The sequence below is a fragment of the Natrix helvetica genome (genome assembly GCF_964273705.1).
Source record: "Natrix helvetica genome assembly, chromosome: 15".
Lineage (NCBI taxonomy): Eukaryota > Metazoa > Chordata > Lepidosauria > Squamata > Natricidae > Natrix > Natrix helvetica.
The window spans coordinates 1972888-2188411 of record NC_138565.1 but is presented as its reverse complement, the minus strand read 5'-3'; the positions used below and the strand labels follow the sequence as shown (position 1 = coordinate 2188411).

Here is a 215524-nt window from a genome sequence, read left to right as displayed (position 1 = left end):
GCCGCCTTCAAGTTTTTCTGGATGCGGAGATGAGCTGGGCCTTTTCTGTGTGTTTGTGTGTTTGTTTTAGCAAATGATGAAATGGAAAAGTTTTCAGCTTTTGGTTCTCCCACCATATCCAAGGTGAAGAGAAGGAGAAAGCTGCATTGGTCGGGTTTCTGCCTGTTCGTAGCCCCTCTGTCTGCAGGGATCCCAAGATACTTTGGGTGGGTGAAGGCTTTTGAATAGTTTGAAGGCTAAATAAAGAGTCATAATTATCCAGGTCAGAGTTGTCCCCAAAAGTGCTTTTCCCCAAAAAAGCAACTGGACTTTCTTAGTTTTTAAAAAAAAATTCTTGAAAACGTTTTGCTTCTCCTCCAAGGAGCTTCCTCAGTTCTGCATTCTGCATTTAGGTTGTGTTAACTGTAAAACAGCGGAGGATCTCGGCAGGGTGGTGGGGGCATATTCGTTTTGTGACCATCTGAAGTTTGCAACAGCACTGAAAAGAGCACAACGACGACCGTTTTTAACCTTTATGACCGTCGCAGCCTTCCCCAGGGTTCCGGTGATCAAAATTCACCCCACGCCGACTCGCACTTACGACAGTCGTGGCGTCCCAGGGGGAGGGGAGGTGTCACGCGATCCCCCTTTTGCAACCTCCTTCACTTCACTTAACAACGGGGGCAAGGAATGTCGTAAAACAGGGGCGAACCTCCCCTTAATCCATAATCTCGATTAAGCCATAGGAAGTGGCCTAGGCAGGGGGTTGGACTAGAAGACCTCCAAGGTCCCTTCCAACTCTACTATTGCATTATTGTATTAAGTTTGGCTTCTGTGGTGCTTTTAAATTAAGGATTATTATTTTTTTGTTTATTTTTATTATTTCCCCCCCCACCCCTGATGTGTTCTGCTTGGGAAAAATCTCTCCTGAGTCAAAGCTTTTCTTTAAAAAAAAAAAAAAAATCCTCAGGCATTTTCACAAACACGTGATTCTTTTTTTCCCCTCCCCCTTCTTCTCTCCCACGCCCTGCCACACCTTGTTACCTGGGCTGGCAAGGTGGAGGTTTGATCCTGGGTGGAGCTGAGCCTCAACTTTAAGCATTCCTCGCCGGCACACACTCAATCCAGAAAAGTTTGCAAATCCTTTTCTGAACTCTTCTGGAACCTTGGCGAGATAAAAACAACAGAAATGGCACTTACAGGTGCTGCACAGGTGGGCCTCGATTTACGCCCACCACGAATGCAGCCCAGAATTAACGTTGCCAAGTGGGGAAACTTGTTGAGTGAGTTTTGTCCCGTTTTACGACTTTTCTTGCCACGTTTCTTCAGTGTTCGATTAGGAACACAGTCGTTAAGGGGAAATCTGGCTTCCCCATTGACTTTGCTTGTCTCCGCCAAACCCAGAGTGATTTTTAGCCAGCCGTGCCAAGATGGGTGTTTCCCTCCCTTAATCCGGCCTGCTGGCAAAAAAAACCCCCTCTGATCCTTCTGTTCTCTGGCTTTTGGGGATGGGGTGAGGTCTTTGAGAAGGGTGGGGTCCCCTCCTACCAGACGGGAGTTTTGGCTTCGGCACAACAGCGGAGTTTGCACGCCCTGATTGCACCCTGGGGAGAGAAATGGAAGTGAAATGCCGGGCTAATTGCTCCTGTCAATTACTGACTTGATCCCAGTGAGGCCGAAGGGCCGAAGAAGGCCTCGATTGTCAGAAATGCTACGCCTGTATCTTTTCAGGGGAGGTCTCTCTCTCTCTCTCTCCTCCTTCCCCCCCGCCCTCTTCCTGATGGCCAGTTAGCGGTCTGCCCCCAGGAGCCGTTTCTCTGCTTGCTTCTGTTAAGCCCCCACTTCCTTTTCTCTCTCTTTTCATTCTGCACTTAACATGAGGAAGGGTCCGTGGGCAACACGGAACTCAAACTGGCCCCGGGAAGACCACCCAGAAAGATTCTTCGGAGTGTGTCAGATGGTCAGTGTTTCTCCCTTGGTCACTGGCCTGTTACACACAACTCTCTCTGCAGCTCCGTTCTTGGCTTTACGTCTGATGTGCAACACAGACTCAAATTTGTGATCGTAAGTGCGGGAACGAGTTGCAGGAGGTCTTGGTAGATAACTGATAGATTAACACCGGTAGGGGTGTCAAACTCCATTTCATTGAGGGCCGCACCAGGCCTGTGATTGACCTCAGGGCCCGGGTGGGCGTGGCTGACTGGATGGGCATGGCCATCTTAATGCCACTCACTGGGCATGGCCGATAGGGTGGGGGTGGCCAGCTTGATGCCACTCCCCAAACTGCTGCCCTGATGTTTCCTCTTCGCATTGGGTAGACTGGGCCGAAGCGATGCAGATAGATGAAGCTGAACCGACGTGGGCCAGTCGGCTGGATCCCACATCGTGGGCCAAATTCGGCCCGCATGCCTTGAGTTTGACACCTCTGATTTAAAGGATCCAGAATACCAGAGTTAGTTGGGACCTTGGAGATCTTCTAATCCAGGGATCCCTAGCCGTGGGGTTGCAGCCCAAGTCCGGGTCACAGCCTGTTCGAAAGCAGGCTGTGTGAGAAATGGGCAAGCCCTTCACCTGCATTCCACTAACACGAGCGGAGGATGCTGCCGTTCGCGGGCGAAGCTCCCCTCCCGCAAATGGAGCTTCGCACGCCAGCAACAGCATCCTCTGTCTATGCCCGAAACTCCATTTGCGGATGTGCCGCTTGCACCAACGGAGCTGTCAGTGCCTGCCACTCACAAGCCTCCCCTGCATCGGGCCGCCAATCTGGAAAGGTTGGGGAAGCCCTGTTCGAGTCTAACTCCCTGCTCAGGCAGGGCAGCAGACCCTATGCTCGTGATGGCGAATCTATGCCACATGTAACAGAGGTGGCACGTGCCATTTTTCTGGCCATTTGTGGGCCATTTTCGTGCTGTTTATGGGGCCATTTTCAGGCTGCTTTGGACTGTTTTCAGGCGTTCCAGATTGGGCGCTTGGTGCCAAAAAGGTTCACCATCACTGCCCTGTGCCATTTTGGACAAAACCATTGTCCAATCTCTTCTTAAAAACACCTCCAGTGTCGGATCCCCCACCACGTCTGGAGGCAAGCCATTTCACTGGTGTTCTCACTGTCAGGAAGTTTTTTGCCCTGCTCAGAAGCATCCAAGTGGAGGTTCTTTCCCCCCCCTCGCCAGACGTCTCCTCTGCCAAGTTGGATGAATGTTGCAACGGAAGGTTTACGAGGGTGACTCAAGCGATGGAAGAAATGAGTCGCTGGTTTAGTGGGAAAAGATTGGTCATTCAAGAATCTCCTAGTGTTTGTCTGACTCATTCTGTGCAAGAGGGCATTCTCTCTTTCCCCCCCACATTCGAAGACCGCCCCATGGGACACATCTGCAAATTTTCATCCCCTCTTTATTCCGCCGTCATTCTATCAATAACCGTGTGGTGGTGCAGTGGTTAGAATGGAGTATTGCAGGCTCACTCTTGCCGACTGCCAGCAGTCCGATTTTCATCGACTCAAAGTTGACTCAGCCTTCCGTCCTTCCAAGGTCGGTAAAATAAATATCCAGATGGTTGGCAGGAGGGGGAAATACGCTGACATTGCAAACCGCTTAGAGAGGGCTGGAAAGCACTATAAAGTGGTATAAAAGTCTAAGGGCTATTGCTGTTGCTGTAGATGTTTGGATGTTGCATTAGGAGCCGTGGCGGCGCTGTGGTTAAAATGCAGTATTGCAGGCTAATTTCTGATGACTGTCAGCCGTTCGATCCTGACTGGCTCAAAGTAGATTCAGCCTAAACTGCTTAGAGAGGGCTGTAAAGCACTGTGAAAAGGTATATAAGTCTTAAGTGCTATTGCTATTCCTTCCTTCCCTCCTTCCTTCCTTGCCATGGTGGCGCAGTGGTTAGAATGCAGTATGGCAGGCTTAATTTGTGATGACTGTCGGCAGTTCGAATCTCACCAGGCTCAAGGTTGACTCAGCCTTCCAGTCTTCCGAAGTGGATAAAAGGACTCAACGCCGAAGGCGCGCGGAACGCTGTTCCCTTCCCACCAAAGGGGGGTCCCTATTTTTCTACTTGCATTTTTTAACGTGCTTTCGAACTGCTAGGTTGGCAGAAGCTGGGACAAGTCACGGGAGCTCCGTTACGCGGCGCTAGGGGCTCGAACCGCCAAACTGCCGACCTTTCTGACCGACAAGCTCAGCGCCTTAGCCACTGAGCCACCGCATCCGGTATATAAGTGCTATTGCTATCATAGACAAGGAGGTTTGCAAATGGCTTGTAAGTCCTTCCTTGTCCAGCAGTGTGGCTGGTGGCCCCCAGTGAGGCCACGCAAATCAATGATTGTCTAGCTGAAGATTCCCAGACCGTATGGTTCCCAGATAGGGTTTCCAGCTACTTTTTCCACCCCCTCCTCTCCTTCCGTGTCCAAACAAGCCCCGTCCTCAAGGGAGGGAGGCCTCTCATTAAGAAAGCCTGCTTTATCTGCCACGCTTCTTTGCACATGGCGCTCCAGGGTGCACCTCGAAACGATGGGCGGTGAGAGCAGCCTGGCAGAGAGCAGGTGGGTGATACGGCTGCCAATTTCAGGTGTTGCAACCTCAACATGCAATTTGGAATTTACCTGTCACACTTCAAAGAGAATTGTTTATGAAATGCCTCCATAAACCTGACTCCCGTACGTGCCAGAAAGCAGAAGGCATATTACCCATATACACCCTTCCTAGGTGATCCGGTCTAAATGTTACTTTACATTAAGAAAATGGCTTACAAGCATTTTACTTATAAAATGTCTTTTTCTGGCTTAGAATATGGAATAATATAGAATGGTAAAAGACTCCTTGAGCAAGGGGTTGGCCTAGAAGAACTCCAAAGTCTCTTTCCACCCCAGGATTCTGTGTTCCAATGAAAGAAGCAATGTAGAATGGAATGGAATAGATTAGAATAGAATAGAATATAGGATAGAATAGAATATAGGATAGAAAGAATAGAATAAATATTAGAATGAAATGGAATAGAATACAATAGAATAGGAATAGCAAAAGAATAGAATAGAATATAGGATAGAAAGAATAGAATAAATATTAGAATGGAATAGAATAGAATAGGAATAGCAAAAGAATAGAGGATAGAAAGAATAGAATAAATATTAGATTGGAATGGAATAGAATAGAATAGAATTACAATTGGAATGGAATGGAATAAAATAGAATAGAAATAGAAGGGACTTTGGAGATCTTCTAGTCCAACCCCTTGCTTAGGCAGGAAACCCTATACCATTTCAAACAAATGGTTGTCCAATTTCTTCTTAAAAACCTTCAGTGTTGGCGCACCCAATTTCGGGTGGCAAGTTGTTCCATAGATTAATTGGTCTCACTGTCAGGAAATTTCTCCTTAAGTTCTAGGTTGCTTCTCTCCTTGATGAGTTTCCACTCATTGCTTCTTGTCCTGCCCTCAGGTGCTTTGGAGAATACCTTGACTCCCTCTTCTTTGGGGCAGCCCCTGAGATATCGAAACACTGTTCAATTTTCAGAAGTAGTGAATTATCCCCCAGCCACCTTTTCCTGGTTGAAACCATGAAACAAATAGCCATCTCTAATTTTTCCCCAGGACGTCGGTTCAGGCAGTGTGTGAATTGAGTCAACGGTGAACTTTCAGAAGTGGGATGCCCAATGCTATGGCTACGAAGCCATTCAAAATTATGAGTTGGCATTTGGCTTGCCAGTTGCCTACAAGCTCCCCGTCATTTTGACACATGGATAAGGTTTCTTTCACATGGCCTGGGCTCCGCCACCCAAGGTTATAAATTTCAGATGGGTGGCCCTGTGAATCGTGCCAATAAAATAAATTTGGCTGAGCTGTCCGATGGTTTGCTGAAAGCTTGAGGCGTGACATGAACTCCAGGGTGGCTTGCTCACATTTAAGACAACTTCCTCATGGAGCCCGGTGCAGTCACAGCCTCTGACTCTAGTCCTTGCATTGTTCTAAATCATAATGGAGTTCGTTTGGTTAAGATTTAGTATATATCGTATGAACCCAGCCCTGAAATGTATGAATCATGATCATGCTTGAACAGAGTCTTGGTACATACATAAACATTTTACTCGGGAGAAGAAATTAACCCTCAACGTTGAAGGTTCAAAATGGCAAGAGTCACCTTTGTTTTCTCTCTCTTAAAAAACTTAAGTGGCTTTTTAAAAATCTTTGAATGTTCTTACGTTCTTCTCTATCTTATCTTGCTTGGATTTTAATGTGTTGCTTTCTACAGAAGAATGTCGGGATGCGGTGGCTCAGTAGCTAAGGCTCTGAGCTTGTCAATCAGAAAGGTCGGCAGGTCGACAGTTCGAATCCCTAGCGCCGGGTAACGGAGTGAGCTCCTGTGACTTGTCCCAGCTTCTGCCAACCTAGCAGTTCGAAAGCACGTAAAAAATGCATGTAGAAAAATGGGAACCATCTTTGGTGGGAAGGGAACAGCGTTCCATGCGCCTTCGGGCGTTGAGTCATGCCGGCCACATGACCACGGAGACGTCTTCGGACAGCGTTGGCTCTTCGGCTTTGAAACGGAGATTAGCACTGCCCCCTAGAGTCGGGAAGGACTGGCACATAGGTGCGAGGGGAACCTTTACCTTTTAAAAAAGTTAGTGGTTTTTTAAAAAAATCTTTGTATCTTATGTTCTTATCGTATGTTGTTCTTCTGTCTCTTACGTTCTTGCTTGGATTTTAGTTTGTTGCTTTCTACAGAAGAATTGGCCCAAAGATGATCAGGGGATTGGCGGCAAAAACATATGAAGAACAATTGGGTTTGTCTAGTCTGAGGAAGAGAAGGACTAAGGGTGACACGATAGCATCTTCCAATATTTGAGGGGCTGCCACAGAGATGAGAGAGTCAAGCTATTCTCCAAAGCACCTGAGGGCAGGACAAGAAGCCATGGGTGGAAACTAATCAAGGAGAGAAGCAACTTAGAACTAAGGAGAAATTTCCTGACAGTGAGAACAATTAAATCAGTGGAACAACTTGCCTCCAGAGGTTGTGGGTACTCCAAAATTGGATGTTTTTTAAGACTGGACAACCGATTTCCTGAAAAGGTATAGGGTTTCCTGCTTGGGCAGGGGGTTGGACTAGAAGACCTTGAAGGTCCCTTCCCACTCTGTTTTTTTCCGATACTGGTTGCACCTCCGGCAACATGCCGTGCATCTTCCTACACATGTGATGAGCAGAGAAGGACAAAGGTCCCAGCTGTGGTTGAAGCCCTTTCTTTAAAAAAAGAAGAAGAATGGATTTCTTTTGCTTCTGTAAAAGCTGCCACAGCTTTTTTGTAAATGTCAGGCAGAATGTGTCCTAGACTTACCCTTTAAGCCTTCCAGCCCATAAACTAGAGATGAGAGAGGCCTTTGGCTCATTTCGTGTTTACCAAAGGAAAATGTGCCCTCGACGTTATTTTGTTGAATTTTATTATTTTATGGCTATCGCTCTATTTTGGGCCCTGCAAACTCTGATTTATGGCTTAGCAAGTCGGCTGATCCTAACCAGCTTTTTGCCCCCAAATAAAGCAGTGGATACCCCCCAAGGTTTGGGGAGTACCGTGCTTATTCGAATCAATCGGTTTCTTTTCTTCCATTTCCCAAGAGCGATTGAACAGAAATACAGAGTTGGAAGGGATCTTGGAGATCTTCTAGTCCAACCCCCTGCAGAAAATCCTATCAGGAGAAATTTTCTGACAGTGACAGCAGTCAACCCATGGAACAGAAGTTGCCTTCGGAGGTTGTTGGAGCTTCATCCCTGGAGGCTTTCAAGAAGAGACTGGATTGCCCTCTGTCAGAAATGGTGTAGGGTCTCCTGCTTGGGCAGGGGGTTGGACTAGATGACCTACAAGGTCCCTTCCAACTCTCTTATATCGGACAAATAGTTGTCCCATTTCTTTCGGCGGCGTCAAATTGTCACAGATCTAGAGGTTTGAGCAAACGTAACTAGGAATACCGAAAAGAAAAAATGGACAAAGAGTGTTTGAATAGATTTCTTGCCTTACTATGCTGGCTATGTTTGGGGCATCTCAGCATCCAAGACATTGAAAAGACATTTCTGAGAGCTGCCAAGTCGCAAACTCTTGCGTTGACTCTTTCTCGCTTCGAAGACCCTGTTGGTAAAGCTTTCCTTAACCCTCCACCCCCTTCTGCCTCCGTTCTTCCTCCCCTCTTTTTCCCAGCTCAATTCTTAGCATTGTATAGGGCGGACAGCCTCCTTGCCTCCTCCGTGGATGGCTTCAAATGTTGTCTCTTACAAAGGGCAGGGGGTGGGTGGGAATTTCTGGGCACGAAACACTTATCTTCTTGTCCCCCCTCCCCTGCGAGATGGATTCTCCCAGACTTTCCCTTTGGACTCAGCCCGATGCCCTCCCCTTGCTACAGTCAGGAAGAGACAATTATGGATTTTTTGCTCGTACGTAGTCTCCTTTTCAAGAAAGCCGTGTGTTTCTAAAGGGAAGCTTCAGTTCTTTCATAGCCAGATAGTTTTGGCTGGGCTCAACGTCAGACGTCTGCTTTTGAGGCCAATGGCGACGCCATGAATTCATGAAGGTTGGCTAAGATTCTCTACCGGTTAAGAGGACTGTTTTGGCCCACCAGCAGAGCTGGCAACAGGAACCTGGGCCAGTCCTGGAGTCTGGGGAAGGCTCTGATGAGGGCTCTGTGTCGGAGGCAGAGATGGGGCCAGAGCCGTATGCCAGTTATCAGCTGCCTTCGGAGTCGGACGTTAGTGAGGCAGAGGAACAGCTGGAGCCTGTTCCCAGTGTGCGCATGTGCAGGAGAAATAGCAAAATCTTTTGATGTCCGCATCCTGAATCAATTGAATCCAGAGGTTAGCCTGCATTCATGTGTTAGACTAAGGCAGAAATAAAGTGACCGCCAGGGAGAAAAATGTAGCTGGTTCCTGTTATTTGCTTCTCACTTTCTTGAGAAAAATATTTTCCTAGAAGTAGCCCTCCTCGCTAAATGTCAAATTTAGCAACGCGTCACCAAAGCCCCAATTGCTTCATAAATGCATTTATTTTTATGAGTTTCAGCATCTCCAAGAGGGTGGATTTGATTTAAATCAAGTCGATTTAAAACATGGTTCAAATCCCTAGTAAAAAGGCTTGATTTAAATCGTAATTTTTAAAGGGCAGCTGTCTGTTCCGTAGCAGCTCCTCCCCTGACCTGCTGTTGGCTCACCAACAGTCCCAATATTGCAGAATAGACAGCCTCATGCCACATAACTAAGCTCCATTTCATGCTGGAGAAACTAAATTATTAATGTATTTTAAATAGAAAGCTACCTTTGGATAGATTTCTACTCCAAAAGCATTTTATTAAAACAAATTTAACAAAAAATAAAATCCAACCTTTCGGATCTCGGGGACCACTAAATTCATAATTTTAAATCCCGCGGACCACTAATAGGATCTGCTTAATGACCGGCTGGGTGGGCGTGGCTAGGTGGTCACGTGACTGGGTGGGCGTGGCCAACTCGATGTCACTCACATCGAGGGGCGCCTCGCCAGCTTCTACTCGCCACCCCTCGCTTGCCCGCCCAGGCTCCTTAGGGCCCCAAGAGGAAGCCGTTGCTGGAGCTAAGCAGCCCCCAGGAGAAAGAGTTGGCAAAACAGCTCAGTTCAAATTGGATCTGGCCGAGAAGGAGGCTCAGCAGAAGCACCTCACTGAGGACTAGGAGCATAGGCTTTCCAAACAGAGGGAACACCTGCAGGAGTGCAAGGCCAGGTGCCGGCGCCTGGAGGCTCTGCAGGCTGAGATGGTCAGTCAGTTCCAGGCCATGATGCAGTCCTACTGGAACGAGGCCCTCCAGCCTTTGCCCAAAGCCCCCCACCAGGAGGCTGAAGCAGACCCCAAGTCAGAATTTCTGGCCCCCTCCAACCCACACAAAAAGACCCCGAAGGGGGAGACTTTCTGCAGCAACACAAGCATTCATTGCATGTATTTCGGGGGTCAAAAGACAATAAGACCCTCTCTTATTTTCGGGGAAACACTGTAGTTGTATCGGCAGTTTGGATGTGAATGAATGTTTGCCCCTTGAACGGGAAAAGGGGTTTGAATTCACGGACCTTGCCCTGGCTTTACCAGTAAATGTTGACGGTTAGCAATTAGCAAATTGATTTTTTGTTCTGTCTCCCACCTTCTTACAAAAGCTGGAGACAGCTGCATCCCCAATTTTATTCCCATAACAACAGCCCTGCCAGGTAGAGTGGACGGAAAAAAGAATGACCGTCCCAGAATCAGCCACAAAGCTGAATATTCTAGATCTTGTGACAGACCCTGAAATGTTGTCGTTAGTTGCGAAGTTGTGTCTGACCCATCGCGACCACATGGACAACGTTCCTCCAGGTCTTCCTGTCCTCTGCCGGAGTCCGGAGTCCATTGAAGCTCACACCTGCTGCTTCGGTGACTCCATCCAGCCACCTCGTTCTCTGCCGTCCCCTTCTTCTTCTCTTGCCCTCCATCGTTCCCAGCATGAGGCTCTTCTCCAGGGAGTCCTTCCTTCTCATTAGGTGGCCAAAATCTTTTGAGTTTCCCCTTCAGGATCTGGCCTGAGCAGCCAGGGTTGATCTCCTCTAGGACTGGCCGTTTGGATGGCCTTGCAGTCCAAGGGACTCGCACGAGTCTTCTCCAGCACCAGAGTCCAAAGGCCTCCATTCTTTGGCGCTCAGCCTTCCTCATGGTCCAACCTTCACAGCCATCCGTTGCAACTAGGAAAACTGCAGCCTTGCACTTGTGTTGGCAGGGTGAAATATTGGAACACCACTATCTCTGTCACTTCCATCTTTTCGTTAAATGCTGCCTGACACCCAACAACTCTGGTCGGTTTACAAACTGTTAAAGGCTTCTAAAAACAAGTCACAATACCCAAAGAAGCCCACAAAAACAATGCAGCGGAACGGAGCGGGCCAAGAAAACAAACCCAGGAACAAGGAAGAGGAAGAAAAGGAACTTTTAATTGTTCTTGCAAATGATCTGGGCGCAGAGCCAAAGAGTCAGCGCATTTCAAAATACCAGCCGGGTAGAGGCTGTTTAGGTCTGGGGGTGGGGGAGACGCCTCCTTCCAGCTGCTGCAGATAACCCGAGTTGGAAGGGACCTTGGAGGTCTTCTAGTCCAACCCCCCTGCACGAGACTCCACACCATTTCAACTTAAAAGTGTTGGAGCGCCCACAACTTCTGGAGGCAAGACTTCCACTGGTCCATTGTTCTCCCTGGCAGGAAATTTCTCCGTGGATAGATCCTGGAGCACACACCAAGCGTGCCAGATCTAACTAGACGGCCAGATGCGATAGGAGGCTGGCTGCCCGGCTGCCCCACATAGGAGTTGGCTGCATGAATGATATGGAGACCTGTTTGCATTGCAGCTCTCAGAGATAATTCTTAAGTGGTTTGGCTAAGCCAGGGCATTCTTTTCCCACAGTTCTCCATCAAGGGCGTCTCAGTTCCATGACTGCACCAGCCAAATGCTTGGCGTTCATTCTGTATTGCACAATTTATTCCTGCCACAGAGCGCTCTCTGGCAATGCCACCCTCCTTCTCTCTCTCTCTCTCTATCTCCCTCCTTCCCTTTCTTTCTCCCTCCCTCTCTCTCCTTTTTTTCTCCCCTCCCTCTCTTTCTCTATCTCCCTCCTTCCCTTTCTCTCTCCTCCCCTCTCTCTCTCCCTTCCCCTCTCCTTCCTTCCCTTTCCCACTTCCTCCTTCCTCTCTCCCTTTCTCCCTCTTTTCCTTTCTCTCCCCCTCCCTCCTTCTCTTTCTCCCTCCCCTCTCTTTCCCTTGCTCCCTCCCTCTCCCTCCTTTCCTTTCTCTCCCTCCCTCCCTTCCTCTCTTCCCTTCCTCTCTCCCCCCTCCATTCTCTCTCTCCCCTTCCCTCTCTCTTTCTCTCTCTCGATCCCTCTCCCTCCCTCCTTTCCTCTCTCCCTCCCCCTTCCTCCTTTTCTTTCTCTCCTTCCCTTTCCCCCTCCCCCTTTCCCCCTCCCTCTCTTTTTCGATCCCTCGCTCCATCTCCCTCCCTCATTTCCCCTCTCTCTCACCTCCTTCCCTCTCTCTCCCTTCCCCCCTCTCTTCCTCCTTCTTTCGCTCCCTCTCGCCTTCCCTCCCTGTCTCTCTCCCTCCTCCTGAAATGGAGCTTCTGAAACACATAGAAACAGGGGTCAGGTCATTTGCAGGGGTAGAAATGATCTTTGTGGGAGGGGGCTTCAAAAAATGGGGAAGCGTGTTTCCCAAGTGTGAAAAAAAAACCAGCCCATTTTTCAGTGCTGTTGTAACTTTGAACAGGTCACTAAATGAGGACTTCCTGTCTGTCCTTCTGCTGGGTTCTTCTCATCTGGGAAGTAGTGGATCCCATCTGAGAAGGACGGATCCAAGAGAGGAACCTGCTTCAACTCCGCAGGCAACTGGAAGGGCTGGGTGTTTCCTTCCATTTCATATTTTGGTGGCGCAGAGTATCATCCAAAAACATTGCAGCATTTGCAATGCAAATCCAAGGGAGACACCCCACCGTTCCGGGGCGGCTCTGCAGCTTCGGAGGGCCACGCATTCCCCACCCCGTCTTAAACTATCAGACAAAGCTGGAGAGGAAGGTCTAATTGTCAGGGCGGGGTATGCAATTTCTCAGGCTGCTCGGTGAGCGTTGCAGCCTGCTTGGAGGAAAATATCCTGACAAATCTTGTTTGGCAGGAAATGCCAAGCATTCCAGCATCTTGGTTATTCCCAATTTTTGACAAACATGGGCAGTCTCAAAAATTCTGGGTAGATATGGAGACCGGGAGCTGAAGACCATGTGCTTACGAGTCCTGGGACAATTGAGGATTTTTGCTTCTTTTTGCAAAAGAAAACAATGGCCGGGAATTGGATAGCCGGCTGGAGAGGAATTCACTTCAAACTAAATTAAAAGGGTTTTATCAAGACAAGGAAGAGTCGGCTTCGTGTTTTTGGGAAGCCTGGGCCAGAACACAGTCGTCATCCACTATTTGCAGTGAAGACAGGCCAAGTTGATTAAAAGCATTGAGACTGGATGTTCCCAAGCTATGTTCCTGGGGAGCATTATCCCTAGATGGAATCTCCACCCAAAATCTCCACCACAGGAATTGGAAGCATTGTTTCTGAAAGTTTGTGGCTGGGTTGGTTATCTCCTGGGAGATCTTGGCCAGGATTTGAGAAAGGATAGAGAAATCTGAAGGCACCTGAGACAGACACTGGACAATTAATACTCTCGGTGACTCATGAAAGGTGTGGCTGAGAGGAGGAAGAGAGGCTAGGCTGACCACACTGCTGTCAAACAGGTTGTTTTGGGTGCCTTTATCTAGTCCGCAGTTTCATCCATTGCCCTGGGGCATCTGCAGGGCTGAGAAGAAGGGAAATGCTTGGTTTCTCCTTCAGAAATAACATCCTGCGTAGCACTGACCAGCAAAGATATTTCACTTCAGCGTGATAAGAATGATCTTAAGAGCTGTGGTGGAGCAGTGGTTAGAATGGAGTATTGCAGGCAAATTCTGCCGACTTCCAACAGTTCGATTCTCACCAGGCTCAAGGTTGACTCAGCCTTCCGTCCTTCCGAGGCCGGTAAAATAAGGACCCAGATTGTTGGGGACAAGAGGCTGACTCTGTAAACCGCTTAGAGAGGGCTGTAAAGCACTGTATATGTAAGTGGTATATAAGTCTAAGCGCCATTGCTACCATATCACCTAGCAACTCATTTAACAAATGTTTCACTTAGCATCAATTTGGGGCTCTACCATGGTCGTAACTCAGGGAATACCTCTGCAACCTAACAGATTAAGCAGTCTACAGTGGGGCTAATGAAGTGACCATCAAATTGCACACTTAACAGCGAGAGTTGCTGTATATGGAAGATAGGTAGATTAAGTAGGTCGGTCGTTAGGAAGTTAATGTATAAGAGAGAGATGATGGGTGGATGGATGAATAGATGAGAGAGAGAGATGATGGATGGATGGATGGATGGATGGATGGATGGATGGATAGATGATAGATAGATAGATAGATGATAGATAGATAGATAGATAGATAGATAGATAGATAGATAGGAGAGAGAGAGAGATGTTGGATGGATGGGTAGATAGGTAGGTAGGTAGAAGATGCATGGATGGATGGACTGATGGACATCCTGCCTCCTGGGGTTGTGGATTCTCCATCCCTGAAAGTTTCCCAATATAGACCGGACAACCATTTGACCAGGATGCTATACGTTCTCCTGCCTTGAGCAGGATGATTGGACTAGTAGACCTCCATGGTCCCTTCCAACCTTACGATTTTATGTTCGGAGAGATCGTCCTGCCGTTTAATTGGAGGCGGAATCTGAACGTGCAGCAGCAGCATTGAGCTGAGTCTCTCGGGGGCGGGGAAAGACCCTTGTCCATAGTCCTCATGGAGAATCAGATTGACCAGCCTCTAGAGCCAAGGGTGGACTGGTACGCCACCTTCCTTGGTTGTTTGCTCACGGAAGTGGTGCGGCCTCGGGAATCTGGGAAAGGACTCTGTGTGCCTTTTGTGCGTCTGTGTTTGCCCCAGGATGGAAAACGGCTTCCAGCTACTCATAAAACCGTCGATAAGCGTATAAACTGAAGGGTTAAGGTGGAGATAATGGTCTTTGTTTAGGGTGTTTGTGCGTGCCTTAAGGAGGGGACCGGGCGGTTTGCAGAATGGCCAGTGTCTCTGGCCTATTTCTTACTTCCTAGTTCCCACTCATCCAGAGTTAATTGCCGTCCGGTTAGAACCTGGCTAATCATTGACTCAAATTGAAAGATTTTAACTACCACTTGGGGGAGTGACAACTCAACCGCTTTCCTAGCAGAGAGAAAAAAATTGACGTACAAGTTCAAAAGGTGGATTTTATATTCGGATCTGGTGCCTGGTTTGTTTTTTTTCTTTCTCCTGGGGATCAAAAATTTGCACACGTCCCTTGATCCTCTCGACACCAAGAGAGGCTCCCACTCCTTCTTGGACAATTCCCACCGAGGTCCTTGGGCGGAGGAGTTGGACTAGATGACCTGCAAGGTCCCTTCCAACTCTCTGTATCTGTCCTCTTGTCCTTTGAAGCAGCGGTCACCAATGGGTGGTCTTTAAGAAACTTTTGGTGGTCCGCAGAAAAATTATTTGCATTTTTTAATATTGCACTAAATCAGGGGTCCTCAAACTACGGCCCCTAGGCCGGATACGTGCAATGAACGCTTGTGTTGTTGCAGAGAGTCTCCCCCTTTGGGGTCTTTTTGTGCGGGTCAGAAGGGGGCAGAAATTCCGATTTGGGGTCTGCCTCGGCCTCCTGGTGGGGGGCTTTGGGCAAAAACTGGAGGGAAGCGCCGCTGGTGGCAAAGAGCCGGAGGGCCTCATTCCAGTGGCCTTCAAGAAAATGCCCCCTCCTCCACATGTCCACTTGACCACTGACTCATATTTATGACGGTCGCAGTGTCCTAGGGAGGGGGTCACGTGATCTCCTTTCCGCAACTTTCTGACAATGGGGAAGCCAGATTCACTTAGCAACCGTGTGACTAACCGTGGCAGTGGTTCACTTAACAATGGCGGCAAGAAAGGTCATAAAAGGGGACAGCGTTCCCTTAACCGTCTCGCTTAGCCACAGAAATGTTGAGCTCCATCCTGGTCATACGTTGAGGACAATTTTTAATTGTATATTTACTGAGTGTTTTTATTTGTTCTGGTCTATGACTGTAATAAACTGAATTGAATTGAATTGGGAGGGGGAGGGGGGTATTTTTTGGGAGAAGGGGGAGAGAATAATCCCTATTAGTTTTAATTTCATGGAAGTTTTGTCAGGCAAATATGCAAATGTCTGCATTTCTACATCAGGCAAGCTGACTAAAATTTTAGGTCGGGGCTGGGGCAAATGAGGGATTTGGGGGAAAATGCCAGAGTAGTTTAAACGAAAGTAGTGTTTTGTTTTGAGGAAGAGGAAATTTTTTTTTGTCTGATGAACAGTTCTTGGAAATGGCATATTGTGAGGGCGGGTTAATAGAGATTGGGCGAAAATGAGTTTTTTCTCCACTTTGCTTGGATCTGGCTCCTAATCTATAACCACCAGTCAGTTACCGTAGATAGCAATTTTTTTCCCTTCATATCTTGCTGTTTGCATGGTAATGTCTCAATATCTATTTAAGGAGTGTTCGTTCATTTTCACATGACTGGGTTTTTTTGAGAGGGAGAGGGAGGGAGGGAGGGAGGGAGGGAGGGAGGGAAGAGAGAAAGAAAAGAGAGAGAGAGAAAGACACACAGATAGAGAGACAGATGAAGGGAAGGAAGGAAGGAAAGAAAGAGGAGGAAGCAAGGAAAGAGAAAGGAAGGAAGCAAGGAAAGAGAAAGAAAGAAAGAAAGAAAGAAAGAAAGAAAGAAAGAAAGAAAGAAAGAAAGAGAAAGGAAGGAAGAGGAAGGAAGGAAAGAAAGAAAGAGGGAAATGTGATAAGGAAGGAAAGCAGGAGAGAAAGACAGGAAGGAAAGAAAGAAAGAGGGAAGTGAAAGGAGATGAAAAAAAAGCAGGAGAAAGAAAGAGGAAGGAAAGAAAGAAAAAGAAAGGAAAGAAGGAAGGAAAGGGAAAGGAGATACGGAAGGAAAGCAGGAGAGGAAGGAAGGAAGCTTAGAACAGAGGGACTTGGTTGAAATGTGTAACTCTTGCCTTTGGTGACCATGCTCAATTGACTTGCATTATTTTCTCCTAGGCAGGGCTGTGGTTAGAATAAAGTATATTTATACATCAGGCAAGCTGATGGCCAGATGTGCTTAGACCAGTGTGTGTGTGACTTCCACATTGACCTCAAACTTCTGTCCCTTCTCATGTAGATTTTCCTTCTCTCTTTGCAGGGAAGACAGACAAGATCCTCACGGAGTTTAGCCAGTTCTACCAGGAGCAATATGGCCTCGCCCTGTTTAACAGTGTCCGCTTTGAGATTGAAGGGGGAACAGCTCCACAAGCCCAGCTATTGCATCGCAAGGTAAGTCAGTTTTCAGGGTTGCAAGTAACACCCCCAACGCAAGAAGTCTCCGCGGCTTGACGTTCCTCAAAGTTCCATTTTATTAGAGATAATCCTATTGGCACATCTGGGAATACCCGAATCTGAAAGCTTGTAGGTTTTCCCCACCCAAATGAAAGTTCAAGTCCCTGCTCCAGTACCTACATGTCCGTCATAAGGTCCAATCAATGCACTGTCCCAACTGGAGATGCCTCCCAGTCACACCCCTCCAGGGTGCAGGGCAGAGTGGCCTCTGCTCTCTCAGAAAGGAATATCATTTTGACCAGCAGTCACCAACTGGTAATCCGTGAGAAAAATTATTTGCATTTCTTATATTGCACTAATTCGGGGGTCCTCAAACTACGGCCCCTGGGACGGATACATGCAATGAACGCTTGTGTGGCTGCAGAGAGTCTCCTCCTTTTTGTGTGGGTTGGAGGGAGGCAGAAATTCCGACTTGGGGTCTCCTTCAGTCTCCTGGTGGGGGGCTTTGGGCGAAGGCTGGAGGGAACGGCCGCTGGTGGCGAAGAGCCGGAGGGCCTCGTTCCATTGGGACTGCATCATGGCCTGGAATTGGCTGACCATCTCAGCCCACTGAGCCTCCAGGCGCCGGTAGCTGGCCTTGCACTCCTGCAGGTCTTCCCTCTGCTTGGAAAGCCCATGCTCCTAGTCCTCAGTGAGGGGCTTCTGCTGAGCCTCCTTCTCAGTCAGATCCAATTTGAACTGAGCTCTTTTGCCAACTCTTTCTCCTGGGGGCTGCTTAGCTCCAGCAACTGCTTCCTGTTGGGGCCCTAAGGAGCCCGGGCGGGCAGGCGAGGAGGGGCTGGGAGGGGCAAGTAGAGGCTGTCGAGGTGCCCCTCGACGTGAGTGACATCGAGTTGGCCACACCCACACAGACACATGACCATCTGGCCATGCCAATTCAGCCTGCCCTTAGGCAGATCCTATTAGTGGTCCGCAGGATTTAAAATTATGAATTTAATGGTCCCTGAGGTCCGAAAGGTTGAAGACCCCCTGATTTTGACTATATGACTCCCCAGCTCCATACAATCCCCCCTCCCGGTTTCCCACAGCACTAAATGTGGCAGGCCTGATGATCCAACGCCCCAAATGGCTTCCAGGACTGACATCAGACTTGACACAACCTCAGGCAACCTGTTGAGAAATATGCTCTAAAGCTGCCCCCACCCCCCAAAAATCTAGTAGTTCTTCTTCTTCATGAAGATTCCTCAGGGACGTCCTCGGGCAGAGAAGGAAGGATTTGGAGGCTTCCCAAGTTTTATCGTACGAGAGGGAGGCGACCGTGCCTTTCCGATAACGATCAGAGACATTATCCTTAGGGTCTTCTGCGAGATAGCACAGGGGGCGGGCGAGGGCACAGGGGGCGGGGAGGAACATGCGTCGCTAGGAGGCAAATCAGAGGGAGGGGTGGAAGAGGCACACAAGGGGGAAAGAAGGGCTTAACCAGGGTTGCTGAAAACAGCAGTGTTCATACCACCTTGTAGAGTTTGGGTGGAGTTGACCTGTGTTTTAGACTAGTTCAGCACTTCGGATAAAATTCGCTCCTTTGGTTGGCTTGCAGTTCAGTATTAAGGGAACCGGGGTGGGCTTCAAAATTTTTAGCAAGGAGTTATTTGCTGGGTGGGCGTGGCCTAGTCATCCTCCTGCACCATAGGGGGGGAGTTTTTGCCCTCCCTGGGCTCTGGAGGCTCAAAGAGAGCCTCCGGGAGGACGAAAACAGCCCATTTCTGCCCTTCCCGAACTCCTGGTAACCCGATGAGGCGGACTGGCAGAGAGAGAGGGACTGGCCTGAAGTCACCCAGCTGTCTTTCATGGCTAAGGCGGGACTAGGACTCACCATCTCCTGATGATTGGTCCAAAGTTACTCTACTTACTTTCATGTCTGAGGTGGTGCTAGAACTCACTGTCTCCTGGGCATTGACCCAAAGTTACTAATGAGCTTCCATGGCTAAGGAACTCACTGTCTCCTGGTGATTGGCCCAATGTTACCCAACCTAGTTTCATGCCTGAGGTGGTGCTAGAATTCACCGTCTCCTGGTGATTGGCCCAAAGTCATCCAGCGGGTTTTCATGGCTAAGGCGAGACTAGAACTCACTGTCTCCTGATGATTGAAGTCAGCCAACCTACTTTTGTGTCTGGGGTGGTATTAGAAATCACCGTCTCGAGGGAATTGGCCCAAAGTAAGCCAGGTGACTTTCATACCTGAGGTGGTACTAGAACTCACTGTCTCCTGGGGATTAGCCCAAAATCACCCAGTGGGTTTTCATGGCTAAGGTGAGGCTAGAACTCACTGTCTCTTGGTTTCTAGCCTGGTGCCTTAACCACTAAACCAAACTGGTTCTTATATTGGTCATCCCCATCCACTTTTTCTCACGATCAAGGGAACGGGTTCAAGGCATTGTAGACGTAAGTAAGGCTGGGTCCTTTCAGCCAGGGCACAGAAAGTTGTCTTGTGTGCGCCTGGGCCTGGTTGAAATTAGAGCCGGCCAAACAAACTTGGCTGTTCCGTTGTTTGTATTGTCAGCCAGTTCATTTCCCGCCCCCCGCCCCCCCTTCTCTCCCCCAAAAAATTAAAAAGGAAGGAAAAAATAACAGAGGCGGTGATTATTCTCCCCAGCTGATCTTCGCTCTTTCTTGCAAATGTAAACAGGCTAAGTGCTTAATTGCAACTCGGCCCGTCTGCCAAGGACCAAGAGACGCCCAGATGCAGACGGGCGTGCAGGATTCCGCCTCCCCTGAGTTTTTAATCAGGAGGGATGCTCCATTTCCTAGCCCCATCGTATCCGGATGACCAGCCCCTGGGGGCAGACAGGCCGCCAGCATGTTATAGTGTCAAACAGGCATTGCTCCAAAATAGAAATTTTCAATTAGGGGTCCCAAAGTCACTACTGGGCCTTGGGTCTATTCAGAACTGGGCCGCCACTCGTACTGCCCCTTCCCGTACCACTGATTTAGCCGCGGTGGCGCAGTGGTTAGAATGCGGTACTGCAGGCTACTTCTGCTGATTGCCGGCTGCCTGCAATTTGGCAGTTCAAATCTCACCAGGCTCATGGTTGACTCAGCCTTCTGTCCTTCCGAGGTCCGTAAAATGAGGACCCAGGTTGTTGGGGGCAAGAGGCTGACTCTGTAAACTGCTTAGAGAGGGCTGTAAAAGCAATATAAAGCAGCATATTTTGAGGGCTCTGGTTGTTGTTTTTTTTTTCATTGATTTCTAATCTTCTTATTAAGCCGTCCCAGGACTGATGAAACTCTGCAAACATTTGAGATTCTCCCAATCTTCCCCCACCCCCAAACTGGACAATGATAATTTTGAGCACACTTGGCCATTTTTGTGATCTTTGAGCTATCCCAATATTTGCCGATCATTTGGAGTTTGGCTCCGCCCCCCTCACCCCCTCCCTTTCCCAACACAACTTCCTTACTTTTGGCTTTTGATTGTTAGATACTTTTCTTCCCCCGTTGGTGGCTTCAATGTTTAAATTGCCTTTTTAAGTTGTGGAAGTTACAGTCTGGATTTCTTTGGTGGTATCAATAGGAAGGCGTTTAAAACAGCATGTTATGCCCCTTGGCAAAGGTTGATACCTCAAAATAGATTCGTTTAAAATAAACCAAGCCCAAAATAAATGTGGAATATTACAAAAGGCATCAAAAAGGCAACTTTTTTTTTAGAAAAAGAAAAGGATTATGCGTCTCTATACAGGTTCTCCTCAACGTACGGCCACAATAGGGACTAGAAAATTTGCCGCTAAGCAATGCAGTCACTCAGTGAGACATCAAGTGACTTGTGATCTTCTTCTTCATGTTATGTGAGGTTGTATGGGAGGCGGTGACAATTTTAAGAGCTGCATTCAACGAAATTTCATTTTTAATGCGTGCCAACATTCAAAGTGATGATAAAGTTATTCTATTCCCTGCTGGTGTTGCTTGTTAGAAGCCAGCTGGGAAGCTCGCAAACATAACCTCAGGGTGATGCGACCGTTGTAAATGTGAAACGGTTGCCAAGTGTCCAAATCACAGTCAGGTGGCCACAGGGATGCTGCAGCTCTCTTAAACATGACAACCACCCGTCAATTCTCTCTCTCGTAGGTAGGTGACATGATTAGCAGTTAGGTAGGATAGAAAGAAAATGTTTGCTTTAACAAAGGATGACATGATTAAAAGCTAGAATAAGAGAGAGAAATAAGAAAAAAAGGGGAATATTACTATACACATTTTTATATAATAAAACAAGAGCAATAATAAGGGAAAGCATGGAATAACTGAATAATGACAGATTGCAACTTTAGATAAACATATTAGAAATATATAAGTTGGTTGAAAGTAATAACTCATGATCACTTCGCACCACTTCAGGAGGACCAGTTGTTAACCTTCTGAGCAGTTTGGTGAAGTGTTTGTTGGAAGAAATCATTAGGGCAGAGAACTGGTTGTTAAATTATTTGAATTCCACCACTGACTACGACTAATGCTATTAGGATTTTTTGGTATTAGGCTGTATGACATCCGGGTGCCATACTGTTTAGGCATTGATATGTTTGTAAAAAAATAATTTTAACAAATAAAATAAAAAAGAAAGCACTGCTTGTAGTGTGCCAAGGTCACCCAAAGTCATTCAAAAGTGCCCAAGAGAATGTCTTCTCCAGCTCACGGTGTTTCTCCTTCCCTGTGTACCTCCAGATACCTCTGGAAGACCGAATCATCTTCTCAGGCAACCTCTTCCAATACATAGAAGAAAGCAAAAAATGGAGGAACCGTTTCAGCGTCGTACCGCTCAATTACGGTCTGGTGCTCTACGAGAACAAACTGGTGAGATTCTGCTATGGCCTCAGGAGAAATACTCATTTTTTTTATTACTATTATGCCTCTGAAGAAGTGTGGGCCGCTAGGGAAGCTATGATAGACTGAAGAGATCCATAATACCAGTAGGAAATATTGCAAATTTGCCAAGGGCGCTGAAAACGAAGACTTGCAAAGGAATTTTCCAACAGCCGGGAAATTAGTAGGTGGTTTCGGACATAATTGCTTTGGACATCTAGACAAAGTTCCGTAAAGTATGTTAGCTGTAGGGGAGATCATTAGTATGATAGCTTTGGGGTGAGGCCATTAGTGGCAAGAATGTTGACCGCATGAAAATTATATGTTTTGTTGTTGTTAGTTGCGAAGTTATGTCCGATCCATTGCGAACCCATAGACAACATTCCTCCAGGCCTTCCTGTCCTCTGCCATCCCCCGGAGTCCATTTAAACTGACACCTATTGCTTTGGGACTCCATCCAGCCACCTCCTTCTCTGCCATCCCCTTCTTCTTCTTTTGCCCTCCATCGTTCCCAGCATGAGGCTCTTCTCCAGGGAGTCCTTCTTCCTTCTCATTAGGTGGCCAAAGTCTTTGAGTTTCCTCTTCAGGATCTGGCCTTATGAAGAGCAGTCAGGGTTGATCTCCTCTAGGACTGACCGGTTGGATGGCCTTGCAGTCCAAGGGACTCAATGCAGGAGACTTCTTCTCCAGCACCAGAGTTCAAAGGCCTCCATTCTTTGGCACTCAGCCTTTCTTATGGTCCAACCTTCACAGCCATCCTTTGCAACTGGAAAAACCATAGCCTTGACTATCCACCCTTATGTTGACAGGGTGATGTCTCTGCTTTTTAGGATGCTGTCTAGATTTGCCATAGCTTCCCTCCCCAGGAGCAAGCCTCTTTTAATTTCATCATATGCTTGTATGTTCCCATCTCTAGGCCTACGAAAGAGGTCTACAGCCTCGAATTCTCATCAACAGTGCCGGCTACAAGATCCTCACCTCCCTGGACCAATATTTGGAACTGATCGGCAATAACTTAACCGGTGAGTTCTACTTGGGGTATCCCAGCTCGGATGCAGGATAGTGACATTTAACAAATAAGGCTGGTTTTTAGTTTAGGATAGCGGTGTCAAACTCAAAGCGGATCTGGCCCACAGGATGCTTAAATCTGGCCTGTGGGGCCATCCTGGAAACTACAAAGGATCTCCCCCCTCCCCAGTGCCTCTGTCAGCAAAAAGAGAGCTCAGGAGGGCCACAACAGCTGTGGGCCACGGCTCTACTGAAATACAGAGGGACTTGGCATTAACGTGACTTAGACATGACAAACATCTGGTGGAAAGAGAGAATCTTGCCGTGTTAGAGTCTCAGATCCAGCCAGATGTGTTTGCTCCTTGTTTGCTCTTTGCTCCCGGAGTCTCTGGGGAAATAATCATTGCTGCTCCATCTGGAATCCCCATCTGGCTCAGGCATGTGCTTCGACCACACCAAAGAGGAATATCCGGATTTCCGGTTGCAGTCATTTTATTTTAATACAAACATGCCATCTTTCATTAAACAGTGTGTCGTCTGGGCACAAATATTTTCTGCAGTAGTAATTAAAATTACGGCCGTATCCATTATTTTAATCTATTGTTAAGTTAATGCTAATACATAACATACTGTTAGGGACACGGTGGCTCTCAATGGCTAAGACGCTGAGCTTGTCGATCAGAAAGGTCGGCGGTTCGAATCCTAGCGCCGCGTAAGGGAGTGAGCTCCCGTGACTTGTCCCACCTTCTGCCAACCTAGCAGTTTCAAAGCACGTAAAAAATGCAAGTAGAAAAATAGGTGGGAAGGGAAGAGCGTTCCGTGCGTCTTCGGTGTTGAGGCTCTTTGGCCTTTGAAACGGAGATGAGCACCGCCCCCTAGAGTCAGGAACGACTAGCACATATGCATGAGGGGAACCTTTACCACACTATTATAACAATCCCCTTCTTAACTTATTTAACTTTATTAATGCAATTTCCCTATTTCACTCCTCTGCTCTCATTTCTAATTTTCATATTTATTCTCTAACCATTGGTAAAATAACTCCCACATACCATAATAGTCAGATTCTTCCTTCTCTTTAATTGCAAATGTTAATCTATTCATTTCTGCACATGCTAATATTTTCTTAATCACGTTCTCATCCATACATTAAAAAAAAATATTGGACAAAAATTTGTATATAGTTGGGAGAAGATGATACAACAACAATACTGACTTTAAACCAGGATTATTCTTGCTGGGGATTTCTACCAGAAACTCATAGTAAAGAAAATGTATATTGGATTATTCATGTAATAGCTGCAGCTAGAATTGTATTTGCACAAAATTGGAAAAGTGTCCGTGTCATTGTGGTTGTCGTTGTTTCCCCTCCAGGTTCTCCATCCAAGTCCAGCCACGCTTCCATCATCAAGTGTCCCACCCAGTTCCCCATCATCCTTTGGCACCCTTACGCCCGCCATTATTACTTTTGTGTGATGACTGGCAAGGAGCAGGAGAAGTGGAAGGCCATTTTTCAAGATTGTGTGCGACACTGCAACAACGGTGTGTTTGACGGGATACCATTTGTGGATGGGTGTTCTTCTCCTCCGTTTGAAGCTATTGCTTCCTTCCCTCCCTTTCTTCTTTCTCTCCCTCCTTTTCTTTTTTCTCTCCCTCTTTTCTCCTTCCTTCCTTCCTTGCCATGGAAATGCAGTGCTTAGAATGCAGTATTGCTGGCTGATTCTGCCAACTGCCAGCAGTTCGATCCTGACTGGCTCAAGGTTGACTCAGCCTTTCATCTTTCTGAGGTCAGTAAAATGAGGACCTAGATTGTTGGGGGCAAGAGGCTGACTCTGTAAACTGCTTAGAGAAAGCCCTGCGAAGCGCATATAAGTCTAAGTGCTATTGCTATTGGTCTGTCTGTCTATCTATCTACTGTGGTGGCATAGTGGTAAGAATGCAGCATTGCAGGCTAATTCTGCCTGCTACCAGCAGTTCGATCCTCACCGGCTCAAGGTTGACTCAGCCTTCCAACCTTCCGAGGTGGGTAAAATGAGGACCCAGATTGTTGGGAGGCAAGAGGCTGATTCTGTAAACCGCTTAGAGAGGGCTGGAAAGCCCTTCGAAGCGGTATATAAGTCTAAGGGCTATTGCTATTGCTACAGTGGGCCCAACTTGATAAGGTGGATTTCCAGGCTGTTTGGAGAAGGAAATCTAAAAATAGGAATGGAGACAAAAGAGGCTCCCTTTGATAGAATAAGAATTGATGGCTGGATCGTACCTTTGTAATTCCAGAAGGAAATCTGAATCTCCATCCTTGGGAAAATAAAAGCTGCTATATCCTGTTTATAAACTGTTCCAGACACGATTCGCATAGCGTGAGATGCCTCCTCCGTCTGTCAGCTCCAACTATGACCTTGGGCTTGCCAGGTTGATCTCATGGCTTTACCGCACAGTCAACCTGGATTGTGGAGGAAGGCAGAGTAATTAACGCAAGAGTTAAGTTTTTAGTTTCTCAACCCCTCTCTCCAACCCATTTGATGCATCCGGTTTGGGCATGCAGCTTTCGACAAACTGCCCGTTTTAAGCTGAAAAACTTGCCTTCCATGTCAGCGCCGGTGAGTAAAACAGTTGATCGGCTGTGCCGCGCAAATAAAACAAGAGAAATATAGGACAGGGAAGGGCAGGGGCCAACTGCTCACCGGAACTATTGCTTAACCCGAAGCGGCTGAATCTCACCCCTGATTTGATGCCTTGCCATTCTCTACAGCTAGCAACTCTCCTGTTTTCCTTCTCGCACGCGTGTCAGGGATTCTTACATTTGACAGAATAACAGAGATGGAAGGGACCTTGGAAGTCTTGTAGTCCAACCCCCTGCTCAAGGAAGAGACCTTTTACAGTTTACAAGTGTCTGTCCGGTCTCTTCTTTAAACAACTTCTGGAGGGAAGCCGTTCCACTGATGGATTGTCCTCACTGTCAGGAAATGTCTAGGTTAGTTCCAGGTTGCTTCTCTCCTTGGTTAGTTTCCATCCGTTGCTTCTTGTCCTGCCCTCGGGTGCTTTGGAAAATAAGTTGATCTTCTCAAGGTGCCCGGACTCCACTTTGCAGACTGGGAAACTGGCCTTGCCCTGGGTGAAGCTGTGTTGTTGGCAGAGGGTGGCATTTTGCATCCGATGAGCTCCACCCATCCTGCTCTGCTTGGCAGGTTTCCCGCACTCGGGGCCCTTCTGGAATGCGCTGTGCGGGAGGAAAAGCTTCTAAAAACAGCTCTGCCAATAAAAAGTGATCCATCATTCTCCTCGTTGGCTCCTTAAACAGAACCTCCCTCTTGAAATTTGCAGACTGGACAGAACCTGTCCACCCAGCTCACAATAGCTGCCCTGTTCTCTCTCTCTCTCTCTCTCCCCCCAACACCTCCCTCTGGAATTTTGGAGAGGTAAAATTTGATGTTGGAGAAGACTCTTGAAAGCTCCTCAGGCGGAAAGGAGATCAAATCAGTTGATCCTAAAGGAAATCAACCCTGACTGTTCCTTTGGAAGGACAGAGAGAGAAGCTTGAAGCGCAAATATTTTGGCCACCAAATGTGAGGAGAGGAATCCTTGGAAAAGACCCTGATGCTGGGAAAGATGGAAGGAATAACAGAATGACACCATGGGAAGGGACCTTGGAGGTCTTCCAGCATTGGAAGAGACCTTGGAGGTCTTCTAGTCTAGCTCAAACATTCTGGACAATCCTACTATACCTCTTGGACCTCAACAGAATAACAGCATTGGAAAGGACCTTGGAGGTCTTCTAGTCCAACATCCTTGCTCAAGGAGAAGACCTTATGCCATCCTGTCCACTCTCTTCTTAAAAACCTCCAGTCTAGGAGGAAAGTCGTCTTGCCGATTCATTGATTTTTCCCTGTCAGGAAATTTCTCCTTTCCTTCCAGGAGATTCCGGGAGAATCGGTGACTGTAAATCCTCCCTTGAAAGATTTTGCTGGATGTGAAGGAGCAGAATCCACAAGAAATTAATAAAAGGGTTTTTTGTCGGGACCAGGAGTTGGCTTCATGCTCTCGGGAAGCCTCGGTCAGAACAGTTGTCTCTGCTCCCCACCACCCCCACTTTCTGTGGAGATATGATCCATGCATCCTGCATAGCCAAGGAAGAGAGGGGGGGGGGGATATTTTTTGATGCTCCCAGCGTCTGGGATTCTCCTTGTATTTTTTTTCCCTTTTGTGGGTCCATCCGTGTCTCTTGCTTGGGTGATTAACAGAGATGCTAAAAACCAAGAGGATTTATGGGTCTGTCTCAGCCACAGCCTCTCTTCCCACGCTTCCCTTTTCCCTTCGGCTGGGCCGGGCCTTCTTGCTTGCTGTCAGCGTGGTATTTTATAGCAGCATTTGAAAGCGGCTGCTTGCTGTCTTTACTGTATCTCTGGCTTTGTTCTTTTGGGTTCCCTTCTGATCCTTGGAGGCATCCCTCTGCTTCTTGCTCCTGCGGTGTTGAATGTCCTTTGCTGGATTCAGCCACCGTTCACTCCCAAAACAGCTCACTTTAGTCCGACCAGGGGGAAGGAGTATGGGAGGGAAGATGGATGGGAAGGAGGGAGGGAGGGAAGGAAGGAAAGGTATAAAGAAGGCAGAAGGAAGGAAGGGTATTAAGAAAGTGGAAGGAAGGAAGGAAGGAAGGAAGGAAGGAAGGAAGGAAGGAAGGAAGGAAGGAAGGAAGGAAGGATATAAAGAAAGTGGAAGGAAGGAAAGGTATAAAGAAAGTGGAAGGAAGGGTATAAAGAAAGCAAAAGATGGAAGGAAGGAAAGAGGAAGAAAAGAGGGAAGAAAGGAAGGGAAAGAAAGAAGGGAAGGAGAGAGGAAAATAAAGGAGAGGAAGGAAGGGTATAAAGAAAGCAGAAAGAAGGAAGGAAGGATGGATGGATATAAAGAAAGTGGAAGGAAGGGTATCAAGAAAGCAAAAGATGGGAGGAAGGAAAGAGGAAGAAAAGAGGGAAGGAAGAAAGGGGAAGAAAGGAGAGGAAGGAAGGGGAAGGAAGGGAAGGAAAGAAAGAAAGAAAGGGGAAAGAAGAAAGGGAGGAAGAAAAGAGGGAAGAAAGGAAGAGAAGAAGGGCGAGTATAAAGGAAGCAAAAGATGGAAGGAAGAAAGGAAGGGAAAGAAAGATAAAGAAGAGAAGGAAGGGAGGGAGAAAAAGAAAGAGGAAGGAGGAAGAAAAGGGGGAAAGGCGAGATTGGGCCAAAGTAGTCACCCATCCATCTCTCCATTGCCTCTCCAGTTCCCCAGTCCTTGAATCACAAAGAAGGAATCCCAGTCATGCCATTGGGAAAGCCTTCTTCCTTCCCGCGGGGGAAATGGCCGCCTCTCCGATTCATTCTCCCGGCATCTTCCTTTGTCACTTTCTCTCGCTTCTTCTTTTCCCAGCTTCCCCCTTCCTCCTCCTCCTCCTCTTCCTCCTCCTCCACCACCACTACCACTTCAGGTGTCAATGGAGAGATGGCTATCGTAGACTTTGTTTTTTTGAGGGTGATCTTTGCACCAAAATCTTCTCAGCTATGTCTCTGAATTCATCGCCTGGGATCCCCAGTCCATTGAATTCTACTCTTAGGAGTCTCAAAGGGGGGTGAAATAATTTTAGCTTCCTGTTTCTGCTTCGCCCCTTCCAGGAATTCCAGAAGAATCCAAAGTCGAGGCTCCTGCATTCACCGATGCTGTGCGGATGTATCGCCAGTCAAAGGAGCAATACGGCACCTGGGACATGCTTTGTGGCAACGAAGCCCAGGTGAGTTATGTATCTGGAAAGACCTTAGCTCGGAGTTTCAGGCAGAGGTGGGATTCAGTGGGTTTGTACCAGTTGGGGCGAACCGGATGTTAATTTTGCAACCGGTTCGCCGAACTGGTTATTGCAAGGACTGGCTGGCCACGCCCACCCCGCCCAGGAGTCTCCACGCAGCCCATTCATCATGCCAAGTAATACAGGGCCTGCGTGGAGGCTTTGGGGGTGCAAAAAATGGGCCTCCCAGAAGTCTGGAAATGGGCCAGTTTCCAGCCTTCGGAGAGCCTCCGGAGCCTGATGAGGCCGTTTTCACCCTCCTGGAGGCTCGGGAAAAACCTACGGAGCCTGGGGAGGGCAAAAACTCCCCCCCCCCAGCAAGAGGCCGAGTAGGCCACACCCACTATAGCCACGCCCAGCGAGCAACCAGGCAGAGAACAGGTTGCTACCATTTTTCAATCCTAGCGCTGGTTTCAGGTTGGCTTCTGAAGCCCCCTTGGCAGCCCTCCTCCGACTTGAATGCATTGCAATTTTGAATAATTTTAAATCATTAGGAAAAGGAAGCTTGGGTTGATGAACTGCTGGCCAATTTTTCCTTGTTCGGTTGGAACAGTGGAGCAGACAAGAGTGTGTTGGCAGTTTGGTGCCTTTGGCGGTTGGATGACTTGAGCGGAAGTTGTTAGCAAGAGGCTTGTGGGTTCAAGCCTGCCATCTCCTCTCTCATCCCACCCACTTTATTGGGTTGCACACCCACCCTGGAGGCTCGGTTGGGGCATGGGCAAAAGTCTTCCATGGGAACGGTAGTAGTGCCCTCCCCAGGAAAGAAGGGATGTAGCAGAGGGGGAGAACCTCATTTGGCACTGCAAGGGAAGGGAGGGAGGGAGATAGAAAGTATGAAAGGAAAGGAAGAAAAGGGATAGAAGGGGAAGGAAGGAGATGAGGAAGGAAGGTAGAAAGTAGGAAAGGAAAGGAAAGAAAGAAAGAGATAGAAGGAAGGAAGGATGGAAGGAAGGAGGTGAAGAAGTGAGGGAAGAAAGAAAGTGTGCAAAGAAGGAAGGAAAGAGAGGGGAAGTAGGAGAGGGGAGAGGAAAATCCTTGCCTTGTGGGCCTTCTGCATTTTCATTTCCCAGATTTGATTCCCCTTCCGTCTAAGTGAGAAAGGTTGGGATGAGGGGAATGAAATAATAAACCAATGAAGGGGAGAGTTGTCTGTGAAGCAGCAGGCAAATGGGGGCGTGGTTGTGACTGACAGGCTGCGATCCTTTCCTTGTCTAGATCTTGAGCAACCTGGTGATGGAGGAGCTCCTGCCAGAGCTGAAGAATACGATTGGCCCCCGGCTGAAGGGCAAAGAGCAAGAGAGGCAACGGGCATGGATTCAGGTAGGGACCAACTTACGTTGCAAGAAGCTTGGGGAAGTCGCTGCTAGAAGGTTCAATGGAGTGGATGGATGGATGGATGGATATGATAGATAGATAGATAGATAGATAGATAGATAGATAGATAGATAGATAGATAGACAGACAGACAGACAGACAGACAGACAGACAGACAGACAGCAGTAGATGAGAGAGAGGGAGATGGAGGGATGGATATAGACAGAGGTAGACAGAGAGACAAAGAGATGAGATAGAGATGGAGATAGACAGACAGACAGATAGATGAGTAAGATACATATATAAGGAGGGAGGGAGGGAGGGAGAGAGAATGAGGAGAAAGAGGTGGAGAAGAAAGAGAAGGAAGAGATAGAGAAGCAGAAAGAGGAGAATGTAGAGAAGGACAAAGTGGAGAAGGAGGAAAAGATAAGGAAAACGAGAAAGAGAAAGAGAAGGAGATAGGTAAGGAGAAGGAGAAGATGGAGAAGGAGGAGAGTGATAAGAAAGTGAAGATAGATAAGGAGAAGGTAAAAGGGGAAGATAGAGAAGGAGGAGAAGAGAGATAAGGAAAAGAGGAAGGAGAAAGAGAAGGAGGTGAAGATAGATAAGGAAAAGGAGAAGATAGAGAAGAAGAAGGGAGAAGAGATTGGATCTAGTATGGAAATGAGGAGTGGTTCTTAAAAAAAGGGAAACTGTAAATAGTTCTTATAGCCTAAAGTTTTTAACGCTGCACCCAAACTTCTCTCGGTGTTCAGCTTCTTCCGTGTGGCCACAGTGATGACCGGGGACATTTGGTTCCTGCCCCTTTGCTTGGGTGTTCTTCCCTCTCATGGGATTTTCTCTCTCTCTAAAGTTCACTTGCACTTTTGCAAAGCTTGGAGTTAGGCCAAGTCCTGGGGAAAATCGCCCTCTTTGTGCCCAGCTGCTGACATTTTCACATTGGCAGGGAACAAAATCGTGGCAGAATTGTGGGAATCCGGGACTTCCCCTGTGCTGTTTGCCAGAGGCGAATGACTCAGCTCTAAATATTAATTAGCATGATGTCAGGTGCATGAAATATGCCGGAGATAAATTACCGCTATTGTTTATTCAATTTACAAACTTATCGTTTTGCCCAGAGGTTGGAATAATAAAGACAGAATACGTTATTCTTTTGGTCTCTTCCTCAGCGTTCAGGAAACCCAACCTTGTCACTTTGCATTACATTTCGAAGTGACTAGTCCTCTTGACTGCTCACCATCATGGGCTGGGCCACCCTGGGCAGGAGGGGCGGTGCATTCCAGAAGCAGGGAGTCATCTGGGAGGAAGGTGCAGTTTTGCTGAACTAGCGGGAAATCTCTTCCACCCTTGAAATATCGTGGTGCGGAAATCTTATGCCCGCATAGTTGGACCTGTTCTGATTTCAATTTTTTGGATGGACAGGCATGACAGAGATAGATTGATTAATAAATGGATGTATGGATAATAAACAGATGATAAAGATAGATGATGGATGGATGGATGGATGGATGGATGGATGGATGGATGGATGGATGGATGGATGGATGGGAGGGTGGTAGATAGGTAGGTAGGTAGGTAGATACTCTGGATGGATGGGTTGGTGGGTAGGGAGCGAGGGAGAGAGAGAGAGAGAGAGAGAGAGAGAGAGAGAGAGAGAGAGAGAGGGACGGACAGACAGACAGACAGATTAGATAGATGATGGATGGATGGATGGATAGATGATGATGGATGATAGATGATAGATAGCTAGATAGATAGATAGATAGATAGATAGATAGATAGATAGATAGATAGATGATAGATAGATAGATAGATAGATAGATAGATAGATAGATAGATGATAGATAGATAGATAGATAGATAGATAGATAGATAGATAGATAGATAGATAGATAGATAGATGATAGATGGATGGATGGATGGATGATAGAGAGAGAGAGAGAGATGCATACATACATGCATGCATACATACATACATACATACATGTTTGCAGACTGATGTCACTGCAGACTTTTGACTTGGTAAAGGAGTCTCTGTTTTTTTGTTTTGCTTATGTGTGGGTGTCGTTAAGCATGACCTCATTTCAGCATAAAAAAATCTTCTTTTTCCCTCCCTGCCTTTTCCCAAAGCAAAAACCTGCTCCGGCACACCTTGATCTATTTATTTGATCAATATCTGGGCTGCCTGCCAGGTACAAAAGTAAAACAAATCCTAACCTTCCAGCCAGTTTCGCTACTGGAACACCTTGAGGTCTAAAAGCGTCATCCAAGAAATTTCTTTGAAAAATACGATAAGGAGTAAGAAGCAGGCTTGGTGGGTTTCAATTTATAGCTATATGTTGTGGCCCTCCAGTGGCCAGTGGAGCTGGCAGCAGATTCGGACAGTGAGGAGGTTGGGGAGGAAGATGGGCCAGTCCTGGAGTCTGGGGAAGGCTCAGATGAGGGCTCTTTGTCGGAGGCAGAGAGGGGACTAGGGCTGTCTGACAGTTATCAGCTGCCTTCGGAGTCAGACATCAGTGGGGGAGAAGAACAGCTGGAGCCTGTTCCCAGTGTGCGCATGCGCAGAACTGCCAGACGAAGGGAACAGCTAAAGAACAGGGGTCGACTTGGGAGTAAGGCCACAGGTGGACGATGAATGGCCTCTCCCAGAGGAAATAAAAGAGGAGCGGAAGGGGAGTGGAGTTTGCAGGAGACAATTACTTCGCTTCATTGGTTTGTGACTCTCTGAGACTCCTTGCCAAGTTTTGCAGAGATCAGCCTGCAGCTCTCCAAGCCAGAGAAGGTCTGTGACTGTAAATCCTCCCTCGAAAGACTTTGCTGGAGGTGAATGAGCAGAATTCACAGTCAATTAATAAAAGGGGTTTTTGTCGGAACCAGGAGTTTGCTTCCTGCTCTTGGGAAGCCTGGCTCAGAACACTTTAAGGGTGTCCAATCTCCAACTATATTTAGCTTTTAGAAAGATAATTCTGTCTCAAAATGCCAGCTTTGTCGGAGGGAGAAAAACTAAATGCATTCCTTAAAAAAAAACAACAAGATATATATTGCCAGGTGAACCGTTGCAAAAATCGCCAACACAGAATCGTACTTTTAAAAGCAAATATTCAGCTCTTGGTGTTTGCTCGACGAATGCATTGTAGTTTTGTCTTCCAGGACACAGATATCTCTCAGCTGATGAAAGAAAGCCTGTCTGTTTATAAACTTCCCCATTTCCTTGCCCAGGACTTCTTCCCATAATATACAGCATATTGTACATGTTTCTAGATTGTATGCCAAGGCTGCCTGTGGGTGGGCGGATCCTGCAGGAATGCCAAGAAAAGCAAGACTTTTGAGCTGGCTTTCCTGGAAAATTTCACTTTTTTTTAAATGCTGAAAACTGGTGTTTGCTTGAAAGTTTAAGAGGCAGTGAAGACAAAAACGATAGCTGTATACAACACACAGTACCAGCTTGCCTTGACCTTCCTTCCTTTCCTTCTCCTATAACTCTTCCTTTCTTCTTTCTCATTCGTGTTTCCCTCCTTTCTTCTCTCATTCCTCTCCCTTTCCTTCCTTCGCTGCCTCCCCTCTCCCTCCTTTCCTTCTCTCATTCCTTCCTTCCTTTTCTCATTCCCCTTTAGTTCCTTTCATCCCTCCTCCCTTCTTCCTTCCCTTCTCCCATATCCCTTCCTTTCTTTCTTCTCTCATTCATATCTCCCTCCTTCCTTCCCTCCATCCTTCTCTCATTCCTCTCTTTCCTTCCTTCGCTCCCTCCCCCCTCCCTTCCTTCTCTCATTCCTCTCTTCTTCCTTCCTTGTCATTCATATCTCCTTCCTTCTTTCCTTCCCTCCTCCTTCCTTTCTTCCTTCTTTCATTCCTGTCTCCTTCCTTCCTTCCCTTCTTCCTTCCTTCCTTCCTTCCTTCCTTCCTGATATTTTTATAACCTGTGGCTTATTCCAGGCTGAAGAACAGAACTGCCTTTCTATATAATAAATATAAACATGGAATGCGCCGTTGGTAACAAATCTTCCTTGATTTATTTAGTTCGCCCGATGAACAAGTCATCATTTTTGTTTTCTTCGTTGCGTTCTTCGTTGGGTTTTGCTAGATCTTCCTCCCTCCCCCCAAAAAGAGTCACAAAGTTCCCTTGTTAAGGTTGGCCAATCTACTTTTATTTTGACATCAACGGTTCCCTTTTTTGGTAGATCTCAGATGCCGTGTATAGGATGGTGTGTGACCAGGCAACATCTCATTACGACTCCTTAGTGGCAAAATGTGAGCTTCAGATCCCTGAAATGAGGAGCATAATCCGGACGGATATGGATCAGATCATCCAGTCCAAGGAACATCTGGGCAACAAAATCCGGGGTGAGTTAAAGCAGTGGATTTTGACCGCTGATTGTGGATTTTTCAGCCATGTAATATCTACACCCAGTTGACCTTCTTGGATAATTCTGGGTGCTGGCATTATGTAACCACAGTACAAAAGAAAAAGAAAAGCTGCAGGGACTCTAGAAAGAGTGCAGAGAAGAGCAACATAGAGGTGGCCCACCAGTGGAGGTGGCAGCAGATTCTGACAGTGAGGAGGGTTGGGGAGGAACATGGGCCAGTCCTGGAGTCTGGGGAAGGCTCTGATGAGGATTCTGGGTCGGAGGGAGAGAGGGGGCCAGGGCCGTCTGCCAGTTATCAGCTGCCTTCAGAGTCAGACATCTGTGAGGCAGAGGAACAGCTGGAGCCTGTTCCCAGTTGCGCATGCGCAAAGCTACCAGGAACAGCTAAAGAACAGGGGTTTACTTGGGAGGAAGGCCAGAGGTGTAGATATCTATTTTATTGGATGTAGATCCACCACAGTTTCTTTCCGCTTGGGCAATCTGGATTGGGCTTGTTGGATTTCTTAAATCAAGATGGATGGCCTGCTATTCTTCTCTTCCAGCCTCCGTCTTCTCCAAAGCTGAGGTCTGTGTTCGGAATCACGTCCAACCGTACATCAGTTCCATCTTGGAAGCCTTGATGATCCCCACCAGCCAGGGATTTACTGAAGTCCGGGAAGTCTTTTTCAAGGATGTAACTGACATGAACATGAATATTGTCAACGAAGGAGGGATAGAGAAACTGGGGGAGGTAAGTCAAATGTTGATGGGGACAAGAATGGGCAGACAGAGTCGTTCTTTTGGGTGTGGCAAAACGTTGAGAGATGTGTTGGAGGGAGAGTTGATCAAAATTGTCTTCAGAGCTCTCTCTCTTTATTTTTTGGAGGTCTCAATTGTAGGGATTTATGTGGAGGAATCTGTTGTGGCCAATGGCCAGTGGAGCTGGTAGCTGATTCAGGCAGTGAGGAGGTTGGGGAGAAACATGGGCCAGTCCTGGGGTCTGGGGAAGGCTCTGATGAGGGCTCTGTGTCGGAGGCAGAGAGGGGGCCAGAGCCATCTTGACAGTTATCAGCTGCCTTCAGAGTCAGACATGAGTGAGGCAGAGGAACAGCTGGAGCCTGTTCCCAGTGTGCGTATGCACAGAGTTGCCAGATGAAGGGAACAGCTAAAGAACAGGGGTCGACTTGGGAGTAAGGCCACAGGTGGACGATGAATGGCCCCTCCCAGAGGAAATAAAAGAGGAGCGGAAGGGGAGTGGAGTTTGCAGGAGACAATTAGTTCATTTAATTGGTTCCTGACTCTCCGAGGCTCCTTGCCAAGTTTTGCAGGAGCAGAATTCACGGTCAATGAATAAAAGGGGTTTTTGTCGGGACAAAAGAGTTTGCTTCATGCTCTTGGGAAGACTCAGTCAGAACAGAATCCTTAAAAAAGACCCTGTTGCTCTTAGCAAGAAAGACGTTGCTGAGACTTTTGGATCTTCTCATCCTTCTTTTCTCCCCCACCCAGTACATGGAGAAACTTTCTCAGCTAGCTTTCCATCCTGTGAAGATGCAGTCCTGCTATGAGAAGATGGACCAGCTGAAGCTGGAAGGTCTCCAGCAGAGGTTTGACGTCTCCAGTGCCTCCGTGTTCAAGCAGCGTGCCCAAATCCTGATGAGGCAGGTAAGGAATGCTTTAAGAAAGAACTCACATCAATAAATGGGCTCCTATGGCTTATGGCCAGCTCAGAAGCCATTGCTTCCCTCCAGCAAGTAGAGACAGATACCTTGGTCTGGAAGCCATTGATGGAAGCCTAAAATCCATCTTTTCAAGATGTCCAAATTATGAGAAAGAATTTAGTTAGCTGCCCCAGTTATTAACTCCTTCCTTCCTTCCTTTCTTCTTTCCCTTCTTCCTTCCTTCCTCCCACTCTACCTTTCCTTTCTTCTCCTTTCTCTCCCTCTCTCTCTTTCATTCTTTCTTTCTTCTTCCTTCCTTCCTCCTACCCTTCTTTTCTTTTTCTTTCCTTTCTTCTCCTTTCTCTCTCTCTTCCTCTCCCTTCCTTTCTTCCCTTCTTCCTTCCTTCCTTCCTTCCTTCCTTCCTTCCTTCCTTCCTTCCTTCCTTTCTTTCTTTCCTTCTTAGTGCTAACCAGAGCTGGCCTGGCCCTTCCCAGCTTCTAAGTCAACTGGAGCCCTCTAGTGACCAGGAGAATTTATCAAAAATTCCATCTTTCTTCTTGTGTTATATTGGTTTCTAGAAGTCTTTTTTTTTCTTTAATGAACGCATTGTACTGAAGATCTGAAATGCTTAGAGAGGGCGGTAAAAGCACTGTGAAGCGGTATATAAGTCTAAGGGCTATTCCTACGGCTATCATGACAGGGGAAGAAATATATTGTTCTCTACATGTGCCATGTATTCTTTCGTGGGTCTCCCGTGTGGGTGGGCATGTCCCCTTTCTGCCTCCAATGCTCACTTCTAATCCTTTTTCATAGAATTGCTATTTCAGCCTCTTGATTATTATTATTATTATTTTAAGGACAAGGTTTTCCCATCTCTGATCTAGTGGCCCTCTCTGTAATTATCCCTGACGTTCTAATCATATTTGGCTCAGCCAACAGACGTCCGTAGAAAACCAAAAATAATGTCATCACCCTAATCCTATCATTATATGCTTAAGTCCCAACGATCCGATGCAAATAACTAAGCAGCAGCATTTGTTGCAATGATTTCCCCCAACTTCTACCCTGCCCCCCTGCCCCCCCACCACCATTCTATGCTAGTCACAACTGTTTTTCTTCTCCTTGTTTCCCACGGCTTCCTTCTTTGACGCTGTAGCAAATGGATGACACCGTCTATACTTTTGAGACGCTTCTCCATCAGGAGCTGGGGAAGTCGTTGAGCAAAGATGAATTGTGCAAGACTATTCAGCGCATCCTGGAGCGGGTGCTCAAGGTAAGGTCACTACCCTGTCTCTTGGGTTGGGTTGGGTTGGGTTGGGTTGGGTGGTTGGTTGGTTAGCTAGTTGGATGAATGGGTGGATGGATGCATTGGGTGGGACGTTAGATGGACTGGTGGTTGGATGGATGGGTGGGTGGGTGCATGGATGCATGGATACATGCGTTGGGTGGGAAGTTGGGTGGTTGGTTGGACTGGTGGTTGGATGGATGGGTGAGTGGGTGGATGCATGGATGCATGCATTGGGTTGGTTGGGTGAGTATGGTTGGATGGATGGCAGAGGTGGGTTGCTGCCAGTTTTCCTACCACTTCACAACCCGAACACATGCCAGATGCGCAGAACAATTTACAGTGAACTGCGCATGTGCAGTCACTAAAATAAAAAATGGCGGAGGCCCAGCAATGGCGAGGAATCGGGTTCAGGGGCGTGGCAGGCCTAGGACGCTGCCGCTTCTGTGACCCAGGCCTGAATTCCACTACTGGTTCAGCCGAACTGGGCCAAACCGGCAGCAACCCACCTCTGATGGATAGGTGGGAGGGTGGGTAGTTGGATGGACGGATGGTTGATAGGTGATTCCTGGAAGAAGTAGCCCCCGAATGAAGCACCATCTTCATCTGAAAATCAGGTGCTGAGATGGAAGCTAATTTTGCTTGGGCTTCAAGGGGATTAAAATCAATTTCAGTTGATCGGCCAGGTATATAATAGCTTGTCCCTTTACTCATATTTATAAGGATTTATAATAATAGTTTGGCTGCAATTTCTGAAAGGTCACATCCAAAGCTTTTGAAGGACGTGGCCATTATATCCCTTATCTACCTAATCCCTTGTTTTGGAGTGCAAACAGGTAACGCCCTTCTCCTGGCCATCTCTTGTATGGTTCCTCTTCCCATTCATCCTTTACCCTCCTGTGCTTCTTCCTTGCTTTTCCATCCACATGCTATGAAAGCTTGAAGAGGAGCAGATCCCAAAGAGTCTCCTTTGAGACCAAATGCTCTGTGGTCAGCAATGCCGACTTGAGAAAGGAGGGCAGCTCTTTTGCTAGCGAAGCTCCCCACGAAGATGGTGGTCTGCTTCAGAACGCTCAGGCGTGATTCTGATCTCTTTTGTCCTCAGAAATACGATTACGACAGCAGCACGGTGCGGAAGAAATTTTTCCGAGAAGCTCTACTGCAGGTCACGGTGCCTTTCCTGCTGAAGAAGCTGGCTCCCACTTGCAAAGGGGTAAGAGTCAGTCTTCAAGGTTATCCTTGGCTTCACTACTTCTCTTCTTCTTCTCCTCTTCCTCTTCTTCTTCTCCTCCTCCTTCTCCTGCTTCTTCTCTCCTCTTTTCTTCTTTTTCTTCTCCTCTTTCTCCTTCTCCCTCTCCTCCTTCTCTCTTCTTCTTCTCTCTTCTCCTCCTCCCCCTCCCCCTCCTCCTCTTCTTCTTCCTCCTCCTTCTCCTCCTCTCTTTTTCTTCTTCTCCGTGGTTATCTTTGGACAGTGCTGGCTCTTTGGCTTTGAAACAGAGATGAGCACCGCCCCCTAGAGTCAGGAACGACTAGCACATATGTGTGAGGAAACCTTTACCTTTACCTAATCCATTATTATTTCAAAAGGCTCCTTAAAACCGGGGAAACCTGCTGGAAAACCTACCCATAAAATCTCCCTTCTGGGCTTCTTATTTCATTTGTCTTCAAAAAGAGAGAGGAGATGCTTTTGGTTAAAATAAAATTACATGGCAGGCTGACCTGCTTTCAAACCAAACCTCGGTGCTGCACATTTATTTTTATTTCCAACAAAGATTTCGTGGCCCGCATTGGCTTCAGGGAAGATGTTTTTTAACTCCCTGATCACACCTGCTTGTTTCTAAATAGTTGTTTCTCCTTTGGGGCAACCTGGATCTGCTCTCTGAATTTGCCATGGAGAATAGATGGGCTGCCACGTAAAACAAATGAATCGGATTAGAGCTGAAAGGGACCTTCTAGTCCAAGGCCCTGATCCAGCAGGAAACCCTATACCATTCCAGACAAATGGCTATCCAACATCTTCTTAAAAACGTCCAGTGTTGGAGCATTCACAACTTCTGGAGGCAAGCTGTTCCACTGGTTAATTGTCCTCATTGTTAGGAAGTTTCTCCTTAATTCCAGGTTGCTTCTGTCCTTGATGAGTTTCCACCCATTGTTTCTTGTCCTCCTTTCCAGTGCTTTGGAAAATAAGTTGACCCACCCTTTTTTGTGGCAGCTTCTCAAACACTGGAAGACTGCTATCATGTCACCCATAATCTTTTTTTCCCCTCTAGATTAGCCCAACCCAGTTCCTGCAACTGTTCTTCATAGATTTTAGCTTCCAGACCTTTAATCATCTTAGTTGCTCTTCTTTGCACTTTTTCCAAAGTCTCAACAAGTTTGTTGTAATATGGCGACCAAAACTGGATGCCGTATTCCAAGTGTGACCTTACTCGTCTTCTAAGAGCAGATCCTACAGGGTGTATCATTGTGGGCCTTTAGGTCCATGATAACTTCACAACGGTGTGATTTTCCCCCCTTCTCTCACTAGGACCTCTCAAGATTCCAGGAGCTGATTTTTGAGGATTTTGCCCGCTTCATCCTGGTGGAAAACACGTATGAAGAGGTGGTCCTTCAGTCTGTGATGAAAGATATCATGATGGGTAAGAGACTTTGGTTTGGTTTTGAGGGAGTAGGATTGTAGCCGATTGCAACCAGGTAGGGAAAGATGCTGTTTGCACATCCTACTGTAGCAGGGAGCATCTTTGTAGACCACCTCTCCAAACAGACACCTTCCAGAGATGTTACCCTTAATTCCCATTATTCTTAAACTAACTGGAGAGATGGGTGGATGCATGATGGGTGGATAGATGGATGAAAGAATGGATGGATGATGGGTGGATGGATTGATGGATGGGTGAATGGATGGGTGGGTGGGTGGATTGATGATGGGTGGGTGGGTGAGTGGATGGATGGATGTGTGAATGGATGGATGATGGGTGAATGGATAGGTGGATGGATGGGTTAATGGATAGGTGGATGGATGGGTTAATGGATGGATGGATGATGGATGGGTGGGTGGGTGGATAGATGGATGGATGGATGGTAGATAGATGAATAAATGGATGGATGATGGGTGGATGGGTGGTAGATGGATTGATGATGGATGGATGGATGGATGGATGGATGGATGGATGGATGGATGGATGAAATTCCCCTAACCAACATGGTTTGTTGGATGTAAAGGAACAACCCCATAGTTCTTGGGAGCATTGGCTTGGAAAATATCGCCTTACGTATTATTTAGCTTAGGATACAGAAGTTTCCATCTGCATTGGTCCCACTATCAATTGCATTGATTGAAACATTCCAAGATTTAAACAATAGCCCGTTCTTACAGAGCTGATCTTACATTATTTGCTGTTGTTGTTGTTATTTTTAAATGGAGAACTGGTTCTCTTACTTGACTTGGGAGAATTGCCTGTCAACGTGCTCTTTCCCCCCTCCCTTTTTTTTCTCTTTACCCGCTCATTTCAGCCGTGAAAGAGGCCGCCGTCCAGCGGAAACACAACCTGTACCGCGACAGCATTGTGATGCACAACAGTGACCCCAACCTCCACCTGCTTGGCGAGGAGACACCCATCAACTGGGGGGAGGAGTACGCCGGCGAATCAGACACAGACCCCCTGGACGAGAAGCAACATCGGGCCAAGCAGGTCGTCTCCATGATCAACATGGATGAAAGTGCTCTGCCTTATGATGAAGTGGGTTCTTTGGAAAGATCTCCAGTAGGTTCAGAAGCAGAGAAGTCCGACCGCTGTCCTAGTCCTCAGACAGAGGATTCCTCAGAAGATGTGAAGGAGGTCCGTATGTTGCTGGTGAAACAGCTGGAGGTCCCAGCTATGGATGGAGATAAGGCTGAGGAACAATTAAGCAATGGTACTATTACTCAAGAGAGCAGGGGAACCCCAGAGCCCAGGAAGGAGGAAGAGAAGGAGACCTCTCAAACAGAAGATGGCTCTCCTACGGAATCCTCCACCGAGCTCAGTCGAGAGAAACAGGAAGCCCCAGAACCTTCTCCAGATGCCCCCACGCCAACCCCAGCTCCAGATGGAGGAGTCCAAGCAGAATGCCCAGAGCCCAGCAATAAAGAGACAGGCGAGGAAGAGCTCTCTGCCCAAGCCGGCAAGGCAGAAGCAGAAATCCCCCTGGAGAACAGCCATAAGGTCACAGATGAAAGCGAAGGGGTGCAAACACAGTTCTAGATCGGCCTCCCCCCTTGGAAGAGGATTCCTCACGGCCAGATAAACATGGAATGGGGAGACCAGAACTGGGGACCCTGTGGGGTGGGAAGGACCAAGGCAAGTCGATCCAAGGCGGGCATAGGAACACCTTCAACTTGAGGTGCATTCGATTCTTCTGGAGAACTTCGGCCTTTGGAGGAGGGGGAGGGAAGGAATGGCAAGGCAAGAACCCCAAAACGTACCTTCTACATCTTTTGGGTCCAGGGTGATTTTCCTAGTCTTGAACTGGAGCGTTTCCCACACACACAACCACACACTAGTTCTCCTGATGGTTGTATTGGATGTTCTGGAGTAGGGACTTCATTCATCTTAGATGCCTTAACAAGTGCCTGGAGTGTTGAAACACAGAGAGAAGCCATTAGGTTTCTCCCTCTTGATCCCGACTGGTACTAATTTTGACTTTTTGACCCATAACTTGGTTTGATGGTCCCGTCCCTTTGTCTTCTTCCAACCGTTGATGGTAGAAGACTCTTCCTCCTGGCGAGGGGGGTCCTCTCTTCCCCTCACCCAGTGTTCATGATTAGGAATGGTCATCTCTTTAATTTGTCCTGTTCTGGACCTGTTCTGTTCTAGGTGTTTCTAGCACTAGAATTGCTGTCGGGCGTTGGTCCAATTGCGTTCTTCCCCCGGCATCCATCTCGGTCCAAAGTTACGCAAAGATGGAGTTATGCCCCCGTTTCAGGAGAAAGCAAGTAGGAACATGCAGGCTTTTTAGAAACGTGTGGATGTGGGCTAGAGAAAGGGTGTGTGTATTTGTCGAAGGCTTGCTGGGTTTGGGACCAGAACGGCAAAAGTTGACGGATATGTCAAGACCGCTATAGGAATTTAAATAATTGCAGTGGGGACTGCTGGCTGAGGACCTTATGTCTTAACTAGTCAGTCAAGGATGTTCCATGAGAACAAGTGACCAGTTTATGTCATGCTTATGTAGGATTGTTAAGGAGTTCATTATCTTGGCCTGCTCAGGCATCTTTGGTTTACCTCAGGGGTCGGCAACCTTAAGCCACAAAGGTCCTAACCGGAAGCCCCCCTTTCAATTCTGGAGCTGACCGGAAATCCAATTCCCTTGGACTACAGAGTCTCCTCCTAGTGCAGCATCCCTTTTTCCTCTACCTGTCCTAACCGAAAGCCCTATCCTTTGTGGCGCTGACCGGTGACAGGGAGCCGCAGCAGAGGGATAAAAGAGCCACAAGAGGCTCCAGAGCCGCAGGTTGCCGACCCCTGGTTTACCTGCACAGGTGCTCGGCTGAATGAATGTTTGTCCTTCTGTGTACCTCCCCTCTCTTCCCAGGGAAGCAAAGGAGCAGAATAACCTTAGAAGAGAACCAGCAGGGATCCTATAAAAAAGGACCCTATAAAGAGAGATCCTATACAGTATAACACAGAAGTGAGTCGTGTCTAATTTACACTGTTATACAAACTGCCTACTCACCATTTTGCATTGTAGCTTCATTGTTGTCCCATGAAAAGGTATCCTTAAATATTTACAAAATGTGAAGGGGTGTACTCACTTCTGCGATATACTGGATATGCGTAAATCTCCAGCCTCGCCGGAAGCCATCGAAGTTCCAATATGTGTTTTTCTTTTTTTCTTTTTTCAAATGCACTCGGTGTGGTGGCAGTAACGATTTATCGGGGGACACAAAAGGGAAAGCGGTATTTCTTTTATTTTCTTTGGCAGTTTCTGGCCGGTGACGTTTAGCAAGGGAGGACTGGCGTCCTTTCAATAGGAACTCATTTCCTATAAAAAATGTAGGGGTCCCCGTGGGTCCCCATGGCTGGTGTGGCACGGGCAAAAGTGAAACAACTGGTGGGAATCAAGAGCATGGGCTTCAGAATCCCACCCTGCCTTTATAAACCGAGTAGATTTCCCTCTCTCTTCCCTCCTGAATCTGTGAAGCGGGTTGCAAGCCACGCTGAGCCTCCAGTACTGGAGTTACAACCTGCCAATTCCAATCCACGTTTCTTTACACCGACATGCACACCTCCCGACCACTTCTCCATCTCTTCATCCATCCCTGGAGGACAATATGGTTGGGCCTTGGTTGTGTGTGTTGTTGTTTTTTTAACGCCCTTGAAGGTCTCGTTTTATTCTCATTTATCGCCAAGCTCCAGTGGTGGCGAATCAGAAATGCGGCAATATCTGAATGGTTTCTGTTTTGGAGGAGGTATTGGTTTAGAGTTCAGGTCGACTCTACACCGCTGATAGGGAAAGGGCAGCTTCTTCTGGGAAGTCCACGGTCCTCTTCCACGTTAGGGATGAAGGTTTCCCTCTTAAGCATCTCCGCGTTGACTGGGTTGATCGACAAAGGGGCCTACAAGAGCCAATTTCTCCAGGGCCTTCCTCACCTCAAGATGGAAGCAACGTCTCTTCTCCTTGGGTTTTTCTCCCCGTCCTCCGTTTTCACGGAGGATGGGAGAAGCCAAATATGGGTGCTGTGCCCCGAGTCAGTTAGGATCTGCTGGCAAGAAGATTGGTCTCTTTTGAGGGGGAATTCCAGAATCTCAAAAAAAGAAAATAGGATTGGAATTCAACTTCTAGGAAATTGTGGTGCCAATTTTGAGGAAGGGAGATGGATCTTCAGTGGATCCAGAAATAGGAAGACTCCTTGGGAAGCTGCCCGTGATCCAAACACCTCACTCAACACTGCCCACCTCATCTCGGTTTGCTGCTGTAACATTCCAGTTTCCCTCTGCCTTGTTTTTTTTCCACAAAAATATTTGTAGTAATTCCTCTTTGAAATGATTCCAGGAGGAGAGGGGGAAATCGCTCACTCGGATTCTACCATCTTTTAATGCCTTAAGGTTGGGAACCAAAGCTGCTTTTCCTCCGATCTCTTTTTCTCTCTCAACGAACATAGTATATATTGCAAATCTTATACCAAATGTTTAAGAGAATGTGCTTATATATTAATAAAAAAAATCAGCTTTATTTAATCCTAGTTCACCCCATCTCCTCTTTTATACAACACTAGCTGATAACCCTGTTTTGCCCGAGTATTTATTTATCCCAACCCTCATGAATTTCTAATGTTGGATTTCCCCCCCCCCCTTACTAGAGGGAGGCCCCTGTGGAGTACTGTGAAGTTGTTACCATGGCAACTCCACAGCACTGTACAGTAGTAGCCATTTTAAGGCAGTACGGTAGAAGCCATTTTAAGGCACAACAGGGTGTATCTTAACAGAACACACACACACTGAGGGGTCTTAGAGGGGTCTTATCCCCACAGGATTTGTTTGCAGAGGGTAAGTAATCTGTGTACCAAGTTTGGTTGAAATTGCTCGAGGTGTTCCAGAGTTATGCTAGAACACACACAGAGCTAGATAGATGATGATAGATAGATAGATAGATAGATAGATGATAGATAGATAGATAGATAGATAGATGATAGATAGATAGATAGATAGATAGATAGATGATAGATAGATAGATAGATAGATGATAGATAGATAGATAGATAGATAGATGATAGATAGGTGGATAGGTGGATAGATGGATAGGTGGATAGATGATAGATAGATTGATTGATTGATTGATTGATTGATAGATGATAGATATACAGATGATAGATAGATGATAGATAGATAGATAGATAGATAGATGATAGATAGATAGATGATAGATAGATAGATGATGATAGATAGATAGATGATAGATAGATGATAGATAGATAGATAGATAGATAGATGATAGATAGATAGATAGATGATTGATTTGGCTAAATGACTACAGTTTTGCAGTGTTTGTCTCTCTGTAACTGATTTTCAAGGTTACAAAAGTTTACAAAAATGTATTGCCTAATTTTGGGACAGGACTAGCTCCTCCTTCACTTTTCAAGAGATGGGAGTTTTTGAACTTGAGGCGGAGAATGCTAGTTTGATTGTGTTAATCAATTTTATCAAGTTTGCCTGGCTTTGCCAGATAGGATAATTAAACCGCATTGGGGAGGAATGTGTGTCTAGCATGATTAGACCCACATTACATGAAGATGTGATAAAGCCACTAGTTTAAAACTGTTCACCTACCAATGAAAAACCATCCGCAGAGAATTAGTAATACATTTATTGGACTTTTTAAAAAATACATTTCACAATCGCTTCATTTTTAACGTGGTTTTAGTAAGTGCTAGAGATGTGCAAAGTTTCATTCCAAAGGATTCTGTGTTTATCTTCCAGAGTCTTACGATTTGGGAATGACCTAAAAAAAATTGGGGGGTGGGGTGGGGTTGTGATTTTCATCCTCTCCAAAATAATCCCGGTCTAGAAGCAAAATGAAATAATCTGGAATTCCTTGGAATGTTTCATTCCCGAGAAATTTTTTTTACAATGGGTGCCAACAACTTAAACACAGAGAATTTATAAAAGCAATGACCTCTCATTTCTTTCACAGCATTTCTTTACAGGGGGAAGGTAATTGGTTTAAAACTATCCAAGTGAATTTAAATTAAAAGTAAATTAAAATGGCAGACTTTTGTTTTACCAAGCTATTAAGTTGTTCGTCTCTCAATACAGAATGATAAGTGTTGGAAGGGACCTTGGAGGTCTTGTAGTCCAACCCCCTGCTCAAGCAGGCAACCCTACACCACTTCAGACAAATGGTTATCCAACATCTTCTTTAAAACTTCTAGTGTTGGAGCATTCACAACTCCTAGAGGCAAGTTGTTCCACTGATGAATTGCTCTGTCAGGAAAATTCTCCTCAGTTCTGAGTTGCTTCTCTCCTTGATTAGTTTCCACCCGTTGCTTCTTGTCCTGCCCTCGGGTGCTTTGGAGAATAGCTTGACTCCCTCTTCTTTGGGGCAGCCCCTGAGACATTGGAAGACTGCTATCACGTCTCCCCTGGTCCTTCTTTTCATTAAACTAAACATACCCAGTTCCTGCAACTGTTCTTCCTTCATTTTAGCCTCCAGTCCCCTAATCCTCTTTATTGCTCTTCTCTGCACTCTTTCTAGCCTCTCCACATCTTTTGTACATCGTGGCGACCAAAACTGGATGCAGTATTCCAAGTGTGGCCTTACCAAGGCCTTATAAAGTGATATAAACATCTGGAAGAACAGGACTCGGAAAGCAGAATAAGCATTGAAAATAGAGACAGACCGGCTCTATTAAAGTGCTTCAGATTGTGATATCGACGAAGGAATTTTTCCAACTGTGCTTTGAAAGTTTGCAGAGCTTATTGTACTCTTAAATGGACAATAGGATATTTATCCCAATTACTCCCTTTAAGATTTTGGGGCAATATCTTCCTCTTCCCACTTTCTAAATTTCTGCTAGAGGCTTGATTTTCCAAGCAAATTAAAACTTAAGTGGATGAGATTTAAGGGTGATCAAAAGATACTTTGATCAAAGCTACCCCGTCCCAAACATATCTAGGACAAGGGGTCGGCAATCTTAAACGTTCAAAGAGCCACAAAGCTCCTAAACGGAAGCCCCCCCCCCCCAATTCAATTCTGGAGCCGACCGGAAGTCCGGTTCCCCCACCATAGAGTCTCCTCCAAGCATGGTGTCCTTTTTCCTCTACCTGTCCTAACCGAAAGCTCTATCGATTGTGGAACTGACCGGCGACAGGGAGCCGCAGCAGAGGGATTTATAGAGCCCACATGCGGCTCCAGAGCCACAGGTTGCTGAGCAATGCTCTTATGGTTTGAAGGCAACCCTTAAGGACAGCCATACTGTTCCCTTTACCTCTAGATGGGAGTAGATGGACACTCCTTGAAGTTAACTTTCTGGACGCGAGAAAAGTCCGTGTTAAGGCACTTAGGAAAAAAAATACTTGGAATTGGAAGCACAATGGCTATTTTAGAAGATTAGAAGTGTCAGTCAAGACGAGAGACAAAATGAAGCCCGAAGAGAATTTCAGATCTCTCCTGCAGAGAGATCCCAATAGAATCCATTCCAGTTGCAAAATCGGTATGATTTTCAGTTCTGAGCTGTCTCTGCGAGAGGCTTCCACGCTGCTATCTGAGGCATAGAAGCGGATATGCCACGAAGTATCCGATGGCGGAGCCCACAATCACTCCCAGGAAAATCCACGTGTTGTAAGTCATGACGGCCAGCATCACCAGGTAACCCAAAAACACCTGGACCACGTGGAGTAAGGTCTCCGCTAGGTGCCATGAAAGGCGCCTGGTGAAAGAAAAGAAGGAAGAAAATATTTCTTCAGAAAGAAAATAAATCCATTAAAAGAAGTCCTACCCTCTAGCTTGCCTCTGTTCTGACTTCCATTCGGTGGCTAAGAAGCTGAGCTTATTGATCAGAAAAGTCCCAGTGTGCACATGCGCAGAGTGGCCAGATGAAGGGAACAGCTAAAGAACAGGGGTTGACTTGGGAGTAAGGCCATAGGTGGTCGATGAATGGCCCCTCCCAGAGGAAACAAAAGAGGAGCGAAAGGGGAGTGGAGTTTGCAGGAGACAGTTCGCTTAATTGGCTCTTGACTCTCCGAGACTCCTGGCCAAGTTTTGTAGATCTCGGCCAGTGAGCTCTCCAAGCCAGATAAGGTCTGTGACCATAAATCCTCCCTGGTAAGACTTTGCTGGAGGTGAAGGAGCAGAATGCACGTCAATTAATAAAAGGGATTTTTTTGTCGGGACCAGGAGTTTGCTCCTGGGAAGCCTCGGTCAGAACAGCGTGTTAATCACTAGAGCTACTCCTACTTCAATATCATGATACAGTTCATGAGAGATGCTTTCACGGGGTCTTGGTTTTCGGTCAACAACACGCCATGCGAGCCATCTCAAGAGGGCTAATGGTTACATCAACAGCATAATCTCTTCCTTGGCAGCTATTGACTCCATTAACACAAAGAAGCTTTGATAACCAAGGACACGAAAGACGGAAGATGCTGAAACCTTGTTTGGCATGGCTGTGCTCCAGCTTGTACACTCGCCCTGGACAAAACGTGAAACACAGGTGTGGAAGCTGCTGTAGGTGCCTCAGCTGGGTTTCACCTAATGGAAATAATGGGACTTCAACAGGCAGGGCCGAAGGACCATTGCTTCCAAAAGATCTTTTCTAAATAGAGTACAGTAAATAAGGTGCCCCCTCGCACATATGTGCTAGTCGTTCCCAACTCTAGGGGGCATGCTCATCTCAGTTTCAAAGCCAAAGAGCCAGCGCTGTCCGAAGACGTCTCCGTGGTCATGCGGCCGGCGTGACTCAACGCCAAAGGCGCACGGAACGCTGTTCCCTTCCCACCAAAGGTGGTTCCTATTTTTCTACTTGCATTTTTTACATGCTTTCGAACTGCTAGGTTGGCAGAAGTTGGGACAAGTCACGGGAGCTCACTCCGTTACTCGGCGCTAGGAATTCGAACCCCCGAACTGCCGACCTTTCTGATCAACAAGCTCAGCATCTTAGCCACTGAGCCACCGCCTCCCTGGAGTGCCAATAAAAGAGAATAATTCTCAGGGTTAAAATAAGGGGAACTTGGTGCCCTCTGAGCTTGGTGGTTTTATTGCAGACGGTTTGGTTTCATTGCCAAACTGGGTAACATCATCAGTGCTAGAAGAGAGTGGGGTTTGCTCTTATCCTTCTCTGTTGCCTGCTTTGGCACCAAGGCCCTCTCCAAATAGAGTTTCAGCAAGTAGCAACAGTTAGCTGACCTTTTAAAAAACAATATGAGCAGAGAGTTTGCTTAAAGCATGAGAGATTTTCGGGGAATCGGAGGCCTAGACTGAAACTTGAAAAAGCAGGCTGGCAGGGGGCAAGAAATATTTCCTTGCTCTTGCTAAAACGAAAGTCAACCTGTATCGACTTGTCTGTATAGAATCGGGAATCAAACTTCGGTTGAATAAGATACCACACATTTTATATGATTCTTATTTGGCCCGAATCGCTTTTTTTCCCCTTTCAAATGAAGGAATTTTTGACTCCGCCACACACCCACAGCTGGAGAATGTTTAACTATTCCCCTTTGGGGGGAAAATGTACAATAAAACGTAGGTAAAAGGTAAGGCAAGGCTTTACTTTAAAGGTTTCCCTCGCACATATGTGGCAGTCGTTCTCGACTCTAGGGGGCGGTGTTCATCTCCATTTCAAAGCCAAAGAGCCAGCACTGCCCAAAGACATCTCCGCTGTCAAGTGGCCAGCATGACTCAACGCCGAAGGCGCATGTAACACTCTTACCTTCCCACCAAATGTGGTCCCTTGCATTTTTTGCGTGCTTTCGAACTGCTAAGTTGGCAGAAGCTGGGACAAGTCTTGGGAGCTCACTCTGTAACATGGCGCTAGGGATTTGAACCGCCGAACTGCCGGCCTTTCTGATCAACAAGCTCAGCATCTTAGCCACTGAGGCACTGGGTCCCTTCCCATGACTTCATACTGATATACACAACATATCTGATACTATATAATCCTCTTCTTAACTAATTATAATATACTATAATCCTCTTCTTAACTTATTTAATTCTACTAATATATTTCGCTAATGTACTTTCATTTCTAACTGTCATCTTTGTTCTCTAACCATCGGTAGAATAATTCCCACAAAATATGATATTCAGTTTGTCCCTTCTCTTTAATTGCAAGTGTTAACCTATTCATTTCTGCACATTTCTAATTTTTTCCCGACCAAACCGCCAAACTGCTGGCCTTTCCGATCGACCAGCTCAGTGTCTTAGCCACCGAGCGTCCCTTAAAAACTGGGTAGGCTGGCTGAAAAAAGTTTTTCGTTTTTGAGAACGTAAGCACAGAAGCAGGACGTCTGGGCCAAAGCTGTGTTTTGCAGGCTGGCAAGTTAGCACAAACAGAACACAGCTCTGGGTGTCCTTAAAACAGAGGTGCCCTTTGTGAAACAGGCATCGCTGTTTCAAAAATTGTGCGCCAGCTGTAACCGGAATGGGGGGGGGGGAATATAACACACATGCACACAGTTTTTCCCTTACTTCTTTAGGGAACTGCTAGCTGTCCCCACATCTGATGAGTTCATGGAAGTGGCTTCTCTCAGGTCTTCCTGACTGATGCTAGGGACCACGGCCATCTGCGAGTGTTGGATCAGTTTTGCCTTGCCAACTTTGAGGCCTTCATATAACACGGTGAGTAGCATGATGATGAATACGGAAAGCACCATTCCTGTTAAAAAAAACACAGCAGAAACATAGATAGGGGCTCATGAAGGAGAACAAAATACAGAATAACAGTTGCAAAGGACCTTGGAGGTCTTCTAGTCCAACCCCCTGCTTAGGCAGAAAACCCTACACCACTTCAGACAAATGGTTCTCCGACATCTTACAAACTTCCAGTGTTGGAGCATTCACAACTTCAGGAGGCAAGTTGTTCCACTGATTCATTGTTCTCCCTGTCAGGAAATTTCTCCTTACTTCTAGGTTGCTTCTCTCCTTCATTAGCTTCCATCTGTTGCTTCTTGTCTTGCCTTCAGAAGGTGCTTTGGAGCAGGGGTCTCCCACCTCGGCAACTTTAAGACTTGTGCCAACAAAAATGCATACAGTCACGGCTGTGGTTTTCCCAGTTGCAATGGATGACTGTGAAGGTTGGATAATAAGGAAGGCTGAGCACCAAAGAATGGAGGCCTTTGAACTCTGGTGCTGGAGAAGACTCCTGCATTGAGTCCCTTGGACTGCAAGGCGATCCAACTGGTCAGTCCTAGAGGAGATCAACCCTGACTGCTCTTTAGAAGGCCAGATCCTGAAGGGGAAACTCAAAGACTTTGGCCACCTAATGAGAAGGAAGGACTCCCTGGAGAAGAGCCTCATGCTGGGAACAATGGAGGGCAAAAGAAGAAGAAGAAGGGGACGGCAGAGAAGGAGGTGGCTGGATGGAGTCACCCAAGCAGTCGGCGTGAGCTTCAAAGGACTCCAGAGGATGGTAGAGGACAGGAAGGCCTGGAGGAACATTGGTGGAACAATTTACATGGCTGTTCCCTTTCTCTGTTGCTCTGTTTTTATCTTTCGCGACACTTAAAAGAACTCTTAGCATTCCACTAAGAACAGTTGCATTGTGTCTAAAGCAGTTGCTATGAATCTTGCAGCTAGCGTGCCTCTTCCAAGTTCACACTGTTTGAAGGAAATCTGAGCTGCTAATGTCAATACGGCAAATTACCCATAGCTAAAGCTCAGATTTCATATCTCTCCAGCTTCGGAAGATCGGTTCTTTGGTTGGGCAGCTTCTGTTTTCCTTAGATAAGTTTAGTTTGCTTACCTCCTGCGCTGTGGACATCCCAGAAGTCAAACAGGAGAATCACTTTATCTGAGAAATAGAAATGCATCTGTAGGAGATTTGGGGAAGGGGGGGGCAAAAGAAAACCAACAACATTAAAACATAAGTATGTCTCCTATGGCTATACATTAGTTGATTTCAATGGCGTTCTGTGGTCCCGCCAAAAACCCCTTTTTATTAAGTGAATTCTGCTCATTCACATCCAGCAAAGTCTTTCAAGGGAGGATTTACAGTCACAGACCTTCTCTGGCTTGGATATACCTGCAAAATATCTGCAAAACTTGGCGAGGAGTCTCGGAGAGTCGCGAACTAATTGTCTCCTGCAAGCTCCACTCCCCTTTCACTCCTCTTTTATTCCCTATGGGAGGGGGCATTCACCGTCCACCTGTGGCCTTATGACCCTTGTTCCTTAGCTGTTCCCTTCTCCTGGCAGTTCTGCGCATGCACATATCGGAACAGGCTCCAGCTGTTCCTCTGCCTCACTGATGTCTGACTCTGAATGCAGCTGATAACTGGCATACGGCTCTGGCCCCCTCTCTGCCTCCAACACAGGTACCATTCCATTCCCTTCTATTCATTCCATTCCATTCCATATTCTATTCATTCCATTCCATATTCTATTCATTCCATTCCATATTCTATTCCATTCTATATTCTATTCGTATTCTATTCTATTTCTACTCTACTCAACTCTTAATTCATATTCTATTCTAATTCTATTCTACTCTATTCTAATTCTACTCTACTCTAATTCTACCCTACTCTAATTCGTATTCTGTTCTATTCTAATTCAACTCAACTCTAATTTGTATTCTATTCTATTTTATTCTAAGTAATTAAGAAAAAGATTCTTAGTGGAGGCCAATTTACAATTTTGTTTTTTTCCCCCCAGAAATTAATACTTTCTGAACAGGATAAAACCAGGTGGAACAATTCGTAGGCAATTGGAGGCAGTCCATGTGTAATCTCTTGCCATGCTGGTTAGTATGAAACAATAGGCCAATTCTCTATATGGTAATTTTTGATCACGTGAGCGATTTCTGTTTACGGGATAACCCATGATTATCCGTCATCTTACTCTACCTAATTGATGCCTCTTACTTTTCCTTCCCATCAAAGGCAGTTTGCAAATGCACCTGCTCTTTCCACAAAGCATTAACCTCCAGGAAGTTCGGCTTGGAACCGAATTCCACCCATTCTCAGAAAGGATCTCCAAACCGCCCGAATTCCAACACATAATAAGAAAATAAACCAATCGCTAGGGACAAATCTGGAACGATAAACTTTAGTTTAGTTGAGTGTCTTTGCACATCGTTCAACAAAATTAAATGCCATCTTCAGTGCACATTATAACTATAAAAATAAAACATAAACACGCCTCCTTTGCATCCTATACAATTGAATTGAAAACCCCTGATATTGCATTAATATTGCACTATACAGTAGAATTAGGTCTTTGGCAGTGTTTCAAGGGGGATAAAGGTGGGCGCTTATGAATATTACCATGAAAGACCGTGGCAGACTTCTGTCGGACTCTTCGCAGACTGCTTGGGAATCATTACGGGCTGTGAATGAACAGAATTCACAGCCGTTTAAATAAAAAGAGGATTTTGGGGGACTAAGGGTGTGGTTTTTACTGTCTCAAGAAGCCTAGGTGAGAACAGGTTTGTAGGCGAGACTTATTTGCCTAGGTGTGGTAACAGTGAGCACAAGAAGGGCAGAGGGGGGGAAAAACCATGCCAGCCAACAACAACCCCAGCAGACGATTTCCCAATCTGCGAGGGAGATTTCTGGATGGAAGTGGTGACTCTCGAATCAGATGGCTCTTGATGAAACTGTTCCTGCAGGAGGAAGTTTAAGAAAAGGGATTCTCCCACACTCGTGCAAATCCCGAAGCTAGAAGGGAGGTCACGCCCACACGCCCACACGTACAGAGTCACGCCTGGATACATTGCGCCTTGGTGCTCTCTGCACTTGGTTGTTTTTCTGGCAGACGTTTCCTGACCCCATTAGGTAACATCATCAGTGTTATCATCATCCAACCGAAGAGCCGCATAAAGCCCTCCCACCATCTGCCGGGGAAAGCCACTAGGACAGGGGACGAGGAACCTTTTTGTAAAGGCATGCCAAAATTCTGTCTGCCCACACCCACAATTCAATGTGCCCTGCACATTGGGGGGGGGGGCAATTTTCCTGAAGCCTGGGGAGGGCGAAAACAGCCTCCCCCAGCCCTCCGGAAGCCCAAAAATCAACTGGCCGGCGTGCATGCCAGCAAATATGGCTCCATTAGATTCACCATCACAGCACTGGGATATAAATTGAGAGCAAACCCCACTCCCCCCTACTAGGACTGATGGTGTTACCTAGTTGGGTCATGAAACGTCTGCAAGAAAGCCACCCAGCTCAGAGAGCACCAGGGACCCTCCTCTTCCTCCCTTTCTCCTCTCCTCCTCAAACCCAACACTCTTCTAGCACTGATGCTGTTGCCTAGGTGGGTCTTGAAACATTTACAAGAAAACACACTCAGAGATTTATTACAGCAGTTCTGGAGAGGTAAAATAGAGATTGTTTAGGCCCAGCGTCCTAGAAAACCCAGGCCGAGGGTTTTGAACTCACTTCTTGAAACAGGTATTTCTGGCAAGTTCTCCAACCAAAAATATAAAGCCACTCACCTCCCTAAATGGGATCTCCCCCTGCCCCTGATCAAGGATAGCCCACCCACCCAAAACAAGGTTTCAACCTCCTATTTTTGCTAACCGTCCCTTTCAGCCTGCCTTATTTTCTATTCCAGCCTTCTCCAAATACTTTGTGGGCCAGCCGAAGGGAAGGGGGGAAGAGAGGATGGCAGGCGTGCCCCCTACCTGCACAAATGGAGCCGTGCCCATTCGCAGGCTGCTCAGGTAAGTGTAGCAGTGCATGTACACACACCTGCCACTTCCAGGGCCATGTGCCAGGGAATGGAGACCCCTGTTCTGTTCACTTTTGCACCTTTTGTTTTTCCCAAACCGAGTAACACAACTCAAGTAACACAACTGCATTTGTGACGGGAAATTCCTTGCCAGGACAGCCTCAGAAAGTTCCTACGCGGCTAGCAGTTGTTTGCGGTAGTGCGAGTCCTCACTTCTCATATATTGAGCAAGTGAAGAGGAAAAGGGTGTGTAATTCGCCTTCAGACGTTTTTGCAATCCTACTCAAAAACTGAAGACGTAGGAGTCCAGTTCAGTATTGGTTGATATTATAGAATAGAGCAGCTGTTTTAACAATGGTTCAAAGCTTTAGGAATCTGGTAGCCCATTTCTCCAACTGACACATTCTATTAAGCTCATCAGTTTTCATCAGGACCAACCCATAATCCCCCCTCCCAAAATTTTTAATATGTTTTATTTGTAGTTTTCCTTCGACACTCATATTGTGGATGGTGTATTAACTGGGTCACTATACTTTTTACATAAGCTAACAGTAATAATAAGGGTGGCTCAGTGGCTAAGACGCTGAGCTTGTCAATCAGAAAGGTCAGCGGTTCGAATCCCTAGCGCCGCGTAATGGAGTGAGCTCCCTTGTCCCAGCTTCTGCCAACCTAGCAGCTCGAAAGCACGTAAAAATGCAAGTAGAAAAATAGGAACCACCTTTGGTGGGAAGGGAACAGCGTTCTGTGCGCCTTCGGCGTTGAGTCATGCCAGCCGCATGACCACAGAGACGTCTTTGGACAGTGCTAGCTCTTCAGCTTTGAAACGGAGATGAGTACTGCCCCCTAGAGTTGGGAGCGACTAGTATGTGCGAGTCTTTACCTTACCTTAATTAAATATACATAATCCTAATCTTCCAACCTCTAACCTTAACATGCACATTATAATTAGAATAAATTCTTTTATAATCCAGTATAATACTATTTTCCCAATTTATACTCATCTTCCCACCTTCCTCCATTTGTTGAGGTTCTTCTACTTTCGTGTGTCTTTTAAAAATGCCATTCTCTCTTTGTGATTCTTTGTCACTTACTTCATAAATACATCAATGACGTTTCTTCATACAGTGTTATTTTTTGTCCCCTGCCGAGTCACGAATATTTTAATATTTTAAAAATATTCCACGATAATTCCAATATCCCAATTATCTAGAAACCCCCCTAAAGCCAATTGTTTACAAGGTTTAATCAGTCCTGGGATTATATCTCCAAGTCCTCTAAATTTCTACTCCTTAAAAGTTATAACCAATTTTTTTGTATTTATTTTGTACAATAACAATAAAGGTTATACTATAGGTTTCAATGTACTCTTTACACACTGTTAATAATAACAACGCAATTAGGTTACCTAATCATAGATTTCCACCTCCAAACCTTAATTTGCTTATGATTAATAGTAAATTCTATTACCTATCGATACGTGTACTACTATTTTCCCAATTTACACTTTCTACTTTTTTCTTTTATTTTTTAATACAATCGCCATATGGAAAAGTATTTTTGTCTCTATCCATCATCTCTTGCCATTTTTAAAATTGCATCTTTTATTGACTTTTGGGTCACTCTTTTACATCTCTCTCTTGGAATCTTATATCTCTTTCTAACATTTTTATACAAGCTAAATATTCCCTCTGGCTTACCCCCAAATTTTGCCTTTATACGTTTCCACTTTTCTGCGTCCCACAGTTGGTTGACCAAGCCATTTGTTTTTAATCACACGTTGCCTACCATTCTGGTTTACATTATATTCCCTTCAGCACTTTGTGTTACATTTTGTATCACGCTTTGTTAATGAAGTGGCTGTACATTTTTTTTTTATAACAACAACAACTTAAAAGAGATCAGGAAGAAGTTTCAAACTGTCGCCACCATCCTTGGATGCCTATCAACTCTTTTTGCAACAATTTCTAAGACAAAGTAACAGCGAAACAAAAGAAAATAAAAGACAGCAACTGTTAGAAAGGATTGAAATCAATGAGCGAGTCCCTTACGTTTACCTAATGCTACATTTAAGGCAAAACTGGGCGAAGTTAAAAGATTAAAAGGATCGAACCGATTCCTTGAAAGGATATTTCTGATCACCAAGGGAAGCCCTGGGTTTAATTTCATCCGGATTCCCAGAAGAAAGAATGTTTGACAAACTAAATAAATAAAAATGTAAAAAGTCATTCCCCTTTGCAAATTGAAAATAAGACTTACTGGCATCATCGTGACTTCTCTTCTATTTTTTCCTCCCACTTCTTCTTTTTTGCTGCTTGTTTTTTCTTTTTCTCCCAGGTAAAAAGCAGCAACACAAGGCGGGCGAATTTAATGCGATCCTTCAGTTTTTGCTTGCTTTCTCTTCTCCCTTTGCTAGCAGGTTCCGCCTTTGGCGAGACGCACCTCCCCCGGGTTAATTAAATAATGACAGAGATAGGCAGGCATCAGAAGGTTTCTGCAAGCCCTTATCGGAGGCGCAAGGCACGCTGGGGGTTGTAGTCTCTGCCTCTGGATTTTGCCCCGCCCCACCTAGATTTAATCTTAAGCAAATAGTGCATCCTGCTGTGCGCTTTGCCTGAGCAAATGTTTCTCCAAAGACATGGGTGGATCTTTTAAAGGCCAACCGATGCTTCCAACTGTCCATATTTATCAGATTAAATATGTTTTCATGTATCTTTTAATGTCTTTTTATGTACATTGAGAGCATCTGCACCAAAGACAAATTTCTTGTGTGTCCGTTATTGGCCAATAAAGAATTCTATTCTATTCTATTCTATTCTATTCTATTCTATTCTACTCTACTCTACTCTACTCTATATTCTATTCTATTCTATTCTAGAAAGAGTGCAGAGAAGAGCAACCAGGATGATTAGGGGACTGTAGACATCCGATGAATGGTTGCAGGAACTGGGCATGGCTAGTCTAGTGAAGAGAAGGACCAGGGGAGACAGGATAGCATCTTCCAATATTTGAGGGGCTGCCACAAGAGAGGAGGGGGTCAAGCTGTTTTTCAAAGCACCCGAAGGCCAGACAAGGAATAATGGATGGAAACTGAACAAGGAGCGATTCACCCTAGAAATAAGGAGGATTTTTTCTGACAGTGAGAACAATCAACCAAAGAAACAGAAGTTGCCTTCAGAAGTCATGGGAGCTTCATCCCTGGAGGCTTTCAAGAAGAGACTGCTATCTTATCTTCTACTCTTCATTCCTTCTTTCCTTCTCTTCCCCCCTTCTCTCCCTCCTTCCTTCTCTTCCCTTGCCTTCTGCATTCCTACCCCGGTTCCCTTCTTCTCTTCCCTTCCATCCCATCCCCTTCCTTCTTCCCTTCTCTTGTCTTCTCCTCTCTCCTCTTCTCTTCTCCTCTCTCCTCTTCTCTTTGATTCTCCTCTCTTCTCCTCTACTCTCTTCTCCTCTCTTCCATTCCATTCCTTCTCTCCTCCTCTCTCCTCTTCTCCTCCTCTCTTCCATCCCATCCCATCCCATTCCTTCTTCTCTTCTCGTCTCTCTCCTCCCCTCCCCTCGACTCTTCCATTCCATCCCATTCCTTCTTCTCTCTTCCCTTCCCTTCTCTCTTCAGCTATACAAGCCTAGTTCCCTTATCTTATTTTTAAATTCATTTTCCCTCTAATCTGGTGGCTCCAGACATTTTACCGGGGCTACAGCTTCCTCCCCCTCCTCCCCCCCGCCATGCCAGCCTGCCTTGCAGCTGGATGTTTTCTTATGCAGACATCGCCTAAGGAGAAGACCAAGCATATATGCCAGGGCTTTCCAAACACTTGAACTTGACAGGCTTCCGTTGGATGTTTTGACAGATGTTTCCGCTGGCAGGCCGGACTGTCGGTTTGCATTTCCTGCCTTCCCTGCCTGCAGCTTTTGCTTTTGATTTCACAGGAAAAAATGGGAGAATTGGCACGTTTTTCCACCACTGTTCAAACCTTGCGGGATGGTTTCACTTAGCATCGTAAATTTTGGGGCTCAATTGTGGTCGTAACTCCAGGGCAACCAAGGCTCAGTTTGAACATCATAGTGGATCCAAATGCAGCTTGGACAATGGGGTTTTTTGTAAATCCTGTTCTGACCGAGGCTTCCCGAGAGCATGAAGCAAATGCCTGGTGCCGGCAAAAAAACTCTTTTATTAATGGACTGTTAATTCTGCTAATGCACATCCAGCAAAGTCTTTCAAAGGAGGATTTACTGTCACAGACCTTCTCTGGCTTGGAGAGCTGCCAGGCCGATCTCTGCAAAACTTGGCAAGGAGCCTCAGAGAGTCACGAACCAATGAAGTGAACTAATTGTTTCCTGCAAACTCCACTCCCCTTTCGCTCCTCTTTTGTTTCCTCTGGGAGGGGCCACTCATCATCCACCTTTGGCCTCACTCCCAAGTCCTTAGCTGTTCCCTTTGTCTGGCAACTCTGTGCATGCGCACACTGGGAACAGGCTCCAGCTGTTCTTCTGCCTCACTGATGCCTGACTCTGAAGGCAGCTGATAACTGGCATACGGCTCTGGCCCCCTCTCTGCCTCCGACACAGAGCCCTCATCAAAGCCTTCCCCAGACTCCAGGACTGGCCCAGGTTCCTCCCCAACCTCCTCACTGTCCGAGTTCTGTTGACGGGCCACAACAAATCCAGCTGCACACATCTGGGAGGACATGGGAGGAATAGATTGTGGATTTAGCATCTTCAACCAGCTCAGATCACTCAGCTGAAATGGGCCTGGTTGAACACAAGATCGACCACACAATTGGCCCGTTTCAACCCATCATAGAGCATGGGAAGGCCTCAACCTGTGATCCCAATTGAGCCCCACGTTTATGTTGGTAAGTGAGAAATTCGTTAAGTGAGCTTGGCCCCCCTTAACCTTTCGTTAAAGTGAATCACCTCCGTTGTTAAAATTTGTAACCCTGGCTGTTGTGTGGATCTCGCTTCCCCGTTGGCTTTGCTTGTCAGAAGGCCACCAAAGGGGATCTCACCTGGCCCACAATCACCCTTGGGACTCTGCAACCGTCATAAATGTGAATCCCTTTTCAAGCATCCGAATGTAAATCGCGTGGCCAGGGAATGCCGAAAGGGTTGCTAGTGTGAAAAACGGTGATACGTCCCTTTTTTTTATTTATAACATTTTATTAGATTATAGAATAAAATACAAAAAAATGCAAAAGCAAATAGGAGGACGCAGTGGGGAGGAGAAGGGGAAAGAAAAGTGAGGAGAGGAGAATGGAATAAGAATAGAATTAGAATAGACTAGAATTAGAATTAGAATAAAGAGAACAGAATAGAATAGAATTAGAATGTATAAAGAGAATAGAATAGAATTAGAATGAACAGAATAAAGAGAATAGAATAGAATTAGAATGTATAAAGAGAATAGAATAGAATATAGAACTGGAAGGGACCTTGGAGGTCTTCTAGTCCAGCCCCCTGCTCAAGTAGGAGACCCAATACCAGCAGGAGGGGGGAAAGGAGGAGGGGGAAATGACTCCCTCTGTTCCAGTACAATAATGCATTAACACCTAATACAAACTAGCCCCATCTATAACAAAAAGGGCCCAAAGTCCTTTTTCCCCATTACCCTTTGATCGGCCACTAAACGAACCCTTGTAAATCGAGGACTCTATGCAGCTTAGGGGGAGGAAGGCAGACTCCATCCCATGGTAGCTTACTCAGCAAGCCACGGGCTTAGTGGCCCCGTCCGCTCGCCCTCCCCATCTCCCATCCCTCCCTCCCCCTCCCCATCTCCCTCCCTCCCCCTCCCCATCTCCCCTCCGCGCGGGCCATCCGCAGCGGATGCTGCGCCAGGGAGCCCTCCGATTGGCCCTGCCGGCCGTGACGTGGCGGCGGCACCACCACCGACTTCTCTGCATCAGCATCACAATCCGGCCACGCCCTGCGTGGACCGCCTGCCCATCTTTCCCCTCCGCGGGTGGAGGGGAGGAAGGCAGTCAGCTGAGCCTGCCAGCTTCGGAGCGCAAGGATCTCTTCTCCTCCTCCTCCTTCGCGTTATCCTTTCCAGCAAAGGAGAGGGAAGGCGGAAAGAAAGACAGACAAAAAGAGAGAAGGGGGAAAAAAGGAGGGGTTTCCCCTCTTCCAAGCCCCCCAACCCAAAACAGAGAGGAGCCACCAGAGACGTCATGGCACCCGCTGGCTTGAAAGCCGTGGTGGGAGAAAGTAAGGGGACCCCTTCTTCGTTTTCTTCCATGTCTTTGGATCGTATGAACCAGGGGAAGGGGCTGCGTGGGACCCTCTCCCCTTTTCCAAGGTCGAGAAGGGGGATTGCCCTATATATAAATCGGGGGGGGGAGACGAAAGGGTGTCATTTCTGGCAGCGATCTGGGGATTTCAAAGGCCTGGGGTGAGTGGGTGGGTGGGTTATTCGCCCCTTCCCCGCCGCCGTTCCAGCTGATCCAAATGTTTTTTCATGCCTCTTTTTTCCCCCTCCTGTTTTCTTCCTGGCGTCCCTGCTGTTTTCTTTTTTTCTTTTTTTAAGGGCCAGTGGATTGATTTTGCGCTGGGAAACCTGCCTGGCTTTGAGGTGGGGGAGAAAGATGGAAAGAGACAGCGTAGGAGGGAGATGGGAGAAAAAACGAATGGGCGAATGTTGCTCAGGAGGGAGGGAGGAGGGAGGCTGGGCTTGTAGCAGCCATTGACGGTGCAAAAAATAAAAAATAAAAGGGGGGGGGGAGACAGAAGAAGGATTCGAGCCAAGCCAGGCTTTTCCTGCGAAGCCGAATCCTGCTGCTGTAATTTTATTTTATTTTATTTCCTGCGGGGGGGGGGGGGAGAGAAGCAGGCGATTGGTGAATATTTTGCTTTTGTTTTTCCTAAGCTTCTCTCTCCCTTGCTTTTTTCAAACGGGAGGAGATGAGCAAATCTTGGAGTGGAAGGATCCATGGCTTAAGCATTTAGGATGCAAAGAAGGGTTTATCCTTCTGGGAGGAATAATAGTAAGGCTGAGAAATTTTTGTAACGGCGCGTCCCCAGATTTCTTACTCCTAGAAGACGAGAGGCGCGTTGCATATTTTGCAAAATGAATACGGTGGGCGACGTTGTTTGGCTGATGGGTTTCGTTTTGTTTTTTTAAAGAAAAAGAAAGAGAAGCGGGGATTTCTTTCTCTATCTTTCTCTGCCTGTCACATTTTCTGCCCCCTGTTCAACAAGGGGAAAAAATAAAATAAAATCGGGTAAATAGATTGGTGTGGAACTCTGGCAGCAACCCTGCAAAAACAGTTGAAGGGTTTAGGAATGAAGAGGTAGCAAAGATGCAACATTTATCTCCTGTCTTTTTCTCCTGTCTATTCCAGCCTTTAATAGAAAGAAAGAAAGAAAGAAGAAAGAAAGAAAGAAGATAGATAGATAGATAGATAGATAGATGATAGATAGATAGATAGATAGATAGATAGATAGATAGATAGATAGATAGATTGATTAAAGGCTGGAATACACACATACATGTATATACATACATACATACATACATACATACATACATACATACATATATATATAGAGAGAGAGAGAGAGAGAGAGAGAGAGAGAGAGAGGTGTATGTATGTATATATATATATATATATATATCTTGTTGTATTCGGGTCTCTTCCCGTGTAAGATTCTTATACAATCTTACACGGGAAAAGACCCGAATACAACAAGACCAGCATATATATATATATATAACAATTAGACACATGTATATTAATTCTCGGTGTGTGTGTGTGGCTCTGGTTTATTTTTATTTTTTAAAATGGGGGGGAAGCTGTTTTGCACAAGGTCCATAAATATGATTCTATGATTCTGTAAGGGTCTCAGGGGGTTGGGCTAGATGATCTCCAAGCTCTCTTCCAGCTCTGTTATTCGATGTTGTTTATTGCTCCCTTTAGTTCTGGGTTCTGTGGTCACTGGCATTTTAAGAGCAGATTCGGAGGACGGTGCACTAAGGTCCATTTTCCGCCCCCTTTCAAGTCAGAAGGCTGACACTCTTAAAAAAAAAACAATTTAGCAAGGTTGCCTGCAAAATTTGAGTGTTTTGCATTTGGACCGAACTCCCTGTGAGGTGGTGCAGAGGTACCAACCTGTGTTCTCTATGCCTGATTTGAAGTGGGATGTCCTGGCTGGGCTTGCTTAAAACCCCCGTGAGCTGCCTTCAACAATTACAGCTAAGCTTTTTTTAAAAAAAAATAAGAGGATTGACCAGGTTGCATCCGGCATAATTGCCCTGTAGGTTGTGATGTGCCTGCATGCATGTATCTGCCGAGATTGACCCTCTCTAGGAGATTAGAAGCAGCGAAATCCGGGAGGGAAGATCATTTTCCCCTCCCTCTTCCATCCAGAAGCATCAGCCATGTTATGTCCTGGGCTTGATGCTGCAGTCGGAGAAGGATGGACCTGGGGGATTGGTGATGGCTCAGTGGCTAAGATGCTGAGCTTGTCGATCAGAAACGTTGGCAGTTCGGTGGTTTGAATCCCTAGCGCCGCGTAACGGAGTAAGCCCCTGTTATTTGTCCCAGCAAGGAGTCACGAACCAACTAAGCGAACTAATGGTCTCCTGCAAACTCCACTCCCCTTCCGCTCCTCTTTTATTTCCTCTGGGAGGGGCCGTTCATTGTCCAGCTGTGGCCTTAGTCCCAAGTTGACCCCTATTGTTTAGCTCTTCCCTTCCTCTGGCCACTCTGCACATGGGCACACTGGGAACAGGCTCCAGCTGTTCTTCTGCCTCACTGATGCCTGACTCTGAAGGCAGCTGATAACTGTCAGACGGCCTTGGCCCCCTCTCTGCCTCCAACACAGAGCCCTCATCGGAGCCTTCCCCAGACTCCAGGACTGGCCCAGGTTCCTCCCCAACCCCCTCAATGTCTGAATCCGCTGGCCGCTGGTGAGCCACAACAATTGCAAAGGACATTTCTGAGTCTTTGGGAGATTTTTCAGGACAGCCCAGGAGTGGATAGCATTGACTTTTTCTGAGTTGTGACTGGCTGTAATTTGAAAAAAAAATAAAATAAAGCGTGGATCTCTTCAGTCTCTTTTAAAGGATATTATATTGTCTCTCTTTACGGAAAGACAACGGTTGTTGTAACTGTTTTTTCTCTTTTGCAACTCTTGCATATCCTGTTGCAAAACCCACTCTTGTGCCTTGGCTCGGGCTTAGCTGCAGATGTGACCTTCGTTGGAATTCCTGGTGTCTTCCTGGCGCCCTGGGCCCTAGGTCCCATCCCCCCCCCCAGCAAACATGGATTTTGTAGTCCAGCACAAGGCGGAAGGGTGTCTCTGATTCACGGTGCCCTTATTGGCTAAGGTGTGAGTGGAGTGGAGTAGAGTAGAGTAGAGTAGAGTAGAGTAGAGTAGAGTAGAGTAGAGTAGAGTTCTTTATTGGCCAAGTGTGATTGGAATGGAGTGGAGTAGAATGGAGTAGAGTAGAATAGAGATAGAATAGAATAGAATAGAATAGAATAGAATAGAATAGAATAGAATAGAATAGAATAGAAAATAAGCAATCAAATCATACTAGGAAACAATCAATATAAATCGTAAGGATACAAGCAACAAAGTTATAGTCCTGCCGTCATAAGTGGGAGGAGATGGGGGATAGGAACGATGAGAAGACTAATAGTAATAGTAATGCAGCCGTAGTGAATAGTTAGACAATGTTGTGGGAATTAGTTGTTAAGCAGAGTAATGGCCTTCGGGGGGAAAAACTTTATTGTGTCTAGTTGTTCTGGTGTGCAGTGCCTTATAGCATCATTTTGAGGGTAGAAGTTGAAACGATGTATGTCCAGGATGCGAGGGGTCTGTAGGTATTTTCACAGCCCTCTTTTTGACTCGTGCAGCGTAGAGGTCCTCAATGAAAGGCAGGTTGATAGCCATTGTTTTTTCTGCAGTTCTGATTCTCCTCTGAAGTCCATGTCTGTCTGAATTGCAAATTTCCCTGTCTTACCCAAGTCACGCTACTCGGTGGGAACAGTACTGTGGTATTTTCCATGTGGGAAAGTGAGAATGGTTCAGCCTTGCTTTTCCTTGTCAGTCAGAAGGACGACAAAGCCTGTTTACATGGGTGAAGTATTTCTGAATGTTCTGGAGACCGTCCCTCTCCTGAATTCCAGAAACACAGCCCCTCCGCGGGTCACCTCAAACTCCCCTTTCTCCTCTCCTGCTTATTCTAAAATTGGCCCTTGTCAAATCAAAAGCAAAAAAAAGAAGGGAGAGGCCAGTTCTGCTGCAATGCAGCTCTAAGAGTTTAATGTTCTGGCCAGATTTGGTTAGTCCTAACATGCTGTTCAAGCAGGAGACCCTATAATATTCCAGACAATAGAATAGAACAGAATTCTTTCTTGCCCTAGTGCGATTGGACGCACAAGGAATTTGTCTTCGGTGCATAAGCTCTCAGGGTACGCCAAAAAACAAAATCCTCAAGAATCATAAGATGCAATACTTAGTGATAGTCATTCTTCTTCTTGTGCCATATCCAAAAGTTGGCTTTTCCAGCAAGCCGGCCTGGCCTGTTATTTTTATCTATTTTTTAAAAATGTTATTGTTCTATTAATTGGGTTTGTTTTTTGGATACTTACCTAATTTCCTTTTAACTTTTGCGATATGGGCTTTTTAATGTTGTACGCCGCCCTGAGTCCTTTGGCAGAAGGGCGGCATATAAATCCAATAAATCCAATCCAATCGGAGGTTGGCGATCATGCTCGCAGTCCTATTTTTGTCAAGAGCCGCGATACTGATAGTCGTAGGATACTAAATAAGCCATCAAATCACACCAGGAAAAGTAAATAGAGCAATATAAATCGTAAAGATACAAGCAACAAGGTTACAGTCATACGTAGAGAAGGAGATAGGTAATAGGAAGGATGAGAAGACGAATAGTGATACAGTCTTAGTAAATAGGCTGACAGTGTTGTGGGAATTAGTTGTTTAGCAGAGTGATGGCATTCGGGGGAAAACTGTCCTTGTATCTAGTTGTCTTGGTGTGCAGGGCCCTATAGCATCGTTTTGAGGGTAAGAGTTGAAGCAATTTATGTCCAGGATGCGAGGGGGTCTGTAAATATTTTTACAGCCCTTTTTTGGACTCATGCAGTGTACAGATCCTCCATGGAAGGCAGGTTGGTAGCCATTGTTTTTTCTGCAGTGGCATTCATTTTCTTCTTAAAAGTCTTCCCTGATGGAGCACTCACAATTTCCAAAGGCAACCTGTTCAAGATCCATTTATGTATATTCTAAATATCCTATTGGTGTCCTTGCCCCTATAGTGGAGAATAAATAGCTCTTAAGGTATATGAAAAAAGAGATTCTCTACTCAATGACTGTAAAAGATTAGATTTCCAAAAAGAAAGCAGGAATGCAGGCAGCTATCCCCCCCCCCCCCCCGATTAATGCTCAGCTCATAAGGATAACAGAATTGGAAGGGACCTTGGAGGTCTTCTAGTCTAATACCCTACTCAAGCAGGAGATCCTATGGTCAAATGGTTATCCAACCTCTTCTTGAAAATCTCCAGCGATGGAGTACCCACAGGTTCTGGAGGCAAGTTGCCCCATTGGCTAATTGTTCTAAATATCAGGAAATTTCTCCTTAGTTCAAGGTTGGTTCTCCCCTTGATTACTTTCCATCCATGGCTCCTTGTTCTGCCTTCAAAATTTCTTTCTTTTTATTTTGGTGGGGTAACACATGAACAACGAAGAAGCTTTCATATGGCTTAATCTGAAGTGGAGCAACTATTCCTTTTAACCAAGGAACAATAGACTGGCAATCTGGGGGCAGAGTGGGGTGTGTAGTAGGCCTTGCTCTCTGGAATCTACAGCATTCATTTTTTCCAAGTTGGGAAGAAACAAACTGAAAGTTCGCGGTGTGTGGTCACAGGAAACGCCGACTGTATTCTTCTTCCTCCTTTTGTTTGAGAAGTGCTGTGTGCGAAGAAACAGTCTTTTCAAAACAAAACATTTCCCCATATCAGCTATGCTCTTGTATGGAGCAGAGGTTTGGGGTTTATACTCAACCACAGTCCTAGAACAAACCCAGTCCCAGCACTTGAGATGGATTTTGGGTGTAGATCCAAGAACATCTGTTTGCGGCAGGTAGAGCTGAATTGGGAATTCATACAATTCATGCCCCTATTCATACAACTAACTGGTGCAAAGTCAGTGAAATGGAGACTGGTAGACTCCCCAAGTTATGTCTACTAGAGCAAATAAAATTGCAATCTCAAATCTCCCGGATCACCAAACTAACACGTTTGGTAAGAAGCTGTGGCCTTCCTGTCTCTTGTGTAACAGGAGAACAATTCCAAAAAAGAGCTGCCCAAAGAATTAAGGACCGTTCTTGGGCCATTTTCAGGTCATTTTTGGGGTGTTTTCCAGGGTGTTTTCCAGGCCATTTTCAGACCGTTCTTGGGCCATTTTGGGGGTGTTTGGTGGGTGTTTTCCAGGGTGTTTTCCAGGCTATTCCCAGGCTGTTTCTTGGGCCATTTTCAGGTCACTTTGGGGGCATTTTAGGGCATTTTCCAGGCTGTTTCTTGGGCCGTTTTCAGGACATTTTTCAGGACATTTCAAGCCATTTACAGGGTGTTTTCAGGACATTTTTCAAGCCAGTTTTGGCCCCCAAACCAGCCTGAAAACAGCCCCAAAACGGCAAACAATGGCAAAATAAAGGCATGCATGCACCGGGCAACTTGTCTTCAGGTTTCTGGCACTCTGGCATGGGCACATGCATTCCAGTTTGGGCACTTGGTGTCAAAATGTTTTGCTATCACTGTCCTATAACTATTGTATTTTACCCTACTCTCATTTTAAATTGTTTGTATAGGATTTTATTAGCGACATATGTGTTTGAATCTTGTGCTTTGATGTGGCCTATAGGTTAATCAATAAAGCTATCAGAATAACCAGAAGAGAAATTAAACTTTTTAACAGTGCAATGATACCGACATTCTCATCTGGAAACTGAATTTAAACAATGTCCAGTTTTACAATCAGAGCTACGCAGACAGCAACAAGGGTTGTGAATTGTGATGAAGTCATTGAGGTCCAGGTGGCAGGATTTGCAGCCCAGCTAATTAAAGAAGCTAATTTTAGCCACGGTCAATGTTTATGGTTTAACTTGCTTCTCCATTGGGGCTGATGCCAACTCATCATGGATTAATTCTTTTCCTAATTCCCCTCCTTTGATTGTTGTTGTTTTTTTGCAGAGATTATGGCTGATGTCATAAAGAAAGTAAAAAAGAAGGGAGAATGGAAGGTGAGCTCAAAACAAATCGATGGCTTTTTCCTACATAGACTGTTTGATGCCCTGTATCCCCCTGCCATTTGGCCTTAGTTTATTTTCTGACACTCAAACCAGATCTATTTCTATTAGTGACATTTCCCTTCTCCGTGTTTTTCCCAGGTGCTGGTGGTAGATCAGCTGAGCATGCGTATGCTGTCCTCCTGCTGCAAAATGACAGATATCATGACGGAGGGGATAACAAGTAAGTAGAACTTTGGGGCTGTGCTAACACCACCCATTTGGACCCAAAATCTGTGCCTCCTTGTGCACAACTTGCAACATTTCTATAGGATGAACCTCTCAGGGAGAATGTTCAGATGTCTCTTCTGAAATCCTCAAGGATACAGCTCCTTCTGCCTCTGGGAAGCTAAGAAAGGAAAGCGAGCTGGGGACGGGGAGATAACTTTCGAACCGAAATGATCTCCAGATTTGAATCGGAGCTAAGGCTCCTGAAACACCCAACCTTCCTTCTGATTTCCTTCTGCTCTCTTTTCTTTCTGGCAATCTCTGCTTGTCCCCCGTTGGTCTTGACCTTATCCAGTTGTAGAAGATATTAATAAGCGTCGAGAGCCGCTGCCTAGCCTGGAGGCCGTGTATCTCATCACTCCATCCGAAAAGGTGGGTTTTGTGTTCATAGGAAAGCTATCCAGGTTGGCTACAGCATCCTAACAGAACAACAGAGTTGGAATTGGGGGTAAAATTGCCTGATAAAATCGCCAGTAAAAAAAATGCTACCAGTTCGGGCAAATCGGTAGTCAGCTGTGCGACAAACAGCTGGGCCACGTAATTTATATTCACTAGAAATCACGCGTACAGCTGATTGTTGATTGTTGGAACTTTTTAAAAACTTTTTTTAGCATAAAAAACACCAAAGACACTAAACCACTGGGAACAACTGAAGTTGTCATACAACACTCCTTATTATTAACAGTTATTTCTATTGTATTCCTGTTTCCACTGTCAAAACGTTTTGCTCCAGGTCTTATTTTTTGCCTTTCTAACACCGCAAATTAATTCAGGCCGATACTCTTGATAAGAAGTAAACTGAATCCATTCAATCTTCTTTCTCAGTCGGTGGAGTCTCTTATTGCTGACTTCAAGGAACCCCCCAATGCCAAATATCGAGCTGCGCATGTCTTCTTCACGGACTGTAAGTATGGAATAAACTGGGGTTCTGTCTCTGGGTTGCAGTATTTTTGAAGCTCCACCCCGTTTTCAGGATCCGACTTATGGCCATACATCAAACTGTAGCTCATCTGCAATAGAAGCAGCTGCTTTAATGAGATCCCGGCCACGTACACCTAAACTAGCTCTGTTTCCAGGTTCACACAAGCCGCTTATGGATTTGCCTAATATGATGCTAAGTCCATAAATGAATTCCAAAGTAAGGCTAATCCAAGCCAGCATCTCATGCAAAATCCTAGATTGTGTGAAAGCAATTGAACAATCTAAGATCTTGCATCGGAACTTCCTGAACTGAACTGTGGATTGATTGATCTATCTGACTTTCAAAGAACGTCCCCAAATCCTTGAATCCTAATCTCTTCTGGGGCCATTCTTCTTGCTATCTTTGAGTGGGTGGGATAATCTGCAGTTATCCACTTTAGAGCAAATTAACGGGTTTGTTCGTGTTGTCTAAGCTTTGCATTTGCTGTGTCTTTTTGTTGTCAGCTTGCCCAGATTCCTTATTCAATGAACTGGTCAAATCCCGGGCAGCCAAAGTCATCAAGACTCTGACGGAGATCAACATTGCTTTCCTGCCCTATGAGTCCCAGGTAAACTGTTGACTGAGCTAGAAGTGAAGATAAGACTGTTTGGATGTAACTACATTGAGATCCATTCATTCTGTTTCTCCTCTGGACTGTCACTGCTCTGTCTTGTTGGTGCCAAGTTTTCTTTATAAAATGCTCCAAAGTTTTGGACAAAATGACCCAATGTTCTTCAGATGCCTTCAGAAGTTGTGGATGCTCCATCTCAGGAGGAGATTGGACACCTATTTGTCTGGAATGGTATAGGGCAGGGGTCAGCAACCTGTGGCCCCGGAGCCACATGTGGCTCTTTTATCCCTCTGCTGTGGCTCCCTCTTTTCATCCCTCTGCTGCGGAGAGAAGCAGCCAGGGCTGATTCTCTGGCGCCTCATCTCTTGCTTGATCTTGTGGGTGCTTCTTCCGGCCCTTGTTGGTGGCCCTTGGTCACTCAGGGAGGCGTGCAACCTTCTTTCCGTCCCAAGACACTGGCCTAACCCTGCCGCGGCATGGCTGGGGTGTGCGTATGTGTTATGTGACTCGGTGGGAGTGAGTGACATGGAGTTGGCCATGCCCAACCAGTCACACCGGTTGTTAAATTGTTGGCTCCTGGTGTTTTCTGTGAGAAAATGGCTCTTTGAGGGTTTAAGATTGCAGATCCCTGGTATAGGGTTTCCTGCTTGAGCAAGGGGTTGGACTAGAAGACCTCCAAGGTCCCTTCCAGCTCTGTTATTCTGTTTTGGGCTTCACTGCCCAAGCCATCTCCCCAAACACTGGGAGAAGAGCAGTCCTCCTACCCTTGCGCCAGCAAATATTCCCTGCACCAGTTAAGCCAGCTAAATATTGCACCCACTTGCAATAGGATCACCATAGGATCGCTCAAGCTGCTTTAGTATCATTCACGGTTATATCATCTCATGCTCCCCTTTTTTGAGGTTTTCTGATTGCTGAGTAATTACTGGAAAGGATCAGCAGGCATCTACAAATGCGGCAAAACAAGAGCTCAATTTTTTTTATGGAGAGGAAAAATTAATAGTCTGGATTTGATTGCTGGTTTTTGGTTCTTGCAAAGAGCAGGGTTTATGCAATTGTTCCCTTCAAGATTGTCCATCCTTCTCATCCTCACTGCCCTCCAATGCTCATCTGCTCGGACTGCTGAGCTTTTGTGATGCGTGTTGCTTCCTTTTATACATGCACACACAAAGACACACACACACACCTCTGTTCACCCCCTATTGGCTTCCATGCACTTGTGTTTCCCTTGGACCGCTGGGGGCTGCTTGATCTCTTCCAAGCTGTTGTGCAAAGCCCATTCCACCTCCTCTCTTGTAAGAGTGAAAATGGGGGAAGTGAGGAGCAGGAGAGGGAAAAACAGATGGCAGATGGTTAAGCGGCATTGTAAATACACAGCAGATTGGGGGATTTTTTTTCTCTCTCTCTCTCTCTCAAAGCACAGTTCTTGGAATACAGCGCATTGCTACATTAAATGATGGAGATATGTATTTAAAAACTGGGCATTTTCACATAGATTCATACCTGGGGTAGAGAACAGAGGATCCCAGGGTTGGAAGGGACCTGAGAGGTCATCTAATCCAACCCCCCTGCTCAAGACTGGAAAAAAGCTTATACCATCCTGGTCTCTGGATGGCCTTACACCATATCAATCTGGACTGTGGATTTGAGCAGAGGTAGATAGGTCAGTTTCCCCGAACTGGATATGATGGGCAAAATTCTCCAAGGCACCTGAGGGTAGAACAAGAAGCAATGGGTGGAAACTAATCAAGGAGAGAAGCAACTTAGAACTGAGGAGAAACTTCCTGACAGTGAGAACAATTAATCAGTGGAACAGAAGTTGCCTCCAGAAGTTGTGAATGCCCCAACGCTGGAAGTCTTGAAGAAGATGTTGGATAACCACTTGTCTGAAGTGGTGTAGGGTTTCCTGCCTAGGCAGGGGGTTGGACTAGAAGACCTCCAAGGTCCCTTCCAACTCTGCTATTGTATTGTATTGTAAAGGAACCAGAAACCACTCGGTGCGCTGAACACGGCAATATGTTTATCATTGCTCGCCTATAGACAGGAATTTTGAAGCATACGTTGCATAACTACTCAATAAATACTACAAAGTTTTAGGGAGAATCTAAATTCTGTATTCTCCGGATGCGTGCAATGAACGCTTGGGTTGCTGCAGAGGGTCTCCCCCTTCAGGGTCTTTTTGTGGGGGTCGGAGGGGGGCAGAAATTCCCTGATTTATAGTATCTTTCCTTCTATTTTTCCCGGGTTTTTAAAATCTGCATAACACAAAATGTACACGTATGCACAAAGTACCCAGCGCTATAAACAAGAATGTATTCTGACATGCATGTGACACCTTAATCACGTGGCAACTGAAATTAGACATCGGACGGACTTCCTCCTGCACTTTAGATTGCTGGCTTCCTTCTCCTTCCTAGGTGGGGATAACTTAAGCATGGGGGAAGTATTGAATTCGAGCCACTTCCGCTTGAGCGCCTCATCTCCTTTGCTTTTCTCCACCCTTGTGATGCCTACTCCAGGTTTACTCCCTGGATTCAGGGGACTCCTTCCCGAGCTTTTACAGCCCTCACAAGGCTCAAATGAAGAACCCGATTCTGGAACGCTTGGCCGAACAGATCGCGACGCTTTGCGCCACCCTGAAGGAATACCCAGCTGTGCGATACAGGGGGTGAGTAAGGCTCCTCCCGACTCCCTTCCCTGTCAACCTCTCAAGCTATTCTAAAAAAAGGGATGAAAGAAGCTCATGAGAATGGAGGGGAGGGGAGTGTTTGTTGCGTGAGGATGAAACCAGAAGAGAAATTTGAGCCCGGTACATCAACAAGGGTACCCATCAAATGAAACCAGACCTGGCTTTGAAAGAACAATTGTCCTCTTTTGGCAGGGACTACAAAGACAATGCTATGCTCTCTCAGCTGATCCAGGACAAATTGGATGCCTACAAAGCAGATGACCCAACCATGGGAGAGGTGAGTGAATCCTTGAAGATAAAGACAATGGATTGTTGTATCTGGATTGTGGATGTCCTGACGTAATGCAACTAATATGATTAAAAGGCCTGGAGACTAAAAACATGTGAAAAATGGTTGCAGGGATTGGATATGGCCACTCTAGAGAAAAGGAGGACAAGGGGTGACATGAGGGTTCTGGTACTTGAGCAGTTGCCACAAAGAGGAGGGGGGTCAATTTATTTACCAAAGCCCCTGTAAGAAACAAGGGATGGAAACTAATCAAGGAGAGAAGCAACCTGGAATTAAGGAGAAACTTCCTAAAAGTGAGGATTATTAACCACTGTGGAATAGCTTGCCTTCAGAGGTTGTAGGTGCTGCATCAAGGGAGGTTTTTAAGGAGATACTGGAGAGAAATGGCATAGGGTCTCCTGCGTAAGTAGGGGGTTGGACTAGAAGACCTTCAAGGTCCCTTCCAGTTCTATTCTGATTGATAGTATGTCTTATCAGAACAAAATCAACATTTTGGCATCGGTGTTTGCTTTCAGAGAAAGCTTGATGGAAAGCAGGTTGGGTAGTTTCTTTTTTTTAAAGTTATTTTTATTTTCATATAAGTATCCACAAGTATACCATTACATCTTAACAAACTCTATTATGTCTTCTCCAATATTATATCAATTCCTCTCACCATCTACCCACAAGAACTCTCATTTGCTCTTCTGCTTTCCCTACACCATATTATTATACCTTGTTCCACAACAGAACTACCTTCCTCTCCCTCTCTCCTCCTCCCTACCTCCTTCCTTCCCTCTACCATCCCTCTCTTCTCTACTTCCCCTTCCTCTCTCCCCTTTCCGCTCCTCCTCTCTCTCCTCCTCTTTTCCTCTGCTTCCCTCTCTCCTATCCCCTCCTTTCCCCTCCCCTCTTCCCTTCCACTCTTTTCGCTTGGTTTACATGGTACATTTCAGCATCTGAGCAGACTCGATTTAATATTGATGGTATTACGTTCCAGCAATCGTCTTTCATACTAATAATTTTACATGCCTCCTCCTTTTCAATGTATACATATATAAAATTCCATCTATTGTCGTCCCCTAACCCCCATATTTTTTGGATAAAGTGTGGATAGTTCTGATGGCTTCTTGGTTTGTGTTCCCTCCCCCCCTCCCCCCAATCCAGGGTCCAGACAAAGCTCGTTCCCAGCTCATCATTCTGGACCGTGGCTTTGACCCCAGTTCACCAGTGTTGCATGAGCTCACGTTCCAAGCCATGAGCTACGACTTGCTACCCATTGAAAATGATGTCTACAAGTAAGTTCCCTTGTTTACTTTATGCCACAAATAAGGGGCACTTACATGAGGTCCCCATGACTGAAAACTGTTCTGACCCAGGCTTCCTTAACAAGCAAGAATCAGAGTCTTGGTCCCAGCAAAACCCCTTTTATTTACACGACTGTGAATTCCTTTCATTCACGGTCAGCAAGGCTTTAGCAAACATTCTTTAAGAGGAATGTTTATCCACACGAACCTTATCTCGCTTGGAACGCTGCCAGATAACTAGTTTCCAACCGCAGGGCAAGGCAAAACTTGGCACAGAGTCTCTCATAGTCACAAACAGAACTTTACACTCTTGAAACGACCGAAGGAACGAATTGTTTCCTGCAAAAGCCCCCTCCCTGTTCGATTCTCTTTTGTTTCCTATGAGAGGGGCCAATCATCTCCAAGGTGTGGCTTTACTCTTAAGTCGACCCTGCTTTCTTAGTTGTTCTTGTCTTCTGGCAGCTCTATGTCTTGTCTATGTCTGTCTAAAAATAAAAACTCTTTAAAACAAACTGCATGTCTATTTTGGTCCCTCCAAAGCTCAGAAACATGTAGAATTTATTGTATGAAGTCACTGATTTGTTTGTCCGTGTTCTCTTTTGAAATCCCCAGGTATGACACAAGTGGAATCGGGGACGCCCGAGTCAAAGAAGTCCTTCTCGATGAAGATGATGACCTCTGGGTTACTTTGCGCCACAAACACATTGCCGAGGTGTCCCAGTAAGCATTTCTTCTTCTTCTTCTTCTTCTTCTTCTTCTTCTTCTTCTTCTTCTTCTTCTTCTTCTTCTTCTTCTTCTTCTTCTTCTTCTCCTTCTCCTTCTCCTTCTCCTTCTCCTTCTCCTTCTCCTTCTTCTTCTTCTTCTTCACTATGGTGCATGGAAGACCTCAGGTGGGAAGAACCAGGACTACACATGAAGTTCATGCATTTCTTCTTCTTCTTCTTCTTCTTCTTCTTCTTCTTCTTCTTCTTCTTCTTCTTCTTCTTCTCCTTCTCCTTCTCCTTCTCCTTCTCCTTCTCCTTCTCCTTCTCCTTCTCCTTCTCCTTCTCCTTCTCCTTCTCCTTCTCCTTCTCCTTCTCCTTCTTCTTCTTCTTCTTCTTCTTCTTCTTCTTCACTATGGTGCATGGAAGACCTCAGGTGGGAAGAACCAGGACTACACATGAAGTTCATGCCTCCACGCGAGAATCTAGTCAACTAATGGACAAGCATTGTTTCAACGCAAGCAGCCCAAAATCAAAGAAACGTCTCCATTTAGCTAACTGAGGCACCCACGTACGCTGCATCGATTCAGCCGGTGGCTTGCTTCGATTGGAACCGTGAATGGAACTTAGCTTGCTTATATTTGTCCTTCTTTTCCAGGGAAGTCACCCGATCTCTGAAGGATTTTTCTTCCAGCAAAAGAATGAATACCGGTGACAAGGTAAGATTAAAACATTTGAAGGTTTCTACTGAGGACCATGCGGTGACAGATACGGTGGCTCGGTGGCTAAGATGCTGAGCTTGTCAATCACGTTTCTACGTTTCAGACCACCCTGAGGGACCTTTCCCAGATGCTGAAAAAGATGCCCCAATATCAGAAAGAACTAAGCAAGGTATTGTTCCTTTTGTACTGGCTTAAGCGTAAACCCTACCAGGGTAGATGGCCTAGAATATTACATATTGCAGAATGCTGGTTAAGAATTGTTTGAATTCTGGATCAGCTCATTGGATGTTGAAACATGGACGGAAACGTGCAAAGAAACTGGAGTGGAAATTCCATGTATTCCATCAGAGTTGTGCCCCAGTGTTTGTGATGGGCTGGGAAAGGGAGTGTGCTAGAAAAGGGATCCTTGGTGCTCTTTGAGCTTGTTGCTTTCTTGCAGAACTTCCATTACCCAAGCTAAGTAACGTCATCAGAAGAAAGTAGAGTTTGCAGAATGGGAGGAGAGGAGGAGGAAGAGGAAGAGGAGGAGGAGGAGGACGACGACTATGAGAGTAGGGTTTGCAGAAAGGGAGGAGCAGGAGAACGACTGTGAGGTCCTTGGTGCTCTCTGGGTTTAGTTGTTTTCTTGTGAACCTTTCATTACCCAACTAGGTAACATCATCAGTACTACAAGGGAGTGGGGTTGGTGGTGTAGAAGAAAAAGAGGATTGGGAGGAGTAGGAGGGCTGTGGGGGCTCCTTGGTGCTCCCTGAGCTTGGTTGTTTCCTTGCAGATGTTTCTTTCCCCAAACTAGGTAACATCATCAGTGCTAGTGACGACTAGCACTGATGGTGTTACCTAGCTGGGTCATGAAACGTCTGCAAGAAGACCGCCAAGCTCAGAGAGCACCGAGAACCTCCCATTTCAACCCCCAAGCTTCACAGATTCTCCTTTTTGGGTAGAAAAGAGCATGTTCAGATTGCTGAACTCTTCTTCTTACTTCTTGTGTTTGGCCAGTATTCCACTCACCTCCACCTGGCTGAAGACTGCATGAAGCACTACCAGGGGACCGTGGACAAGCTCTGCAGAGTTGAGCAGGTAAGTCTTGTCTTTGTGTGGACCGTTTTCCAGAAGAAGAAGAAGAAGCTCTCCTGGAAGCTGACGCCTTTAGTTCCCAGTTCATCCCAACCTCAGCTGGGCAGGAGAAAGCTTCCCAGTGGGGTTGGCACAGGGAATTGCAGGGAGATGTTCTGTCTTGCCAGGATCTGGCCATGGGCACCGATGCAGAAGGGGAGAAGATCAAGGATCCCATGCGTGCCATTGTCCCAATCCTGCTTGATGCCAACGTCAGCACCTACGACAAGATACGGATCATCTTACTCTACATCTTTCTCAAGAACGGTAGGAGAGACTCTTCTCTAGGCTGGAAGTCTTTGGGGAGACCTGGGGATATTTTGCTTCTAAGAAAAAGGGACACAGGGGCTAAGATGCAGAGCTTGTCAGTCAGAAAAGTTGGCAGTTCGGCAGTTTGAATCCCTAGCGCCGCGTCACGGCGTGAGCTCCCGTGACTTGCCCCAGCTTCTGCAAACAGCAGTTTGAAAGCATGTAAAAAATGCAAGTAGAAAAATAGGGACCACTTCTGGTGGGACGGTAACCGCATTCCATGCACCTTCGACGTTGAGTCATGCCTGCCACATGACCACGGAGACGTCTTTGGACAGCACTGGCTCTTCGGCTTTGAAACGGGGATGAGCACCGCCCCCCTAGAGTCGGGAACGACTAGCACATATGTGCAAGGGGATCCTTTACTTTTAGAAAAGAGGAGATCAGCTATTCTCCAAAGCACCTGAGGACAGGACAAGAATAACAGAGTTGGAAGGGGCCTTGGAGGTCTTCTAGTCCAACCCTCTGCTCAAGCAGGAAACCCTATACATAACATAATAACATAATAATGTACCTTTGTATTATCATCTGTATCCTTCTATTATTCTTATATTGTAAAAAATTCTCCAACATTTTTCCATTTCCATATTTTTTTTTAAATCTAACCACTGATAGAATAAATCCCATACCTTATAAAATTGCTCACCTTCTTGAAGAACAATTCAGGTTTTAAGTCTCTTAAAACATCATCTTCTCCAACCACATTCAAATTCTTGCCCAGTATTTTTCCGTACATGTGATAATACGATCCTGGAATGTTACAGGGTTTCCTCTTGAGCAGGAGGTTGGACTAGATATCCTCCAAGGTGCCTTCCAACTGTGTTATTCTATTCTAGTGTTGGGTGCCCGTTGGCTCTTGCATTCCACAATTCCCTCCCAAGCCGCCTTTGCATGACCAAACCTACCTACTCCACCTCTCCCTGGGTCTGTTGTCGGGTCGCGAGTGGGAGGGAGTGCGCAGCGAGTCACGCACGACAGAGCCACTCAACTGCTCTTTGTCAGTGCGCAGGTGCTCTAACTGCATCTCCTAGAACTTGCAGGTATGGTCTTTCCCCATCCTTCCCCCCCCCCCAACCAGGGATCACCGAGGAGAACCTGAACAAACTGATTCAGCACGCCCAGATCCCACCCGAGGACAGCGAGATCATCACCAACATGGCACACCTTGGGGTTCCCATCGTCACAGATGCAAGTATCTTCACTTAAGCTTGCAGTTAAAATAGTTCTGCAATGGTAGTAGATAAACCTTTGGGACAGTTGATATTTTGAGAGCCTGGTATGGATATTCTCCTTAAGCAGCTACCTTTGGAACTTAACGTTTTTCATAAAAATCTACCCTGTCACCGATTCATCTGTTTAGCAAATGGGTAGCTCCTTGCTGCTCTCTTAGCTTGGTTGTTTTCCTGGAGGTATTTCGTGACCCCACTAGGTAACACCATCAGTGCTAGAAGGGAGGAGGAAGGAGGAGGAAGGAGGAGGAGGAGAAGAAGAAGGAGAGGAGGAGGAGGAGGAGGAGGAGGAGGAGGAGGAGGCGATAAGGGTCCTTTGTGTTCTCTGAGCTTGGTTATTTCCCTTCAGACGTTTCGTGACCCAACTACGTAACATTGTCAGTGCTTGAAGGGAGGAGGAGGAGGAGGAGGAGGAAGAGGAATAGATAAGGGGTCCTTTGTGCACTTTGAGCTTGGTTATTTTCCTTCAGACATTTCGTGACCCAACTAGGTAACATCATCAGTGCTTGAAGGAAGTTGGTTTGCTTTCTTTCCCTTCTGACACTGATGATGTTACCTAATCAGGCAATGAAAAGTCTGCAAGGAAAATCTTTGTTCCCCAAGCCTAAAAGGCTCCGATTTACTCTTGCATTGTGAACAAGCCTGGTGGTCGATATCCTGATTCCATTTTCTCTCTTTTGTGTCCAGTCCACCTTACGTCGTAGAAGCAAGCCGGAGCGGAAGGAACGTATCAGTGAGCAGACTTACCAACTCTCCCGATGGACTCCAGTCGTCAAAGACATTATGGAGGTACGTAAAGAGGGATGGCTCTCGAAGGCAAGAATCTCTTTGCTTTAGGCCCAATTGTTGTTGTTAGTCACGGAGTTGTGTCCAACTCATCGCGACACCATGGACAACGTTCCTCCAGGCCTTCCTGTCCTCTCCCATCCTCTGGAGTCTATTTAGGCTCACGCCGGCTGCTTCAGTGACTCCATCTAGCCACCTCATTCTCTGCCGTCCCCTTCTTCTTCTTCTGCCCTCCATCGTTCCCAGCATGAGGCTCTTCTCCAGGGAGTCCTTCCTTCGAATTAGGTGGCCAAAGTCTTTTGAGTCTCCTCTTCAGGATCTGGCCTTCTAAAGAGCAGTCAGGGTTGATCTCCTCTAGGACTGACCGGTTGGATGGCCTTGCAGTCCAAGGGACACAATGCAGGAGTCTTCTCCAGCACCTGCCCAAATCACAATGTTGATCATGTGCTAATTATTATTATTATTTCTCTTTCTTTCCTTCCTTCCCCTTTCTTTCTTTCTTTCCTTCCTTCCCCTTTCTTTCTTTCTTTCTTTCTTTCTTTCTTTCTTTCTTTCTTCCTTCCTTCCTTCCTTCCTTCCTTCCTTCCTTCCTCTCCTTTCCCTTTCTTTCCTTTCCCTTTCTTTCCCTTCCTTCTTATTTCTTTCTAGGATGCTTTGGAAGATAAACTGGACACCAAGCATTACCCGTATATCTCCACTCGCTCAGCTGCTTCCTTCAGCAGTACAGGTGCTGTCAGGTAAGATGGGAGCGTTCGGTCAGACTACAGGTAGCCCTCGACTTACGACCCCGATTGAGCTCCAAAATTTATGTCGTTAATTGAGACATTCGTCAAATAAGATAAACCAAGAGCCGAGGTGCCGCAGTGGTCAGAGTGCAGTACTACAGCTACTTCTGCCGGCTGCCGGCTGCCTGCAATTTGACAGTTTGAATATTGCCAGGGTCAAGGTTGACTCAGCCTTCCATCCTTCCAAGATGGGTCAAATGAGGACGCAGACTGTTGGGGGCAAAAGGCTGACTCCCTAAAACGCTTAGAGGGGGCTGTGAAGCACTGTGAAGTGGTATATAAGTCTAAGGGCTATTGCTCGATCTATCTACCTGTCTGTCTGTCCATTATCTATCTGTCTATCTATCTCTCTATCTTTTTGCCTGTCTATTCATCTCTCCATCTATCTATCGAAGCCATGCAGTGGTTAGAATGCAGCATTGCCAGCTATCTGCCCACTGCCAGGTGTTCGATTCTGACCTCCTCAAGGTTCAAGGTGGACTCAGCCTTCCATCCTTCTGAGGTTGGTAAAATGAGGACCCGGATTGTTGGGGGACAAGAGGCTGACTCTGTAAACCACTTAGAGAGGGCTGTAAAAGCACTGTGAAGCGGTATATAAGTCTAAAGGCTCTATCTATCTATCTATCTATCTATCTATCTATCTATCTATCTATCTATCTATCTATCTATCTATCTATCTCTTTATACATCTATCTTTCTTCCTTCCAATGTTGCATTTAATTGCTGCATCACTGGGGCTCTTCCAGACCATATCCTTGTATTTTCTTTCTCCCTTTTCATCCTTACTCCTCGTCTTCAGTGCCCGCTATGGGCACTGGCACAAGAACAAGGCTCCCGGAGAATACCGAAGTGGTCCCCGCCTCATTGTTTTCATCCTCGGCGGGGTTGCTCTGAGCGAGATGCGCTGCGCCTACGAGGTGACACAAGCCAGCGGAAAGTGGGAGGTGTTGATAGGTAAGTCCTTCTCTAGCTTGGAGTCTTCAGCTCATGCTTGCTTGCTCCGCTCTGTCCTCCATCATCTCCATCTGTCTCCTCACCTTTCTCTTGATTTTTAGGCCACCTGCCCCAAAACTCAGCGCTCCCGAGACGTGTTCTCCCTGGAGAACATGCTTACTCCAAATGCCCTGTCCTATTCTCTCCCCATCCACCCCTACAACCCTTCAGGATATTTGAGGGGTTACCACAAAAATGGGGGGGGGTGTCAATCTAGTTTCCTGAGGGCAGGACAAGAAGCAATGGGTGGAAACTAATCAAGGAGAGAAGCAACTTGGAACTAAGGAAAGACTTCCTGATAGGGAGAACAATTAATCAGTGGAACTCCTTGCCTCCAGAAGTTGTGAATGCTCCAACACTAGATATTTTAAAGATATTGGACAACCGTTTGTCTGAAGTAGCGTAGGGTTTCCTGCCTAAGCAAGGGGTTGGACTAGAAGATCTTCAAGGTCCCTTCCAACTCTGCTATTCTATGTTCTATGGAAGGCAGCCCTCATGAATCAGCAGGAAACTGTATGAACTCAAATTATGTTTGCACAGCCTGCTTCACTAGCTTGGTTGAAGACCTAGTGATCATTCAATCAATCAATCAGGTTCCTGGTTCTGACAAAACCCCTTTTATTAAATAAATGTGAATTCCTCTCATTCACATTCAGGCAAAGGCCTGGCAAACTGTCTTTCAAAGGTGAATTTATGACACAGACCTTGTCTAGCTTGGAAAGCTGCCATGTCAATAGTTTCCAAATGAGGTGGTGTGCAAGGAAAGGCTGGGCACAGAGTCTCTGAGATTCACGGACAGATCTTCACACTCCTGAAACGAATCTAACGACCGAATGAATGGATTGTTTCCTGCGAAAGCCCCCTCCCCTTTCGCTCCTCTTTTATTTCCTCTGGGAAGAGCCATTCATCGCCCACCTGTGGCTTCACTCCCAAGTTGACCCTGATTTCTGACCTGTTCTTTTCGTCTGGCAGCTCTGTGCATGCGCATACTGGGAACAGGCTCCAGCTGTTCCTCTGCCTCAATGATGTCTGACTCTGAAGGCAGCTGATAACTGTCAGACGGCCCTGGCCCCCTCTCTGCTTCCAACACAGAGCCCTCACCAGAGCCTTCCCCAGACTCCAGGACTGGCCCAGGTTCCTCCCCAACCCTCCTCACTGTCTGAATCTTCTGTGTGTTGTGGCTGGCAGCTCCTTTGAACTGCTGTCTTCCCATTCCTCCGTTGTTTCCCCCCCACCTCAAATTTTTCCTCTCCCCTAAGAGCTCACTTTTTTGACTTCCTCCTCCACTGCGGTCTCCTTCCTTGTGTCATCTCACTTTTGTGTGTGTTCAAAAGCGTGCGTGATACGTCTCCAGCTTTGTTTAGTGTCGCTTCTAATGTTGAACGTCGCTCCTTCCGCAGTGGGTTTAATTGGGCATTTTTGTTCATTTCTGCAAAGCATATTTATAGGTGGGGTCTTCCCCCCACCCCACCCCCCTGTTTATAAGACTCACATTCTTTTGACTTTTGCTCCAGTTGCAAAAATTGCCCAAGCAACTTCCTTTATGTCCCAGTTCTGAGTTTCACCCTCTTTTATTTTAGTTTTAAATTAAAAGTTTCCTAAAGTTGTGCCACTTGGAGAGCCCAATCTGTATTTTTTAATAATAATAATAATAATAATAATAATAATAATAATAATAATAATAATAATAATAATAATAATAATAATAATAATAATAAGGATGGGAGATTAAACAGTCCAGCAACTTAAACCTTCCATTATCTATATACTGTACGTATCTATATCGAGGCGGTGAAGGTATTTGGTATGTCAATTTTTCCTTTGAGAGTTAACTCTGGCAGATGTGGTTGTGGGGTGTTTTATTGCAGCTCCCCCCATGAGATTTGATTTCTCCCCCCACAGCTGCCTTCTTTGCTATCTCTCTCCAGCTGTGATTGTGTGATTGTGTTTCTCTCGACATTTCTGCTTCATGTATCATCTCTGGCTTCCATCATAGTGACTTTTTGGTGATATGAATTGTGTTGTAAGGCTTTTTTTTAAAAAGGCATAAACAAATTTTTTCAGCATGTTGCTTTTCTTTCTTTCTTTCCTTCTGTCCTTCTTTCCTCCCTCCATCCCTTCCTTCCCTTCTTTCTTACTTTTCTTCCTTCCTTCCTTCCCTCCTTTCTTACTTTCCTTCCTTCTTCCCTTCCATTTTCTTTCTTCCTTTCATTTCCTCCCTCCCTTTTTTCTCTTTCTCATTCCTTCCTTCCCTTCTTTATTGCTTTTCTTCCTTCCTCCCTTTCATACTTTCCTTCCTTCTTTCCTTTTTCTTTCCTTCCTCCTTAATTCCCTTTCTTCTCCCTCCCTTCCCTTCTTTCTTACTTTTCTTTCTTCCTTCCATCCTTTATTACTTTCCTTCCATTTCTTTCCTTCCTTCCTTCCTCCCTCCTGCCCTTCCTCTTCTTTTTCTTTTCATTTCCTTCCTCCCTCCCTTCCTTTTTTCTCATTCCTTCCTTCCTTCTCCCCCTTCTTTCTTGCTTTTCTTCCTTCCCTCCTTTCTTATTTTCCTTCCTTCCATTTTTTTCCTCCCTCCCTCCCTAATTCTCTTCTTTCTTTCTTTCTTTCTTTCTTCCTTTTTTTCACCAAGAGTCAGCCCGCGCTCTATTTTCTCGCAGGTTCTACTCACATTCTTACTCCCACCAAATTTCTCATGGATCTGAGACACACCGACTTCAGAGATTCTACTAGGGTCTCTTTTGAGGAACAGGCTCCAACTATGGAATGAGAGCCAAAGAGAACTAAAAAAGTAAAAGCAATTTATCTTGAGAAGAAACTCTTCCTTTTTTCCCCCCCCTGGAAGGGCTTCTTTTGATATTTCTCTCATCCCTTTCTTTCTTGCTTTTCCATGGGTTTCTTTCTCCCTCCTCCTTTTTTTCCTGATTTCTTTTTCTTGGTATGAGAAAATGTTTGCTTCAAAACGACAATTTTGAAAACGTATTTGAGGCTGCTTCTTCCATGCAAAACTGGACCATGATTTCCTTGTAAGCAGAACGTGCCAAATTAACTAGAAAGTCAAGTTTTCAAGCAATGTTTGGGCATCACTGTGGATGCTTGTCCCATTGCGAATTCTTGTCTATTGTTCCACGTCTTTAACAGAGGGATACAATCAAGATCAAGGGAGGTATTAATACCACTCTATAAAGCCTTAGTAAGACCACACCTAGAATCCTGCATCCAGTTTTGGTCACCACATTATAAAAAGGACATTGAGACTCTAGAAAAGAGTGCAGAGAAGAGCAACCAAGATGATTAGGGGGCTGGAGGCTAAAACATACGATGGACGGTTGCAGGAACTGGGCCTGGCTAGTCTAGAGAAGAGAAGGACCAGGGGAGACAGGATAGCAGTCTTTCAATATTTGTGGGGCTGCCACAGAGAGGAATGGGTCAAGCTATTCTTCAAAGCACCTCAAGGCCAGACAAGGGAATAATGGATGGAAATTGAACAAAGAGAGATTCAACCTGGAAATAAGGAGAAATTTTCTGACAGTGAGAACAATCAACCAATGGGACAGAAGTTGCCTTCGGAAGTTGTGGGAGCTTCATCCCTGGAAGCTTTCAAGAAGGGACTGGTCTGCCATCTGTCAAAAATGGTGTAGGGTCTCCTGCTTGGGCGGGGGGTTGGACTAGGTGGCTTACAAGGTGCCTTCCAACTCTGTTCATCTGTATTTAACTCAAGCACAATCAGGTACTCCATAACCTAAAGCTTGCTCCTGGGGAGGAAAGCGATGGCAAATCTAAACAGCATCCTAAAAAGCAGAGACATTACCCTGCCAACAAAAATGCATACAGTCACGGCTGTGGTTTTCCCAGTTGCAATGGATGGCTGTGAAGGTTGGACCATAGGGAAGGCTGAGTGCCAAAGAATGGAGGCCTTTGAACTCTGGTGCTGGAGAAGACTCCTGCGAGTCCCTTGGACTGCAAGGCCATCCAACTGGTCAGTCCTAGAGGAGATCAACCCTGGCTGCTCTTTAGAAGGCCAGATCCTGAAGAGGAAACTCAAAGACTGGCCACCTAATGAGAAGGAAGGACTCCCTGGAAAAGAGCCTCATGCTGGGAAAGATGGAGGGCAAAAGAAGGGGATGGCAGAGAAGGAGGTGGCTGGATGGAGTTACCGAAGCAGTCGGCGTGAGCTTCAATGGACTCCAGAGGATGGTAGAGGTCAGGAAGGCCTGGAGGAACGTTGTCCATGGGCTCAAGATGAGTTGGACGCAACTTTGCAACTAACAACAAACTTAAAGCAATGGCCATTGGCATGTATGGATAAAACTCTCATCTGCTTTAATTTGGCTTTTCTGGATTAGAGGAGAAAGAAGTCCTCTTGCTCATGGTATGCCCAGATGGTCCCACGTGGTCTCCTTCTGCTGCCTCTCTTGATAGATGATGTCCCAGCTCTTGAACTTCATGACAAATTCTGCATGTCTCCTTCACTGCACTTTAGATTGCTGTGTGATTGGTTTTGGGGTTTTTTTATTACATATATGCATACATACATACATACATACATACATACATACATACATACATACATACTGTATATATACATACTATATATATATGTATGTATGTATGTATGTATGTATGTATGTATATATATATGTGTAGTGTGTGTGTGTGTGTGTTTCTTTTGGTGATGGGTGGTTTTCATTCTGATTCCTTTCAAGTTATTTTTCCTCCTGCGCTTCAATGTAGTTCCATAGGCTTAACCTTTTGCAAACATTTCTCTTAATATATATATATATTGTATATATATTGACATGGGCCTGGTCTCGTGGCAGGGAAAGGACCATTGGTGGGGCTACGACCCTTTCAAAAGACAACTGGACTTTGTCTTTTTTTTAAAGAGGTTTCGCTTGTCAACTCAGAAGCTTCTTCCCTTCTGACTGAACAGTCTGAAGTCTCTTCCAGAGGAAGAGAAGGAAGCTGCTGGGAATGAGAAGCGAAACCTCTTCAAGGAAAAACGAAGCCCAGCTGCCTTTTGAAAGAGTGCCTTAGGGACAACCGTGACCCGGATGACTGAGAATCTCCATAGGCACAAAGGGTGGGCAATTTTGAGTTTCTACCCCCCCCCCCTATAAAAATCTTTCTTCCCCCTTCTCTGCCTTCGTAGAGTAGATAGTTTGTGGGGTGGGCCGCCCTTCTGAGCTGAAAGCTTTTCAACCTTTGGGGGTGGGTGGGCTGGGGGTGGTGGCGGAGGGGTGCCGATCCCCAAATATGACTGCCATGGTCGCTCTGCAGTAATCCAGAGGTTGAGGAGCTGCTAGTCCCCACAACGCAGCTGGCCTGGCAAAGGATCCTGGGAGTGGTAGTCCAGGGAGGTTTGCCAAATCTCAAGATAGCCCCCCAGTTGCTTTTCTGCTCTTCCTTTTTTGAAACCCGAGTGTCGTCGTCTTCTTTTCCAGGATCCACGCATGTCCTCACCCCACAGAAATTGCTGGACACGCTGAAGAAACTGACTAAAACGGACGAAGAAAGCAGCAGTTAAACACCTATCGTCTTCATCCTTTCCTCCTCCTCCTCTCTCCCCCCCCTCCCCGAACATCAACTGAATCGTGGAATCGTGCATAGCGGTTGACTTCTGGGGCTCCCATCCGAGTTTAAACTCAAGACCTCCCTGAAGTTTCTTGTGATTCCTTCCTCTTATGAAGCCGAGCTAAATAGGAAACAAATAATAATAATAATAATATATGCATCGTGTCTAAAGGATGGGAGGGGGAAATAAAGAGTAATATATTCTATACTATACATAGGATCTCTGTATGTAGCCAAGAAAATAAAAGGGGGTCAACTGCTCACATTGGAAGGTTCCCATCGCTTCATCATTGGAGAGAGAAGACAATGGTGATTATATTTTCAATATCTGTCTTTTGATTCCCCTCCCCGTTATTTCGTTTCCCCCTGCTTGGATGGACGAATGCTTGTGACTTATTTATGGCTCAGTAATCCTGTACTTAGCCCCCACCTCCACCCCCCTGGATGCAAAACTCTGAATATTGTCTCCTAGGCGTCGCAATTTGCTTGCATTTTTGGAAATAACTGTACTAATGAACCCTTTCCCTCCCCCTTCTCACATTGCTGTCGTTGGGATTGTGGTCTTGATTATGTCTTTCTTCTTATTTGGTTTTGTTCTGTTTTATTTTTTAGTTCCTTGATATGCAGCCAGGCTGGCTTTTGAGAGATAAATGATCTCTCTCTATGTATATACATATATTTTCTGGATGTAACTTGGTTGTTCTCCTTCCTCCTCTTCTCTTTTGGGAGTCTGTCCTATCTGAGTCATGTTTTTTCCACCAAAGCATGGCTTCACTTGCTTTCTCAAAGCCTGTTCCAACAAGCCAAGATTGTTTGTCCCATCTCAGCTCTCCTAATGGCTTTAAACTTTGCTGAGGCATGCTGGCCAGTAAATATCCTTGGAAGCTCGTGGCAGTATTTTGGTGCAAAGAAATTTTAAAATAATAATAGAGGGACATAATCTGCTCCTGGAAACCATGTGAGATTGATCGGTGAGATTTATAGCCCATTTGGGAGACCAAGAATTATTTTTCCTCCTCATTGCCCTTCAGCTTATCCTATCACTTCCTGCAAGGAGGGATAAGTTGAGAAAGGGAGAGTCTAAAGAGCCTTCCCAACATGGCTCAAATATGTCTTTTGGCATTGCCCCAATTGCTCTTTGCAAAGGCAGCTGGACTTTGATTTTTCCTGGAAGACGTTTCGCTTCTCATCCAAGAAGCTTCTAGAGTTCTAACCGAAGAACTGAAGAAGTTTCTCGTAGGAGAAGCGAAACGTCTTCCTGGGGGGGGGGAAAAAAACCAAGTCTAGTTGCTTTTTCAAAAAAGCGACTTTGGGACCACCATGACTTGGATGATTGAGAATCTCCATAGATGACTTTTGGGGTTTCCCAAAGCTTGCAATTTCCAGCTTTGCTTTTATTTTATTTTTTTATTTTTATTTTATTGTTTTAATTAAACAGAAAACACACACAAAAAACACTCTTCAATACATCTTCCAGCAAGCATGTCGATTGGTTACAATTAAATTCCGTGCATTACTACAATCATTCTTTATATTTCATTCAAATTGAATTGTACATTTTAAATCAAAAATCTTTATACCGTCAATATACCAGCATACCAGCTTTGCTTTTAGAGGACGACTCTTCCACCACCCACGAAGCTGCATTGTGGTTTCATGGTTGGTTGGTTGGCCCAAGAAGCACTTGGAGTCTTCACGGTTGATCTTCTTCGGCCTTAGAAGGTAGGGAGGGCTATAGTAGTCTCCATAGCTGATGTCTCACTTCTGGAGGTCTTGATGCAGTTTTTGGAGAAAGGAAAGAGAGATTCTGCTTTCTCTGTTGAGGAAACTCAACTCCAGCCTGAAAGGCAAGAGTTACTGCTCCTGCCATGTTCACCTCTGCTGATCGTCTTTGGTAGGTTTTTCTTTTTTGATTTAAACCTGGGTCAAAAACGTTTCTGTCTCTCTTATCACTTTATCTATTGTCTATCTGCTTCTATCTATCCATCTTTACCTCCCTTTTTACGACCCAGTAATTCCTTTTCAGGGTAGAGTGGAGGTGAATGGATGCATCTGAGTATTTACTGGAGATCGGTCGATCTATATCTCTGCATCTGTCTCTAGCTACCTAGTGGTCTCCCATCAACTTTTTCATTCATTTTATCTTGTATCTATTTATCATCTATCCTTTCTCTCTCCATCCTATCTATCTATCTATCTATCTATCTATCTATCTATCTATCTATCTATCCATTCTATCATCCATCCATCCAATCACCCCCCACCCACCCACCCACCCATCCATCCGTTATCATCTAAGTGTGTGTGTATGTCTGGCTACCATCTAAACTTTCTCTCGCCATCCATTCTATCATCTATCAAGTGTATAGCATCTGTCTGCCTGTCTATCTCTATCATCTGTCTGTTTGTCAGTCAGTCTGTCTGTCTGTCTATATCTATCTATCTATCTTGCCCCCTTCCTCTTAATTCCCCATTGCAGGGCATTGACCTCTCTTCCCAGCAGATGGAAGGAGGAGAAAAATATCTCCTATTATTGCTTATAGCTCTTTATAGCACTCCCTTGCTCTTAATAGTCCGTCGATTCTGAACCAGGTATATTTTTGCACCCCAAAATTATTCAGACTCTCCCTTTCGCCCTGCATCGATATTTTTTTATATATAAATACATACCATGGTGATTCTAGAGAATGTCTTTCTTTTCTTGTTTGTTTGCTTTCGTGATTTCACTTTTTGTTCTGTTCAGTTGTTATTTATATTCCAATGATTGATGATTGAAAGGGAGGGGGCGGGGGAAACGCCACGTTCAACACAGAAGGGGTTAACTGGATGCTGTATGATGATTATGTCAATGTTGAAGCACAAAACTGTGTTCTTTCTGTATTGCTGTTCTGTATTTTAAAAGCACTGGAGAATTAATAAAATTTGCTGTCCAAAGAACTCTGGAGTGGTTGGTTTTGCATTCAAAGGCAGCTGTGTTCCTAGCAGACCTCATAGTGATTTCCCATTGCCTTGCCTTGGGGCCCAGGAGCAGACCAGGTAGATTGCTGCTTCCTGTCCTTAGCAGGGACTTCCTGTCCAGTGGTCCAAAACCCCCAGTCCCATTTTAAACCCCCTTCTGGCACAGGGCCAAGTAGTCCCATCAAAGCCTTTATCAAAGGCAGCTGTGTTCCTAGCAGACAGCTAAGTGCTTTCCCATTGCCTTGCCTTGGGGCCCAGAGTAGACCAGGTAGCTTAGATTAGTTTAGGGGTCAATTTCATAATTTAAAATAGTATTTCTTGCTCTCTTCAAAATCAAGCGTTTTTGCATCCAGAAGAGCAAAAATCCTGATCCCGTGGTCAGAAAAATGGGTGTCTTGGAAGCTACATTTTTTTGAGCCCAAATGCAAAAGCGAAAGGTGCAACTAATACCACAAGGTCACACCGTGCCAAGGTTGGGACTCTGCGGTACAGTACTGGCTATGGAGCTCGCAGACCTGATAACAAAGATGATGGACCTTGAGCTGCAAACCCCCATCTTCTACACAGACAGAAAGGGGGTGCTGGGCTACATTCACGATCAAAGCAGATGCTTCTACGTCTACGCAAGCAATAGAGTAGACAGGATCAGAAAATCCTCAAACCCCGAGCAGTGGCGGTTGTGCCAACAGATCAGAAGCCAGGGGACCACGCCGCGCGTCCCAGCTGGCCGAATCGACCTGCCTGAAGGGCCCAGAGACTTCCTGATGTAGCTGACACCGACATACGACCTGACGGGTGGCTGCTATACCTGCTTGGACCACACGAGGGCACTGTTTTCCATCCCTTAGCAATAGCACTCAAGCCATAATAGGGGTTTTAAAAAATTGGTTTAACTCTTTTAAAAGCAGGATTCTTCCTTCTGGGCCTGTGTTGCAGCCCCCGGGCCTCCTGTTACCTTACGAATGGTAATAAAAAGGCGTTTCATAATAAAGATACAGAATAAACAACTTAAGAATGCGTTGAAAGGGGTTCTTTCTTTTTGTGTTTGATCACTTTCTTTGTCATCATTCCTTCTTTGATCACAGGATGGCAGAGTTTTCTGTCTCTTGGCAGTAGCATCGAGGGCTTAGGAATTCAATGTTCCCTCTAAGCTGCGCCCCTGCGCACATAGCATGACAACACTGCGCGGCAGTTGCCGGTTCCCAGGACAATAAGGCTTTCTAAACACAGAATAATAACCATAGAATTCATTTAAAAGGTTTATTTTCTTTTCTGCCTGCGATCCCGATATTTTCCACAGGAGGGCACACTTTTCTGTCCCTTAGCGTTAGCATTGAAGTCATCATAGAGCCAGTGGGGAAGGAGCGGCGGCTGTTGGCTGCCGTTGGGATTGGATTGCACCCCCCAACCCCCCCCCCCCCGGCAGAGGCTTCGCTTGACTGAAGCGGGGAAGCTCGTGAACCAGCTGCTTTGGAGGGTTGCGGCTGGCTTTCGGGGCACAGTGGCATGGGGCACCGGCCGGGCAGAGAAGGTGCTTCTTCCCTCGTTCCTCTTCGTGTTGGCGGGCGAGTCTTGGGGAGGGAGGGAGGGGGGAGAAGGGGCTACGGGAAGGGATCATGCCGGTCTGCACTGAGGCGGGAGGGGGAGATTTTAGTGGGTGGGAGATCCTGCTTTTTGCAAGACGGAGGGTGACGGTCTGGAGCCCTCAATCAAGTCATCAACAATCAACACCCCCTGCCCCCTCCCTCCTTAGCAAGGAATTAAAAACATTTATCTTGAGTTTGCACGTTGCAGTAAAATGGTAAAAAAATAAACACGGGTATTTGCAACGGCTCCTTTCAGAGGTTTTTGCGTGTAATTATTGTGAACTTTAGGAGGGGGGGAGGGAATGTTATCTTTTTTGTTCCTGCTGTGTTTTGGGAGTGTCTCCCCCAGTATGAAATACTCGGTTGTTGTGCACAACATGCAAAATACTAATTATTATCAATTACTGAAATGTCTTGAAAAAGCATAATCATTTACCATATTTATTTGCCAACTGCAAATAGTTGCAAGATGTACTGAGTGTCAAGACAAATATTGAAATTAGGAGATACAAGCAACAATAATAGCTTTAGAATAATTTGTCATCCTCTGCTGAAGCTAGCAGATATAAATATGAACTATTTATTCATAAATGCTAGGAAAATGTCCCTTCATGAAAAATTACTTTTTCAGTCAACTCTACCTGGCATTAGTTGGGGGAACAGAAATATTAGTTGGCCAATTCTAAAAGAGCACCACAAAGAATTTAACAGATGTTTAAGAGAGCTGGGTTTTTCATTTATATTATACGTATGAACAGAATTAACACAAATTGCAGATATCAATCAAAAATAAAGAAAAAAGGATGAAATAATGCTCATTTTTAAAAACTCAATGAAAATAAAAGCAATATACCAAGAAGGTGGCATACTGGTTGTGATTTGATCTCTTCGGGGGATCCAGGGGATCCCCTATACAAGTATTTTAATATTGCAGACTTGCAGTATTATAAGTGATACTGATATTATATAACACTTTTAATTAAACGGCTACCTTGAAGAAACATAACTTTGAGTTTCAAATAACACTGATTTCGTTGTTGTCTTAGGTGACACCTGTGAAAAAAATTCAGGTGCTCAGGCATGAAAATGTGCCACTCAAACACTATACTTTTCCGCTCACGCTGAAAAAAAATTAGAGGGAACGTTGCTTCCTAGTACCTTTCTTTCTCTTTCTTTTTCCTTTTTTCTTTTCTTTCTTTTTTTCTTTTTCTTTTTCTTTCTCTCTCTCTCTCTCTTTCTCTCCCTTTCTTTTTTTCTCTTTCTCCCTCCTTCCTACTACCTCTCTCTCTCTCTCTCTCTCTCACTCTCTCTCTCTCTCACTCTCTCTCTCTCACTCTCTCTCTCTCTCCCTAACCCCTTCCTCTCTGTGGCAGCCCCTCAAATATTGGAAGTCTGCTATCCTGTCTTCCCTGGTCCTTCTCTTCCCTAGACTAGCCATGCCCAGTTCCTGCAACCGTCCATCGTATGTTTTAGCCTCCAGTCCCCTCATCATCTTGGTTGCTCTTCTCTGCGCTTTTTCTAGAGTCTCCGCATTTTTTTTCTAGTGTGGTGACCAAAACTGCATGCAGGATTCCAGGTGAGGCCTTACTAAGGCTTTATGGAGTGGTATGAGTCTTGGTCTTCATTTTATCCCATGGCTTATTAGTCCTTTTATTTGACAAGGGCATCTGGATTTAACCCTGCAGTCTTTCTATCTACAGGTGGCCCTCAGGTTACGGCCACAGTTGAGCCCCCCCCATTTCCGTCGCTAAGTGAGGCAGTGAGGCAGTGAGTTTTGCTCCGTTTTACGACTTTCCTTGCCATCGTTGTTAAGTTAATCACTGCCATTGATAAGTTAGTCACCAGGTGGTGAAGTGAATCAAACTTCCCCGTTGATTTGGCTCATCAGAAGGTCACAAAAGATGATCACATGACCTCAGGACACTACGGCCGTCATAACTGTGAGTCGCTTGCCAAGGGTGGCGGGGAAAGTCATAAAACGGGACAAAACTCGCCAAATTTCTCACATAGCAACATCAATTCTGGGCTCAGTTGTGGTCGTAAGTCCAAGACGACCCCTGTTCAGTGGCAATCTGCATTCTCTTGTTTGGGGCAAAGAAACAGGACCAAAAGCCCAAACACCAGACATTGTTTCCTCTTAAGGACTAGTAGATTGTCCTCCTGTTTAAGCATGCAGGACAGGCAGGTATCTTCCCTCCCACCTCCTTAAATATTCACAATCCCTTCTCTTGCTTTCTCAGAGTGATGGTGTACGACCTCCGCAGAAGTGAGCCTGTCTCCTCGCTTTGTGGCCATCAGTTGGGGGTCTCGGTGGTGCAGATGGACGACTGGAAGGTGGTCAGCGGCGGCGAAGAAGGGCTGGTCTGTGCATGGGACCAGCGCATGGGCAGCAAGCTCTGGGAGATGCATGCCAGGTGAGATCCTACCGGCTTTAACAGATTCACAGAGTTGGAAGGGGCCTCGTAGGTCATCTAGTCCAACCCCCCGCCCAAGCAGGAGACCCTACACCATTTCTGACCGATGGCAGTCCAGTCTCTCCTTGAAAGCCTCCAGTAATGAAACTCCCACAACTTCTGAAGGCAACTTCGGTTCCAAGGGTTGATTGTTCTGTCAGAAAATTTCCCCTTATTTCCAGGTTGAATCTCTCCTGGGTCAGTTTCCATCCATTATTTCTTGTCCAGCCTTCGGGTGGTCCATATTCCCCGTTAGTGACCCTTCCCAGGCAGCTCCTGGCAAGCAAAGCCAATGGGAGGAACTGGATTCGTTTTAACGGCCACGTGATCCACTTAACAAACTCAGCAAAAATTCATGAGATTGGATGTGGCTCAATTAACAACCCCATCACTCAGAGATGAAAGTGCCGTTCTCAATTGTGGTCATAAGTTGAGGACTACCTGTACGTCTTTTAAGAGGCAGCTGGAGCAGGAAGAAATGGATTAAGGGTAGAAAAAAACTTTCTTCTCCTCCTCCTCCTCTTCTCCTCCTCCTCCTCTTCTCCTCCTCCTCCTCCTCCTCCTCCTCTTCCTCCTCCTCCTCTCCTCCTACTCCTCCTCCTACTCCTATTCTTCTTCCCCTTCCCCTTCTTCCTCTCTCCTCTTCTTCTCTTCCTCCTCCTCCTCCTCTTCTTCTTACCTTCTTCCTCTTTCCTGTTCTTCTTCTCTTCCTCCTCCTCCTCTTCTTCCCCTTCCCCTTCTTCTTCTCTCCTGTTCTTCTCTTCCGCCTCTTCTTCTTCTTCCCCTTCCCCTTCTTCCTCTCTCCTGTTCTTCTCTTCCTCCTCTCTTATTATTTTTCTTATTCCATCTCTTCCTGCTCCAGCTGCATTTCAGAAAGATTCCACTTGAGTGCGCTCAAAACTATTTTTCTGCTTTTGGAAAAAAAACTTATTTTTCTGTTGTCCTACTGCACTTTGCAAAAGCAGAGAAATATGTTTCCTATGACTGGAACCCCAAGGCAGGCAGCCTCGTGTTCGCTTCCAGAGGCATTACCAGCAAACTGCGTTTTCCCCAGGGTCAGCCTTTCTTAGGCGTTACGGGACGTCCGCCGTGCCCTCGGAGGGCTGTTAAAAATAAATCAATCAGGGGGGCCTTGAGGTTTTCTTACATACAGGTCATCCTCAGCTTACAACCACAATTGGGCCGAACATTTCTGTTGCTAAGGGCCATTTTTTGCTCGCTTTTGCCCCCAGCCCCCAGGAGCCCTTTGCAGGCCTTTCAAACTCTCTGCATGCCCCATTTTTCACAAAAAAACAAGGCATCCAGGGGGATTGGGAAGTCTGCAGAGTGCAAAAACTTTTTTTAAAATTTACAATCTTGGTGCATCTTATACTCCCAAAACTACAGTAATCAGTGGAACAGCTTGCCTTCAGAAATGGTGGGTTTTTAAGAAGAGACTGGACGGTCACTTATCTGAAAGGATATAAGGTTCTCCTGCTTGAGCAGGGGGCTGGACTAGAAGACCTCCAAGGACCCTTCTATTCTAGTCTAGTCTAGTCTAATCTACTCTAGACTATTCTGTTTTCTATCATTTCTATTCTATTCTGTTTTCTATTCATTCTATTCTATTCTGTTCTGTTCTATTTTCTATCATTTTATTCTATTCTATTTTCTATCATTCTGTTCTATTCTGTTTTCTATCATTTTATTCTATTCTATTCTGTTCTATTTTCTATCATTCAATTCTATTCTGTTTTCTATCATTCTATTCTATTCTATTCTGTTCTATTTTCTATCATTCAATTCTATTCTGTTTTCTATCATTCTATTCTATTTTCTATAATTCTGTTCTATTCTGTTTTCTATTCATTCTATTCTGTTCTATTTTCTATCATTTTATTCTATTCTGTTTTCTATCATTCTATTCTATTCTATTCTATTCTATTCTGTTTTCTATCATTCTATTCTGTTCTATTTTCTATCATTTTATTCTGTTCTATTTTCTATCATTTTATTCTGTTCTATTCTGTTCTATTCTATTCTAAACCATTGACTGACTGCTGGTCCTTTTATTCCAGGCACCCCATTCGCCACGTCCGCTTCAACTCCCACAGCCTCATCACGGCCAACGTCCCCAATGAAAAAACTCCCCGGGGGGGCCAGCATCACGGACGACGACTTGACCGCTCACCGAAGGTACTTTATCCCAATCCGCAGGAGGCGCCCTGTGACACCTCTCTTCGGTGTCGCTGGACTACAATCCCCAGGAGTCTCAGCGAGGCAGTATGGCAGGGCACCAGGAGTCCTCCCCAAGGTGGCCTTCCTGATTTTAAACAAACGAAAGGTGGAGGATGGGAGAGCGAGGTCTTAACGCTGTCAGAGAACCAGGAATCTTGGGGGTTTAGGATAGGAAGACTATCCAAGTATGAGTTGCGAGCGAGCTCCGTGGTGAACAGCAAGAGGCTGGTTGACTCCTGGAAAAGCAAACCCAGCGCAATGGGTGAAAGGTGGTTTGAGGTTCCAGCACCTGTTTTTATGGGTTGGTTTGGCTAAGGTTGATGGGAATTATAGTTCAGCTGTTTCTGGATGGGTATTGGTGTCTCCTCTGCTTGGAAAACGGGTTAGCTAACCAAATTCTATTTAAATCCTCTCTTTTCTTCCCTTCTCTCTTCTCTTCTCCTCTCTTCTCTCTTCTCTTCTCCTCTTTTTCCATTCCATTCTTCTCTTCCCTCTTCTCTTCCCTTCCATTCTCTCTTCTCTTCTCCTTTTTTTTCCATTCTATTCTTCCCTTCCCTCTTCCCTTCCCTTCTCTCTTCTCATCTCCTCTTTTTCCATTCCATTCTTCTCTTCCCTCTTCTCTTCTCTTCCCTTCTCTCTTGTCTTCTCTTCTCTTTTTCCATTCCATTCTTCCCTCTTCTCTTCTCTTCCCTCTTCTCTTCCCTCTTCTCTTCCCTTCCCTCCCCTCCACCCCTGTTCTCTTCTGTAATCTCTTCTCTTCTTCTCTGCTCCCCTCCCTTCCTTCCCTCTTCTCTCTCCTCTCTCCTCACCTTCTCCCTTCCTTCCATCCATCCATCCATCCTTCCTTCCTTCCTTCCATCCATCCTCCATCCATCATACACAGTGGTTAAAATGCAGCATTGCAGGCTAACTCTGCTGATTGCCAGCAGTTCTATCCTGACAGGGCTCAAGGTTGACTCAACCTTCCCTCCTTCCGAAGTGGGTAAAATGAGGACCCAGATTGTTGGGGGCAAGAGGCTGATTCTGTCAACCGCTTGGAAAGGGCTGTAAAAGCACTGTAAAGCGGTATATAAGTCTAAGGGCTATTGCTATTCTGCTTACTTTCTTTCCCCTTCTCTCCTAACAGGCACCGAGGCATCATCTACGCCTACGAGTTTTCCATCGACCAGTTGGTGGCCGAGAGCGTCCTTCCTATCTGCCGTTCCTCTTACAACGAAATGACCGGCTACAACTACAATATTGGCCTTGTGGTCCCCTATGACAACATCTAGGCAGCGCTGGAAGAAGGGGAGAACCAAGATGTCTGGGGAGATTCCGTCATGCAGGCCAGGATTGTCCCAAAGGGGCCTTTTTTCTTTTCAAGAGGCAGCTGGACTTTCTGGTTTGTTTTGTTTCTCCGAAGACGTTTCGAGGATGAGAGGCGCGAAACGTCTTCGAGGAGAAAGGGAGTCCAGGGGCCTCTTGGGGAAAAAAAAGCACCTTCAGGCCAAGGGGAAGACCAACTAAGCTGGACCCTGGAGAAGGGGAACCCCAAGGATGGAGCTCCTGCAGAGCTTTTGGGAGGGCTTGGGCTGGCCCATCAGGCAGCAGCAAAAGAGGGGCACATGGGATCTCCCCAAAACTTCTAACAACACCACTGTAGAATGGAAGAAATGATGGCCCACAGGAACCACGATAGATAGGTAAGAATCAGGAGGTAGTAATAAACACTGAAGCCCAAAAACCAGGAGTTAGGAACACGGGCTGCTGCCCACGTGGGCAGAGACCGCAGGGAGGGGCTCCATTCAATTGCACTGCGTTCAACACTGCTTTTCTGGAGCTGGCACCAATGCTACCTGCAACACCTGGAGAGCTACCTGCAATATCTGGAGAGCTACCTGCAACACCTGGAAAAGATGGGGCTTTGGGAGCTTTTTTCTTGTAAATAAAATATCTTTATTAAGCGATGGTCTCGGAACAGGTGTTGGTGTGCTTGAAAAATGGCTGTTTTTATTGTCAGTGATGCTTGTGTTTGAAACCCCAAATTAAGAGGAGATCCGGAGGACGCCCTGCCATGCCTTCCGTGGCCCTTCCACCACAGGTAAGTCGAGCACGTGTGTGTAAGTATCCTTTCTCCTCCAGCTCCATTGGCACTTCCCCTTGATTGCGCCAGGACTGCCGAACCTGCGACCTTTCCTCTTAACCTTGCTGCCTAAGGGCGCTGGGATGCAGCACGAGGTTCTTTGCCCGATCCGGCTTATCCATACCAGTTCCTGCTGGCTGGGTCAAAAAAAAAAAAAAGTAGCACGAGTCATTTTTGGAGGCCTCCTTTGCTGGATGGGCCAGTGGAGCTACAGAAGAAAGAAATGCACACACGTGGCCGGATGTATATTATTGTGTATACCAGCGAGGGCAGGTGTTTTGCAAACTTGTCGGAGGTGGGGGACCTCAACTCCCAAGTAATTTTGGGAGTCGAAAGCCGTGCCCCTTCGAAGTTGCCAAGTTTCAAAAAGACTGCTCTCTCTTACCAGCTCTAGGCTGCAAAAACATGGTAGGCCACTAGAGGCGCCAAAACAAAAATGTAGCTTCCCTCTGGTGGCTTGCTTCTACTTTTGCAGACCAGAACTCGTAACCTTAGTGGTATACACACCTTAATGTATGGTAATATGTAGATCAGGGGTGTCCAAACTTGGGAACTTTAAGACTTGTGGACTTCAACTCCCAGAATTCTGGGAGTTGAAGTCCACAAGTCTTAAAGTTCCCAAGTTTGGACACCCCTGATGTAGATGTATAAGCATATTACCATATATTAGGGAATATACCTATTGCTGTGTGTGTCTGTGTACATTAAACACACATACATACGCTCACCTAGGCTCAGATCTAGTGGGTTGCTTCCTAATAGAACTTAGCCTATATTATTCTATGTGTCTGTCTCTTAAAGTCATCATAAGGCTTTCTAATAATAAAGACACAGAATAATAACCATAAAATTCATTAAAACGGTTTATTTTATTTTTTCCCTGCGATCCCGATATTGTCCACAAGAGGGCGCACTTTTCTGTCCCTTAGCGTTAGCATTGAAGTCATCATAAGGCTTTCTAAACAGAATAACAACCATAAAATTCATTAAAAAGGTTTATTTTATTTTTTCCCCGCGATCCCGATATTGTCCACAAGAGGGCGCACTTTTCTGTCCCTTAGCGTTAGCATTGAAGTCATCATAAGGCTTTCTAAACAGAATAACAACCATAAAATTCATTAAAAAGGTTTATTTTATTTTTTCCCCGCGATCCCGATATTGTCCACAAGAGGGCGCACTTTTAAACGGGTTACGGCTTTTGGATCAGGGACAGAAAAGTGCGCCATCTGGTGGACACCAAAAATTCCCACGATACCGGTGTTGTCCTCAAGAGGGCGCACTTTTCTGTCCCTTAGCGTTAGCATTGAAGTCATCATAAGGCTTTCTAAACAGAATAACAACCATAAAATTCATTAAAAAGGTTTATTTTATTTTTTCCCCGCGATCCCGATATTGTCCACAAGAGGGCGCACTTTTCTGTCCCTTAGCGTTAGCATTGAAGTCATCATAAGGCTTTCTAAACAGAATAACAACCATAAAATTCATTAAAAAGGTTTATTTTATTTTTTCCCCGCGATCCCGATATTGTCCACAAGAGGGCGCACTTTTAAACGGGTTACGGCTTTTGGATCAGGGACAGAAAAGTGCGCCATCTGGTGGACACCAAAAATTCCCACGATACCGGTGTTGTCCTCAAGAGGGCGCACTTTTCTGTCCCTTAGCGTTAGCATTGAAGTCATCATAAGGCTTTCTAAACAGAATAACAACCATAAAATTCATTAAAAAGGTTTATTTTATTTTTCCCCGCGATCCCGATATTGTCCACAAGAGGGCGCACTTTTAAACGGGTTACGGCTTTTGGATCAGGGACAGAAAAGTGCGCCATCTGGTGGACACCAAAAATTCCCACGATACCGGTGTTGTCCTCAAGAGGGCGCACTTTTCTGTCCCTTAGCGTTAGCATTGAAGTCATCATAAGGCTTTCTAAACGGGTTACGGCTTTTGGATCAGGGACAGAAAAGTGCGCCCTCTTGAGGACAACACCGGTATCGTGGGAATTTTTGGTGTCCACCAGATGGCGCACTTTTCTGTCCCTGATCCAAAAGCCGTAACCCGTTTAAAAGTGCGCCCTCTTGTGGACAATATCGGGATCGCGGGGAAAAAATAAAATAAACCTTTTTAATGAATTTTATGGTTGTTATTCTGTGTTTAGAAAGCCTTGATGACGACCTCAATGCTAACGCTAAGGGACAGAAGTGTGCCCTCCTGTGGACAATATCGGGATCGCAGGCAGAAAATAAAATAAACAGTTTTAATGAATTTTATGGTTATTATTCTGTGTCTTTATTATTAGAAAGCCTTATGATGACTTTAAGAGACAGACACATAGAATAATATAGGCTAAGTTCTATTAGGAAGCAACCCACTAGATCTGAGCCTAGGTGAGCGTATGTATGTGTGTTAATGTACACAGACACACACGGTAATAGGGGGGGTATATCCTAAAATGGCAATGTCCCGGACACTCTGTGACTTGAATGTAGTTGAATGTGTGTGCGTGGGGGTAGGTGCTTATGTTTTGGATTATTTTTTTTTTGCCGCCCCGCTTCCCATCCAAGGAGCTTCTTCAGTTCTGACTGAATGGTGGGGGAATGGGAAGATTTATATTCTTGGCACTCATCCGGTCGTTAGCACTCCAAAGGTCGGTCGTTAGCTGTCTTGAGAGTCCTTGAGGCCACTTGGGTTTTTTTTTTTATCTGTACCCTGAATCAGGGTGCAAATGGGTGTGGGACCTTTGTGGGACTGATGAAAGGACCGTGTCGGAGGCAGGAGAGGTAGCATCGTATCCATCCTCCTTTATTGAGAGCAAGCTGTTCGGTTTTAAAACACATGTCCTCGTTGGCCCCTTTCAAACCAGTGTTCCCCTCTGTCCGGAATATGGACTTTGCTCTCTTCAGAAGACTGACCTTCGTCTTTCAAATGCAGGTGGACTTCTCTTCCAAAGGTGCCTTTTCTCAAGAGGCAACTGGCTTCCTTTGTTTTTCCTTGGAAGACATTTCGCTTCTCATCCAAGAAGCTTCTTCAGTGGAAGTGATGAACTGAAGAGGCTGCTTGGATGAGAAGCAAAAAGTCTTCAAAGAAAAACCAGAAAGTCCAGTTGCCTCTTGAAAAAAGCAGCTTACATACATACACACATACACACACACACACACACACACATATACATACATACATCATACATACATGCATGTAAATTGGGCCTAAAATTCCCTTGTAACAAAATGTCTCACTTAGGAACAATTGGACTCAGAATTGTGGTCATTAAGTCAAGGATTGCCTGTAATATATATAGCCATTCGCCCCAAAAGCTAACTTGCCATGGGCAGGGATAGCCCCCCCCCCCCCTTCTGACTTGGAGCAAGGACTCCTGTTGGTGTTTGGGGGGTGGCTTATCTCAGCCCAGGAAGCTAGAAGTAAAACACAACTGCACAAATATATCAAGCACTACAACGTTGCATCAGAACGAAAGTCCTTTTACTGGAAGCCAGAAAGTTGGTCTTCAACTGAAGATGGGGAATCCATGTGGCTGGTCCAGATGGGTCTGAAGTTCGTGGATCTGTGGCTGCTGCTCCATCAGTCACATGGCCCTCCCTTCCTCCCACCCACCCAAACAAGCTCCCGGTCATCTCCTCCAAAGCCTCCCGCCACCCAGTTGCAGCTACTCCGCCGCTGTCAGTAGCAGAGCGCCATGGGTTCCAGTGTGAGGAAGCGGACGTGCATCTTGGTCTCTATGTCGATGCCTTCCCATATCTGGCATTGAAAGGGGAGAAGAAGAAAAAACACCCCCAGAGTTAGTGGAAGAGAAGACAACCTCCAATCCTTCAATCTTAAGGAGCAAATGTTGTATTCCAGAACTCAACCCACAGTTGACTTGGCCTTAGACTTTCCCCCTCACCCCAAAAATAGCTGATGGAAAGAGGGATTCACTCCAAAGCTGATGTGTGGACTTCCTTTCCTTCCCTTGGTACCGTTTGTGGTGCCCAGTGTCTTCTGCTGTGAACCTTTTGCCCATCTCCCTTAAGGAGGGCTCTTCTCCTCATTCCTTTGGCCAATTAACTTAACCCTACCACCCTTGTAAAGTTGGTAGATAGAGAAACTCTACTGTAGAAAGTTCGCCCCCGCCCCTCTCCTAAAATGAATATTGCTTTGAGCAATATCACACAGTAAGGCAAGCTAAAATGTGGTTTGTGACGAAAAAGAAACTGTGTCTAATAATTAAAATGATGCAAAAAAAATATGTCCAAAGCACTGTTCCCTCTAAGGTGCGCGGCTGCGCAAATTATTGGTTCTTCAAAATTTTGTGCCCATTTTATCATACAATCTTTAACTAATTTAGGCAACAAAAACGGAATGCACAGGTACAGTATAGATGATACCTTGCTCAGTAGTAGTAACTGTGAAAGGGATCTTGGAGTCCTAGTGGACAACCATTTAAATATGAGCCAGCAGTGTGCAGCAGCTGCCAAAAAAGCCAACCCAGTTCTAGGCTGCATCAACAGAGGGATAGAATCGAGATCACGTGAAGGGTTAATACCACTTTATAAGGCCTTGGTAAGGCCATACTTGGAATACTGCATTCAGTTCTGGTCGCCACGATGTAAAAAAGATGTGGAGACTCTAGAAAGACTGCAGAGAAGAGCAACAAAGATGATTAGGGGACTGGAGACTAAAACATATGAAGAACGGTTGCAGGAGTTGGTTAGTCTAGTTTAATAGAAAGAAGGACTAGGGGAGACATGATAGCATTGTTCCAATATCTCAGGGGTTGCCCCAAAGAAGAGGGAGTCAAACTATTCTCCAAGGCACCTGAGGGTAGAACAAGAAGCAATGGGTGGAAACTAATCAAGGAGAGAAGCAACTTAGAACTGAGGAGAAACTTCCTGAACAGTTAGAACAATTAATCAGTGGAACAGAAATTGCCTCCAGAAGTTGTGAATGCCCCAACACTGGAAGTCTTTAAGATGTTGGATAGCTATTTGTCTGAAACGGTATAGGGTTTCCTGCCTAGGCAGGGGGTTGGACTAGAAGACCTCCAAGGTCCCCTCCAACTCTACTATTGTATTATTGTATTGTATTGTATTATTGTAATTCTGTTTCTGAGTCTATTTCTATCAATACATTATACAACCTTTTTATATGCATTTGACCCTGGTCCTTAATTTGTTTTATCAAGTTATCCTCATTTTAGATAATACCAGATTTCTGGTCTTTTTTCCCATCTAGCCTGTAACTGACCATACTGAAACCAGGTTTGAATTACCCCTTCATCTCTTAATGCATTCAAAGATTTTAACTGTAGTACACCTCTATCCATACTAAGATCTCAATGTTAATGGGATAGAAAGCTGCCACCCTGTGGTCAATGCAGGTAGCAGCCACAAAAAGAAACCCACCTTTTTAATGGGATTTGAGAGTTATTATCCTGTATCGTTATTAAAACCTTATTAACTTTAGTAGGGCAACAAGAGGCACGTTTGCTGCAACACAGGAGCAGAAAAATAAATCATGCTTCAAAACCCTTAAACCGAGTTAAGGCCTATTAATATTAGTAACGTTTTAACAATAAAGGCTAATAACCTTAAAACGCCATTAAAATGTGCATTTCTTTTGGCGGCTGCTACACCTGCTTTGACCAAGGAGGACACTGTTTTCGGGGCCTTAGCATTAGCATTGAGGCCATCATAGACCATTTAAACTCACTTTAAGGGGCTGAAAGAAAGGTCCTTCTGGGTTCGGCTCCAAGACCCTGGAGACGCGGAGGCTGCTTGGAAAGATGGTTTAATGGTGGACAGGATCACGTGCTTCAATGTTGGTGGAGAAGAGGATTAGAGGGAGGGAGGGGCTTGCTAGGCCCAGCCCCACCTCTCTGTTTCCTCTTCCTGGGTAAGAAATGCATTCGGATCGCTTGAAAGACTCCCATGCAGGGGCAACTCCCTAGGCTGCGTTTTGAATCCAGGTTTGGTGGAGTTCTCAGATGCCAAGTGGGGAGTTGGGTAAAGGGCCAATATTATCATGCCCTAATCCCATCCCCTGGAGCTGAAAGGGAGAACTCTTTCGTATGTAAAGGGACTAGCTCAGGTTTTAATGGCTCATGGACAAAGTGGGTGGGGGCAGGAAGCTGCAGGGAGAGTTACTTTGTCTTTTTGAAACATGTTTCTTCCGTCCCCCGTGGAAGCTCGCCAATGGGGTCAGCCAGCCAGCCAGCCTCCCTCCCCCTTCCTGGGCCAGGGAGTCCACGAGAATGGGCCATTGCCTCTCCCACAACAGACATTTGGCCACAGATGACTCCTCCCTCTGGACTCTGTTGTGGATCGCCAGCGGAGTTAGCAGCAGATTCGGACAGTGGGGAGTATAACAACCTGAGGAAACCCCAGCCCAGCCCATGGGGAGATGTCAGGGTGTGCCCGTTACTCCCTCTGCCCGCTTGTGCAAGGAACAGGCGCGTGCATGTATGTGTGTGTGAGCTCGGAGAAGTCGCCCAGCCCAACCCCTCTCTCGCCACGCGCATGGCTGCTTTGATCCCCATTGTTACTGAAGATTGAGGCCGAGCGCTGGCAATCCATGCGAAAAGCCAAATTTCACTTTTAATTGACATGTCGATCTCTAGAGAACCAGAGTGGGATGGATCACATTCCCTGTAGCTCTAGAGATAGTTTTATTTTCTTTTATTTTGGGGGGCTCTATGCGGAGAGCTGGAATTGGCCAGCCAAGCCTGCAGTGCCCCCACCCCCACCCCCGGCCAGATATTTGAAAACTTTATTGCCGTTGTACATACATACAGAGTATACCACTACACCTGCTGCTCCTCCTCTCCTTCCTGCTGCTCAGCGTCTGTGCCGTGATTGCCACGCTGCTGCTGGGCTCCCACCTCTACCTCGTCTCCTGCAACACCACCACCTGGGAATTCATGTCCCGCCATCGCATTTCCTACTTGAAACACTGCAAGGTGGAGAACCCCTTCGACCAGGGGGTCCCGCTCAACCTTTGGAGGTTCTTCTGCGCCTGCCGCCTGATGGCCTGGGAGAAGCTCTACCCTCCGGAGGAGACCGAGTTGGTGTGATGGAGGGCAGGAGGGTTTCCAGAGACCAAGCAGGTCTGAAGTCACAACGGAAGCTTTGGAGAGGATGCCGGAGCACCAGGTCTTCACCCCGACTAGGAGAAGGACTTTCCCCTCTTCTAACCAAAGGCTAAAATCTGACGGGTCGTGTTGGGGGTGAGCCAGTGACCCTAATAACTGAAGATTCAGCTTTGAGATTTGGAGATTCGGAGATCTGGGCAGCTGAAGGAAGCCTACAGGGTCGGGGCAGAAGCAAGAAGGAAATGCAGGCAGCCAAAGACGGAGGGGCTCAGAATGCCCTGCTTTGGAAAGATCATGAGGCGGGTTTTGGCTGGATGTTCGTATCAAATTGAGGCCGAAGAGACGGACGCTCCTTGGAAGCCGAGCGTAAAGGTTTTGCTAAGTAAGAACAAGGCAGCTTCACAGCCGGCCGTGAGGTTTAAGAGCTTAAGAAAAAATGATTTTAATCCGACACTAATGTTAATAAAAGACCAAAGCTTGCATCAAAGGAGGCGTTCTGTTGGCTCGGGATGGGCGTGTGCCAAGAGATGGAGGGTGGGGCTTAAGTAGGGGCGGGGCCAGAGCCAGTCATTTCCCCACGTCCAATTTTGGTCCCTAACAAAACAGAAAAATGCTGGCTGTTGCAACCAACTATCATAGACTTTTAAAAATACACTTTTTTTAACCTATTGTATTTTTTTAGTTTTTGACAATTTCTTTAACGACCGTTAGAAGTTAGAATGGCACTGAGGAGTGACTTATGACCGGTCCTCATACTTACGACCTAGAGAGAGCAAGAAACGATAGGCTTAAAAACTGTCCTGGGTTTCCCAGGCTCCCTCTGTAAATGCCCAACAATGTTATCACCCACAGCAGGACCAGGTAGCCCAGGACGTGGATTTGCAACTGGAAAAAAAGGAAACTTTCCTCTTGTAGATGCTCAATGACGCTAGCAGGATTCCCCCCCCCCTTAGAAACCATGAGCTTCTTTCTTATTGAAATGAGTTTAATCTTAAATTAATTCCATCACAGTCAACAGCCGGAAAGGGAGACGTATTTTGCATCGAGTTTCCTATCTTCTCTCTCCCGCCCTTCCCTCCGAACAGGAGGGAATCTGCACCCCATGCCCGGTGCGGAGAGGAAGACCCCCCCCAAAAATACAATTCGCATAAATTCGCTTGATTGCCCCCAAAAGTGACATCTCCGGAGGCGAAACAGATGGGGAAACCGAGACAGCTGAGGCCTGGCGGAGTGACCGTCTTGAAAGCGAGGCCTTGTGCCCTGGGCTGAGCCTGGGGACAAGGAAGAGGGCTCGCTTTGTTTCCAAAGCCACAGAGGGAAAAACAGAGACGCGCTTTGTTTGCGGCCAACGCCGGGCATCTCTTGCAGTCGTCCGTGGGAGGATAAGAGTTCAAATTCCACGCCAATCAGGGCGTGCCTTCTGCCTGCCGATCATCCTGCCTCCTGCCTACCCGGAGGTCCGATATGTATAGAGACAGCTTGGCCTCTATCCAGATGTGCAGGGATTCCAGCCACGGGACCCAGTGGGGTGGGGTGGGGAGCAGATTTCCCCCTTTCCAGGGCTGGGGGTTGCAGGTGGGAGCCAAGAGATCAGAGTGGCTCAAATTCTTCATCCTTTAAATCAGGAGCAGCTTCACAGCAGGGTTTAAGAGCTTAAGGGAAAAAAAATGGCTTTAACTCAACACTAACGTTAATAAACTTCATCACCCAGAATTCCCAGAGCAGGCTGGGGGATTCTGGGAGTCAAATTCCACCCGTCTTAAAAGCTGCCACGCTTGGGAAAGAGAGTGCAAACTATGCCCTACGTCTCTAAAGCAACATTACATTTTTGGAGAGAGAGGTTCCTTCATCTGGTCGGAGTCGACACATTTCATCGTAAAATGCAGACAAGAAAAGAATCCGGAGTGTTGGGTCTCAGCCATACCCGTCTAAAAATGGTACTCTTTGTTTTCCTCGGAGGGTTTTGGACCCCCTAGAAAGCATCTTTGAGGGGTTGGAGAAGAGAGCCAGTTCCCAAACACACAATCCTGCTTTTTGGATGCTCCATCTTGTCTTGATGGAGGAGACCAACCGAAACGGTCCTTGAATGGCAAGTTGGTTGGTTTGTCTCCTGGATGCTACAGCCAAACTTTTGGGGCACCGGATGGATTTTTCAGAGCAAGCCCCAAGCGGGCAGGGCTGACTTTTGGCATACACGGTTTTTATCAGCCTTCCAGAAGGCTGTCAATAAAGTCACAATTCCTTTTCAAGACTCACAACGGTCCAGCCTAAAAATCTCCCTCTATAAATGGTTGACCCCGTCCCCAACAATTCAGACCGGGTGGGGAGCCGATGGAAGTTGGCCAGTTCCTCGATGCTGCCTAGGCCTACAGGATTAACATTTTTGCCTGGAAAAATGTAAAAAAAACAACAACACAACAGTGCTTGGGAATGTCGGTTTCCCCAAACCCTGATCTGTTAAAGCTTGTCTTGAGCAGCAGCTGATGGAGCAGGGATCTTTAGCAGCAGTGCAGGGATCAGGCCCGAAGTCAGGCAGCCAGGAAGTGCTTGGAAAGGAAGTCGAAATCCTTAAACCGGGCTTGCTCCTCGGCAGAGAGAGGGGGGGCGTCATGGGGAGGTGTCAGGATGGGCTTTTGAGACGTGAACTCCTTGTCAAAGTTGCTGATGTCGGTGGCACTTTTGAGGATGGGCACCAAAGGGGGTTTGAGCCTCCGTGCAAGCAGAGCAGCCCAATTCATCTCCTGGGGGGGGGGGGGGGAGGGAGATATTGTGAGTCATAACCACCATAGAATTGATCAGGCAGCACAGAATTACAACATAGGTAGGTCTCGACTTAACAACCTATGCCGGCACCGAAAAAAAGTGGCTTAGACCAGTCCTTGCACTTATGAAGAATGCAGCATCCCCACAGCCATGTAATCAGAACCTGGGTGCTTGACAACTGGCAAGTATTTATAGACTTATATACCGCTTTACAGAGTCAGCCTGTTGCCCCCAACAATGTGGGTCCTCGTTTGAACGACCTCGTAAGGCTAGAAGGCTGAAACGCAAGAAAAGGGAGTTATCGGAAGGCCGAGGCGGACGGACCTTCGTACCTTGAAAAAAGGATGAATTTTAATCTCCTCAGCGTCTTTCGCTCCTGCTCCAAGACGTCGCTCGGGACACTTTTGGAGAAGCTGATGAGAAAAAAGAAGAAAAACATCGGAACTGGGTTCCAATCCAGACCAAAACTTTGTGGGGGACCCCACCATGAATCCCCAAGGCTACCTTGTGCATAAGCGAAGTGCTGACCTCGGAGAGGAATCGCGGGAAACGGACTTCTTCGCTGATGATGCTATCAAACATCTCCTCTTCGTTGTCACCGGGGAATGGAGACTTGGAAAGAGAGAGTTTGGAACTGTTTTAATCCTGGGGTTTCTCACCTACCTTTTTTTCAAGGTGTGGGTGGTGGGTGATTTTAAAACAGCCTTCTCTACACACAACAACCCTATGAGGTAAGCTGGCCCAAAGTCACCAACTTTGGCCTAAGAGTAATTCAACCAAGAAGCACTGCTTGGTTAGCTTCAAATAATTAATTTTAATAAAGAATTAAGTTAGCTCCGTCCCTCTTGATGCTTAAGCAGACCTCATGAGAGTACCAACTCACCTCTCCCACTAGCATCTCAAAAATAAGCACACCGAGCCCCCACCAGTCCACTGCCCGGGTGTAGGATGGATCTGTCAAAATTTCCGGAGCCAGGAATTCTGGGGTGCCACAGAAGGTGTTTGTCCGGTCTCCAAAACCTACACCTGGGAAGCGGGATAAACGAGATTTGAACAAACCTGTAGCAGGATTGCAAATACTCACAGCTCTCCTACCTTTTCGCCTGCCAGGCATAGCTCTTTCCTTTCTCTCACCTTCCTTGCAAAGCCCAAAGTCCCCAATCTTCACAAATCCTTCGGCGTCTAGAAGCAAGTTATCCATTTTCAAATCTCTGCAGAAGGAGCAGCAGGACAAACAGAGGTGAAAGGGGGAAAGGAAAGACTTACCGTATTAAGGAGACAGAGTGTTCTGACCGAGGCTTCCCGAGAGCATGAAGCCAACTCCTTGTCCCAACAAAAAAAAAACCCTTTTATTAATTGCCTGTGAATTCTGCTCATTCACCTCCAGCAAAGTCGTTCAAGGGAGGATTTACACTCATAGAGAGAGCTGCCAAGCTGAGATCTGCAAAACTTGGCCAGGGGTCTCGGAGAGTCACGAACCAATTAAGTGAACTAATTGTCTCCTGCAAACTCCTGCTGGTGGGCCACAACACAGAGAGCCAACTGGATGTAATGATTGAGGTGCTGGTCTGGAAACCGGGTGACAGTGAGTTCTAGTCCCACACTAGGTCTTAAAGCTGGTTAGGTGTCAGACCTGCCACTGCTTAAACCTCTAAATAGAAACTACCCTTGGCTCCGTTTTGTTGAGAAAGGCATAGTTTTCTTAGAATTCACGTGTACTGCAGTAATGCAAAGCCAGAACTGAGAATCGCACGCCAAAAATCTTACCTGTAAATGATGGTCTTTTCGTGTAAGAACTGAAGTCCTAAGACAACACAGGCAGAGCAGAACCTTTGAAAAGATTAGAGGATCAAAGACACAGCATAATTAAGGGTACACAATTAGTCCTCGTCTTAGGACGGGTCACCTAGTGAAGTGTTTGAAGTTAACGACAGTGCTGGTGTAGACCTCCACGTTCCTTCCCAACTCTCTTATTCTATGTCCTGCATTCTTCGTCCACTCACCGAGCGGTATCTTCAGAGAAATTGTTGAAGCTGATGCGCATCATGAGGTCCCCGCCAGGAGCGTAATCCATCAGAAAACACACGTGACTCGAAGTCTGGAAACAGGCAAGCATGTTGACCAGGAAGGGATGACCGGAAGGGTTGATGACTTCAAAAATACGTTTCTCACAATACAAGCTGCCAGGGATGGAAAAGTTGAGGAAACATCGAAAGACAATAAAGATATCCTTTGTTCCTGGAAGTATATTTGCCTCCCCTTTCACTTTCACTTTCACAAGGACTAGCACCTTTCCTGAAATGGCTTTCAATTTATTTTTTAAATGATGTGTTATTATTATTATTATTTTTGCATTATTCTGCCTTTTTTAACCTTGCACACAATTCAGAGTCTCATGAGTGAGATGGGCAAGCGTATAAATTCACCAAATAAAGAAACAAACTACCTCCCCCTCCTTTTTTAAAAAAAAAAAAAGAAAGAGGAAAAACCAACAACTGGACTCACAGACCTTCAATATCAGTTCCATCCCGAAAAAGGATCACGGCTACAATTAACTTTTTACGTTTTTTCATTTAGTTGGCAATGTCGTCATCCTTCTTCTAGGCCAGAGTTTTCTGCTTTTGTGAATTGAAGATGAATTTCCCCAGCTAAGCATTTCGCAAATCTTAAAGCAGGCTGGATGGGGAATTCTGGGAGTTGAATTTCACACTTTTTAAAGTTGCGAAACACCATTCAAGGCAAACCAGCTGGCCAGCTGTTTTGCTGAGAATCTCACCAGGCTAAAGGTTACCATGATGAGCTTAACTATAGGGAGACCCAAATTCAAGTTCGCCATCAACCCCGCAAATGGTTGATGCCTGTCATCTTTGCCCCATCTGATCCAGATGAAGACGCACCCGGGGCTTCCTTCCGGAGGAAAAAACCAAACGCAAATCTTGCAAGACAAGCAACGCTCACCTGTCCAGATCATCCCGGCTAATGATCTCTTGCTTCTTCAGAGCTTTGATGGCGAAAAGCTTCTGTGTGGCCTTGTGATGGGCGAGCAGCACCTAGAAATAACCATCCAATCCTCTTGGGGACAGGCCAAAATCAAAACCAGCTTCCCCCCCAACACCTTTCACCTGCCCCACAAATGCTCAAATGAACAAATCCTTTTTTTAATGAAGAAATACTTCAAGTCTTGTCTGCTCGCTCTACAGGAAGTCCTTGACTTACAACCGTTCATTTAGCGACGGTTTGAAGTTACAACAGCACCCCCCCCCCCAAAAAAAGCGACTTGCAACCAGTTCTTGCACTTATACGACTATCACAACATTCCAACTTCAGACGCCTGGCAAGAAGGGACTCATCAATCAGTCCTCACACTTATGACCGTTTCAGCCTGCCACACGATCAGAATTTGGGTGGGTGTTTGCGAGGGTTGCAGCACCCCAGGGTCCCATGATCTCTATTTCTGTGACCCTCCTCTGGATTTACTCTACCTTTCCGAAATGGCCCCTGCCAAGCACCGCCATACAAGAGAAGTCTTCAAGGTGCAGCACGGACTTCCTGGGAAGGAATATTATATGACATTCGTTTATTATTTGATCCTTTTTTAAAAATTAGTTTTATTGTTTTAAATTTGGTTTTATATCCCGTAAGCCACCTTGAGCCGCCATGTGCGAATAGGCGGCAATATGTATGTATGTATGTATGTATGTATGTATGTATGTATGTATGTATGTATTGTGTCACAACCCCTGGTATGCCCAAATATGGCTCCATCCAGGCAGAAAACCATATTTTTAATGTTGCCTTTCTTATATTTATGTTGTATTTGTACTTTATTTATTTATCAGCACAAATACAACATAGATAGATGATAGATAGATAGATAGATAGATAGATGATAGATAGATAGATAGATAGATAGATAGATTTAAAGCATCTAGAAAGTCCTGAAGCTGCCTGACTTTCTACGTTATGCTACAGGAAGTTCTCGACTCTTTGCTTAGTGTCTGTTCAAAGTTACAACAGCACCAGAAAAAGCAATATGATTGTTTAGGACCGTTGCAGCTACACCATAGTCATGTGACCAAAATTCAGAGGCTCGGCAACTGGCATGTACTTGTGACGGTTGCAGTATCCCGGAGTCACGTCCTCTGCTTTTGGATCTTCTGGACAAGCAAAATCAACGGGGAAGCCAAGTTCAGACCACAATCCTGTTTCAAATTTAAGAACTGCTGGGATTCGCTTAACAACCGCGGCAAGAACTCGCTTAACAACAGTCTCACTTGGCAATAGAAATGTTGGGCTCAATTGTAGTTGTAAGTTGAGGACTACCTGTACCCATCATCCCTACCCAGACAGCGGACGGATGCTCCCACCCACCAGCACGAGGGTTCCGACTGCAGCAAAGGAGGTTTAAACCTGGTTAATGCCTCTCGTGTTCTGGTTTGTACCTGATGCTGGTTTGTTGCGAGTTGCCTGTTTTTCCATGGAGGTGGTGCGTCTTCTGGTCCTTGAAACAGAAAACAGGGAAGGAGGGGAGACCACTGGGTGATCAACAAACTTTGGGCCAGTCACCAAAAGATGGGGAGTTCTGGTCCAGCCTGAGGCATGAAAGCCAGCTGGGTGACTTTGGGCTAGCCCCTCTCTTGCAGGCCAACCCACCTCACAGGGCTGTTGTTGTGGGGAAAATCGGAGGAAAAAGGTTTAGTAGACACGTTCACCACCTTTGAGTTATTTATAAAAATAATAAAACAAGAAAAACCAGAGAAACGTATACTTTTAAGTACTTGGAATCTACAATTTCCCCAACAGAAGCAAAAACTCATCAGGGCCAAAAGAAAAACCAAACCCAGCCACACTTACCGCCGGATCTGCTGGAGAAGCGACGGTTTCCTTGCCAGAAAGCGGCAGGAAGAGGCGGGGGGGCTTCGGGGGCGGCTGACTTCCCCGGATCACCGGAGGGGAAGTGCTGAAATTGGAAGAGAGATTTTTTTTCCCTTTTACATATTTAAACTTTCCTTTTCTCTCCAAATGCCTAAATCGGCCTCGTCCGCCTAACGCAGGCAGTCTTCCACTTACAACCGCTTGTTTATTTATTTATTTTATTTAATTTATAGACCGCCCCCTCTCCCCACTCGGGGCGGTGTACAGACCACAATAAAACAATATACAAACTTAGATAATTATAAATACCCATTAAAACAAATTATATGGTAGGCTGTACATTATAGTTAAAAATTAAAACAACCTATAAAATTTATCCCTAAACATTTAAAATTTAAAATACAGGCTAGAGGGACACAAAAGTTACAGTTAGGCCAGGCCAGCTAAATTAAACAGGTGGGTCTTTAATTTGTTACGGAAAGAGTGGAGATCGGTCGTTATTCTAATGTCGGGGGGGGAGGTCATTCCAGAGGGTTGGGCCCATCACAGAGAAGGCCCTACTCCTGGGCGTCGCCCGCTGGCACTGCCTAGTGGACGGCACCCGGAGGAGTCCTCCCTGTGAGAGCAACCATTCAGAGTTACGACGCCACTTGAAACAAAGGGTTTTACAACTGCTCCTCGCATGTACAACCACCCACGACCACGTGATCAAAATTTGGACTCTTGGCAACTGGCATGTACTTATGACAGTTGCATCGTGATGATGGGGGCGGCTGTTTCCCAGCCGCTTTCAACGCGGGAAGCGGAGTTTAACGACTGCATGATTCACTTAATAACTGCCGTGATTTGCTGAAGAACCCTGGCAGAAATGGTTGTAACATTGGGTGAGGCTGACTTTAACATCCGCCTTGCTTAGCAATGGAAGTTCTGGTCGTAAGGAATACCTGCCTTCCATTCCTAGACCACCCCACCAATGGATCCATCAAACTGGGTTCCAACGCTGGCTCACCTGGACCCCAAAGGCCCCGGGCTGTCCTCAGCTGCGGAAGCAACATCTGGACGCAGAGACCCTCGGAAAGGAGGGCTTGAAGCATTCAAGGAACTGCAAGGGGGCAGGAGGCTCATCATCAAACGTCCCCAGGTGGCAATGTTGACGTTCATTTGAGAAGCTCGCAGGAATTCTTTCCCTGCAGGGAAGGACACCAAAGCCAGCAATGCTCAACCAGGGATCCGGGTGGACCTTCCTTCCTGGCCACCCTCCAGGCCATCCTTGATTCTGGAGGTCCAGCATTTCTCCTCAAAAGTCAATTTGAGTTCTGTGTTGTGGTCTGCCAGTGGAGCTGGCAGCAGAGTTTCGGACAGTGAGGAGGTTGGGGAGGAAGATGGGCCAGTCCTGGAGTCTGAGGAGGGCTCTGTGTCGGAGGCAGAGAGGGGGCCAGGGCCATCCGTCAGTAATCAGCTGCCTTCAGAATCAGTGAGGCAGAGGAACAGCTGGAGCCTGTTCCCAGTGTGCGCATGCGCAGAGTGGCCAGACGAAGGGAACAGTTAAAGAACAGGGGTGGACTTGGGAGTAGGGCCACAGGTGGACGATGAAGGGCCCCTCCCAGAGGAAATAAAAGAGGAGCGAAAGGGAAGTGGAGTTTGCAGGAGACAATTAATTCAGTTCATTAGAGTGAAGATCTGTTCCTGACTTCTTGCCGAGTAATTGCTGCTACAGCGTGAAGTTTGGAAGATATCGGCCTGGCAGCTCTCCAAGCCTGATAAAGGTCTGAGGTTGTGAAATCTCATGAAAGACTGGAATTCCCTTTAAACTAAATAAAAGGGGTTTTATTGGGACGAGGAGTCTGCTTCGTGCTTTTGGGAAGCTTAGGTCCAAGAAGTATAAGGTCTCCTGCCTTGAGCAGGGGGTTGGACTAGAAGACCTCCGAGGTCCCTTCCAGCCCTAGGAGTCTAGGTTCTTAGAGATGTTCAGGACCATCGCCATGATGGGGATCGGATGATGTGACGGGCGTTCTTAAGGCGGGGAAAAATATTGGCATCAATTCTCTTCCTCCCTAATTCCATGAGGGGCCTCCCTTACCTTTCTGCTTGGGGAAAATGCGCTTCTGCCGTTGCAGTTTGGCATGGGTTTCAACGACCGGCTGGCTGAACATCACCTATGGAGGAAGGAAGAACAATGGCTGTGAATTAGGGAACTTTTAAGACTTGGGGACTTCAGCTTCAACGTTGCTAAGCAAGGCGGTCGTTTAAATGAACCGGGCTTGATTTTGCAATCATTTTGACACAATGATTGAACAGATCAGTGCAGTGAACCACATGGGCCTTAAGTGAATCGACTTTCCCTCCCTGATTTTCTCGGGAGTCACAAAGGGGGATCCCATGACCCCAGGATGCTACAGCCATCATAAATGTTTGCCAGTCGCCAGAATTTTGACCACGTGATCTTGGAGATGCTGTATTGGGCGTAAGTGTGAAGACTGGTTCTAAGTCAGTTGTAACTCTGACCGAATGGTGGTTAAGACTAGGACTACCCGCAAAAGAGGAAAGCACCGCCACTCCCTCCTTACCTCTAGGAAGAGCGTCCCTTGGGGTTCGAGGGGAACCGCCATAGGGTGCCTGGCGTTGTCTAGGAAGCCATCCAGGTGCAGAAATGCCACCCCGCAGAGTTGGCGCCAGTCGCGCCAATAGACCGAGATCTCCAGCTCCCGAGACTGCAGGGAGAAGGGGAGAGAGAGAGAGAGATCAGGAAAAGCTCAAAAAAAGGATCCCTTCTCCCCCAATTTTCCGAGTCTCAACATGGCGACCGATCTGCTCAGTGTGGTAACAGTGGCAGGGGATTAGCAGTTTGGGGGTTGGCTGGGGATGTTGGTTTCTAGTCCAGCCTTAACCTTCAGGACTGCAGGGTGACGTTGAGCCAGTCTCTCTCCATTCAGGGACAAATCCCCCCCCCCCCAATACCTTTACAACATGTGACTTCACAACTCCATTGCTTATCAACGGAAATTTTGATATCAATTTCTCATCTTCCTATCTCCTCATCTTCTTATGACTCTAACTTTGTTGCTGATCACTATTGTTGTATGTACTTTGTGTTCTGACTGGCCCAGGTTCCTCCAGCGGAAATGCGGACTTACCCTCTCCAACTCAACCGTGAAAGTCTGGTTCCAAGCTTGCCTGCTAACCAGCCCCCAGTTGGTCTGACTGGCAAACTTGCTGTCAACTTTGAGAACTGCCAGGACTTCTCCTGCCGAAGGAAGAAAGAGGAACCAGGGGTGACCTCAGATTTTTTCCTTCGTTTGGCCACTCTGGGCATGCGCACCCTGGGAACAGGCTCCAGCTGTTCCTCTGCCTCACTGATGTCTGACTCTGAAGGCAGCTGATAACTGTCAGACGGCCCTGGCCCCCTCTCTGCCTCCGACACAGAGCCCTCACCAGAGCCTTCCCCAGACTCCAGGACTGGCCCAGGTTCCTCCCCACTGTCCGAATCGGCTGCCAGCTCCGCTGGGGAGCCACAATAGGGTCTTCAACACTCACTACTGAGTTCCTCCTGGCGAAAGAGCTTTCCCACAGACCCTCGGCCAGGAAGGTTGATCCCAACCCACGTCCGACTCAAGAGCTTGAAGTCCCCAGGGTTCGTGGAAGCAGGCAAGGAAGTGGCCACACGGGAACGGCCCGAGATCGTCTCCAAGAGGCCTTCACAGCCTTCCAAACGTACTTGAAGGCTACCTGCAAGCCAAAGGGGAGAGCCACAAAGTATGGGACAATTTTGTACCCAAAGAGATACAGTTCAGGTTCATAGAACGTAGGAGCCTAGAGCTGGAAGGGACCTTGGAGGTCTTCTAGTCCAACCTCAAGGCAGGAGACCTTAAACCATCCTGGTCAAAAGACTGTCCACTCTGTTTTTGAAAACCTCCAGTGAAACAGTTTAAGCTCTCGGACTTAACTTTCCATGACGCCACTGCAGACATGCCGCAGGGAAGAATCTTAAAATCTGTCGAAATGATTCCCTGTGCATTAACTTATTTTAATTACTCAAAGACCCAAGAGCCATTTTAACAAGTGCAGGAAAATTACAACTTGGAGAGGGGGGGGGGGTTGTAAGGAAAAATGTTCAATATATATATATAGTAGTTGAATGAGAAAATTGCCGGGCTTATTCCATCATTTAGCGGAATAATTCAGAATGGAAACGGAGTTTGCAGGGGGCCGATTAGCGCCTGGGCTAGCTACAAGGCAAACATTCATTCTTGGCCGTATTTGAGATTCCTAGTTGCAATGGACAGCAAAGTTGATCCCGGGCGCTTCTCTCTGCTAACAGGCGGCCAACCTAAGTGCCTGAAGGACCCCATCCCGTCACTAATTCCTATTAGTGGTCCGCGGGATTTAAAATGATGAATTTAGTGGTCTGAAAGGTCGGTGAGCCCTGGCTTAACAGATACCTGTGAGAGCCATGGGCCTGATGGAAGTTGGGGGCGACTCTTGGGCCCCCAGGGAGAAGGTGTGCCTTATCTCTTGCTTGATCAGCTCCCGTTTCGGGTCGTCTGGAGGAAGCTGGCTCAGAAGGTGCTCGAGAGCCAGTCGAAATAGGTCGATTTTTTGGGAGGATTCCTGCAGACAAGCCTGAGCCTACAGCACAGCATAACAGAGAGAGACGAGCGGGAGGGGAAGAAAGAAAGTTTAAAATAAGGGTTGTCCTGGACTTACGGCCACAAGTGAGCCCCAAAACCTCTGTTTGTTAAGTGAGCTTTGCCCCGTTTCACGACCTCTCTTGCCACGGTCATTAAGGGAATTTTAACATGGAAAATTCAGCATGGGTAATTTGAGCGTGAATCCTAGCATATTTTTTTTCTTTAATCCAGCAGTCTCCAGTGCTGCCAATCTAGTGACCGTCTTCGCTGGGGGGGGCGAAGGCTCCACCCACCACAGGGACTAGAAACTTGGCGGGGTCACCAACTCTGGTTGCAGAATCCGTTTGTTGCGGATGCAAAGTTCCACTCACCTCTGACAACATCTTCCGGTCTTGCCCCCGCCGTCCGCCAAGGATCTTCACCACGTTTTTGGCTCCCTCGGCCACGGCTGCTTCAATCCGCAGGCGATGCCTCAGTTCTTCCAGACGCAGCTCCAGAAGGAAGTCGGGGCCCCTGCCTGCTACCCCTGCAGAGGCGGAAGGGGATAATCGAGAGGAACCAGCCACGGCCGACAGACTGAGGGACCTTCTACCGCTGGAGGCAGGAACACAACCCCCTCGGCCTGATAAAGGGCTCCCTGATGCTTTTCATGCACAGGACACAGGTTTTTTTTTTCTTTTTCTTTGCTGATTTTGTAGCAGAGAAAGGAACATAAAAGCAAGTGGCTAGTCCATATTGAGTACAAACATGTAAAGCAGGTTCTTGGGACCAGCAATCTGATTTTTTTAAACTGATAAGAGAGAAAAGCTGGAGAACAGAATTGGAGGAAGATTATAAAATTCTGTTAACTTCCATGCAAGGAACTCCATCAACAACACGAGTAGTCCTCGATTTACGACTTGTTGCTTAATGGCCATTTGAAGCTACAAAGGCTCCACAAGGGGTGCTACCTCTGCGGTCACGTAACCAAATATGGGGACTTGTCACATGGACAGCAGGTATGACCGTTCGCAGCATATGCAGGGTTTACCATCAACTGTTACCTGATTTCTGTTTGGAAAAGCCGTGTGCGTTCGTGTACGCCATGGGGCGGGGGGGGGAGGGATTGTTGGGGTGTCCAAGCGGTACCCGCTGTTTGCAGGCCCTGCAGCCCACCTGTCGGGTTGAGGGGTGTTTACCTGGAGCGCCCATCGCCTGAGACAGCTTCAGCATCTCCATACGGATCCCCTCAATTTTCGTCTTGCTGTCCTGAAACGTTTGCTGAGCGGCTGCCAGGCGTTTCCTCTCCTGGAGGAGGAAGAGAGAATCCGAGGTGAGGATTCTCATCAAGAACCCTCATCTTTCAAGGTGTGAAAAAACGGGATGATACTCAAAAGTTCCACTTCAGCCGATGCCTAAACACAAGAATCTGGACACACGAATGGTCAGCCCCAAATTAGTGCTGTATAAACATTACAGAATAAGACAGCTGGACAGGACCTTGGAGGTCTTCTAGTCCAACCCCCTGCTTGAGCAGGAAACTCTACACCATTTCAGACAAATGGTTGTCTAACATCTTCTTAAAAACCTCCTTTCTCCTTTGCGTTGAACCTACAACGGGCCACACAGTTTATGGATTGCAACTGTAGTATAATCAGAGGGAGCCCCCTTGTGGAGTACTGTGAAGCCGTTACCATGGCAACTCCGCTGTGCTGTACAGTAGAAGCCATTTTACGGCAGTACAGTAGAAGCCATTTTAAGGCACAACAGGCTGTATCTTAACGGAGCAGCTGCCTTCGGATGTTTTGGAGAACAGCTTGACCTCCCTCAGATATTGGAACAATGCTTTCATGTCTCCCCTAATCCTTCTTTTCATGAGACTAGACATACCCAGTTCCAGCAACCACTATTCATATGTTTTAGCCTCCAGCCCCCTAATCATCTTTGCTGCTCTTCTTTGCACTCTTTCCAGAGTCTCAACATGTTTTTGATAATATGTGACCAAAACTGGACGCAATGTTTTAAGTGTGGTCTTACTAAGGCTTTATAAAGAGGTACTACTAATACTTGACCATAAGCCAGTGTTTCTCAATCTTGACAAGTTTAAGCTGTGTGGATTTCAATTCCCAGAATCTTGGCAGGTTGTAGTCCACATACTTAGCTTACAGTTGTCCAAGTTGAAAAACACAGTCTTAAGGGAAGAGGGATGACTTGGCCCTTTGATGGAAAAAGGGTCCCTCACTCACCTTTGCTGTGCTGGAGTAGACTTGGAGCATGTTCTCGGCTCCCTGCTTCACTTTCACCTCAATGTGAAGCTGTTTCTGTAAAGCCTCCAGCCTTTTTGAAATGTGGTTGGGGTCTTTCCCCCAAAGCTTGAGATTGGGCGAACCGTTTGCATCTGGGGAGGACACAAAAGCCAATCGGACAAGAGGCAACTAATCAGCAGCCCCTTGTGTAACAGGGGCAGGACCCGGGTGGGAGACCACTCAGAAATTCTGAACTTGCATGCTTTAAAGAGGTATGGACTTCAACTCCCAGAATCCCCCAGTTGGCATGTTTTAGGAGGCATGGACTAGAACTCCCAGGATTCCCTAGCAAGGATACTTTAAAAGGCATGGACTACTATGCCCAACATTCCCCAGCCAGCATGCTCAAGATGGGTGGATTTCAATTCCCAGAATTCCCTAGCCAGCATGCTTTAAGGGGCACGGACATCGATTCCCAGAATTCCCTGGCCACATCCCACCTGATTGTCCACCATCTCTCTCCCCGGTGACAATCCGTGCTTGGAGTGCTTGGAGCTGGCAACGCAACTGCTCTAACTTCTGGCTGGACGACTTGAGGGCCGTCTCCACATGGGCCAAATTCTTCTTGTCTTTGGTCACCTTTCGCAAATTCTCAGCCCCTTCCTTGATTTTCAGCTCTTTCTGGATGGCCCGACGGACAGATTCCTTTTCGGATTCCAGTTTCTGCTGGATCCCCGATGGATCTGGGACCTTCAGCCGATTGCACAAGCATAAGGGCAGATTAACAAAAGGCAAAATTCAGAAAAAGAAATCAAAACACAAACAAACAATTTAAAGCTTTGCTGAATTCTTGTAAGCCGCCTAGAGTCATTATTCACAAGATGGGTAACGATTTAAATATGATAGGAACAGGAATGAAGCAAGCCCAAAGCTTAAATGGCGGAAGCATGAATTGAAACACAAATATAAAATTTAAGAGGCAGAAACACGACCCAAAAAACAAACACAAAACGTAAAAGGCAGAAACACAAATCAAAACACAAACGCCAATCTTAAAGTGCAAAAACACCAGTCGAAACACAAACTCAAAAATTAAGAAAAAACATTAAACCTGAAGCAATGAATAATAAGATTTGGCTTCTGAGCTCTTGCTAGAAACTTTGACCATTTTTAGAGTACGTGTCCAGATTATTTCTGGCAGAAAGATGGGAATTTTTCAATTTTCAGAACTTCCTTGGATTCTTATCACTGGGATCAAGAGCACCATAAACAGGTGGGCATAGCAGTGCCTGAATGCCAGGGCTTGACATTGCAAACTGACGCTTTGAACCCTCGCTTTGAAAAAGGAGACTAGAGGACCAGGGAAAAATAACATTTCATTCCGTTCAAACTGAAATTGAAGTATCCTTTAAGATAAATGCTCCCCATTGTCCCATGATCAACATTCAGAGGCTTGGCAACTGGCGTTGACTTATGACGGTCGTATCGTCACGGGCGATCCCCCTTTTGCAACCTTCTGACGATCCAAATCAATGGGGAAGCCAGATTCACTTAACAACCATAGGACTAACATAAGCACTGTGGCAAAAATGGTCGTAAAAAGGGAGAGCCGTTGCGCTCCATTGTGGGCATAAATTGGGGACTACCTGGTATCCTGGAAAACAAGGAAACTAAGCTTCCTTAATTTAATTCTTAATTAAGAAGATAATGGGTGAATTGTGGTGTGTGATGCTTCCCTCTTTGGCATTTCAAGGCGAAAAACGGGCGAAGGGGAGGGGCACACGTGTGGCAGTGTGATATTCCACAGCTCAAATACCCCAGCCGGAAATCTGGGAAGGTTTCCTGTCTCTAAACAAACAACTCCTGGAAACTGGACAAACAGGGACAGGGGCAGGAAAGTCTCGCCCAGCCAGGAAACAGACAGGATTTGGGAGGAAACGCAGCTCAGCCGAAGGTTAAGGCAGGGCAGAGGGGCTGAGATGGCCATGGGGTGGGGGCTTCCCAACAAGCAAAGTCAATGGAGGAGGGGGGGGGAGTCAGATTCACTTAACCACCGTGTGATTCACAACTCCCTCCCAGAGCCAAGGAAGAATCCTTTGGGCAGCAGCCCCCCCTCCTCTTTTGGGGTCTTTGCAAAGGAAAGGAAGGCAGGGTAAAGAGACTCGCACACCCCGCTGCAAAGCCAGAGGCATCCCCCGAGACCCCACTCCTCGCAGACCCTCGCATCCCCACTCCCAGCCACACAAAACGCGTGCCGAGCGTCGGAATCCCCGACTGGTTTTACAAAAGCCCCAGTTGGGAAGCCGCCTCCCCACTCTCCCCGCCGGGTCCCTCCCTGGGCGCAGCAGCAGCAGCCCCGGCCGGCCAAGGGAGCCCACTTTGCAAAGGCGCACCTGCACGGCAGGGCGCCTCCTGCGCGCTCACCTGTTGGATTTGCCCGGCCGCCATCGCCACCGCCGCCGCTGCAGCCCCCGGAGCCCATCCGGCGGCGGCGGGGAACTTTTTCAAACTTGGCCCGGCCCCGCAGAGGAAACGCGGCGTGCATCTCGCGCCCTCTGCTGGCTCTCCGGACCGGACGGAGCTCCGGGGAGGAAAGCTCGCCGTCTTTCCCGAGCCTGGCTGCGGGGGCTTCCGCGCAACGGCCCTGGCAGGTAGACCCAGGGAGGTCGTGGGGATACTGCCCCCCCCCCGCGGTGTTTGGCTTGGGCGGCTGCCTCTGGGGCGTTTCGCCTTCTGCCCCCGTGGCTCTGGGGCGGAGGGTTCTTATCGGCTTGTTTCCCCCCCCCCCCCAAATTTATCATCTTCATCTTCCTTCCCCCCTCCCTTGCGATTTAGAGGGAAGATGCTGAAGATGGCAAAGCCGAAAGGCGGGGGCGGGGCTGATTTGGAGCCATTCCTTCAACCTTGTTTTATTTATAAAAATAATAAATAGAAATAAGTATAGCATCCCAATAAACTTCGTTGCAATAGTATACTATATATCAGGGTCATTTTTCAACCATTATCTTGTTGTGCCCAATAAAATCCGTCCCAGCACAAGAATTGCTTTAATTAAACAATTTTTGGAATTTTGGCCTGCCTTTAGTTTCCATTTTTGGTGCAGTTTCAATCCGCCTTGTAAATCTGATTTTAATTTTGGGAGAAACAATTCTCTTTGGATTCAAATTGCAATGCAAATGTTGTAATATCCAATTTGTATTCAGAGGGATCTCTTAATTGGATCCTGTAAACTGTTGGAAATCGGGCCTAAATTTGTTTCATCTCAGAACCAGATTAAAAATAAGTATATTTTTAAGGCAGTTACTCAAGAGGCCAGAAGAATCCTGTTATTTCAACAGTTTTTTTTCTTGAGTAAAAGATGCTGTCAAGAAAACCAGATAGAAAATTGAGTTTGGCTGCAGCAACAGGACAAGGCGCATTTCATTTTTAAGCAGGCAATTCTTGCAATTTCAAAATTATAAATGGGATTTACTTATAATTCTTTGGTGAATTTAGCAATGCAATTTCTCAAGTGCAGTTTAATTTGCTTGTCTAATTTTCAACTGAAGCAAATCCACATGTGAAAAGCTATTCTTTTAAAACCATAGTATCAACTTAAGATATAAGTACCAGTGCTTTTAAAATTTTTGGCCAATGGCACGAAGGCTCTGGAGGAAAAGAATAAGCCCAATGAGCTCTGCCCCACAATTCCCCAAGGGAAACAAAAGCTTTTTAATTCAAGCCACTCTGAAAAAGACCAATCCAGTGGTGATCTTTATTGATATCAACAGATGAAGTTACATAATTCTTCCTACATTGAATTAAAATTTAAAAGCATCACTCTAGGATACCTCAAAAGAATCTTCATCTCCCCAGAATTCATGTTTGGAAAACCAGCCGGTTCAGCTCCATTTAATTTGGTTGTCAATTTATATAGGGGCTGCCAGGTCTTTTCCACCCCAGAGAAAACAGCCAATCACAATTCACAGGATTGATGGTTTAGCCTGAACCCAGAGCCCATCAGCCCTGGACAGATTGATACCAGAGAGGGGAAGGGGCAGCTTGCACAACCAACATTTTGGCCTTAAGTGTCCCATGGGATGTATTTTGCTCTAGTGGCATGCTGAAACACCAAATTCCTATCAGGATGGGTCCAAAGCAGGCTTTGTTTAGTGAAGACTATCAGCCCCCTTGTGTACACATTAAGTTTTATTGTAACAAAGCAACTTGTACACTTTTTAATGTTTAAAACTGAGCATCTTTCTTTTTCCAGTGAAACAAAAAAAAAGTTGGAAAAAAAAAACCAAAGCAAGGAACAAAATTACAGTAGAGAATGTAAATTCCAAATAAGATCCTACAGGGGGGTCGGCTGATTCTCCGTCAAGTGGAAGGGCTGAACTGTAATCATTAGGAGAGAATTTATAATTTTTTTTAAAGTGTCATCTTAAACTGCAAAGATGTTTGTTAAAACATCACGATTAAACATGCCAAAAGGAGAAGCAGCCATGTTTTGTCAAAATGCCCATTTAACCCACCCCAACATCTGAAACCCACCCCTTGCTTACCCTGTCTATAACCCCCCCTTTTTTTTAGCTTTTTCATATATTTTTTAAACAAGAGAAATAGACAGATACATGTTGGTAAATGCTAACTGTCCATATTCACATAGAGACACAGTGTAATCTCTGAACCCAATATACAGAGAGAGAGAGAGAGAAAGAGAGAGAGAGAGAGAGAGAGAGAGAGAGAGAGAGAGAGAAGGGAAAAGCTAGATTCTATGCACTACCACACAGGGGGCCTAGCACTCTGCAGCCTCCAGCTGGAGCAGACGGTTCTCGGTCTTCCCCACAGAACACAGTGCGCTGATGCCACTGACAGTTTTTTTTTCTTTTTTCTTTTTTCGTTTCAAAAAACAGGGATTAAAAAAATTGAAATGGGTCGAGATTCATCTTCCACTGTATTCTGCTCAAGATATTTTTCTCCAAAAAATTATTTTGTGAACCATGGTGAAGAGGAGAAGAAAGAAAAGACCTCGGGAGAACAATGCGACTGAGCACAAGAGGGCAGGGAGGGAGGGAGGGGAAGGGTGGGGAGGAATAAGACAGCAATTTGCTCCCAGGGACTGGTGGAGGGAAAAGGAAGGATGGACTGTGGTTGGAATCTGTCAGTGTTCAGTCATCTTCTCCTTCATCCTCCTGTGGAGAGAGAAAAAACAACATTTTCAAATAAATGTTTGGGTGAAGTAAACCACCTGTCTCTCTCTTTCCTTCACTTTACGTTCGAACCAGGGAAACAAGCAGGAAGAAGGGGGCCGTTTGAAGAAACTTGATCTAAGGCTCTTATTACTGGGGGATGCTTAGCAGGGGATCCGTTTATGAATGGCTCTCCGGTTCTATTTTGAAGTCCTTTTAGGTTACATTGGTACAGCACTGCCAGCAAATATATCACGCTAAAAGATGAACTTGACCACCCCCCACTAAAAGGAAAAAAAACAAAATAAAATCTATTGTGACTGAATTGGGGGCAACTTTCAAGATCAAAACGAGTAAGCAGGGTGAAGTGGGCTTCGGCTGTGCAAGCTACGGGAGCGAGATTCTCATTTCAGTGCCTTGGGGCCATGAGGTCCTTTGGAGCAGCGTTTCCTGACCTCAGCAACTTTAAAGATGTGCGGACTTCAACTCCCAGAATTCTCCAGCCAGGCTCTGGAGCATAATATGACCTAAGTAAAGTAGCAGGTTACACCACCTAGAGGAGAAAAACCATTAACTGGCGCTTATGCAACTTGCCCAGTGGCATTTCTCCCCTACGGTGGCAGCGGTACATCAGTTCATGGTGATAAAAGAAACATTTCCTTCCAAATCCACTCATGTGCCATAAATAAGCTAATTAGTGCTAATCCAATCCTGTGTATATACTTTTGAATTACATGGGATTTATCAGCCAAAATTAATTCCTCCTGCTTGCCGAGCACAAGTTATGCAACTTGTAACTACAACTTTAGCAGAGGCTGAATTCGAACTCTGAATCAACCAAAGCCAGCGGTTTATGGCGAAGTATTCAGTCTGGGGAATCTTTAAAAGGCTAGTTCTGTTCTGGGCTTACAAGTTCAGGGCAACATAAGGTCACTAACTGCCATCCCAAGAGGGAAATCTTAGAGCTCTAACCTCTCCTTCTTCTCCCTCATCATCATCTTCATCTTCCTCACCCTCATCTTCATCACCTTCCTCATCGATGTCCTCCAAGCCTTCCTCCTCTTCGTCATCGTCATCATCCTCTTCTCCCTCACCTTCTTCATCGTCCATATCGGGCACCTGGTTGGGCACAAAGAGGAGTTAGGGCAAAGGGAGCCTGCTTTGACCAGCCAACGGAAGGCCTCCCCGGCAGACGCTCACCAGGTAGTACTGCAGAGGGTTGGGCCAGATGTCGTCCTTGATGACCTCCCCTAGTTCATCGGCCCCCGCATCGGAGTGGTCAGTAAACCAGGTGAAGAAGCTCTCTGGCTCTTCATGCTGCCTCTTTCTGCTGGCCTTGTTCTGCGTCTGCCCCGAGCGCTTTGTCAGGTCCTTGTCCAGAAGAGAGCAGAAAGATCAGTCCTCCCGTCCACTTCTTTTCTCCCCACAACTGCTTGGGTGCCAATTTGCAACTTGGCTTGTTTATTAGAGAGTTAGCAACTCCCCCCCCCCCCACCCATGTAGCAGATCCACCTGATGTTTCTGCTAAAACCTGGCAGCTGAGTTCATCTGCCTCTCTGCCTTTGACCGTCTATCATGGCACAACAGCCAATAACGGCGAAGGGAAACAGAGCTTCGTACTGGGAATAGCTGAAGAGAATCACAGGCAGACATGACCTGCAAGCTATTTTTCTCATCCTGAGGGGAAATAAGGATGGGATCCTGACTCCAGGAGCAGTCTGTTGTAGTATCCCACCCGCCATTGCTGGAAAAATGCAATTTTACTGCCCTTAAGGGGATTTCCTTCAGAACTTTATCATGGTTCAAAACTATGCACCTAGGCCGTGGCATTTGACTACAGTCTAGTTCTGCCACACAAGGTTGTTGGGAAAAATCACGAATACCGAGCGGCCCCAAAGGAAGGCAGGCAGTTAACAATCTCAGAGTAAACCCATTGAGTTCAATGGGACAGGTTTTTCACCCCCATCATTTCCATGGCCCTTGGCAGGCTGATCATGGCTTCCAATTAAGACCCTCCATTTCACGTTATAGGGCGGGATTCAACCTGACATGCTGAAAGGATTTTAAGGAACAATCCCTCAAATATTTTATTTCATGTAGTAGTTTGTCTGCCCCAAATTCTAGCTGGAGGAAATGCTACATTAACATGGTTAGAATCAACATTCTAACCAGAGCAACACAATTACATAAGCAGATGTGAAATAGATAATCTGGCAACACTTTTTCCAACTCTACACGTTTTAATAAAAGCCGTCAGTGTGAGCTTTTGCTGCCAGACTCCTGTTCTTTTCTTTTTATTGTTATGTATGGCAATTTTATAGTTCATGAAGTTAAATACCTTCCCAGATTTCCATTTGATTTCGCTGGACTTGGATGAGGGGTCTCCACTTTCGTTCAGATGAAACTCTTTGGAGAGCATCTTGTTTTCAAAATAGGGATTCTCATCAAAATACTGCATTCAAAGGAACAGACAAAAATGGAAAGTCTGAAATTTACATACTCCATATAGTATAACTTCTGAATTGCTTACCATCTGTACAACGATTGCACATTTTCCCACCCTGCACAGCCTAAGTGCAGATTGTTGCAACCTCCCCCCCCCCACGACCAACAAGCACCTCAAAAGGGATGGAAAGCATCAATCTTTCCTCTGAAAGGATATTTTGAGACATGCTGCGGAGGAAATGTATTCCAAACAGCATTTTATTTTTTAAAAAGTTTAAAAATGGTGTGTCCTACACCTGTACTTACAAAATCTATTCTGTAACCTGATTTGATGTCCTCAAACTCCGTCACCTCCACTCTGATCAAATAATGCAAGGCTTCTTCATCTTCCTCTCCCAGCAGTGCAGATACTAAGGCAGAGAGATGGAATTTGTGTTACAAATAATTTCAGATGAAGCCACCATCTCATTAACCAGATCGGTTTCTCCCTCAAATGTCTGCTTCCCTACTAAATTCCTGCTTTAGTGTTCTAAAATGCTAAGTTTAACAGAAATCAAGGCAATTAGGAGGAGGAATAATATTGGGTATCTTCACGGCTTTGAGTTATTTATAGAAACAATAAAGCTGGGATTAAAATAAAATCTAAAATCTAACTGAAAATAGAACTAGCTAACTAAGGACCTTTGCATTTCAAGACTTGCACTTGCATGTGATGAAAGATTACAAGTCACTTAAAGAAATTGTTTTGAAAGTTTCCACAAAAATAAACAACTTTGCTTACCTTGTGGGTGGTTGACAAATGTTGTTACCCAAAAGTTGGGGATTTTGGCGATCAATTCTGACCTCTTCTGGAAAAATGGCTGGCGGAGTTTGTTGTATTTCTGTTCTACTTTTAAAATTTCCTCACTGGCTTGTTCGTTCAGTCTGAACACAAGATTTAAACATGTGTAAAAACCTTTATGTGATACTGAAAGCTAGATTATTAAGCAGATTTTAACCCAACATGGAAGCTTTCACTTTGCCAAATCCACGCTTCCATCATAAAATGTGACATTTATCAAAGAAATATTTTGTTTTGGCTTTAGGTAGAAAATCTCAACTGAGAAGTTCCAGTGTACAAAAGAAATGAATTGAGCATTAAACCGTTTTAATTGTTCTGCATGAACGCTCTTGTTTTGCAGAAATGTTACGATTCATGTCAAAACCTCAAAACAGTGGGTGGGGAAAAAAAACTGAAACAGCCAATTGTTACATTGTAAAAAAAAATAAGGGGGGGAAAGAAAAAAACTTAAAATTTGTTTTTTTCAACTAATTCCAAGCAGAAGTTCAAGTTTTAAACATTCAAATTCTATATATTGAAAACCATCTCCTTAGACTACACCTATCAATCTAAGTTATTAAATCAGGAAAATCTATTTGCAATACAGTCCTTTTACAGGATAGCAAACTAACTACAAAACACTTTTAAAAAGCAAATTAAACACACGGTTTACCTGTCTATTTCATTTTGTACTTCATCAATATGTTCAATTGCTTCCTGCTGCTCTTTGTCTGGCGGGAAAATAAAAAGTTTATTGATGCCCCTCCAAAAAGGATCCAACTGGGGAAAAGGCAATGTTTTCATACTTCACACATGGCTTCAAGACACCCCCCCATCTTTCCCTAAGCCACTCCCCCCCCTGCCGCAATCTTTCCCTAGGCGTCCAGTACAGTTGCAATCCGGCTCCCTTAAGATTTTGGCCTTTCTCTTTCGGCAGCAACCCCAAAAGCTCTCCCTGCAGGAAGAGAAACCCCCAATTCAGACATGCTTATGAAGGGAGGTGGGGTCGCTTGCATTTGGTCCAGTCCTTCCCCTTGGACTAGCATCATGGCCAGGTGACTTCGGGAGCCAGTCCCATTTTCTCCCGGCCCCATCCCACCTAACAGGCGGGGAGAGAAAAACAAGGCTAGGGGGGGGCTTTAAAAAAAGGCGGGATTGAATGAAATCTGGCAGTTTAAAAAGAAAAAAAGGCCCGAATGCGGAGTCTAAAACATCTGGCGGCGCCTTGAACCTAAAGAAGAGCCGGCCAGTCCTTCTGCTTCCGGTCCAACCCTGCCCCCCCCAGGAGTAGCCCCCCGCCCCCCAAAAACGAAACTTCCCAGCCGCATCGAAAGGCGGGAAAAAAGAAACCCTTCCCCCACGGAGTTTCCCTCCCTCCCTCCCCCTCCCTCGGGGGAATCCCCAGCAATTGCGTTGCAGCCCCTGCAGCCAGAAGGCGCCCCCCCCATCTCCGAGGTTAAAAAAGAAAACCCTCCTCGGCCAAAGCCACCTGCCGGGCGCCAAGTTCCCCCGGCACGTGCGCCCCTGGCAGGCGAGGGGGGGAGTTGTGCTCGTGGGGGGGGGGCTGCAGGCGCCCCTCCCTCCGTGAAGGCGTGTGGGGGGGAGGGGGCGAGGAGCGCACGTGGCGCCCCCCCCAGAGGGAGGGGAGGGGGAACGCGGGGGCCCCGGCCATGCGGCGAGCGCAGCCATCATGGCGGCCTAATCGGCGGGGGGGGAGGGAGGGGGAGGGATCGGCGCCATCGGGCCGGCTGGGCCTGGCTCGAGCGGCAGACAAAAGGGGCCCCGCCGAAGATGGCCTCCTTCTCCTCCGAGGCGGGGAGCGAGCGAGGCGGCCACACGGCGGCCATCAGAGCGCCAGGCCGCACATCCGGCGCCCTCGCCTGCCCGCCTCCGCCGTTCGCGCCTGCGGGGAAGATGGCGGCCGAGCGGCGAGGGAAGGAGCGGAGCTGAGGGGAGGAAGGAGACCCGCCCGCCCGCCCGCCTTCCCCTCGGCGCCTACCGGAGATCTCGTCGGCCCCGTCGTGGTTGGAGTTGAGCTCCTTCTTGGTGACTTTGGCCGCCGGCGCCGACATGTTGAGGGAGGAGGGAGCCTCGCCTCGCCTCACACCGGCCTGGCCCGGCCGCCGCGCTCGCTCGCTCTGCCTCCCTCACGCCCGCTTCTCACGCCCGCTCCGACGGCGCTCCGCCCGCAAGGCCGCGCGTCGACCGTCCGAGGCGGCGCTGGGTGGCCGAGCGCGGGTCCCCTCACACGATGACCGCCGCCGCCTCCTCCTCAGGCTGCTCCAGGCGAGGGGCGAGCGCTGCGCAGGCGCAGAGAGGCGCTTTCTCTCCTCGCCCTTCCGCGGCCGCCAGCCGACTGAAGACGCGCACGGCGACTGCGCGCAGCGGGGCTCGGCTCGGCGGGTTCTCCCGCCCTCCCCCTTCCTCCCCTGAGGTGCGCAGGCGCAGGCGCGGCCCCTCTCGGACGCTGCGCAGGCGCGGCGGGCCTCCCTCTGCTCGGCGGGGGAGCGCGCGCGCGCGCCCTGCCTGAGTCCTCTCCCCAATCGGGTGGCAGCAGGAGAGTGGATGAGGCCGAGCTAAACCGCATGCGCAGCCAAGAGAGAGAGAGAGAGAGAGAGAGAGAGAGAGAAAAGGGAGAGGAAAAGAGAGAGGGAGAGAAAGAGAAAGACGTCAGCCCGGCTCCGTCCTTCCCGCCCTCCGCCTGTTTGCCTTCTGCGCAAGCGCACAGGCGCCTTTCTCCCCCTCCTTACAGGAGTAATGGAATAAAGAGAGGTCAAGCAGCCCTCCTCGAGAATAGGAGCGTTCTGCGCAGGCGCGGCCGCGCGGATTCTCCTCCCCCCCTCCCTTCTTGAAACACGCTTCCCTTTTTTTCTTTTTTCCAGCGGGCGATGTTTTGAACGAATGGGCGGGGCCAAGGGACGAAAGCCCGCCCCTCTCCGCTGCGGATTGGTAGCCGAGTTGGGGGGATTTACAATAGGCTGCGAGTGGGCGGAGCGATCTGGCTCTATCTGGTCGTCATGCCCCGCGGGGGCGAGCAAAAGTAGTGCGGCGAGCGCGCATGCGCGGGTGGGGAACGCGTGCATTTGCGGAGAAAGGCTACTGCGCGCGGGAGTTTCCTGCCCTATTGTGCGCTGGTCGGGGGGGGGGGGAGAGGCTCTTCAGGCTGCTTTGGGCATGTTGCATGTTATGCAAACGACACAGGCTGGTGCACAAAGCCCCCCCAGCCTCCCAAACGGGTGGAGAATTGAAGAGCAAGGCCCTCCTCCCCCGCTCAGGCATGTCCTTGCAGCGGAAGACAAGGAATGCCCACAGCAGCCCCCCCCTTTCCCCAGTTGCCTGCAAGCAAATGGCTGCAGGAAATGCAAATTGTTCCAGCTTTGCGATCATTAAGCCCTTCTTGCCCCACTAAAGGCAAAGCAGAATCAAACCTTGGGGGGAGGACGGCATTTATTTGGGGCGGATTCCAGACACACAGCACCCCATCCTCTTCCTCCCCCAAAATTGATGCCAGTGGCTGCCCACTAGCAATGGCAGCTGCTCTCTTGGTGCAGCCTCACCAAACGTGTTTGTGCCATTCCCTGAACCAGGGCTAATTGGACCCCGGGTGACTCAGTCTGGCGCTCGGGGAATGCACGACCCACCCGTGGGAAGCGGCAGCGCAAGGCTGGGCGGAGAGGCAGCGGAGCTAATTGGTGGCTTAAATGCCTTGCGTGCAAGGTTTTCCAGCTGGCTGCTGCCAAATCCCTCCCTTGGCTATTTTCCCCATGTCTTTTAATTCCGGAGAGGCAGAAGAACAGGGCTGTAAGGGAACTTGGAGGGCTTCTAGTCCAGGAGTCACCAACTGGGGGTCCGTGAAAAATTTAACTCGGGCGTCCTCTAACTACAACCCCTGGGATGGGTACGTGCAATGAATGCTTGTGTGGCTGCAGAGAGTCTCCCCCTTTGGGGTCTTTTTGTGGGGGTCGGAGGGGGGCAGAAATTCCGACTTGGGGTCTGTTTCAGCCTCCTGGTGGGGGGCTTTGGGCGAAGGCTGGAGGGAAGAGCCGCTGGGGACGAAGAGCCGGAGGGCCTCGTTCCAGTGGGACTGCATCATGGCCTGGAACTGGCTGACCATCTCAGCCCTCTGAGCCTCTAGGCACTGGCACCTGGCCTTGCACTCCTGCAGCTTCCCCCTGCTTGGAAAGCCTATGCTCCTAGTCCTCAGTGAGATGCTTCTGCTGAGTCTCCTCCTCGGTCAGATCCAAATTGAACTGAGCTGTTTTGCCAACTCTTTCTCCTGGAGGCTGCTTAGCTCCAGCAGCTGCTTCCTTCTGGGGCCCTAAAGAGCCCAGGCAGGCAGGCAGGCAGGGAGGGGAGGGGCAAGTAGAGGTTGGCGAGGTGCCCCTCAATGTGAGTGACATCAAGCTGGCCATGCCCACCCAGTCACATGACCACCTTGCCACACTCACCTAGCCGGTCATTAGGCAGGTCATATTAGTGGTCCACGGGATTTAAAATTATGAATGTAGTGGTCCCCGAGGTCCGAAAGGTTGGGGAGGCCTGTTCCCCTTCAATCTCCCCTGCACAAGTAGGAGACCCTGTACCATTTTAGACAAATGGCTGCCCAGTCTCTTTTTAAAAGGCTCCAGTGATGGGAGCCCCCACAGCGTCTTGGAGGCAACTTCCCTTCCACTGTTTCATCTCTTAAGCCAGATAGTTGTTAAAATGAGTTTTGCCTCATTTTACGATCTTTTTTTTTTTTTTTTGGCCACAGCTGTTAATAACTGCAGTTGTTAAGTTAGTCTCACATTCATTAAATGAAACTGCCTTCCCCATTGACTCTGCTTGTCAGAATGTGGCAAAAGGGGATCGCGTGACACACACCCCCTCTCCCCCAGGACGCTGCAACCGTCATAAATACATGCCAGTTGCTTAAACGATGCACTTTGTCCATCGACAAAACTTCCATTGGTCTCACTGGTGAAGTTGAGTGATGTTCTGGCACATACACAAACTGTGTTTCAGGGGTGTACCTTGTTAAAAACGCCTTCAGAAAAGAAAGATTGTGACCTTCCCTAAGGCTGGGCTGGTTGAGGTGGGGAACCCGGCTGGATCTTGTAAAGCAAAAACCCTCAAGACCGTCAGTTTAAAAATCCTCCTGTATTTTACAACAGAAATAACTTAAGAGGAGAAACCAAACGTCCCGGGAAAGGGCCTGCGTGCAAAAGAACCCCGTGCCGTTCCTGTAGCTCTGCACCGACGGATGAGGCCGTCTTATTTTCCCCATCGTTGGATTCCTAATTGCAAACACCTTTTCTGGTTACAAGGATGGATTGCTTTCTGATTCTCTCTCTCTCTTTTTTTAATAGAAACACTTGGAAGGAAACGGCGTCTCATCCCACTGTCTCCTACTACACCTAAAAGCAGAGAAACGGCACGGGGCAGAAGCTGGAAGTGCAACCAAACCGAAAGTCTGTTAACACGTCAACCCAAAGACTCAAAAGGCAAAAGAAAACACGCGTCGGGCGCCTTCACCAAAAGGCTCGGCCTCCTATCGGCGCCTCGGCTTCCTTCTGGGATCGGAGCAAAGCGGAAAATCCAACACGGCAGAGCGGAGATAGCCGGAGACCCTCTAGGTGCGATTCAAGGTCTGGAAGATTCGGGAGATCTGTAACATGACCGGCCCAGTTTCGGGGTCGTTCATCCACTGCGTGCTGTTCAAGGGGTTCTCCAGCATGTCTTCGAAAGCTGATGGAGAAAAGAAGAGTGTCAGGTTTCCGAAAGATGCCCTAATTGAGTCATGAGCCTCGAGCCAAGTTTCAAAGGAAAACTAGGCATTGATTAGGAGCACCGTTTTGGCAATACCGTATTGTAGTCGGTAGAGGTTAGTTTCCCCCCCCCCCCCAATCTTACGACCACAACTCAGCCCGCCTTCCTTGTCTCCGACGTCTGGACTGAAACTCCCGGGAAGCCATGGGACTTACCAAGTAGGGTTTTTGGGTTTGTCAGCCCCAGCTGCACCACGGGGTTTTCTAAGATGGCTTGGAAAAGAGGACTGGCAGGGTCAATCCCCTTGTCTAAATCTTCCGGGGTCGGCTTCCGGTCGCCCAGCAGCCACTCACACTGAGCGGAGGAAAGAAAGAAAGAGAAAGAATGAGCCCTTTGCATCCCTCCAAGGAGGAGAGGAAGTGTGTGCAACTCAACGGATTCTGTCCTTTATACTTCGATAGCTGCCTGGTCTGGTCTAGCTACCAAACAGGGCAGGTAAAACACTTTAATGGAAAGTTGAGACTTCCCAGAAAAGAACTGCAACCAGACAGCCTGCCTTCCATTCCACACACCTGTATAGTGCATGGGTCAGAATGAGGCATATATCTATAGACCACCCCCCCACACACACACACACACATCCTGGACATAAAACAGTTTCGACTCCTCCCCCTGGGACTCCACTATAGGGCATTGCAGGCTAAAATCCAGGGAGTTTTTTTCCCTCCTGCCATCGCTCTGCTGAACAGCTAATTCTCTCAGAGCCATCTAAGGTCTATGTGTATATTTACTCAGAGAGCATGGTTGAATATTATTGTTTATCCTTATTATCTTTCTTACTCTCCCCACTTATTGGTGTTGTTTTTATGCTTATTATCATTATTCTGTTGCTTTGCATGTGTGCTGAGAACTTCTGCACCGGAGCCAAATTTCCCTTGTGTGACTCTAGCCTCACATGGCCAAACGAAGTATTCAATTCTGCTTTGCCACTGACCTTGTCTTGAGTTTGGAAGCTTGGTGACTGCGTGGATGGGAACCTAGCAGGAAACCTCTGGCTAGATTGGGGAAAATGTAAACAGCCCAGGGCAAACTCTTCCGAGAACACAACCCCCTTGGAAAAAGGTTTTACTTTTATTTTAACCATCCAGAATTGGGTGGATTGTTACCATCACCATCCTCTCCGTGAACATGCAATCAGCAGGGATTTTGAAGGAACCCATCGAAGCAATTCAGAACACAGAATCATAGGAGGGGAAGGGGCCTGGGAGGTCTTCTAGTCCAACCCCCAGCTCAAGGCAGGAGACCTTACAGAGACTCTTGAAAGCCACCGGTGTTGGAGCACCCCAACTTCTGGAGGCAAGGCGTTCCACTGGTTCATTGTTCTCCCTGCCAGGAAATTCCTCCCGAGTTCTAGGTTGCTTCTCTCTTTAACAAGTTTCCACCAGCTGCTTCTAGTCCTGCCCTTCAGGTGCTTTGGAGAATAGGTTGACCCCTTTTTCTCTGTGGCCGCCCCTCATTGGGAGAAGCTGGACTTCGGGCCCCTGGGTAAGCTGCCTGGGAGAAGCAGGTCAGCCCTGCTTAAGTCGGGAGAGACTCACGGCGGCGTTTTGCTGGTTGTTGTTGACCCTGAGGGCGTCCACCACTTCTTTCTCGTCAAAGCCCATCTCCATTAAGGCCGCCACCGCCTGAAAAGAGAACCACGGAATCGCTTACATGGAGGGCCAAACCGCATCCTGTGCCACTTCCCCAGGACTCCCAAGGCCAGTAGGTACCGTGTTTTTTGGAGTATAAGACGCACTTCTTCCCTCAGAAAAGAGGCTGAAAATCTGGGTGTGTCTTATACACAGAATAAAGCATTTTTTTGCCTCCTGAAACCCCGGCCCCTTCGCCAAAATGGCCGTGCATAGATTGTAGGAGGCTTTCAGAGAGCTCCTGGGGGCCGGGGAGGGCACAAATGAGCAAAAAGCGGGGCGTTTTTTGCTCGTTTTTGCCCACCCCCCAGGAACACTCTACAAGCCTCCTAAGGGATATTTGTTCCCTTTTTTTTTTTTGGAAAAAAAAAAAGGCCGTTTTGGGGAGGTTTGCAGAGTGCAAACAGCCATAAATTGTGGGTCAGTTGTCAAATGCTCGAACTGTGCCCATGTGACTGCAGAGGTTTGTGTGGGTGTGTCAGAACTTTGAAACTGGATAAAACTTTTGGGGGGCAGGATTCTGTTACAACCTTTGAACGGTTGCTAAGTGACCAGTTGTAAGTCGAGGACTACCGAGACAGAAGACTGGCTATCCTAGAGCAGTCCTGGGAGTCCATTATACTTTAGGGAGACCGGGGGCGGAGGGGAGGGTGGGGGGACAGGGCTGGCAAGTGGAAAAACCCGGAGCAGGGAGAGTACCCGCGGATCCGGACGAAACTCTCGTTTCCTTCGTATCTTCTTGAATATTTCCGTCAGCTCGTCCTTGGGCTCCTCCGCTGAGGTGGCCCCGTTGACCGCCTGGGGGACGGCAGACCCCGTTTCTTTGGCTGCGCTTTCCACGGGGACGTGGCCTGGCATGGGGGCGTCAACCGTGGGGTCGTCGGCGTGCTCAATGAGCCACTCCATGGCCTGAGTCACGGACATGCTGCAGAACGAAGGACACAGGTCAACACGTGAAACATAGAATCATAGATAATATATAATAGGAATATAAGGTAAAGGTAAAGGTTCCCCTTGCACAGATGTGCCAGTCGTTCCTGACTCTAGGGGGTGCTGCTCATCTCCCTTTCAAACCCGAAGAGCCAGCGCTGTCAGTGGTCATGTCTCCGTGGTCATGTGGCCGGCATGACTCAACGCCGAAGGTGCATGGAGCGCTGTTCCCTTCTCACCAAAGGTGGCTCCTATTTTTCTACTTGCATTTTTTTACGTGCTTTCGAACTGCTAGGTTGGCAGAAGCTGGGACAAGTCACGGGAGCTCCCTCTGTTACGTAGCGCTAGGGATTTGAACCGCCGAACTGCCAACCTTTCTGATCGACAAACTCAGCATCTTAACCACTGAGTCTAAGCATCCTGATCAGCGTATAATAGGAACATAATGAGTAATAATATGCACCAAAGGCTAATTCCTTGTGCATCCAGTCACACTTGGCCGATAAAGAATTCTATTCTTATTTCTATTCCTATTCTATTCCTCTTCTATTCAGAAGGGACCTTGGAGGTCTTCTAGACCAACCTCCTGCTCAGCAGGAGACCGGTTTTCCCCCCACAACATTTTCACTGCAATTGTGGAAAGTGAATCATCTTAGTCCAGTTCCTGACTTGGTCAAGCAGCTCCCCCCTCCTGGAAAAACCCCCAAAGGAGGCTCAAAGTAGCTCTGGTCCTGTGGAAAGGAGGGGAGACCCCCAACCATTTGAAATGCGGTGTGTGTGTGTGTTGTTTGCAGAAAACAAAGGGGGGGGGGACACATGGGGGAATGGACACACACATAGAGAGCCACCTACTGGCTGAGACGAAGGGCTTTGATGGCTCTGCTCTCCGGGAAGCCCATTTCGGTCAGCTGGCGGAGAGCAATTTCGTCCACTCGGTCGTCGTCATCCTCATCCAACATGGCTGGAGAAGGAAAAAGAAAAGGTAAGGAAGGAATCTCGAGGTTATTATCTATAATTGTTTTATAATTAGAATTGTTTCCTGATTGCTTATTTGTACCCTGTGACTATCATTAAGTGTTGTTCCTTATGACTCTTGACCAATGTATCCTGTCTTTTGATGTCCACTGAGAGCATCTGCACCAAAGACAAATTCCTTGTGTGTCCAATCACACTTGGCCAACAAAGAATTCTATTCTATTCTCTGTTCTATTCTATTCCCTTCCTATTCCTAATTCTAATCCTATTCTATTCCATTCCATTTGTAGTCCTTGACTTATGACCACTTCCTCGACCACCTTTTAGGTGGTCCTCGGCTTAAAACCGCTCATTTAATGACCACTCAAAGTTACAGGCAGGCCTTGACTTGTAACAGCTAATCCCGGGACCTTCCAAAGTTAAAACAGCACTGAAACAAAGGGACTTGAGACCATTTTTCACTTACATCCCCAGGGTCACATGATCAAAATTGAGAAGCTAGGCCACTGACATGTACTTATGACGGTTGCAGTGTCCCAGGTGTGTGTGTGTGAGAGAGACGTGATCCCCTTTTGTGAGTTTCTGACAAGCCAGATTCACTTTACAACTGTGTTACTACCTGAACAATTGCAGTGATTCACTTAGCAGCCAACTATGGCAAGTAAAGTTGACTTTTCTTCTGACTTGGGGCCCAGCCGTCGGGAGGAAGCGCGTTGCAGTCAAGCCTTAGGGACAGAAGCCGGCTGAGTGACTTTGGCCCACAGTCTCTCTGTCTCTCTCTCAGCCCAGCCCCACCTCACAGGGTTGTTGTCGGGGGGGGGGGGGGTAGGAGGAGGAAGGTGTATTGCAAAAGTTGTTAAATAGTCAAGGTGGGATAGAAATAAATGTTTTTCCCCGTACCATTTGCCTTCTTGAAGAGTTCGACAGCGTCGGGATTCAGCGCCAAGAGCTTCTGGGCCACTTCGATGAGCGAGACCAAGATTTTCCGAAGCTCCGTCTGGAACTATAGGAGGAAGAAAATGTACATCTCTGAATAAAACGTCCCCCTCAAACGCTCCTTTCCTATGCTTGGCCTTTGGTGCTGACTTTGGGCAGGAGAATTCGTTTCAATTTAGCGGATCATTTGAATGTACAGTACCCGCCCCCCCTCCTTTTAAAAAAAAAAAAATTTGCCAGGGCCTTTCAGAATCTCAAAAAAGACTGCCTCCTCCTGGGAGGGGGGAGGGAGACTATTATGGGCTGCCTGGGTGTTGGTCCTGGAGAGAAGTGGGCCAAGGGGCAAGCCCCCACCCCCAGGAGGAGCCAAGGACTCACGTCTCTCATGTTGTGGTGGGCCACGCTCCGATCCACGCTGTGGGAGGGGAGGTTGGTGGTGGCTTTCAGGATGGCCTCCTTGTCGGGCGCCTTATGTTCCTGCTTCCGCTAAACGGGAAAGGAATCTGCGTTCAGGCGTCGTTGGCCAAACACACCGTGTAGTTGTTGGCAGCGGTCCGGTCAACCAGCCGGCTTTCACAGCTAAGGTGGGACTAGAACTCCCGCCCCCACTGGCGATGGCCCCAAAGTCACCCAGCCGGCTTTCGTGGCAAAAGTCCACTTTGGCCTCACGTGGTAAAAGAGTCCAGGCTGATGATGTGAGCCAAGGACGAAAGGAGGGAGCAGATGCTAAAGGGCAGCTTTGAAGGCTGGAGGTCCTTCCATATCCCTCCCCTTGGGACTCACCTTCTCTTCGGAAGAGACCTCGGCCATTTTGGGAGGTGCTGGGGGAGCTCTTTTCTTCACTAGGACCAAAACATCTGAGGAGACAAGAAGAAGAAGATCAATGGAACAGGATGTCGTGTCTGGCTTCATTGCCTGCTTTGATAGGACGAAAGAAGTTTGGAGGAAGGGAAAAAAGGATCGAGGAAGGGAGGGAGGGAGAGAAAAAAGTCAAGGATGGAAAAAGGAGAGGAGGAGATGGGAGGAAGGATGAAAGTAAAAATAAGGAAGGAAGGAAGGGGAAAAAAGAAGAGGAAGGACAGAAGGAAGATGGAGCCAGTAAATATCAAGGGAAGGATCTGGGGTCACTGAGGCAGAAGGACCGCTCCTCTCAGGGTAAGAGATGGCCTAGTGGGCAGAGTCTCTTTGCCACAAGGGTTCCAGCAGAGGCTTGGGTGGCCATCTGATGGGAATCCCTTAGTGGAGGATTCCTGCAGTGGAAAGCAGGCTGGACTGGATGATCTCCAAAGCGCCCTTTCAACTCTTGCTTATTCGGATTCCCTGCTGTCAGTACCGATTATAAAGAATTTGCTGAAACTGACCTTCCCTGCTATTTGAGACAGCTCTCAAAATCCCGTTCCACCTTGCCTCCCCTTCTCTGCATTTCACCGGGGGGGGGGGTGTTTCTGAACCCCGTGTGATGCCCCCCGCTCCACCCCAGCCATTCCCTCACCTCGATCCTGAATGTTTTCCTCCGAGATGGTCTTGGTGTCGTTCAGCACCTTCTCCGAACCAGCGTGGATGAGTTTGTGGTGCGTCACGCATTTTGGGTCTTCCAGGCTGCCCGATACGCACTGCAGGGAGGGAGTTGGGTGGGAGGGGAAAGGAAGAACAGGGAAAGAGAGGGAAGCTTTATAAAACAGGCGTCACCAAATGGTGGGTGGTCCGCGAGAAAATGTTGGTGGTCTGCAGAAAAATTATTTGCATTTTTTATATTGCAGTAAATGAAGGGTCCTCAAACTACGACCCCTGGGACGGATACGTGCAATGAACGCTTGTGTGACACAGGATAAAGGAGGGTTCAAGAGGAGAAGAACGAAAATTACAGCATACACATAGTCCTTGACTTACAACTGTAATTGAGCCCAAAATTTCTGTGGCTAAGTGAGACAGTTGTTAAGTACGTTTTGCCCCTTTTTACGACATTTCTTGCCACGGTTGTTAAGTGAATGTGGCTTAAGGTGGTCAGAGGTTCTTCTTTGCATTCTTTTGCACTTAACGACTGGATGATTTGCTTAACCGCCATGGCGAAAACATTGCGAAATTGGATCTGACGCACTTAAGAACCAGCTTATTTAGCCAAGGGAAATCCTGGTGCCAATTGTGGTTGTAAGTTGAGGATTGCTTGTGCAGACTGATCGGTGAAATAATGGGGATTTCTACACATATGTGAGGTTGGTAAAGGACTCTGCATGACTTTCTCCTGTGATAATGTCAGGGGAGGTTTATTTTTATATTCCCCCGCGATGACCTTTTGCAGGCGACAGGAGATGCTATCAACTGATCCCGAGCACAAGGCTTGCCCCTCTGCCTACATGTCTCACTTAAGATTCCTTTCAACATCCTGATTGGCTTTTTAAAAACTAGAGGGGGGGAAGAGTCGTCCGCTAAAATATTATTCATTCGGAAATCTGTGCCCGTTCAAAAAAACAAAACAAAATTAAAATGGAAATGCAAAGGGCTTCGCCTCTTTTCTCAAAATAAAGTGGCCAGATCACCAAGAATGAAACTCAAGATTCACTTGGTGTCCCCCAAAAGTTGACGAAAGCTCCCACTGGCCCATTTCAGGGGTGACGTTTCTACGTTTTGAGCCACAAAAGGAAATTTGGCTAAAAGAAAACAAAATCCCTTTAGCAAAATTCTACAACAGGGTGAGCTTGTTCTTAAAACATTTGTATTTTTTCATACGGATTATGCAAAGTATGCAAAAAAACAAAATGCACATATTTTTTTTCTCCTTTACGGAAAGCATCTGTTCTGGGATATTTCGGTCTTCAAATGTTATTCATTTCTCAAAATAACTTCGAAATGCAAAGTCAGGGTTGATTCAGGACACGTTTGTGTGACTGTTAAATCAGGCAGTTTTATTTGTTTTTCTCACGAGGGGAAATTGACCTGAATTTAGGTGTCTGGATTCAACCCAGAGATTCCCACCAGCCCCCTCCCCCCCTCCCCAAGTGGCTTCTGCACTTTCTGGTACAGCCTTTAATCCTGGTTACTGCAAACATCTTTTGGGGTACAAAAAGCAACTGGGGAGATAAATTGCTTTCAAGATTAGCCCACTTCCCACATCAAGGGTTTCCCACTGAAAGCCTTCCAGCTCTGCCCTATTTTTTTTAAAGACCCGTTTAAGCTTCAAAAGACCCCCAATGCTCAAGTATATGGTTCTCAGTGAGGGTCCTGGGTCTTTTCAAACCAGGAAAGGTGGCTTAGAAGGGGTGAGAATGGTAGTCTAGCCTTCCACGTGGATTTGAAGCCTGGTCTGGTTGGCTGTACAGGCAAAGAGTGATGGGTGTTGTATTTGGAAGAGGTGAGGGTGCAAGCAGGGGATTATGGGCATTGCCTTCGAGCAGATTGGAAGCACTGCCTGCTGCCCGGCTGGGGATGATGGGAGCGGAAAGCCCTGACATGCAGAGCGCCAGCAGATCTGCAGATGAGCTGTGCTGGCTGGGAACCATGGGGGATGCAGTCAACCCCATTGGAAGGGCATCAGGGGGCTCGTTATGATGGGTCGTGTAATCCACGCACACCCCTGTCAGGAGCTCCACAAAGTGCTGGTTGAGGATGATGGGCACTGTGGAAAGGGCATGAGGTGGCGCAGGCTGGTCAAATATGATGGGCTATGTAATCCACCCCTTTGACAGACATCCCGAAGTGCGTGAAGGCAGCAGTGGGGGAGGAGGATGGGCCCTGCAGTCCATCCAATCTGAATGGGGGGGGGGGGCACAGCATGAAGGACAAGAGAGTCCATCACTACTGGCTGGGGATGATGGGCTCCGGGGTCGCCCTCTCCAAGGGGCCTCGGGGGGCCCAGGACCAGCCAAGAGAGATGGGCTATGTAGTCCTCCACCTTTCCCAGGAGCCCCAGATTGGAGGGGAGGGGTCGACTTAGCAGCCCTTGCTGAGAACGATGGGCACCGTAGCCAGCCCCTTTCTAAAGTCGGGCGGGGCGGGCTGCGGATGAGGGGCGCTGTAGTCTTACGTGCTTGAGGCAGCGCTCCTTGAGGCGCTCGATGGCCGTGTCCTCGCCCACCTCCTCCAGCCACTCGGCGCCGTCCAGCGCGCAGATGCGCAGCCGCAGCACCTTCGCCGCGAAGATCTTCTCCTCCTGCACGAACATCGCCGCCGCCGCCTCAGGGCCCGCGGCCCGGCCCGGCCCGGCCCCACCGACTGCCCCCCCACGCGCCGGAAGTGGCGGCGCCGCGGGAGTTGCAGTCCTGGCCGCGGTTCCCCGCCCCTTCCGCTCTGCAGGCTCCAGAAACCATGGAGGAGAGAGAGAGACGTTCCTAGACGGTCGCCCCCTGGCTGCCCCCAGCGCCCACGGCGGGGATTGCAGCCTCGTAACGCGCGCGTCTATGCCAGGAGTCTCCAACCTTGGCCACTTTAACACTTATGGCAGGGGTGTCCAAACTTGGCAACTTTAAGACTTGTGGACTTCAACTCCCAGAATTCCCCAGCCAGCTCGCTGGGGAATTCTGGGAGTTGAAGTCCACAAGTCTTAAAGTTGCCAAGTTTGGACACCCCTGACTTACGGACTTCCAACTGCCTGCACCCTTGCGGGACTACGCTAGGGAGGAGGAGGAGGAAGAAGAGGAAGAAGAGGAAGAAGAGGAAGAAGAAATTGGCTAATATAATGTATATTTGGATCCCTAAATTTGGATGGTCGTCTCCCCTGCTCTCTGGTTGCTCCAGAGCCTTGAAGGTCTTGGCCGACTAAGCGGGCGGAGCCTCACTTCATTGCACGTGCGTCTATTATCTTTATTTTTATTGCATCTATTTTATTGTAATGCCTTTGTTGTAGAGCCGAGGGTGGCGCAGTGGTTAGAGTGCAGTACTGCAGGCTGCTTCTGCTGACTGCCGGCTGCAAGAATTTCGGCAGTTCAAATCTCACCAGGCTCCAGGTTGACTCAGCCTTCCGTCCTTCTGAGGTGGGTCAAATGAGGACCCAGATGGTTGGGGGAAGAGGTTGACTCTGTAAACCGCTTGGAGAGGGCTGTATTGGGGTACTTCATCCCAAGCTTTAATTTATTTATCAAATTTATTTCCTGCCTCTCTTGTAATTTTCATGTACACTGAGAGCATCTGCACCAAAGAGAAATTCCTTGTGTGTCCAATCACACTTGGCCAATAAGGAATTGAATTCTATTCTATTCTCTATTCTCTTCTCTTCCATTCTCTATTCTCTTCTCTATTCTATTCAATTTTCTATTCTGTATTCTATCTCTATTCATTCCATATTCTATTCTATTCCATATTTCTATCCTATCCTATCCTTTTCGTATTCTATTCTATGCATTCCATATTCTATTTTAGTATTTTCATATTCTATTCTATTATTCTAGTCTATTCTCTTCTCTTTTATTCTATTCTATTCTCTATTCTCTTCTTTGTTAAATTTATTCTATTCTATTATCTCTATTCATTCCATTCCATGTTTCTATTCTATTCTGAGCAGCTTTTGAGGACGCTGGGAAAAAACAGGAGCAAAAGGTGTAATTTTCAACATACTTTATTATTTTGTAAATGTGAATTTTACAAAGCATTTTCTCATTCTTTATCACATTTTTTTAAACGGATTTTCCCCCTCCTTTACGGTATATGAAATAGGTCTGACCACACTGAACTCCTATTAGAGCTCCTCCAGGGGATGACTTTAAACCTTGCTCTAGAACTTGTATGCAGTGACGGTTTAAACAGATCATCAATCAAGGCTTAACGTAACAGTCTTCAGCTAGATATGAGAGAAATGGCACGTAAACAATCAACAGAAAAGAAGTGAGTTAGCATGGCTGCAACGTAATTTTCGGCAGCACTGCAAAAACTTCCCTCTAAGCACTGGAATTATTTATTATTATTATTATTTATTATTTATTAACAGTCATGAATTACAGTACTATTGGATACTTCAATACAGGCTCTTTTTGAACATCCTTGTTCCCTTAAGACGCTTCTCCCTGACAATTGCCAAGATCGACAGTTTTTGAGACTCAAGTGCCATCCAAAGATTCAAGTTAAAAATATCTATAGACTCACGCATCAACTTCTGGGGTTTTTTTTTTTTTTTTTAGTCATTCTAGAACGCTCAAAAAAAAAATTAGTATTGCAAGGTTTGGCTCCCCTCGCCTGCCCTTTTCCCCTCCTTCCCCCTCCCAGTTTCGGTCGCAAAAGTGCAAAAAAGTTGTGTGTGTGGAGTGGGGGGAAAGCAGATTTGAGCCTTAAAAGGTTTGGAGGCGTTTTGAAGTGCCAGTGAATTTTGCTTCTACCCTAGCCAAAAGGAGATTTTGACAGATTTGGATAAAAAGGGGTTTTCACAGCAGGAATGTGGGCATTAAATGGATTCCCTCCCCCCCTTTTTTTTTAATTTATCCCAATTTTTTTTCCCCCAAGAGGCAACTGGGACTTTCTGGCAGTTGCCTCTTGAAAAGCACTTTGGGGACATGGATGACTGAGAATCTTCATAGATGTTTTTTTTTAATTTATATTTATTTAATATTTTACATTTCTGGACCTCCCATCACCCCTCAAACTTTTTAAAAGGAGCCTTAAATTCACTGCAACTATTACGATTGGTCCTATTTCTATTCCTACATCACCTCGGAGGAGCAGGCCAAAAAAATGACCCTCCATCCTTGTGCCTTTTGGAAAGCTACAGCAGAAATATGATGGGCTGAGACTTTTGTCCAGCAAAGATGCCCTTGAGAAGGGTGCCACATCTGTTATATCTGGAACTACATCTGGGGATGGCATCAGTCCTGCAGAGGGCTCCGTGCAACCAGCTTTGAGGGGGGGGGGTGTTAATTTGTCTAGAGAGGGACAGATCAGCTAAAAGTCTGCAAAAGGAGGTTGCAGGAATCAGTGCCAAGGGGAGAGGGAGCTTTCATAAGTCAGCCCTTTCTGCCATCTCGACTCCAAAGGCAGAGAGGTCTCTTACCTGGCAAGCAGGGAGGCTGCTTGACCTAATGGGTGCCAGGTTCCCCCCCCCTCAAGAAAATGAGTGACAGAAGCAGCAGGATTTTACATGCCTTGGGCCGCACTTGGAGGGCAGGGGAAATAAAACATTATACCTGTAAAGCTAAGCATGATCTACAGGTGTCTTTCTTAAGGCCACATCGGGGAGCGGGGGGTGGGGGGGGAGATACAGCAGAAAAGCACAGTTTTGGGCTGTAGTTAGGGGCCGGTGGGGAAGGGCCCAATATTTTAAACTTGAGATCAATTCGGAGCCAAGGTACTTGGGGAAACACGTCTAAAAAGAGAGAATGCAGGGAAAAAGACAGAAAAAGAAACGAAGGAATGGAAACCCTAAGAGCAAATCTGAGGACATGTGAGAAGGAAATCAGGAAGAAAGAAGGAACAGAGGAGAAAGAAAGAGGGGGGATAGAAGGAGGGAGAGGGAGGGAGGCAGAGAAAGAAGGAGATGAAGACGAAGGAAGGAAGGAAGGAAGGAAGGAAGCTTTAGCTGCGTGATATGATTTTTTAAAACATCCAGATTGTTTCTCCAGCAATTTCAGAATAGAATTTAAAGCGTTTCCCACCGAGGAAATTAAACCAAAAAGAAAAACAGCAACCAATGATCATCAATGTCCAGAATATGGCTTAATACCGACTTTGGGATGAAATTGGATTTCTGGAACCTTACGTTTCAATTTGTCAAAGGTTTTGTGGTAAACTCCAAAGGGGGGCTTCAGAGGGCAGCCCTCCCCCTGTCCGCCCCCATGGAAGTGAAGACCACGTATTGGGGGGAAGGGCAACGGGAGACCCGCAAAATCCCAGAAAATGGGACAAAACCCTACCAGGATTCCCAATCGTGGCCATCGCTAAAGTCCATCCGAGTTTTCTTTTTACACTCTTCTCTTCTTTAAAAAGGTGCTTGATATAACTTTTCATATACATATATAATATTTATATATATATATATATAATATAATATACACAGGTAATATTGCTAACAGTCAAGCATTCAGAATAAAGGTGCAGACATACCATAAATACGTATTTTCTCTTTTCCTAAGTTAAATCTACAGGGGGGGGGGGGATCGTCCCCACCGTCACGCGGGAACGCCTCTTTACAGTCCGAGAGTGACATCCAGGCGCCGAGGCCCTTCCCAGAGTCACCTGGCTGGGAAGCATGGGAGTTGGAATCCAACCCAAGACGGGAGCTCCAGGTTGGGAAAGGGCATGGTCAATGAATGGGGGGGGGGAGGGGGAGGAAATGGAGAAAGGGATTTGATAGGCTATTGAAATCAAATCTTTCTTTTTTTCTCTCCATGGGAAGGAATAGGATAAGGCACTAATGAAAAAACCAGGTTGCAATTAATTTCCCCCTTTCTTTCGTGGTCCTTCAAGAGGTTGTTTTTTTTGGGGGGGTGTCACCGTTTTCCTTTCTGGCTGGGAAGGAGAAAAGTCTCCGATGGGGGGGGGCCACCAGGGATCCCCGCCCCACATTTCGGGGGTCATTTAGTGCAAAGCGGCTGGCCTCCCCCTTCGGAGCACCCTGCCTTCACATTGTCTTGAGGTTTTTCTTTCTTCCTTTCTTCCTTTCCCCGCTTTCCTTCTCGTCTCCAAAGTCAAAAGCCACCGAGAAAATCCAAGCCTGACTCTTCCCCCCCACCACCACCACTCAGCCCCTCCCCCCCCAAAAAAGAAAGACGTACATAAAATTGTGCTTGGTACAAAAATATATTCGAACTGTGCAACGCGATGCTGTCTTCGGATCCTGCTCTGAGCCATTCAAGTATTTTGCTTCCGTCCTGCGACTTTGACCGGGGGTGGGGTGGGACGTTGGGAGGGGGGGGTGCTAGGACAGCTACTGGGGAGGGGGGTGAGGCAGGGGGGGATGGATCATCAGCCCCATGGCTGGCTGCAAAAAGAAGCTAAGCGCAGGTGGATTTGGTATGGGGAAGGGAAAGGAGACCACGGGGAGATCTCGTCGTCGTAATCCGGGCTGGGGCAGTTTTCGTTTTGTTAAATTAATTTCTAGTTTCTTATTGCTGCCAGGAAAATAAATCGAAAAGTCCTTGAAATCCCCAAGAGAAGGCAGGCTCCTCTTTCATCTGCCATCGTTGGGAGGCCGTGCTGCCTATCGCAACCTCAGCCTCTGTCAAAGCAAAGCTCAGCCGCCACAACAGGGCTAGCGCTTCCCGTCGTAGTTTGGGAGAGTGACCGAATGGATTGGGGGAGGAGCGGGGGGGAGGAGGGGAAGCCGGCTATCCGCTTATGGCGCATAAACCCTGACGCAAAGCCAGCAATTCTTCCGTTCTCTCCTAAAGTTAAGATTCAAACGCGATGGCGTGGGGAAGTCCATGCGAGCTACAGCAACCTCCTTGGCCAAACGACATGCATTTCGCTATAAGCAGCTCCCCCGTTCCCGGGAGAAAGAGCCAAGAAGCCTATGGTTCCCACCCACCCACCCCCCAAAAATTCTCCATTTTGCCCTGAGCAACGAAGCAGGACTGTTTCAGACACGTCGTCGTTTCAAATTGCTTCGTTTAGACCAAGGGTTTTCACCATCTTGGTGGTCGCTTTAAGACGGACGGACTTCAACTCCCAGAACGCCACGCTGGCTGGGGAATCCTGGGAGTTGAAGTCCACCGTTCGAAACCGCTCTAGGTATGACATCCGGCATGAAATCCTCTTATCTCCGCTACCGGTTCAGTAGCAGGCGCAGGAGGTCCGTGATGACGCCAGGGTGGTTGGGCGGAGGCCTTGTGCCGCTGCTACGACCGGTTCGCCTCTGGTAGGAAAGCTAAGAGATCTCCAACGACCTTAAACTCAGGATGCCTTTTGCCCAGAGCTTCCTCGCCTCTGCAAGCATGCCAGGAGACCAGGTGGGTCTCTCGCCCTGCCCTCCAGAGGAAAACAGGGAGGAAAACGCAAAGAGAAAACGCAGGGAAAGGGCAGAACGGGTGGACGACCGAGTCGGCGGGAGGGAGGGGAGGAATGGCGGAAAGGGAAGGTATCCCAACTTTTTTATGCCCGGGGGTGTGGGGAACTGCGCTCCCCATTTACTACAGCAGTGGTTAGGGCAGTTTCTCCCTGTTGCTCAACCACGCAAAGACCCGAACCCAGGACCTGCGTCCGACTGAAGCGAATCAAAGCCAGGATAACGATCACAGCTAACTTCTCCCAAGACGCCCTGTTCTCTGCCGGTCAACAGGTGGGGTGAACATACTTTCGTTCCTTGTGTTTTTAGGGGTGGGGGAAGGAACCCCCACTACTCCTTTCTGGGACCAATCTGGGAACGCAGGGGCTCTTCCCCCCCGGGAGACGCCCTTCTTCGATCCGAAACGCGAGCGGACTCAAAAAAAAAAATGATAATCAAATTTTCTCTCAGGCAACGGTAGCAGTTCAGTAGGGAAACGGTTTGATCGTATGGAGGGGTTGATTTTGTTTTGCTTCTCTTCTTGTAATTAATAAGAACATGCAAGCAGCTTTAGGGTTACAGATCCTTCCAGAGGGCGGTACACCCCACCCTCGGCGGTCTAGTTCATAAGGGGGCCCCGTAGGCCGCCTCCGGCCGCCCCGCAGGAGTTTCCGGCCGCCCGGGGGACCCCGATCCTTCTTCGAAGGGCTGTGAGGTGCTTTGGGTATCGGAAGCCATGGCTTCTGGGCCAGCCGACTCCTGGATGACCGAGCCGGCCCCTTCGCCCTCCTCGCTCGGCTCAAACAAGGGGCCAGTCCCGTTGCTCCGGTCGACCGTGACGGTGTTAGTTCTGAGGGCCACAATCGTCCCAGAATCCCCTCTCCTTTCTGCATAGATGCGCTGCTCAAACATCTGAGCGCTGGACGGCTGGAATTCGGGGTCCAGGAGGACGTTGGCGGTGGTGGAGCCCATGACGGAGCGGTACATCTCCATCCCCTCGGGCAGCATGGACTTAATCTTGGGCAGCCACCGCTTCCGCACTCGGCGGGCGTTCGTGCACATGTCGGCCGCGATGACGTTCATCTCGCTTTCCTTGAAACTGGGGGCAAAATTCTGACAATACACTGCAAAGACAGGGGGGGAGGGGAGAGGTTCAGCCGAGGGAGGGAAGTGGGGGGCTCACGGGGCAGGCTGGGCAGGTACGGCCAGGGCAGGTACCTCCCTCTGCGGTAAGCGAGGATGAAGGAATGAAGAGCATGAAAGAGCTGTGAGGAGAGTTCTGGTTTTCTAGACGAGTCATGCGGGGGGAGAGCTGCAGAATCTGCTCTGAAAAGTCTCCCTGTCCGTCCATCTGACATCCATCCATCCATCTAGCTAATCTGTATCTATCTCTCTATCATCTAAAGTACCTATCATCTATCTATCCATTCACCCTCCACCTGTGGGCTTAACTCCCAAGTCGACCCCTGTTCTTTAGCTCTTCCCTTCGTCTGGCCACTCTGCGCATGTGCACACTGGGAACAGGCTCCAGCTGTTCTTCTCCCTCACTGATGTCTGACTCTGAAGGCAGCTGATAACTGTCAGACGGCCCTGGCCCCCTCTCTGCCTCCGACACAGAGCCCTCACCAGAGCCTTCCCCAGACTCCAGGACTGGCCCAGGTTCCTCCCCAACCCTCCTCACTGTCCAAATCTGCTGCCAGCTCCACTGGATGCTGGCGGGCCACAACACTGTCTGTCTGTCTGTCTCTACATGATCTACAGTATCCCTCCCTCCCTCCCTCCCTCCATCATTAGCTCCCTATTCCCACCTAGCTTCGCCCTACTTACATTTCACAGCATTGAGCACTCGGCTCTCCAGGGGTTTCCGGCTGGGATCACTGGTGGAAGAGCGAATTCCAGTTCCACAGCTGTTGGCCAAGGTATTTCTGTTTCCAGAAGGAGCAGAGGGAAAAAAAGCTCAGGAAAATATGCCTCCTTACAGCTCAATTTACAATGCAGCCTCATTGGTTGGGGAATTCTGGGACGTCAGAACAAAGCCTCCAACAAGCCATTATCTCCCACTGCTGGGCAAAAGAGCCGGAAAGCTTCAGGCAGATCCTAATCGACCCTAACCCAGTTTAAACCTGGACCCAATGTCGTACTGTCTTAGCAATGAAAGTCAGCTAAGTGACTCTGGGCCAATCACCAGGAGGCGGGGAGTTCTAGTCCTGCCTAAGGGGTGAAAGCCAGTTGGGTGAATTTGACCCAATCACCAGGAGATGGGGAGTTCTAGTCCTCTAGGCATGAAAGCCAGCTGGGTGACTTTGGGCCAGGCCCTCCCTCCCTCCCTCCCTCCCTCAGCCCAGCCCACCTCACAGGGTTGTTATGGGGATAAATAGGAGGAGGAAGGCGTGTTGGGATATGTTCACTGCCTTGAGCTATTTGTAAAACTATTAATGCTGGGATAAAGAAGGAATACCTAGAAATAAACAATTTAAAACATTCCTGGTTTCCCAAATGTTTCTTCCGTGCTCTGCTCTGATCCCGCAAAGGCTTTGACCTTCCTTTTCCTGACGGGCAGGAAAGCATTTCTTTACCCAGTCAAAAGACGGAGAGGAGTGCAGGGGAGGCGGTCATCCTACCTGTCGAAGAAGGTGGCCAGGAGGCGTCGCAGGAGGACTTTGTGTTTCACACCCGCACAGAGGTGGCAATTCATGAGCTGCCCTCGGGTGATGTAAACCCCAGAACCTGGGGGAAAGAAGAGGAGGAGGAGGAGGATAAAATAAATAAAATAAAACCACCCAATTATGGATGAAGCATGTAACAGTGATACCCAATGTCATCGGGGCACTTGGTACCAGGTCCAAGAATTTTACAAAACACATCAATAAATTGCAGCTTCCTGCAATAACATCAGCAGAACTGCAAAAAACTGCGCTGCTCGGAACATCGTATATTTTAAGAAGGTCCTAGGACGTTGGGCAGCAACCTGTATCAACCATTAGCACCAGTCAATGGGATTTGTGACCCATCTTTAAATGCTCCCTTGACTTGAGTTTCATGCTTAATGGATAAAAGAAATAATAATAATAGTAACAATAATAAACTTCACATAAAAGCCTCCTCCAGTCGATTCATATAACTAAGATTGGACTGCAACACCGAGACTGTACACTGACTTGCAATCTCCCGGATTCCCCACCCCTTGTGAGTTTGAGGCTTCCGTCTGCCATTACTGGTGGTGGTGATGAGGATGGTTTCCTTGGAGTGTTTATGGGGTCCATGGCTTAAAGGGGGCCCTTGTTCTGTGCCCAGAGATAAATACCTGCAACCAATTCAAGTTTTTCTCCAGGATCGCCTTCCGAGTAGAGCTTCGGGTGGCAGCGGTAACCAATCTGGCTGATCAGGCTGGCCGGGAGAGCTACCAGATCCCGCCGGATGAGGACACAGGAGCGGCTCTCCACGGGGATTTGCTCCGGCTTCTCTGGAGGCCCTTGGAAAGGAGGGAGGAAGAGGAGAAGAGGAGTCACACTCAGGAATCGAGAGTTCTAGTCTTTCTTTCATGAAGAAAGCGGGACTAGAACTCACCACTTCTGGCTTTCTAGCCTGGTGCCTTAAAGCACTAAACCAAACTGGATCTGTGACTATTTTATATAAATATTATTACTTGGTGGATTAAAAATTCAGGCGCAGGGCGAATTGCATTGCTGGACGGGAATTATGGGAGTTGAAGTCTCGCAATTCTGCAGGCAGCCTGATTTGGAATAGATTCTGAGCAGGTTTTAAAGCCAGAAAGCCCCAGTCCTGCAACGTTTGGGTTCTTGGAGATCAACTGCATTTCTCGTCTGGTACATAAATTATTTTCATTTATATATTTATTCTGCAGGAGGAGGAGGAGGAGGAGCAGCTGAAAACGCAGGCTGCGCTGCACTCGTAGTCAGCACGGAGGCCTCTCACGGTTTCAACCCTTTGAATGTACAGGCGGTCCCCGATTCGTTTAGTAACCATTCAAAGTTACAACCGCACTGAAAAAAAGGGACTTACGGCCGTTTTTCACACAGCCAGATTCGTTTAGCAACCAGACGATTCACTTAACAACGGCGGCAATTTGCTTAACAAGCACAGCCAAAAAGGGGTACAAAGGTCAAGGTTCCCCTCGCACATCTGTGCTAGCCGTTCCTGACTCCAGGGGGTGATGGTGCTCCTCTCCATTTCAAAGCCGAAGAGCCAGCGCTGTCCGAAGACGTCTCCGTGGTCATGTGGCCGGCATGACTAAACGGCCGAAGGCGCACGGAACTCTGTTCCCTTCCCACCAAAGGTGGCTCCTATTTTTCTACTTGCATTTTTTTAATGTGCTTTCGAACTGCTAGGTTGGCAGAAAAAAAGGAGCAAAATCTCACTCAGCAATGGGAGTTTTGGGCTCGATAGCCTTTAAAGAGGGGGGGGGGGGTATAACAAACCGGCATCAGGTCCAACCACTGTTATTGACATTTCGTAATCCCCCTCTGGCTTTCCTTGGGCAGCATCGTTTTCCCACCGAAGTGGCTTCTCATGGGAAGAACCAACTTGGGAAGGAGAGAAGACGTTTTCTGCCTTCAGCTTCTCCCTCTTAAAATAGCCCAAGATGCTGATCAATTGGGGAGACAAATACAGAGACCCAACTCAGACCCAGCTCTATTTCTGGAGCCTCTTTCGCTCATCATTATATATCTCTATCTATTCTAAGCTAAAGAAGACATTTTTCCGAGGCTTAATTATAGAGCATGGACTGTCCCAGGAGGCACGGCGGAAGGTCTCAACTGAATATCTCACCACCGGTGGGTTGCAAGAACAATGAAAAGAGGGAGAAACTCCATACAGGTGATCCAAGAAATAAAGAAAAGGAGGAGGAGGAGGAGAAGGAAGGAGGAGGAGGAAGAAGAAGAAGAAAAGAAAGAAAAGGAGAAGAAGAAGAAAGAAAAGGAGGAGGAGGAGAACCACCACCACCAGCACCGAGATTGGACAATGGTCATCAAAAAATCCAAATCCATCTCCCCCCAACAGGCAGACCCCCCAAGAAGAGGGGGCCCGCCTGTTCTCCAAAGCAAGAAGCAACGGGTGGAAACCAACCAAGGAGAAAAGCAAGCTAGAACTAAGGAGAAATTTCCTGACAATTCTAACAATTAACCAGTGGAACAGAAGTTGCTTCCAGAAGTTATGGAATCTCCATCCCTGGAGGCTTTCAAGAAGATGACCAGACAGTCATTGGTCTGAAATAGTATAGGGTCTCCTGCCTGAGCAGGGGGTTGGACTAGAAGACCTCCAAGGTCCCTCTCAACTCTGTTACTCTTGTTAATAACAAGGGGGAAGGGGAAGAAAAGAGGGTTACCTGCGTAGCCGCCCGTGGACTTGATGTACATCTGCCCGTATTGCTCTTCCGCCATGGTGTCGTAGGCTTCGTCATCTTCCTCATCCTCTTCGTTGTGGTAGGACGTGGGGCTGTCCGTGGTTGGGATGCTACTGGCCCCGGGACTCGTCCGCTCCCCCTGGACATACGGAGCCTGCGGGATGCTGGAGATGAGTGGGCCGAGGCTGGGCACCCCGTAGTAGGAGACGCGGGACAGCTTCACCGCCGTGGTGCTGGAGGAGCTCCCCGCCGCCGCGTCTCGCAGGCCCCCCTCCAAGGCCCGCTTGGCCGGCAGCGGCGCCTGCTGCTCCAGGTTCTCGGCCTTGACCCGGGTGAGGAGCGGGATGGGCAGCGAAGGGGACATGGCGTAAGGCATGGAGGCCATCTGTACGGCGTTGCAGGGGCTCTGGGGTTCCGAGCCGGCCTCTTCGGCCATGGCCGTTTGAGAGTCACAGTGGGGCGAGCTGACTTTGAACATTAGATCCGTCCCTTTCTCCACAATGTGCTGGATCTGCAGGAAGCCCGCCGTGTACATCACCACCAGCTGCTCGCTGGCTGCCATGGTCAGCTTGCCCGTGTAGCAAAAGGAGAGGATTTGCTGGAAACAAGTGGCCGGCACCGAGCTGGGCAGCTCAAAGGCGCTTTTGCTGTTCCCGCTAAACAGGTCCCGGAAGTAGAGGCTGCTGGCGGCCAGCACCGCCCGGTGGGCCTTGAAGGCCTGGCCCTTGACCACGATGGAGACATCGCAGTAGAGGCCCAGCAGCCTCTGCTCGTTCAGGGAGCCCAGCACAGTGTTCCCGAAATTGGGGATCTCGATGTGCAGCATCTGGGACATGTCTCGGCCCGTCCTCACGCATTCAGCGCGGCGACAGCATCCAACAGAAAGTGCATCTTCTGGGGGAAGGAGAAGAGGGAGGGAGGGAGGGAAACGCTTGGTTGAATTGAATGCAGGCAATCCTCGACTTACAAGAGTTTGTTTAGTGACCAAAGTTACCACGGCACTGAAAAAAAGTGACTTAGGGCCGTTTTCCACACTTAGGATTATTTCTACGATCACGTGATCAAAATTCAGATAGCAACGGCCCTTAGACTTATATACCGCTTCACAGCCCTCTCTAAGCGGTTTACAGAGCCGGCCTCTTGCCCTCAATCGATCTGGGTAACTCCTTTGACCAACCTCGGGAAGGATGGAAGGTCGAGTCAGCCTCGATCCGGTCAGGATCGAATTCCTGGCAGTAGGCAGACTTTCAGGTCTTGTGGGTCTTTTAAGAAGGGACAGGACAGCCATTGGTCTAGAATGGTATAGAGTCTCCTGCTTCAGTGGGGGTTGGACTAGAGGACCTCTAATGTCCCTCCCAGCTCTGTTGTTCTGTTAAAAGTAGCCTCGGACGGACATCCCGGGACCCCATCAGTTCTCGTGATCTCCTTGGTGGCTTGAATGTTTGGCCAAAACTTTTCTCCTCCAAGGAGGAGCCTCTTCCACACTGGACCTTTGGAGCCCAAGGCATGGGGGATGGACAGGAGAGGGATGGAGAGCCTCCTGGGGGCATTTGCCTGGCTCTCTGCTTGGCATCCCACAACGGAGGTGTTTTAAGGATGCGACAAGGGACGCTTCCCGCCCACATGCAGCAAAAGCAGATGCAGGAGGAGGAAGCGGGCACCTTCAGCCACTCCGAGAGGATTTCAGCCGTGTTTGACTTTGGCAGGAGGCTTCCCGTCCTTCCTTCTCCCCAGCTGGTGCTTCTAATGGGATTACACGGGGCTGCCACAACTCCCCCCACCCTCTAAGCCCCAAGCCCACCCACCTATAGACCCCCAATCACCTTTCAACTCTGGGGGTCGTCCTGGCCAGGAAAGAGGCGCTTTTCCCAAGGGGAGGGGTGGGGGGAGAGAGGGATGGAATTAAGAGCCAGGAAAAAAAGAAAGGAGCTTTTTAAACAGATAGAAGGGGAAGGGAAGGGGGGGGGGCGCAGCCTGGCATCTACAGCTACACACACACACACACACACACACACACACACACACACACACACACACACGTTCTGGGCAGCCATCCCTGGGAGCCAGCCAATGCGATGCGCAGCCCCCGTGTAGCAAACTTCTGCTCTGCCTCAGATCTTGCCTGCCTGCTTTCCCGCGGACGGACAGACGGACAGACGTACCTTTCCACGGGGATGAAAACAGGAGCTCGGCTCTTCCCGGGGAAAGTCCCCTAAACAGAGGGGAAGAGGACGGGGCCGAAGGAGGTGGGACAGAAACAGCCGAGCATCCCTTCCTCCTCCTTCGCCGGGACGACGATGAGAAGCTCCTGAGCTGTTGGTTTTTTCCCCAGCCGAGTCCGATTTCTCTAACAGCAGGAGGAGAAGGAAGAAGATCCAGGGCTGGCAGTCCCGGCGGCCGGAGACGGTGGTTGAACGGTTCAGCCGGTTGTCTGCAATGAATAGCAGCCTTTGATAAGGTCCCCGGTGCAAATGCCAATTCCGAAGCAGGGGAAAGGGGGGAGCGGGGAGAGAGAGAGAGAGAAAAAGAGAGAAAGAGAGAAAGAGAGAGAGAAAGGAAGAAATGGGATTGGGGGGGGGGAGGAAATCAATGCCAGGGAAGTCTTGGTTCAAGACCGACTTCTGATGAGTCACTGCAGCCCGAACAAAGATGGCAGATATACTGCACCCTGCAGATGGAGTGCTCAGACGATGCCCCACCAGCCACCGCTGCCAAAGAGTGCTGGTTCCTTTCTTTCTTTCTGCTTCACCCCCCCCCCCTCTTCCACCTTTTCACTTTTTTAGAACAGTGGGGGGGGGGGAGAGGAAGGAGGGGAATTTATGGTGCGGGTTTTGCATGTGAATTGCCTCTGCCCTCCTGCGCTGTGACTGCCCCCCCTGCCTCTCTCTAGGACACTTCGAGTGCCAGAGCACTTCCAAGTCTTTCAAGCAATCTGCAGTGCTGATGCAGCTTTTGGGTTAACCCCCTCGCGGACGGAGAGGAGCTGAGTGGAATTGAGCGGCTCCCTTTGGGCGAGCGGGACGAGACACCCAGGAGGAATTTTGTCTCCGGTGCGGGAAGCACAGAGGTGTACATGCAAAGCAGCAGTGAGAAGGAGAAGGAGAAAGAGAAGAGGAGGAGGAGAAGAAGGAGAAATAAAGGAGGAGGAGGAGGAAGATCTGCCAGAAATACCATTTGCCTGCAAACAAGAACTGGGGGAGCTCAGTTCATACAAAGACGAAGAAGTTAAAAACTCTGGGACTTTAGAATTAAAACAGCCAGGCACCTGCCACATAACACCCTGGACTTTGTAAGTGTCGATAAGCGAGAGAGAGAAAGGTCTGGATAGAGGATATGGCAGTTCCCGGAGACAGCAGAAGAGAAGAGAAAGAACCGGAGAAGAGGACAAAAGGCAAAGACTTTCACTTATAGAAATGGAACGACGGGGGCACAAGGAAGCCAGGACAGGAGCAGTGGTCACGGGCGCCTCGGCTGCAACTGCAAAACATCTGGAGCGCCACTTGAACGCTGTCATGGTCATTGACACAAAATCCCCATCGGTCAATTGCAGAAGGCGGCCTTGCTAGAAATAGCTTACATCCCGTGACGAGACCCCTAAAATCATATCACACGCCAACAGCTGCCTGTCCCAGGTGCTTGGGAAGCACCCGATAAGCAGCCCAAAACGCCAAATGTCCAGACCGTTTCAGCATCCCCCGTTTTTACTATTATTATTATTATTATTATTATTATTATAACATTTTCTGTTTTCTTTTTGCTAAACTGGCCTAAAATCTATTTCTGGGGCACCATCCTCACCGCTCACCCACTTCAAACTTTTGGGAGTTGTGACGGCAAAGTTTTGCTCGGTGTTCGAAAGTCCAGGCCGATCTCCTTCCTTGCAGGTGGAACTAGACGTCCCAAGACGCTGCAGGTGGCCGGTTCTGAGAGTTTGCAGACACAACCAGGCTTCCCCGTTAGGGAAGGGAGCTTTCCGGAATCCCAGAGGGATGTAGGAGAGCTTCTTTTCGTGTTAAGGCGGCCCTTCTTTGCTGTGGAAACTTTCTCCAGCAGCTGCATCCCGCTTGGCTCTTAATTTGGGCCGTGCGATCGGCGTGCCAGCCAGGGGGCGCCTGTGTCCCAATGCCATCTTTCTCCAAGACAGTCCTCTCCTTGTTCAGCTGGGAAACGCCGCCACCCGCCCCGGCCGGCTGCAGAAATGTGCCCCTTGGCACAACGCAAACTCTTCGGCCAGCCTTGCTTTGAGTGAAGGGGAGACTCCTCCCATAAATGAATTCTCTCGGGGGCCAAAACTTTGGGCGTCCCACGAGAAAAAAAAGCCCTCTGCCCTGGGGGACAGACGCCATGCAATTCTGCAGCCTGCTGTGCAATGCTGCCGTTTTAATCACTTCTCTGCCTTATGCTTGGTCTTCACCAATAAAATAAAAGGAGGTTTATTTGAGAAGAGGGGCCAATTGGGATCCAGAGTCATAAGGGGAACAGGTGCTGTGATTCCCCCACCCACCCCAAGCGCTGAGAGGTTGGGGAAACCTTCTCAAACCTGAAACCTGCCCCAGATGCCTGGACATCGACTCCCAAGATTTTTAGACGTGACAACATGACAATCATCGCTAAAAACTGAACGCTGCCTCCAGAGATCTGGACGTTGGCATTTCTCAGCTGGCATGAGAACCTTGCTGAGAATTCTGGGCACTGGTGACTCAACCTCTGGAGACTTAGAAGGAGGAGGTAGGGTTGAGGAGGGCTTGGTCCACCTTGTCCAACCTGGGGCCCTCCAGGCCGGGGGGCATTTCAACCGCCACGCCCCTCAGCCGGCACGGGTGGGATTCCATGATTCCATCTTATTTTGCTTACCTTGTTTGTATGAATTGTCTACCTAAGGTGAAGGCCAGCAGGCAGAGGAAGGGGCCTCTCTAACATCCGAATTCAAGGTTCAGGGGAAAGAGAAAAGGACGGCGCAGAACGAGAAAGAATGGAATCACGGCGTAAGGAGAAGCCCGTAAAAATAAAAATAGAAAGTCTCCAGGGATGGGAGAGCCAGAGGACCATCACTGGAGAGCATTGCGGAATCCCTCCTCGACAAATTATTCACTCTCCAAAGGGGGCAACGGCCCTTAAGGGGGCTTTCTTTCAAGGCAAACTCCGTCCTCTAGATTCCCCGAATCAAGTGGGGTTGGGGGCAGCATCCGAGAAGACCCCTTCCCACCTTTCGTCCTGCCCTCCTCAAAAGTGGAGCAGAATAACTCAAGCAAGAGATCCCACCTGCTCCGAATTTCTTCCCAAGCTCAGGGAAGGCGACGATACAAGACACACACACCCTCCTCCAAATTCCCGCAAGGGGACCCCTCCCCGTTTCTCCAGTCCTGCAGACCACCCCCCTCCCAATTTCAAGCCCCCCCCCAAGAGAGTTTTATCTCAAGCCCCCCTCCCCAATGACAGCCTTCTCCTCGATCCAGACTGAAGGGCGAGACGTAGCCCACCTTAGGTGCCCGGCGTAGGGAGAGGGGCGAAGGGGAAAGGCAGACACACTCACAAAGCCCTGGGAGAGAGAGGGAGAGAGAGAGAGAGAGAGAGATTCCTCCTCGCTTCGGCTGCCTGCTTGGGATGGAGGGCGGCCTGAGGCTCCTGGGCTTCTTCCCCCTCCCTCCCTCCCTCCTTCCCTCCAGCCACTTACTCTGTGAGTCAGCAGAAAGAGGAATGAGAAAACACAAGGAAGCTGCCTGGTCCTGATGCAACCGCATGGGGGGGTTTGAAACAAGAGAGAGGGAAGGAAAAGCCACATGAAAAGGCCCAGTGGGGAAGTAAGTGTGTGTGTGTGTGTGTGTGTGTGTCCCTGGGCCACCAGAGAACAAAGGCGAGGAGGGTCCAGATCCCTGCAGAAACCCTGCCCCCCCCCCCCCGCAGCCCCAGACCCCATTCTGGAAAGCAGAATTAGAATTAAAAAGTTGGGAGGGACCATGGAGGTCTTCTAGTCCAACCCCCCACTGCCCAAGGAAAAGACGTGGTATAATATAACCGGGGTGGGGTGGGGGGGTTGTCTCCAGTCTTTGAAGACTTGTGGCTCTCAACTTCCAGAATTCCCCAGCCAGCTGGGGTTGAAATCTTAAAACGGGAGGTTGGAGACCAAAACTTGCCACCACCGTTCCGTGTCTCCTGACATCGCTCCCGTCACCGGAGATGGAATTAACGAGATGCTCCTATCAATTTCTTTCAAACAGCGGAAGAGAAATCCAACTATGGAGAGCGCTCAAAGGCTGCCCAGATGTTCAGTCTCTTTCTCTTGGCTCTCGTCTGCTGCCTTCCAGATGTTCCAAGAGAGACAGCATTCTACGAGCTTTGCACCCTTCCAGATGTTGGGTTTTTTTTTTTGTGGAGAGTATAAGGCCTCCCTTTCTAGCCAATAGGAGCAAAGGCTGTGGATTTTGGGAGCTGGAGTCCTGTCACTTATGGAAGGCTGGGGGGGGGGGGTGAATGGACAAAAAAAGGGAGCAAAGGTGGAAAGACAGGGGACCCCGAGGAGACCCTAAATTAGGAGAAGATATCTGGAAATTCTCCTCCAGACTCTGCTTATATCTCCATCTCTGGATAAGATGTCTAAGGATTGCAATTCCCAGAATTCCTCCGGCTAGCTGGGCAACATCTGGAGGGCACCAGGCTGGGAAAACTCTTCCAGAACACAGGTCCTCTCAATATGGCAGACCACCAGACGTTGCATTTTGTTGTTTCGAGGCGCCCCTTTGCCTAGAGTTTCCCTATTCTTCCTTGAGCGCTTTCGATGTGTCATTGTGGGTTTCAGATCCTTAATTTCATAGGATTTCTTCAGCAATGTTTGTGCTGTGGCTTCTGAGACGGACAATCGGACGGGGTCCGTTGGCAAGAGGAGCACCCAGCTACTGAGCTTCTATCAGTTGATGGGATTTTATGATTTGCCCAGAATTGGTAACTCTGGAAGTACAAATAGAATAGAATAACTGAGTTGGAAAGGACCTTGGAGGTCTTCTAGTCCAACCCCCTGCCTAGGCAGGAAACCCTACACCACTTCAGACAAATGGACATCCAACATCTTCTTAAAGACTTCCAGTGTTGGAGCATTCACAATTTCTGGAAGGAAGTTGTTCCACTGATTCATTGTTCTAATTGTCAGGAAATTTCTCCTTAGTTCTAAGTTGCTTCTCTCCTTGATGAGTTTCCACCCGTTGCTTCTTCTCCTGCCCTCAGGTGCTTTGGAGAATAGCTTGACTCCCTCTTCTTTGTGGAAACCCCTTAGATATTGGAAGACTGCTATCATGTCTCCCCTGGTCCTAACAACAACAACAAAAGAAGACACCAGTTCTGGTTGCACCCAACTTTCCTTCAAGATGGAGAGTTTGAAGCCACTAACTTCTCAGGTCCAGGTGATTTTCCCAGGATCCTTTCCAACCATCTGTCTTGTTTTAAAAGCTCCTCTTTGGCATCATGGTGTAAACAACACAGGGTTTCAAAGGGTCGTCCCCCACCCCCCCATTCTGGCTAGCTCTTGACCCGTGTCCTTCCAGATAAAGGAAGAGTTCTCCTCTCTGGTGGGATCACACAACCAATGATTAGAAGGAAAAGTTCCCCAGCAATCATGCAAGGGTTGAAGTTTAAATGTTCTCCATCCCATCAAGTCAAACAAACACAGTAAAATATGTTTCAAATACAACCAAAATAAACGAAAGACTTTAAAAAAAAAGAACAACGAAAGTGTATCGTATAAGGCTCCCTTCTGGCATGAGATTTCCCCGGGGCCAATTGACAGCCTTGAAGGCCACATCCAGAGAGAAGGTGAAATAAAAAACGCAGCAAAAGCACAAATAAAAGGGAACCAGCCAGGCTATTGACTTAGGTATGTTATCTTTATATAAAACTCTCTCCTGCCCGTCTAATGCAGATGTATCTCCCAGGGATTACATAAGCTAATCAAATGCATTTAGGCCAGAGCAGAAATCTCGTTACGAAGACATTTTAAGGAGGGGGGGGGGGGACACAACCGCCAACCTTTTCTTGGCATGGCTTGCTGCGAATTCTCCCCCTGCCGGGCACCCAACAAGCATCTTCGGCCCCACGAGTCCCTCAACTTTGCCCACCTGGAAAATTGGAGCATTGCAGCAATCATAAAAGTTATTTACAACCAGGCCTCGCATTTACGACCGTTGTGGTGTTCCCCACAGGCACGTCGATCAAAATGATTGGCACTGTCCCAGGGTCATGTGACTTTCCCAGCCGCTTTCCAACATGCTGAGTCAAGGGGGGGAATGTGTATTCTCTTAACAACTCCGTGATTCGCTTAACAACCGTGGGCAAACAAGACTGTCCCTCTTGACTTACTTAACAACCCCATTGCTTAGCAACGGAAATTCTGCTCCCCGCTGCGGACGTACGTCAAGGACCCCTTGCAATCTTTTACCTTTATATTTGCAAACTCCCATCCAATGTTATTGGGATTCCTGTCTCGGAGTCAATTCTACGTAAACTTTGTCAGTTTTCTCTCCCAGCTATGCTGAAGAGATTTTTGCTGACCGGAGAACGGAGGCCAGGGTAATACTTTTATTTTCTTTAGTGGAGGTAAAAGAGAAGATTGCCGCTCGTCTGTCCATTACTCACCTGGCTGGAAAGCCCAGCAGGTGGGGGGGGGGGGGGAAAGAATTAATAAAATAAAAATTGCAATGCACAAACAAGCATTTCCAAAACAGCCAAAGGGGGCTGAGCCCACCAGGCCGTTTGCTTAAAGACAGAGGAGATAACATAACTCATTCATCTTTAATATTCATAGCCGGGTGGATTTGCATATTGTGCCATAAATAGTCGAAGCCGAGGTGAAATATGAGGTGCCCCACTTGCATTCCTAATTCTGCCTAAAATCAAACGTTCTTTATCTCTTAGATGGGGGTCGTGATTTATGCCCCTTTGTCTCGCAATGGTGGGATTCTTCCTTCCTCCCTCCTGAGGCTTCCTCACCTGCGCAGGAAATGAATCCACACCGGGGGGGGGCAGCTCCCTTCCTGGAACTCCACCCTTCTCCAGGATTTAATTTGGGAAATTACAGGGATCTGCACGAATCCCACCAAAAGCTGTGGTCCCTTAAACCAGTGTTTTTCAACCTTGGCGACTTTAAGTCCTGTAGACTTCAACTCCCAGAATCCCCCAGCCAGCATAGCTGGCTGGGGAATTCTGGGAGTTAAAGTCTACAGGACTTAAAGTCGCCAAGGTTGAAAAACACTGCCTTAAACAACAGGTAGTCCTCGACGTACGACTACAACGGAGACCAAACTTGCTAACTCAGACATATTTTAGGTGAACGTATCCTCATTTTATGACCTTCCTGGCCACCCTTGTTAAACGAATCCCTGCAGTGGTTAGTCACCTGGTTGTTAAGTGAATCTGCCTTCCCCTTTGCAAAAGGGGATCACGTGATTCCCCGCCCCCACCCCAGGGCACCGCAACCGTCATAAATACGAGTCTGTTGGCAAGCATCTGAATTTTGACCAGGAGACTGTTGGGGATTCCGCCGTGTTTTTAAGTGTGAAAAATGGTCCTTAAGTCACTTTTTCCGGTGCCGTCGCAAGTTCAAACGGTCACTAAATGAACTGCTGTAAGTTGGGAGGCAACCTGTAGATCCGCGAAGAATGTACAGAAAAAAATACTTTGTCCAATTGGATAAAGGTGGTGGAAAGGATAACAGAGGAATTTGGACCATAGGAAATGTCACCATGGGACCCATGGTGCACTATTTGCTAAGCCTAGGTAGCCCTTGGCTTACAACTCCTCGTTTAGTAACCGTTTCGAAGTTATGACGTGGCTGAAAAAAGTAACTTACAATTGGGTCTTCGCACTCACAACCACGGCAGTATCACGTAATCGCAAAATGGGAGCCTGCAACCGGAGCGTTTTGCGACTTTCCCAGCCGACGGACACAGCCCATGGAGGGAGCCGGGTTCACTTAGCAACCGCAGCAAAAGAAGAAAAAAAAGGTCGTAATTGCAGGCAACTCTTGATGCTCTTCTGTTGCGAGCAGCCAACGGACGGAGGAATCAGAAAAGAAAGATTTAGCTCCGGCGAGCATCCTGCCTTCCTTCGCGGTCTTTACACTCCCGGGCGGCTTGCGGAGAAAGGAATTCCCGCCGGGCCAATGAACCTCACCAGCATCCAGGGACAAAGGAAAGGAAGTCGTCACCCCCGCCCCCCCCGCCCCCCTGGCTGGTTTTGGCTTTGTTCGGACGCACTTGCCAGCAAGGGAAATGCCGATTGTGTTGCAAGAATCCTTTGGGCCGCGGAGGAGCTCTTGAACCACAAAAGTCACATTTCTCCAAAGCTCTTTTGCAACAGACAAGAAGGGGGTCTTGTGGGGTTAAAGTGGTGTTTCTCAACCTCGCAACTCTATGATGGGAGGACTTCAACTCCCAGAGTTCCCCCACAGCCAGCTGGGGAATCCTGGGAGTTGAGGTCCACCTGCCTTAAAGATGCTGAGCCGGAGCAATACAGGTAGTTCTCCACTTAACAAGGGTTTGTTTACTAAATTCACCGTTCCAACGGCACAGGAAAGACATGCCTTAGGACCGTTTTTCACACTTTACGACCGCTGCAACATCCCCACAGTCCACGTGGATACAATTCAGGCACACTTGACCAGTGAGTCATATTTATGACGGTTGCAGGGTCCCGGGGTCCCCTTTTGCGACCTTCTGAGAAGCAAATTTAATAGGGAGTTCAGATTCGCTTAACAACCGCCTGACTAAATGAACAACTGCAGCGACTCACTTAACAACTGGGTCAAGAAAGGTCGTAAAACGGGGCGAAGATCACTTAAACGTCTCACTCAGCAACATAAATTTTGGGCTCAATTGTGGTCCTATGTCGAGGAACAACATGTAATCTGCGGAATAGCTTTCCTCCGGAACGTGGGAATGCTGGAGGTTTTTAAGAAGAGACTGGAAAATCATTTGTCTGATATGGTCTAGGATTTCCTGCTTAAGCAGGGGGTTGGACTAGAAGACCTCCAAGGTCCCAACTCTTTGTTATTCTATATTCCGCATGAATAAATCATCCAAGATGTATGGATAAGTTTTAGAGAAGATTAACCTTCAAAGACTCTTTGGGCATAGATCTGCTTGAAATGGTACCTCTTCCCTTCTCTTAAAATGAGTCCTTGTTTTTTCTCTCTCTTGCTTTTGATGATCAAATAATTGGTACTGAACCGTTTTCCTTCCATTTTTTAAAAAGTTTAGGGTGGGAAAGGCCTAACAAGGCTCCAGACATCTTGGAGGCATCGGACAAATCACTGCCAAGGCAGAACTTATTTATTCATGGATTTAACATATTAAATATTAATTTATACCCTGACTTTTATCTCTCTCTCTCTCTCTCTCATTTTTGCCTAATTCACTGTGGGCACCAGAGTCAATGACCGCCTACTTCTGGAAAACCCTCCTGAGCAAATAGCTTGTTTTTGTTTTTAAAAAAGAGAGTTTCCCCCTTTTTGGCTTTCAATGGGAAGATTTTTTTTCTTACTGTGGGTGCTTTGCTTGAAATTGATTTTTGATTTTTATGAACTGGCTGCCTTGATATCGAGTTATCTGCTTCCTGCTTCAAGCACTCGTGGGATTGTTGCTGCCTTCAAAACAGAGATGAATAATATGAGGCATGGAAAAAATTGCTCTTTTTGAATTGTCGTTCTTGTCCCTGCCTTCACGGGTAACGTATCCTGTGTTAACTCTCAGCCAATTTTGTTCCTTCTTGCTATGGTTGATCTGCTCTTCCAAATCCTTCCTCAAGGTTAACCTTCGCGAGTCCATGTTCCCTTTGGGTTGGGGACAGGTGCCTTGGGAAGGTAAAATCTTGATGCTTCCTTGTTACTTCCAAACTCGTAAATAAACGCCATAAATATGAGTCAGGTGCTAAGCCACTGAGTCTTGATCCCATGAGCAAAGGGATACTGCAACGGTCATAAGTGTGGAAAGCAGTCATAAGTCACTTTTTTCAGCGCTGCTGTAACTTTTGAGTGGTCACTGAATGAACATTCGTAAGTGGAGAACTACCTGTAAAGTTGCAACCTACAGCCGTGTGAGTGTTATGAAGCCGCAGCTGCTCCGGGCACCGAGGTGGCATAAGAAAGCGGTTTCTGTTAAGTCTTAAAAAATTGATTGCATCTCTTCTCCGTGACTTGAGAAAACACATGCCGTTTGAAAATAAGGGTGTAAGGTTGAGCTGAGGCTGCCCACATCTGCAACATCTGGAGACTGTCCTTAGCCTCGGCCAACTGCCCAAGGTCCTTGTGTCTGGGGCAAGTCCTCCCCAACCCAACCTCCGCTCTTCAGCTAGAAGAGAGATTCTCCCTTTTAAGGAGGGTGGTTTTATGATGATTTTTTTAAAAAATCTTGATATTATTCTTGGTGGCAACAGCTGCTTATATAACGTAGCCGATGGTGAGATGCTTGTTAAGAGTGTTTCAGTTACAAAGTCTATTTCTGGAGGCCATACACAGTTTCTCGCAAACTCAGAGGAGACGTTAGAACATTTATGGGTGCCATAAATTGTAAAGTGAAGGGGGGGGGGGGAACCTGCTAAATTGCTCCATTTACCCTTTTTAGCCAATTTGATAATGTTTGTGGGGAGCTTTCAATCCCTGTAGGTATTTAGGCAAGGAGTTAAGAAGGCTAGGAGCAAATCTGTGACCCTGGGGGGAAGGAAGGAAGGAAGGAAGGAAGGAAGGAAGGAAGGAAGGAAGGAAGGAAGGAAGGAAGGAAGGAAGGAAGAATGGAAGGATATTATTTCTCAGATGAAGATGAAGAAGAAGAAGAAGAAGAATGAAAGAAAGAAAATTCTTCAATTCTCTTCTGAGGCAAGGAAGAAAAGGAAGAAAGAGAGAAAGAAGAAGGAAGCCAAAAGAAAGAAAGAAACAAGGAAGGAAGGTTATTCTTTCTCTGATGAGGAAGAAGAGGAGGAAGAAAGAAAGAGAGAAAAAAGAAAGAATGAAAGAAAAAGATAAATTCTTCAATCCTCTTTCTGAGGCAAGGAGGAAAAGAGAGGAAGAAGAAAGAAAGAAAGAAAGAAAGAAAGAAAGAAAGAAAGAAAGAAAGAAAGAAAGAATATTCTTTCTCAGTTGAGGGAGAGGAAGAGGAAGAAGAAAGAAAGAAACAAAAGATGAAAGAAAAAAGGAAGGAAGGAAGAGAGGGAGGGAGGAAGAATATTCTTTCTCAGTTGAGTTAGAGGAAGAAAGAAAGAAAAAAGAAAGAAAGAAAAGAAAAATCTTCAATCCCTCTTTTCTGAGGTGAGGAGGAACAGAAAGAGAGAAGAAGAAAGAAAGAAAGAAAGAAAGAAAGAAAGAAAGAAAGAAAGAAAGAAAGAAAGAAAGAAAGAAAGAAAGAAAGAAAGAAAGAAAGAAAGAAAAGGCCAGCCAGCCTGAATGGCACAAACTGGCCTCACTCTCTTTCCAACCTGCTCTTTTTCTATAAAGCTTTTAAAGCCAGCAAACCTTCCAAGGATGCCCATGTGGGCATCTGACTCCACTCTCTCTCAGGGCCCCCTTTGCCAGGGCGAGAAGAAGCGCTGGCAACCCCCCCCCCCCCCCGTGGCCCAATGCGGAGGAGGAGGAGGAGGAGGAGGAGGAGGAGGAGGAGGAGGAGGAGGAGGAGGAGGAGGAGAAGATGCCTCTCCTTCTTCCCACAGCCCATCCCTGCAGGACCACTTGGCGTTATCCTGGCAGAGGCTAGGAGCCCCTTCCTCCCAACTCCCCACCACCCCACCCGGAAATTAAGAAATGATTACAAGACCAGGCAGCTCATGTTGCTTAGTCACGGGCTATTTTCAGATTAGTTAATCATAAAACAATGCAAGGAACAAACAGGAGAAGAGTCCGTTTAGCAATGATTCACTGCAAGGGTGAAGAACTTTTGGGAAGGGGGGGGCGGGTGGGGGCTGAAGATGGGAAGAGATGGGTTTTGTTTGTTTTAATGGCAGGACTGGGGGCCACACTCCCCAAAGCGCAGGTGCCAGGAAATGCCCCAGGACTGCATTCAAACCTCCTGAACTAAATGCACCTGGGAAAGTACGGCATCCTTCCCTTGGTCCTCCAGGGAAAGAGTCAAGGCAAAGGAGACGCAGGTAGAAGAAGAACATGGTGGCTTCAAAATCTAAGGGACTGGTTTGGACAAAACCCAGCAGCGCTTTTGCATGCAGCTGTTGACAAAATAGGATCGGCAAGGTCCAATGGCGGATATGGAAGAAGGTGAAGGAGAAGAAGAAAAAGAAAGAGGAGGAGGAGAGGGAGGAGAAGAAGAAGGAGGAGGAGGAGGAGGAGGAGGAGATGAAAAAGGAGGAGGAGGAGAAAAGGAAGAAGGAGGAGGAGTCTCTTCTTGAAAATCTCCAGTGATGGAACACCTACAACTTCTAGTGGCAAGCCGTTCCACTGGCTAATTGTCCTCGCTGTTAGGAAGCTACGATGACACTGGGGGGGGGGGGGGAAACCAACATAGTTTTTGCACTTAGAACCATCACCAGATACAAATCACGGAAATGTTGCGATGGTTGTAAGTGCGAGGACTGGTCATGTTGCATCTTTCACCACCCCTGTAACTTTGGAACAGTTGCTAAACAGATGGTCGTGAGCTGAGGACTATGTGTACAGGCAGTCCTCACCTTACAACATTTTTTTCGTTTTCGGCCCAGGGATTGTGGTCATAAATTGAGGACCGCTGGGACTTGTTTTACCCAATGTGCCGGGCTTCATCTCGTCCCAAGTAAAGTGAGAAAATTCTGACTTAAATTCCGGAGTTCTGTTTGTTACCTAAAGGAAGCGACAAAAGCGATCTGGGGCGAGATGAACTGATTTAATTCAATTTAAGCAGCCATTTAAAAGTAATAAGAAGCCGGCAACCCTGCACCGTGTCCCTTTGGCACATCACTTCCGAAGGGGGAAGCTTGCTTTTATCCAAGACTGCTTCAAACTGCATGGCTGCAATTCATTTTCCAGACACCTTTTATTGCAAAGGCTCACAAATTAAACGGAAGAAGTTGGAATAATCATGTCGCCTGCCTGAAATTTACATAACCAATTGACATGCCGCTTTGGAGCAGCCGGTGGGGGAGGGAGCCCATTTGAAATGTATGCAAATAGGATTTTAACCCTTCCCTGGGTCAGGGAAGCAAAGGTAATTGCTCAATCTTACAAAGGCAAAGCACTTCGCACCCCCCCCTGGCAATGCCCGGAGGAGAAAAAATCAGGGGGGATTAGTTACTATCATTTATTTGTTTAATTCTATTTTCGCACCCCGCCACCATGACTCCAAGCCAAATCTGAGTGGCTCAAAATATTAAAGAAAAAAACCCCAAAACAAAAATATAATGTGATAGATAAGAATACACTAAGGAAAAAATGGAAAGGCCAAATACAGGAAAACTAAAACTGAAACATTTAACAAAGGATTACCCACAGTGAAATATGCAATAAATAAATAAATAAATATATTCAAGATAGATGGATGGATGGATGGATGGATGGATGGATGGATGGATGGATGGATGGATAGATAGATAGATAGATAGATAGATAGATAGATAGATAGATAGATAGATAGATAGATAGATAGATAATCTCCTTGTGGTGTCCCATCCAAGCAAAATCAGATCTGACCTACTTGGGCTTTTGAGAATAAGGTTGGCTCGGTACTGCCACTTACTGTGGCTTCAAAGGAACTAGCTTGAGAAGTCCCATCATTCTCCAAACATGGTCAACTTCAACGACCATCATCCCTAGCCAAGAAATCAAAAGGGCCTCCTCATCTATTGTCCTTTCAGGGGATACGTTTCCATCTGTTACTTCTTCTCCTGCCTTCAGTGCTCTGTAGAATAGTTTCGACCCCCTCAGATATTGGAAGACCGCTCTCCTGTCTCCCCTAGTCCTTCTTTTCATCAAACTGGACCTACCCAATTCCTGCAACCGTTCGTCATAAAACTTTAGTCTCCAGCTGCCTAATCATCTTGATTGCTCTTCTCTGGACTCTTTCCAGAATCTCAGCATCTTTTTTATTCTATTGTGGTGAGCAGAAGTGGAGAAAGAGTAGAGGTGGACAAGAGACGGAAGTTCTGAAGGTCCAAGTTAGGCAGGCCCTCTTGGAGAAATATCTACCTAGGTGGTTGATAAGGTTTGATGGAGCCTAAGGTTTAATTGTGGATTTGGAGACTATGACTAAAAATAGCGTGGACTGCAAGGAGGAGGAGGAGGAGGAGGAGGAGGAGGAGGAGGAGGAGGAGGAGGAGGAGGAGGAGGAGGAGGAGGAGGAGGAATCCATCCTAAACCAAATCAAGGCTGATGCCTCCCTTGAGGCCCTCATCAGCAGGCACAAACTCACAGACTTTGGGCATGCGATGTGAGCAGATGGGAGATTATGAAGATGATGGTGCCTGCTGCAGAGGTGAAGGGAGGAAGGGAAAGGTGAGGGAGGGAAGAGCCGCTTCTGACTACTTAGTGGCAAAAGCAGACAGGTAGCCCTCAATTTACAACAAAGAGCAACAAAGATGATTAGCGGACTGGAGACTAAAACATATGAAGAACGGTTGCAGGAACTAAGTATGTCTAGCTTAAGAGAAAGAAGGACCAGGGGAGACATGATAGCAGTGTTTCAATATCTCTGGGGTTGCCCCAAAGAAGACGGAGTCAAGCTATTCTCCAAGGCACCTGAAGGTAGAACAAGAAGCAATGGGTGGAAACTAATCAAGGAGAGAAGCAACTTAGAACTGAGGAGAAACTTCCTGAACAGTGAGAACAATTAATCAGTGGAGCAGAAGTTGCCTCCAGAAGTTGTGAATGCTCCAACACTGGAAGTCTTTAAGAAGATGTTGGATAGCCATCTGTCTGGAACGGTATAGGGTTTCCTGCCTAGGCAGTGGGTTGGACTAGAAGACCTCCAAGGTCCCTTCCAACTCTACTATTGTATTGTACAAGCACAATTGGGAGCAGGACTTCCATTGCTACGTAAGGAAGGCCCAATTCTACGAACCGTTTTGCCGGAGTCGTTAAGCAAATCAGCGTGGTAATTTGGAACAACGGTTTCGTCGGTCCAAGGCTGCCGGTGGTTACCCAGAATTGAGACAGACCTTTGGTCTTCATTTTGGGCAGGGGTCTCTCTAACCTTGGCAACTTTAAGCCCGGCGGACTTCAACTCCCAGTTGGCTGGAGAATTCTGGGAGCTGAAGTCCACCGAGCTTAAAGTTGCCAAGGTTGGAGAGACCTGATTTAGGGAATGCCTCCTCCTGCAAGCCGGAAGAAACAAACACATAGAGAGAGAGAGAGAGGCACCAAATTTGGGGGTTTCACACCTGCAGGTACTCCTCGGCTTGCAGCCATTGGTTCAGTGACGGCTCGAAGTTACGGCGGCCCTATAAAAAAAATGGGAAGCCGGATTCCCTTAACGACCGTGCGACTTAAGTTAAACAACTGCAGCGATTGGGCTCAGTTGCGGTCGTACGTCAAGGACTCCCTGCAGACACTCCAATAGAGTAGTCGGCTGTGACAAAAGAGATTAATGAAAACCGCAGCGTGAACTTGCAGTGTGTGTGTGTGTGTGTGTGTGTGTGTGTGTGTGTGTGTGTGTGTGATGAGCCTCGGCTCCACTCCCTCCCCCCCAGTTCTTTCGGAGGCAACCCATTTTCTTCCCCGTGTAAAACACTGCAGAAATAATTGCGCAGAACCGTTAGGCAAAATTGCACAGGGAGGAGGAAAGAGCTGTTTTTCTGCTTACTTGCACAATTCGTCCCTTTCAACTATTCCTCCTCTTCCCCCCCCCTTTGACTCTAGCTGAGAAAACACACACACACACACACACAACCCTCTTTTCACAGCAAAGGGCCAGGAGCATGGTACATCACACGCTCACAATGTACAAACAGCCATTTAATCTTGCAAAGCTCCAAGCCAGCCCGAGATACGGAGAGAGAGAAGCTCCTGCTTTGACGTTCTCTCTTTCATCTCCGTACACTTACCTCTGTACACCTCTCACCCTTACCTAGGTAGCACACAACCTAGGAGGGGGTAGGTGAGAGATCCACCATCGCAAAATGCCCCGGAAAGAAACGGAGCTGGAAGGAGACACCGATTCTCCCAAGTTTCTTTGTAGGACATCCAGAAAAAAAACACATTTCTGGCCCTCTGCTATGTTTTCTTACCACACCTGAGAAGCTGCTAATCGCACCTTTTCAGCCAGCACTCAAGGCAGAGGTGGCACCCCAAGGAGAAACCATGCACCCCCCCCCAAAAAAATCACACTCATTACTTCGGGATAAGCCACTGCGAAAAGACTTTCTCGCTCTGAGAGGAGAAGGCGCATCTGTTACCCAAACAACGAAGGCAGGGAGACTCTGCAGAGCCTGCGCGCCAAAAAGGAGAACCCCCCCCCCACACACACACACAGACTTTGGGAAAGGAAAAAAGGAGGGAGACATGGGCGGCTTCTGCTCCCCCTAAACTGCCTACATCAAAAAGCCCCAATGGCACGAAGGTACTCGCTGGAATTCTTGTAGCCCTCCTAAGAAATGCAAAGTATTCGAAGAACTTATCCTAAGAATGTGTAAGTATTCACACCGCAGGCAGAATAAAAGAATTGGAAGGGGCCTTGGAGGTCTTCTAGTCCAGCCCTCTGCTCAAGCAGGAGATCAATACCCTTCCAGACAAACGGCTGTCCGGTCTCTTCTTAAAAGCCTCCAATGTTGGAGCACCCACAACCTCTGGTGGCAAGTTGTTCCACTGGTTGATTGTTCTCCCTGCCCGGGAAATTTCTTCTTAGCGCTAGTTCTCTCCTTGATAAGTTTCGCTCTTCTCTTGTCCTGCTTTGGAAAATAGCTTGACCCCCCTCTTCTTCGTGGCAGCCCCTCGAGTCTAGGAACGCTGCTGTCGTGTCACCCCTGGTCCTTCTTCTCACTAGATTGGCCCCATACCCAATTCCTACAACCGTTCTTTTCTCGAGGGGGAAAAAGACAAGTTGAAGAACCTCAAGAGCTGCACTGAGCATGGAGAAAGGATGGAGAATTAAAAGCCCTTCTAATGCCTTCTAATGGAGGCATTAGAAGGCTACCCAACACGCCTTCCGAATTGCGTAGAACCTGCAACACTGCGTCCTAGATAACAACTTATTTTAAGATGCAATTTTTCTTCTCACCTTAGGTCTGCTGCTGTCTTCGGCCATGGCAAGAGCTACTGTTCCTTACTGGGCAGACGCCTCCCTGGGTCTCAAGAAAGCTTTGGAATGGATGCCAGAAGTCCTCCCCCGCCGCCCCTGCTGATTTACTCAAGGGTTAAGATAAGGAGCCTCTCTTGTGTTTAGGACTTAAGAGGAGTCATCCTGTTACCATAACAAGGAAGAGGAACTGACTTGGCATCCAGGCCTTTGATAAGCGAATGCCTACGTGTGTTTCGCATGGTGTCTGGGTCTCAACCTGTTCAGAGGCTGTAGGCCTCCTAACCTTCCACCTCCTTGTGTGATGGTTGCAAATCAATTATTCAACCAGATTGTGTTCTTTGGAATTGGGTGTAATTTACCAATGATAGTATAGTATAGTCTTTATTGTCACTGTGCAAAATAAATACAACGAAATCGGTTGATCTATTCTATAGGGACGTGGTGGCTCAGTGGCTAAGACACATATGTGCTACTCGTTCCCGACTCTAGGGGGCGCTGCTCATGTCCGTTTCTAAGCCGAAGAGCCAGCGCTGTCCGTGATCATGTGGCCGGCATGATTCAACACCGAAGGCACATGGAACGCTGATACCTTCCCACCAAAGGTGGTTTCTATTTTTCTACTTGCATTTTTTACGTGCTTTCGAACTGCTAGGTTGGCAGAAGCTGGGACAAGGAACGGGAGCTCACTCCGTTACGCGGCGCTAGGGATTCGAACCGAGGAACTCCCGACCTTTCTGATTGACAAGCTCAGCATCTTAGCCCCTCAGTCCTTACAGTACCACAAAACCCACTTTCCAAGCTGGCGTAACCTTTTTTTCTGCACCCACTGCGGTGCAGGCTTTTCCCCCTGTAGCAAACCGTCCAACTCACAGCTTCACGTTGTGAGAAAACGATTTTTTTAAAAAGGCATTCATCATGTAAAGTTTATTTTCTTTTTCACCCACCCACAGAAAAATCCCCATAATATCCCATAATAGCACGGGGGGGGGGGGGGGCTTCACCGGGGTCAGGAACCTCGGTAGTGGTGGCAAGAGGCCGCCCAAGACAAATGTCTCAACAGCAATAAAAGCTGGATAATGCAGACAGCATTAACATTTTAATTGTTATGCTTCTTTTTAATCTCCTTTCGCACTAGCAGCTTTGCAGTCTTTTTAAAAAAAAAGAAGAGGAGGAGAGGGGAAACTGCTGAGATCAAAAGAACAGCCAACGTCTCATAAACCCAGAATTTAACTCTTAAGAATTAAGAGGAGCACGCCAGTTAATAAGGGGCATAAAAAGCAGGTTCCTGCAAGCCTCGGCAGATAGAATAACAGAGTTGGAAGGGGCCTTGGAGGTCTTCTAGTCCAACCCCCTGCTCAGGCAAGACACTATACCTATAACATTCCGGACAAATGATTGTCCAGTCTCTTCTTAAAAGCCTCCAGTGATGGAGCATTTACAACTTCTGGAACGAAGCTGTTCCACTGATCAATTGTTCTCACTATCAGGAAATTCCTCCTTAGTTCTAGGTTGCTTCTCTCCTTGATTAGTTTCCATCCGTTGCTTCTTGCTTTGGAGAATAGCTTGACCCCCCTCTTCTCTGTGGCAGCCCCTCAACTATTGGAATACTGCTATATCTTCTCCCCTAGTCCTTTCTTTAAAAGATGACAGCCACACTGAATTCTGGCTTGTTGGAGAAGTGTTAATGGTCACCAGACTTAAATTATTATTTTTTTCCAAAACCACTGAGCGATAGTTCTGGCACTCCTTAACTTACAACTATTTGCAAGTGTCTTTGGAGATTCTCAGTCTTCCAGGTCATGGTTGTCCCAAAAGGGGCTTCTTCAAGAGGGGGGGGGTGTTTCAACCTATTTTCCAAAGCACCAGAAGGCAGGACAAGACACGATGGACAGATAACTCATCAAGGAGAGAAGCAACCTGGAACTAGGGAGAAATTTCCTGACAGTGAGGACAATTAATCCGTGGGAGAACTTATATTGATATTGATTGCTTCCCCGATTGCTTATTTGTACCCTATGACTATCACTAAGTGCCTTGTGATTCATGACGAATGTATCTTGTCTTTTTACGTACACGGAGAGCATCTGCAGCAGAGACAAACTCCTTTATTGGCCAACAAAGAATCCTATTCTATTCTAAAACAGCCATTTGTCTAGGATTGTAGAGGGTCCTAGCCTGCCTCAGCAGACTAGAAGACCTTCAAGGTGCCTTCCAGCTCGATTCTGATTGATTGATTGACTGGTTCCACCTAGGAGCAACCCCTGAGCTCCCTCGCATCCACGATTCCTTCCAATCTCACAGCATCTCAAGAACCAGATCACCAGCCTGGGAAGAAATCCTCCAGGATCCTGTTTCCGATTGCTCACGGTCATGACTGATGGTCATCAAGCCCAGCGTTCCTCTTTTCCATCCTTCAACCAATTCCGCCCAGCGGTTCAGCAAACGAAAGCGGGAAGCCACGAGACGCAGGAGGGAGAGGCAGCCACGCGGGCTCAGGAAAAAGCAAGCTTAGAGACGCAGGGAAACCTGGCCGTCCATGGACAGATAGGCCTCGACTTTCGACCACTGCTAAGCAAGGTGGTTGTTAAGAGGGCCGCGTCCAGTTTTTGGACCCTATTTCCCCACCGTTGTTAAGTGAACCGTGCATTCATTAAGCGAATCAGGGTTCCCGTTGATTCTGCTTGTCGTCAGGGCCCAAAGTAAAACCCTTCCATGAACTCAGGACTAGTTGATTTTCTGTTTAGAGAGAGGACGGGTGTGAATAAGCGGATCTCATTATCAGTGCCTATATATGGTCATCTGAAGAGAAGCCCAGCTCCCTCCCGGGTCAAGCCAGCCTCAGCTGCAAAGCAAGCGCCCCACGTGGAGGCGGGGATCACTCAACAACCCCGTGGCTTAGCAATGGAAATTCTGGCCCAAATTGAGGTCATAAGACGAGGACTCCCTATATAGACACACAGAGGAGGTTCCGTATCGGATGGAGCGAGGAGTTGGAACATGCAACCGCTTTACGTTTTGAGATAAAGAGGGCAGACGGAGGCCTCACCTTCTCCCTCTTGCAGTTCTGCTTCCCACGTGGACCGGATCCCAGGCAGATCGCTCAGATCGCTCAGAGAGGACAGAATATGATCTGGGGAGAGCAGATAAGATGGCACCGAGTTACAAAAGGAAAAGGAATCTTGCAAGATTTCCTCCACCCATCAGAGAATCCCCGCTCAAGACAGAGATACTCCCCAAGTTACAAGCACAATTTGAGACCAACACTTATGTTGCTAAGCAGGACGGTTGTCCATTTTGCCCCATTCTATGACTTTTCTTGCCAAGCATCCGACCACGGGGCTGTTGCCCTGGCCGTTAAGTGTGAACAATGGCCCTAAAGCCGCGTTTTTCAGAGCCGTAGTTAACTTCGGTCGTTAAATAAATGGTCGTAAGTCGAGGACTGCCTGCCTAGCCACTCTGGAGCCCACGGCGGGGTCCTTCATAACCACCAGGAGCTGCCTTTCCTTTTACAAAAACAGAGGGGCTGTTTTCTCAAAGCGACAGATTTCACACCCCCTTTAATTATCCTGAGGATTTCCACGTCAGCCGCCCTCCTTCTTTGCGACGTGGCTTTTTTGGGGTATGCCAAGCAAACCCCGCAGATCCCCGGCTGTTCCCGAGAAATGAGCATCAGCCAAGTGAGAGGATAAAGGAGGAAAAGAAAAGGAGGAGGGGAAAAAAAAAAAAACCCTGCCTGCAGCAGGCTGAGAAACATATTTTGCCAATGATCTCACTGGGAAACCTGGCAGGGCGCGAGATGGGCTTTGAAAAGGCAGAGCAAGCGTGTCAAGAGAGACGCGTCACTTGGAAACCGAAGTGGGAAGGAAACAACGCTGGGGGGCCTTGGGGAGGACGTCGCGCTTCTGCATCGGACAGGCGGCTCCCCAGCTCCCCTCCCTCCCGGTTAGCAAAATGCAAAGGAAGCTAAACTATCAAGGTGAATGAATTGTCTCGGATGAAAGCTGAACCCACAGAAAGATTAAGCCCCCCCCCCAATTCTCCTAGGCTTCACTTTCTCAGTGGACACACAAAACACACCCACGCAAAACCCCTTGCGGACTTTAAGGGATGCCCCGTCCTCCCCACAACTGTGGGGTCCTTGGCACTCTCTGAATTTGGTGGTTTTCTTGCAGACATTTCATTACCCAACTGCGTAACGTCATCAGTGCTACTGGGGAGTGGGGTTTGCGAGAAGGAGGAGGAAGAGGAGGAGGAGGAGGAGGACTGTGGGTTCTTGGTGCTCTCTGAGTTTGGTGGTTTTCTTGTAGACGTTTCATCACCCAACTGGGTAACGTCATCAGGGCTACTGGGGAGTGGGGTTTGCAGAGTGGAGGAGGGGGGTTCTTGGTGCTCTCTGAGATCGGTTGTTTCCTTGCAGACATGGGGAGGCTGCCCAATGTTATTTTTCTCGAAAACAAAGATGGGGGGGGGCTCCATGCAACTTTTAATGAGTCTTAATGAGCAGGAGATGTTTTTCCCATCTTCGGATGCAAAATATTTCTCCTGCTGGAACTTCAGGAAGCTGCAGGACAGGAGGAAACAGTTTGGTCCAAGCTCTGAAATATCAATTCTACCCCCACCGACCGGAACAGCCGTAAATTCCATTCTGTTGACCAAATCCAACGGCAACAGCTCTTTAATATTTCAGTTAGCGAGGTAAAAGCATGTACCCGAGCATCAATTACCCAGGTCACAAGGCAACGGTTGGAGGGTGGCCAGAGCATCCATTCGCCCAGCTCTGCAAAAGGCCTCCTGAAGCATTCCAATTAACGAAGCAATGTGTAACGGACACGTCATTTTTAAGTGCTCCTGTACTCGGCTGTTGGCGCATGGACCTTCACGTAGAGAACTTCAGCATGTACTCTTTCTTGGCGTGGGACTCCTTCACCCAGCCAGAGAATGCAACCCTCGCGGGACGGCAAATGCGTTTTGAAACCGCAGCATGTTCAGGAACACGCTCAAGAGAAATGCAGAAAAATAGAGCTGGAGGGGACCTCAGAGGGCTTCTAGCCCAACCCCCTGCTCAAGCAGGAAAGCCTACGCCATTTCAGACAGGTGGCGGTCCATCTCTTCTTAAAAGCCTCCCGTGGTGAAGCACCCACAACTTCTGCAGGGAAGCTGCTCCACTGATTAATTGTTGTCACCATCAGGAAATTCCTCCTTAGTTCTAGGTTGCTTCTCTCCTTGATTAGTTTCCATCCGTTGCTTCTTGCTTTGGAGAATAGCTTGACCCCCTCTTCTCTGTGGCAGCCCCTCGAATATTGGAAGTATCCTCCTTTTCACTAGACAGCCCAAAATAAGGCAGATTAAAATTGCAATAGGTAAAGGTAAAGGTTCCCCTTGCACATCTGTGCTAGTCGTTCCAGACTCTAGGGGGCGGTGCTCATCTCCATTTCAAAGCCAAAGAGTCAGCACTGTCTGAAGACGTCTCTGTGGTCATGTGGTCGGCATGACTCAACGCCCGAAGGGCCATGGAACGCTGCTCCCTTCCCACCAAAGGTGGCTCCTATTTTCCTACTTGCATTTTTTACGTGCTTTCGAACTGCTAGGTTGGCAGAAGCTGGGACAAGTCACGGGATCTCACTCCGTTACGCGGCGCTAGGGATTTGAACCACCGAACTGCCAATCTTTCTGATCGACAAGCTCAGCGTCTTTAGCCGCTGAGCCACCGCGTCCCACTTCCCATTTCACTAGACTAGACATAGCCAATTCCTGCAACCGCTCTGCGTATGTTTTTGCTTCCAGCTCCCTAATCGTCTTTCTTCTCTGCACTTTCTACGGTCTCAATATCCTTTTCATAACGTGAAACCATTGGCTGTATTGAGAATCAATTGCACACTCCTTTGTGAGTGTGTGAGCGCACAGGTCAGAGGGAGGGTGGGGGGGGCAGTGTGTCATGGGATTAAAATCCGGGCACTTGGCAACTGGCCCGGGTTTACGACGGATGCAGGGATAACACCTGTGACCATCCGAGCCAGTTTCCAACAAGCAAAGTCTACGCGGTGAGCGGGATTCACTGAACGTCGGGTGGGGCTGCACTTAAAAGGGGAACTGTGTGTCCGGCTGCACCCTTGCTCCAAAGCCCCAGAATTAGTAGCCACTGCCCTCCCCCAAAAAAAAGTACAGAGGAGAACAACACCAATTTGGCAGAAATGTTAAGATCAACACAGCTCTTTATTTCATCGACCTGGGAACGACTTCCTGCTCAGAGCGATTATAGGTGGGAATTTCTCTTGGCTGTGGAGGGCTGAGAAAAAAAAGGATGGGGAGGGGGACATGTGATTTGGAGTCCCAAGAAGGTGGGCCACGTGGGATATGTCCCTGGAAAAAACTCTGCACGTCTGCCTCCTGGAATTGTGCACCAAGCCACCATGCAACGTCCGTTTTGGGGGTTGCAAAGGTGAGGATGGGCGTAGTGTTATGTTTTCATTACGGTCGTTAGCGGCAAGCAGTCGTTAAACAAGGCAGTTGCTAAGCGAGGACTGCCCGTACTGCACCACACTCTGGCTCTTGCGTAGAGTGGAGCCAAACGGAGACTAAAAGGAGGGAGTTTACAACCTCCCATTAAAGCTTAATGCGATTTCCTGGGTTTTATGCTGGATGAAGTCAGCCGATGCGATGTGAAACTGCAGCTGAAGGGGGAACCGGGGTGAAGAGAGACCCACATTCATGGCAGCAGCCGGTCTGAAGTGGGGAAGTGAAGAGAAAGTCCCCACATTTCTAATAAAGCCCCCATATTTATTTTTGAGAGGCGCATTCAGGTTGCACATACAGATATCCCTCCACTTATAACCACAGCTGAGCCTCCGAGTTTCCGCTGCTAAGCAAGACAGCAGTTAAGAGAGAGAGAGAGAGAGAGAGAGAGAGAGAGAGAGAGAGAGAGAGAGATGAAAAGTTAGAAAGAAAGAAAAGGTAGATTATACTCTGATCCTTTCTCAGGTGAGGAAGCGGAAGGAGGGAAGGAGGGAGGAAAGAAGGAAAGAGAGAGAGAGAGAAAGAAAGAAAAGAAAAATTAGAAAGAAAGAAAAGGTAGATATACTTTGATCCTTTCTCAGGTGAGGAAGAGGAGGGAGGGAGAACTATGGAAAGACAGCGTTGACCCCAAAGTCCCAAACCTCTCAAAGGGGGGAGGGGGGGAGGGGGACCCCCCCTCCAGCCCTCCTTCTTCCTCCTTCCCTGCGGGGAGAAGGGGAGCCCGCACAGAGGTAGCGCTGGATTCAGAGCCTCCCACCCGCAGCTTGAGACCCGGGGGAGCCGGGCAGAAAGACCCCTCCCCTGCCAGCTCGCTCCAGCCAAGAGGGGGGTGGTAGGGGGGGTCTTCCCTTGGGGGGGGCTCCTCCTAGCAGTTGCTCCCTCCAGAGCCCCGAGGGGGAAGGAGGGGGTGCAACTGCCCGTGGCTGCCCCGCAGACCCCTTCCCAACCTCGGATCCCGGCTCTCCGACCCACCGGCCAGGCGGGGCGCGGGGGCGGCTGGGGGCAGGCCAGGCCAGGCAGCTGGGGAGGGCAACCCGGCGCCCCTAAGCGGACCGGCCGGGGGTCCCCAGCGCTCCTTCTCCGGGCTGCCGCGGGGGTCGCGGGCGGCTGCGCTTACCGGGCACGGGCGGGCGGTCCCGGGGAGCGGCCGGCGGTCCGTCCCTTCCTCCTCCCGGCTGGCGGCAGGAAGTGATTCCCGCGGCTGGGAGGGGACGGCCGAGCCTGGGGGGGGGGGTGGCAGGCGGGGCGGAGCCCGGCGCCCCCCCTCTCCCTGCGCCAGGACTACAAAGCCCGTCTTCCCCGGCCGCGCCACCCGGGAAATAATGCAGCCAGCTGCTCTGCCCGGGGGTCTTGGCGAAGGGACCTGACCCCCCTCCACCCAGGCACTGACCCGGGTCGGGAAAAGACCCCCACCCCACCCCAAGGGAAGGGGCTTTCCAGCCGTGGGGAAGTGCCTGCCTCCAAGGGATGGCCAGCTGCCCAATTCTGCAACCATGTGAAGCGGATCCCCCCCCCAGCATCTCTAGGGAGCCCCCAGCCCCCTTCTGGGTCCCCAGCAGCATGCAATGGAGTCTCAAGTGAGCCTATTGGGGGGGGGGGGGCACGGACAGGAGCCTTATTCCCAGGTGGCAAAAGAGGAAAAGATTCCAGCGGGCAGAAGGATCCCAGGCTGCCCACTCCAGAAGCAGGCACTGTCCTCACCCTTGTAGCCCACTTTGACCAGTTGACTCTGGTCAACTAAGGGTCAAGGCTAAATTGGCCTTAGAATCAAGGGTGGACTTTGGGTCTCCAAACTGACCACACGTTTAACTCCGTCTCCCAGCACAGCAGGCTCGTCTCCTAGAATGCCCCAAAGCTGCCCAGTTCGAAGGGGAAAACTGTAAACGTTCCCCTCACACATCTGTGCTAGTCGTTCCCGACTCTAGGGGGCTGTGCTGCTCATCTCCGTTTCAAAGCCCAAGAGCCAGCGCGGTCCGAAGACGTCTCCGTGGTCATGTGGCCGGCATGACTCAACGCTGAAGGCGCACGGGACCCTGTTCCCTTCCCACCAAAGGTGGCTCCTGTTTTTCTACCTGCATTTTTTACATGCTAGGTTGGCAGAAGCTGGGACAAGTCACGGGAGCTCACTCCATTACGCGGCGCTAGGCATTCGAACCAGCGAACTGCCGACCTTTCTGATCGACCATCTCAGCGTCTTTAGCCACTGAGCCACCCCGTCCCCTTATTTCATCCTAGTCAGCCACAATTCTGTGCCAGGGGTTGTGATGGCCCCACTGTGATTTTTTTCCCCACCGTCTTATCAAGGCTTGGGTTTTTTTCTCCGCAACCTCGTCCTCGGTTCAACGGGTGACATTGCGGTAACCGTAGAAGCGTGCTTGTAACCATCACCAAGCAAACTACCTGTGGTTTTTTCCCCCCGTGTCATAAATAACCCAACGACAAAGGTGGAAGGCAGGGCAGGTGGCAGGGGCTGGGCATGTCTCAACATGCGTCTGGAGAGCTAACACTTACTCAGCCCGTGCCAAGCTCACTCTAAACAGCCCACGGCTCTACGGCCTCTGTACTCCAGTTAAATATTAGACTGTGGGTTATTGTGTGGGGGTAATCTACCTGGGGTTATCATGCCACAAAACTCTGCAGCGACATCCTAATTGTTTCTGCCGCAAGGGGGGTTGGGCCTGCCTGCCAATCTCGCAAACAAAGCCTTTCAACACACTTTTCAAACAACAGCAAAAAATGCCAGGAGATTTATTTTGATTACTAAGCGGGTGACCGAGATGCAGAAGGTTGTTGTGCGGCATGGGTTAAACGTCTAACGGGATGGTTAAGGAGCCCCTGCTTAGACTTTGGAAAGAGTGCAGAGAAGAGCAATAAGGGGATTAAGGAAGCTAGACCATATGAGGAACGGTTGCAGGAATTGGGCACGTCTAGGTTAATGAACAGAAGGACTAGGGGAGGCATGATAGCAGTCTTCCGATATCTGTGGTTTTCCCAGTTGCAATGGATGGCTGTGAAGGTTGGACCGTAAGGAAGGCTGAGCGCCAAAGAATGGAGGTCTTTGAACTCTGGTGCTGGAGAAGAAGACTCCTGCATTGAGTCCCTTGGACTGCAAGGCCATCCAACCGGCCAGATCCTGAAGAGAAAACTCAAAGACTTTGGCCACTTGACGAGAAGGAAGAAGGACCCCCTGGAGAAGAGCCTCATGCTGGGAACGATGGAGGGCAAAAGAAGAAGAAGGGGACGGCAGAGAAGGAGGTGGCTGGATGGAGTCCCCAAAGCAGCCGGTATGAGCTTCAATGGACTCCAGAGGATGGGAGATGACAGGAAGGCCTGGAGGAACGTTGTCCATGGGGTCACGATGGGTAGGACCCAACTTTGAAACTAACAAAAACAATATCCGAGGGGTTGCCACAAAGAAGAAGGGGGTCAAGCTGTTCTCCAAAGCACCAAAAGGCCAGAAGCAACGGATGGAAACTAATCAAGGAGAGAAGCAACCCAGAACCTAGGAGAAATGTCCTAACCAACCAACCAACCAACCAACAGAATTACTTTTAGAAGTTGTGGGGCCTCCGTCAATTGAAGGCTTTCAGAAAAAGACTGCACAGGGTGTTCTGTTTGAGCCGGGGGTTGGACTAGAAGACCCCCCGAGGTCCCTTCCAGCTCTGTAAGTCTACATTCTATTCAGGAAGCACGGGTAACGTACGGGAGGAAGAGGTTTACTTTCCAATCTCCGGAACGAAACCACCACCAACAAAAAAGATCATGCGAGGCTTCACAAAACAGCACAGGGCTTCGGAAATTTAATTAACACCTTGCCTTAGCAGGGGATGGAAATAAAGGCACTGAAAAAGCAACGTCTTTTGAAAGATTTCGTACATTTACATGGAGAGGAAAGGGTGCTCTAAATTCACAGAGGCATCATCGCCAGGGCGCCCTTCCCGAAGGTTTCGGCGACATTCATTTTACATCTTGGGGGTCATCCGTGGTTACGCCCGGATCTTTGCTCACTAGGACCCCAGAGTCAGTTTGGCCTCCCGGACCACAAGGAAGCAGGAGACCGTGAGTTCAAGTCCTGCCTTAGCCGTGAAAGCTAGCTGGGTGACTTTGGGCCAATCACCAGGAGACTGGGAGTTCAAGTCCTGCCTTAGGCATGAAAGCCAGCTGGGCGACTTTGGGCCAATCATGTGGAAGGCTGGCTATGAATTCCTTTTCTTCACCGAAGACATAATGATAGTTTTGGTTTCGTGTGCCCCCCTGCGCCCCTTCCCTTGTCCATGCATTGGCATTCTGAAAAATGCCCAAAGATATGCCGATTCGTACCCTTCTTGGTGCAAATTAACGCCTCCCCTCCCCCCCCCGCGACCAATTTAATTAGCCGTTTCTTTTCTCTCTTTAATAGCATCCTTGATTAGTGCTCAAGTGATATCACCACTGGCACAGCCATTGATTTCTCCCCCCCCCCCTCCCTCCGCAACTTTCCCACTCATGAATATTCGGGGAGCATTTCAACCAGGAGGAACATTAATATTCCAAGAAGGAAGGGATGAAATGTACGCTCCAATTTAATGAAGGATTGTAGATACGGATCTGATGAATGACATGACAAGGAATATTTCAAAAGGCATCCATATTTCACATCCAGAGCTATTATTAGAAGCCGGCAGAAAAAAAAGGCTAGCGAAGAAAAGGGAAATTAAAGAGAGCAATATGGATAAACCTGGATATATTTAGATGGAGGGGAGAGCCAGAAAGCTGCTTTTAAGGAAGGAAGAGCAAAATGTTTGCAGGATTAGAACGGTGCTCTGCTTGGAAATTGGTCCCTGTGATAATGGCAAGAAGCAAGTTTTTGTGGTCATTAAATTTATTTGGATCCCTGACCATGGCAGTTACGGGCGAACCTATTGCTTTTGAGGCCATGCCAGTCAAACCAATTTAAATAACAGAAACACGGGCTACGTAAACTGGAGAGGGACCCTTGAGGTCCTCCAATCTACCCTCTCTCCTGCTCAGTAAAAAAAAAAAACACTGAGTACCCAGAGAGGGAGGTGTCTCCCCTTCTGAACCCCAATTTTTGTGGTTCCTGAGATTTCACTGGTCTCCTTTGCTCAAGAGTGGAAGGATGCTTTGGAGGGAATTTGGGGTGTTCCTTGTAGCCTTCCCCCCTCTTTGCTTTGAGATAAACGGGAGGAGGGAGAAGACCCCCCAAGCCATGGGACACAGCCCCCCATGGAGGAAAAATATGGAAAGAACCAATTCCTATCTATGGCCTCTTTGGTCCTCTCTGAGCTTGGCTGTCTTCTTGTAGATGTTTAATTACCCAACTAGGTAACATCATCAGTGCTAAGAGGGAGTGGTCTCTTAGGTCCCTACCAACCTGACCTTCTGCGATCTTCGGAATCAAGCATCCATTTGGGTTATTCAAATGCCCCCAAAATCTGTTCATATCTGAAAGCTAAGTCTGTAAACTTCCTTCAGAGTTATACTTTTCATTGGATTCTTTCTTGAAATAAATCCAGCTGGATTGTCTCCAGGTAAAATTTCCAAGTCAAAGTTCACACTGATATGGAAAAAAAAAACCAATAGGTTGACCTTATTAATAGTTTCCTAGCTTGATAACCTTAAGACTGCTGGAAAAGTTCCCTTAGCCATTCAGGTGTGTGTGTATTCTAAATTGTTTTAACTGCAGTCAACAATATTCTGCAAAATCGATTTATTTATTTTTTTTGAATGGCAGACCTCAATCCTACATACATTACAGGAAATGACTGTGTTGGCTCACTTAATGACCTCAACAAAAAGGGCCATTTTCCACAGGGCCGAACTACAAAGGGATGGTTTATTATTCTAAAACATTTTTTAAAAAAACAAGGATTTTGGAACCGTTCTTGCAAATCCGTGCCCAAAAATGCTTGGCGACCCCTGGTCTCCGTGTTAAATTCTATTTTTTTAAAAAAAAACAAAAAAACAAAGAGGCAGCTAAACCTGTTCTGGTAGAAGCAGCCTTCTCTCTTCTGGAGGGAGGGAGGGAGGGAGGGAGGATGGGGAGAAAAAGAACTGGCCCGAAATGCCCTAGGTTTTAGTGAGATCTCAGGAAGAAGATAAAAACGCCAAGGAAACAAAAATCGGCATCATTAACTCGGCGCAGTCAGGATGAAGAGAGCCCAAGGTTTTACTGCCGGCTCGGCTTCCCCTGGCAACCAACCGTCCAGATAAACATTTATTTAAAAAGTGCAAGGAAGGAGAAGGGTGGAAAATTATAGGCCTGCAGGGCAGAAAGCTGGAGGAGGAGGGGGGGAGATGATGATGATCCGGTGTCCAGATTGATAACGAAATTCCGTCCACCTGCCCTGGGTCTGCAGGAGAGAATGGCTTAAGCATCCAGTCCAGCTTCCAGGAAAGGGCACAGTCAACTGGGCCAGGAACAAAGAGCCTCAGAGAGCTGCCTCACCCCCCCCACCCCGCCCCCCCCAACCCCTGGCCCTGCTCCAGGCAGCTCAACCACCCTCTCTCCCAGCCTCCTTGGGCACAAGACGCAGCAAATGCTGAACAAACATGCCTGGGAGAACCGGTGCCAGCTTTCGCCTTGGTCCCACAGATCACGTGCTTCACTCTCCCACCCACCCCCGCCTCCAGGGATGGGAGATCACCAAGGTCGCCCAAACAGCAGAACTGCCGGGCGTGGGAGGGGGGGTAGGCCCTGCCCGCTTGGCAAACAGCAGCAGAGGTCCGTGCCTGGGGCTGCATGGGTCAGAGCCCCCCCTCCACCTCCCAAAAGCCATGGGAAGAGGGGGGGGGGAAGAGAACACTGCCTTCTGCACCAGCGAGAGCCTTCCAAGTCATCCTTTTGCTGGCTTTCTCAGAGGTTTAAGGAGGAACTGCTCCGAATTTATTTATTTTTTAAAGGAATTAAAGGGGGGGGGGGGAAACCAGCAAGGGAGATGCACTTTTGCTGAGGACTGGAGCTCAGGGGCTTTTGCAGTTGTGGGAGGCGTGCAGAAGGAAGGGACATGGCAATCCCTCCCACCCCCTTCCTTATTCTCAAAGCTTCTTGGATATCACCGCACTCTGGCTATCAGCATGCACATGAGTTATGGTGCAGCCTGAGCACAGGAGGGGAGGGGGGGGAGGAGCGGGGAGCAAAGACAAACTCTGCTGTGACTGCAGTCGGCTGGAGTCCAGGAAAGGACCCACTCCTATCCGGTGCCACTTTCTGCCCTTGGCTTGCAAGGGCTGCCAGGCTCTCTTCCCTCAAATGACCTCAAATCCCCGGCCTTAAAAGGGTGGGCAGACTCCTGATCCCCATCGTCCCAAACTGGCACCCCGATATAGCTGCATCCCGGCCCACCGTGCGTGCGGGAGACGCGTTGCTGGATAACGAGAATGCCTGGCCTTTTTTTGCCAATGGAAAGTTGTGGGTATTCAAAAAACAGGGAGATTCCGCAGTCGTATTAATGGCCCCAAACGGCAACGGATGGGAACGAGAGAGAGAGAGAGAGAGAGAGAGAGAGAGAGAGAGAGAGAGAGAGAGACGCGCCCCAGAATTTAGGAGAAGTTTCCTGACAGTGGGGACGATTAATCAAGTGGAATGGCTTGCCTCCAGAAGCTGTAGGTGCTCCATCAGAGTTTGGACCACAGTTTGCCAGGGGTTGGACTAGAAGACCTCCAAGGTCCCTTCCAACTACTCTACTCTATTAAGCCGCATGGCCATTTTAGGAAACCAAGAGAGTGAAAACGTGTCCACGGATTATCACCTACAGCAAAAACACCTTGATTTTGTGGTGAGCTGCCCAGAGTCGCTTAAATGGGAGACGGGGGGGGGGGGGGGGGCGTAGAAATCAAAACAACCATAAACAAACAAATGCTTTTCCCCCTGAGATCCTGCCCATCCAGTGATGGCTCTTGCTTGGCTGAAGAAAACACGGCCAAAATACGTTTTCGGTTCTGGGATTGTTGCTGTGATTCCAGATAAAAAACTCAAGGACTGAGGCTGTCGGTTTAGCTGCCGTTGCTTCGGGACGAATTTAAGCAGCCACGCCATTATGCCCAGCTAGGAAGGGTGGCAGCTTCCAAACTGCGCAGGATTCTTTCATTTGCCACTGGCTTCAATGGGAGAAACTGGGTTTGCTTAATGACCCCCAGCAAAAGCATTGTAAACTCAGATGCAACTCACTTAATGACCAGTTAGCAATGGAGGTTGCGGTCCTTCCCTCTCCCGCCTTCCTTATCTATCATCTTCCTTTTCCTATCCATTTACTTCCTTTCCTTTTCTTCTTCATCCTTTCCTTCCTTTTTCCTTTCCTTCCCTTCTTCATCCTTTCCTTTCCCTTTTCATCCATTTACTTCCTTTCCCTGCCCTTCTTCCTCTTTATTGCCCTCCCCGCCTTCCTCCGGCCTTAGCTTCAGGCAGGCGATTCTCACCCAGAGCCAAGTCCACCCTGCCGAATGCAGGCAGCGGCTCAGCTCCCCTGCCTCCCCCTCCCCTCCGGACCCCCCCATTACTTTCGAGAACAAGACAGGAGAGAGACAGCTTCGAGACCCCTTCCCTCGTCCCCTGGTGGGAACAGGGAGCCAGCAGGCGCCTCACGCAGCCTGCCTTTGTTCTGCGTGCCAGGCAGAACCTGTGATTGCACCCAGCAGAGACGGGGATGCTGCTGCTGCTGCATAGCGGCATGGCTGGCGCTGCATGATGCAGGCCTGGGAGGCTCAATGTCACAGCCTGGCAGGCAGAGGCTGAAGACGCCCTTCCAGGCCCACCTCTGCCCTGCGGAACTCCCTTCTCTCTGCAGCAGCCTTACAGCAAGCAGGAGCCATCCCTGGGCAGGTGAGCTTGGCTCTGGGGCCAAGGAGGAGATGCTGAGCGGAAGGAGGGAGAGCGAGTGGGGGGGAGCCCTTCAAGGGCGATGCAGGGACAGGAAGAGGAAGCTGCATTCGGTCACTCAAGGAGCAGCGGAGGCAGGGGAAGAGTTGAGAAAAAAGGTTGCACGACAGCCATCGGATCCCAGTTAACTCTCTGCCTTTGTGCTTTCAAGGGCAAAGTTTCCCATTCTTGAGAATTTCCAAGAGAGAGAACTTCCACTCCCAGAATTCCACAGCCAGCCTGACCATCAACGAGGATTGAAGTCCTCACATGGGAATTCTGGGAACTGAAAGTCACACATACTGGCTGGGGGATTCTGGAAGTTTGTGTCCGGATAGATAGAAGTATCGGTGAATATGTCAGGGAGGGAGGGAGGGAGGAAGGAAGGAAGGAAGAAAGGAAGGACGGAAGGAAGGACGGAAGGAAGGACGGAAGGAAAGAAGGTGTGTGCATGGCATGGGGAAGACCCTTGCTTCTCACTGGGAAGGTTGGGGGTTCAACCCTTGGTAGCAGATTTTCTGTCTCTGGACGCAAAGAAAAAGCATCTGCTGTGAACTCCCGCATAGGCGTCAGGAAGGGCATTCAGCCAGTAAATGCTCAGCTCCATCCAGTTGCCCTGAATCTACCCCAAATTAAGGGATTACAGGGTCGTTACAAAGGGAGTACATAATGTGTACACATTCATATTTCCTAGGCTAGGGATTCTGGAAGTCCACACACCTTCAAGCTGCCGAAGTTGAGAAGCACTACTACACTGCGAGACCCTCTGTCACCCCACTTTTTCAAGGAGCAGGAAAGAGAGATTTATTTTTGTTTTTGTGGTTCTCACCAGCCCCTGGGGGGGGGAGGGGGGTGTTCTCTGCTGGACAGCAGCGCCACGGCTCATAAGCATCTGCTCACATGCACAAGAGGCTACGTATATGCAACATGATTTCCTGCCACAACATGGATGTCAAAGAAGGCAGATTGGCTTGTCCTAAGGGCAGCCCACACGTGGTCCTTATTGTGACCCCCCCATAGCTCCTCCACGAGACAGGCCACCATCTGAGGGATGCTGCGAATGGGCTGAAAGCAAGGAATTGTCGGTTACTAAAGTCCATGTGAAGGCTGCCTTTGCTCAAAGGGGTACCCTCCGTCATTCAGCCCCATGTGGGACCTCAGTTGTTGCTCCCGCCCGTTGTTAAGACGCGATACGGTATGTTGACCCACACAGCAGGTGCTATGATCCCAACCAGGCCGAAGGGTAAGCGAGTTGTGTGAATCCAGCCATTAAATTCTGGGCAGAAAGAGGGCCTGCCTCCATTTCTCTCCCATATTACACCGGTTCCAGCAGCCTTCAGTTTTCATGCATAAACAATTGCAACTTTCAAAAGTCTGTGCATTGTGTGAATGAGAAGAGAGAGAGACAGACAGACAGAGACAGAGAGAACAAGATAACAGCAAACCTTCAGCCTGAAGTGCACATAAGGGGACATAAAGGCAGCACAACCTCTACTGTACCTGGCCACACATAAGCCTGGTGCCAGCACCCATGTAGCCTTCGAACGGTAAACTTAGAGGCTGCTTGCCAGCCGCTGCGAAATGAAACAAGGCCAAATGAAAAATTATTCCTAGGCGGGTTTTTTTTGGGGGGGGGGAGGGGGGAGAAAGGAGAGAGATTTCTAAAAACACATTGGAAGACCAAAAATATTCTGGATTTCTAAACGAACGAGAGACGATGGGCCCAACGTAAGAGAACTCAAGAGACGGCTTCCATAGACCGAATAGCTGAAGGGAAAGGAAGACGATGCAGGAGCTGCAAAAGAGGAGGGAAGGGGCCAGCCAACCGTTCTCCTGTTACCCCGGTGTGTGTGTGTGTGTGTGTGTGTGTAGTCAGCTGCAACATCTGGTGCCAGTCTTCCTGAGAAGCATCAGCCTTCACTGGCTTTTACAAGGCGGTCAGAGCCAACCTGCTTCCTCTCTAATCATAGGCAAAGAGACCGAGAGCTGGGGTCTCCAACCTTGGCAACTGTACGACTTGTGGACTTCGACTCCCAGAATTCCTCAGCCAGCAAAGTTGTCAACCATGGCAACTTTACGACTTGTAAAGAATTCTGGGAGCTGAAGTCCAGAAGTCGTGAAGTTGCCACGGTTGGAGACCCCTGACCTAGAGCATTAGAAGGGAGAGAGAGAGAGAGAGAGATAGGAGAGGAGGAGGGGGGTGGAGGAAGGATCCGAGAGGGATCTGACCCTCCGAGGCCAAGAGTCGCCCTGCCTCTGGCTCCTCCCCCTACCCGACTTTTATTTACATATCGACAAAGACCATGAAGCACCAGCCCAGCCCGCCCACCAGCAGCAGGGTGACGTGAATGGCGTAGATGAGCAGCTCGTTGAGCAGGCTGAAGTCCACCCGCCGCCTTCCCATCAGCAGCAGGGTGATAGAGAGTTTGTACTGGAAGCGGAGGAAGAAACGGATGCCCAGGTACTGGATGCAAAACAAGACCGCCAGCGCCACCCAGAGGACGGAGGTGAACAGGCTGCAGCTGAAGTACAGCAGGAAGCGGATCACCCCATACATCCAGCGGGACTTCAGGTAGATGTCAAAGTTGTTGTACTTGGTGCGCACCAGGGGGGCGGTCCGGACCGGCCCGCAGGCCGAGTGCAGGCAGGTCGTGTGGGGCCCGTGGAAAGACCGAACCCGCCGTGGGATAGGGAGGACAGGCATCGGGCAACCCGGCTTTTTACACGACCGGAGAGCCAGGCTGGCAGGGGGCGGCCCCGACCGCTTCCGTGAAGGTGGGAGGGGAGGCCAGCGAGCCAGGAGGGTGGACACGGCCTGGACGTGCCGAGACGGAAGCTGCCTGCAGGAAGGAAGAGAAGGAGAGGAAAAGATTGAAGAAAAGGGAGAGAAGGAGGAGGACAGCCGGCTCCGGGCAGAAGACACCCCCCCCCCCATAACTCTCCGCGGGGCCACCGGATCCACCAGGAAACCAACCTTTGGAAGGTCACGATGGCTGCAGGTATGTGACTGCCGGCTCTGTGTAGACCCGTGATGGCAAACCTATGGCACGTGTGCCCAAAGTGGCATGTTTCCTGGCATGCGTGGCATCGCCCGTTCCTCTTCTGGGTTTCTGGCAGGCATGCACGCGTGATGATCAGCTGTTTTGTGTGCATGCAGCAGTCTCGGAAAGCGGAAGAGCTGGTCTTTTGGTTTCCATTGGGTGCATGCGCACCAGTAAACAGAAGACAAGGGGGTCAGTGTGCAGGAATGTGCTGGAAACCAGAAGTTCATTTCCCAGTGCGCGCATGCCCACTGGGCAGCTTCTCTTCCGGGGCACGTCTCTGATGAGCAGGCATTCCCTTTTCAAGCACTTGGTGCCAGAAAGGTTTGCCATCACTGGTCTAGACCAAACTTGGCAACTTTAAGACTTGTGGACTTCGATTCCCAGAACTCCTCAGCCAGCCATGCTCGAAGTTGTCCAGTTTGGAGGCCACCGGTCAAGAGCAAAGGACCACAGGAACCGGCTGGAGGGGAATCCGTGAAGACCAGAGGTTACAGAATTCTTTAAAGTCAGGAAAGGAAAGATGGAAGCACAAGTAGAAGCCACTGCTTAAAGACTAAACCACCCCCTGGTGGGGCTGGGAGTTCCAAAGGACCAGCAAAAGTTTCGGGAGGAAAAATATGGATGGTGTCATCTAGGAGGGGCGCAGAAAAAGACGTGTGCATTCGGAAGGAAGAGATGGGACTGAAGGTGGAAGGTGGGCCCTCCCTTTCTAGCAGGTTCTGCACCTGCCCACTGACAGCCCTGCGAGGTAGGAAGCATGAAACCCAACACCTACGAGGGCTAAAAACACTAACTTCACTTTAAAGTAATCACAGAATCTTGCAAGCGTGAAAGGCCATTTCCTCTCCTCCCCCATTTTGCTTCCCCCAAAACTAGGGAGAGTCTCCCTTCCTCCCCTCCTGTCCTTTGGTGGGCTATAAGTCTCTTTCATCTGGGACGTCTCTTTCTCCTGCCTCCCTTAATGTATTTCCACAAACAGTTCTTACCTGCCTTTGAATAGCACCTGATATCTTAGTGCGGCTTGGATACAATCACATCATTTTAACTTACACCCTGTTGTTATTATTTTAATAAACAACCCTGGGCAGCGAATATCCATAACACTGAACTCCTTCCTCCTCCTATCTGCCCACAACAACAACGACAACAGCCCTGCAAAGGCTAAGAGAAAGAGTTGGATCAAACCTCCCCAGCCAAGGCGGGACTAGAACTCGCCGTCTCCCAGTCTCCAGGCTAGTGCCTTAACCCAAAGGGCCCCCATGAGGATTCCCCTCCAATATTATAATATTATAATGAGCCGCGGTGGCACAGTGGTCAGAGTGCAGTAGTGCAGGCCACCTCTGCCGACTGCTGGCTGCAAAAGTTCGGCAGTTCGAATCTCACCAGGCTCAAGTTTGACTGGTCCTTCCGAGGTGGGTAAATTGAGGACCCAAAATTGTTGGTGGCCAAGAGGCTGACTCTGTAAACCGCTTAGAGAGGGCTGTAAAAGCACTGTGAAGCGGTATATAAGTCTAAGCGCTCTATCTATCATCTATCTATCTATCTATCTATCTATCTATCTATCTATCTCTATCATCTAATCTCTATTTTTATCTATCTATCTGTCTGTCTGTCTCTACAGTATCTATCTATCATCTATCTATCTATCTATCTATCATCTATCTATCATCTATCTATCTATCTATCATCTATCTATCATCTATCTATCTATCATCTATCATCTATCTATCTATCATCTATCTATCTATCTAATCTCTATCTATCTATCTATCTATCATCATCTATCTATCATCTATCTATCTATCTATCTATCTATCTATCTATCTATCATCTATCTATCATCTATCTATCTATCTATCTATCTATCTATCTATCTATCTATCTATCTATCTATCTATCTATCTATCATCTATCTATCTGTCTGTCTGTCCATCTCTCTGTCTGTCTGACTCTGTAAGCCACCCAGAGAGGGCTGTGAAGCAGGGTAAAGCAGCATATAAGTCTAAGGGCTATTGCTATAATAACCCCATTATTACGATCCTCACTCACTGACAGGCAGAGGGCAGGGGGAGGATTCGCACCCAGGGCCCCGTTCAGCCCCCCACCCCCACCCCCAGGAGAGGACTTGCCTGCGGGGCCACAGGCCTCGGGGCCCCGGCTCTTCGTGCGCACGGGCGGGGGGTCCAGCCCCATAAGAGACGCGGCGGGGGAGGATGGGACCTGTAGTCCCGCCAGCTGAGGAGAGGAGGGGGCGCCCGCTGCTGGGCCCGGCGGCCTACCTAGCAGGGCTGAGGCAAGGGGCCGTCGGAGGACTCACCGGGCGTCGGCCGAGGCGTCTGCGGGCCATGGCGTCGGAAAGAAGCCGGTCTCGGGCGGCGGCGGCGCGACGACTCCGCTTCCTCAGGGCCGGCGGCGGAAGGGGCCCGCGCGCGGCGATGGCGTCATCGGCAGGCGCCGCCTCCCCGGGGGAGAGCGCGCCGGGAAGCCGTCGCCTAGCAACGGGCGCGCAGGCGCGGGCGGGGCTCTCCTTTGCCCTCTTTGGACTCCAGGTCCCATCTGCGCGGATGGGGGAGAGCGGGAGCTGGGCTGGACTCTCCCTCCCATCCTCCACCAGCACTGCCCCCCCCCGGATTGGGGAGCATGGAACACTGTCTCTGCCTGGATTCCCCCTGCCCTTCCTTTTTATTCCTATCCACTTCGTGTATTCAAATCATGTTTATACTTATACATATCTGGGTTATCTAACGGAGTAAATAAAATAATAAAGTAAATGAAATCCTCCACCAGAGTGAGCCCTGCTGATCGGGGATGATGGGAATTGGAGCGTGGCACATTGGAAGGCAACATGTGGCCCATCCTAGTATAGTAATAGCAATAGCATCGTATAGGTGGTATTGGTATAGTTATTAGTCTTGGTATAGTATTAGTATAGTATAGCCTTTATTGTCATTGTACAAAATAAATACAACGAAATTGGTTTTAGCCCACTGGTGCAATCTATGAAAACAAATACAAACAACATAAATAGTATAAAGAATAATCCCAGTGCAAGTAATTAAGGGATGACTTCTTCTTCTTCTTTCAAAACTTTAAATAAAATGTGTGCATTGCCAAGGATTTATACTGCGAGCCGAAGAGCAACAAATATCACTTTCAATGTATTTTGTCACTTTGGCAAAAGAACAAGGACGGGAAGGAGTACACTGCCGGACCAACCTGAGAGAGATAACTGAGCTTGAAATAAATTATAGATAAGTGCATCTTAAAAGAGTTTATTTGGGTCATGAATAGGTGATGGGGGGGTGTCTCCTCCTGCGTAGAATGTAAAGTTAAATTATGCAAAATTTAAAAAAAAAACAGCTTATAATGCTTTATCAAACATGCATAAAACTGTCAGGTTCCCATAACTTCTCTCAATTAAATCGCTTCAGATCCTGATTGCATTTACTAATTTAATCAAGAGTAGAATAACTCGGATCCCCAGGAGTGATGAATTACGATGGCCTTCTTTGTCCTGAGAGGAGAGGAGAGGAGGATGGGAAAGAAGACAGGACCAAAACTTCATTTTAGGCACAGAATCTGCCGGACTTTTTTAAAAAAATTCTCAGTTGGGAATAAAGAATCCGCTTTCAGATTCATTCCAATTTGGGGAAATGGTCACGGGCAGAGCCTGGTGTCCTGGCTGTCAATCCAGGTGATCAAGGCTGAAATGTCCTCCATTCTCCACACAGGAAGGAAGCAGAGTTGGGAGGGACCTTGGAGGTCTTCTAGTCCAACCCCCTGCTGGAGCAGAAAATCCTGTACCATTTGTCTGAAATGGTAGAATTCCTTTTAAAAAGGAAGCGTTGACTGTTTGAGACAGTCGAGAAGTCCAGTCTCAACTGTCAGTAGTTATCCTTCCATCGCCCGCCATCACAACTGAGGAAGCTTCTTGGATGAGAAGCGAAACTTTCTTCCTCATGGGAAAAAAAAACCAGCCCAGTTGCCTTTTGAAAAAGCAACCTTTGAGATCAAAACCAGACGTTCTTGACGAGAGATAGTCCTAACATTTCACCACCAGAGGGCGCCCTTGGCAAACTTATGGCCCAACCCAGCCATTTCTAATAGGAGCGAGGGAGGGAAGAATGTTAATAGCCTCTTCCTTACCCCTATGCCCTCCAGATGCATTGGGTTAGATCTCCCAGAATTGAAACATCTCCACATCTGGAAAGTGCCACCCAGGGAACTGATGCGATCTCATTTTCAATGGTATTGTTGCGTAAAATGCAGCAAATATGTAAGAACCACCCCATGGTTTTAAAACTTGGTGGCATATAGATGGGCAGAACAGGGACTCATCCCGCCAGCTATTTCTGGTATAATTGTTGGAAGATGAAGCAGCAGGGGCTTCGGGTTGGAGTGGCTGTGTAGGTGAGAATGATCTTGGGGGACAGGAGGAAGAGCCACAGGAGTGGCCAGATAAAAGGCAGCTGAGCCCGCAGAAGGAAAAGCAGCACGGAAAACATCCTCGAAGGGCCGCTTTCTAGTTTCCTGGACTGTAAAAGGGATTACCTTTAAGTCCATGTATTTTGCCGTACGCTAAATAAATAAATAAGCTGTAAACGAGGACCTGAGTGAGAACTTCATATCTGCCTGCCTGCCTAATCCCCACGGGAGGACCTGGCTGAAGACTTCACTCTGCTTAGAGCCCATATGAAGACAGTTGCTTGTTTACCGAAGCAAAGGAGGTTGGGGGACTTTGAGGATGGGAACCTTGCGGGATTTATTTCTAGTTTATATTGAATGTGGAGTGGTGATGCCGAGCCAGTAAGTGGGCGAAACAAATTCAGTTTTAACTCCTGAAAAGTTGGGGAAAGAGCAGAAGAGAATCTGTCAACAGCTTTTACAGAATGTTGGCTACTTGGCAAGCCAACTGGGTGGCTTTTAAAGTTACAAAAATAAATAAAATGCCAATAGAGGAGAATATTTGCAGCTTTTCTCAGCCGTGGGTTTGGCTGGGTGTGCAAAGACGCTGGTCGTGTGCACAACTGCCAACCCAAGGCTTCGTTGGCCCCACCCATCTCATCAGCTGATTCCAGAGCCAAGGATCCTCACTTAATAGAATCCGAGCAGAGCATTAAATCAATTACCCGGCCTAATAAAGCACCCAGGGTATTTTGTGTTTAATTAAAGCTTTTAATTAAAGCGGCAATGATTGCGCTTTTGTCGTCTCTGGCAACCCAAACTCTCCTCCTGGAGCCTGGGAATCGTTTGGCTCTTGAAGTGATGGGGAAGGGACTCACGGAAACGCAGAGTGAAAAATGAGAGGCCTTTGTTTAGGGGAGAAGACAGGTGTTGCTCCCTCACACCTGAGCCTCTTCTCTTTAGCAGAGCCTCAAATATTAGAAGACTGCTCTCATCACACTCCAACTCCTTCTCTTCAATAGACTAGACATGCCTAATTCCCTCGACCGTTCACCGTAGTCCTCTTCTATCTAGAATATAGAATGACAGGGTTGGAAGGGACCTTGGAGGTCGTCTAGTCCAACCCCCTGCTTAGGCAGGAAGCCCTACAACACTACAGACAAATGGACGGCCAACATCTTCTTAAAAACCTCCAGTATTGGAGCATTCATAACCTCTGGAGGCAAGTTCTATTCCACTGATTAATTGTTCTAACTGTCAGGAAGTTTCTCCTCAGTTCTAAGTTGCTTCTCTCCTTGATTAGTTTCCACCCATTGCTTCTTGTCCTGCCCTCAGGTGCCTTGGAGAATAGCTTGACTCCCTCTTCTTTGGGGCAGCCCCTGAGATATTGGAAGACTGCTATCATGTCTCCCCTAGTCCTTCTTTTCATTAAACTAGACCTACCCAGTTCCTGCAACCGTTCTTCATATGCTTTAGCCTCCAGTCCCCTAATCCTCTTTGTTGCTCTTCTCTGCACTCTTTCTAGAGTCTCCATATCTTTTCTACATCGTGGTGACCAAAACTGGATGCCGTATTCCAAGTGTGGCCTTACCAAGGCCTTATAAAGTGGTATTAACACGTAATCTTGATTCTATCCCTCTGTTGATGCAGCCTAGAGCTGTGTTGGCTTTTTTGGCAGCTGCTGCACACGGCTGGCTCCTATTGAAGTGGTTGTCCACTAGGACTCTCAAGATCCAACCTCTCTATGGCTGGAGTGAGCAACTAGGACCATATACGACCTGCGGACTCCATGCTGGCTGAGGAATTCTGGGAGTTGAAGTCCACAGGTTGCAAAGGGGTCATGCTTGCCCACCCCTGATCTATGGGGTCACAAAGAGTTGACATCAATGTGACGGCAGGTAATCAATCCATCAGCCACAGCTATTTGAAAACCTCTCTATCAATTAGCAGCTGCAAGAGCAAGGTGGGAAGGAATCTGTCTAAGTGTGAAAGGGGGATTCTGCTCCATCCATAGTGTAGGAATCGCAGACCCCGACAGGAAAATCCATATTGTAGGAATGGTGACCCTGCAAATGGGGCTCTTGGGAAAGACCCAGGATGTCTTCTTTTCAAACATCTGTCAAGCGGCTGCGTCTCCTCTGCTCCTTGTTGGCATACAATATGCCCTGGGTAGGCTTGGTTCCTTAAGAAGATCAGGCGTCTTTACATAACCCATTTTTCCTTAGCATTAAATCTTCCTCGGGATTAGCGACTTCGGAAACATCTGTGTGGGCTTGGAGACAAGATTGCCAGCTGGAGCTGCCGAAAATAACAGAAGATATTAACTGTAGAAAAGGGGCATTAAGAAAACAAGGCGAAGTAAGTAAACAACCAGAATTAGTTGCTTTAAAATTTTAGCGTGGTTACATCCTGCAAAGAAGGGAAAGAAGGAGAAATGTTGGGTTTGGCCGCCAGCGATATCTACAAGCATTTTGGGTTTTTTTGGCTTGTACTGATGTTCTCACTCTAGTGTCTCCAAGTGACTGGACTTCAGCTCCCATCGTCCCCAGCCAAAGAATGGGATAGTTGTCTGGGCTCTTCTTAGGAACCTCCAGCAGGCACCAACTTCTGGTGGAAAGCTGTCCCACTGCTGAATTGTTCTCGGTGTCAGGAAATTCCTCCTTAGTTCCAGATGGGCTTCCACATATATTCAGGGGAACTGCTTGCCTCCAGAAGTTGTGGCTGCTTGTGGGCTGGTATGTAAGGTCTCCTCCCTTGACCAGGGGGTTGTACTAGATGCCCTCCGAGGTCCTTTCCAGCCCTACAATACTATGCCTTTGCAAAATTGCTCCGTAACAATCCGGGTGGAGTTTTCTTTGTGATTCTAGCAAGGACAATATAACTTGCAAAGTGTTGTTTCCTTAGATCTTAGTGCTTAGATTGCAGGACGCAGGGTAGAAGATCTGCCTGTACCGCCAGCCAGAAGTTCACCGGGGACAGAATTTCTCCTCCGTTTTTCATGCCCCCCCCCACCCTCCCTTCATCCCGGGCTCTGCCGTTTAACCAATCCATACAACTCCATCAGCCTAACCTGGCCTGGCTCCCCCTCGGAGGCCATTAATGTAATGACAGAGGTCATCAGGTTCAAGCCAAGATGTCAATTTTCATTTGGCAAAATGACCCTGCGCTAGAAAACGGTGGGCTTCTTCCCCTCAGCTGCCATCCCCCTCCCCAACCCAAGACAAACTCTGCCAGGAGCCTCCAAGGGGCTGCCAGGGCCCCCCCTCCCCATTCAAAGTGTCCATGATTAACAAGGGGCAGGGCGGCTGTGCTCCCTAGCCAGACCTGGAGACCCAGGGGCCTATTTCAGACCCATTTGGCACTGACATTCTCTGCTGAATGTCCATCATGGGCCTCGGCTTCTCTATGGATTTATTGACACGTTTCAGACATTCATCTCCCACCAGGGTGAGGTTGGCCCTGGGTTGACATCCCCAAACCTCCCTCTGCTTCAGCAAGCTTTAGGCCACAGCTGAGCCAAGAATCAGCCGTGGTCAAGGCCAAGATGTTGGAGAGTGAATTCTACGATGAAAAGACTCCACTTTTGCATGGTATCTTGGTCCACCTTTGTTACTTGTTAAGGTGGCTCAGTGGTTAAGGGGCTGGGCTCGTCGGCTGGAGAGCTGGCCAGCCAAGTTCAAGAGCCGAGCGCCATGCGACAGGGGGAGCTCCTGTCCTCGCCCAGCTCCTGCCAACTGAGCCGTTCGAAAGCATGCAAGTGAGAGTAGATAAATAGGTACCACTTCGCTGGGAAGGTCACAACACTCCGTGACATCATGCTGGCCACACGACCACGGAAATGACTTTGGACAGCGCTGGCTCAATGAATAGGAGAGGAGCGCCCACCGGCCTATAGATTCGGGAATGACTAGTGGAGTAAAATCTGCTGACCCTTCTTTTTCTGGCCCTCTCCTACGGTCCCCATTTATCCGTCCCCATTTCCTTTGTTCATGCCCATGTTTATACTTATACCTGTTACCTTGTACATGTTTGACAAACTAAAGAAAGAAAGAAAAATAAAATAAAGGAAGAACTGATCCGCAGTCCACTTTGCCCCAAGAAGGGAAATACGGAATGCCGAACGGCAGAGGGGCCTATAAACAATTTCCCTTCTCCATCTCCCAGTCAATGGGGTCTCTAATTAAGTGGTTTAATTGGACTCTGGCAGCTTTAATTACCTTTTGGGATTACAGAATAGGGTCAGAGAGTCAATTATGTGCCTTCAGCACAAAGCCATATCGCCCTGAAAGGTTTCCTCCTCTCCCAAATGAGCTACAGGAAGTCCTCAGCTTATGACCACAATGGAGCCCAGCGTTGCTGTTGCTAAGCGAGACACTTGTTAAGTGAGTTTCACCCCATTTCACAGACCTTTCTTGTCACGGTTTGTTAAGTGAACCATTGCAGTTGTTATGTTAGCGACAAGGTTGTTAAGTGAATCTACCTCCCCCAATGTCTCAAAAGGGGGTCACTGAAACTGTCCGAAGTACATGCCAGTTGCCAATCATCTGAATTTTGATCACATGACCACAGGGATGCTGCGATGATCATAAGGGTGAAAAACAGACATAAGTCACTTTTTTCAGGTTCCTCCCCAACTTCCCCACTGAGGTTGACGCCTGAATGAAAATCCCCCCCCTCCCCTTCTCCTCCTCCTCCTGTTTTTAAGATCGGCAGGATAAAACCTGTCAATAACCGATCCATTTGAGGGATGGATCTCATCTGTTAAAAGCTCAGCTATAAATTTTCTCGGGGATTTTGTTTCCAAGCATCGCAGCCCAGCTTTGCACAAGACAAAAGCTGCTTCCAGCCAAAGATTGCTCCTAGCAGGAAACCGACGTCTGGATGCAACGGGAAAGCTGGCTCTGTGTGTGGAGCCAGTCCTCGACTTACAGAACTGTTCCTGACTCATATTTCTGAGGGTTGCAGAGTCCCAGGGCCTTTCGCTTAACAACTGCCTTGCTTAGCTACGGGCATTTTGGACTTGGTTATAAGCCGAGGATTAGCCATATATGCAAGGGAAAAAATAAAGAGACACCTGCAGAACAGGTGTCTTTTAAAAAAAGTTTTTATTGAACATATTTTGTCATTTACAACCCATTTTCAGTCTTTACAGCGCACCAGTATTGGTATCACTCATAATTACATAATGGTTATTTCATTCTTCTTCTTTTCCAATTATATACACCACTGTTCTATATATTATATATCAATACTTATACATCCATATTTTACCTTTTAGCTTTAAATTGTATCAATGTTCATACATATACACGATACCTTTTCACCTTAATATAACTCTTAAATAACCTTTACGTATAATCTTTACATCTCCTCTCTAGCCATTTGTACCATTTGTCCCAAATCATATAGTGTTCCATTTCTCCTCTGCCTTTTAATTCCGTAGTTAACCTGTCCATCTCTGCACATTCAAGCACCTTTTTTTTATCACCACACCCGGCATGCGGTCAAAGCCATCCACTATGCCGGGTGTGTGAACTCAACCGTGTTTCATGAAATACCTTCCACCGGAAAGCGCTTGCAGCTCTTCCTCCTTGTGTGAGGGAGAGATTTTTTTTCCCCCTTCAGGGACTTTTAAATAATATAAATATGTAAGGCGGTCATTAATCCCACTCTTGGCTGGGAGAGCTCGGTCAAGGGCTGCGGTGACGAGGGTGGATGAATAGGCACAACATGAAACATTCATGGGGCCACAGGTGACAGGCGGAAGGAGTCGAGCAACAGGTAGAACGATGAGCAAACTGGCCTCCACAGTTTTCCTTGGCTTCTTAGAAAAAGGAGAATCTTTCATTCTTGTTCAATTCACAGTAAATTAATCACAGGGGTTTTTGTTGGGACAAAGAGTTGGCTTCGTGCTCTTGGGAAGCCTCGGCAGAACACAAACTTGTAAGTCGAGGACTACCTACAAGGTAACTTAAAATGGGTGCAGGAGCGAGGAAGTGGAAAGATCTGACTCTGTGCGCTCTTAAGATTTGGCGTGACCTCTGTGGAAAGTCTTCTGGGGAGAAAGCACCCAGGAGAGGAGATTTAGCTCTTCCTCTTCGGTGACCGTGGTTTGTTTCCAGTTGCCCTGATTAAGAGCAGCTTCCGCAGCCAAGGAGGGATCTAAATTTCAGGCCTGGACAAAGAATGGACGGTAGTAATCAGAGAGGCCCTTTGTGAGCGATGGGGAGCTTTGCGCGAGGTGGAAACATTTCCCTGAAAATCAAGACGAGTCCAATTTTCTACCCTTAAGTCTCTTCCCAGCCCTTAAACCTGCCATTGTTGTGCAGGATTGTAGAGCAATTAAGGAGTGGTAAGTGTGCACCGTTTGGGCACTAATGAATTCGAGGGTTTTTGTTTGGGTCTGGGAATCCAAGGCCACCCGTTAAGCCCAGCAGGCCACAGTCTCTGGAACGGATTTCAGAGCCCATGGGGCTCCAGCTGGGGGATCTGTTGGCCGAAGCTTGGAATGGCCCTTTTTTTTCACGCTTCTCCTTCTGGCTTTGAAAAAACACCTATATAAAAAGTGCAATCCGCCCTTTTCGAGCAGTTGAAGGTTTTCATCTTTATCTGAGCTTTCTATTCTGTAGAACGGTGGCTTCACTTAATGACCCCCCCCCCAAGGTCTTAAAATTGGGTTGGTTGCAAGGCCCCAACCATCACAAATTATGACTGTAATTGTTTTCCCATTTTTCTCCTGTGCAAAGCCCCGTGTCAAGGTGTGGTTAACAGTAAAGGTAAAGGTTCCCCTCGCACATCTGTGCCAGTCGCTCCCAACTCTAGGGGGCAGTACTCATCTCCGTTTCAAAGATGAAGAGCTAGCACTGTCCAAAGACCTCTCCGTGGTCATGTGGCTGGCATGACTCAACGCCAAAGGCGCACGGAACGCTGTTCCCTTCCCACCAAAGGTGGTCCCTATTTTTCTACTTGCATTGTTTTACCTGCTTTCGAATGGCTCGGTTGGGAGAAGCTGGGACAAGTCACGGGAGCTCCCTCCGTTACGCGGCGCTAGGGATTCGAACCGCCAAAGTGCCGACCTTTCTGATCGACAAGCTCAGCGTCTTAGCCATTGAGCTACTGAGTGGTTAACAGTAGGTTTTACTTTATTTATTTTTTTGCAAACAAAGCCATTGCTTTTATTCCGATCCGCAACAGGTTATTATTTATCTGGCCCGTTTAATTGCTCAGCGACAGACATGATATCAGGCTGTTTTTCCTCCCGGTCTCCCTTTCCTCCGTCTCTCCTCCTCTCCCATTGTATGGAGAACGAGGCCTGCCAAATGTTAGCTACAGATCTGTTGTTAATGCTCTGTGTTAAATATTAATGCGGGATATCGTTTAAAAAATGAATGTCAGCAGAAACGGAGAGAGGGTTGCATGACTGGCGAGGGCATGTCGGTCTCCAAGGACCACGAGACAAACCGGCATCTGTGTGGATATCAAGGATGCCGAAAAGAGGCCCAAAGTGGGAATGAAACGTCATTGCTACCTCGAGGTTTACCTACAACAAGGACTACAAGTCCCAGCATTCCACGGACCTGGCAGAGGATGCTGCGAATTGGAAGCCAATCAACAGACCTGACGAATTGTCACTCCTGGAGTTTGTCAGTCAAAATAAACGTAGTCCTTCCCTGAGCCCAAAATTTACATCACTAAGCAAGAGAGTTGTTCAGCGAGCTTTGCCCCATTGTATGACCTTTCTGGCAACCGTTGTTAAGCGGATCGCTGCAGCTCTTAAGTTAGTAACACGATTGTCAAATGAGCCTGGCTTCTCTATTGACTTTGCTTGCCCAAAGGTGGCAAAAGGGGATTGCAGCCATTGCAACAAGTCCATTGCCAAGCATCCGAATTGTGACCCGTGGGGATGCTGCAACGTTGTAAGTGTGAAACACATTCCTAAGTGCCCTGGTAACTCCAAACGGTCACTAAACCGATGGCTGTAAGTCCAGGACCACTTGCAGAAGAATAAAATAGTAGAACAATACATCTAAAATTGGAATTAACGGAGAGGTAGCTAAGTTGGTTATGGAAACGGTGGCTCAATGCCTAAGACACTGAGCTTATTGATCAGAAAGGTCGGCAATTTGGCAGTTCGAATCCCTAGCGCCCCATAACAGAGTGAGCTCCCATTACTTGTCCCAGCTTCTGCCAACCGAGCAGTTCGAAAGCAAGTAAAAATGCCAGTAGAAAAATAGGAGCCACCTTTGGTGGGAAGGGAACAGCGTCCCGTGCGCCTTTGGCAATGAGTCATGCCGGCCACATGACCACGGAGACGTGTTCGGACAGCGCTGGCTCTTCGGCTTTGAAATGGAGATGAGCACTGCCCGCTAGAGTCGGGAACGACTGGCACATATGTGCGAGGGGAACCTTTACCCTTACCTAGCTAAGGTGGTGCATACTTTTTCCCTTCTCTTCCCTCCCTTCGAAGGGTCGGGCAGAAGGCACTCGGTCCTTTTTCGCCCCTCCCCGACTTGCCCAACCGGGGAGGAACAATGGCCGGGCAAAAGGACAAAAGGCAGAAATCACTTGGGGGGGGTGTTGGGTTACAAAGCCCCCCCCCCAAGGTTGCCTCTCGTAGGTGCCCGTGAATTGCCCAGCCAGGGTCCCCAGCAGGCCTTGCTCAGCCCTGGGTGAATAATGCAAGAGCCTGGCAGCTGTTAATGCCAGCGCAACTGGAGCTTCGCTTTTAGGAGTGCAGACGGAGCAGGGCAGGGCTATTTATATTGGGGTAGTCCTTGACTTACAGCTGTCTGTTTACTGACCGTTTGAAGGGACGTATGACCCCTTTTCACGCTTACGACCATTGCAGCATGGTCATCTGATCCAAATTCAGATGCTTAGCAATTGGTTCGTATATATGACCGTTATAATGGGGAGACCAGGTTCACTTAACAACTAACTTAACCGCACTGATTTACTTAACGACTATGGCAAGGAAGGCCTTGAAATGGGGCAAAACTCACTTAAGAACTGCCTTGGTTGGCAACCAATATTTTGGGCTTAATTGTGTTCGAAATAAGAATCTATTTTCAGCATAAATACATAGATAGATAGATAGATAGATAGATGATAGATAGATAGATAGATGATAGTTAGATAGATAGATAGATAGATAGATAGATAGATAGATAGATAGATAGATGGATGGATGGATGGATGGATGGATGGATGGATGGATGGATGGATGGATGTTTGCTTGGTTTTTCATCCAAGCCCCAGTGGAGGGCTGTTCCCCTGACCTGTAGGAGCTTTTGTGTGGGTTTCTCTTCCAGCTGGTGGTTGAGGGGGCAAGGTCAAAGGTCAACTGCCTTTTTTCATTCGGTCTCGGAAGCAACTTGGGTCTCGTAAAGACAGAAAGTTCAAATTAATGTAATGATTTTATCTGTTTTCAGGTTTCTCCCAAATTAGTTAATGGGACATCCTGGGTTGGGATCTCTCAGAGGAGAAGAGGAGGGGGAGGAGAAGGAGGACTGTGGGGTCCTTGGTGCTCTCTGAGCTTGGTGATTTTCTCACAGGCATTTCGTGCCCCAACTACTTAACGTCATCGGTGCTAGAAGAGAGTGTAGATAAACAGAGAGCAAACCCCGCTCCCTTCTAGCGCTGATGATGTTCCCTAGTTGGGTCATGAAACGTCTGCGAGAAAACCACCAAGCTCAGAGAGCACCAAGGACCCCTCATGTCAACCTTGAGCTACAAATATTCTCTCCTATCGGTGGACAAAGCTAAAGACCCTCCTCTCAGGTCCTTTTCCTAGCGTCTCCCCCTATTTTCTTGCCGGTCTCGTTGGGTCCATCCGCAGCCTCCTCCTCTCCCATTATTTCGGACAGCTGGCCCACCAATCACCTTGACAGAGCAATCAAGCCGCGGTCGCAGTTTCCATCTTCCGTCTGCGCCCGCGTGCCCACCACCCTCTCTGGTTGAAGGATGGCTCACCTTCAACGGCGCATACCGGCGCATCGGAATAAATCCGTCAAGGGACCTGTTGCTCTTCTCGTGGCCTGGTTTTGGACCCTCCTGTTGGGTGGCGTCTTCAGCCGGTGGTCCCCCTTCCCACTATTTTCTCCCCTGATTTTCCTCTTTTGTTTGCTTTCCACCGACAAGTTCATCTTAATAGCCTCCCAGAAGGAGTAATGGCTACCTATGCTGCATATTGAGCAGGCTGGCCGTGATTGATGGCTGGATCTCTCGGACAGATGAAACGCCTAACAGGACTGCCAATACGGGGTGGATTCGGGAAGAGCCTCACCTGCTCCGCCATCTAATAGTCCTTGACCCACAGCACCCCACTTTCTCATTTCAGGGGGAGGCGAAGGGTTTTTTTTTAAAGGCTGGCAATCAAGTAATTCATAGGAAACTTAAAACACTTGGACACCCGGAGATTGCAAAAGGAAAATATGATGGATTATAACTTGAAAAGAGGCGACTTTGGAGCGAGGAAATTGATCCCCTGGAAAATGTTTTTGTCTGCTGTGAAAAATGGGCAATATCACAGCTGAGCCCCCCCCCCCCACCAAAAAAAGGGTCTAATCTGGAAAATAATTTGCTTTTGTTTTTCCTTTTGTTGAGGCAAACTGTTTCTGCTCTCCCACCCTCTTTTTCTCCTGTTCTTCAGACCCACCCACCCACCCACCTCTCAATACGCAGGTTTTCATTCAGCCCCACTTGAGGGAGGGGGAGGAATAGTTTTCTTAAAAGGAAAAACAACAGCAGGTTTTTAATGCGCCGTTACGCCCTTGTTATTATTGCGGAGGAAATGAGTGGAGGGAAATAAACCAGGTTGCAGATTCTGCAATGGGATCTAATAATGCCAATAACAGTGCCGGACAGTTTTTAAAGACAAAGATAAAATAAAGGCTTCGGAATTAATTTTCTCCCAAATTGGTCAGCTTCTGATGCAACAGCCACAATTTCCAACCAAGGGAACTTGTAGGACTAGCTGTTGCTTCCGGCTGAACATATGTATGTATTTTATTTATTTGTCAAGCAAAAATTACAAATTCGAACGAACGCAATGTAAAAACTGAAATGTGACAGGTTAGGGCACTTACGCCTCGCCCCTTATCTTAGGGGTTGCCTCAGAGAAGAGGGGCTCATACTTATTCTCCAAAACACCCGAAGGCAGGAGAAGAAGCAACGGATGGAAACTTGTCAAGGAGAGAAGCAACCTCAAAGTAAGGAGAAATGTCCTGTCAGTGAGAACAATTCATCACAGGGATCTTGGAGTCCTAGTGGACAACCACTTCAATAGGAGCCAGCCGTGGGCAGCGGCTGCCCAAAAAGCCAACACAGTTCTAGGCTACATAAAAACAAAGGGATAGAATCGAGATCAGGTGAGGTGTCAATACCACTTTATAATGCCTTGGTAAGGACACACTTGGAATACAGCATCCAGTTTTGGTCACCACGATGTAAAAAGATATGGAGACTCTGGAAAGAGTGCAGAGAAGAGCAACAAAGATGATTAGGGGACTGGAGATTAAAACAGGAACTGGGTATGTCTAGTTTAATGAAGAGAAGGACCAGGGGAGACATGATAGCATTCTTCCAATATCTCAGGGGCTGCCCCAAAGAAGTGGGAGTCAAGCTATTCTCCAAAGCACCTGAGGGCAGGACAAGAAGCAATGGGTGGAAACTAATCAAGGAGAGAAGCAACCTAGAACTAAGGAGAAATATCCTGACAGTGAGGACAATTAATCGACGGAATAGCTTGTCTCCAGGAGTTGTGAATGCTCCAACACTGGACGTTTTTAAGAAGATGTTGGATAGTGATTTGTCTGAAGTGGTATAGGGTTTCCTGCATAGACAGGGGGTTGGACTAGAAGACCTCCAAGGTCCCTTCCAACTCGGTTATTCTATTCCATCAGTGGAATGGCTTCCCTCCAGAAATTCTGGGTGCTGCATCACTGATGGTTTTAAGAAGAGAGCAGGATGGTATAGGTCTGTGCAGGGGGGTTGGACTAGAAGACCTCCAAGGTCCCTTCCAACTGTGGTATTCTGTTAAGAGGGGGGTCTTCCTGCAATTGTGGTCCCATTCTAAAGGAGGCTTTCTCCCCATCCCTTAGTTTTCTTTTCACACCCACGTGGCATCTCTAAATGACCCGGGGAGACCCGACTGAGATGCAAGGAGCAAGGGCGCTTCCCCCCATCCCTTTGGGCATAATCCCAAGGCCTTCCACAGAGGCTGGCTCTCTATGTTCGGAGCGATTTGCATAGACAAACGGCTCCTTTTCCTGAATTAAATTGCCCGGCCAAAAGCCGCAGATATGAATTGGACGGTGGGAACATATAAATCATGCGGCCCTGTCAGTCCCCGAGAAAGAGGGGGGACCGGGGCGGACAAGGGGGCACAGCGGCTCCCTTGCTAATTCGCCCGCCTGCTCATTGATGGAAATCAGGCTGCGAGGATAAATGGCAGCCGGATCGATAGGGATCTGTCTAAGACCATCAGGCCAGCCAGCGCTCGGCCGGACCCCGACGGTTCCTGGACGGGAGGAGAAAACGCCAATTTTTCTGACTTTTTATGTTTGGGGTGAAGTTTCCACAAGTGGCACCAATTATTGAGTGGGCTCCGTATTTGATCACCTTTATTGCCAGCTGTTTTGCAAGGCATTGGGGGGGGGGGGGGGGCTCCAGGCTGGGATAAATCAAGAGACAAAGGAGAAGGGGGGGCAAAGTCAGTAGGGCACCCCCAAATTAGGCTGCTCCTCCTCCTCCTCTCCTCCTCCTCCTCCTCCTCCTCCTTCATCTTCATCTTCTAATTCTAATTCTTCTTCTCTTCTTTTTTCTTCTTCTCTTCTTCTTTTTCTCATTCTTCTTCTTCTGTTTTTCCTTCGTTTTCATCTTCTTCTTCTTCTTCTTCTTCTTCAAATTCTAATTCTTCTTATTCTAATTCTCCTCCTCCTCCTCTGTCTCTCCCACTCCTCACCCGAGAAAGTAGCATGAAAAACATCTTTCTTTCTTTCTTTCTTTCTTTCTTTCTTTCTTTCTTTCTTTCTTTCTTTCTTCTTTCTTTCTTCCTTCCTTCCTTCCTTCCTTCCTTCCTTCCTTCCTTTCTTTTTTCTCTCACATCACTTCTCAATCATTCTGCAATAAAGTTGAGAATCCCTGGGGAAGCTGGGGCTCAAATTATTCCCACTGAGGAGATTCTAAGAGTGGGAGGGATGCTCCTCCCAAAGATATTCCCCCCCCCCCATTGAATGAATAAATCACTGAGTGAAAAATAGATCTGTCTCCGACTCACAGGAAGTAACCCCTCCATCCCTCTTCCTGTTCTGTTCTGGGATATTAGAAGGGGAGTTTTTCAGCTGCAGAGAAAGCTTTCTATCCTAAGGCCTTGCAGGGAAGGACCCCCCCCCCCCCCCGATCTCTCCCTCTGGGGAGTTTTGCACAAGGAGGGAGGAATGCATCTGATTAAAATAAGACAAAGATGATCTCCATGTAGGAGCAAAGAAGCAGCAGAATCATCTCCTTGAAAAATGCTCCAGGCTGCAGGAATTCATCTTCATTTTTCCCCCAAAACCTTCCCTTGGTGGAATTCATTTGCAAGACACCGTTGGCGGATTGCTGATGGACAACAGGGGGTCTCGGTCAGCTTCTCCTCCTCCTCCTCCTCCTCCTCCTCCTCCTCCTCCCAGCTAAATAAAGACCCCTCGAAATGGTTCGGCTTCCTATACTGTAATATTTATCTACTGCACTTCAGGTTGGACAACGTCCAAGGTCAGCACCAGATGAGCCAAAACTTTTGACACGCCCAGTTGAAGATTTTTCTGACCTGGTTGACAGGAAAGGAAAAATAAAACCAGAAGAATTTTGATGGCTCCCGATTTCTCATGTTTGTCATTCATTCATTCATTCATTTATATCCCACCTTTATTACTGTATAAGTAACTCAAGGAGGTGAACACATACAATACTCCTCCCTGTTCTTATATCCCCCTCTACAACAACCCTGGGAGGTGGGTTGGCTAAGAGAGGGAATGGCCCAAAGTCAGTCAGCTTCCTTTGGCATTTTTGTCTGTCTAGCGGGTCCTTTCCAAGGACCTGAAATAGGCAAATCTGGTTGTTTGGTTGTGTCAAAACTATCACGGCAGGATGTAAGCTGTGCCAGGTCAAGCTGCCTTTTGCAATTGACTGGTGTGTGTTTTGTCCATGCCGATGGTAGTTTCAAGGGATGCTCCAGTTGTTTTGGGATTTCACCCAAGACATGAATTGGCTTTCTTTTGCCACACTTGATTTATTTCTTTGTGCAGCTCTTTGTATTTTCTGATCTTCTCCAATTCTTTCTCTTCTACTCTTCTGTCTCCACGGGTACTATTTTCTATGACTTTCTCTGTTGTTGTTGTTGTTGTTGTCATCATCATCATCATCATCATCATCATCATCTCTGGATTTAAGAGAACAGGAGCCAGCTTTTCATCGTTTCCAATTAATTCCTTAAAAAATAAAAGACAAACTAGCTCAAAAAGACTCCGCAGCTTTTGAATGCGACTGTTGTCAAATCTCTCTGTCTCTGTCTGTCTCTGTCTCTGTCTCTCTGTCTTGTCTGTCTATCTATCTATCTATCTATCTATCTATCATCTATCTATCTATCTATCTATCATCTATCTATCTATCTATCTATCATCTATCTATCTATCTATCTATCTATCTATCTATCTATCTATCTATCTATATCTGTGTCTCTCTCTCTCTCTCTGTGTGTGTCTCTTTCTCTCTCTCTCTCTCTCCCTGTCTGTCTCTGTATCTCTCTCTCTCTCTCTGTCTCTCTCTCTCTCTATATATATATATATATATGTGTGTGTGTGTCTCTGCCTCTCTGTGTCTCTCTCTCTCTTTCTCTCTCTGTCTCTGTATCTCTCTCTATATATATATCTGTGTCTCTGTCTCTGTCTCTCTCTCTCTCTCTCTCTGTGTCTCTCTCCATCTCCCCCCCCCCCCTTCTCCAAATCAGTTTCTCTTGGTCTCCAGATTAAGGAATTAGGCTTCCACAAAACTCTTCTCAATATTTAAGAAATGAACCATCTGGGACAGAATCTAGGGCAGATTACTCTTAATCTGATTTGGAAAGCCAAACACGAAGATGAGGACAGAATCAGGCATTAACATGCTGCAGATGCTGAAGCCTAAATATGTATATTTCTTATTTCTTTTTCAAAAGCAGAGAATACGCCAGCGAGACCTTGAGGCCATGGGTGGCATCTGGCCCTGCTCCCTCCAGGGTCGAATTACTTGAGAAGAGAGTGGCCATTTGGAAGCTCCACCCCTGGAGACTTTCAAAAATAGACTGGACAACCATTTGATGGGGGTGATGTAAGGTCTCCTGCCTTGAGTATTGGGTTGTACTAGATGATCTCGGAGATCCCTTCCGGCCCTTTGTTCTATGTTTGAGATTATGAGACTGAGTCAGCCAGCGAGTTTACATCCTCTTTACCTGTGCTGCCCATTCTAATATTTTCCTAACCACATTCCCATCCATGGGGATCTCTTCATTTTTCCAATTGTGTGCAAATACAATCCTAGCTGCAGTTATTACATGAATTATCAAATATACAATTTCTTTATGTCATTTGATTAGTCCATGACATTAAAAAAGCAGAAAAAATAAAATAAAACGTAGGATTAATTCCAGGATATGTAGAGATGAGAAAACTCAGTAATAAAACACACATGGTAAATGTAAAGAATCCAGATTTGGTTGAGTACCGCACCGCTACAGGGTCCCCCCAATGCACAGATATTCTTCTCCTCCTCCCTTCCTGGCCCCAACCAACCCAGCCCAACGTCGGCCCCCTCGTCGGTTTCAATGGGTCCCCAGCGTCAGCAAAGCATCGATTTCCCTGCCTGGTTGACGTTGGCAAAATAACACCTTGATAAATCGCCGAGGATTGATTTGCACTTAATTGACAATTTGGTGAAACTTCTTTTAAGAGGCCCTGGAGTTAGCTCGGGGAAAGACCAAGCAAGCATTTCTGGGTAATATATCGCCGGATCAATAAGGCTTGGCCTAACATCCCATAGTCTTAGCGACAAAGCCAGTTCAGCTGTCAGCTGTGGTCTGGAGAAATTAGTGGTGGTTGTGGGGTGGGGAGGGGGATTTAGGGGGCCAAGAGATGCTGCTCTCTCTCTGGAGAGCAGAGGGCAGCAGAAGCCTTAGAAGCAATGGAAAGCGGGTGGAGGAGAAAGAGATCTTAGCAAGAAGTAAGAGTCGTTTCTATCTAGAGGGGACTTTCTCAGCCTTCGCCAGTTGAAGATGGATGGAGTTCAACCCCCAGAATCCCCCATTCCCTGGGGTTAGGTCCAGGTGAGGTCTCAGGGCTAGCCCGAGTTGAAGTCCACCCATCTTCAAGGGGCCAAGGTTGAGACATGTTGTGGATGTTCCCAGGGTCAACCTGCCATCTTGGGAAGGCAGAAGAACATGTCTTCAATTCCCTTCCTTCTTTCCCATCCTTTCTTTCCCTTCCTTCTTTCCCATCGTCTGTTCAGTGAACAGGGGCTTGGTGGGCAACCCCTGCCCAGATTCTCGGAATGGAAGTTTAAGCGTGAGTTTTAAGGTCTTGGGTGGAAAGGACGCCCACGAAGGCTGAAGACTTTTCTAGGGAGTTCTTGGTTTGGAAACTTCATAGAAGCATAGTGCTGGGAAGGACCTTGGAGGTCTTCTAGTCCAACCACCTGCCCAAGTCCTTATACAATCCCAGTTGTCCAGTCTCTTCTTGAATCCTTTCGAGTGATGGGGCTACGTTTAAAGGCAAGCAGTTCCACTGATTAATTCTTCTCACCTTCAGGACATTTTCTCCTTATTTGTAGACTGGCTCTCTCTTTTTCCACCTGTTCTGACCTAGGCTTCCCCAAAAAGCATAAAGCAGAGTCCTGGTCCTCAAAAAACCTCTTTGATTAGATGAATGTGAATTCCTCTCATTCACATTCAGGCAAAGGCCTGGCAAACAGCCTTTCAAAGGAATATTTATGACCACAGACCTTATCTATCTTGGAAAGCTGCCATGTAAATATTTCCCAAATGAGACGCTGTGCAAGGAAAGGCTGGGCACAGAGTCTCTGAGATTCACGGACAGATCTTCACACTCCTGAAACGAATCTAACGACCGAATGAAGGAATTGTTTCCTGCAAAATGGACGCAGCAATCAAACGCAGGTTTTCTGCCCACATCCTAGTTCTCAGCCCCCTCCACACTAAACAAATGGCAGCGCCGCCATCTCAAAATAAAGGTGTTTTTAAAATCAAATTCCAAAAGTAAATTCACTTCACAGGAAGTGGCAGGAAAGGTCGTAAAATGAGCCAAAAATTCACTTAACAGCTGTCTCATTTAGTAACAGGGCTCAATTGCGGTCGTTAAATTCTGCAAATTCTTAAATTTAATTCTGCAGATAGAGAGAACTTTATTACTGGAGAACAAAAGAAATATTGGGATCTTTTTCCTATAAAGACCTATATACAAAACAAAAATTGTAAATATTTTTCCAGATATTGTTAGCTTAGGGGATGTTTTGACAAGGATTATAAAATAATAGGAGGGGATTTTAACGGAGTTCAGAACAGAGATTGAGATGGCAGTAGGAGTAAATATTAATACATAATCGTCATCAAATACTTTTTGTAAGCTCTGGAAAGTAATAATTTTGATGTGTAGAGGTTCTTTAATCCATATATTTTATTTCAAATCTGCATACAATATTTCCCCCCCCCAGCTGTTTATGTTACTAAACTTTGGGCAATAAAAGGAAAATCATCTTCAAAGAACAGTCACCTGTTTTTTATAAAGCTAAACCAAACTGTCAGGTCAAAGAGGTGACTTTTCATTAAAAATAGTACCTCGTTTGTCTTTCATTTAAAAACACAGCAACTTCTGTCGTTTTATTGTACTAGAGATAAGCCCCTTCGTGTCCGTCTGAAGCGGCATAGGCAATTGGCAAACGGGTTACACGCAGTTCTCGACTTACAACGGTAATGTAATGTTACCACGTCTCTGTCACCAATTTTATGATCTCTTTTGCAGCTCATCCTTCTCATTTTTTTCCCTACTACCTTCCTTTACGGAGATCATTATGATGATTCTATTACTTTGTTGTTTGTATCCACACCAGAGCCTCTGATCCAGAGACAAATTCCTTGTGTGTCCAATCACACTTTGCCAATAAAGAATTCTATTCTATTTTACTCTACTCTATTCCTTATTCTATTCTATTCTATTCCAATTTCTATTCCATTCCATTCCATGTTCTATACTATTCTTTATTCTATTCCATTCCATTCTTTATTCTATTCTATTCTATTCTATTCTATTCTATTCTATTCTTTATTCCATTCCATTCTTCTTCTTCTTCTTCTTCTTCTTCTTCTTCTTCTTCTTCTTCTTCTTCTTCTTCTTCTTCTTCTTCTTCTTCTTCTTCTTCTCTCTCTCCTTCCCTCCCTCCCTCCCTTCCATTCTGGGCTCAGTTGTGGTCATTTTTATTGTACGCCGCCCCGAGTCCCCTGTGGAGAGGGAGCGGCTAACAAATTAAAAATTTGAATTTGAATTTGAATAAGTCAAGGACTACATCTAGCCCCAGTAAAAAGACACCCCTAGAGGCAGGTTGCTCCACTTTGCAACGCCCTCATCTCCCCCCCCCCCCCAACAAGGCCAGTGCTGCTCCCTTTTAATCCAGCCAGGGCAGGACTTCCTCGGATTCATAACGTCGCAGCTCCGAGGACCCTTCTCCCCTCCTGCAAATGCCAGGGCCATCCACGAATGCATTTCATCATTTCAATCAGGGATGTTAAAGCTGCGATTCTAAAGGTCTCAACTCTGTCTTTTTACATAATTAAAAGACCGGAGTGGGGTGGGGGCCGCTCAGATGCCCCTTGCCCGTCTCTGGGTATTATTTACATACAATTTGGATTGGGTGGTGGTGGTGGAGGAGCATGCATGCATACATATTTTATATTTTAAAACTTTATTAAAGTGCCCCGAAAGGTTGCGTGGCTGCTTTGGTCAATCGGATGCTGGAGGGTATAAATCAAAGAGCCGGTTTGATTTGTTATTCTTGGCTGGCCATAAATTAAGCTTTTCTTGATGAAAAGGAGGCTGGTAAAGTCTGCCATTTAGGGGGGAAGCCTTTCAGAAAACGTGCAGCCGTGGTTGGCATCAGCCAATGAGGGGAAAGTGGCTTCAGAGACCCTGAATGAATCTCACAAGTAATTTCTTTACCTGTACTGTCTATTTCCTATTAAGCTCAGGCCCAGCTCTTTGTAAGCAATAATTCTGGGTCCCCCCCCTTCTATGATTTGATGTGTAACCTCTTATTTCTTGGTTAGGGTTTCTGCAACAGTTACACCCCTGATTTTCACTTTCTCCCCATGTTTGACTCTTTTCTGAATGCTAATCCATTTCCTGGACACTGCAACCGTCTCAAAGATGATTCAGTTGCCAAGGGGCCGAATTTTCATCACGCGACGATGGGGATGCTGCAAAAATGGTAAGTGTAAAAAAGTCACTTTCCCCCCCAGTGCCCTTTTAACTTCAAACGGCCGCTAAACACAAAGTGTTGTAAGTGGTGGACCACCTGTTCATAAACGCCAGACTTCTCCCGTCGTCACAATGATCCTAAGCGATTTGATACTCGGTCATCTATTCGAAGAGAGATTCACAGATAATGTGAATTTTAGCAAGAAAGGTACTGTTCTCAACCAGGCTTCGTTAGAAAGCAAGAAGCGGAGTCTGGGTCCTGGCAAACCCCCTTTTATTGACACGATTGTGAATTCCTTTCATTCCCAGTCCGCAAGGCTTGGCAAACAGACTTTCAGAGGAATGTTTATCCACACGAACCTTATCTCGCTTGGAGCGCTGCCAGATAACTAGTTTCCAAGCGGCAGGGCAAGGCATCGCTTGGCCCAGAGTCTCTTATAGTCACAAACAAAACTTTCCACTCTTGAAACGACCGAAGTTCCTGCAAAAGCCCCCTCCCCATTTGCTCCTCTTTTTGTCTCCTCTGGGAGGGGCCAATCACCTCCAAGGTGTGGCTTTACTCCCAAGTCGACCTGCTTTCTTAGTTGTCCTTGTCTTCTGGCAGCTCTGAGCATGCACACACTGGGAACAGGCTCCAGCTGTTCCTCTGCCTCGCTGCTGTCTTGCTCCCTCTCTGCCTCCCACGCAGAGTGTCTGAGCTTCCCTCCGCCTCCCAGGACTGGCCCAGGTTCCTCCCCAACCTCCTCACTGTCTGACTGTTGCCGGTTCCACTGGCCACTGGCGGCCCAACAGGTACGATGAGAAAATAATTGAAAACCTCCCCATTTTTAGCGCACCCCATGGTTGTTAGCCCCGTTTTGACACAGACCCTATGCCCTGCTGACCCCCCCCATCTCAAAAGGGTGTGGCATTCCCCCCCCCAGAAGGCCACAAATGGACGGCCACACAAAGGCCCCCATTAGAAGGTCTCTCCACTCCTGGGGCTCTAAATGTTCCACTAAATAGATTCCCCATACAGTATTTTGAATTATACGT

General features: G+C 47.5%; 8 protein-coding genes and 1 long non-coding RNA gene across 26 annotated transcripts; 3 read left to right on the top strand and 6 right to left on the bottom strand.

Moving 5' to 3' along the window:
• Nucleotides 1–14365: 14365 nt before the first annotated feature.
• On the top strand, nucleotides 14366–44422 carry NIBAN2 (niban apoptosis regulator 2; the record flags this gene model as incomplete). Its single annotated transcript, XM_081967092.1, has 14 exons — nucleotides 14366–14552; nucleotides 16763–16938; nucleotides 21655–21783; nucleotides 22709–22814; nucleotides 24175–24342; nucleotides 28438–28553; nucleotides 29820–29924; nucleotides 34097–34259; nucleotides 34825–35012; nucleotides 35768–35923; nucleotides 37077–37193; nucleotides 38311–38418; nucleotides 39733–39844; nucleotides 40719–44422. The coding sequence occupies 14 exons, from the start codon at nucleotides 14366–14368 to the stop codon at nucleotides 41444–41446; spliced, it is 2559 nt and encodes an 852-aa protein (XP_081823218.1). The 3' UTR covers nucleotides 41447–44422.
• Nucleotides 44423–45530: 1108 nt separating this feature from the next.
• Nucleotides 45531–56998, bottom strand: SLC31A2 (solute carrier family 31 member 2). Of its 2 annotated transcripts, none has more exons than XM_081967335.1 (4): nucleotides 56822–56998; nucleotides 51640–51706; nucleotides 50367–50553; nucleotides 45531–47610 (listed from the first exon to the last, which is right to left on the bottom strand). In XM_081967335.1, the coding sequence occupies exons 1-4, from the start codon at nucleotides 56828–56830 to the stop codon at nucleotides 47442–47444; spliced, it is 432 nt and encodes a 143-aa protein (XP_081823461.1). In that variant the 5' UTR covers nucleotides 56831–56998; the 3' UTR covers nucleotides 45531–47441. The 2 variants fall into 2 exon arrangements, with proteins under 2 accessions (XP_081823461.1, XP_081823462.1); XM_081967336.1 differs by lacking the exon at nucleotides 56822–56998 and adding an exon at nucleotides 53161–53239.
• A 3492-nt stretch (nucleotides 56999–60490) lies between these two features.
• Nucleotides 60491–89038, top strand: LOC309399435 (syntaxin-binding protein 1). Of its 2 annotated transcripts, none has more exons than XM_081967251.1 (19): nucleotides 60491–60766; nucleotides 67774–67823; nucleotides 67971–68052; nucleotides 68392–68468; nucleotides 68922–69000; nucleotides 69522–69625; nucleotides 72148–72296; nucleotides 72510–72594; nucleotides 73753–73883; nucleotides 74505–74612; nucleotides 75252–75312; nucleotides 75419–75484; nucleotides 76312–76392; nucleotides 76557–76695; nucleotides 77816–77925; nucleotides 78654–78755; nucleotides 79401–79489; nucleotides 80337–80491; nucleotides 83188–84357. In XM_081967251.1, the coding sequence occupies exons 1-19, from the start codon at nucleotides 60730–60732 to the stop codon at nucleotides 83295–83297; spliced, it is 1815 nt and encodes a 604-aa protein (XP_081823377.1). In that variant the 5' UTR covers nucleotides 60491–60729; the 3' UTR covers nucleotides 83298–84357. The 2 variants fall into 2 exon arrangements, with proteins under 2 accessions (XP_081823377.1, XP_081823378.1); XM_081967252.1 differs by lacking the exon at nucleotides 83188–84357 and adding an exon at nucleotides 85972–89038 and having other exon boundaries at nucleotides 60492–60766.
• A 1389-nt stretch (nucleotides 89039–90427) lies between these two features.
• On the top strand, nucleotides 90428–97257 carry LOC309399661 (F-box/WD repeat-containing protein 8-like). 5 transcript variants are annotated; one of them, XM_081967695.1, is made up of 4 exons: nucleotides 90432–90590; nucleotides 92886–93059; nucleotides 95156–95273; nucleotides 96442–97257. In XM_081967695.1, the coding sequence occupies exons 2-4, from the start codon at nucleotides 92890–92892 to the stop codon at nucleotides 96574–96576; spliced, it is 423 nt and encodes a 140-aa protein (XP_081823821.1). In that variant the 5' UTR covers nucleotides 90432–90590; nucleotides 92886–92889; the 3' UTR covers nucleotides 96577–97257. The 5 variants fall into 5 exon arrangements, with proteins under 5 accessions (XP_081823824.1, XP_081823821.1, XP_081823822.1 ...); XM_081967696.1 differs by lacking the exon at nucleotides 90432–90590 and adding an exon at nucleotides 90773–90903; XM_081967694.1 differs by lacking the exon at nucleotides 90432–90590 and adding an exon at nucleotides 90779–90913.
• Nucleotides 97258–100894: 3637 nt separating this feature from the next.
• On the bottom strand, nucleotides 100895–103282 carry LOC309399483. Its single transcript, XR_014176527.1, has 2 exons — nucleotides 103138–103282; nucleotides 100895–101187 (listed from the first exon to the last, which is right to left on the bottom strand). It is a non-coding gene; the product is annotated as an uncharacterized lncRNA (long non-coding RNA).
• A 1793-nt stretch (nucleotides 103283–105075) lies between these two features.
• Nucleotides 105076–121534, bottom strand: PKN3 (protein kinase N3). The gene is made up of 22 exons (XM_081967234.1): nucleotides 121431–121534; nucleotides 119507–119756; nucleotides 119007–119158; nucleotides 117960–118068; nucleotides 117153–117307; nucleotides 116593–116779; nucleotides 115688–115879; nucleotides 115288–115397; nucleotides 114721–114864; nucleotides 114234–114309; nucleotides 113163–113340; nucleotides 112133–112238; nucleotides 111721–111779; nucleotides 110761–110827; nucleotides 110237–110328; nucleotides 109282–109458; nucleotides 109046–109108; nucleotides 108413–108489; nucleotides 108162–108304; nucleotides 107783–107890; nucleotides 107611–107691; nucleotides 105076–107256 (listed from the first exon to the last, which is right to left on the bottom strand). Exons 1-22 carry the CDS (start codon nucleotides 121452–121454, stop codon nucleotides 107044–107046), a joined length of 2763 nt encoding a protein of 920 aa, XP_081823360.1. The 5' UTR covers nucleotides 121455–121534; the 3' UTR covers nucleotides 105076–107043.
• A 1206-nt stretch (nucleotides 121535–122740) lies between these two features.
• Nucleotides 122741–129870, bottom strand: SET (SET nuclear proto-oncogene). Of its 3 annotated transcripts, none has more exons than XM_081967732.1 (8): nucleotides 129442–129870; nucleotides 128116–128173; nucleotides 127404–127546; nucleotides 126929–127032; nucleotides 126516–126629; nucleotides 125378–125548; nucleotides 125206–125296; nucleotides 122741–124180 (listed from the first exon to the last, which is right to left on the bottom strand). In XM_081967732.1, the coding sequence occupies exons 1-8, from the start codon at nucleotides 129512–129514 to the stop codon at nucleotides 124173–124175; spliced, it is 762 nt and encodes a 253-aa protein (XP_081823858.1). In that variant the 5' UTR covers nucleotides 129515–129870; the 3' UTR covers nucleotides 122741–124172. The 3 variants fall into 3 exon arrangements, with proteins under 3 accessions (XP_081823858.1, XP_081823857.1, XP_081823856.1); XM_081967731.1 differs by having other exon boundaries at nucleotides 125191–125296; nucleotides 129442–129867; XM_081967730.1 differs by having other exon boundaries at nucleotides 125150–125296; nucleotides 129442–129865.
• A 2692-nt stretch (nucleotides 129871–132562) lies between these two features.
• UBAC1 (UBA domain containing 1) lies at nucleotides 132563–141967 on the bottom strand. The gene is made up of 10 exons (XM_081967520.1): nucleotides 141744–141967; nucleotides 139215–139335; nucleotides 138506–138579; nucleotides 138101–138208; nucleotides 137687–137789; nucleotides 136664–136772; nucleotides 135581–135806; nucleotides 134789–134875; nucleotides 133406–133544; nucleotides 132563–133169 (listed from the first exon to the last, which is right to left on the bottom strand). Exons 1-10 carry the CDS (start codon nucleotides 141879–141881, stop codon nucleotides 133054–133056), a joined length of 1221 nt encoding a protein of 406 aa, XP_081823646.1. The 5' UTR covers nucleotides 141882–141967; the 3' UTR covers nucleotides 132563–133053.
• A 1290-nt stretch (nucleotides 141968–143257) lies between these two features.
• Nucleotides 143258–193012, bottom strand: LOC309399436 (transmembrane protein 250-like). 10 transcript variants are annotated; one of them, XM_081967256.1, is made up of 8 exons: nucleotides 192904–192953; nucleotides 175219–175302; nucleotides 155148–155416; nucleotides 152968–153879; nucleotides 150925–151092; nucleotides 150242–150347; nucleotides 149448–149545; nucleotides 143258–148744 (listed from the first exon to the last, which is right to left on the bottom strand). In XM_081967256.1, the coding sequence occupies exons 4-8, from the start codon at nucleotides 153818–153820 to the stop codon at nucleotides 148245–148247; spliced, it is 1725 nt and encodes a 574-aa protein (XP_081823382.1). In that variant the 5' UTR covers nucleotides 153821–153879; nucleotides 155148–155416; nucleotides 175219–175302; nucleotides 192904–192953; the 3' UTR covers nucleotides 143258–148244. The 10 variants fall into 10 exon arrangements, with proteins under 10 accessions (XP_081823382.1, XP_081823379.1, XP_081823386.1 ...); XM_081967253.1 differs by lacking the exon at nucleotides 192904–192953 and adding an exon at nucleotides 179803–179860; XM_081967260.1 differs by lacking the exon at nucleotides 192904–192953 and adding an exon at nucleotides 179803–179860 and having other exon boundaries at nucleotides 152968–153876.
• Between the last annotated feature and the right edge of the window lie 22512 nt (nucleotides 193013–215524).

Bases quoted from the DNA above. Each gene is read 5' to 3' on its own strand.
- SLC31A2 (XM_081967335.1), bottom strand. The intron at 50,554-51,639 runs GTAAGCAAACTA...TTTTTTTAACAG, and splicing joins GGATGTCCACAGCGCAGGAG to GAATGGTGCTTTCCGTATTC. The intron at 47,611-50,366 runs GTAAGGGAAAAA...TTCTTTCACCAG, and splicing joins GCTAGCAGTTCCCTAAAGAA to GCGCCTTTCATGGCACCTAG.
- LOC309399435 (XM_081967251.1), top strand. From the start codon at position 60,730: ATGGCACCCGCTGGCTTGAAAGCCGTGGTGGGAGAAA. The intron at 75,313-75,418 runs GTAAGATTAAAA...TCTACGTTTCAG, and splicing joins GAATGAATACCGGTGACAAG to ACCACCCTGAGGGACCTTTC. The intron at 75,485-76,311 runs GTATTGTTCCTT...GTGTTTGGCCAG, and splicing joins ATCAGAAAGAACTAAGCAAG to TATTCCACTCACCTCCACCT.
- LOC309399661 (XM_081967695.1), top strand. From the start codon at position 92,890: ATGGTGTACGACCTCCGCAGAAGTGAGCCTGTCTCCTCGCTTTGTGGC. The intron at 93,060-95,155 runs GTGAGATCCTAC...CTTTTATTCCAG, and splicing joins CTCTGGGAGATGCATGCCAG to GCACCCCATTCGCCACGTCC. The intron at 95,274-96,441 runs GTACTTTATCCC...CTCTCCTAACAG, and splicing joins GACTTGACCGCTCACCGAAG to GCACCGAGGCATCATCTACG.
- PKN3 (XM_081967234.1), bottom strand. From the start codon at position 121,454: ATGGCGGCCGGGCAAATCCAACAG. The intron at 110,828-111,720 runs GTACAAACCAGA...ATTCCTTCCCAG, and splicing joins TCGCAACAAACCAGCATCAG to GAAGTCCGTGCTGCACCTTG. The intron at 108,490-109,045 runs GTAAGATTTTTG...CTCCTTCTGCAG, and splicing joins GAAAAGACCATCATTTACAG to AGATTTGAAAATGGATAACT.
- SET (XM_081967730.1), bottom strand. From the start codon at position 129,514: ATGTCGGCGCCGGCGGCCAAAGTCACCAAGAAGGAGCTCAACTCCAAC. The intron at 127,547-128,115 runs GTAAACCGTGTG...TCTTGTGTTCAG, and splicing joins GTACAAAATGAAATAGACAG to ACTGAACGAACAAGCCAGTG. The intron at 124,181-125,149 runs GTTAGAGCTCTA...CTCTCTCCACAG, and splicing joins ATGAGGGAGAAGAAGGAGAG to GAGGATGAAGGAGAAGATGA.
- UBAC1 (XM_081967520.1), bottom strand. From the start codon at position 141,881: ATGTTCGTGCAGGAGGAGAAGATCTTCGCGGCGAAGGTGCTGCGGCTG. The intron at 138,209-138,505 runs GTGAGTCCCAAG...TTTCCCGTTTAG, and splicing joins AGGTCTCTTCCGAAGAGAAG to CGGAAGCAGGAACATAAGGC. The intron at 134,876-135,580 runs GTACTCTCCCTG...TTCTCTTTTCAG, and splicing joins AGTTTCGTCCGGATCCGCGG to GCGGTGGCGGCCTTAATGGA.
- LOC309399436 (XM_081967261.1), bottom strand. From the start codon at position 153,820: ATGTCCCAGATGCTGCACATCGAGATCCCCAATTTCGGGAACACTGTG. The intron at 149,546-150,241 runs GTAGGATGACCG...TTCTGGAAACAG, and splicing joins CTGGCCACCTTCTTCGACAG to AAATACCTTGGCCAACAGCT. The intron at 148,745-149,447 runs GTAAGTAGGGCG...CTGTCTTTGCAG, and splicing joins AGTGCTCAATGCTGTGAAAT to TGTATTGTCAGAATTTTGCC.